The following is a 242656-nucleotide window of genomic DNA, read 5'->3' as shown; positions in this document are numbered from 1 at the left end:
TGATATCACATCTTATACATCTAATAAAAAGAAAAAATATATCCTATCGATTTTGTATGGAACAAATTTTAAATTTGGATTATTCAAATGTATCATGAAATTTTATGATACAACATTTGTAAAGTTATAAAGCAATAAAATTGGGTATAAGATATAAATAATGTTACGCATAATGCAATTTGATCAAAGTAATATCGAGTATACAGGTAATATAATAGCTTTTGATTTATAATATTTTTTTATAAGAAACAAAAAAACATTTACACAATTTTGAGACCATGGTTTACTATCATCGGTTTGTTATTATTATTATTATTATTATTTTATGCATGAATATATAATATACTTAAATGGTGTTTGTTTGTTTGTTTTTTTGCTTAATTCTAAACATAATTTTAATAGTTAATAGTAGTAAGTATTAAGTTATTTGTTTTTATAATATTCTATTTATATTAAATATTAAAAAGTTAAAAAAATCGACATATTACTTTTTTATTTAAAAAAAATCAAATATTTTGATATTTTCTATTCAATAAAAAATTTATAATAAATCGTGAAAAAAAAGTAAAAAAAATAAACAACTTAAAATTTAAAAATAAATTGTTTTCAGCAAAAAAACTAAAAACAAACAAACAAACAACCTTTTAGTTGCAAAATATTTTAAAATAATTATTATATTTTCAATTGTTACATGTATTGGAAAAAAACGCCAAATTTATTCTTAAAAACAATGAAATTATTGACAACACTTCAAATTTATTCTTAAAAACAATATATTGTTATAATAGATAAATAAAATTTGTTTTTTATTAAATTTAATGGAGACATATTTTTTATTCATTTAAAAGAAAATTACATATTATTATTAACTATATAATAATATTCTATTAAAATTAGTAATTTGATGATGATGATATATCTAGTTACAAATGGATGATATACACATATATTTAAAATAAAAAATACATAATTTGTCATAAATGGTAAATTTGTTAATTTTCAATTATTTTCAGTCACTTGTTAATTTTCAATTATTTTCAGTCGCATTTTAATTATTGTATTTTAAATTTATATTTATTTATAATATAAATAATAAACACACATGATGAACAAACATGCAAATTATGAAAAAAAATTGTTTCAGCCACAAATTTCCATCAAACCAAACTTTTATATTAAATCGAAATATAAATTTTCCTACAACCTTAACCTTCAATTTTAGTTAGATATATATATATATATATATATCATGTTTCTTAATACATGCTACTCATATTTATACATAAATTTTGAACTTGAATAGTGTTACTATATCATTATTTATTTTGATTTTTTCTTATATTATATTTTAGAGTTCGAATATTCCTCAAACTTAAAGGTTATGAAAGCATAAAGAAATAATTTAAGTTGTTTTTTATAATTAAAATTATTTAAATTTTTATGGAAAACAATATTTTTTTATTTAAATATTTCATAATTCACATCAAAATTATTCATAGTAAAAATAGATTACAAATTCATGATATTTCTTTATTATAAACTATATTTATTTTTAATGTAATTAACATCTGTTTAAAATAAAAAATAAATAAAACGTTTTAAAAAATTGTTTGAACAATATGAAAATTAATTTAAATAACAAGCCAAATCAAGATCATAATAACTAATTTCCAATTAGATTCATTCTCCTCTCACTACATATATAACAATAAAAACTTTTTATACAACTCATATAAGATATGAAAATCATAAAAATTTAGGTCGAAAAGATAACACTTATTCCCCTAATTCATGTATTTGATGGGATTGTTAACTATCTACGTAATTAAACATCTTTTGGGATGAAAATTACAAATTTTTATATCCGTGTCAATTTTAAAATACATCAATACGAATAAAAAATCATAATGTATATGATATCGTAATCTTCAATCAAAGCTAACTTTAATAAGTTGATCAATGATTTTAATAATGATCTTATTCGTATTTTAAAATCTCCATACAAATTGACTTAAATGAGAATAATAACCCCAATGATTATAGTTAGTATATCGTAAATATAAACATATTTAATAAAATTATTACTAAAAAAAATGCTAGATTACATAAATTAAGTTTGACCGTTTTAATTAGCCAAGAATCTTACCAAATTGCTTGGTTTGGTACATAATTAGATGCCAAAAAATCCTTTGCCTTTAAGAAATATTGTTCTTCACGATAGCAAAATTAAAATAATAAAAAATGACAACGAAAATTCTATATTTATTTTATTTTAAGATTTTTTTTTTGGAATATATACGTTGACGTTGAAAGACCAACGGTATTGGGCGGCGGTTTGGTCATGGTTGAAGGTAGGAGCCGACGACAAAAGGCCGGTCAAAATTTAGGCAAAATAATACCAAAAAACACAATCAAAATCTCAATAATTTTTATTATTCCACTTTATTATACAAATTTAAAAAACTAGCCTAATATTTTTTCCAAAAAAATTAGTATATAAAAATTAAAAATTATATAATAGCTGAAACCATAATTTATGGGTAGTTGATTAACTATAGTCAATATTTTAAGCATTAAATATAATTTTTTAAATTTATAAAATTAATAATATATTGGAATAATAGGAATATGTTATGGTTTTCATATTTTTTGACCGTTAATATAAAGATTAAAATGTTATAATTATATTATGTTTGTGTTGATAATTAAAATTAAATTATTTAAATATTATATTAATATAAAAACAATAATTTTTAAAAATAAAAATATTTTCCGCAAAAAAAGGCAGACTTGAAATGAGAAAACTACGGGGCCCGAAAGGAAATATGGACAAATGCAGGGACCGAACAGCGAAAAGCCTTGGAAAATCTCATAGGCGTTACGCAGAGGCAGTTCTTTTGAATTCTCTCCACAAAACCCCCCACGTATTTCGTCAGTATTACACTCCTGCCCATTTACCACCCCCGAGATTACCCCAAAATTACAGGGGTATTTTCGTAAAAAAAAATCGTAATTATAACACTCATCCTTTCTCTTACCATTTTCCTTTGACCACCTCTCCATCTCTCTCTCTCTCTCTCTCTCTCTCTCTCTCTCCCTCTAATGCTCATCACTCTTCTTCTTCTAGTTCTCCGATGAATCTTTCTCTTCTTCTTCTTCCGAAACCCTAAGATCGATTCCGAAGCGAATTCGGATTCTCGATGGAGATGATCGAGGAGGCGCTCCATTTTCTTGTGCCGACGTGGTGGGAAGTGGAGATCAGCGTCGTGGCTGCGGTTTTTGTGATTATTACGTACTGGTTTTTCACGTTCGGGAATGGGGAGATAGACGAGAGTCAGGCGACCGGAGAGGGCCTGATTGGTGCCGGAGATTTGATCGATGATAATGTCAAGGTCAATTTGGTTGACTTTACTTTGCTTGGTTGGTGTTTATTGATTTTTCTTTTTTGGTGTTGTATTTGGTAATATTAGATTAATTTGGAAAAGAATTTATTTTGGTTTGTTATGTGGAGAAGTTAGCTTGTTTTTTAATTGATTGAATTTATTGAATGATTATGATTTTTTGGTTGTAATGTGTAATTTTGCATTTGATGTAGAGTTGATTGGGTTTATGAAAGGTTTGAAGTTTGTTTGACGTTGAAGTCTTTGTTTGGTTGCGGAGAACCATAGCGAATAGAAAGAAAGAAAATAAAATAAATGAAATGAAATGGAAGTTTAGCGATAGCTTGTTCAACCTTGTAGCCTTTACTCGGTTGCAGAGAAATGTAGTGAATGAAAAGAAAATAAAAAGAAATTGAGAGATTGAATTTTGCATTTTTAATCTTTGGAGTGAAAAACAAATTGTCCGTGCTACAGGGCCTCACACAATTATTTGGCTGTTGGAGACAAGCCTTTCATTTTCTGGATTATAAAAATGTTAAACTACATATAATGGATGATTCAAGATTTTATTTCCTTCATTGTTTCTTGATATCGTGCTTAAAGAGGTGAAGGTGTTTCTATTTGTATTAGTTTCTAATTTGATTAGGAAAAGGAGTCGTATTCCTTTTCCTATAAGTCTATTTCAATTTTAATGAAAAGAATTATTGAGAATTTAGTAGCTATTTAGCTTCTTAAGGTGTGATTGTCTTCCCTTAGTAAGATTTTTTAAGAAATCCTAAGTATGATTGCCTAAGAATCTTGGTGTGATTGCCAAGGACCTATCTTTTTTCTGTTATCTTCTGTGATCTCTCATCACAGGGGGGTTGAAATTCATGTAAGACTCAAGGGTTCGGACCTATCTTTTTTCTGTTATCTTCTGTGATCTCTCATCACAGGGGGGTTGAAATTCATGTATGACTCAAGGGTTTGACCTCACTATAAGATTTCTAATCCTCAACAAAGATGCCTTTTTTCCCTACCACAATGGTTAAAGCTTAGCTTAATCCAGTCCAGTCCAAGCTAGCTTATAGTTGGCTGTTGCTATCCCATTGCTATATCTCTGAATAAAGTTAGATTGTTGAGGCAATTTTCTTTTTAGATCTTAAGATAGCTCCATCTAGTCTCTACAACCTTTCCAAAAGCTTGACAATATGGCTTTCTTTTTTTTTTTCTAAAAAAATTGTATTTCTCTTTAAATAGAGTAAGCAGAATTTAAGCAGACTGATTATGGCTCATAAGTACAACTAAGTCTTTTCCAGCTATCTAAGCTCTTGGAAACTATGGAAGGACCTTCAAGATGTATTCTCTAAGGATCTGTTAAGAGTTGTGGTAAAAAGACATTTTAAGATTGTTTACACTCAAAGCCTAATCCTTATCTAATGATCCTTAATTCCATTGTCTTGAAAGGTTCTCTTCCACCATTTTCTTTCCTCTGAAATGGGGAACTCTTGGGCACCTTAAAATCACCTTACACATATAGCTAAGAGAAAAATCTCAAGATTCAGGCTCAAATTTTCTTGAAATTCTGATATATCTCAAGTCCTTCATCATGTGGCTTAACTCCTAAAGGGCATGAATATTTCAATTTTCTTGAGCATCTAGGCTTTTCTTTCTCTAGGTACTCATTATTCCAAATCTTGAGTTTGCTTTAACAAAACTTCAGCTTTTGCAAAAATCTATAACCCTCCTACCCTACTACTTGGCACTCATCACTCCAACTTTTGATAAACAATTGAGGTTTAGGTTTTGAGTCACGTGTTCTCATAGAGAGGGGAAACATCCCTCCTCCTAACAGGATGAGAGTCCACAACCACCAGGCATTGGAGCTTGTTATCCAACTTCAATGAATTCATTACCCTTCTATAAGATAATGTAACTTAATGGACAAATTTCATCCAACTCCACTCAAATTTTATCCCTAAGATGCTGTGATTTGGGTCCATAAATAGTGGTAATGTAGGCACTGAAAATGTATCAATAGCCACATTTCTCAGTTTGTGAGTTATAATAATTAGAATTGTATTCTTTTCATTTTTATATCAGTACCTTGTCCAAATTTCTTGGTTCCATTGAACCTCACCAAATAATGAACCAATATTGGTGGTGGTAGATTTAAGTTGCATTTACCGTTAGTTTGAAACTTGACCCTCTTATATGAGTTTATATGTTTATCTGCAGTTTTAAGAAAGCCAATGAAGGATTCTCTTTCCTTTGTCTCTCCAAATGGTTATTAGACTATTTAATTACTTTTCTGAAACCCTTGTTATTAAGATTGTCAATTTCATGACAAAAAAAAATGGTAATTTACTATGTGGGCTTCATTACAAATAAATAAAATAAAATATATTAAAAATGTTATGTTTGTCATTAGTTTGAGACTTGACCCTCTTGTATTGATTTGTTTATCTATGCTATTAAGAAAACATATGAAGGATTCTCTCTCCTGTCTCTCCAAATAGTTATAAGACTGTTAAATTACTTAACGAATCCCATTAATATTAAGATTATTCATTTGATGATAAAAATAAAATGGTAATTTACTATTCAATTGTCTCACTAGCAATGGTTTCAACCTTTGCACAATTTTTAATTTTTATATGTTAATTAATCATTTAATGCAAAATAAAATTAATAGCAGTGTGTGGTATTTAAATGTTATGCTGGGTAATGGCATTCTATGAAACAGGTTTTCGGATTGGTATCATATGATAGACATTTGTTGCACAAATATTGCTCTTTAAGTTTGAGTATGTGATTGTACTATCTTCTTAAACATGGTTATCTCGAAAGTTAGAACTGAATGCTGAAGCTAATTGATGTACTTTGTGGAAACTCCTTTTGTTTGCATGCTATCTTTCTCATGGAGTAATTTTCCACTTCTTTGACATGCAGTTCTGCACTTATTTTGTAGATGGGCCAGCTGAAGGGAGATCCTCAAACCAATTCTGCATATGTTATCAAGGTATTTTGGATCTTCCATTTCTTGTCTTAAAGTTAAAAGTGCTGTATTAATTATGATTCTTTTTCCCCATTTTTATCCATTGAAGTTGGCACATAATAATCATATGAAGAATTCATCTTTTGTGGGTTGCTTCTTTTGCATTCCTTTTGTTGACAAGGAGATGGTGCTTCCATGTTTTTTCAGTTAGAATTGTTGGCAGCTAAGAATCTTATTGGTGCAAACTTGAATGGCATGTCTGATCCTTATGCTATAATCACTTGTGGTGAGGAAAAGCGATTCAGGTGATTGATTATGGTTTTTTACTCATACCTTTCCAAATGATGATTTTTTATTTTTTTAATAGTCTACCTTTCTAAATGATTAATAATTTAAAACATATATTTCTTTGTTATTTTTATCACTTTCGTTGACTGGGGTAAGCCTTATCATGCCCAGGACATTTATGTTAGATTTGTTAGAACCTATTTAGTAAATAGAGAAGATGATATCACTTCATTATCTTTGACTTTGTTTTTTATTTGTGTTTACCATTATTTTTTTAATAGGATTGTGTTTACTGCTAATTGATTGCCTGCAAAGTTGTTCTATTGTTGATATGAACAACACTGATGGGCACAATGAGTGTTTGTAAATAATACTGATTTATCTTTGATAGGGATGTAAATGTAACAAGCTTGCATGGGTATGGATAGGAAAATATTGAGATCTGATTATTTTATGTGTTGATGGTCATTTATTTGAGAGTTTTGGGAAAAGATGTGGGATTAAAGAGAAATGGAGGATTTGTTTTAATGAAAACAATGTAAGGTCCAAACATTTGAACTTGGTAAGTCCTCTCAAATTATAAATTTTGTAGTGTTTTATGAAGAACTAGGGTATTCACATGTCAAAAACTTTGCAAGGAGCCACTGATGGGGAGAAAAGGAAGTTAATTAAGGCTATGATTAGGTCTTAGAAAGTGGATTTGGTTTGCCTTTATGAAACCAAGGTGCTAGAGACATTGGATCAATTGGTTAGGAGTTTGGGTATGGGAAGATTTTTGGAATGGGGGGCAGTGGAAGGCAGAGGTTTTGGTAGAAGGCATTGTGGTTTTCTAAGACAACAAGGTGTTGGAGTTGATGGATATGTAAGTGAGTGTTCTCTATCTCCTTTCATTTCAAAAACTGTGAAGATGGTTTCGTTCAAATGTTCATTGAGGTGTATGGACCGGTCTAAAGGGAGTAGAGAGGATTTTTGAGTAGAGTAGGGTTGTGGGAAGATTCTTGGTGCTTAGGTGGAGACTTTAATTTGATTAGATTTTTGGAGAAAGTAGAAACTGCTCAAGGCTTTCTTAAAAAATGAGGCATTTTTCAAATATAATAGAGGATTTGAATTTTTTGAGTGATCTTCCTCTTTTTGGATTTACTTTTACGTGGAGTGGAGGACAAAGTTCTCAGTCTTGTTCAAGATTGGACCATTTCTTAGCCTTAGAAAAGTGGGAGAACCATTTTTTGGGCCTAACTTAAAGTGTTTTATGACAACCAATTTTTGATCACTTCCTCATTATTCTTAAGGATGGTAAGAAAAGGCAAGTCGTCTTTTAGATTTGAGAATATGTGGCTTAAGTTCAATGGTTTCAAAGATGTTGTAAGAAACCAGTAATTGGGCTACAATGTAAATGGACCTTATTGTCATTATTTGGTAGTGAAGTTAAAGGCCCTTAAAAATGATCTTAAAGTGTGGAACAAAGCTGTTTTTAGGAATGTTGCGACCATAAAATTAGAGGTTTTATCTCATATTGGTTTTGGGATACTAAGGAGAGAGAATTAGTCCTTTTAGTTGAACAGGTAGAGGCCAAATATGTGCCTTTGGAAGAGTCCGGAAAGTGGGTCTTAATTGAAGAAACTATGTGGAGACAAAAATATAGAGATTTTGGTTACAAGCAAGGATGAAAATATCAGTAATTACAGATACATTAAAACTTAGATTTTATGGATATATCGAATATATTAGGGAAATATCGGTGGATATTTTGATACAAAATAGTTTTATTTAAAAATATTGATAATTTTATTTATGATTTTATGTTTGTCTTATATTTAATTAGTATACAAAATAGATTATAAGATAATTAAAATTAACTTATTTATAATAATTTTATTTTAATTAATTTATAAAATATATTACAATATATAAAAATATACGTATAATAATTATATATATAGACAATTTTAAGCATATATATACCATAAAATAAGTTTGGCTTAATGACATAGGCCATTTTTTTTAAACCTAAGTACCTGAGTTTGAGTCCTTATCTTGCATGAGATTTTTTCATTTTGTCTAAATAAGAGCACAATTCCACATCAAAACTTTGAGAGATTGAAAAGCTTTATAGTTTCTATTTAAGGTGTTGCCTTATATAGCACCTAGCCACAATAGATGGGCTGGTTGGGCCTAAGTTTGCCTTTGGCCAATTGTACTAAAGTTAAAAATTTACATCTATTAAGTCATTAGGCTTCATCCATCATTTGGCCCATTAGAGAAGATTTAAAAGTCTTCATGTATAGACTGGTTGGGTTGATCCAACATTGGCCCATTAAACAAAAATTAAAAGTTTGGGCATTAGACATCATTGATATATCGCCAATTTTTCGTCGATATATCGCCGATTTATAGTCGAAATTTCGGCGATTGTTTCCATCCATGACCGATTTTTTGGTTGTGTCGTTGATTTATCGGAAATTATCGATATATTGTCGATATATCGACAATTTTTCCTGATAAAATCCAATATTTCCATTAGTTAATATATCTTACCTATATATGTATCCATTTTCTTTGATACACGATATATCTCAATATTTTCGTCCTTGGTTATGAGATGGGGACAAAAGCACCAAATTTTCCCACAAAATGGTCGTAGCAGAAGAAACTTATAGGCTAAATGAAGAGTTAATGATTGAGAAGATTGAGAAGATGCAAAGGAATTTTCTATGGTCTGGGGCAGGGGAAGGGAAGAAAGATCATCTTGTCAGATGGGAGGTTGTTAGCAGACCAAAGGAGTTGGGAGGTTTGGGTTTTGGGAAGATTTCTTTGAGAAATATTGCTCTCTTAGGGAAATGGCTTTGGAGGTTCCCTAGAGAAAGGAGTGGTCTTTGGCATAAGGTTATAGTGAGTATATATGGGACACATCCTAATGGATGGGACGCCAACATGGTGGTTAGATGGTCACACAGATGTCCTTGGAAGGCTATTGCTCAAGTTTTCCAGGAATTTTCCCCTTTTATTCGCCTAGTGGTGGGCAATGGGGAGAGAATTCGCTTTTGGGAAGATCTTTGGTGGGGTAACCAATCTTTGTGCTCGCAATTTGCTGATCTTTATAGAGTTATTTATATAAAAAACCTCACTGTTTCAAATGTCCTTGGCAATTCCTTTCCATTGGCTTGGAATTTAAATTTTCGTCGCAATCTTACCGATTCAGAAATTGATCTCCTTCAGAGATTAATGTCCTCCCTCAGTTCAGTGCGTTTCTCTCCTTCTTTGGCAGATTCTAGAGCGTGGTCTTTGTCTTCATCAGACTTGTTTTTGGTGAAATCTTTTTTCTTGGCCTTGTCAAAAGTCTCTAATCCTGTTTTGTTCCTTTCGGCCAAGTTTTTGTGGAGTTCAAAAGTCCCTTCAAAGGTTAAGGCCCTCGCTTGGATAGTAGCTCATGGGAAGGTGAACACCAATGATAAGTTGCAATTGAGAAGACCTTACAAGTCCCTTTGTCCTCAATGGTGCATTCTTTGCAAAGGAAATGGAGAGTCGATTGATCACCTTTTTCTTCATTGTCCTGTTACCATTGGACTCTGGAACAAGTTGTTCAAGCTAGCTGGGTTGGATTGGGTCCCTCCAAGGAGTTTTGAGGACATGTTGGTTATTGCTTTTAAAGGCTTGGGGAACTCTTTAAGAGGCAAGACTCTTTGGCAAGTTGCTTGCCTTACTTTGGTTTGGATAGTGTGGCAAGAGCGAAACAATAGGATTTTTGAGGATAAGGGGAGATCGGAAGAGACGTTATGGGATTTGATTTTGTTCTATTCCTCGCTTTGGGCTTCTTGTTCTGCAGCTTTTAGAGGAGTTCCTCTAAATGTGTTACAACTCAACTGGAGTGAGGTTTGCGCTTCAAAAGATTGAGTTTGTTGGGGTTTTTCTTTGGGGTTTCTCTTTGTTTTTAGCTAATGTTGGGTGGTTTTTCTGTTGTTCAGTTTGTGTAGGAAGGACCTCTCATCCTTCTAGTGGTTTCTGTTGTTTCTTTTTTCTTTTCTTTCTCCTGTATCTTTCCTTCTATTAATATATTTCTCTTCGTTTCTGATCAAAAAAAATAAAAAAAAAAATGAAGAGTTAATGATGCATGGTTGTTTGAGTAGGCTAAGATAAAGGATGAGGTGTGCAGGGCCTTTCAATTCCTCCTTTTTGAATCAAAAGATTGGAGATCAAACATTAGAGGAATGAGCTTTTAAGTCTAGGAGAGTGATGACTTCACGAGTTTGAAAGAGCCTTTTTTAGAGAAGGTTTTTCCTCCTTTTCCAATTTGAGAGGGGATAAAGCTCTAGGCCAAATGGTTTCACTATGGCCTTTTGGTAGTCATTTTAGGGCTTTGTTAAGCTCCAAGTGTGTAGTTTTTTAAGGAGTTTTTCAACCAAGGCTTTTTTCAAAGAAGCTTAAATGCCACCTTCCTAGTTTTGATCTTGAAAAAAGGAGGTGTAGAAAATCTGAAAGATTTTAAATCCATTAACTTTGTAAGCGGACTATATAAGATTTTATCTAAAGAGTTGGCAAACAAGCTGAAAAAAGTTGTTTGAAAGGTGGTTTCAGCCTATCAACATGCTTTTAGGGGTGGGAAGATAGATTCTAGACCTAGTTCTTATTACTAATGAAGCCATTGTTTCAAGGTTAAAGAGCAACAAAATGGGGGTTATTTTCAAGGCTTTTCTTAGCTGGCAGATTTGGCGGTATGCAAGGAAAAGGGAAGCTTTCTTGAAGTAATTTATAGAGGGGAAATATGGGGAAGTTGAAGGGGGTGGTGTTCTAAGGAAGTAAGTGATAGGTACGGAGTTGTGCTATGGAAAGCTATAAGGAAATTGTGGGCAATTGTCAACACTAAAGTTTATTTTATTTTATTTTATTTATTTTATGGGCAATGGGAGGAGGATTAATTTTTTGAAGGATAGGTGGTGTGGTGATGAACTGTTGTATGTTTCTTTCCCTTTCTTACATGCCTTAGCTAGCTCAAAGGAGGCATGAGTGGCAGATTTATGGAATCAGTCTTATGTTAGTGGTTATTGGACTCCTAGTTTCTCTAGAAATCTAAACAATTGGGAGATTGATATCGTGGAGTACTTTCTTTTAAGGCTTCAAGATAAGACGGTGAACAAGAAAGTAGAAGATAAGATGATCTGGCTAGACAAAGAGTGGTTCTTTCTCTGTGAAGTCCCTTTATGCTTGCCTAGAGCCTGAGAGTTCAACCTCCTTCCCAAAAGCTATTGTTTGGAACTCTTAGGTTCCACCTAAGGTGAGTTTCTTTACTTGGGAGGCCTTATGGGGTAAAGTTTTGATTTTAAATCAACTCTATGGGAGAGGGTGGTCCCTAGCTAACAAATACTTCCTTTGTCATGTCTAAGAGGAGTTGATTGACCACATCCTGCTTCATTGTGATATAGCAAGGGATTTGTGTCAGCTTTTGTTCTTTCTCTTTGGTGTATCTTGAGTGTTGCCTTCCTCAGTAAGAGAGACTTTGTTGGATTGGTGTGAGTCCTTTGTTGGAAGGAAACATAAAAAGTGTGGGGAACAACTCATTTGTGTCTCCTTTGGACAATTTGGAAGGAGAGAAATAGAAGATTGTTTAAAAATGAGGAGCTCTCTATCTTAAGTCTAAAAAACTCGTTCCTTTGTAACTTGTTATCTTGGACCAAGTTGTAGATAGCTTTAGGACCAATGTCCTTGTGTGACTTTATTGATTGGTTGGGTTCTTACTATGGGAGGGATTAGTTTTGTGTTTTCCCTTTCCTTATTTTTTTGGCCATCTTTTGGTGGCCGTTGTATACATCTTGTATACTTTGGTGCGCTCTTTTTGATGTTTTTTATTCATTTCTTGTTTACCTATAAAAAAAAAAAAAAAAAAAAAAAAAAAAAAAGCTCTTAGGGCTTAAGGTGGGGGATCCTTTATCCCCTTATTTATTTATTTTGCGATGAGGGCTCTCACTTAGATTTTGTGCAAAGTTTAGGAAAAAGGTTTTATTTTGGGTTTCAAAGCGTGTGGAAGGAGTGAAGAGGGGATGGAAGTGTCACATCTTTTGGTTGTCGATGACACCCTTATTCTCTATGATACCGATTGAGATCAATTGGAATATTTGAGTTGGGTTCTTATATGACTTGAGGCAATCTCTAGACTAAAAATTAATTTGGGGAAAAGTGAACTTATTCCTATTGAGAAAGTAACTAATGTGGAGGGACTAGCTTTTGTGCTAGGTTATGGGATGGTAAAGTTGCCCACTACCTACTCGGATCTTCCTTCAAGTGCTCCTTGTAAATCTTTAAGCGTGTATGATGTTGTGGAGGAGAGATTTCAAAGAAGATCGACAATGTGGAAGATCAACATTTGTTTAAAGGAGGGAGACTTATGTTGATCAAAAGTAAGTTTTCCATTCTATCTCATGTCATTGTTCATCATTTCGAGAAGAGTTAGTTAAGGCTTGAGAAGATTTAGAGGCGCTTCCTATTAGGTGGTGGTGCGCTAGGTAAAATACTTCATTTGTTAATTGTTCTATTGCTTGTTTGGGTAAAAAAGGCGGGGGCCTAGGTGTTGTAATCTTTCCACTTTAGATAAGACCTTACTTGGCAACTAGAATTGGAGATTCGTAGGAAAAAGAGTGACCATAATACGAAAGTTTAGAGAAGAGGAAGGAGGGATCAATGTTTGAGGGGGGTGCGAGAAGGCAATGGGGTGGGGGTATGGAAAGCTATTATAAAGGGGTGGGATGTTTTAAAATCCATGTTTTGTTTCATAGTTGAGAATGAGAGGAGAGTTAAATTTTGGAAAGATAGATGTTGTGATGACTTGTCCTTGGAAGAAGCCTTCTTGATGTTATTCTTTATAGCATCCAACAAAGAAGGTTGAGTGGCAAAGGTGTGGGAGAAGGTCGGGAAGGGCAGTAAATCATGGTTCAAAGTCGTGGTATTGGTCATTGACTTGGAGGGTTTCAAGGCACATCGGTCTCAATATCGGATGATATGCAAATGAGACAGATTAAAAATTCAAAAATTATAAAAATATTGTGAAAATTATTTTAAAAATTAAATACAACTAAATAAACTTTAAAAACTAATAAACTTAAACACATATTAATATAATAATAAATGAAATGGTTTCAATATATTATTAACAATAAATTAACATATAAAATAATATACCATATATAACATGATTACCATATAAAATAATACATTAACCAAATTGAAGAAATTCATACCATAACTTACCATATAAAATAATAATCTTCAATTTCCTGTTTGTAACACACATAAGTATTTAATGTAATAAATATTTTTTAATATAATTACCCTTTTATCTTCAAATTCCCAATCCCACACCATAAACGAACAAAGAACACCCCATTTGGCAGAGGTAGAGAGCCTTCTCTACAGCAAATGCCCACACCATGCGGTGTGCCACCGACACTATGGAGCTAGAGCAAAGACATCATAATCATCATCATCATCCTTCACAACAACATCGCTGATGGGAAGGATGTCTTTTCGTCTTCTTTTTCTTCTTCGCTGATGGGAAGGATGTCTTTTCATCATCTTCTTCTTCAGAACAACATCGTTGATATGAAGGATGTCTTTTCGTCTTCTTCTTCTTCTTCATAACATTGCTGATGGGAAGAATGTCTTTTTGTCTTCTTCTTCTTCTTCACAACAACATCGTTGACGGGAAGGATGTTTTTTCTTCTTTCTTCATCATCATCTTCTTCCTCTTCTTCTTCACAACGACATCGCCAATGGAAAGAATGTCTTTTTGTTTTCTTCTTCACAATGAGTCATTCTTTGAGTAATTCTTCTCTTCTCTTCTCTTCTTCTTTTTCTTCACAACAATATCGCCATTCTTCATCTTCTTCATAACAACATCACCGTTCTTCTTTTTCTTTTTTTTCACAACAACATTGCCGACGGTCTTCTTCTTCACAACAACATTGTTGATGGGAAGGATGTCTTTTCGTTTTCTTCTTCATAATGGGTATTTCTTATTTGTTTTTTTCACAACAACAACAACAACATCGCTGATGGGAAGGATGTCTTTTATTTTTCTTTGTTATAATGGGTAATTCTTCTTCTTCTTCACAACAACATCACCAACGGGAAGGATGTCTTTTTGTTTTCTTCTTCATAATGGGTAATTCTTCTTCTTTTTCTCCTTCTTATTCTTTACATCAACATCGCCGATGGGAAGGATGTCTTTTCGTTTTCTTTTTCATAATGGGTAAGGTAATGGGTTTTGAAACTATTCAAAAATCTCTGATTTTTTTTAGAGATTTCTCAATTTTGGTTGCTTTTTGTTGTGATTTGGAAGGAAAAAAATGATTTCTGGGTAAAATTAGAGAATATTTAAATATTCAATTGAGTTAACTCAAAATCTCGACTGAGTTAACTGGGTTTAACCGGTTTTTGGCTGAGTCTGTGATAAAGATGGCATCAGGTGTCAGACTCGGCGTAGGAAGGCCCAAGGTGGATACGACTTTGTTGATACTTTGAACTTTGTGGTAAATGGAGTCCTTGCTTTTCAAGATATTCAATGATTTGGAACTCAAAGATATGGAGGATTCTAATGGAAATTGCACGCTTTGTCAATTAGAAGGGAAGAGAAGGACAAGTTAAGTTAGAAGGAAACCAAGGGTGGCAATGTCTTGGTTATATCCTTATAAGCTTTCTTAGCTAGGGGAGGTAGGGAGCCTTTCCCCACAAGCAAGCACAGTGTAGACTATTGGTTACTTGGGTTCTGATGAAGTAGGCTTCTTTGCATGAGAAACAACATAGGGCAGAATTTTGACACTAGACCAGCTTAAAAGGAAAGGATGGATTTGCTGAATGGATGTTTCTTGTGAAAAGGTGAGGGAGAATCGATGGATCACTTGTTTCTTCATTGTTTTAAAGCAAAAATGTTGTGGCAGCTAATCTTTTCTCTTTTTGGAGTGGTCTAGGTGATGCTCTTTAGTTAAAGGGAACCTATTGAGTTGGTATGACTCATTCATGAGGAAGAAGTGGCAAACAGCTTGGAGGGCCCCTTACTTGTGTTTGTTCTGGACTCTAAGGAAGGAAAGAAATAGGAAGTCATTTAATGACGTCGAGCAATTGGACCAAGCAATCAAATTCTATTTCATATCTAGATTTTTGGATTGGGTTAGAGTGTACATAGAAGACCATTTAGTGTCTAAATTTGTAGATTGCATTAACTTCAAGTAAGGGTAAGGTGTGTGTTTTCTATTTACCCTTTCCTTGTGTGGTCTGGGTGATTGTATACATATAATGTAATTTGGTGCATCTCATGTTAGGCACTTTTTATTTATTTTCTTATTTGCCTATCAAAAAAAAAAAAAAAAAACATGTGCCAAGATGAAAAGAGGAAGTTTGACAACTTTACTTTCTTTTTTTTTTTTAAATAAATACAAGACTAAGAAATATTAAAAGAAAAAAGATGGCAATAAAAAGGATGAGATATTTTTAAAATAGAGATGGGTTAGAGTGTAAATAGATGATCATTTATTGACCATGATAGGCTTTGGCTTAGCTCCAAGGGAGGAAAGGGAGCTTGTTTTTTTGTTCTCTCTCTTATTTCTTTCCCTTCCTTTTATTTTTATTTTTTAATTTTTTTTTTCTTTTTGCTCTAGCAAGAAAATTTCACTTCTTTTTGCTTACTTGTTTGGTGCCTATAATATACAGAAAAAAAAGAAGAAGAAGAAATATCCTGATCCCAAAACAACCTTGACAGACATTCTGCATCTATTGCTAAGAGTAAACAACTTGTGCTCATCAAGAGTACCCTTTTTAGAGTGGGCATTATGTCCTTTTTTGTTTGGTCAAAGCTAGGTCAGAGAAAATTCAAATAGATTTCTTGTGAGAGAGTTTTGAAGTTTTGATAGGAAATTGCATCTAGTAAACTGGGTGATAGAATGTTGTGCCAGCCTGCTAGCTAGGAGAAGGGGGTGTGGATACCTGGAGTTTATAGATTCTTATCAAGGCTTCAATGAGTAAGTTGTTATGGAGGGGGGTTGTGGATAGGGATAAGTTTTGGAGGAAGATTATTATGGAGAAAAGGGTGGTTGGTGTTCTAGAATAAGGAGATGCGTGATAGTATCAAGTCCCTAGAAAGCTATTAGAAAAGGATGAGATGTTTCTTTTCCCTTGATCTGTATTTCTTTTGGTGATGAGTTTGGAATGAAATTTTGATTTGATATTTGATGTGAGAATACCCTTGGGGATTATTTTCTGGATCTATTTGTCATTGCCGTGAATCTAGAGATTGTGGTGGTAGATTATTGGAAATGTAGAAGTTGGCTGGAGTTATTGGAACTTTAGGTTCATGTAAAAAGTTCCATAATTGGGAGATGGAAATTGTGGAATTGTTTGTCTTGTACATGGTGTCGTTGTGCTTGTAGGTAAGTAGGATAAGATAATGTGGAAGTTATGTAAAACTGGATGTTTCTAGGTGAGATTCTAAATAAGGCCCTGAATCCAAATTGTAGTACGCCTTTTTCACTTAGGAGGGTTTGGCGATGACCTGCCCCTCCAAAGTTTATTTTTTTGGTTTTTCTTTTCTTTTTCTTTTTCAGGAGAGTTGTTTGGTAGAAAATTCAAACTTTGGACTAGCTTAGAGAAAGAGGGTAGGATATTGGCCAGTAGGTGCTGTTTCTGTAAGGAGGAAGAGGAATTGACCGATAATTTTCTTATCCACCGTGGAATGGCTTCAGTCTGTGGTCCTCATTATTTGCATTATTTGGTACCTCTTGGGGTCCAAGGTGCCGTTTCTTCTTTTCATTTTACGTTTTCTTGTGTTGGTGCTCCATGTATATCTCTGTACCCCCCTTGGGCATTTTTGATTCTTTATCTCCTTCTTTTTTCCCCTCTCTTTTTTCTATTTCTCTTTCCCATTTCCTAGTGAGTAAACTTATAAGAAAATTTTGTGTCAGTTTATATCATATCTTCATTTTTGCCTGTGCTTATTTATTTTAGTTCTGTTGCTGCTGCAGTTCAATGGTTCCTGGTTCAAGAAATCCTATGTGGGGAGAGGAGTTCAATTTTTCTGTTGATGACCTTCCTGTTAAGGTAGCTCTGTGATTTAATTTTCTAAATTAGCGTTCTCAATACTATCAATACTCACATTATATTTTTCCTTTTTTAATATGTTCTGCATCATGTAATCTCGGAATCCTATTTGACATCTCTTTTAACTGAGTTGCTGCTGGTTTTGTTTGTTTTGTTCCCCTCCTTTCTACAGTAAATTTGCTAATTTTTTTTAATAAGAAATATATTAGTTAAATGCCTGCAATTATGAACACATTGACTGCAAAGGAGCAATCTAAACTTCTTTAACTTGTTTAATATAGGTAGGTAAATTATTCTTATAAAAGATCTCGCACAATGAGAATGTAAGGTTTTAGAAAATGTCTCAAGAAGGGTGGGGTGATTATAAATGCTTTCATTCATTATGGTCTTGCTGGGAGTAGCAATTGTTAGTTAATTGTGCTTTTGCATCTTTAATCCCCTTGTACACTTCAAATCATGAAGCTTATGCTTCATCTGGTTGATTTATTTATATTCATTATCTGAAATGATCCACATTTCTTTCATTAGTCAATATTTTTCAAACCTTCATTTCATCTTTTGTATATATTATATCAAATTATTACATTTTTTCCAACAATGAGCTAATGTGAAATGGGTGAAACAAGGAGACTGCAACTGTAAGCTCCTTCACCGAGTGGCTGGTGACAAGAGAAAGAAACAAGTTCATTAAATTCATTGAATTCAAAGGGCTTCAGTTTTTGAGAATATGGATTTGTCTTGAGCAATTTTGTAATATATTTTTCACCTCTTTCAGAGTAGTGACTCAGAAAGGTTTACATTAGTTGGTTTAGGGGGATCCTATTTCAAATGATATGGTGGTGTGGCTGTAGATAATTTTCTTGATAATGTAATTAAAGAGGCAGCGGCAGCACTCCAATTAGATAGGGACAAGCAATTGGTTAGGATGGGTTTAACATAGTCCTGTACCCACCTTCATTAATTCCTGTGGATTTTATAGCCTTGTGATTAGTTTGTACAAATCATCACTAAGTTCTTTGCAAATGCACCTACAAGTTGTTCCATGAGATTATCTCTATCCAGAAAATGAAGAAAATTTTGGATGTTGTGTTGAAAGCTAATTGTTAGGGTGCATGATATACATTGACCCAAATCCTAGAATCTTAATATTTTAGGAAAATTGATTGTCTAACATGGTATCAATGCCTTGTTTAGCGGGAGGTTCTGTATTCGAACCTCACTGCATGTTTATTTCCTCAACTTATTTACCCCTAAAGAAGGCTACACGTGAGGGAGGGTGTTGGAGTGCATGATATACATTGTGAGCTCAAATCCAACAAGCTTAAGATTTTAGAAAAATTGGTTGTTTAACACTAATCTGCTAATGAAATTCTTGAGGATAAATTTTGCACAAAGCACAAAGGTGGAAGGTTAACTCCTCAAGATGAATTTCAAGAAAGCCTACAACCATGCCAAGTGGAATTTCTTGGATCACTGTGTAGCCATAAAGGCTGCTTTGCTATAGAATGAAGCAAATGGATGAAGGGGTCCCTTCCCTAGACCAGTTTTAGTATTCTGATCAACTAGAGGCCTGAGGTTTGGGTCAAGGCCTTTGGCAGGGAGGACCTTTATCTTTCTTCTTTTTGCTTTTATGGTGGATATCCTTTGTAGAATGATTTTTATGTGTTGAAGGTTTAGGTGCCTAGTAGAAGGCCTTTAGGTTGCCAAAAGTGAGTCAGGGTTTCTCATCTCCAGGCTGCGGATGACATTATTTCTTCTCATCCTGCAAATGAAAGCAAAATCTCTATTCTTGTTTTCATTCTCATCTTGAGGATGTTTGATTGATGTTGGGCCTTAAGATCAACATTATTGGAAATCCCTCATGGGAATCAACCTTCAGCAGGAGCAGCTGAGGAACTTAACCTCTTTATTAAGTTGTGAGACTAGTGAATGGCCCATGAAATATATGGGTCTCCCTCAAGGAGGTAAATCCAAAGCCCTGGTCTTTGGAATCTGGTTGTAGAGAAAGCGTTTGTGTCTTGGTGATTGGAAGGGGGGTGGACAATTTTTCTGTAAGGGGTAAATTACTTTGATCCCTTGTTTCTTGACCCAAATTCTCCCCCATTGTGATTGCTCTCCTCATCCGAGGAGATCCGTTGTGTCAATATTCTATGCTATTAGGTGGAGCTTGTTCAAAGTTGTTTGATTGATAGTGTTTCCTACAAAAAACACATGCATTGATCAATATCTTTTGTACACCCAATAGACCATTGATATTGGCATTTTTCTTCCTTGTGAATGGGGTATATCATTATGTCCTTTTGTATTATTATGAAAGCAAGAAATATGTGGAGTACATCCCAGTTTTCTTATTTATTTTATCTCATTTCACATCATCCAAGTTTATTTGAGGCGATTTCTTCCATAATTGATTTTGCAGATTAATGTGACAATATATGATTGGGATATAATTTGGAAAAGTACAATTCTTGGTTCAGTGACTGTTCCAGTTGAAACTGAAGGTCAAACTGGTGCAGTGTGGTATTCATTAGATAGCACATCAGGACAAGTAATTCTTCTTTTTTTGAACTCTGACTGTACTTTTATTATATTAATTTTCTTTATGGGATTCTAGAAATCTATATATAAATTAATGCATTTCTGATCTTTGCTTGTCAGGTTTGTCTCCATATTAAAACAATAAAACTTCCTGTAAATTCTTCCAGGTAGCCTTTGGTTTTCTTTTCCATATTTCTCATCCCATTATGACATAAAAACCATAGCTTTGCACTAAAAGTTAATTTATGCTATGTATAAATTCTCCTTTGATGCAATGAGTAATCATGTTTTCTGACAAAAGAATCAAATTTCTCTCTTTTTCTCTGTGTGTGTGTGTGTGTAATATTAGCTTTCTTTTTTTTTTTTGATAAGCAAATGATATATATAAGACGGCAAATAGCCTCACGGCATACAGGAAGTATACAAAGCTACCAACCCTCAAACAAAAAACAACACGAACCAACCCTATTTGGAGGCTAACCACTCCAAGAAACCTATTAGGGATTTCGACTCCATATCAATGTACACTTTAGCCCAACCCCAGATAATGTATACAAGTGATGTTTTTAATTTCTGATAATCCAACACCCCCCCTTTAAAAGCTAGCCTGTTCCTCTCCTTCCATATAGTCCAGAAAATGAATAACGGGATGGACTTCCACACTTCTTTTCTTTTCCTCCCCACAAAAGAACCTTTCCAACTACTAAGGACCTCCTTTACAGAATTTGGAAAGACCCACTGTACACCACACAACGCAAGAATGATGTTCCATAACCCTTTTTCCACTGTACAATGAATTAATATGTGATTGATCGTTTCCTCTTCGCACCCACACAAAAAACACCGATTAGGTAGATGCCACCCTCTTCTCTGCAGCCTATCCAAAGTGAGGACCTTCCCCCAAGTAGCTTCCCAAGCAAAAAAGGCAATTTTGTTTACTAAGTAGCCACTAACCAAGTTAAGGCTTTAACTTTTAGAAGGGACTTTGACATTCCTGAGCATTTGGTTAGGAACTCCAGATGTAGTACTTTCAAACCTTCTAGTAGAGCGAGAATGTTTGCCTCCACAGCCCACCCAAAACTAGCATGCTCCAGGAATGTTCTAACAAGACCATCAAATGGTCTCCAAGGAGTCATTAATACCCATATACCATCCTTACCCAGGGAGCACCCAATGAAGTCAGGTTGGAGATAAATACCAAAACAGAAACTATATACCGAGGTACATAGGACATATACAATGGGTACCAAAAAGCTTTACTAGAAAGAGAGAACACAAAAGCTACTCTATCCCTCAATTAGATCCCACCCAATCTAAAAAATCTATTAAAGGCATTGGAGACTTTTTCTATGTGCATGCTAACCCAAAACATTCAACTTCTAAGGAAAGAGCACTTTAGCGATTGAATTGGCTTCCCTTTCGCTTTCAAACACTCTTTGATTCCATTCCTTCTAAATTATCCACAAAATGTATCTTCTTGCATTTTTTTCCCCTTAAAACAGTCATGTCAACTTAAAAGAGACTCACTAACTATAAAAACAATGTTGAATAGAGAGAACAACTGCCATAGTTCCCTTGCTTGGCATGGTGTAAGAGGATATGATCAATTGATTCATCTTGGCTTTTTACAAAGGAGATATCTATTCACCAACAACTACCTTCTCTTCTGAAGTTGATCTAAAGTTAATACCTTTTCCCAACTAGCTTCCCAAGCAAAAAAAATTTGCTTTTGATGAAACCTATGATTTCAGAATAATGCCAATTGGGAAAGGAATTTTTCACATGGTGGAATATAAAGATTTGACCAAGAATATACTCTATCATTCTCTTCCCTCTTCATGGACCTTCTTTGCAACCTTAAGAAAAAAGCCTTTATGTTATCTAGCTCTCAGTCATTCAAATGTCTAGAGAAACAAGGATTTTAGTGTCTCCCCTCACTTGGATCATCCTACCAAGCCTAGATGCTAAGGCATGCAAGGAAGGGAAAAACATACACAAGGGTTTTTCCCTATACGATGATCATTCCAAAACCTCACTCTCCTCCCATTTTCCACTTCAAAATATACTTTTTTCTTGATAAGGTCACATTCATTTATGATGTTTTCCCATACCTCAACCCTATACCCTTCCCTCACTTTGCAAGAACTCCAACCTCCTTCTCTACATACTTTCCTTGAATGATCTTTTTTCCAAAAAGTTTCTCTTTTTGAATCATATCTCTAACACCACTCTCCTAAGAGAGCTCTATTAAGTGAAGAAAGACATCTAATGCTCGAAACCCCCCTCCCCTCTCTCTTAATTTTCTCTCGGCACAATCGGCCATGACCTAAATGCATCAAAGGGAGTCCCTTTGAATTTCTCCAATCTCAGTCTGACCTTTCTAGCAATGTTAATCAGGTCATAGAATATATGGGTGAATTGGACAAGTATTTTGAAATAGGGTAAGCCTCCCTCATCTCGAAACATATTGCTTTTTCTATATTGATAATCTTCAGCGAAATATCTCTTCCAGATAATCCCATATTGACTCTACTTTGAAAGAAACCTTGATAGGGACCCCAAATAAGTAGATGGAAGCTCCCTTATCTTGCATCCTAGTTAAATTGTGAAATCCTGTATATTGGCCACCTCCCTATTAGGATCAATTCATTTTTCTCTTGATTTATTTTTAGTCCTAAGATAGTTTCAAACCACATAAGTAGCTAGCTCAATGAGTCATTTGACTTTGAGTGGCCTTGCAAAAGACTAGGATGTTGTTGGCAAACAACAAATGAGACACTTCCACCCTCTTATCCCCCTCCCCCTAGCTTCAAACCACATAAGCAACTAGCTCAATGAGTCATTTGACTTTGCGTGGCCTTGTAAAAGACTAGGATGTTGTTGGCAAATAACAAATGAGACACTTCCACCCTCTCGTCCCCCTCCACCTCACCCCAAATCCCAACAAAAATCACCATTTCTAGCCCTTTCTAATAAATAATTGAACACCTCCATTGCCAACACAAATAAATAAAGGGAGAGGGTGTCCCCTTGTTTCAGGCCTCTAGAACTTTGAAAAAAACCTGAAGAGATGTCGTTAACCAACACAAAAAACTTTTCTATTGAGATGTACCACTCAATTGATTTAGTCAATTTTTTGCTAAACCCCATTTTTCTGAGAATAGTTAGCAAAAAAGCTCAATTGACGTGATCATATGCCTTCTTGATGTCAAGTTTATAAATTACACTGCTAGAGCCACTCTTCATCATAGAATCAATTGCTTTATTAGCTATAAGCACTGCACCAAGAATCTGCCTTCCTTCTACAAAAGTGTTTTGGAACTCATAAACCACATTTCTCACCATCCTCTTCAACTTATTTTCCTGCATCTTAGCTAGGAGCTTATACAAACCACACCAAGCTAATTAGCTAGTGCATACTTCCTATATGCTTTCAAACCCTCTTCTGGTGCCTCTTTTTTTATGTGCACTTTTATTTTACCTATATATAGAAAAAAAGTCCAAAGTCTTTTCAGGTCATTTGCACTCCCTCTTTTAGGAATTAACACAAAAAACTTATCATTTAGCCGCCAACTTTGTAAACCATATCCATTTGATAGAAGGCAAGTTGGCCTGAATCCAATAAAAGTATTGCCCATGGAATTATAGATGAACTCCTTTACTGACAACCACCTGAAGGGAAGTTAGCAACCAAATACTAGCTTGGGGTCTTCTACAAACCTCCTCGTTTTCTAAGATATTCCAGCATTTCTCTCAAGCTAGAGCACTTGTAGAGTAGTTGAGAGGGAGGCATGCGATGACCGTCATTTCCTAAGGATCCTAATAAAACCTTGAGAGTATATGCTTGATGCATCTGCCATCTCTTATGGAAACATATGAGATACCAGCCAATAAGAACAAACTACACCATAACTTCAAGACATTGGGGCAAGGGTAATGGAGAAAGACATGGTCAATAGACTCCCACTCTTTGTGCTCCTGTTATGCCACTCAGGGCTCATGGTGTGATGTGGCCTTCTAATGTTGAACAATTCTTAAAATACTTCTCTGTTGTTTTTTGGAACAAAATTCTGCTTGGGAAATCAAATATGAAAAAGAGTTTTCTCTGCCTATTCTTTTGAAGACACCAGAGACCTATGTACAATTCAAAGGTTCTCAGCCTATTCTCCATGTTTCCTATTGTTTCTCAGGAAACTCTACAAAAACACATGAATTTTTGTATTCAAGCTCTAGTTTGTGAGATCCAATAGTTGGATAGGAAAAAGGAATTGCATAGCCATAACTCGAAACCTAGATAAAAGGGACCTAAAAGGAAATGTGACAGCATGAATGATAGTGCAGAAAGAGAAGTTGTTGAAGGGGGCCCTTGTGTCCTTTTGGGCCAGCCTGCTGAGAATGGTTTGGGCCCTTCAGAAGGGTGCCTTGGTGGGCCTGCCAGGTCTGGGCCTTTTACCAAGGGCCGACCCATTTCTTTTTCTTCCAGCATTATCTTGGAGAGGGAAAGCAAAAAGACCAAAATGAGGGTTTCCGGTACTTCTGGCAGTGGGGTTCATTCCAACCAATTGGAGTTCTTCTTTGATCCCCTTCTAAAGTTGGTGTCTCAAGGTCCGGAGGAGTGGGTTTCAGGAGCTGAGGAAGCCCTCTTGGATGAAGCGTCTGGGTTCCAAAGGTAGGCTGCCACATCCCCCTTCTTCTCTTGCTCACTCTCTAGTTGGATCGCCTAGCTGCGACAGTGGGTCAGTTCGCCTTCCTAGGGATGAGCCTTCCCGTAATGGAAGGTTGTTGGACATTTCGGGAGTTGCAGAAAAGGGTCTTTCTGGAAGGGATTTGGTGGTTAGAGATGACAAGGTAGAGGATTTTAGGGCCATGAAGGCTGGTGGTGATTCGATGGGGGAGTTGGTTGTTTCCAAAAGCCTTCCCTATGAGTTTACCAAGTTGAGTAACTTTTTGGGGATGCCAATGGCTGGTTATGAAAGGGAAATAACCTCCCTCTTGAGAAAGTTGGAGGCTAGCAAAGGGCGTGGGTTGAAGATCTCAATGGGAAAGAAGAAAACGTGTTCGTCTTCCTGTGTCAAAAGGGAAATTCAAAAATTGTATGCGTAATCAATTACAAGTGCTCCCCTCTCTCAAGTAGGGGAAGGGGAAAGAGCAACGGGGTTTAATCTCTTCTATTGTGAGGTCTTTCCTATTTCAGCCTGGTTGTGGGTTTCTGTCTACTGAAGTGCCCTGGGATGTTTTCTTTTCTTTTCTGATTTTTAGGGTGTAGGTTTTTGATGGTGTGGGGGTGGTTTGCATTTGTGTTTCGGGTTTTGGTTGTTGTGGGGGTGTAACGTATTTGTGCTTCTTCTTTACTCTTGTTTGCTTCCTAGCCTTTATTGTATATTTCATGTGTACTTTGATGCACCTTTTCGGCTTTTAATATAACTGCTCTTTTACTTATATATATATATATAAAAAGAATGATAGTGCAATACAGTGGGTGGAGAGTAACTTGTTATAATAATGCTGATTTTTTACTTTAGGGGGAGTGTATAAATTGTTGGCTAAGGTGTTGGCAAACAGGCTTAAGAAAGTGATAGGAAAAGTGGTTTCATTGGATCAAAATGCGTTTGTGATGGGTAGACAGATCTTGGACGCTTCACTAATAGCAAACGAGGTGATTGATTCTTGGCAAAAAAGAAAAGAGAAAGGGCTAATCTATAAACTGGATATTGAAAAAGCATATGACAACATCAATTGACAGTTTTTAATGAAGGTTATGCAAAAGATGGGATTTGGGTCTAAGTGGATGGGATGGATGTGGAGATGCATATCAACAGCTAAGTTTTCTGTCTTGGTAAATGGGGTGTCGGTAGGGTTTTTTTCGAGTTCTAAGGGACTATGACAAGGAGACCCTTTATCTCCTTACCTCTTTGTTATGGGAATGGAAGTGCTGAGTGTTCTCATAAGAAGGGCTGTTGATGGGGGCTTTCTTTCAGGGTGCAGGATATGGGGAAGAAGGACGGAAATGAATATCTCTCATTTGTTATTTGCTGATGATACAGTTGTTTTCTGTGTGGGATAGGGTGGAAGAGAGAGTACAGAGGAGACTAGCGCTTTGGAAAAGACAATATATTTCCAAAGGCGGGAGAATCACTCTCATAAAGAGCACAATGGCTAGTATGCCCATCTACCAGATGTCTCTTTTTTGAATGCCCAAGGTAGTAGCAAGAAGACTAGAAAAATTAAAAAGAGATTTTCTTTGGGGAGGGGGAAATTTGGAGAGGAAAGCCCACTTAGTTAAATGGGAGGTGGTGTGTGCGGATAGGGAAAAGGGTGGGCTAGGCATAAGGAAGTTAGCACTTTTGAATAGGGCCTTGCTTGGTAAATGGATATGGAGATTTGCCTGTGAAAAGGAAAACCTTTGGAAGAAGGTGATTTTAGTGAAGTATGGGCAAGAGGGCCTTGGTTGGAGGACAAATGAAGCTAATGGGACATTTGGAGTGGGGGTTTGGAAGAAGATTTTGAAGGAAACAAATTGGTGTTGGGAAAATATAGAGTTCATAGTTGGTAATGGTACTAAAATTAGATTCTGGACTGATCATTGGTGTGGCCTTGCAGTGCTGTCCCAAAGTTTTCCTCAATTATATGCTTTGGTTGTCCATAGGAATGCAACGGTAGATGAAGTTTGGGATCCGAATTTTGGACAAGGAAGATGGAATCTAAGATTCATTAGAGCATTTAATGATTGGGAGATGGATTTGGTAGGATACTTGTTAACTGTTTTGAGGGGCTACAAGCTAACTTTAGAGGAGGATTCAGTTACTTGGAAGGGTGGGAGAAATGGAAAGTTTGGTGTTAAGGAAGTGCACAGATTGCTGATTACACCCAATGACATTTCCTTCCAGAAGAATTGCATTTGGGTGGATAGAGTCCCAACCAAAGTTGTTTTTTTTGTTTGGGAGGCTACGTGGGGAAAGGTTTTTACCCTAGATAGACTCCAAAAAAAAGGGTGGCAACTCCCAAATTGTTGCTATTTGTGTGGTTGTGAAGAAGAAACTGTAAATCATATTCTTTTACACTGTATATTGGTCAGAGTTCTTTGGGAGATTGTCCTTATCTTGTTTGGCATTTAGTGGGTCTTCCTAGAAACAGTAAAAGAGGTATTAATTAGTTGGAGGGGCCCTTTTGTAGGCAAAAAAAGGAAAAAGATTTGGAAATCCATTTTGTTGTGTATTTTTTGGACGGTTTGGAAGGAAATGAATAGATGATTTTTAGGGGGGGTTCCTTAGCAGTACAGAAACTCAAAAATTCTTTTGTATGTAACTTGTGGAGTTGGGCTAGATTGTATATTGGAGAGGAGGCCTCTTCTCTTATAGGTTTTTTGGAGTGGTTAGCATCCACTTAAGGGTTGGTGAGGTTTTTTGTTTCAAAGCTTGCTCTTTGAGGTTTAGGCTACCTTGTATACATCCTGTATGCTTTGTGGTTGTTTGCCTTTTGGTAATATACTTCTTGTTTACTTATCAAAAAAAAAAATAAAAAAAAATCCTATTTTAAATATAAATTTATGAATAAACAAATTCAAGGAAATATGAAAATGAAAAAAACTACTGCTGTCACTTTCTCTTGGACAAAATTTCCTCCTTGCCTGGCTTGTAGCCCATTGTTTTAAGTTCAAAATAAATAGTGTTAATGTTGGTTTGTCTAATCAGTCTATAGTCATGTATGCAGTCAGATTGAACAGTTCCTGAGAGTTTGTGTCCTTCCCTTATTGTATTGTGTGAAGAATGATTCCTTTTCCCTGATAAATATGAATTCTTTTCTTTTCTTTTAACAGAATTCTTTTTATTCAGTCAACAGAGAGCAATACGTGTGCCACATGCATATCTGAGATGTTTTACATTCTGTTATTTTTGTTTTTCATAGCATATAAATGAATGAATTTATGGTTATGTATTTAACCATTTGTGTCCATGCAGTGTTGCAAATAGCATGCAAATCCATTACCATTTCTTGGTGAATGTAGTATTCCATCTGAATGTCTTTTCAATCATGGTTGGATATAGCTGAAGTCTTCATATTCCTTTCTATATCCTCTGTTGGTATTTTTACCTTGGTACTAGTACTATTTTACATTCTTATCACTGCATTTAATGTGTGGAAGTTTTCATTTTGCTAATCAGTAGCTCATGCCAATCCAGATATACTTTTTTAAACATGTTGAATCTCTAGCATGGATTATTTTTGTTACTTCTGAAGTATTATTAAGCTCTTGAATAATGGTAGGGTTTTGAATGGCTATTCTGGAGCTAACACTCGAAGAAGAATGTCTTCAGATAAACAAGGGCCCACTCTGGTTCATCAAAAACCTGGGCCTCTGCAAACGATATTTAACCTCCATCCAGATGAGGCAAGTCAAGTTGAATTTTTTCTTGTGGGACATGTGTATCTGTTAAATTTCCTTTTAGTGTATCAGTTGTAAAATTAGTGTAAATATATTGATGAATTTGTTTTGTCTTTGTCTTGCCCTTTCTGGAAATTCTAGTTACTGTTCTAATAAAAAGAACATCCATTTCAGGTTGTTGAACATAGCTATTCATGTGCCCTTGAAAGATCTTTCTTGTATCATGGTCGTATGTACGTCTCTGGATGGCACATTTGCTTCCATTCTAATGTATTTTCTAAGCAAATGAAGGTAGCTTGTTTTTCTCTCATTTATTTTATTTTGTATTCCAAAATTTTAGTTAATATTTCTGTATATATATTTTTTATATAAACATGAGCAAACTAAAATGAGAAGCATTACTATTCTTATTTATGATTAGGATTGTTAGAAGTGTGGTTTATCTAGAATGAGGATGATTCCTCAGCACATATATATGTCTGTCCACTTGGGAATTTCAGAAATGGATGGAGCTCCTACTTTGTGTTAAAGGTGGAACTAGTTACAGAGTTTGTGCGTGTGTGTGTGTGTGTGTGTGTGTGGTTGTGTTTGATGGTAAATGAAAATTTAAAGAGAAAGAAAGAAAGAATAGAATGCACAGAGAAAAAAGAAAAAGAAAATAGGATATATAAGGAAGAGAGCAGAATATTTAATGGATATGCTGGCCTTAATCAAAAGAAGAAAAAAAGAGAAAGGAAATCAAAATATATGAAGCACCAAGGACCAAAACTTTGTTTGATATTTTGAATGTGGACCTACTATGTGCTATGGGCACTCCCTTTTGTCTTGTTTCTTTTCTTTCCTTTTCTTTCTTTATGGAGTTGTGGAGAAAAGTGGGGAGTTAGCATTTGGGTACCAGCATGATTTTGTTATATATATACCTTCATTATACCATTTAAAAGGAAGGCTTATGGTCATGACCATGATATCCTTGGTTTATATTTTGCCAATATCATAAACTTTACTCAGGCTTATAACTTTCCTGAGTGTCAAGAAAGATTGTTTTTATCACAATCAGTTTCATTTTATCCTGGACCAGATCATGACATATTGAGATCTCAGCAATATCTTGGTAGTATCCTGATGATCGGTAGATGCCCGCAATTTTCATCCAAATCAATGTAGACTAGATGCATATCTTGTCGGGATCTCAAGCATATTGACTGACAAAGTTAGTTCTGTTGCATAAAAGAACATGTGCCTCTTTGTGAAAAGAGCCTGGAGTTTAGGTTTTTTGTAGAGGACCAGAAGAGCCACCTGCTACTTTGAGAACCATTGCAGCATTCAATTGGCTGCAAACAGCACTCCAATGGCTAGTTCCTGCACTTCAACAATTGCAAGAAGCTCTATTAATGTGTCTTCCTTTTTTAATCTTCAAACTGTGAACAAAGGGAGCCATATTATGAGAATTTGCAACCCCCCTAAAGTTGGATTTCTTTGTTATTCTCTTATCAATCTTGTTTCAATTCTTTGTGAATTTAGCTTTGGTCCTTTATTTTAAGTCTCAAAACACGTTTAGATTTGCTAAAAGGAAACTACCATGCCCCTAGGAACTCCATATGGTGCACAGTGATTTTACCACTCAGTAAATAGGTTGTAATTAAAATTCTAGGGTCACAGATAGTTAATTTTATGATATTATACTAATAGTGCCTTCTATGCTCAGTTCACTTTTGCATTTACAGCATATCAGTCAAATACAGTTTTTTTATTTTTTATTTTTTATTTATTTTAATTTGTGGGATCTATATAGTATATGTTAAGTACTCCATAAATAGTTCCCAGAGTCTCATAAAAGTACTCATATTTTGCTTGTAATTCCAGACATTTTTCCAAATCCATATTGATATCTCCATTAAGATAACTCTCATTTTATTCCTCTGGTACACTTATATGATCCCTTTTCATCGGTAAATGTTTCTTTTTTCTTTTTTCTTTTTTCTTTGCCTGTTACACGGAGTCATACTTGGAACCTCTGTATGCCCACCACCAACCCATTGTCACTTGAGTCAAGCCTCAAGACAAAACCACCCATATAATCTGATACCAAATGGAGTTAAAGAAGCAGCAAGAGGAAGCTAATATTGGATTTTCTTTTTCCTTGAATAGCTGCATACTCAAGTAAATTCTTTTATTGGTTAATTCCTAGTGGCTCCTGTGAGTTATTTTCTAATTTTTTTTAAAAGAATGCTCTTGTTCCAAGCATATGCGTTACTGCTCATATAATGCTTTATTTTGTTCATGTCTCATTTTACAGGTGATTATACCATTTCAAGATATAGATGAGGCATGTAATTTCTTCCTTGATTATTTCTGATATTTCACCACCCACATTATTGGGTGACTTGATATGCTTATATGCTAAGGAAGGTTTCAGAGGATCACTAGTTTATTGTTATACAGATAAAGAGGAGTCAGCATGCATTCATTAATCCTGCTATTACAATTATTCTTCGCATGGGTGCTGGTGGGCATGGTGTACCCCCTTTGGGAAGTCCTGATGGTTAGTGATCAAATTAGTATCTTAATTTTTTATCAAAAGAATATCTTGATGCATTAATGGTTTCTGATATTATATGTTTGCTTGAACTTTTGAGTGATTTTCACTATCACCAGCCTGCAACTATGTTCTAACCATGCCATTGACTTAAATTCTTAGTATTTTCAAATCTGAATTTAATAATATTGTGGTAATTAATGCAATTTAAATAACTAAATAGGGATTTAAGTTAAATATTCATTTTTTGTTTATTATTTTTTTATGCTTGTTTATTTTTTTATGATTTGATTCAAAGAAAGGAATACTGACTTGTCTTAAGTTTTTGATTGCCTTTTCTATAGTGCAAATGAAAATGATTTTTCAAAAACGTTTTCATTTTTAAAATTGAAAACAAGGACAATGTTCCATTTCTTTGACATCTTGGTCGAAAGGATATTTATTTGATTGTTTCAGTTGAAAATAACAGTTTCATTAACACATGAAAGTGCTTGCCATTCCCTGTCAATTGTAATGATGCACCAGGCATGGTTTGAGAATACTTCTTGTGTATATAGGGGTTACATCCCCCTGTGATGATTTTTTCAAAAACATTTTCATTTTTGAAAATGAGAACAATGACAATGTTCAGTTTTGTTGATATATTGGTCGAAACAATATAAATTTAATTGTTTTTAGTTGCAAATAACAGTTTCATTAAGGCATCAAAGGCCTTGTCATTCCTTGTAATATCATGCTAGGCACAGTTTGAGTGTCCTTGTATTTATGGGTTACCTCCCCCTTGGTGTAAGTTATGTTATGTATCAAAAATTAAAAAATTAAAAAAAAAAATCAATCAAACAAACAAACAAACAAAACAAAATAAAAGTGAATAAAGGCATGAAAGGGACATTCATCATTTGACCAAAAATAGATGGAAGGGTCTTGTATGGGATGTCAATAGTTTGTATCTCTTTAATACTAAGGATTAAAATATGGGAGAATATAGAAATATTGGTGGATATCAGACAGAAATCAGGAAAAAAATATCGGTCTCATAGAATGTTGAAAAAAACTCTAGTAAATGATAAAATAAGTAATAATACATATTCTAAAGTAGTTTTATTGAAAAAGAACAATACATGTATGATAACTTTTATGACATGTAATAATAATATGTAGAACTTGAAAATATGTTTAAAACTAAAATGATGATCTATCTGGTTTGGATGTATTTAAGATATAAAAGAATTAATAATATATATATATATATATATATATATATATATATATATATATAATTTTTTTGTTTAAAAGTATTTATAATTTGATTTATTACTTCATATTTCTCTTGTATTTAATTATTATACAAAAGATATATAGAAAGGTTCATTAAGAAGATTGTTACGATGGTTTTTATATTTTTAATGATCTATTAAATGGAATTAGAAAATAAGATAATTAAAATTAATTTATTTAATAAAATTTTATTTTAATATTTTGTTTTCTTATAGGTATATTAAAAAGTTTAGGAGAGAGATATAAGGTGTGTATATATATATATATATAATTTATGTACATATCAACATCAAGGGCAAAGTTGCCCTAATGGTTGGCTGCCTACCATTTCACATTGGAGTTGTGGGTTTGAGTCCCAATCTATTCCCTTTTTTTTATTTTAGGTTGACCCAGCTTACCTTGTGTTTACCAGTCATAATTTATGTACATGTGTTGTTAAGGGCAAAGTTGCCCTAACGGTTGGCTGCCCACCATTTCAAATTGAAGGTGTGGGTTTGAGTCCCAGTCTGTTCCCCTTTTTTATTTCAAGAAGTTGACCCAGCTGACCTTGCATTGACCAGTCAAAACCACTGAAAATGTCATGAAAATGGTGATAAAATTGCCAAAAGCCCCGATATAATGGGGGGAAAACAAAAAATTCCAATAAATTTGGAAAAAAGGCAGTGATTTTCAGCCCAATGGTCTTTTCATGGTATATACCATATCAAGAGGCACTGATTTGCCGATATTTCCCTGCTTTTTTGCCATTTTTTGGCAACATTTTGATCCTTGCTCCTCACTTTGTTAGTTATATATAAGAACAATTGAATCAAACTCATGTGGGGAGGACTCCTCATCCTTCTCATGTTCTTTTTTATCATAATAAATACATCTTTTGTTTCTGATTAAATAAATAAAGCTCTTGTGAGCTTCTGGACTGGATGTTTGAGATTGCTGGAGAGACATGCACAAGGGAAAAAGTATTGGATGAAAAGATCGATGAGTTTTCAGAGCAACATAAATCATATACATTATATCCCTGCTAGCATGTTTGTTAACAACTTGTTTAGGATACTTCGGTAACTTCTGAGGCATATGTTTGAAAAAATAAAAAAATAAAAAAAATTATTAAAGATCCCACATGTAATCAAATAATTTAGAAAGAATCAAACAAATGTTAGTAGAAAAGGAAAAAAAACTCTCCTTCTAGGGGTGTCATAGGGGGTGTGGACTATTATCTCAGAATTGTTGTAAGTTAGACATGTGGTACTGACTGGAAAATGTGTATTAGATCTTTCAAGTTGTTCGTGTCTGAGCCATGTTTAACATAACCTATTGAAAATTAGATGTTTATTTCAACAAATATTATTTTTCCTAAAGTAGTCATTTTATTATTTTTCTGAAATAACACATTCATGGTTTATATTGTATCATTTATGAGTGGGTTCTTTTGTACGTTAAGAGTTCATCATTCGAAAAGGATTATAATGGATGTACTTCCCAAGAGTCATTTTCCATATATGGTAAACCCTGTACCTAATTTCCACATTTGTTTATTTCAGCCTGTAAATAATAATGAAATCATATCATAAGATTCACTCAGTAGATTTCAGTTGCATGAAGATTCTGAAAAAAGTGCCTTCCGGTTAGAATGTTGATTGCATGTAAGATTTACATTGTTTATAAATTCCATTGCTTTATTGATTCTAAATCTTTTAAATACTTTTGCATTTATACATCTAGCATCTTTATTTCAAGATTGAATTGATGGTCACAACTTATTTAGTCTCCCTAGCGCATGCTTTTGTATGTTTCAGATCTCAATTATCCATTGGGTCTTTGACTTGGTAGAACACCAGAAATATTCTGTGAAAATATTTGGTTCCTTGTTGATGCTGATTGTATGTTGTGGAGCTTTATGATAACTGGAAATAGCTTGTTCACTCCTTAGAATTAGTCCATTGATAGTAATGATTAAGTCAGTCAGCTTGAAAATTGGATGGTTTAAGAGAAATAATTTGTACAAGAATGCACAAAATCTATGACAAATAAATTGAATTATTAATTTTTTTTTTTTTTTTGTCTCCACTAGTTTTGTTGTCTATATGACGAAGGTATCAACATTAGTTATTAGGCAAAGAATGTATTTCCATTATGCATCACGAGGATGCTTTTCAAATTTTTGTGCCTATGTTTTGTGTTAATGTATCCAAAATTATAGCCACTGTAATCAAATTTTTTTTTTTTTTTTCTTTTTGCATATCAACAAAAATAAAAAAATGCTTATTACTGTAGGCATATAAGTGCATCCAATGGCACAGGTTTTTGTTTCATGTGTATGTTTGTCTCAGGATTGTGTTTATAATTTTGATTTTTTGACATTGGCTGAATGGTTGGTCAGTTGACCATCCTTAGTAAATACCCATCCCCTTAGAGTGATTTCCTTTTTTATTCTGAAAAATGTGTTTATGTGACTTATTTTCCTGTTTCATTTTCAGGTAGGGTCAGATATAAATTTGCATCATTTTGGAACAGAAATCATGCATTAAGAACTTTACAGCGCTTTGCAAAGAACTTCCATACAATGTTAGAAGCAGAAAAGAAGGTTCATTCCTTGTGCTTCATCGTGTATTCTTTCTCTATCTTCCATTGCTATTTAAGTGATCGGAAGTGTGTGTTAGAGGTTTGGTTCAGTAAGAATTTCAAAGAGACCTAAAAATTCATTGGACTAATTATGTTCAACCAGGTTTGAGACAAAAATTTCAAAAACTAAATATATCAAGTCTACATATCTCTTGGGAAAGCAATGAAATTATCCTATGCGGCCTTTTTGGCGTTGAAATCTCATGGCTTGAACTTGTATTTTCAAGAAGACTTTGCATTTGAGAACTTCCAAAAGTCTTGCAAAGCTTTTGTTGTTCCATGCATTTCAGTCTTTCAAACTAGAGCTTTCTCTCTTCCTTGCTCGTTTTTTTATTTTCAGTTGCATGAAAGCTAACTTAGCAGTGCAAGCATGCTTGTGGCTAGCTAAGTGCTACACTGTTTGCTTGGGAAAAACCAAGGCTGTGACAATGTGCTATAATTGAGCCATCTGTGCATTAAGTTCAAAAGAAGATGGCTGAGTAGATGTGGTAAATGGAGAAAGAAACTAAAGAGGATCCAATGATTCCAACCACTGCCGGAAGCATCTGCTAAAATTTGGCTCTCTAGCATTAGGCTCAGATATTTAACAATGCAGAGGTTGAAGAACATCAACTATAGCTTTGATGGAATATTAATTTTGTACTGGATCCGACTTTGAAATCTACTGTATCATGCAAAAGCAGGAGAACTGACAAAAGGAATACTGAAACAATTAAAGGTGATTCTCATATTACAATGGGACAAATGATCAAATATCCCTAATCTACAGGCATAGCAGCACTTTACTCCCTAGAACTTCGATTTCAAACAATATGAATGTGATTGTTAATTTTTGAAGGTAGGCAAAGAACATTGTGGATTGTGATTGCTTCACAACTATTATAGTTATCTGTAAAATGCTTGATAATTTCTTGAAATCATTGTCCTTTTCCTTCACTTGATCTTATCTTATATTGGGCTATATGTATCCTTTCTATAAAAAATTATAGGAGAACGCAGAGTCGGAACTGCGTGCACATAGCAGCTCTATCAAAGGTAGAAGCCAGGCAAAGATTTCTGAAGATAGCTTGCCTACAGCCATAGAGTTCCAACCCTTTGTCAAAGAAGAAGCTCTAATTAGTATATATAATGTATTTCCTTTTCCTCTATCTCTACCTCTAATGGCTTGGTTCATTCTCGTTGTATTATAATATAATCCATTAAACTTTCTTTCAGGATGCTTTCCCTTGTACGGCTGAGCAGTTCTTCAATATATTGTTGCATGATGATTCAAATTATATAAACGAGTATCGTCTAGCACGAAAGGATGCTAATCTTGTTGTAAGTATAAAGTTTGGTGATCTTGATTTTCAGATTTTTACACTGCAATAAAATATTTTGATCAATAAAATTTGTCTTCAGCATGAGTATGCACTTACCATTGTGGTATAATTCTTTAAGCTTGAATAGGTTAAGCCATTGAATCGTTTCTTGAGCCTAACCTTGAGGCTAGTGTTGAAGCATATTGGTGTTAGGATGAAGCTGCGATCCCTGTGACATGAACAATAGGATTAGAAAAGGAAAAATGATGTCTGAGGCTTAAACATGAAAATATAGACATCTGTAGAACATTCTAGCAAACTAATAAAACTAGGAAAAAAAGGGCTAATGCAGAACTGTTGTTTTAAAAGGCTGTGTGCTAACTATTTTTTTAGTAGAGAAAAAGTGATGATGGTTGTTCTTTAGGTCATCCTGGACAGATGAGGATTGATGAGATGTTTAGAGACCATGGGGCAGCATGGAGGGATTGGCATGTGCAGGAAGGTGGAGAGTGTCAACTAAGTATTATCTCCTGGGTCTCCAGTGTGTAGGAGAGGACTTTGAAGAGTTGTGGGTAGCTCTTCTGGTTAGAAGCCTAGATTGGCTTACTAGATAATTGATCTAGTGTCTAACTAAGCAAAGTGTTACTGAGCCTATCCCAACTTAAAGTCTTCATGAATAGTGTCCTATCTCACTAGAAAAAGCAGAAAATATAAATTATAAGGGAAACCAGTTGATGTGGAAATGAGTAGTGGCCTGCCCCACATTGAAGGAAAAAAGGCTAGTAGTTGAGATCAAGTGAGAAACACACAGATTAATGCCTCCGCCTTTTTAGTGGTATAGTTGTTGCTTCACATAAGCAAGCCGGGTCATCAAATTACTTCAACTTATCCATAAAATATGAATTGGTATACGTAAACCCAACCTTCAATGTGCATCCAAGGGTTAGCCATCACTAGCCAGTTGGACAGTAGAGAACTTATGTTGAGATACGTATGGAGCCTGGGATTCTGACAAGATAGAGCTTGGCTACGGCATTTTGGGCTGACTGAGTTGGTTGGTGTGGGTTGGACCATTCAATCCAATGTTCAGCCCTATGTACATGTAGGCTATTGGTCTATGTATGTCAAAACTCTAGCGGCACTTTAAAATTCTCTGCACAAGGAAAGACAATTGCTCTTGTGAACTGCTTATTGTGGTAAACTAAAATTTTTGCACTTATTGTTTGGTGTTATTTTAGGTGGGACAGTGGCATGCCACAGATGAATATGATGGCCAAGTGCGAGAGATAACATTCAGATCCCTGTGTACCAGTCCCATGTGCCCCCCAGACACAGCCATGACAGAGTATCAGCATGCTGTTGTGTCCCCAGATAAGAAAGTTTTGGTGCGGACAACCTTTTTCATCATTATTCTCTATATTTTTTCATAATAACAACCTTTTTCTTACTGGTTTTCCTAGTTGTGTCCTCGCTCTTTCTTTCCAATTCTGGTGATGATTATATCCTCTTGTTTTAGGTGTTTGAGACTGTGCAACAAGCTCATGATGTTCCATTCGGGTCCCATTTTGAGGTATGCAATTTACAATATTTTGGACGCTGCACAGTTTGATGGCTAAATCTCAATGTTAAGGATGAAACTAGGCATGGGTTTTTCTGGATATTCTTTGTTAGCTTTTAACAGGGTTCAGTCTCTCAAACAAAGGATGACAATTTTATTGTTATTAATGCACTTTTCACCTCATTCTCTCTACATTCTTAATTTTGGGGCTGCATCAGGTTCACTGCAAGTGGAGATTGGAGACCAATTCTGAATCCTCGTGTACAATGGAAATAAAAGCTGGTAAGTTTCTGATGGGCTTTTACCGTATTTAACGTTCAGCTCCATTCATCATCGCTTTTTCCATGTTTGTAACAGTCGGGGATGAACATTTGTAGTAGTACTCAATACTAAATGCTCCTCAATCAGGTGTCATCAGATGCTTTTAATAATATATTTTATAATTCTCTGAAGTCCTGTTCCTGAATAATTCAAACACAGCATTAGGTCAAATCGTCTAGCCAAGAATTTCAATCTAGTCTTCTTCTTTTTTTAATTTAAGAGAGACTTGTTTGGACTTCTGCAATTTTTACAGGTGCACATTTTAAGAAATGGTGTGTGATGCAATCCAAAATCAGATCGGGTGCAATCAATGAGGTTTGCAATTCCCCCCTCAAACTCTAACCTGTTTAAAAACATGTCTCAATTTTTTCCTTTCATGAAATGCAGTACAAGAAAGAGGTGGAGACGATGCTGGAGGTGGCTCGCTCATACATCAAGTCAAAGACTTCCGGTGGTGAGATCGAGGATGCCCCATCCTCTTCCTCCCCTGTATTACAAGATGCACTATAACTTCTCCAGTAAAATTTCGGCTACCATTTTCCCTGTTCCTTTTGTTGATCTATATTATATGTGTAGAGCGACTGAGTTTCATTTCGGTTCTTTCTTGTGGTTGAATCAGTTATGAACGTCGATCCTTATGCTCAAAAATGTAATTCCACCCTATCTCCCCATCGGAGGAGAACCAGTGGTGTGAAAGCTGTTGTAATCTCTTCCTTATTTTTTGTACAATTGTTATCTCGTTGCGAAAATATACTTTGAGGAAGGTATGAGGTATAGATATTTTGGCACTTTTAGCCTTTGAGTCTTAGGGACTATATTGGACAAATGTCTACTATGAATATGTTCTCAATATGTTGCGTTTGTGACCGTTGAAAATGTTAACTTGTTTGCACTTCACCAATTTGTAAATGTGGATGGTATGGTGTTTAACACAATTGAAAGAAAATATTTGATTTCATAATTGGTATGAAGCTTGTTTAGAAAAATACTTAATATTATGAACAATTTTATGATCATATTCCTCATATTTTATAGAGTGTTTGATAAAATTTAATATTTATTTTTTAATGATTTAAGTTGATTTTAAGTTAAATTATGTTAAAGTTATTGGCTTAAAACTTATTATTTAATTCTTATTTTAAGTAAATTAAATTGTTTGGTAAAATCACCTTAAAATTTATTTTAAATTATTAAATTAATATATCTATCCTCATAAATTATAATTAGGACAAAGAATGTTGAGTAACAATAGAGGTAGTAGAGTAGTAAAGGAGATTGTGGAAGTAGATATGACAATTGAGGGTAAAAAGGTAAATGAACATATGGATTGAAGAATAAACTAATGTTTTTACTTATTACTTAAAATTGTTTTTGATTTTTAAATCAAATCATTAAGTTATTTTACCAAACATACTTAATTTACTTATATGACTTTATTAAGTTGATTTACATTAAAATTATGATCACATTAGTCATATTATAATTATTGTTTTTCATATTCTAATCAAATTATCGGTATCTAATGATCATGGTCTTCATGTTCTATAGCCTTGGTTGGCATGGCGGATGAAAAGAGGTGTCGATGGAGAAATAAAAAATAAACATAAAGTTATGGTAAATGTTTCATTCATTGATATAAATTTTATGTCATGAAAATACGAGGATGTGTATCACATTAAGGAGGGGTATGAGGGAATTACACCATAAGGGATGACCATTTATCAAAAGCAAATTTCATATCGTTAAACATTGAATAAGGGTTCAACTCATATTCATCATTGTCATCAATATCAGATAGGGTATCATTAGAACAAGGGCATCAGCAGGGATAGTGGGGCTTTTCTTCATCACTATCATCAATATCAACTATCATTAGCAATAGGGTCATCAACAAGGGTAGTAGGACGACCATCTACACCAAGGAGAACCAGGAAGGACCAAAGACATGGGCAAACCTTTGTAGTACCCTTCTCTGCCCACCCCTCATCGAGGTTGATCCAATCAACACATTAAGTCCGATCAATTAAGAGCATATGTGTAGGATGAATGTAGAAATCCTCATAAGACAATTTCAAATAATCCATGAATGTACTAACCACAAAAACATTTTTCATCTCTTTTAGCTCTTTAAAACTAGAATTTGCCACGAGGATAACACATAATGGTTTTAGATTTCTCTTATCTCAACAAAATTTTCCACATTAATAAATGAACCTTTTAGGTTGATCTTCTCTTCCAACTAGAAAGTGAAATTGTCATCTCAGCTTTAATTATACTCTCACCACTTAAAGAAATTGCAATTTTTTGTTGAAGAAGTGAAAAAAGACCTATTTAAATTCATTTGGATTTGGCTTGTTTTAGCCATTACTCTCTTCCCATATAAACACCTTCGATTTTTTAATCTAATGTTAAATGAGAATGTGGCAAATGACAAACAAGAAGTTTCTTTAACAACAAAGACAAAAATTAAAGAAATCGTTAAAAATCATATCATAAGCCTAGTTTTACAAAATTGAGAAATCATACATCTAGTTTCACCATATCTATTCCAAAATCTTCAAATAATCTATGCAAGTTTGAAAAATTATCTCCATGAATCATAGTCTTCAAATAGCAAAAAGGGCTACTTGATTTTTTTTTCATCTTCAAAGGACAAAAGGAGGGTATCTTGAATCAATTTAGGGTTTGAGTCAATCATGGATGAGAAGTAAAGAATCGATTTAGGGTTTGAACTAAAAATGAAGAAGGTGATTAAGGAAAATCAATTATTGTAATTCTCAATTAGTGCATTTTAGTTTGAATCCTTATCAATGTTTTTTTTTAAATGATTAATATTTTTTTTTTCAAAACATTGATAGGAATTAAGCCACAGGTTACTGAGGAACATTAGGAATTGTAGTTCCAATAAGTGACACATGGTCTTAAGATCAAATTCTGTCACTGATGATATTCTAAACTTTGGGATACTAAATGATGACGTGAATAATATCTCATGTAATTTTTTCCATTTATAAAGTGATTTTTCCCAATTAAGATTTCATGGCTGTTTGTAAATTTTGATCTTCAATCCAATGGCCATACATCCATGAAAGATACTTGGGCCTTTGATTGGCCCAATGCCGAGTCCGAGCCCAACCCGGCCCGACTCCATACATGCTAACGTGCGCCTCTGAGTCTTCATCATAGTCATCTCTGCGGATTCTTTTGGAGGGTGAGAGTTCTAGAGAGAGAGCGAGAGGGGGAAAGAGATGGCGGGGAAGATGTACGGAAATTTGTTGTCGTGTATGTGGATGTGTTTTCTGGTAGTGGTACCATTGGCGTCATCATCAAGAGAAGTTTTGAGTTCCAAGGAATGCGAGAATCTGGGGTTTTCTGGTCTCGCTCTCTGCTCCGACTGCAATACCTTGGCCGAGTATGTCAAAGACCAAGGCTAGTACCCTCTTATCTCTTTCACTAAAAACATTTTCTCTTCATTTTGGAATTTCTGGAAATAATTTTCGGATATATGATTAGGGTTTATTGAGTTTATAGGGATTTTTTTTTTTTGTTTTTGTGTGGTGTTAATGAGGATGAAATTGAATCTGGGAAGTGCATGTGTACTAATAGTCTGGTTGTGTTGGTATGGTAGTGCTGTTTAGTTGCCGAGAAAACGGAGAAAGGAGAAGAGGTCGAATTCCAACTCAGATTTAGCTAAATGGTTGGATTCAAGTTTAGCTGGGTGTTGTTTTGTTTTGTCCGTTTTTGCAAATTTGATGGTTGGTGGTTTTGATTTGCTTTGTTTCTTGCTTATTTCTCATTAGCCCAACAGAGGGTAAATGAAATAGCATCCTCTCCTAAATGTGCAACATGATCTGAATCATGCGGAAAACCAAATCTTTCATTTTATAGATTAAACTTGTTGAAACATGGCAAGATGCAGCTTGTATACATACCAGTGTATTAAAATTGACCTGGATGGGTTCTCCTGAGAGTAACCACACTAAGCATGAGTTTAAAGATGTTAAACAATGCCCTATAAACGATTGTAGAGCTTGAAGGTGGAAATGAGAAGCAGGAAGATTGAGCTGGGAAAGTGTAGGGAAACTGTTGGAGGATGGTGTTCAGGAAATGTAAGGGACCTGTGCGGAAAAGTTTTATGGGAAAGTATGTAAAAAGGGGAGAGGGACTTTCCGAAGTTTATTAGAGGCTGAGATTTTGGCATGACGCCAGATCCAAATATAGTGTTTAGCTGAGAAGTCACATTTTTAGTCTATATGGTTTGCACAAACAAGGTCCATTGGAGCCCATAGTTCACTTGGGATTTTAATGGTTGGGAGCTGGAGAGGTTGATTCGTTTTTTACTACATTTAAGGAAAATGCTAGATTGAGACTTGAGAGGGCATATGAAATCAGTTGGAAGCTTATTAAAGATGGTTCTCAGCCAAGTTCCAGGCAGCTATTAAAAGGCTATAGGGAGATAGATTTAAGTCCCAGCATTCTTGAGAGTGGCTGTAATTTTTGGGAGGAGGAAATTTATCCCAACAAATTGGTATTCTATGTGGAAGTGATGAGGAGACTGCCAAGCACCATTTGACTCACTGCACCACTGCCCAAGATTTAGTAGTGATGGTTTTCACATATTTGGAGAAATGTAGGTCCTACTAGAAAAGATCATACATCTGCTTTTGGTTTGGCATGGAAAGTTTGCTAAGGGAGGTGAGCATTTTTTTTACCCTTTTTTTAAGGTTTGGGCAGGCTGTGCTTGCATGTGTGGGGTGGCCTCTGTTTTGATTCGTGCTCATCCAAAAAAAAATTTGAGCACTTTACCAAGTTGAATGGGATCCTATCACAAATTTTTCAATGCACAAGGTATAAGCAAAAGAATTGCTATGAATTAGAAAAATCAGGAGAAAATATGAAGAAGATGTAGTATTATTAATTAGAAACTAGTAATTCTTGGAATAACTACCCTGATTCTACAGCAATACCTAATGCATATATAAAGAGAAGGGAGTATTTTTCCCACTGATTGGGGTCGAAAAAATTGTAAAGTCTTTCATAGTGGGACCATTTTGAGTTATCAGGATGGTAGACTCCTTTTGGATCACATTCATAGGTGGAGGTCAGGATTGAAGGATTAGATGTGATAAGCCGGAAAATAACCAATGATGCAGAGTTCCAAGTCAAACATTATTTAGGGCTATGTTCGATATATTTCATGGTGAAGATTCTAAGTTTCAAGTAAAGGGGATTGGGGGGTTGTCAGCTCCTACAAGATTGGTGTTTTCCATGAAGTGACAGCTTGGGAAAGGGTCTTAATTATTGGTCAACTGATGAGAAGGGAGAAGGTCCTCTTGAAATGGTGATGATAAAGGAGAGCCAAATGTTAACTACCTTAAAGTGCACTGCCAAATGGCACAGGCTGGCTGGTCAATTTATTTTTTGTTCTGTTGGCTGTCGTATGTATTCTGCCAAGATCAAACAGGGAACTGTTGTCAAATTGTTACAGTCATTTACACAGAGGGAAAAAAAATGATGTGTGAGGATAGTGTTGTTCTCCATAGATTAGTGCATTTGCAAGGGCCAAAATAAAAGGACTTTTCTGGCAATGAAGCTGCTGGATGTACTTTTGAAGTCATCCATCATCACATGAGTAGATGGTGGACTCACTGCAGATAGGAGATTTTCCCTAGATTTTATTGATAACATGGGTGGGTCCCAGGCTTATGAGATTATGGTTGGTTTTCTCTGTGACCTGTATACCACCAATGGACTTAAGTTACACTCTGTTTGGTGTTATTCTAATACTTTCTTATCTTCTACTACTTTCATATCCTATACATATGTATACTGCCAATGTGCTCAAGGTACACCTGTTTAGTGTTCTTCTACCGCTTCGGCATCTTCTGCTACTTTTCATCATGTACATAAATACATACATACATACATATATATATATATATATATAGAGAGAGAGAGAGAGAGAGAGAGAGAGAGAGAGAGAGAGAGAGAGATTTGTGTTAAACTGGAGTTTGCTAGCATGGTCATAAACATGTATGATGCCTTCATTCATGATTCTCAGTATGGTTTTTTAGATTATGCTAACTCCGTTTATTTTCATCTGCAGAGTTAGTATCTGATTGTTTGAAGTGTTGCACAGAGGATTCTGATGATTCCATGAGCAAGGTATGGATGATGTTTCATGCTTAGAATTTGTTTTCTCTCTTTCAAAGTAGTGATTGAGGATGATAGTCAAATGTATCAAAATGGGGTGAAGCGTCCTGCACGTAACCCATTTAATAAACATGTTATGCTGGTTGGGACAATTAGAAAAGAGGACACAAGTATCTCAAACAAACCTGCTAACTTCATGATGTTTTTGAGTTGTATTCCAGGTTATGTTAAAAACTGCCACCCCTAACAGCAATAACCATAGCATATGTTTTTGAAGAATTAGCAAATGACAAGGTGAATTGAGCTGTGTATAATCCAACCTATTCTTAGAAAAGGACTTCTGAAAGGGTACAAATGAAAGCTATTCTCCATTAGTTTGAAGGGTTGCAGAACCATTATATACAAAGAAAATGCATTTTCATGCAATTGGTTGAGCTGATTTTAACCCACATGAAAAACACCATCCAGGTTCTGATCATTTTCAATTAACATGTCAGTTTCTTTTTCATCAGAAACAGACAATTCATTATTAGTAAACTGTAAATGCATAGCTTTTACATGGTTGGTTTGCTATTCTCATGGTATTTTAGTTGATTTCATTGTACTAACCTTGTTCTATTTGTAGACTGGAGTGCTTTATCTATAACTCTGATGTGCTACTGCAGATTACCTATTCCGGTGCAATACTGGAGGTGTGCATGAGGAAACTGGTTTTCTATCCCGAAGTTGTTGGTTTTATTGAAGAAGAGAAGGATAAATTCCCTTCTGTCAAAGTCCAGTACCTATTCAATTCTCCCCCAAAATTGATCATGTTGGATGATGATGGCCAACACAAGGAAACCATAAGGTGAGCCTCTTTTCATTAGTTTAAACTGCTTGCCTCACTGTGGGTGATGATGGCCAACACCTGCATCTTTGTTTCTTTAATCTCAACTCTTGATAAACAAGTGTCGGCCAACGCCATGATCAGGCATTGGTAGCCAACTGAACCTTATATATCCCAGATGGGTCAGATGGCTACTGATGTCCAATCAAAGATGAGATTGAGATGCATGTTATTCGAGCTAAAAACAAGCAACAATGCTATATCTAAAGGTCCTGTTTGAAAACTGATCTTGAAGACAGTTTTCTATTGTACTCAGAAAACATGATTAGCAAACTTCTAACAGAAAACAATATTTTGAGAATTTGTTCTGAAAACTAGTTATTTTTTAAAATAAATTTTAGATTTTTAAATATTTTTTGTAGAGTGCTCAGAGTAACAATTGTAAATATAAAAAGTGTTTTGAAAGCTTTTATATTGTAAATAACTATGCAGTATCTTAGAAGATGTCTAGAAAATTGTTTTTCATATTTGAGTTTTTAAACCAAATTTTGTTTCTAAAAACAATTGAGAATCCTTTAAAAACTGTTTTTTGAGAACGGTTTTTAAAAACATTTCTAAACAAACCCCAAATTTCTAACCAGTTGAAATATATTTTTTTTTAGGTACCTTTATGGGAAAAGATATATTTGAATGGGAAAAGGTTTTGCATCATTATACTCACTATGGCATTCTTATTTTCTGCCTTTATTTTCAGGATTGACAATTGGAAACGTGAACATATACTGCAATTCCTGAGAGAGAAGGTCAAGCCTGCTTCATCAGCAATCTAACCAGGCAGTTCAGCAAATAACCAATTCGGTCGCCTCCTCATGCATCTTAATTATGAAGAAATAGACAGTAAAAATGAACATTCATTATCATTTTCTTTTCTTTTCCATCCAAAAATTGGTAAGCCAGGGCTTTCAAGAACAAACATATATGCCTTCTGAGAACTTTTAACATATCTATACTTTGATTTTTTGAGAGCTTTCAAGAACAAACTTATATGCTTTTTGAGATCTTTAATATATCTGTGGTTAGATTTTTTTGAGTCATCTGGACATGTCAAAGAACTAAACAGAACTGCATTATAAATCATGATAATTGCCCCCCACATATTTCATTAACTCATTGTTAGAATTGATACATATCTCATGTTTATCAATATACATTTTCTCGATATCAGATTACACACCTTATCATACAGGACTACCCATCACCAGTTCAAAAACCCAGACCGACTGCAGTTCTTCCAACTGTTCCAATGTACCAGGCATCCAGGTAAACGCATCATGCTAGACATCATTTCTCTTACAGATTTGCATCAGCCTGACAAAAATGTGTTCTGCCCTAGAAGAGATGAAGGAAAAAACCCGATGTTGGGTACCCTTTACACCACCATATATCATACCCTGTTACTACCAAACCTTTTTTTTTGTTGCTGAGCAGAGGGGTTAGCTTCAATGAGGCTGCAGTGCAGCAATCTAGAACTTGGGGGAGGAATCGGTCTTGATGGGTGCCCAGATATCTGCACCGTTGCTTCGAGCCACCCCAACAGTGTACGAAATCGGTACAAGACATAAACCTCTACTCCTTAAACTGTATCGCTCTAACTCCTGAAAAAGAAAAAGCGTCACCCATTTAGCTTTCATCTCTAAAACAGTCCCACTCAATCAGATAAAGCACGGAAGCTTCCGATCCTCTTTCAGGGTCCAACTTGTTACTATTTAGAAACATCACATCAGAAGGGTTAATGATAAAATAAAGTTTGTTCGACCCCGTTTTTCCACAACCAAAATCATGAATTCATTGTAGCATATAGTATTATTTCGGTCCAGCTCATGCTTACCTGCATCTTAGCTGTTGTTGTACTCTGAAGGTATGGAGCGCTCAACACCTAAACCCACCCCCAAAAGAAAAAAAGGCAGAGCAGTGAGGATAAAGTCAAACAACTAGTGGCAAAGTAACCAAAAGATGATAAATTCCATGTTGTTGGCAAAACATTCAACACAAAAAAGTCAATAGTGTTCCAGAAACATTCACACATGAATGTTGAGGATGCAATCGCAGTCGGGTGTTGGTCAATAGACTCCAAGCACCGCTGCTGTATGTCGAGCAACAACCTATTCAGGGAGGTTGAAAAACAGCGTTGTTGAAGATTTCGGTTTAGATTTATGGCAAGTAGATAGGTCTAAGTCGAACCACTCTACAAAGTGTGAATGTATTTTGGTCTCAAATCAAGAAAAGTAGATGAAGGGACCTACTACAAGATCCTAATTAGCAGACCTCTTAATCAACCAGAAAATATGATTCCTCTTGGTATGGTGATTCAAACAATGGGCAATTTTGAAGGGGGGTGACAGTGACAGAAAGTCTGACCTTAACTTGCTCCTGAAGGAATCTTATGTACTCCATTGCCTCTAGAAGAACCGAAGCTGTATCTGTCTGCAGTGAACTCGAAAAAAAGGCTTCAGAATCAGAATCAAGTTTAACAATGCAACCAACTGAGAAGCATGTGAATGAGCAGCAACATCCACGGATATACACCGTGAAGAAGAATAAACACAAATAACGGGAAATACTGATGAATTTAGGAAGAGATTAATCTGCTGTGCGTACCTTTCCAAAGGGTGAAACAAGCTGTTGCAGAGCTGCAATGCGCTCGCCAACCTTCTCTTTCCTTTCCTATTTGCCAAAAGAGTGCATTAGAGACAGATACATCAAAGCACACATCACATGATAGAAGAAACCGAACCACCTCAAACGGAACTAATAGCCGCATTAGGGTAATAGAACATGCTTAGGAGAATTTGGTCTAGTGCCCGATGCTCAATGGCCAATTCAGGCCACATATCCATCCTACAATGGAAGGCTTCAATTGCTTGAAAAAGCAGTTGTTTCATGGAAATTTTTGGTGGCATTTGATCATGTTCATTCATATTTACAGTGAAGTAGGCCTTGGGATCATCAAGCTAATTCCAACTTCATACTATCGAAGTTATTAAAGATAAGAGAGAAAAGAGAAAAAAGGTACCTTGGTGGAAATGGTTAAATCGGGCTTTTGTCGTTTCGGCGCAAGAGAAGTGAGACCACCTTGGTCGACGGAGATGGGGCTCCGTTTATGCTCCGCCATTTTTCGCTCCTTATCCCTTATTCTCACTAGTAAAAAAGAAAACAAGAAATCAACTTAATAAAACAACTAATCAACACAAAATCAATATGTCAATTGTCCATAATACTAATTCATTCCTGCCTCAGAGCCAAATAACCAGCATGACAAATAATATTTAAGAACTTCTTTGGTTCAGACTTTTTTTATTTTTTTATTTTTTTTATCGGGTTTTTGGCAGGTGGCCCGGGAAGACAACGACCATGACATATGAAAAACACCAGATCGACGATATCTATAACTTACTTTAATAAAGGATGGAATTTTTTAATTTATTCTAGGTTTATCGGGATCTTTAATCACAGCAATCAAGGGTCTAGAATAAGGACATACAAGAGCAGGGCCTACACGGCTTCACCTACCATTGAAGGTCCTCCTTCTTGGAAGCTACTGCCATCCGAAACACATTAAAAAGAACCGAAAATTCATAACCATTCTCTATCACTCTGATCCTAAATTTTCTGGAAAAACAAACAGATATGATTAAGGTCGAAAGTTTGAAGCCTGCTTCAAGATGATGCAGGTCGCTCACCTCAGAGTCAAGCAACCATTCACGGGCTGCTGGTATAAGTTCTGGCATACAGCCCGTGTGGAAACACCCTAAAAACAATTATAGTTGATACTACAATGAGATCAGTTTCTTAATTAAGAAACATGTGTCGGTCAAGAAGGATTCACGGTCTGACTTATAATAATCAAATACGATAAACCCTAGATGACAACATGCACAAAATATATACACATTGATAATTCTTATTGTATAATAAATCCCGAAAAAAGACATGCAACGTTTGTAGTCAGAGCCTAACCCCTCATCAACAACCCGATGAAACAATAAAAAATGAGCTTAAAAAATGTTAATATGGTTGCGTGATTAAAAAACAATATCACAATGTATTGTAAGTAGGTTTTACGAATGACACAAGCTTGATTAATTAATCAAAAACCCGATCACCTACTAATTACACAATGCATGAACGGTACACCTAAACTGACTGCATTGTCATGACCCAAAATTGAATCACATGGATTGAGCTCATTTTCATGAATAAATCGAGCATTTCTAGTCGTTTGATTGATATAATCACAGTAGTAGACCTAGACTCATTGTGATATCATGGCCGGAGATCAATCAAATGAAATGAGATCATTTTTCCAATCGCATGCTAATACACCAAATCTCACTGCATTGCAGTGACCCGAAACCTAATCACATAAAATGAGCTCATTTTCGTGAAGAAATCTAGTGTTTCTAATAGTTTGATTGATATAAATTACAATCATGCTAATACACCAAAACTCACTGCACTGCCAGGACCCGGAATCAAATCGGACCAAATGAGCTCATTTTCATGAACAATCTGAGCATTTTCAGATCCTTTGATTCACATAATCACACCAAATGAGCTCATTTTCCCCTAACAAATCGCCCTCATTCAAATAATCAATAATACACCTAAACTCATTGCAATGCCATGACCCGGAATCAAACCAAATAAAATGAGTTCATTTTCACAAACAAATTGTTTGATTACTACATCTAAACTCACTGCACTGCCATGACCCAAAATCAAATCACACCAAATGAGCTCATTTTCATGAAGAAATCAGCCATTTCGAATCTTTGATTAACATAATCATACCAATAACACACCTAAACTCACTGCAATGCCATGACCCGGAATCAAATCAGACCAAATGAGCTCATTTTCATGAACAAATACATCAATTTCATTAGATTCCATTAACATAATTGTAAATGGGTAGAATTGGATAGAAAATTTTGGGTATGCAATGCATATATGATATTAAAATGATCATAATCAATGGTGAATGTGATTGAAAACTAAGAATTAAAGAAATGACTTTGGTGGGCCCATTTTTCATAAATTTAAATCATGCATGAATCCACCCATTGAATACACAATCTAACAACTAGCCCCTAATCAATCAGTCAATTAATCATTCAATCAATCAATTAATTAATTAATTAATTAATCACTGATATATTTATATATTTACAACCTAAATTCATAAAAATATTCAGTAATTAAGCATAGTTCTTCAAGGTAATCTCATCAACATAATCCAAACCTTAGAATGAATTTCTGAGAATCAAAGCCATATACGAGAAAAAAATTTCTCAAAAATGAAGATGAGAAAAAACTCACCCAGAATATATTTTCTGCATTGCCAAACAAATAATATGAAGCTTTAGGCCCTAAAATCTTCACCAAAACACATAAGAAATTTCCTTCAAAGCAAACAAAAATGGCTCAGTGAAACTGCACTCTGTTTTCTCTCTCTAAAAACCCTTTTGTGTATACAGAGAAAACCTTAGTTCCCTCTCAAGTGTCTCTTTTTAGGAACTATGTCGAAATCCCATAAACCAGAAAAGGAGAAAATCCTGTTTGTTTGAGCGGAAAATGGTTTCTTGGGTGGGAAAAAGTTGTGAGCTTTGGTGAAAAAGGAGTGAACTTTGGTGGAAAAGGGGCAAACTCTGGTGAGAATTGAAGGAAAGAATGGTGAGACGAGTAAGAATTGGCCGGAGAAGAGTTGGGGTTGAACGGAGAAACTGAAACTCCGGCGAGAAAGAGAGTAGAAGGAGAGGGTATATGTGAGTGGTTTTTATAAATTTATTTGAGACAAAAACAATCCCTTTTCATAAAAAATTAAATAAAAAACTAATTTGGGAAAAAAACTTAAATTATTTTTTTATTTGACAGCTAACATACAACTCATGTAGAGAGAGAAAGGGCTTTAGAGTTTAGAGAGAGAGGGGGGAGGGTGGTTAAGTTGACTCAAGGTGAGGTCATTATTCTAACCATGGTTAAGGATGATGACAATTGCATTTCATTGGCTAATTGTTTTTTTCTCTTTTTGCCTGGCTGCTTGTGGTTTTCATGATACAAGAAGCCACCCTTTTTTCAAAATTTCCCTTTTTCTTTTTCCTTTGAAGTTGATGGGAGAAAAATCCTAATTGATAAACCCTAATCCTAATTGATATTGCCAACATTTTTTAGAAAAATTTTGCTACTTACTATTTATGATGGATGAAAAAATTATTTTTTAGGGTTTTTGACAATATTTTAAAATGGGTATTTTAAAAAAAATTAATTTATGATTTTCATTACTATATATTAATGAAAATTTTGCCTCTTTGACATGATTCAAATTTTGCCTCTTTTCGAGATTGTTTTTAGAAAACGTTTTTAAGGATGGTTCTTATTTATTTATAGAAATAAGAAACTATTTAAAAACTAAAATATAAAAAATAATTTTTTATTTTTTTAATATAAAAACAAATTATTTAAAAACAGTTTTAAGTCAAAAGTTTGTCGAATATATTTTTAAGTAAAAAAACTATTTTATATTCTAAAGAATATAAAGTTATTTTCAAGAATCACCTAAAACATAACCTCATTGTCTTATTTAATAGATTAAGAATGCGTTTGGGAGTGATCCTAAAAAGCATTTATAACATTTGAATGATAAAAGCGCTTCTTCGAATCACTACCATACAGGTTATAAGAGTCATTTAGATTTCATTTACAAATGGGATGAGTGAATGTTTCTGTCATGAAATGGACAAAGATACTTCCCCGTCATTATCATAAATAACCATCCATCCATTGGCAGACATGAGCTTCATATAATCACATCATCCCTAGTACACAAAATCAAAGCTTGAAGATGATCATAAATGGCCACATGGAATCATACTTTGGCACCTTTGCAATAAGATCCTTCAATGTTCTGCTCTCCAAACAAACATCCATATATCATTAGTCTTATTATCTATTATCTAAATATCAATCTATGAAATTAAGAATGATAGAAATAAACTTCTATGAAAGAAGAAAAATTAATGGAGAAAGTAGCAATGGAATTGGTTTTTAGGGTTTGGATGGGCATAGCTCATGATGCAATAGCATATAGGTTGGTGGACTAGGTTGGCCAAGGAGTGTTGGCTTCTTGTATAATTTCTCCATGGAAATTGAAGTTTTGTTGAGCTGTCTTGGTTCATCACTCATATATATATATGAGAGAGAGAGAGAGAGAGAGAGGGAAAATGCTTACAGGAAGACTAGATGGTGTTACACCAAAAAGTGTTGGCTTCTTCTTTGTACAATTTCAATATGGAAGGTCTTGTTGAGCTGTCACCTTCATGGTATAAATGGTACAATATTTCATGTATTATCTTTTTATAAGATCACTCTTTCTCGTGAACCAAGGATGGCAACACGAATTCGAATATATCAAGGTACCAAATTTTGTTGTCACCTCACCCCTGATTGTACAAGTTTGGGAAATTTTTTAAACTCTATGAGTTCAAGTATGATTTGACCTGTCTATATTTATTATATATAATAATAAATAAATAAAATATTTTATTTTATTTAATAAACATAAATATATTACTCTTCATAAAAATAATTTATATTTTAAATATAATTTAAAAGTTTTATAGTAAAAGAAATTGAAAAAATAAAAATAAACAAGATGGATAAAGCAAGTTTGGAAATTTCCTATTCTTGTCCCATCTTATCCCACTTCCCATTTATTTATTTTAATGTTTTGGTGAGAATAGGGATATATATAAATAAATAGAACAAGTTATTTTAAAATAACATTCACACATCACGAATCCACCACATTGTTATTCCTATATATATATTCTTGTTCATATAAACTTATTCTCATTCTCATTTCAATAAAAAAAAATTAAATAGAACATACATATACAACTTATTTTTTAAACTTTAATTATATTAAAAATAAATATATCTTATAAATAAATAAATATTATAAAAAATTAAATGGATTTTATTTTAGAAGTATATGTTTTTATCTCATACACACACACACACGTGTGTGTGTGTGTGTGTTAAAAACAAGAGAATTAAAAAATAAATTAAACTATTTATATATTAATTATATGATGGAAAAATCACTTTTGACCCATTTATCTTCATCTCAAACTCATCCCATCAAGGACATGAAAAAAATCATCTCATTATCATCCCAAATTGCATGTTTCCTTCTTCTAAAATAAAAAAATAAAAACATAACATCCTACCCCCAACCATAGTGATATTGTCCATCTAGGCCCAAAAGGGTCCTTACGACTTTAAAAGTCGTTTTTAATATTAAAAGCAACTCATACTTATATGGTGTCTAAAACTTTATTTTATATCCGATATAGAACATCATAAATACCTTTCATGCAGAAAAATGTTCTCATTGTGTCATATGAGATTATGGAGTCAAACTGACAAACATCTCTTATGAGGTTAATCAAACTCTCACACTAAGGTTGGGGATTAACTCTAATACCATTTGTAACGACCCGCACTCAACCGTGTATATATTGTCCGTTTCAAAACTTACGACTTTAAAACCTGTTTTCAAAGTTAAGAGAGATTCATATTTATATACTTTAGAAATTTTCTTTCATATCCGATGTGGGATATCACAAAAAAATACTTAAAATTAACATAAAATTGTTACAATTTTAAACATTCCTACTATAAGTATCAATTCAAATATATTCTTTTTCAAAATATTATTGGAAAAGGAGATGAACTTTTCATTTTTGTAAATGAATAATTTTATGAGAAAATGTCAAACAATATTGGATGAATTTTCACTGTCTAAATCAAAATTGTCTATTGCTTTGAATTCTCCCCACAAGGTTCATGGTAAGGATAAAAAGAAAATCATGGAAGACTACTTGTCTCCGTGCCAAGAATGAGAGAGTTTTGGGCTTTCTTTTATATTCCATTGGTTTCATTATAAATAACTAATAACCTTGTTTGGTATGTGGGAAACTAATTTCCTTGATATTTGTTTTGTCTACAATCTATCCCATTTGCAAAGAAAATTTGATGAGGTTTTGAGCTTATTTCTCAATTTAATAATTCAATTAATATGGTAAAGAAAAAGATTTTTACCCCAAATCCATTCTACTTAAAAACACCAAGATAGAAATTTTTTAGTTATTTTTATTTTATTTTATTTTAAATATTATGAAAGATACATTTTAGATATAAGATATTTTTAAATCTAATATGGTTAAGATTTAAAAAAAAGGTAATAAAACTTACATGATAGGTGATTACTTATTAAATATTATAATTTGATATATATTAATAACTTATTTATTTATTATTTAAGATTTTCAAATGAATAATTATTTAACATAATAATAAAACTCTAATTTTAAAATTTAATGAATATTTTTGAAAAAAATATTTAACATGTTCAATATTACTCAACTATACACCCTATAAGCTAATTGCCCTGATCAAAGTAAAGTAATGAGGTTAGGGTTATACTCCAATCAATGTGTTTAACATCACCTTTGATAGGTTAAGTTGAATGGAGTTAGGTTTCAGTCATGCATAATTTTTTATCTACTCTAATTAAAGTAGATCGATGAGATTAGGGTTCAATCCCTCGATAGGTTAGGTCATCGAGTTATGTTCTATTTATAGTCAATTACTTAACATGTTCAATATTATTCAATCATTTATCATTAAAACTAATTTCTCAACAACGAAGTCAAGAATTCAATCACTTGAACCAGTTGAATTGGATTATGTTAAATTATAAATTACAATTAATTTTCCATTCGCTATGATTTAAATAAAGTGGTAAGACATGAGTTTAACCACTCAAATAGACTAATCCAGATGGAGTTAGATTCGGATAATTACTCAACATGTTTAATATTATTTATTTATTCACCCTCAATGCCGATAAATTAATATAAAGTAAAGTCACAAGATTAGGGACAAAATTAGGGTTCAACAACTATTGGGTCAAATTGAGTTAGGTTATAATTATGGTTAATTTTATTATTATTGTGGTTGATTTTTTGTTGTAATTATTATTATTTAATTTGGGAATATAATTTTTATTCTATATTTTTCAAAAAATAGTTTTGTCAGTTTTGGCGGGAAATCACTGTCAGGGCAGTTTTTGGATTTTGGTTGGCGGCTTTTGACGGTGGGTTCCACGCCTCCGGCCTTTTAAATTTCTTGGTTCTCTTTTTCAACAATATGATATATATACACACCTCCACTCTTTCTCTACTCTCACTTTTGTACTCTCCTCTTTTGGGTCACCACGTGTCACTAACGCATTCTTCAAAAATTTGAAGATAAAAAAATAAACTCACCAAAATTAGAAATATATATATATATATATCGGGAGGGACACGTGAACAAGAGGAAGGACACGTGTCGGTAGGAGAGAAGGCAGGTGGGACTTGGTGGTGTGGAGGGGAGAGTAGGGGAAGATTTTGGTGGGAGGTTGTTGTAAAGAGATATCACGTGGAGTCCGACGCGTGGCCCCACGCGCGGTTCCGGGATCTGGGCCCATGATACGACTGCGGCCGTGCGCACAAAAGTCCACCCTCTCTTTCGCGTGGGTGGGATCCACGCGGTTTCTCTCCTTGTCTCTTTCTTTCTTGTTCTCGTTTTCCTTAATCTTTGGAAAGTACCTCATTACCCTCCTGATTTTTCTTAAAATCACTAATAAAATTTTTAAACTATTTAGGGGGGAAATTTGGGTACCATGTAAATTTAAAAAAATAAAATAAATAAAAAACTCATCTAATTGTGAAATTTCACAAGAGTTTAAGCAAAATATTAGATAAAAATAATTTTTTTCATAAATAATATATAAAATTACTTATTATTTATAAAATTAAAAATATTTATATATTTATTTGACTCAAATTATAATTTTTTTGAAACATAATCGAACCTATGTTAGATTTGATCGATTTTATTTAATAATTAATCCAGTTCTTATTGTTTATAATTTAATAAAACTTGATGAACTTTTAACTCAATTCTCGTATTGTTTAAGAATTGACATAAAATTAAATTAATTATCTAAAAATTAATTAAATTAATATATGAAAGATCTCAAGCCCCCCATTTTTAAAATTTAACTACAATATTAAATAAAATATTACCAAGCTTTAAATCTTTTTAAGGAATTTCTTTGAAGGGTATGTACAATGACCAACTCATTTTTGAAAGTTTGTGACTTACATTATATGAATCATATCTTATTATATGTCACACCTCCAATAATTCAAATTCATAAATTCCCTTAATATTATTTTAATTTAATTATAATTTTATAGGTTGGGACCATAGTCCCAGGAGTCAAGAAATAGCTACCATAAAAAAATGCCTAATAATCGTAGGTTTAAGCCCTATTATGTTGAGGTTTGTGCCTACAATCTAAGGTCAAAGTCCCCTAAGCAACTATTTTAATAAAACTTTTATTTTTTTATTTTTTAAATCTTCCATGTATTTCAATTCAATTCAATTTAGCTAAAATAAATTTTTATTTTGTAGAACAAAAAATTGTTTTTTAACTTTAAAAATATTTTTTTCAAATAACATTTTTTGAAAAAATTTATTCTAAAAATAATTTATTTTTGAAGACTTAAAAATCAAAAAACTAATTTTCGATGTTTAAGGATATGTTGGATAATTGTTTTGGAAAATAATTATAAAAAATAGTTTTTAAGAACAATTTTTTAAAACTGTTTTCTAATTTTTATAAAATAAAAATCAGTTTGAAAATTTAAAATGTTTTTAACCTTTTTTAATATTTTTAAATATATTTAAAAACAATTTTTTATAATTAGTGTTATATTTATAATCATTCTACATGTTTTTATAATTATTTCTTAAAACAACCCTTAAAAAACAAGTGAAAACGAACAGAAACTCCGTTGGGTGTCAAACATGTTTTCTATATTTTTTGTTTTAAAGAACATAAAATTATTTGAAAAAACAGCTTCCAACCAAACCCTAAGTCTTCAAGAAGAATTTTATTTGTAAAATGGTTAAAAACTATTTAATAAAACATTCTCACAAATTATTTTTTGTTATAATATTGCCAAACAAAAGGTAAGTTTCTTAGAAGGCATCAAGGTGGGCAACCTTTTAATTTTCTTGAATTATTTTTTAATAAAAATAAGTAAATAGCATTTATATGTATTGTGAAAGTCACATGTCTATGGTTCTGTGTTTGGAAAAGTAAATGGGGCTCAATGCCTTTCAAATGTTTCCCAATTTAATGAATTATCCTATGTGCAAGGGTCCCATTGAACTATTTTTGGGGTAACCACATCTACCATACAATCCTAGATTGCTAGTTGTCCAACGGGATGTTTCGCCCCACCCCATGTTGACTCGTCCCATTTATTCAAAATAATTATCATCTTATCCTAATAAAAAAATTGAACAAGACAAATATGCAAATTTTCATATTTATCATGTCTTGTCCCGTTTATTATTATTATTATTTAAAAACTTTATTTTTAAAAAACTTATATATATAAAATAAATAATTAAACTATTTTTAAATTTTAATTTTATATATAATCGAAAATGGACAAGGCAATACCCAAACACGTCCTCTATTTAATTTTAATTTCAATTATATCCCATTAAGAATGGGACGGACTAGGTAACTGAAAAAAAACTCTACTCATTATCTTCTAATGAATATCAAATTCCTTATTAAGGTTTTATGAGAGGTTTTCGATACTTGTATCATATAAATACTCTTAATTTAATAAATTAAAATATAAAATTTCAAAAATAATTATTCAATATTGTAGAATTTTTATGAAAATATATTATATTTATCTATTTGATTTGTGAGTATAATTAACAAATTCAATAGCAAAATAGCATCATTTTACTATTGTTAGGAATATTTTGCCTAATTTATTTAATATTACTTTTCATATGACATGTTACTAAGAATAAGTTTGATTATTAAATTTTTAGAAAGGTTTTTATTCTCAATATTTAAAATAAATAAACAAATAAATGATTTTGTTATTTTTAAAATTTTAAAATTTATAAGATGTTGTATCAAAAAGCCCTTCAATTTAAAAATTATTTTATTTAATCATTTATTTTAAATCAAATTAAGAATATTTAAATTTGTAAACAAAATAAATATTTCAAAAATTCTAAAATTAATACTGGAAAGGTGGCAACATTTTTTATTTTTTATTTTTTATTTTTAAAAAACAACTAGAAATAAGATATTATTGACATTTGAATTATACTATTATAGGCTAATGGAGGCAGGGTAGTTGGTCAGTCTTGTTTGACCTAGAAAAAACAATGGAGCCAAACCAAAATTGTGCCACGAAACATGGAGTTCCACATCTTCCATGAAGTGACATAAAATCTTAGAAAATATTCATGATTTTTTAATTTCATTATTGTGGAAATTCAAATATTATAAATTCATGAGTTTCTTTAAATTTGTTAAATGTTTTAAAGTTTCATTAACTACTAAATAATTTTCTCTTTTTCCCATTATCATTAATTTTTATGTTATATTTGATTCTCATAAAATTCAAGGAAAAACGTGAGAAAATAGAAAATAGAAAATAGAAAGGAAAAACATAAGGAAATAAAAAAAAAATAATAATAATAAAATATTTAAAGTCAATAAATTATTTTTGTATAATATTTAAAATTTATTTCACTAATTTCAACTTATCGATATAAAGATTAAATATTTAAAAATTTAATATGTAAGTTTTTAATTAGTTTTAATTATATTTAATTTTTTATATTTTTTTATAAAATAACCAAATATGACAAAATCATTTTTCTTAGTGTTTTTTTTTTCTCTTTGATATTTTTCGAGAACCAAACATAACATTAATTTAAGACTTCAATGAAAAGTTTTAATATCATACACAAAGACATGTACCATGCATACAAACTAAAATAATATGAAAAGGATAAAAAACGATGAAATTGTGTTAATATGAAAGTGATAGAGTAATTAAAGAGCAATGGAATCATGAATATGACCCGCTTCTTAATTCTAAAGTATAATGAATGAAATGGATACAAAGTCAAGAAAAAGGCTTTATCGCTTGACAAAAAGAGATTATCGATGTAATTAAAGTCACACTATATGCCTTTTTATAGATCAGCTGTTTGAAAACTACGCTCTTACATTTTCTTTTAATTTCTTTTTTATATTACAAACTACGAATTCAAATTCTTTCACCAATCACTTTTTAAGAAGTAATAAATAAATAAATAAAATCTTAAAATTAAAATTTATAAATAACATTTTTTAAAATGGAGTCAACATCACCATTGGTAGAATTTTTGAAGGCCACTAAGATCATTGTCAAAGCAAACAAAGAAAAACTTAACCCATTTGTTCTTTGTCTAGTGTCTTAATTATGGTGATAAGACCCTTCCACCTACATTATTTGAAATTTTAAAGAGTTTATTTAAGTATAATTAATTATATTTAAATATAATCGCATTCCTAATGACATGATTAGTATCAAGATTATGATGCCGCCACTCACTTTTATTTTCTATAGTATTATAAAAATATTTTGTTTATTTTTTTGGGATTTGTTAAAATATGTTGATCGATCAAAAAATTATGTTAATGTATATGTATCTTTAATTTAAGAAAAAAATGTTTAAATTAGAAATGGAAAGAAAACTTCTATTTTAAATTTTCATCTTAAAAAACCAATTAAAATTAAAATTGTTTATTATTAGAAAATTTAATTTTTTTACGGTATTACAATTAAGTTTTACATTTGGATTGGGTTGTTGGGTGAAATTCAAGTCTTGTACAACTTGCATCCTTAATTACTCTTTGACAATGGGCGGCTTTGCCATGGATGAAGACACCAAACAATGAGGCGTAAAACATGGATTAATTTGTGTAGACTATTGGGAAGAAAGGGACATCAAATCTCGAAGATTTGCATAGTGTTTAGCAAAGAAGCTTGTTGAATTAAGATATCTACAAAAATGTATCTTTCCATGTCACAATCTTCCTTGTTCATTATAATCATCATTGTTAGCTAAGTCAATACAAATTGTTACCAATAAAATTGGTTTTTAGTCACAGTCACACAGTCTTTTGGTCACCACTAATTAGTCACAATCAGAAAAACCGCCGGTGTAAATGCATTTGGTCACGGGCGCATTTTCGATGGAGTAGAGGGGTTGTGGTCCTTGAGAAGAAAATATAAACAATGGATCCCTTGTGGCTTCTCAAAGTGTGGATCCGACTTTAACATCATGACCCATTAACAAGTGATAAATCCATGTTTAATTGAAGTTTGTCTCATTGATAATTGGGATTAATGTTCAATGATAAAAGAATCGTTTCTAATTGGGCTTGGCCAATGATCCGCATTACATGAGCCTAATTCCAACCCGATTTAATATTTTGTAAAAAATAGTGTTAATACATATTCAATATTTTTAGCACTGAATCGGTCATTAAATCGAAAAAATTATAGATTATTGATTCATTATTCGAAACAATGGTTGAACTATGATTAGATTGGTGATGTCATAATTATATAAATTTTATATCATATAAAATTAAAATAATTACAAGAAATTAAATATACATATGTGATTAAATTATGAAAATAAATATAAATATATCAATATTTTAAATTTTATTAAATAGAACACTTAATATATTTAAAGAAAAAGAAAATCATAATTTTTAGTTTTATTTCCTTGTCTTTGTATTTTATTATTTTAAAATTATCATATTAATTATTTATATTATTTTCATAATTATTATTATAAAAATAAACAGAAATGTAAATATTTATGTTTGTTCAAAGCTTTTATTTGAAAAAAAAAACATTAACAGCAACTCTCTTGCTTTTAAAGCTTGAAGTCAGTGGTTCAAGTCCAAATTGCTGCCAAGCCTTGGGTTTGGATTGGATTGGGCTTCTAGGGCTTGTTTAAGGCCTCGCTCAACCGGTTTCGGCTTTTAATGGGCTTTGGGCCTTTTCCCTTAGGAAATTAGACGGTCCGTCCAATTTGATGGTCCAACCAGCCCAAGTAATTTAACGTCAGTACCAATGAGTCCGATTTTCAAAACATTATATATATTTTTTTCGAAAATGTCAAATTTAATTATATTATATACTATTTTACGTTTTAAAAAATATGAAAAGATTTATTTTTTATTATTATCTTGAGTTAATGTATCAAATATAATCATTTCTTAAAAAACTAGACAATCCATCCGATTTGATGGTCAAACCTTACACACACCTCGACTAATCCTACGAGACCCTAAAGTTAATGACTAATTAAACCTCCAATAGCCCTAAAGGAATTAGAATTAGTGACCAAAAGCAAACCCAAGGCTGAACCAACTGAACTATCCATTAGGATTGAATTCTTAATAATTCGTATTGAACTTGGGTTTACAAAGCTCCAAACCTAACCAATTTTACTTCACAATACTTTGAATAGAAATCAAATCACTTCCCAATGTGATCAGAAGAACAAATTTTCAAAGAAAGACAACTGAACAATGGGCCTATTTTGAAGCCCTTGTGGCTCTTTCAAAGTGTTGAACAACCTTCATTTGAAACAAGAGATCAAGACCCATTTCCCCATTGGGGCCAACCAATTTTTTCAAATCATACCTCACACCACACAGCAAGATATAACAAAAACCCTACTGAACTCAACATTCTTATTTACATTTTCTTCTTGTTGAGTTCTTGAGTAGCTTCAAGGTTAAGCTACTAGGGCTTTGGTTGTTGAATCTTTTTGGCACTTCTTGGGTGCCTTGTACATAGCTTAAGGAAAATGCAATATACAGAAGGGTTTGCCTGTGAAGATGCATTGGGAAGAACCATTGGAGAATGGCAGCATCAGTGTCTTTCATTCTTCAGTTAACCCTAGAAAAACAAATTTGATTAATTGATTTTGTCACATGGCAATTATTAAGTTAATATTATTGACGTTTTCATGATGGAGTTACCTGCCGCCTCCTTCGACACTGTATAATGTACCATGATCGGGCCATCACGTAGCATGGGAGAAGAAAACCAGCAAATTGAAGCAGCGATATCTGAAACTGAAAAGTAAAGAATTTGTTCAGATAAGAGTAGATATGTAAAGACCCATTTTTCCTCTTATATAGATATTGTCTACTTTGATCTCAAAGCCCGCATGACATTCAAATATATCCACATAGTGAAGAGGAGTCCACTATAAATAAGACTTCAGACACTTCTCATCCTAAGTGATATGTAGGCTAATCTCATAACATATGCAAAGTCTACTTTCATCAGAACCGGACTATGCTCCGTGTTATTTGTGTCTGCAAGTGTGTAAATACGAGCAACAAGTTCAATGGCATTATGTTGTTCTTACATTGAAGAATATCGATGATTCCTGAACCATCCCAGAGTCTCTTGTGACCATCAGAGCTTGCCGTATAAGCAAAACTATCAACAACTGTTCAGATAACCACCAAACATTAGCTTCTAAAGAAGATACAGACAACAATTTGGAGGAAATAAGAGTGGGCAGTGCTTACAATGAGAGCAACGGACCGGAGGCAGGCAATGCTACCAGTGTTTGCAACAGCATAGTCTTCGTATTCTGACTGCAGTAGCTGACGTTCAGCAGCAGCTAGCGCTAGAAAATGAGGATCCCGGAGATCAATATGGGGCCCCCATGCTTGTCTGATTAGCAGAAAGGAGAATACACATAGACATTTAGGACTTCAAATTTTTTAGAATCTTCGATACAAAACATAACCTGGAGTTCTTCAGAAGTTAAAATGAGAAAAAACTATAGAAAAACAAAAAATAAATAAAAACCTCTTCAGAATGTGGGGCATAAACACTGATCATCATGTCCATGTCCTGTGCCTCAGTTTCAACAAGTGAGGACACCAAGGTGGCCCTTTTGTTATTTTGCCTATGAGGTTTCTAATAATGTTAAAGCCATCATTGGTAGTGAAATAATGTGAAAACATCAGTCCAGAAAAACCAATTCTGTGTTTTATCGTACCAGGAATACCCACAGACCATGTCCTATGCCCAAGTGACTATGATCCAAGACAATCCCATCAGATCAATACTGACAAAAGCACTCCTAGCTGGCTCTTCCATTCCTTCACCCATGAGGGTTTGTAATAATACCAAGAGAGAATTTCTATGTGTTTGTGTTCCTTAGCTACTTGCTATTTACGTTTTTGCCCTTTAACGACATAGAAATTGGTTGAACAACCGAAACTTCAATTCAGCTTAGCTGCCAACTAAAAGTCTAAGACAACAGTTTGGAATTTATTATCAGACCTAATGACCCTTTTGGTAAGTGAGATTGTTCTAAATCATGATATTAGTAGGGCTCGTATCTACAAATTGCATCATTGATGAATGAAACCACCCAAAAGAAAATCCCAATAAAGCAAGTATCTCAATTCAAAAACTAATTCAATTGACAGCCATGACCTTCTAACCATATGCTATACCTAGAAACCAACCCTTTGATTATCTCAACAATGGCAGTGTGCCTAGGCTTGTTTTTCTCTCAAGAGACCTATCAAATGGTGGGTGCCAAAACTTCCAACAAGCAGCAGCAGCAGAGGCAACTGAATGGTTGGAACCCTTAAATTCTACTCCAGTGAGTAAATTTAAGTGTTACTAAATCAATAGATAATGCAACATGCATTTGAAGAAAAAGATGGCAAAAAAGGAGATTATTCTTGAACAATGTGAAGAATGCAATTTGTGAAATTGCTTAAGGAATTCAGAAAAGGCATTTGTTAAACCTCCACCTTGACTAAAAAGGGTTGCAGTTTGTAAGCCAGGCAAGCGAGAACACAAGAAGGGTGAAATCAATTTAACTGGCCTTACCATCCGTATTTCTCGTCTTACACTTTTCTACTATCTCATTATGTACATTAAGCAAAAAAAGGACCAACATTTGATGCTATTGATCTAATTATTGTTAAAGAGCAGTCACATAGAAATGTTTTCCGGGCCATCCAAACAAGCAATTATAGCCTTTCCTGCTCCTCTTCCTTCAACACTTGAACTATTTGTGGTTTGAATTGCTGTAAAATTTTTATAACTTCCTGACTTTTTGTCTGTCTCCTTAAAAAGCAGTGGTTTATTTGAGAAAATGTAAAGAAGATTAAAGAATGGAATATGATAGGAACTTATAAAGCACGGATCTTTAAAAAAGAATGCATTTGCATACCTGAGCTTTGTACTAAATGCATGGTTTGAGCTGGAGGTTACCTGATATCAATCGCCATTACATCAGGATTGCTTCTGCCTGGTGGAAGAGAATAATTCGGTGAAAATACCTAAAAGAACAGAAAAAACTGACCCATTATTCTTCAAATTATATCTATATATATGATAAATTCAATGTGGAAGAAAAACTATAACCTGATTGCAGATTTCACAGGTGGTGTCGCCTTTCTTGTTGCACCATCTCTGAATGCACTTCCTATGAGCAAACTACATGCCAAACCCAAAAAAATCAATCTATGATTCACAAGTCCCAAACTAGCTGGAAATTCTAGGAACCTGAAGGATCAGCAAAACACACAAACACTAGATCATAATGCAGAATTCCCTGTTTCATAACTTGTTTGGGAATGGAGGGAATGATATGAACAGCACATGCCAAATGGATCTTCCAAAACTTGTTCAGGTTTTCTAATTAGTGTATTGAATTGATATTGAATTGAACTTGGTGCAACAAGGTTAAATACTGATATTTGAACTACAGAATTGATAACCCAAATGGAGTTAGAACCATGAGTAAACACCTCACAAAGAACACCGAGAACAGGATATAAATAAAATTACAAACAACTCACATTCTTGAAATAACATTCTTGAAATAACATTTGATTGCCGAGAAAATGCAAGAAAGTAGACAAAACTAATATTCTGAATGTTAACTCAATTGTGCCTAATGCAACCGTAACCCATTAATGGATTTTTCTTCTTCTTCTTTTTTTTTTTTCAAAGAACATAAACGTAAAACTGAAAATTTCCTTTGTTTCCTCTGTTTCTCAACAACCAAACTAATGTTAAAAAGAGAAAATCACTTAAATAAACATTTAGATCACTTAATAGATTAATTCAAAAAAAATATAAGAAAAAAAAAATAATGACAGCCAAACAAGGGGGGAGAGAGAGAGAGAGAGATTCGGTAAAAGATAACAACAGAATCACAGAATCAATAAATGCTCACAAGATCAAATATCCATGAGTCAAATCAGCCCAGGGAAGAAAAAAACGAAAAGAACACAGAAGATTTAGATTTAGAAAACAAATGTATTTTACAAGCAAGCCCAGAGAAACATGTGAAAAGAAGTGATGTTTCAGGCATAACCCAGAAAAGTCAATGCCTTCAAAGTGCCATGAGAGACAGAGTCAAATGTTGAATGAAAACACTTAGTACTCACAAAACCAAATGCCCACATGTCAATACCCAAGAAAAGAAAGCAATTATTGATGAAGAACACTAGGCAATTCAAAGCACACCCACAGAATAATGTGAAGAGAAGTGATGTTTAAGAAAATAAAATATCAGGAAAAATCATTACCTTCAAAGTACCATGAGAAAGAACAAAAACAAAGCAAAAGAATCAAGCAAATGCATGAATCCGCCAGTACCCAGATGCCAAAACCATCAAAAAAATGAAGCTAAAACGCCATCTTTCACCAAAGTTAAGGAAAACAAGTAAGGCCTTAAGAGTGCTACCAGGACAAAAACGAAGCAAAATAATAAAAAAATGATCAAACCCACAATTTTTTCAGTGGAGTCAAAGAAAAAAAGTTAAGTCCCAGAGAGTAACATTAGACAAAGACAACGCAAAAGAATCAGAAAACGTTCATAGCCACAGACTACCCAGAAGTTAAAACCAAAAAAAAAAAACAATTTTCTAATTTCTCATAGAAAAGGTCAAGACCTTGAGATTTTCATTAGAATGCAAACAAAGCAAAAGAATCAGAAAATGCTCCAACCCAAAAATACCGAGCTGCTAAAACCAACAAAAATGATCCAAAACACAATTTCTCAGAGCAAAAGTCACATCCTTCAAAGTACCATAGAACAAAAAATAAAGGCAAATGAATCAGAAAATGCTCAAACCCGCAAATACCCATATGTCAAAACCAACAAAAATGAAGGCAAAACACAAATTTTCCGGAGAAAAGGTGAATACCTTGAGAGTGCCATTGCAGGCACAAGGGGCCTCCATTGCATGCTCTTCATCTTCTTCCTGGCATATCCTACACTCAACCACAACCCCACCACCTTTGACCATCCCTCCCTCCTTCTTTGAACACCACTCTCCTCCTCCTCCTGCTCCTCCACTGTTAGTAACAGCACACACATTCTCACTCCCTTCACCTCTCACTCCTCCACCTCCTCCATTCACTGATTCAAAGCATGCTGATGCTATGATCCTATCCACACACACCATGAAGTCATCCACCATCTCTCCGTCTCCCCTACCTTCTCTCTCTAGATTGCAAGCAAGAGTTGTTTCTCTCTCTAGAATGACAAAAAGCAGAGAAAGAAAAAGACTGCAATGGAGGTGAGTTTAAAATGAAGAGACCACTCCACTCACAATGGTGGGGAGAGATGGATTTACCAAACAGCCCTTTATAAATTCACCATAGCGCCCCTATTCTCCCAACATAATTACACCTTTCTTCTACAAATATCTTGGAACTGGCAACGAGAAATTCAATGTCAGGCCCATATTCGAAAAGTTCCAAAAATGCTCACCATTATGCTTGGACTTACAGAGTAATTTTGAAGCTCGAGAGTTCGTGGGTGAGGGTAAAGATGTAAATTTGAATAAATAATTAATTTCCAGACTCCAAGTTGTTGAAATGACAGGGTGGTGTTTGGGCATGAAGGCCTTTTAGGGGGAGAGGGTAAAGTTGTAATTTTAATATCATAATTAATATTTAAAAATTCAATTGGATTGAAAGGAATTTGGCAATATTTTTAAATTTAATAACGAAAGAAAAATAAAGTAAAACAGGCTGGTCATCTCTATTTTTTTTTTTTTTACTAATTTCGAATGGAAAATTAAATGGAGGGTCCAAACATTTGATAACGCACCAAATTGAATTCCAATAAATTTATTTTGGAAAAAAAAATCTATTTTTATAGATTATAGTTTGTTCAAATTTAGAATCCATCTCCAAGGTTTTGGACCAAATATGTTTATTTGTTTTATTTCATAATTTTATGTAATACAATAAAGATATTGTGTCTACATAATGAGTATTTATGATATCGTATCGAATAAAAACTAACTCACATCGAATAAAAAATAAAGTTTTTAATTATAGAACTCCTTTTAATCTTATAAACGTATTTTAAAATCGTGAGAACCTCTTTACATTCAAAACAAACAATATTTATATAATTTGATGTGAATTATTATAAATAATATCAATTTATCCTCACCTAATAATATATATTTTTATATAATTTCACTAAAACATATTCTCAATTTTTAATGATATAAAAATAAATCAAGTTAAATAAATAAAAATATGTTGAATACCTTCGTGAAAATACGAAATCCTTGTTAATTTTACCTCAAAAATACCAATTTAAAAATAGAAAACAAAATGAAAACATTGCTCAAGATGAATAAAAATTTCTTAGTATAATTAGTTGTTCGTTAGACATTTGGAGACACAAATTAAAAGCAAAAATACCCATTTGTTGGCTCATTTATGATCTAAAACAAAGGGACCCATGGCTTAATGCCTTGGTAATTAAGTTAGGGCACAACCCAAAACCTCCCCCAGTTTTGGAGCCTATTGTAGGGCTGTATTATAAAGGGGGGCAGGTGAAGTTCAACCTGCCCCAATATAAAACAAGTAAATGAGCATGATTCTTGCAAAAGGGTCATTTGGGTCATTGAATATGAAATGGGTTTCAAACGAGTGACTCCCTAGTAAAAATTCATATTAAAAAATGTGTGGGAGCTTTACATAAATTAGGTTTTTCCATTATTAAAGGGACAAAGGAGGAAATTTTGCATGACAAGTTGGGTGGGTGGGTGTGGAGTGGGGCATGGAATGTGTTTGGATATTGTCAACTCCTAGAAAGTTAGAGAAAGTGAGGGAGAAAAAAGGAAGATAAGATGGTTGTAATTGATTAGAAAATAGAAATTTGTGGGGGAGGCATCCTCAAGTGGAAGAATTGTTGTACAAGGATAGAAGGGACAAGTTGGATAAGAGAGAAAAAGATGTCTTGGTTAGGCTATTATGAGGGTTGTGAATCATGTAAAGAAATACACTCACTTGTAAATTTTTCTTATACCTCATATTTAGGGCACTTGCCCTTTCCCCTCCCACTTTATAATTACATTGATTATTGCTACTTGCTCTTTTGGACTAGTGGGCCCTCAAGTTTAGCCTTTGGGAAGATCAAGGCTTTTGTGATGTTAGGATTTGTGTCAATCCTAGTTTTATGATTATCTCCATTTTTCTTCAAATTTTGAATTAGGGTTGGATTGTAGTTAGGGTTTTGGATTTGAACACTCATCTTATGGTTTTTCGGTTTTTATTAATTTCATCGGTCAATCCCATGACTTAAAAATGGTTTTTTAAAATATTATATTATCAACTAAAACGATTACATCATGAATTTCAGTTATTTCATTATCGATGATCTTCAATTATTTTATTATTGGTACGATACTGACTTTAATAAAATATTTCAGATCCAACCAATTTGAAGATCAAACTATCACAACATAATTCATATGATAAATTCAATTTAATTCAATCTATTTCCATCTGAATTTGGTTAGTCAACCAACAAGCAAATCACATGAAATCTAGAATAAAGAATCCAATCTTTTTACATGGAAGGTAGGGCATTGTTCCCTATAGAAAAAGGCAACCCTTTATTACTAAAAGCTTTATCACCACATATTAATACACAATTCTATGACTTTTCATAACATCACAATGAGTTGGGTTTTTTCTATAGGGAAGTACCACATATTCTTTATTGGCAAACCATGGAAACCATAAATTTTCTCATTAGAATCATATAGGGCACTAGGCTCTAGGCACTTAGATAATGAAGTGGGTTTGTTACATAAAGAATTATTGTTGAATGGGTATTGGCACTCAAAAGAGGCACTACCCAACAACCTTCGTTTGGCATCTCAAGTCATATCATTTACTTCAATAACAACAATTCTTGTTATAAAGCTACCTATTTTATTGTTAGGTGTCACTAAACATAAAACAAATTAGGGTTGAATCATGCATGGAAGAAAATATCAAGATATCGTTTTGGTAAAATTTCGGGAAAAATCCCTAAAAATTGACGATATCTTGCAATATATTAGCGATATGGCGATAAATCATCGATTTTTCCTGATATATCGGATGATTAACATGGGTCAACGAGGTCAAACACGTTATAGTCGCCTCAAAATGCCTTTTTGGTTTAGGGTTCAGCTTACTTATCATTAGGCCAAGCTTGCCCCTTGTTAAATATTATGCACTAAACATATATATATATATTTTAAAGAAAATATTAAAATAATATTTTAAAGAGAAAATTAATTATAATTATTTTATAATTAAATGAAAAAATTTATTTTAATTGATGACCAAAAATACAAAAATTATCATTATAATTTTCTTCATGGTATTTTTAATATCATTAATAGATTAATTAAATATTTAAAAATTATACATATATCACAATTTATTTTATATCATTTGATACAATTGAATTAAATATATCATAATTTTAATATTAATATATTTTAAAATTAAATATATTATAATCAAATATCATAATATTATTATGAAATAATATTTGATGTAATTTAATAATAAATGTACACTTATAAAATTCATATTTTTATCGTTGCATATGATATTATTATCAAATATGATAAATCATATTATACATATATTAAATTATTTAATAAAAAAGTTTAAAATATCATTATAATTCTAATTACATTTTTATGAAGTTTTTTTTTATATTTTTATAAATTTTGATCAATTTTAGGCCTATCGATATTTTTTTCCAAAATATCCGCCAATATATCCAATTCATCCGTAAAATCGAAGTACCGATATATCCATGATTACCAATATTTTCATCATTGGAATTATGTCATAAACCTAAATTTAATTTGATTTGTGATTAAGTCATATCTTAATTTGAAATATGCGAACTTTCTTATGAAACCCAGCCGCGCCTCACCCCAAGACCCAAAATTTTGGTCCAATACCCAGTCAGACAACCTTAGGACAGGGCCCAACCCAAATCCATAAAATTTTCGACGTGGCTTCTTTTCACTGGCTGATTGAGTAGGCAGTCGCACACCAGACCGGCGCGTTCACACAAAACAGCAGCCAGCTCAACGCCCGGGTGTCAGATTGAGAAGACGTCGACGGACTTCTCCGGCGGATCTCCGATCAGTCCATTTTCCCTCGGGAAGCCCGACGCCGGCGATTGAAATTTCCGAAAAGTTGATATCTTTTACATTTTATCTGGTTCAGGTAACCCTTCTCTTCAAACCCTAGGAATGTCAAAATTCAAAGTCGCTCTGTTTGATTGCCAAAAAAATGTAGGAAAGGGAAAAAAGCGAAATTCAACTTGAATCTTAGGTTTTTTATTGCTTAACTCTGGCTAATACAACGATTCAGCTTAGTGGAGTTAAGTTTTTCGTTTTTGTTTATTTTCTTTGCTTTTCCTCTGTTTTCTCTGCAACCAAACGGAGGGATAGCGATTCCACATTATAGTATATATAATTGTTTGCCTATCAACTTGAAATTTTTTATTAAGACTCGTCACTTTGAGTGTTGTATACGATTGTGCTGTATGTATTGTATCTTCGTATTTGTGTGCTTTATTAAAATGTTTGTTCATGGGCGTGGCTGGGGTTTTCTTTGTGTCTTTCATTTTTATTTTTATTTTTAAAACTTTTTGAAATTTCTCAAAAATGGAGAGTTGTGTTTGCCAAGTCTTAGAAATGGCAGCTTCTCAGGAAAAACAGTTGAATTTAGCAAAACAGTTTGCGCAGAACAGTGATGGTTGCGAGGGCAGAGGCAGTGGTAGCTGTGGAGGTTCTGCATTTGTGTGGTATGATAGTATCTTTCTCATTACCACTTTTCGGTTGTTGATCAAAGAATTAATGCAGCATGACAAATAAATCAGAACTAGAAAGCCTCATCTCATATTTTTTTCTTCCCTTTTTGATAGCCAAAAACCTTATCTTATCTATAGTTGGATTTGATAATAGAAGTATGATTTATCAAGGTTAGAACTTGTTTATTCATACCACCTTTAGAACTGCTATCAGTAATGCTGTATTTCTGGGAGGCTAGTTGGTAATCAGAAGTGGGCTTGCTATCAACCATGGGTGACACTAACCGGCAACTAAGGCAACTTATCCTATTGGTTGCACAAAACTGTTCAACTAAGGCTTAAAAGGGAAAACCTTTTAGAATTGGCCTAAACTAGGAAAGGGTCTGTAGAGGAAGAGTTCAGAAGGCCCATTTTACTCTAAAATATGACCTTGTTCTAATTCTAATGGTGTTTGTCCAGATTGAAATTTACATTTTTTATGACCTTGCTCTTTCAGACTTGCTTGGAGCAGAGTTGCCTAATTGTCTGAAATCCCCAAAATTTGTGATTGCTGGTGCTGCATTTTTCTGTGCCTTTTTGTATAGCCCCGTGTACATAGGGTTGCTCCCTTATTGTTAGACACTTTTCTCTCGTACGTTGTGTTTCCTATCACAAAAAAGAAAGGCTTCCTGAGGTGGTAGATATGACTTTTTAAATATGCAGCAATATGAGCAACCTTGTACTGTTCCAAGCCGGAGACCAGTTAAGTTATGTTCACATTGTTTGACTTATGAATTCATTGGAAATCTCATAGTTCCAGTAGCACTGATCTGGTGATTTTAGTCTTTTGATATATGGTAGCAAAGGTCATTAGTTGCCATGGTTGTAAGTAATAGAATTTTCGGGCACTTCAGCATTTTATATCACAGGCCAAATAGAGGTTACAAACGTAACTTTTTGATTCTTTTGAGTGAAATTGTTTGCATGGATGTCTTAATTCCTTTGGCTTTTTCCTGTCTACTTCTAACAGAAATGAAACCAAAAGAAAGTACTTTGAAGTTTGAACCTTGCTAGGAATCCTTCTAACCAGAAGTGGCTTTGGTGCCCTATGCAGGTAGCAAAAAGGCAGGCTCCTGTGCGGGTGAGAAAGAAAAATCCATCACTTAGGTCTTGATACACTCGTTCTACCTTAGTTCCTTTTAAAAAATGGAAATAATTTGTGTGTGAAGAAAGAAGACAACTAGCTGGTACTCTACAGAATTATATGGACAAAAATAAAATGTATATAAAAAATTCCAAGTTCTCTAAGATGCACAAGTCAAATAAATTGTCCCTTATCTGTTCCTTGAAGTTCACTACTCAGAATGGCTACATTTTCCATCTTTTTTTCTTTGGAGTCAAACTGTTCTTAAAAAGATCCATCAGCAGTGCTCTGTTTTGCAGACATTCTGCTGATAAAGGGTAGCTTGTCCTTTCATTGATTCCCCTGTCAGCTTCATGGATTCTGTGCCATCTTTGGAGATTTTAGGTAATTCTTCCCTCTCCCTGCATGGTTGACCTTTTATTTCTAGCTCTTCTCTTATCTTCCTTCTTCCTTTCTCTTAGTTCGAGCACCAGAAGGGTTCTCTCTATGGTGTGGACCTCCATTCAACAATGGTCAACCTGCTGTCAAGCTTGAAAAGGTTATTTGTACCAATGCAAAGTTCAGCGAAGATGGGTCCAGACTCATGGTGATGAAATCAGACTCCACTGTCAGCATATACGATTGCAGCAGCTCCAAAGAGATCAGATCATTTGCAGTTCCCAATATGTCTGCAGCCACCATGTCCCCTTGCGGGACCTATCTTCAGACCTTTCAAAGACCCTCAACACCACAGGAAAAGAATGTCATCTTATGGAAGACAGAAACCGGTGCTCCTGTTTATCAACACTTCCAGAAGAACATGACCAAAACCACATGGTATGAATAATAGTTCATGAGGTTTTATTGTTCTGTGAATTTCAATCATTTATGTATAAAATTCAAGCATTTTGATATTTTTTCATAGTTTTGTTATGGTTGGTGCTATGCTTTGATTTTACCCCTCCAAAATTGATGTCAATCTAAAATTTGATACTCAAAATTTTTATATGATTTCGAGTGTCTAATTTGCTTGCCCTTAGGCCCTCAGTTCAATTTAGCTCTGATGAAGCTATTGCATGCCGTCTGGCAACAAATGAGATACAATTTTTTGATGCTCGGGATTTCTCTAAAGAAATTATATATCGAGTTAGAATTCCCGGAATAGCTGCTGTAGAGCTTTCTAAGGCACCTGGGTCCCATGTGGCTGCATTTATTCCAGAATCTAAGGTTTGTGTTCCACTGCTTAATACTTATTTCTGGGATGGTTCCATGGTTATTTATAGGTCACTCATTGGGTTAAAGTTCTGCAAATTAAATGAATTGCCATTACTGCTTTACATCATGAAATTCTGAAAATCTGATATTCTTCAACAGATTGTATAGAAACTGGTTAAAATTGGTCAAATTGTTGGAATCATTCATATGACATTAAGCCTCCTCTTTATGTAGGGAATTCCTGCCAGTGTCCAGATATTTGCTTGTGGTGAAAATTCAATGAGTCAACCTGTTGCTCGACGAAGCTTTTTCCGATGTTCAACAGTGCAATTGAGTTGGAATCGTGGCTCTACGGGGCTTCTAGTTCTGGTTCAAGCTGATGTTGATAAAACCAACCAGAGTTATTTTGGAGAATCAAAGCTGAACTACTTGACAACAAATGGAACCCATGAAGGCCTTGTGCCACTCAGTATGTTACTATCTTAATTGTGCAACCCAAAGTCAGTTTTAACTGCCTTCAGGATGCTTATTGTTTGGTATATTTGCAGGTAAAGAAGGGCCAGTTCATGATGTTCAGTGGTCATATTCTGGTTCAGAATTTGCTGTTGTTTATGGATGTATCCTTATTTTCCTTCCATATAATACAGCAATACTTCGAACAGAAACCTCTACAAAAAGTTTTCCAAGGTTGAACGCATCATTAATCTTATCAGGATAAGCTTTTAGGTTAAGCATTGAATTTAAGTGCAGAGACCTCAAAAAACCTTTTAGATGCGTTATAACTGTTTAATTTTATCTGGTTACACTAAACAATTTATTTATTTATTTGTGAAAGTGTTTCCTTTTTAACCAGATGGGCCAAGATCAGTTAATAAAACAATAAGATCATTTTAAATTTCTTTAGGTAGGACTTACCGGTGGTGTTTCATCTACCACCAGATATTTGCCTTCTATTAAGTTACAGTTTTTGGAATCAATATGATGAATGTTTAGTTTAATTGAAAAACTTTCAGTTTTCAAGACTAGATATTTGTTGTCAGTGCTTCTCTTATTGAAACTTTGGAGTATATGTAAAGGGAAATGCAGCCAGTTTGTAGCCTTATATTTTTCTTTTCAGAAATATTTTCTTGCAGTACATTGCATATTGTTCTGTCCCTTAGCCTATTTCAGTTATGCCTGCAAAAGCAACAGTGTTTGACAAGAAGTGCAATCCTCTGGTTGAGCTTGGCACAGGCCCTTACAATACTATTCGATGGAATCCAAAGGGGAAGTGTATCCTTCGGTTAAAAGAAAAAACTGCATTATGCTTTTCTACACTAATAATCAATGTGTTACAATTTTTTTTTTAATTTCTCATTCATCTTCCTTTTCACTATGTATTTGTGTGGCCTTAATTCCCTGGTTTGCAGTCCTATGTTTGGCAGGTTTTGGAAACTTACCTGGTGATATGGTATGTAATCCAAGATTATAATACTTTCTTCTCTAATTTTCAATTGATTCCTCACTGCAATATGCTGGCTTTTGCTTTTGCAAGTTGAAAGTTCTATATTTGGTCATAGTGTGAACTTGGTAGCACTCTGCTCCTAGAGAAACCGGATGACTAATACAAAAATTGCAATATAATCATGTACTGAGAGAACTGGAAAAGAGCAGTTCTCTGCTAAAAAAATTCAATTGGTACCTGTTGCTTGAGATAGAATGGAGTCCAGCTGCAGAGAAATTAAAGTTCTAAATTTTTACTAGTATTACAATATCCACATACATAGCTTCCCATGATGTTCTTTGGCTACCGTTCTTTCCTTTTCATAAATGATGCTTTATTGTGGCTTAACTTTCATAATTCTTTCTGTATCTATATGTCCTTGTATGTAAAATTGTTCTTGTATGTAAAATGTCTATTTTCTTCCTTATACCCCCAGTTATAAAGTAGCTACACCAATTTATACGTTCAGTACCAAAAAATTCATCACATTTTCTTTCTTGTTCCTTGTGTTCATGTTCTTTTGCACTTCAGGCATTTTGGGACTACAAGGAGAAAAAGCAGCTTGGAACAACTAGGGCTGAGTGGTCTGTAACAAGTGAATGGTCCCCAGATGGATGCTATTTCATGACTGCCACAACAGCTCCAAGACTACAAGTTGACAATGGGTAAATTGGTCTTTTGATTTGTTATATCATCTTGTGGGTTTGGAGAAGAGGGGTCAATACATTCCATTACATTTTCTAAATGTTTTTAAATTTAGATGGCATACCTTTATGCTGATGTGGATGTTCAAGTGGGGGAAACCTGAAATTGGGGAGCTACCCTAGCTGATTCTCAGGTTTTCTCTAACTTGTTTGACTACAGCCGGTTCCTTTTTAGCCAAATGTTATAAGCAATGAATTTTATTCTTTGCTTCCTTCTTTCGAAAAAGTGTATATACCCTTTTAACTGTTCATGACTCCATTTGGATGCTGTCTTTCTTCCTTGTCATATTCTTTTATTGTAATTTTAGTTTTTATTTTTTGACTCCTTTCATATTAGGTTGGTGGTGTGTGTATTGTCATGTTCAAACGAGTTTATTTAGTCTATTAAAATATGAACTTATTCTCTGATAAATTCTTTTATCATTATGTTTTATTGCTGCAGGATTAAAATTTTCCACCCCAATGGATCACTGTATTTCAAGACGATGTTTGATAAGTTGTACCAGGTCAGTGTTGTCAGTAACACTTATCCTAAGATCCTGAATCAGCTTGTAGTTTTTATGTCCTTTTTTTTCTCTGCCAACACAGGCTGATTGGAAACCGGAATCACCAGATAGGTTTGGTGAAATTGCTGAACTTGCCCAGTCCATTGACTCATTAAAAGTTGGAGAAACCAAACAACAAGGTTTATCTCTTTTTTGGTGTTGAAGAACCTTTTTTAATTTTAAATTTTGTAAATGCATTCTTTTGGTTTATTGGAGAGAGTGGCTCATTTTCAGGGCAAGGTTCAAAATCTTCCGTGGCTCCTAACAAAGCCACTTCTGCCAACCCTCCTACTCAAAAACCTGCTGCATATCGTCCACCACATGCAAAGACTGCAGCTGCCATTCAGACCAAGGTACATAAAACTACATCTGGAAATTTTATAATTAATGACTGAACTCATTTAGGACAGTACATGTTGATAGAACCATTTCATTTGTTCTTCATTTTTTTAAATGGGTTATATTTTGATTTTTGTAACATTTGTTTCTTTATATCTCATTGGTCCTATCTAAAACCAGGTCAATTAGGAAATGGATGAGTGGCCTTGTTTCTAATCTTGTTTTTTTCTTTTTTTTTGGGTGAGGTTTTACTAACATAGAAAATAAGACAGTTACAATTTGTGTTTAAAATGATTTAGAGATGATAACTTCTTTACATCACATCAAAACGCCCCCCCCATCCTATTATCATCATCTTCATCATCCTAAAACTTCCGCAAGAGACACAGTGTGGGTTCCAAACCCCAAGGTGAAGACCCAAAGTTGATTTTATCAATTGCTTTAGGTTTCATCGTGTGCATATTAATGTAGTTTTAGACTTTAAAGTAGGAATTATTGAGTCAGCTATTGCTTTTATGTGTTTTCTGACGGTTTTAATGCTTGTGTAATACACCAGCTATTTGGAGGGAGCTCTACAGAGTAAGTCCACTACCTACAGATTTGTTCTTAACATGCCCTGTTTTGATTCTTATAATGCTAATGATGTTGTTAAACACTATAATACAGAGAAATGAGCAAGAACGCTGCGAAAAACAAGAAAAAAAGGGAGAAACAGAGGGAGAAGAAGGCTGCTGAGGCCGCCACTGCTGCCAATAACGGTGCATGATTAAATCTCAATGTATCATACCTATCTGCCCAAATACTTAGGCTGGAATCCGAGGCTTCAGCTCTGGGGTTTCTCAAAGGTACCATTACCCTGTGGCTGGACTCTTTAGGCTTCTTAAAAGAATGAGGCAATCACAATTTTTATACACATATAATCATGTTTTGTATTTGAAATTTTCCGGGAAAGTTTTGTTTGTCTTATTGGGTAACATACTAATTTACAGCTTCGAGAGATTACTTGCCCCGAATAATAGTGTGGTGTTTCACTGGGCACACATCAACTTTTCTACTATATCAAATTCTTATCATGTTCAAGCTCAACAAAAGGTGTTGTTTTTGGTCCATGTCCATGGTAGTAGCTTGAAGAAGGGTCTGTTTGGTAGTGATTCCTGAAGCGCTATAAGCACCTTATAAAGATTAGGCATTTAAAGTTGTAAAAGTTATTTTTAAAAAATCTAAAAAATTATTTCACAATTTCTTTGATTGTTTTTCCAAGCATCGTTTTCTTTAGTTAGGTATTCAATTACAATAACATGTTTGACCACAAAAAAAAAAATGGAAAACAGTTTTCTATTTTTAAAAACAAAAAAACTTGGTATTTTCAAAAAATATTTTTAGTTGTTTTTAAATGTTTCCACTTGATTTCCAAAGACTATTTTCAAAAAATATAACTACACATATGAAGAATGATTAACAATAAAATATTATATATAGAAGTTATTTAAACATATTTTTATTCTACAAAATCATTAAAAAAAAAAAAAGTGTCTTCAGAAACTGTTTTTTAAAACAACAGCTTAAACCGGCCTTTTTAAAGAAAAATACTACCAACAAAAGAGCTACAAAACTAAGGATGGCCACATGTCTGCAACTGAGGCCCAATTATTTTTGAACAACCAATCAGTTATGTTTATGTTCTGCAATTGAAAACAAAGACAGGAAAGATGGTTTTGGGCATTGAAGGTTCAATTTGACCACATTTATGTGAGAATAATTTGCATGGAACATGGAAAGGACCAAAATGCATGGGACCATCCACAATCTAAACAAAACTCAGATTTTACATTAACCATGACTAGCAAGGTCGCTCAGCATGTTTATACTTCATACCAAAATGGCAGTTGGATTTTCCTACAGACCATTGCCCCTTTCTTTTTTTACCTCCCAAAAAAGAGTAAAGAAGTGCATATCCGAGTAGAGAAGTGTATGGAGCTTTGCTCAATTTAGGGATATTTTGCCAAAACAAGCTCCTTATATCATTTCTCTTGCACCTCAAATTCTCATGGCAGTTGTCCATGTACCTTGAACACTTGGGTGTTTGGTGACATGCCTCGTCTTCAGCTTCAGCACCTTTCTTCCCAACGCATTTCGTAGCCTGGTTGCATGGTGGAGTACATCTTCTGGGGTCATATTCTTCACACATATCACCCGCTCGTTCTTGTTCTCTGTGCATTCACAACAAGAGATGATTTAGCCTTCAAGATATGCAGAAACTCAAGCATGAAGAAAAATACTAAGGCTATATTTGGTTCTCGAAAAGTGTTTAGGAAAGAAAACTGTTAATAAAAACAATTTTTTCATATTTGGTTTCATTATAAAAATATAAAAGAAAAAAAATAAAATATAATTAAATTTAGTTAAAAACTTATATATTTTAAAATTATTTAATCTTAATATAGAAGAGTTAAAATAAGTGAAATGGGTTTGAAGTAATATAAAAAAATAATTTATGAACTTTAAAAAAAATTTCTTTACTTTTTATTTTCTTTTACTTTCCTCTTTATTTTCTTTCCCTTAAATTTTCTAGGAACCAAAACATAACCTAAATCTTTGGAAGAAGCCAACTATAAAGGGGTAAAAGAGTGGAAATTGAACTACACACAACTGACAGATGTAGAATTTATTTTTCAAAGAGCAAAAAGTTTCACTCATTGCCCCTGTCCTGGCTTTAATCAAATTTACCGCCTGACTGATATAGGATTTACATGATACTCAAGATTTCCATAGCAGCTTTAAAGAAATCATTCTACCCTTGAGCTCAATTTTCTGACTGTAGCTTAATATCATGGTTGCTACTCAAGTTATGGTCTTTTTGCAGAATGTTCAACAAGTAGGGCTTGATTTATGTAGATTTCGCTTAACCTGGACCTTATTTGAGGATGCATTAAACTTCCAAAACGATAATACCACTTTAGAAGCGCAGATGAATATCTCAAGATGCAAGTTTAAGGCCTTGCAAACTACTAGATAAATCATGCCTCAGAACATCAACTTAATGGGCTCATGCAACAAATTTTAGAAAATTGGGAATGAACAATCCAATTAAAATAAACAGTCAAGAGTAAGGTGGTGTTTGTTTTTTTTTTTTTTTTTTTTTTTACTTAAATCTAAATAGAACTTAATTTAACTCAATTCGAAATACAACTTAATAGTATTAATTATTATGTTGTTTGTTTTTTTGTTATTTTATTTCTGTTAAGTATTAAATATTAATAGAGTAAGGGTTATGGTGAGATTGTGTTTTGATTATTTCAAAAAGTCATTTTTAGGATTCATTAAAAAACCAAATATTTTGGTTTTTTTCATTCAATAAAAAAAATTAAAAATAAGTAAAAAATAAAAAATAAAAAACAATCTAAAATCTAAAAGCAAATTGCATTCAACATTAAGTTAAAAAAACACTCACCACCTAAGTGTTTCCCAATTTGTTTTATCATAGTATAACCATCTTCCATTTAGACGTCTAAACTTAGAAATCTCTATGTATGCCACTCAGATGACCACATGATAAAACAGGTAAGACCCACAGACTTATCATTGTGTCCTATTTGAAAAATGGATCATTCCCTAAAAAGGATAAAGAAAGTACGAGGTAGTGATTTAGGTCTAAGATCTCATATATCATAAATCATACAGCATCCAATACAATTTTGAGAGAGAGAGATGAGAGAGTCTTACTGTAAAAGCCCTTCAGGTGTGGGTGCTGACCACGAATGAGTTCAGTAACCACCTCTAGCTGAGGATTGCTCTCTTTAAATGCTGGCAGATGGGACTCCATAAATGCCCTGCCATACCGAATATTAGATCACTGATATGGTAAAGAAAATGGATGTGAGACACTACATGAATAGCATCCAAGTAGATAAATATGGATGTCAGAAGTTATCTACTGCTTAGACATGGAACAACTGAACGGATCTAAACAAGCATGTCATAACCATGCCAAAATTAAATAAATTAAAATGCCTTAACCTGAGACTAAAAACCAAACAAGTCCAAGAGCCAATTATAAGCAACCTCAATAATGCTGCTACAAGACTATTGAAGAATTACTCCTAAGAACTGTGATGAAACATCTGGTACTGCTCAACATCTTTGGAGGTGAGAATTGGAGAGTGATAATGAATATAGAGTTTGATTTTTTCACTTCCAGAAGATGGACATTTACCAATAGAGGAAAAAAGAATGATCTGGCATGACCGTTCAATTCCTATCAAAAAATATATGCTAACTTCACATGGCAGGTATACTGAGCCAGAATAAATGCACAAAAGCATTCCATGTAACATGGTTCACAAGGAAAACAAATGCAAGGGATTAAGAAGCAAATGAATAAGGTAACTTTCAGGAGTGCATTGTTATTAATGGTTTTCGATTCAAATTATGGGACGATCCACTCCAAGAAGAAAAGATCTAACAATAGGGGCATATTCTTTTGAACTTCAGTCATCATGTAAAGGATCCAGAAATGATTACAAGAACTACTGGGAACCACATCCATTTACCTGCTGTTATTTCACTTCCTTATAGAATGTCTAGCAATATAATGCCATCAAAACCAACTTAAGCTTTAAAATGTACAGACCAATCTGTGAAGCATAGTAATATGCCAACATGCCATACTGAACCAATAGTCACAAATTGTAGCCGAGGTTTTAACTCCCAATTTTGGGTGAAATTAAACAAAAAGTTCAATAGTTCTTACTAGAAGAGCATATCTATTGTATCAGGCACACCACTATATATGTGATGTCTTAGATATCCACAAGGTTGTTGAGCCAGACACCAATAATTTTTCAATGTCCCTGCGTAGGATGCTCATATAGAATATGAAAGAAAGGAAAATAAATGAAAAAGAAGATTCCATGCAGAGTTCATTAAAATATTTTCTATAGCACCTCCTAGACTCAGAAGAGACTGTAGGACACCATGCTTCACATCAAATATCTTCTAAGAATTACAGTCTATTTTCTTCTCCCATTATTTAATTGATTAAGCTAATCATCCATTTTGATTGGACAGCTATTTCTAGCCAACCATATAATTTCCTGAAATGCATTTCCACACACCACCCTCAACAACCTGTCATTCCCTTGCCATCCCAAGCTTAGCTACTTAAAAGGAACATTGTTCATAAGCTCTCGAAGTTCCAATACCATTCCATCCCTTTTGAAGGTATGTATAATCCTGCTGTGCCAGTTATAAAGGTGGACACATTTTTTGTTCCTTTATCTTTTTCCTCCGGGGCTGTGTGTGTTTGGTGGGGGAGCTAATATACATAAGTAGTCAGGCCAGAGTAATGCTATATAACCTTTTTTTTGGATAGGCAAGGTATGGTATATTACCCAGTATGTATCTCAACTACTACATTTAAAAAAAGTTACCCAGAGACCATGAGCTCATCATAATCTTGAGTTCAGTGGCTCATTGTTGTCAAAATTAACAATGTAAAAAAACTATTTAGGAACATCATGAGGCATTGGGAGAGAGACTTGTTGAGACCCCCTCATGTCTGAAGATTATTTTCACCTTATACATGTGCATGTCCACCTGTATCAATTACTATACTGTTAATGCTCCAATGACAAAGGATGAATATCCTAAAACCAATTACCACCTCTAATCAGGCCAGGGGCAAGCCCAGTTGCACCAAACCCATTGCTGAAACTGTATGTAATAAAGCAAAATTACTACACAAGTTGGTCCTTTAACTGTCATCACAATTAGTGCTTCAAGGCTAGACCTTTATATCACAAGTACATTTACTTATCTTTCAAGCATTTGTTTATGTATAACATAATGACTATGAGAGTTAAAACACATAAAATGAGATGTGATGGATGTCAAGAAGCTAGCTCCATCAAGATAGAAACCAAATTGCAAAATCTTCAGTAATATCTCGAATTCGTTCACCAGTCAAATATTACACAAGCAGAACTAATTTTGTGTGTTACATAAGTAATATCAAAGCAAATGGGAACTCAACTAGCAATTGAACTCTCTTGTTTTGGTTTTGCAAAAAGATTGACAAGAAAAAAAAAATTCCCCTATTCAATAGTAGGGTCAATCTATATCCCATGCCCACTGCTATGATCTTCCTTACTTTTCTATAATAAACAAGAGAGCCTATATCTAAATTCTGATTAATTAAACAAACACGCAATGTAAGTATTGAGAGAGAGAGAGAGAGAGAGAGAGAGAGCATATACCTGATACCTCTGCTGCTTCCACCCCAATCGGAATAGCTAACAATCAGCTTTTGAAGCTGCCACACGCCTCTCAATGCCATTTTACCTTCAAAATCGATGCCAAGGAAAGCTGTCGATATATCAACAATAAAATTTTTTAAAAAAATTATGAAAGATATACATGAATCGGGCATCTAGCATCGTTCTAATACAAACCCTAAAACAAATTGATTCCATAGACCATTCAAAAGCCAGAAGTGGTTCTTCCACAATCTAAATTAGAACAGAAATGGCCCCTTCTCCACTTTTAAGGCATCTGGGTTCACTTTCCAATACATCTTTTCTGCTTTACAAATTTACATACATGTTTAACAAAAAAAATCTGGAAAAAAGGGAAAATGCAGAAACAAAAGAAGCTTTTTGAACAACCATTCTCCAAATATATATAAGAGCACTGAATTTGGAATTGGGTTTTGGCTAGCATTTTGTAAGCAATTTCCTCACTTCTTTCCAAAGAAGAAATGAGAGATTTCAAAGGAATTGAAGAACAATGGAAATTAAATTAAGGTTTTTTTAGAGAGAGAAAAGCGAACCTGAAGATGAGAGGGGGTTTAGATTAGGTTTTTGCTGTCGCGGTTGCAGTTGAAAGAAGAAGATGAAGCATGGTTTTATGTTAGATGTGAAATTACACGGTAGTCCCTCAGACTGGCTTTCTGATTGGGCCTGGGTTTATCCTTTGCTCAGCCCAAATCAAAGCCGCCCCAGAATGTAAATATTACTTCTTCATGGATTTAACGGATTCCGAAAATTTGTAGGCCTTTGGCCCAATTCAATGCTTTAGGCGGTTTCTACAAACATTTTCAATACTTTCGGTTAAAATTAATCCGAGTCTGACCCAAAAAAAACAAATATCAAATTTAATTATTATTTCAACTAGAAAAAGACAAAAGAAGAGATGAGACAATCCTTTTTATTATTGTCTCAACATAATATTTTATTTAGTATTTAAAATAAAAAGACCAAAGTTAAAAAAAATTCAGGTTAGTTCAACCCAATACAACCCCATGGAGCCTAATCCGAATTTAACTCGAACTTAACTCAAGCTTAAAAGACGAGGATGGATTGTACACTCAAGTCAAATATTTTACATTAGGTTAGAGGTTGGGTTAGATTCACATTGAGTATTTATTTACTTCGAGTTAGACACGGATCGAACAAAAACCTAACCTAAACTCGCCTAAGATGCGACACTTAATATTTTTATAATATTTGTTAAGAAATAGTAAGAAAAATTCAAAAAAAATAAAAAATCCGTTTCCTATGACTTCTTAATTTCTAGCTTCTAACTTTTATACTGAATGATACAAGAAATAGAATAAAAAAGTACTTGAATTAATATTGAATTTGATAATTCTTTCAGTTAATGCATTACCATTTGAAAATTGAATCATGCCATAAACATTGTGTGTGTTCAATCTTAATACATCGTTGATTTCCACTCAAATTAAAACAAGAAGAAGTTCCAGATTTGAGCTGCTGCACACTCTGCTGCAGTTGGCAAAGAAGAAATGAAGATATCTTCGATAACCATGTTTTTTTTTTTAGCCTTTAAATCTGATGCTGCGAGTGATTCCAACATTGATTCCAGTGGCTTCACCACCATACGGACCGGTGGCCTTCCTGATCTCCCGGACCTGCCCTTTCCGGCGCACCACTGCCTTCTGGTGCTTCAACTGCAGATTGAGGAAGATGGAAATGTGAGCAGAATACTTAAAACAGAATGTGATTTTGATAGAAGATGATTTCGGTTTTTTCTGTCAGATGTACCTTGTACTTCTTCCTGGGATTTTTGGTCAGCTTCTTGCGAGCGCGTGTTAGCCCTTTGTTCTTCTCCATCTGGGTGTGCGTTGGTAGAGCATCGAGTTAGCAATTTGCTGAGAAGATTGAAGATAAAAGACACGAGAAAAGAATGGGATGTGCTAACCTGATAAGAAATCTGCCGCTTTCCATCCTCTAGTATTTCTGGTTCAGCTGAGGTCTGGGCTGCTGAGGTTCTGCTAAACCAACACACATTTTGAAAAGGTAAATTGAGGTGTGTCACTAAGGAAAATGGTTGATGCTTTAGGGCCTGTTACTCAGAACTGTTTTCAGAAATAAAATATTGTTTAAAAAATCAAGTATAAAAAACAATTTTTTCGACTTATTATTGCCCAGAACATTATATAAAAAACTCCTTAAATTTATTTCAAAAAATAACCTGTTTTCGGAACAAACGTTGATTGAGCTGTTTTCTGGTTAGAAAACTCCATTTTCTAAAGATTAGAAAATTGTTTTTGAAAACAATTTCCAAACAGAAACTTATTTTCCCATTTACAAAAAGACATTGCAAAAGATGAAATAATAGAAATCACGAACACATACATGCAGAGAAGTCTAGTGCTTGAAATTGAATTTCAGTATGGAATATGCAAATGCACACAACAGATTAACCTGACTGGAATATATCGATCAGATGATTCTAATTTCTTCCATTTTAAGCATAGAGCAGAAAGGTACCTCGAATAAATCTCCTCTTTGGCAGCAAGTTTTGCAGCTCGTAGTTGTTTCACTTGTTTGTAGAATTCATCTTCAGACTCTTCAGTTCCACTGTCATTATCATCCATATTAGCATCTTTGTCAACATCAACAGTGCAAATCCCGTCCTCATCATCATCCATAGGCTCAATTCCAGCTCCTGCTAGAACCCGAAGCTCATGCTTCCTCCGCCTTTCTCCAATATCATCCCTCTTTGGTAAATCATCATCACCAGAAACAATCTTCAAAAAGGAAAAAGTATTATCAATCAACACTACTATCCATTTAAAGTCCTGTCTTATTTGAAATCAAAACTGAAATGCAAAATCTATAAAACTTGTGATGAAATGATGAACATTCCCTGAGAAAAGAGATTAACTTGGATGAAATTTTGGAACTTTGGGACAGATCAATATTTGAGCAAGATGTTAAAAACTTGAATATCGATTGGGTTTTGGAAAAGTGCCTCGTAAATTTGAAGAATTTCCAATTTTTTTGAGGATGAAAAAATTCAAAAATCTGATCTTTTCCTGGAGAAGCTTTACAAACACAGCTGTCCAAAATGGAATCCAGTTTTTGTATCATTTCCAATTTTTTTTTAAGTTTTTCAGAAATGAAAATTGGGTTTTCCCCCCTCGAAAATATAACCACATTGCTTAAATATGTAAAAAGGTTTCAAAATAGCTCAAGAACAGAACATATTGATAGGCCTGGCATATGCTACTCCAACAATATCCCACAGTTTGAAAATTCAATCTATCGCACCTCCTTTAAACAAAATAACTAAAAATCTAATCTACATGTTATTTCTTGTATCTGGATGTGAATACAAGAGATATGTTCTCCCAGCTCCCAGCACCCAACTACAAGAACAAGGTTAATGGTCCTGAAATCTCTACTATTTTTGGTTCGCTAAAGCATCTAGCTGCTACAAGTTATAGGAAATGTTTCAATAATTGCCCATGTAGATTTCAATTAATGGCCCTGAGGCCAGGCTCGAGTGGTGAGGGTCTGGGGTGGTTGTGGGGGGTACAGGTTTGAGTTCCAATCAGAACAAGAGATTTCATGTATGCATCTCCAATACATTGAAGATGAAAGTTGGGTCCATCACACGCTCTTAACCACATGCAAGAGAGGGTTAAGCTCATTATCAAGATCCATACCTTGGGCTTCTTCATGTTAGCACTCACAAGGTGGGAAAGTTTACTTGAAGGCAATGAACCAGCTTGCCCATTGGTCAATCCGCCAGTTCTGCCCTCCACATCCATAGCATCATCATCAAAATCATCTAATGTCTCGAGCTGTCTGTTGAATTACAGGTTACATGAATTGATCCCCACATATTGGAAACGAAGATATGGTTGAATTTATCTTAAGCAAAAAGGTACCTGTTTACTGGTTGTAGACGTTTTTGAGCCCTATCAGGCTTTGGTGTAATGGAACTAAAAACACCTTTCTGCTTCAACTTGTCCTCAAGAGCAGCTCTTACTTTTAACATTTCCATCCTCTGTAAACCAACTTGATCGTTCTGTTATAGAAGTTCTATGTTAGTATATATTCCTAAACATTTACATGAAAACCACATATAAAGAAACAAATTAATATTAGATTTGGAAAGTGGAAAAAAATAAACAAAGATCAAAACTAAGAATCCTAAATTGGATAGATGCTTCTCATTGTGTATGACTCACCTGACGCTTGCTTTTCCCTTCTTTGCTCTCCCTCATCTCATCTACTGACTTTGCTGCCTTCTTGTGCTGCAGGTTTTAGGAAATATTTGAAAGTCAACTTACATGATCACCACCAAAAGGATAATAGTGTGACTCTCACTGCCAAACAAAGATTTAATGCAGTAAATACCATCACTATCTCTTGTTTTTGAGCTAACTCATGCTCCTTGGCGAAGGAATCAGATGCCAACTTAGCAGCCTCTCTAACCAACATTTCTTTTGTTTCAGCTCCATGACTTTTATCTAGAAACTCCTCAAGATCTGCCGGAAGATTTTCATCAAGTTGTTTCATCTGTCAAGTATGCATTACAAAGTTAGATGCTGTATGTTCAATTGACTCCTATATCTAGAAAGACGAAGGACATGCCTCACTTAAAAGATGTATTGTAATTATTTTTGTGTGCATGAAGATGAGAAAAAAGCTCGAACTCTGTTATTTGCAAGTTCAAACAGGTTAATCACTGTCCAATAACAGATTTATAATGTATGCTTTTATAAGAAACAACAGAAATTTATTGAATAATGATTTTCTTTTTTCTTTTTTTTTTTCTGCTTCTTTTTTTTTTTGACAATTCATAATTAGCACCAACAGAGAAAGGTATAAGCAATAAGAAAAAACATGCATCGAATCACTTAATTCATTTTTTTTTTTTTTGTGAAAGGTAAATGATAATTTAGAAATGGTGCCTATCAAAAAAGGGGCATACGGAAAGAACACAGGGTAACTCAACAGTTTTTTTACTCCAGATGAAAAATATTTATCACCTTATATTTAATTTCCATCCATATCTAGTGAATATAATAACATATTTATGTGGAAGAATTAATTGTTCCATCAATATCAATAGAATAGAGTAATTTAAGGAGAGAGAAACCAAATCTTGCCATCAAAATTTCTTAAACCAATTCTAGAATAGCATGATTAAGCTGGGAATTTTAGACATAAATATTTTATGAGCAACCCAAATGTTGCCAAAAAAAAGAAAAAAAGAAAAAAAGAACAAAACAAAACACCTAACTGTAACTCATAGTAATGGCATTAGTTGCCACACTCTGATATTCATTATGTAATTTCCAACATAAAATAAGTTGGATTATACATCACTTCTGTAATTCAAGTTAGAGAGGACCCATATCACTTTGGAAGTAACATGGTAAAAAACATGCTATATGAACCAGAACGCAAGAAAGAAAACAATGGATCAGCTGTTAACTATTTCCCAAAAAGGGGAATAAGGGGAGGACTTCTAGTGAGTACATGTCATATGCTTCCTAATGACAAAACACATAGCTTAGTTTGTCCACATGCCAAGCATGTGATACCTTTATCATACAGGTAAAATAAAACAGATATCAGTTACTCGGCAGAAGATAATGGATATGGAAAATTTCTAGAAGGATTTTAGGATAGGAAAAACTGAACCTTGTCCAATAAGCTCTTGATCTCTACAAGGCGAGCTATGACTGGATGATCACGAACTGGCTGCCCTTCTGACTTGAGAAGAAGATAAAAGGTAATAGCCTGGCAATAGGCTAGCAAAAGAATCTGTTTCACCTCCAAATAGCGCGTTCCTTCTTTAGTGTTTTGTCCTTTAACCTTCACAAAACATGAACTCATCACTATGCTGAATACCAAGATATCAATCAAAAGCAATATTATATACTACTAAAAGGAAAATCCAGCTCAGCAACTATAAAGATTCTTTAGTGTTTTGTCCTTTAACCTTCACAAAACATGAACTCATCACTATGCTGAATACCAAGATATCAATCAAAAGCAATATTATATACTACTAAAAGGAAAATCCAGCTCAGCAACTATAAAGAGATAGGTTGATAGGGTGCTATTCGGCACTCAAAGGACAGAAGTTGAGACCTATAATTTACTGGTCCAGCATATAATATCCGAAAATTAAGATAATCTTAAAGAGCCTGATATCTAGTGTCATAACCCCAAACCTTGTGAATTGTAAAGGGTTTTCTAAAGCCCAAAAAGACTTCAGGACATAATCAGAAAGACATCTCATCAAGTCAAAACGCCTAAGAGAAGCCACCATTAGAATATGGGGAGGTGCACTATATTCATACCACTGATCATCAAAGAAAATATTGGACTGGATCTAAATTTTCTCAGTCTCATATACAAAAACAAAAAAACCATCAACCCATCCTCAAGGCAAATTCTCGGTCATCCTCAACAGGTGGGCACAATTAACATGAAATGGCCTTTCAATTAGGCAATAGGCATATCACTAAAGAACAAGAATACCTTGGCCAGAAGTGGATTGACTTTGCCCTCAAGCTGCTCAAGTGCATCATTCAACTCTGATAGTAAACCAACCAACTCTGGAGCCGAACTGTAAGGACAAAAATATCAGACAGCTGGCACATGCATAACATAAGCAAGTGATACAGTAATTCTCAACTATATATATGTATTTCTTAATTGGAAGCACTACTTAGAAATAAATTTTGAAAACAAAAACCTCAACAAAATAATATTGTAAGACATAAAGGCTATCAAAAATAAACAATTGTAAGCAATAAAATTGCATTTGTATGGCATGTTTTAAGAAGTTCAATATCTAAAAATACCAAGCCAGTTACACATATCTTGTATAACATTTAGGTTGTAGAGTTCTTGCTTTTCCTTGCATATCTGACACTCAGAAACTCCCACATTTCCTGTTAGGTGTTTTTTTGTTTAATTGAAATTCTTTTTCTCTACTTCTACACATTTCTGCATTAACATATATACAAATTAAAATACCAGATCAGTGCTAACACCATGAGAAAAAAAGGCTAACCTGTATACTACATCCATTTGCTCCTCCTTTGACAGTGCATTCAAATCTTTCTTGACCTCCTCATAAGCTGTACCTGTGTCATCTTTGGCTTCTTCATCTGCTAGAGACTTTGATGTGGTTTTTCCTTTAACCATAATTTCCTGTAGAAGAGGGAAATGATTATCATGTGAAGGATCCTAGTTCATGACTCTTGTTTTCTTTCGATGAACTAGTAAACTTTTTAGTTTCACATTCTTGCATAACACCATGAGAACAAAGGTTACCAAACAAAATTCGAGTAAAAGATGGTGTGCAGCACTTACCTCCATGGTTGGCTCTCCGTCACTCTCATCCTGATTGGCATCTTCAATGCCAAAGTCTTCCATTGATAAAAATTTTGCTTTTTCCCTCTGCAATCTCATCACCTCTGCCTCCTCCTCTGCAGGGAGTTCCTCATCGCTTGATTGTAGCTTTACAATTTTATCAATCATCCCAAAAAGTTAGACCCATTTTAAAATCACCACATACAAATAGCATATAAGCATAATGTAACTATTGGGTTAATTATGTGGATAAAATTACAATTGAAACATTAGTTTCTTAATGCAACATAACCAGTAACTTATTTTTGAAGCATTACATGGATGAAAATAGAGGAAAGTCAGAAGACCCATTGCATTTAGTATTGGAGTGCTTACCTCATAATCAACATTATCAGCACTGTAATAATCACTCTTTCTCCTACCCCATACAGTTTTCTTTTCTTCCTCATCTTCTTCTTCTTCTTCATGCATTTCATCCTCAACTCCACCAATCTTCGCCCGTAAAAATTTCTGTTGCCTTGCAACTAGGGGATAATTTGGCAGCATATTAAGTAATGGAAGTATAAATTTTGACCAAGCAAGATCTCCAAATAAAGAAATCACCACTTATAAGAATTATTACACGCAATATGTCCACGAGTACAATGAATCCTGATATACCAGAGGATAGCATAATGCCACAAAACAAACAAGGAAATGCATCGAAGGTATTAATTCAGTGGAAAACATATCATAGTGGAGTCCCTAAGAATTGACCACCACTTTCTAGGACTTCAAAAATGCAAAACAATGTTAAGAACACCGTCTTTAAGTAACTTAATTATTTAAGAACTTTTTAGATTTTTTTTTGATAGACAACAAGAGCATTTTTTTTTGATAAGTAAAGAAAATTCATTTATAAAGAGACGCCAAAAGAGCGACTCAAGGTATACAACCTATGTAAGGTATACAAACCTATACACCCACCACCAAAAGAGGCCAAAGACAAAAGAAACCCACCAACCAAAAGGCCCAAAACCTTACAATGATCCCAACCAATCTATAAAATTCACCAAAGTTTGAGGGCATTCTACTATAAATAGCTTTGCCTCAGACCAAAGCGAACATAAAAATGAATATTTCAATCTCTGTATTGATATTTCATCATCCTTGAAGGCTAATCGATTTCTCGCCTTCCAAACCGTCCAAAAAATATGCAGGGGAGCCGCTTTCCACACTTTCCTGTGTTTCTTGCCCACAGAAGAAGTCTGCCAACTAAGCAAAGTCTCTCTAACTGAACATGGCAACACCCAAGACACCCCAAACAAAGAAAAAAGCAACTCCCATAAGATCCTTGTTTTTGAGCAATGGAGAAGCAGATGATCTATGGTCTCCTCCTTTTCAATACACATGTAACATCTATTTGCCAATGACCATCCTCTTCTCTGAACAAGATCTAGGGTAAGCGCCTTACCCCATGCGGCCTCCCACGCAAAAAAGCTGATTTTGGGTTGTACCCACACCTTCCAAATACAGCTAGATGGGAAAGAACTAGGGCAGTCCGCTTCTAGGGCAAGGTAAAAGGACTTAGCCGAGAAAATGCCGCTCTTTGTTTCAGTCCAAACAACCTTATCATCTACGTCTCCAAGGACTCTCTTCCCGTGAAGACACCCCGAAAATAATTCCGCCTCCTCCACCTCCCAATCGTTTAGGGCTCTTGAAAAACAAGGGTTCCAACCCCCCCTCCCCCCTTGCACCAAGGGATCCCAAACATCCGCCACCCAAGCTTCCTTTTCAATCGATAAGGCATAGAGGGAAGGAAATGACTCGCACAGAGGGGCATCCCCACACCATCTATCCCTCCAAAAACTCACCCTCCTTCCATTGCCAACACTAAAATAAATCCGCGCACCCACCAAGTCCCAGTCCATTCTTATTCCTTTCCAGAGCCCCACTCCATGCGCCTCTTTCACTTCCCGAGTGCACCAACTCCCTCTATCTTCCCCATACTTCCCTCTAATCACTTGATTCCACAAAGCCTCTCTCTCGTTTGCAAAACGCCAATTCCATTTAGAAAGGAGTACCTTATTGAGAATGGAAAGGCATTTGATCCCTAAACCCCCTTTCTTTTTGCTTAAACACACCACCTTCAAGCTTACTAAATGTGGTTTTCGCTCCAAACTGCCACCGCCCCAAAGAAAATCCCTTTGGATTTGTTCTAGTCTTCTTCTAACTGAACTTGGTAATCTCAGAACAGACATATAGTAAATGGGAAGGTTTGACAAAGTACTTCGGATCAAGGTTGCTCTTCCTCCCTTGGATAAGTATTGTCTCTTCCACATAGTCAATCTTTTGCGGAACCGCTCTTCCACTCCATCCCACACTGCCACTGACTTAAACGGAGCACCTAAAGGAAGACCCAAATAAGTGGACGGGAGACTACCCCCTTTACATCCAAAGTCCAAGGCAAGGTCGTCAATATCCACTACCCTCCCTACTGGAATGAGTTCACTCTTGTCCAAATTAATTCTCATTCCCGAAGCGGCCTCAAACCACATTAGCAGCCAACTTAGGTTAGTCAGCTGATCTTGGGCGGCTTGGCAAAACACCAAAGTGTCATCGGCAAACAACAAGTGTGAAATCTGAGTCTCGCCTTCATTCCTTCCCTTCACCTGACAGCCCGAAATATAACCATTGTCCACAGCCCTTTTAAGGAACGAGCCGAAGACCTCCATGGCAATCACAAATAGATAAGGCGAGAGAGGATCACCTTGCCTTAAGCCCCTTGAGCTTTGGAAAAAACCCTTAGGCGTTCCATTGATCAACATAGAGAAACTTGCAGTGGATATGCACCACCTGATCCACCCTAACCATTTCTCCCCAAAACCCATTTTCTTCATTACTGTAAGAAGAAAGGACCAATCCACATTGTCATATGCCTTCTCTATGTCAAGTTTGCACAAGATCCCATTTTCATTGTTCTTTAGAATCGAGTCGATGGCTTCATTAGCTATTAACACCGCGTCTAGAATTTGTCTTCCCTCCACAAAAGCCCCTTGAGCCTTAGAAACCACCTTTCCAACCGCTCTTTTAAGTCTATTGGCTAAGACCTTAGCCAACCACTTGTATAGGCTTCCCACTAAACTTATGGGCCTGAAATCCCTCAAATCCTCAGCCCCCATTTTTTTTGGGATTAAAACCAAAAAAGTAGTGTTTAGCCCCTTAACAAATTTACCATGTTCATGAAACTCCCTAAAGAATCTCAACACATCCTCCTTCACAAAATCCCACGCAAACTGCCAAAAAGACATTGTAAATCCATCAGGACCCGGGGCTTTGTCCCCACTACAGCCTACTAGCGCACCATGTACCTCTTCTTCCGTGAACGGCACCTCTAAAGCATCAGCATCCAGGTTCTGTAGTTGTTCACACTGCAGTCCAGCCAAAGAAGGGCGCCATTCCCCCGGATTGGACAGCAGGGTTCTAAAGGCATTTACTATCCCTTCACTCATCCCATTCTCCTCCGACTTCCACACACCATTAATTCTTATTTGTTCCATGTTGTTTCTTCTCCTGTGAGCATTGGCCATCCTGTGGAAAAAGCTCGTATTTCTGTCCCCTTCTTTCAACCACACTTCCCTAGATTTTTGTCTCCAAGTAACCTCTTCTAAAAGAACCCATTTTTTGTATTCTTCCCTCGCCTCTCTTCTAGCCTCCATCTCTTCCAATGTCAATCGGTTTGTCTTCTCCTTTTCATCCCAGAACTGCATCTGGTCCAAAGCAACATTTTTCCTATACTCCACCCTGCCAAAAACGTCTCTGTTCCACTCCTTCAGTTTAGTCTTCACCACCTTTAGTTTTTCAGCCAAAACAAAGCTTGCAGTACCATTAAAATTTTCGCCCTCCCACCAGGCTTTCAATAGATCCTTAAACCCCTCCACCTTAAGCCACATGTTCTCAAATCTGAAAGGGGATGGACCATTTCTCAAGCCCCCTCCTTCTAACAGAATTGGGAAGTGGTCTGACACTGGTCTCGGTAGAACGCTTTGCCTTGAATGGCTAAAACGGCAATCCCACCCCTCATTGACCAGGAATCTATCTAATCTTGACAGGGTCTGATTGTTCGCCCCTCCACTCCAGGTGAACGGACCCCCAAACAGAGGCAAGTCCTTTAACTGTAATTCTTCTATTACATCTGCGAATCTTCTCATATCTGAATTAAAGCTCCCTCCTCTACTGCGCTCTTCAGGACTTAGAATAGCATTAAAATCCCCAGCAACACACCACGGCCCATTCCAAAGGCCATGGATGGCCCCCAGCTCGTTCCAGAGACTTTCCCTCTCTCTCCTCTTAGTCGGACCATAAACCCCTGTGAAGGTCCACGTAAAGCCATCCTCACAATTTTTAAAATGGCAGGATATTGAACATTCTCCCTTTTCTAGCTCGATCATCTCCAGCACCCTATTATCCCAAAACACCACTATGCCGCCCGCTGAACCCCTTGAGTCCACAGTTCCCCAATCTAGGAATCTTCCCACCCCTATACTCCGAATAAGCCCTCTTGTCATCTCCTGTATTTTTGTTTCCTGCAGACAGACCAAGTCTACCTTATTCTTCTTAATCAAGGCTTTAATCACCTTTCTCTTGTCACAGTTATTTGCCCCTTTAACATTCCAAGATAGAATTCGGATCTTCATTTAATATTGGAAGAACTGCCCCCCCCCTTCTCCTCCAATGTAATTCACGGTCCATTCCAACTTCCTCAATTCCCTTTCGAATTTGGAGGATTCTATTTTTCTCTAGTTCCTACCAACCAGGTTCCCCTTCTTCCCCTTCTGAAGTTTTCTTTCTTTCATTCTTTTGAGCAGGAGCAGAATCTCTCCTTCAAAGCCCTCCGTCGGCATCCCAAGGCATCGGCTAAACCTAGCCAAGCAACTGGACTGCCAACACTGCTCACCCACTTCGTTTCTCTCTTCCGTAATATCCCATCCCACCACTTTCTCTACCTCCTTTCCAACAGTCCCAAGAGCCATCCCCGGCGACCCTAGGACCTCTGCCTCCCTTCCATCCGCCATAATCATCCTTAGAGGGTCCATGCCTATTCCCCCAAAATCACTGCCCCCACCTGGATCGACAATCATCCCATCCCACCCAGAACGAGAAGAAGAAGAATAGAGAACCTGCTCCCCAAACGAAAAAACGTCCTGAGGACAAGAAGATGTGTACCTAGCCGCCTCTTCCTTTAGAGCTTCGTCGGTAAGCTCTTTGAAGTTACAACCCGGGAAGGACGAGCCCTGAAAGGCGCCGACCAATACCCCGTCAAGCCACCCATATGCCTCCTCCCGGCAAGCCTCGCGAGCCCTAACACCAGCGGGATCTGCGGTATAAGATATGGGATGCTAGATCCCAGCTGAGCCCTTATGTGGAGCCAACTGGGGGCGGCCCATTTCTCTTGCAGAAGTATTTGGTATTGGGCCTAAAAGGGGCGGCCCACATACCTCAAATCGGTCCTCCTCAGTTGGCCTCTTCTAGGCTTTTGGCTTTATCACTTTTGAAAGTGGGCCTAAGAGATCCAGCCCACTAACTTCTTTGATGGCCACCGGGATCTCCTCACTGGGCCTCCTCTCCACTTCTGAATCCAGGACCCAGCCCAACCTACCATTAGCTTTGATTGCAGGCCCATCTTTTTGCAAATACTCCCCACCATCCTTCTGCCTCTCTGCCACTGCCCCTCTTGTCTGTATCATGGCAGAAGAAGTAGCCTCCAAGGCTGGTCTGCAGCTACTTTCTCCATCTTCAGACAACACTACCATCTTTGCAGGTTGTCCTTTTGCTTGCACCATTTCCACCGCACACTCGGCGCGTGTCTTCCCCCCTTCTTCTTCCCTAACCTCCATCTTCTTCCCCGTCCCAGAACTGCCAGCTGGAATCACCTCAGTCACCCTTGGCAACATCTCCCACCAAAGTTGAATAGCGTAACAGGTAGTGCCGATTACCACTTGCAGAGAGATTGGCCCTCCTATCCCCTCCAATTTCACCAATATTCTGGCCCATTGTAGCTCCTTCATTGCACCGGTACTTTCATCCACTGCAATAAATCCCCCACAACAGTCTCCAATCTTTTTAAACACTTCCCGGCTCCAAAGATGCAGTGGTAATCCCCTCACTCTCACCCAGACTTCCTTAACTTGTTCGCGCCTCTGAGAACATCCCACACTTGGGTCCCATCTTTCCAGATGTATAATCGATTCCTTAAAGCGCTGGAAGCCTCATTGTAACACATTATTTGCCTCTGCTTTTAACTCAAACACAATCAGAAAGCAAGAGCCCCCCATCCTTGCTATCCTCATTTCTCCTTGGAGTTTCCAGTGATGTTTTCCCCACTTTTCCATATCACTCAAGTCAGAATCCGTAACCCCCGTCGATAGACAACAAGAGCATGTATTAAAAAGCGCCAAAGAGAGGGGGGGCACTCTATGTATACAAATGCCATACACAAAACATCACATTACAAGGAGCAAAAGACATGTACAAGAATAGTCTACAAAACAAGCCAAGTTATCCATAAGAAAGAGCATCTAAGAAATCCAAAATAGAGAGGCTCTCCATTTCCAATGATGCATGGGATCACTCTGATAGTGATTTAATGAAGAACTCCTTTGATCTTTGATCTAAGAGCTCTTCTTCATTGAATATCCTTTGTTTATGTTCTTTCCACATTCACTAAAACAAGCAAACCAGAGCCATATGCACAGTTCTCCACTTCTTATCCAGCCCCTTAATTTTCCACTTGAGGAGAAGGTTTCCCACTAAAGCTAGAAAACACCAATTTCAAGCCAAAGACTACAAAGAGAAAGTCCATAGCCCTCTTATCTTTTCACAATGAATTAAGATATGATCAATTGGTTCTTCATTGTCTTTACAAAGGCTACATCTATTGACCAGGGACATCCCCTCTTCATCAACATATCCACAGTTAAGATCTTCTCCCAAATAGCTTCCCATGAAAAACATTCTCAGGGGAGCTCGGGATCCCCAAATGTCTTTGGTTGGGAATACCATACCACTCTCAGCACATAAGGATTTGTAGTACAACTTGACACTGGAGTTTCCCTTCCTATCTTCTTTCCAAAGTAAATTGTCCTCTCCTTCTTATGCTTTCATAGGGTAAATAAGATCCAAAAATTGGATCACTTCCTCTACTTCCCAATCTTGAAAGGGTATTCTAGATTGAACCACCCAATGGCCACCTACGCCTCCTCCTCCCTCCTATAAATCTGCAACTATAGCATTCTGGAAAGAAGCCATTTAAAAAGCATAGGGAATGCATCTTTTAACCTAATCTCCCTCGCCCATATATCCCACCAAAATTTTATCTGTCTACCATTTCTGATTCCAATAGCTAACTTGAGGCTGAAGTCTTCACGTCCCTTTCTAAGAACATTTAGATTTAGATGCTAGGTAAACAAAGCAGGACGTGAAATTTCACCACTTACTAATTTATCCCTCCATGGGGCTAGTTCATTATTTTTCCAAAGTTGTACAGAAGACTGGCCAATATAGTTCAATTGAAAATGGATCAAAACTCATTCTTACTAAAGATCCCATATCATTCTCCAACACATAGATGAAGTATTCCAAATAAATAGTTGCAATTACATAAGAACATCCATATGTTGTGTGAGCTCATTTTGGTATACAAATGACGCATTTTTTTAACAATTCGTTTTGCTGTAAAAAGAATTGACTAGATTCTCGACCAGATTTTAAATGTCAATTACGGATATTTTCAGTAGGAACTGCTATGATCCAGCAAAAAATTGTCTAACACAATTAACTTGACCTATATCATTATGATGGAATCCCAGGAAGACACACTGCACAGCCCCATCAATGCAATGTAACAAGTTCAAAACATTTCCTTACTTTTTGCTGCGAGGCCAGTAAGTTGGGTATCATCATCAACATCATCGTCCTCGTCCTCATCATCACTAAAATTCTGAAGGGAAAAAAAGACTAGTCATCAACATGTACATATCAAATGACATCAAATAAATGATATTAAAATTTGAAAAACAGATTGGAAGGTTCTGATAAAAAAAAAAAAAAAAAAAAACAGATTGGAAGGAGAATTCAAAAGGCATGGTCAACTCTATTTTGCGTAAAGTTCTGAAATTCTTGAGAACAAATAAAACGGAAAAAAAAGAGCAAAAAATAACTTTTTAGAATTTGTTCCAAAACATGATTTTAGAAAAAAAATAAAAATAAAAGGCTCTTCCATATTTTGCAATTTTTATTTTCATAGTGGTAACTTCTTGAAGAAGTTCATTTCTGCACATAATATATATCCCTCAAAAAATTTGAGTTGGTAATTAAAATTGATTTAAGATCATTATCCCATTTGTTTCTGATAAGGATAATTAAAAAATATATCATTGCATCATTAACCAAGGATCAGTTGCTGTGATTTGAATAAATAAGAAATCAAAACCTCAACATCAAAGACAGGCTGTTCATTATCTTCATCAGATTCCCCAGCATCACCATTCATGTCCAGTGGAATAACATCTCTTTGTTTGTGAACTGCAGTCACAAAAAACATCAGGATTCATCACTTATGGGCCAACTAGTGGCACAGCACACACACAATGATATTGTGACAGGGGAGACTTTAAATTACAACTGAAATGAACAATAAAAATCAAAATTCTCAATAATTGAAAATGAATTAGGTTTGATTATCATTGTACAATAAGCACTTGTGTGGTGGAATTTCCTTTCCCCTCATTTTCTCTTTTTTCTTTCCCCCCTTTTTTATTGTGTGTGTGGTGGGAGAGCAGGAATGGGGGACAGGGGAGAGAGATGATCCACACATATATATACTTGCCCAACTAATAATAAGAATAATAATAATAATAATAATAATATTAATAATAACATTCATGGTCGTGAAAAAAGCTAAGTTTGTATTCTATTTAACTAACAATGATCATCTGCTGTGAAAAAATAATTGGCAATGATAAAAACAAAAACTGAATAGAAAATAAATTATTTGGCAAAAAAATAAATTTTCAGGGGATTTCTCATTTTTAACATTTCATAACATGCATGACATTAATTCCCCCTTTCAGTTAGCCACATGATCTATCAAAGCTCACTGCAATCAATCAACTAATGTCGGCATAACCAACTTGGTCTTCTAAGTCAGTAATTTTCATCCACGAGTTAATGAACATTTGATAGATGAAAGGCACAAACAAGTCTATAAGCACACAAAAATAGACAATCGGTCAAAATGAGTTACATGCATCTATCTCATCATCCATGTCTTCAGGAAGGACATCTTTGTCCCGGGTTCTTCTCTTTGGATTTCTGTTGTCTTTCTTCTGACTCCTTCCTCTCTTACCCATTACTGAAGCTTTTAGGTCAGCTGATATTACCTACAAGATAATAAAAGGCAATGCATAACTAAAACACGTTATTTGAATGTTCATTCCCTTTTTTTTCTTCATTAAAACTACAAACAAAACAACACAAAACCAAATATAAGACATGCTCCAATATGCACTGCCAAGATATCAAACAATACTCCTATATCCACCAGCAACTGTTCGATTCTCATATAATTTACAACACACAAAACATGTTGAGGTTCTCAGTTGATAATGAATAATATTATGCCTCCATTGTTTCCGTTGTTTCCATTGTTTCCTGATAATGAATTCTTAGATTTTTCCTAGTCTAGACTCATGGACCTGAAAGAACCCACGTCCTCCATGAAACCAAACCTAATACAACTCCCTAGCATACCTGAAGCAGGTTTTGTTTTATTTATTTATTTATTATCATTATTATTATTTTTTATATCAGGAAATCAAAAGGTACTGAACATAAAATTCAAAACTTTTAAGACTTGGTTCAATGGAAAATCACTACTGTTTTTGTTTTCGAACATGGAAAAATGAAGACAATAAATATCATTTTCCACGTTTGAGCAATTTGACAACTGAAACACGCACACACACACAAATTCCCATAATGTGGTCTTGTTTTCTCCCTTTTTCTCAGTAACCGAACGGATAACACAGCAAACCTATGGATAAGAACTTTAGTTTACAAACAAAATTTCCAGAAAACGAGCTGCTTTCCCAAAAAAATACCCTCCTATTCTTCTATTTTCTCACCAACCAAACAGCCCATAGTAGCATTACTCCTCAAAAATTTAAACCCAATAAAATAACAAAATAATTCAAAGCTATGCATGTGTAGAGAAACGGAAGAAAGAGAGGAAGAGAAAGAAGGAAAGATAGATTGCCTTTCGAAATCGCCTTGGTCTTCTCTTCAATTCAGAAGTCCGCAGCTGCAAGCCTGCAACCTTCCTAAAACCCTATACCATAAAGATTTGGGGTTTAGAGTGAGTCGCCAATCGCCATGGACCGGAGTTGGGCCGGTTTTCGAACCGTTTTTAACTGGGCCTGTCCTCCCCGTATTCTGTCGTAGCCTTGTAGCTAACCTCCCAAATAACGGAGAGAAAACGGAAAACCCCTCAAAAAAACAAAAAAAATTATTGTTTGTATAAAAATATTCTTTATCAATTTTCCTTTTTTATTTTATTTTTTATACTTATCCTACATCCAAATACATTTTTTGAAGGAAAATTTTATTTCCATCCGAATACATTTTGGTATCTGGATATAATATAAGATTAATTTAACATTCTAATTTGTAAAATCAATATCAATATCCGATTTGAAAAGTATAATTTTATATAAAAATACTTTTTTAATGGATAATTATTTTGAACAATTTGATGTGTTAGATGAAATCTTAATCATTTATCTTAATAGATTTTATTTAATTTTTTTATTATAATTTGTACATGAGGTAATATCCCGTTAAATCATGTGATTAATTTTATAGATCGAAAATGATTTCATCAATCTTAATAGAATAAACTTTTAATATTTGAGTCGGGTTTTTTTTTTAATTAAAAACATTTCATATTTCATATTGGTCCAATGTATACCTAGTTTAGAAATTGTTATTATTATTTTTTAAAAAATTGAAATAAAAATTATTTTAAGAGAAATATTTTTGCTTTGAAATGTAAAAAAATTGTGAAGAAATATACTGATGGAAAAAAATTAGAAAAAATAAAATAAAATTCCACTGGTCTATCCTCTAAACCTGTAAAACCCAAAGCGCAAAGCGTTCTCCCAAGAACCCCAGGCGAATCGGGAACGCTCTTCTTCTTGTTATTATTCATACTATCTGCTTGGTTACTGAGAAAGTATAGGAAAAGGAAAGAAAATAAAGGGAAAATCTTACATTTTTTGTTGCAACCGAGCTCGAACAATCTATGGTATCGTTGAGGTGCGTTGAGTGATTCACTTTTTTTGGGAGACCAATATTTTGTATCTGTAAATGGAATTCGAATTGGTGCACCGTTTGGTTGCTGAGAAGGCACAGGGAATGTGTCTTTTTTCTTTTGGAAATGCTTTTATTCTAATTTATTTATTTATTTTAAAGTTTTTGGTTTTGGTTTCGGTACTCAGTTCCGTCTTATGGAATTGGTGTATTAGGCGAAGTTAAAGTGGAGGCCTTTCGTTTACCCCGGTCCCAAATTGTGAGAGATATAGGGTTCGGAAATTTGAATTTTCCCACCCTTTTTTCTGGGCGACCAAACAAAACATTGGTTTTGCATTTTTTTTTTCCCAGACCTATTTGATTGGTGAAAAACTCAAATTGTCTGTTGCAAATTTGCAATACGAATACTTATATATGGTTGGATTTGTCTGCATTTTCCACTATTTAAGCAACAATTTTTTTTTTTTTTTAGTTTTGATTTTCAGGTACATGCCTTAGAAGTTCATTTCCATGCTAGACTCACTAAGGAACATTGGTATGAAGCAATGGAATTTTTCACTATTTAAGCAGCATTTTTTTTCTCGGTTTTAATCTTTGGTTACATACCTGATACCTTAGAGGTTCATTTCCATGCTAGACTCCCTAAGGAACATTGTTATGAAGTAATGGCATGCTATAGGTCTTCACACCATCACATTCGCTTCTTATGGGGAAATCTTAATTGCTGGAGAAGTAGCTTTTCGAGGACTCAGAAAATTGGAAACAACTCATGCTGTCTCCAGAGGCGAAATCTCATTCATTCTCCATCCATTCTGTCTAGAAAGGTAATTCACAGAAAAATATGTTGGTTTTGAAATCTCAAAAATACTGTATTTGAAATCTTTTGACCATATTGTGCCCTCCTTTGGGTTTGCTGAAATATCATATCCTTTTTTTGCATTGGTTTGTCGGTGTTAACATCGAATTTGAAACTACAATTTTGGCCCTTTGACATTGATTGATATTTTTTTAGGCTAATATTGAATCATGAACTATTTTGATCATATACTGTTACAAACTTAAGTGATATATTTGTTTCTTCTGGAGAACCTTATGAAATGGACTTGAATGAAGTTGATATCACAGCATTATGGAATGTTGATATTTCTGTAACCTAATTGGAGCCAATGATATTATTTTATTTGAAACCTAAACTACGCTTCACCCATCTCTACCTCCAGTATATTCCATTCTTTTTTTCTATGGTGGTTTGTGCTATTATGCTTATGTTGACAGTTCTCCATCTACATTATATCATGCAAGAAAAAATCACAATAGAAAAATACACATCCATACAGTTTTATACTTACAATGCACTGGTGCCATGATTGGTTTTTGTGGCACATGATCAAACTAGTCATCCTTTATGAGAATACTCACCGGGAAACTTCTAATCAACCAATAAATATCTGAAACGTGTGCAGTGTACAATTTGACTAAGGTTGGCCACTTGTCACAACCTGATTTGTAACTTAACTCCCTTTCGAAGAGTGAGGCAAGTAGGTGTTCTTTCCACAGTGAGATGAAATATGCAACTAGTTTGGTAAACCCTTGTTGAAAATAATCAAGATAAGACTCTCAAGGCAACAATTCTTGAGTTGAGGTAGCAGTATTGTGATGCTTGAACTAAAGAATAGTTTGGCAAACCCTTGTTGAAAATAATCTAGCTGAGACTCTCAAGGCAACACTTCTTCAGTCGAGGTAGTAGTATTGTGATGCTTGAACAAAAGAAATTGGCACTGAATGCTGTAATATCTTAAGGACCTCCTAGACCCTATCATGAATCATCATAAGTGTAAAGTGTTAAGTGTCGGGCTTCATGAAGACAAAGAGGTTGCTAGCCACATTTCATACATGGTGTGTGGTGGGCCTTATTTCATTTCATGAAGGATACTTGGTTTGCCCCTATTCAATAGTTGTACTTGTCATATTGCAGGCTCAGTTTTCAAATCAAACCTTTGAATAAATCAATAATTTATCAAATTCAGTAGTTGTATCTACTCCTCCAAAGATGAGGTTCCTAACTCCCATTAGAGCTGTCTACTACAGGTTTTCCAATAAGGTGAAGATCTTAGCTTCAATCGCCAAACTTGTACCATTGGGCTCATCTGCTGATTGGGTGCTAAAAAATGCTTAGTGGATATTTGGTTCTTTATTATATAAGTTGGTAAACTATTATGCCTACCATCCATTCATATAATTGTTCAAAATGGTGTTTGTCTATCAGGGTTGTTGTACACTATCCAATAGTTTGGATTCAAGCATACATGAAGTTGCTCATACAATATCTTATGGCAATACGACAATTTCTTCCAAAAGTGAAAGAAAACTATGCCAAGGTGCATTTGTTGATTCTGTCGATCATAAAGAGAGAAAAATGGATATTAGTTCTTCAAACGGTAGAGTAATGCTAATTGATGGCACATCAATCATCTATAGAGCATATTACAAGCTTCTCGGTATGAACATTGCTCACCCTTTTGATTCATGTTTAAGTATTTTACTTCTGTGGTAATAGAATTACATGTTTTGTTTCTACTCTTCTTTCAGCTATGTTCAATGAAGGCTTTAGACACAATAAGCCAATTTACTCAATAGTCTTATTTACTATGTTTTAATTTCACGATTTTAGAATGTTAAGTTTGATATGTGAAGTATGTTCTCCCTTGTGTGATAAGCACAACTACATTAGATATTTTAGATCCCCACACCTTATAATTTAAGTTCCATTTATTTAACATGATAATGTTGCATGATTATCCAATTGATCGGATATGGTATGGTGTTTGGTTGTCACTTCAATGGAAGATATTTTAAGTTATATTAGAACTTCTACAAGAGTTTAAATCAATATTATAAGCTTAAGATGTTATTTTTATGAGAACTTATATAAGAATTTGAATCAAGATTATAAACTTAAGGACCCCCCACTGTGGGTTGGGGTGGAGGTGAATAAATGAATGAATAGAGGTAGTGTTCTCTCGTGTTGTTAGGATATGGACCCCAAATATATATCAGGCTAACATCCTTCTTCACTTGTAGCATAATACCCACACATGGAGAAACAAATTAGCAATTATAGATTAGAGATAAATAGATGGGGGAAATAAATGATGGGAGAGACTCGAGCTCAAGCTCAAGACCTCTAGTTAACTTAAAAACATGTTAAACTATCAACTTTCCTAAAAGCTTAAGTTGTTATGATATGGGCCCGTAATATATAGCAAACCAACAATAACCTTAGGTAGTTTTATTGTGTAATGGTTCCTAAGAGATGGGATACTTGCATCATGGATGGAAATGCTGTCAATTTTAGGCAATATTTTGTCGAAATATTTTCTGGATTTTTCCTCTTTGATTGGAATTTTTTGGGTCTCTACCATTTAATGGCCGATTTATTGGAATTTTGATGATTTTATTGTTTGCATTGACTTAGTCAATGTAGGTCAATGGCTCAAAAATTAGGGGAAAGTGGTGAGTGGGAAGCGAACCTTGGTTGTCTTTATGCAATAAGGAGCCTTAACCAACAAGGCTACCTCGCCTTTTAATAAAACATGGATATAATTTTTATATTTACATTAGTTTTTCCCCTTAAACTTTAACTTTGATTAAACTATTTTAATTATTTTATTTTTCAAATTCCACCTCACAAATTATTAAAAATATAAAAAAATCACAATAATCTCATTAATTAATCTATTTTTAATATAATAAATATAATTTTGTAAATAACATGATTAATGGTTTAAAAAAAATAGATACTTTAGCTACATTTTTTTTTATATATATTTTGAATACTAGGTAAATCATCATTTTAGTATTGAAAGTGTTTTTTAAATTTTCACATTTTTGCTAAATGCCATAAATTATATTATACATTGTTTTTTTCAATAGAAAATTCAATACGCATATTATTTCTTATTTTATCATTTGTTGAAGTTTTTTCCAATATTTCCATGAGTTTTGATCAATTTTCATCTTATTGATATATATATATATATAAAATTCCGTTGATATTTCTCAAAGTATCCTAATATATTAGTAAGATCTACCTATCGAAATTTCCATAAAAACTGATATTTTTATCTTTGACCTGCATTATGGTTAGATGGTCATACCCATTGCCTTGGAAAGCCATGCTCAAGGATTTCTCAGACTGCACTTAGTTTATTAGTTCTCCAGTAGGTGATGACCCCAAAATTCACTTTTGGGAGGACCTTGGTAAAAGGATTAGCCTCTTTGAATTCTCTATCCTAATCTTTATATCATCTTCAAGCTTAGGGATATTTTTATCTCTCATTTCTTTATTCAAGCACTATCCTCCCTCTTATGGAATTTCAATTCATAGTTTATCAAATTCAAAGATTGATGCCCCCTGCCACGGGAATGCCTACTCAATCAGGGCAAAGGGGATAAAGTCTAACTGCTGTAACTGAAGCTTCAATTAATCTTTCCTATCTATTGTCCTCTTTGTATCATGTTTGTTTTTATCCTTTTCAGATGAGAAGATTTGGAACTTGGTTCTTTTTCTCTTCTTCTAAGAATGATGTCTGTCCTCATCATCAGTGTCTTTGCTTGGTTAGTGATTGCTAAGTAGGTTCATGCTAATAGTTTGTTATGGATCAAGAAGCTCTATCTACTCTTTACCATGAGATCCCTATTTTTTTACTTTGATTGCAGTCAGTCGATGGATGATCTATGATTCATTGGCCCTACAACTTTAAAGCTGTTAATATTCTTTTGGTTGGTAATATCTTAGGCCCCGTCAAAGGTGTTGTAGGTTTGATACTCAATACTTTTTTGGGGTTTAGGGGAGCATACAAAGATAGAGTTCTTTAGCGTGTGGGGGGGGGGGGGGGGGGGGGGGGGTGTTGTTTGGGGGGTTGGGGGTCCATTCGTGCTATCACGTGGGCACTAGAACTTTTGAAGATGAGTGGAGGCTCCCAAAGTCCCTATAGTAAGTTGTAGACTACCTTACATTTCTTTATGGGGCAATTTTCTTGAAGTTTAGTTGTATTCCTGTTAGCTTAATTTGCTTGGTTGCAGATGTGCTTGTGGGTGTTGTATGACTGAAGCTAGGGCTTGGGTGGTTTGAAAGTCCTCCTGGTCAAGGGCATCTAGAACTTAAGATTGATGGTTGTTATTTAAGAAATTTCTGCTAGATAAGGGTTAGGGTGTTATTCAAGGTCTTATTGCAATGTGCCCTTGAGCCTTGGCTCAAGTGGTAAAAGGATGGGGAGGGTTTGTGGGAGGGTCCAAGTTCAAGTCCCAATGGGGACAAAAATTTACCTATCAAAAAAAAAAAAAACAAAAATCCTATTGCAGTGTGATTACACCCTACTAGAAGCTTGTTGGTTCTACGATGGCTATAAAAGGAAGTTGAGATTTTAATCTTGTGCAAAGTTTTATCCTAGGCAAATATTCTTGTTATTAAGAAGGGGATGCAACTGTGCTCATTCTTGACTATCTCCAAGAAGAGACGGTGCTTGGAGGTGGAATACTAAGATTTGCAAAATTTTAGACTTTTCCAAAAAAATGGGATGTTCTTTTGCGAGAGGCCTAAATCAACCAACCAAGTAGCGGCTTGGTGGGTAAAGCATGGAATCTCCCTATTAGAGGGTTTTGTGGGGATTTCTTCCCTTTGAGCTATTTTTGGAGTATTGTGGGCTTTGGAACCTCTCTCTTGTTGGCGTGCAATTTTTCTATCTTCTATTTGAAGGATTGCTCATTCTTATTTCCTATTTCTATCTTAAATAATGAAATGTTTCTTTGTCATCAATACACACACACACACACACACACACACACACATAGGCACACTAGTCACTCATCTCATTCAACACTTGCCTGGCATTTGGGTTTGTAATACTAGTGAGAAGATGTGGTATGTCTAAGAACAAATTGGACCACATGATTAAACTTTGCTAAATTCTTTGAATTTTCCTTTGTAATTATAATTTGCTTCACTTGTTTGGAGAAATAGCTAGTCTTTTTTGATAGCTAGTTTTTCTTCAAGTTGTAGAGTTGGATAATTTAAATTGGATTTATGTGTTTTTTTTTTCTCCTTTGTATTCCCTACTATTGTATGACTATATTATTTTTTATTGAGAGTAGCAAAGTTGCACCATGGTTATCTATCACATGCTGATGGCAATGGAGACTGGGTTTTAACCATTTTTGCGGCTCTATCTCTTGTAAGTGAAGTTTATCTTTGATTTTTCCCATCTGCTACTTCTTGATCCTGGTTCTTTAATTGAATCTTCTAAAGTTGGCATGAACTGATTTGCTCTATTTGGCAAAGTTTAGATTTTTCTTTTTTATGTCCACTCGAGTTGTTTAAGCATTTTTTTTCAAAGAGAATAGATTTAGTTGCAAAATTACATCAATTGTTTTTATTTTCCATTTGAATCTTCATTAAGTATTGGGGTTGAGAATATTTTTCTTTGTAGTTGACATCTCTATTTGCATATGATTCTGCTCTGAGCATGTTAGAAGTTCAAGAGAACATTAGTTTTAGATTCTCATGCTGAAGAGAACCACATTTGTGTATCTGCATTTTATGTTTTTGTTTTTAACCTTCTGTGAAATTTGTCATTAACTTGATAAGGTGACATAGTGCTTGAGTTGCTCAAATTTGGCACAATGTTGAAATCAAAACATAAAAGAAATCTGATTGGTTATGGTTGTGGAATATCATCTAGTGCAATTAGGTTATAGATTAGTTTGTATAAGATATTTATAATATGGTCTTGTGATTTTTAATCTTTCGAAGGATGGAAAATTCTTTTGTATGTAATTTTTGGTCTTGGACTAAGTCGTTTATAGATGAAGGACCTTTACCTTTAATCAACTTTTTTGATTGGTTGGGTTCTAGATGAGGGCTGGTGAGATTTTTTGTATCCCCTCTTCTTTTTTATTCTTGCCTTTAGGTGCCTCTTATATACTCCTTGTATGCTTTGGGTTGGCCTTTGAGCGCCTTTTTCTCTTTTTATATAGAAAATTTTCTGTCCATTTACCTATCAAAAAAATAATATTGTCTTGTGATATTATTGAATATTTTTTATTAAACTAGTTTGGTTGTCAATGGAACATCATGAATACACCTCTATTAATTCTTCCAAAGCGAAGTTCATACTCCATGCAAATAACTTTTATGAGTGAATAATTTGTTTGTGTACTAAAGAAACCTTTTTTTTTTTTTTTGGTTTGATATGATGCTAAAGAAACATTTTTCAGTCAATAGTAGACCCTTGTGACTTGTTAAGACTTAGGACTGAATTTTGTGAAACAATCTTTTGGTTATTTCTCGTCTTGGCGATTATTTCCTCAGTGTAAGATTATATTTTAATCTTCTGTGTTTATACAAATGGCAACTCCTAAAATGATTTCTTTTTCATTTTATATTTGAGCTACTTAGATTTTATACATTTTGTAAGAGATTTTCTACTCCCCTAAGTTTTGAGTTCATAGTTGAAACCACTTTAGTTGTGCATTTCCATTGGTAGACAGTGTTTCTTGTTTTTTATATAGATGGTTTTTCTTACTTTTGATCTGAGTTATGTAGTAGCTGAGTTTGGGTGAAGAAGTTCTCGTCCTTCTTTGTATTTGCTTATTTCATGGTAAGAAAATGTTTGTTTCTGATAAAAAAATTGATGTCTATTTTTCATGCAGATTGTTGATGTTCTGGATTTTATCCCTTCACATGTAGCGGTAAGATTATTTTCCATTGATACACATGCAAAACTAAATAATTTGTGCATTATCAGTCTCTTTATTTCATTTTTTTGATTTCTGGATTGTGTATTTCATTTTGAACTATCCTGAGTTGATTGGGCAGTTTTATTTTCTTGTTTTTCTTGGTATCCTTTTTATATGGTGGTGAGACTGTCCCAAAGAGCGGCTGCTCATGCTATTGACAAGTTGGTAGGTCCAAACACAAAAGCAGTAAAAATTGGCTAGTTCAAGGATTGATGTTCTGGATTTTTGTCTCTTGGATTTATATATTGCAGGTCAACGATTCCATTGGGATGTTAAATTATGGGATTGGGGTAGGATGTGGGTGGTTGACCCCTGGTAGGGACAAAATACTGAAGGTCAGGTCTGTAACTAATCTGGTCTTCTATAACCTAGGAAATAGAAGAGGCAACAGGTTATGGCTGTTGTATTAATTATTTTCACATCCAAACAAAATTTGTACAAACAATAAACTGAAGTAGAACCTATACTTAGTACTTTCTGTCTAGGCGCTTGGGCATTAGGAGTATTGGGCTCTCAACAAGGCCTACCAGGAAAACCTATCCAGGTAAAAAAAAAAAAACCAACAGGGCCTACCAGGGAAGTGGTTTTGGCGATTCTCAGTACAGCATGATAGTTTACGGAGAAAGGTAATTATAGGAAGTATGGGGAGTTGGAGGGCAGAGAGTGTGTGCTATGCAGAGGGTTGAGAAGTTCATATTTTGAGTCTTCCAAGAGCTATCAGTAGGGAATAGAAAATAAGAGTGGGGAAAGAAAGTGACTATGGGAGGTATTGGGGGTTGGAGGGCAGAGGGCGTGTGGTGTGTGGATAGTCAAGAATCTCATGTTTTGAGTCTGCCAAGTGCTGTCTGTAGGAGTAGAAAAAGAAAGCAAAAGCCCATGAAGCAGGGAAAAACCTGAAGGAAGCCAAAATCCATGTTGGCTTGGAGTTCCTCTGATGTGGTTATGCTTCTTTGCAAATATTACAAACTCGACAAGTTCAAGAATCTTAGTAATTCAACTAACAGTGATTGGACAATCCCTTTGACAACAATATCACCTTATCCCTGACTTCATATTCTTTATTCAAAGAGTCTGCTGCTTTTACATATCAAAAAAAAAAAAAAAAAAATCTTTATTCAAAGACCTAGCATTTCTGCTCTAGATGTTTTTCTAGCACTAGTTGGCCTTAAAGGAGCAAAAACAATATCATTATCATCTCTCTGTATGGCTCCAACCACAACTTGACCCAAATCCACAAGGAGCTCCCATTCTATTTCACCAATCTGATAGGAGAAGCTGCCCCTTTGTAAAGGTTAAAAATGATTTCCAGGCTTTCATCTCCAATTATTGTTGATTAGACCAAATGGAATTGGCTTCTCATCAAGTTTATCTTTTACCACTCATGGGAAAAGGCTTCCAAATGTTCAACTTGATGTTGTTACCCAAACTATTTCATCATGGTTCAATAATAAATAGCAATGGATCATCATGTCTGATAAATCTTTTATATAAGAAACAAAGAGATGTATCAATAGAAAGGTTCAAAGAAGGATGAGGTATCCCTCAACTAAAAAAGGAATTTTACTTTCATGCAGAATTAAGCAATTACAACCAAATAGAATGCCAAACCTCCAAATTATACACAAATTTAAGGGGAAAGAAAGTCCCTCGTGAACTCAACCAAAGAGGAGGTGCCCACTTAGCCAAGCTATAGGCCTGTTGGTTAGCTGATATAGAACTCCATATAAAGGTGTGGGTAAAATTTCTTGCCATGTTAATGATTTGGAGCTAGCCATTGTTACTTAAAGGCTGCCCCATGAAATGGTACAACACAATATTTTTAGTATGAACTCATCATAGACACCTTCTTCAAGACCTGAAATAAGGCTAGAATCTTTGCCTCAATCACCAAACTTAAACCACCAAGCTTGGAGAAAGCCTTAACATTCTTTTATCTTTAAATAAACCACCAACATCAATATGCCCCTGGTCACCTAAAGTGCATCCCTCACCCTTCCGCTTTAGGCATCCAGAATGTGGGGAACCCAATGAGCTCTATTCAGATCTTTTGTTTGTAAAACTTGGCATCAACTATTTGGTGGGGTCAGATATAATTGTATATGCTTGTTCTTTTCTGAGGAGGTAAATATTATAAATTGAGATTTTTACTAGTTAGAATGTTCGCATGTTTGTTAATCCTTGTATCTTTGTAAGAGAATAACAAGGTGAATTCTTTTTTCCACTCTTCTTCTCCCTATTTTTTGGTAGGTTGTTCATGTAATCACTTACTGTTATTTAGTGTTACAGTGTTCTTTCACCAAAGCTTAGAAACTCTATAATTTACATTTTCATTTTTTTTTTTGATATCTTTGTTGTTGGTTTTGTCTTGAATCTCAGGGACAATGTTTTATTGAATCTTTTTTGGTTCTTTTTTACCTGCGATACATTGCTTATTTTCAATTGGAAATTGTGCAGTGTTGCATTATTGCTTATCACTTGCAATCATTTTTTTTGCAGGTGGTATTTGATCATAATGGTGAGAATTTTCATCAGGTGGCATTTTTCATTGCAGTCTTGATTTTCTTCTTTGCTTAATCTGCACATTCTTGGTTCTCTCCAATGCTCTCCGTTTAGTCACTGTACTAGTTGTCCCCAGGTTGTTTACAAATTTCTTACAGCCACCATCCAAAATCCATAGACCTCAATGAACTAATTCCTCTTCTGTAGTGGACCTAACTTATTCCAGACAGTAGCGTGATTTATAGGCAGCAATGCCTTCTGATATTTATTACTCCCTTCTTTTCTGTCTTCCTTTCTTACATTAGATATACCTTTGGTTCTGGTTCTCTCATGAATCTTTGGGTAATTTGTGGCCAAGTGATAACCCTTTCCAAACTGCCATTTGCTATACTTTTCTCTCTCGTGCTTTCCACATCCTTTTATTGCAGATTTTAATGGCAATTCTTCCTTTGTTGACTTAAAGTCTATTTTAGGATATATCTAAATGATGTAATAAGAGAGGATTTTTTCCCTCCCTTCATTAAAGGTGTATACCTATGTTCTTTATTCCCAGTTAAGGGGTTTTAACTTATTGATTGTAAAGGTATTTCTCTTGCAAGTTCTCTCTAATGCCTTTCGTTTTAACCAACTCCCAGTTCTCCCTCTTCTTTCTGTGGAAACTTGTTTGGTGTTTCAAAGTCCTTTCCAAAGTGAAGGCCTTGTTTGACATTGTGGCTCTTGAGAGAGTCAATATCTCTTGTAGAAGAGGAGGTATAAAGCTTTTCTTTCTGCTGCTCCATTTTCGTAAGGCCATGTATCAGCCTTGCCTTACAAATAGATGTTACCGCATGCATTGTATTTTTTCGCCAAGTGTTTTGGTGGCAGTGGAGGTGTGGAGGTATACAAGGCTATGCTTTTCTGGTATTATATGGGGCAATGATTCCCCTTTTCCCCCCTGGTAACCTCTTCCCAAGAAACCTGTAGTGGATAAGCCCATACTTGAACCTGGGACTCCTGTTCCTGAGCAAAGGTGCCTGCCAATGAACCTAACTCTAGTATCTTTCAGTTCTAATGGTGAAGAGTCCTTTGCAATTGTGATTTAATGAGCTAAGATCAGTCTAGTCTTCTTTGGAAATCCCATGTTTGTGTGAACTCTGAGGCGTTCTTTTATTTTTCTAGCCATGGTCTTCCTATTTCTTGATTCTGTTGGGGGAGTGGAGGATGTGGACAGGGCCACTGCGGTTTTTGGGTGTAAAGTAGGGAATCTCCCTACTACTTATCTAGGCTTACCTCTTGGAGCCCCTCATAATTCGTGTAGAGTTTGGGATGTGGTAGAGGAAAGATCCAAGAGAAAATTGGCTACGTGGAAAAAACAATATCTTTCTAAGGGAGGTCATCTTACCCTCATCAAGAGCACCCTCTCAAATCTCCCCATCTATTTTATGTCACTTTTTGTAATCCTAAGGAAAGTGAGATTTAGATTGGAGAAAATTCAAAGGGAGTTTTTGTGGGGAGATTTGGAGGAGAGAAGAAAGATCCACTTGGTAAGATGGACAACTATTTGTAAAGATAAGAGGTATGGAGGGTTGGGGTTAAGGCACTTGAAGGAATTCAATCATGCTTTGCTTGGAAAATGGCTTTGGAGATTTTCTTTAGAAAGGGAGAGCTTTTGGAGAAAAGTTATTGTTGGTAAATTTGGAGAGGGGGAAGGGGGTTGGACCACTAGAGAGGTAAGGGAGTCTTATGGGATGGGCCTTTGGAAAGACATTAGAAAGGGTTGGGAGGAGTTCTTTCTCAGAACTAGTATTCGTATTGGAAATGGTAGACACACTAGATTTTGGAGGGACTTTTGGATAGGAGATTCTAAGCTGAAGAAGCTCTTTCCTTTGCTATTCAAAATTGCAACCCATAATTCTGCTGCAGTGGCTAATTGTTGGGGGGAGACAAGGAGGTGGTGGCGGGGGATGGGAGGTGCACTTTAGAAGACCCTTTCAAGATTGGGAATTGGAGGAGGTGAATTGTTTTCTGGTTCACATCTCTGCAGTAAAGGTCCAAGAAGGGGAGGATTCTCTAATTTGGAAGATTGAGAGGAAAGGAAAGTTCAGTGTTTAATCTTATTATAGGTCTTTACAGGTGGAGAACAACCCCTTATTTCCAGCAAAGGAGGTATGGGGTTCGTGTGCCCCTTTAAGAACTCGTTTTTTTGCTTGGGAAGTTATTTGGGGTAAAATTTCTACTGTTGATATGTTAATGAGGAGGGGTTGGTCCATGGTTAATAGATGCAATCTTTGTAAAGAGAATGAGGAATCGGCAGACCATATTCTAATTCACTGCGGTAAGACAAGGGAGCTTTGGAATGTGGTGCTCTCTTCTTTTGGGGTGGTGTGGGTGTTCCCGAACTCAGTGAGAAATTTGCTTCTTGAATGAAAAATTAAGGGCCTAAGAAAGAAGAGGAGTGTAGTTTGGAAAATGACGCCTATTTGTTTGTTTTGGTGTATTTGGGGAGAGCGAAATAGAAGAATATTCCAAGAAGAAGAGAAGTCAGATACGAGCTTGAAGAATCTCTTCCTACGGTCTCTTCTTGAATGGTCTCAATAGTTCATGGACGTGGACTATCTCTCTTTTATGAATGTGTTGGGTGGTTGTTTTGTTGGATAACTTTGGCTTTTCTAGGTTTTTGGTCCTCCTTTGTTGCCTTGGGTGAGGCTTTCTTTGTATACTGCCGATGTACATAGGGAGCGCCCCCTGTTTTGGCGTGTTTATATTTGATTTCTTCTCTTGGTCTATCAAAAAAAGAAAATTCTGACACCAATTTCTTTGGTCAAGACAGTAGTTTTATGGAGTCACTGGAAACTTTTTGCCTCTTACAATTTCTTTTCTTTTTTGATGGTTAGAATACTTGTTTTTACCCCCCTTTTCCTTCTTTCTTTTCTTTTTTTTTTTGTTAATTCTATCATTTTTTCGCTTCTCCTATTTGCTTTTTCTTGAGGAGATTTTCTCCTGTATGTTGGTGTCTCATTTGGTATACTACATGGAATAATATATAACCACCATTTGTAGTGGTGCACAATTTGTTAAAGATCTGTAGTCCCAGCTGCTAGAATGACGACACATGTCTCCCTATATCTCAATGTCTTTATTGCCTGCTGAAGCTTGCTAAGGGAGGATGGTTCCCTAACCTAGATGCTCTTCCATCAGATAGAAGCCTGAGCTGCTCAGCTATCCAGGAAACATGGATGTACCTACAACAAATATAGAGGAGGAATGGATCTGATCACTTGAATGAAATGGCTGACTTTTTAATATGGCTCCTATAGGATGGAACACAAAGGGCCCATCCCCCACCTTACCTGCCCATCCCTCTCCCTCCCATCAACCTGAGCTACCCTTTCTTGTCCAGTTAGTAAATGGGAGCCTGCCTGTATCCAATGGAAATGTGTCAATCACAACGGGGCTAATAACTCATCAATGATGAATGTTCCTATTTGAATCCCTACAAAGAGGTTCCATTCTCCAGCTTTGAGGGATGAAAAATACCCCAGGATTATCTACCTTGAGAGTCATTGGCAAATACTTATGAATTATCAAATTATATGGTTTCTAATGCTGTTGCTTCAAGCAGAACTTTGATAAAACAAAACTTTTTTCCAGGAATTCCGTTTGGTCACACTTCTATTTCATCCAAAGAAAGTATTATGGCGAAAGGTATGCTTTTTTGTTTTCTGTTTTTTTATTTTTCTGAATGATAGGGTCAAAAGGTATCCCTATTCTATTAAGACCTTACATTTTTTGACAGAATTGGACAATCACGAGTGAGCCTTGCGATGGTTTATAGTGACTAGATACATAAAAATGATATTTCATCCTAACCATATTATATCAGTTTAGATTATGTTTGATCCTTTAGGTTTGATCCTACAATCTCTTGTATCATCCTAATATGTCTACAATAAGATAATTTGGTACAGTACTTTTATGTACCATGTTATGGCATTGCAAAACATTACTTAAATCCCTATTTCTTGTGCTTAAGGATGAGAAACAAGAGCCTTTTTGACAAAAAATAAAAAATAAATGGGCTTCAAGAATAAGATGAGAGAAAGCATCAATCAGCGCAGAGGGAATCGCTTCAGACCCAAAAGAAAGTCTCAAGACATGTCTTACCCCACCAGCAAAAAACCTTATGCAAATAAAAATCAAAGAAGAACAGAATTCTAAAATATGATTCAAGGGGCTTGAAGAAAGGATAGCCACCAAGCATTCTAAGGGGCATGTTGTTCCAGAGGAGGCACCCCTCTTAGATGGGAAACAAGCCTCCTGATTTCTTTCTGGTCATCCAACTAGCTTCCAGATTAGGTATATGATGATCTCTCTAATCTAAACTTCCACCATTCATAGCTTATTACAGCAAATTGGGGAACAGCTCTTTCCCTAAAGCTCTGGTGATAGCATCCCTCAGCTGAATTTCAGATTCACCCAAGATCTTTCTGTTTCCTTATCACCATATCTCTTACAAAGTAGACTATCAACTTGGAGTCATCCACACATGCTTTCTTGCCCGTATGTTTTATCTATGGTCATATCTTTTGATTCAATATTGTCTTTTCTCTTATCTAGAACCCTATGTTTTTGGCATTCGTCTTGTGCTTGTAGTGCCTTTCCTACGTATTTCTATGTAACGTGTGCTGCACGTTTACTTGTTTTTCATCCTTCTCAATAGTCGCACCTCAAACTGTATATGCTTAAATCTTGTGAAGGTCTGAATTTTCGTCACACTCTGTACCCCTCATACAAGAGCAACCGTCCACCTACACCTGATACAATTGTCCAGGGACTTCAATACTTGAAAGCTTCCATCAAGGCTATGTCTATAAAAGTGATTGAGGTAATTAGCTGTATAGCTCAGTTTATATGATAAATCAACCTTGACAGTAAGTGCTAACTATTAACAAGTTTACTCAAAAGCAGGTACCGGGTGTTGAAGCAGATGATGTAATTGGAACTTTGTCTGTAAGGAGTGTTGATGCTGGATACAAGGTAGGTTTTTCAAGCAATAATTGGCAAAAAAATGGAAGAATATGCAGGAAATCTGACCAGAATTTTCCCACTATGCACTTTCTTGGACCCGTAAATGAAGGAAAGAGATTTCCTATATTTTTAGTGGGGTGGCCTTCTGGAATATAGGCTTTACAATTTTTCTCACTTGAAGAGAAAAGTACTTGATTAGAGCAATTTATGTTTTTCCTTTTTTTTTTTTTTTTTTAAATAGGGAAACCAAAATTAAGAAGTGCCTTGCAAAAGAGGGGCACACCCTGTGTACACGGGTAGCATACAATAGGCACCAAGAATAGGAGAGAAAACTAAAAAACTTCTATGCAGGACAGCTGCCAAAAGAATGGCATATCCACAGTCAAGGCTATCTAAATATTCCAACAATATACAATTTTCCCTTCCCAACAACGCATGAAATCGCTTCAAGTGGAATGGAGATCTCCTTCACTCTCTGATCAGGCAGCTCTTCCTCATTAAAAAATTCTTATGTTACATTCCCTCCATGCAAGCATAAAGGAGCCATGCATCAAACCTTCTTTTGTCTCTTGTCCAAACCCCCAAACTTCCTCCCTGAAAGGAGATGCTCCACAGAAAAAATGGGAAAACTCACTATGTCCCAAAAAATGCTAATAAGAAATTCCACTACTTTCTGGTATTATCACAATGGATTAAGACATGGACTAATTTATGTATTTTTTGTTTGAATACTGATTCCAGATTTTATTGCCATGATAACAGGTAAGAGTTGTCTCCCCAGATAAAGATTTTTTTCAGATTCTATCTCCTTCACTACGTCTTCTACGAATTGCTCCTCGTGGATTTGAGTTAGTATCACCTTAATCTTGCAGTTTTACTTTGTTTTATTATCTGTACCTCGGTTATAATTACAGGGACTGTTTTGGAAAACCCAAACCAGCCAGCCACATACAAGGGGCCAATTTTAAACATATATGGTTTGATTACCTCAATAAGGCCAATTAATTGATGTTATTTTCTTGTTTGAGCTGTAAAACAGGTTATTTATACTGGAAAAGATTTTTGTTTTCAGAAATTGGTTCTCTATTCCTTCTGAAGCTGGCAAGCATCTCTGAATCAGGTCAAGCAGTCTCAGACTGTATCCAACCCACTTGGGTTGGGAAATTGGAATCATGGTTAGACCCACTTAGAGTTTGGGTCAACACACCAATCTTGAAATCACATAAAGAAAACTATTTTCAATTTAAAACTGTTCAAATGAATAATAACATATTGTTATTCATAGTAGTAGGAAATTAATTAACTTGTTTATTAGAAATTATGCTGGTAACTGTACTAAGCATAGAGAGATTTCCAAGAAGGATCATGTGTCTTTGGGTGAAGAAAAAAACACATTCACGCTAGAAAACTAGAGAGAAAACAAGTCCCTATAGAAGCCAACCTATGTGTCCCACCCAAAGGCAAAAGATGAAAGGATGGACTACCAAAATTCAAGGGAGCATAAAACCCTGACGAAGTCAACCAGAAAAATGCCTTTTTTCTTTGCCAGTTTATTGATTTCCTGATTTTTGAATCATGGATTTTAAGAGAAATTAGAGAATGAACAGCCCAAAAATCTAGTGAGATTCAAGTAATTTGGGTGGTCATTGATGATTTAAGTAATTTGGGTGATCAGTTTTGACTGGTAGCAAAATTCTGTGGAAACTTTTAAGGACACTGTCATCTTCAGACAGTCATTGTTTTCTTAACATTTTGGACATGATCCTTAATTCTAACCAATTGGGTGATGAAAAGTGGAAGACACTGATTAATGGCGAGACCTTTATGCGCTTGGACACACTTTTGTTGGGGATTTTAATAATTCTTATTGTTGTATAAATTCCTTGCTTAAAGTGAACATCAAGTGCTTGTTGATAAGAAACCCTCAGACCATTGTTTATAAAGTAAAAATTGATAATATTTAAAACCGACCAAGGAGAACTTGAAGTTGAAATTTGACAGTTAAACTTTTGTCTTGGTATCATGTTCTTTGTTGCATTTTTCATTTTCTTAATTTTACTTGTTCTGCTGTAACAGAATTGGAGTTTTGATACTTATGTTCTTGCTTGCCCAGGATGACCTCATTTGGAATGGAGGATTTTGCTAAGAGATATGGAAATCTGGAGCCTTCTCAGTTTGTAGATGTAATCTCACTTGTTGGTGACAAAAGCGATAATATTCCAGGTTCATTTGTACTTATAATGGTTAAAGATCCAATAGAAAATATACCTATTGAAAAGTACTTTCCACAAAAAGGATCAAGAGGCTGTTGGAAAGTAAACATAATACAAAGTTAGAAATGAGTTGTATATTTTGTGTTTAATTTAGGCTAGTTTCTGATATTGTGGTCTTTTTTATCCTTTACTGTAAATCTGAGCAATCTGATCCCCGAATTTTAAGAATTGTACTGCTAGGGAATGGTAATTCTTTCCTAGTGTAGAGGAGTTCTATATATATATATATAGAACTAGTCTTCTTCATCATTAGAGGCATCTGGGTTGCAACCCTGGTATATAGGAAGTATAAGACAGCACCAAAAGGCAGGAAGGAAAGAAACAAACAGCAATAAGGCATAGCCCTCCCTGTATGCCTTTGGCGGTTTGCCCTTTAATACAAATTGTGCTTACTTATCAAAAAAAAAAAAAATAAGGCATAGCCCTCCCAAACAATCAATAGACTCCAAAAAGGGTAGATAGCCACCCACAAATAAATTCCTAGACCAATGAAGCAAAACTTTGCGCAAAGAATCTTTTAGAGCCTGATCTGAAAATTTTAGATCCTCAAATATCCCTCTTTAGAAGCTGAGCTAAGCTTTTTAGATCCTCAAAAACCCTTGGATTGTGCTCCTCCCAAATGCACAAAAAAACCATAAAGGCACCATCCTCCAAACTTTTGAGTGCCTCTCCCCACAGAACTAGCATACTAACAAAAACAAGTCCTTTACTGTCAACAGCACCACCCAAGAAAACTCAAACAAAGAAGACACTAGATACCACAAATTGTGGGCCTCCCATAATGGATGAGAACATAGTTAGCGGTTTCCTCCTTGCACTTTGCATAAACTGCAGTAATTAACCAAGAACCTGTCTCTCCTTTTCAACTGATCAGTCATCAAAATCTTCTTCCAGACCACCTTCCAAGCAAAGAACGCAACCTCCTAAGAAGTCCTCACAAACCCAAACTATCTTCACAGGAAACACAAAGGTGCCATCTAAAGATAGAATTTAAATTGGCTAACTTAAATAAGCTCTCAGTTTGCTGTGAGTGTACTGTTACTGTTTATATTTCCTTTATACCACTCCTTCAAAGTTCAAGCCTGTGACATTGTTGGAGCCTTTTTCTTCCTTAATCTGTTTCTTTATCCGCTTTAATCAATCCCTGAGATTTGTTCTTGTTAGTCTGAACATAATATTTTGCTACTCAATGATAAGTCAACTCATTTACAATTTGGTTGATGATACATTGGTATTTTTTCTTAAATGCAGGTGTTGAAGGAATTGGAAATGTTCATGCTGTGCAATTGATCACTAAATTTGGTACATCAATAGTGGTTTTTCCAACTTTTCCTTTCTCTTCATACAACTTCTCAAGCATCATATGGACTTATAGTGCTAGTCCCTGCTAGATGACTATAAAGTATGAACATATATATATATATAGAGCCACTCAAATGACTGGAATGTATAATTTACCATAAAATCCAACATTTGATTTGGTGTAATAGCCTCTTTTTTCTTTTTTCTTTTTTCTTGTTTTTTTTTTTTTGCCTTTTTTCACAAATTGTACTTATTGTTGTCTTCTTGTGGTTTCTCTTCTTAAACTGTATTGCTTAATATGCCAACTTATTGATGGTCCTCACCTGTATGAATAGGTACATTGGAGAATTTGTTGCAATGTGTTGATCAAGTTCAAGAGGAACGTATCAGAAAGGTAGCGCTAATCCATTATAATGAACAGGGTGTAGCTCCATTTTCCCTTTCAGTTGTTAAGCTGGTCTGAATGAGGGGCATGAGATGGAGTTCACTGGATCATATTTTTCTCAGATCCACATATCCCATCCTTAGGTCCTTATACATGTATGTGCATATATTTATATAAGCATATATGACACTAGAACTAAGGTCGTAGACCGATCCGGATCTCGACCTAGATTAATATGGATCCACTTTTAGTCCCATCCAGAACATGTGTACACTTTAACAACTGATAACATATTAAGAGTCATGCTCAGCCATTATAAATAAAACATATTGCAATGAGGCCATAATCGATGATTTACATAGCATTTCTTATTTGATTCCTCGATAAACAGCCAATGACTGCATATTGAATTTTATATCAGCTTGAGATTATAGGAACAATAAAACACTAGAAGTATATACATGTAGGCTGTTTGTTGATGGATTAAGCCCCAAATAAAATTTGTTCACATGGACTAGGATTTCACCTATCATATAAGCGTACTAGAGTACTAGGTTGCAACATATTGTTGTAGATTTCAAACTAATTCTATATTATCACCACAGATACTGGTTCTAACAGTGATAAACTTGTCTTGCTATTTTAGTTGACTCAGTTCTGATTCGTTCTATGTTGTATAAAGAATTTATCACAAACCTTTGAAATACAATAGTGCACTTAACTTATTAATCAAAGTTAAAAAACTACTAAATAGTCATTTAGCTACTTGTGTCCTAGTAAACAGAGACTCTAGGATAGAAATATAAGAATCTGTTTTGCTGTCTCCTTTATTTTTCTGTTTGTTGAGAGGAAATACTAGGTTGCATTATTTTTTTCTTGTTCATATGCATTACCTTTTTAACATGAACTGTATGGTGCTCATGGCCAAGTGATGTTTGAAGATAATATACTGTAATTAGTCATATGCTTTCCAAATCTGAATTTTTACTTGCAGGCCTTGATATCAGGTGCTGATCAGGCTGTTCTAAGCAAGAACCTGGTAATCATGTCCACTTTGGTATTTTGGTTTTGTAACTTCATTTTTCTTGAATAGTGGTAACTTTGATCATGGACATGATTTCTTAGCTTGTTTATGAAGTTCCACATTTGGTTACCGAACTCCATCCTTCCACCTTTATCTCAAATAGCTTCCATCCAAGTGCATGGTTTTAAGGTTTTAGTCAATATTATTGCTCTGTTTGCCCAGCGAATATTACACTTTCGCCTGCTCTCCTAGACCTCAACAGCTTCTCCGTGTAATTTTTCCCCTCTTCTTTTCCAACTTTTTGATGCACTCATTGACTAGTTCGAATAGAATCCAGGAAGTATTTTCTATCACTTGTCTTCATAGCTAGGTGTTTCCAAACAAAATTTCAAAAGGGGATACTCCTTGGATGACCTTGGGGTATTCTTGAAGTATTTTCTCTTTAATTATTCTATATTTGCAACTCACCATATGCTCCTCTCTCTCTCTCTCTCTCTCTCTCCATTTTGGCTGTATGACTCATAAGAACTCATGCATGGCAAAGTTGATGACTGAACATTCCAAACTATATCCATCATTCTCTCTTTCTGCACAGCCAGTTTACTTCCCTTCTGCATCTAACCCCCCTTCATCTAGGGTTGAATGCAGTACATATTGATAGTTTTCACTAGGTCTTTCTCAAGTCATGATTTAGAATTTCCCTACAAGAGGAAAAGAGAATTTTTTCCCTTAAATGTCTGTCTGCTGTACAGACTGGTATTTAGCTGACCTACTTGCCCTTGGCAGTTATTATTGTATATATTTTGGGTTCTGAGACAACAGAATGCATCTTCTAGCAAATGGCTGCAATGTTCAGTACAGAACTCACAAATATATTTCTTCTTTTTCCTTCTTTATGCAATGAAAGTTGCAGATTTCCAACTTTCTTTTCCAAAGTGGAACGAATAACTCTTGTTTCAGTCATTTTCATTCATGTAACACATAATATGCTTTTCAATGGATTTGTCTTTTAATATATTAAGGCTTTATGTCATGGCAGGCATTGCTTCGGTGTGATCTTCCATTCTACATGGTTCCATTCACCACTGAAGATCTCATATTTACAAAACCAGAGGTTCGTAAACAACCTGACCCTCAAGAGCTTCCCTCCTGAACTTGTAGTTAGTTACTCCAATTCAAGCTGTTACTGATGAAGTTTCTGGGACCGAGTGGTCAAATTATTATCTTGAAAACTATTTGATTCAGTTGAAGCTCTACTACCTGAATTAGGACTCACCCACAAGCAGGCACCCCATGCATGCCCAAGAAGTTAATCACCCAAGTACCTGATATAGAACTAAAGGGCCTGTTTGGAACTGTTCTTACAAACCATTTTTTTTGTTCTTTAAAATAGAAAACAGCTTTCCAACTTCCTTGTTTGAAAATAAGGTAATTTTTAAAAACAAATTGAGGTGTTTTCAAATTTTTAGCTATTGAGTGTTCTGATAAACAATTGGGAACACTAATAATATGCTGGGAAGTTTTGCATGGCACAAAAGTGTACGGTGCCTTCACAGAGAATGGATGAAATTTTTTTTTTTCTTGTTTAAATTTTCAAACAAAAACTTGTTCTTAAAATAATTGAAAACTGATCTTTGAGAAGTGTTTTTGAAGACTTGCCAAAAACAGATCCAAAGTTTATAACTCTGCATACCATGTGTTCATTGCACTTGCATCAGATAGTCGGGGTTTAGGTCTTCCTGATCTCTAAGATTTTTAGACGAAGGTTTAGAGGCTCTCCCTTCCACTTCTTAAGTATTTATCAGCCTGATAAACATTGTTGACTCACTTCATACGAGTAACCATTCAGGTCAGCGATAGTTTAACTTAGGCAGCAAAGGCCGAGTTCCTGCAGCTCTCGGACTCACATACCTGACAAGATTGCATTTTTTGGTATTGATACAGGACAATGGGGAAAAATTCACGAGCCTCTTGAATGCCATCAGCGCTTATGCAGAGGGGTTTTCTGCAGATCCGATTATCCGAAGAGCTTTTTATTTGTGGAAGAAGCTTGAAAAACAGTGACTCAGGTGTTTTCTGCACAGTTTTCACTCTCGCTAGCTGGAAATGAGCCTAACAATCGCCCTACAGCAATTTCCTGTCCGTATCCAACTTTGAAATATTTGCTGATTACGGAAGTAAATATTTTTATTGTACCGAATCAAATCCAGAAGAATTTATGTTAAATTCACATTAGGAGAAAATTGAACATTTTTTCTTGTCCTGAATGTAACCAAACAGAACTTGAGTTCTTCAGAATGATATGCATACAGATTTCTATGTCAAAGTATTGATGTTGCATCAATTACCTTTGAAGATGACCTGATATCAAACCCGAGATCAATAAAAAAAATGAAGGAACAATGGTTTCAGGCAAGGTGAAGATCATTCCATCTCAGAGGAGCTTGAACTTGTTGCTTCACTTTCTGATTTCTCAAGCTCCAATGTCGCATTGAATCTGAATTCATTTCCTGGAGTAAACAACGACTTGAGTTCTTCAGCTGCTGGTGTTGTTGTAATCTTCTTATCCTTCACATTCAGATTTTCCTGGTTGTGAATGAAGAAAATTGTTAAACACATCCACTTAAACTTTCCTTTAAGTGTAAAATATCAAAACTACTCTCTTCTTCAACCTTTCAACCCCCACCCATCCAAACCCTAACCCCATTTTCATTGAAAATATATTCTTGCAACATCAAACACTATTGCCATAAGCTGTATCAAAATTGTCAATGATAACCTCATATGTTATTCTATAAACATCAAAACCCTAAGGTCATGTAGAATGGGATTAATTTTGAACATCAATTAATTTGAAACTCTTTCACTTTGCAACTATTTTTCTATATTTGTCGTTCACAAGTGTGAAATTCAACCAAAAAAAAAACTCCAATTTGAATTACAGAGGCAACAAAAGTGTTCAATCAAAATCTACATTTCCAGATCTCATACATAATGACAGAACAAACAAAAAGAAATGAAAAAAAAAAAATCAAAAACTAATAATTTTGGTAATGCTACTGATTATTGTTTAAATTATAAGGTTAGAGTTTGGGTGGGTAAATTATAATGTAAAATGGTTATCACTTAAAATTATAGGGTAGGGTTTGGATGAGTGGGGTTGAAAGGTTGAAGAAAATGGTAGTTTGTCATTTCATACCTATAATTTATTCTAGCTGAATGTGTTTAACAATTCTCAGTGAAGAAACCCTAAGGATTGTGCAAACTTTTCCAAGAATGTGATGTTTATAAAGAGAAGTGATCACAATTACAATAGCATACCTTCATTACATAATCAGAGACAGTGGCCGTAATTATTTCTTGTATGACAAACTTGGTGACTCGCTCTTCCCCCAGGATTTGTAGAAGAAAACTCTTTGGGACCTGTGGAAAACCAAAAAACAAACAAAATCTTTGGTGAAATGAGAGAACGATAGTTGGACTGTTTAAGTGAAACTGGTAGTGAAAAGATCTGTTGTTGAACTAACTTAAAAAAAAAAAAAAAAAAGTTTGCCAGATTATTTATTTAAAAATGTTTTTTTTTTTTAAAAAAAAAAAAATTCTCAATCTGGTTGCTTTTGAGAATAAATTTAAGATATGTTTCAAGTCTTTTTGTAGCAGAATATTTTAAGAAATAATTAAAAATATGAAAGGATGTTCTAGGAACTTTTACATTGTACAAAAAAATGAGAATAAGCTGAGAAAACTGCTTCTCGTATTTGAGTTCCCAAACAAAATTTTATTACCAAAAACAACTGAAATTATTTTTGAAAGTGATGTCATATAAACCCTAGGTCATAGTTAATATGCAACCAGGAATACTGAGAGATGAGGCATGTATCAACCAATATGAACCTAATGAAAACATGAGAAAATGAAAATCCACTTACATTTGATGTTTTTCCTGGATCAATCCCCATGCACATGCAAAACGCAATGAATGTTAGAATTCTCGGATTCACAAGCTCCATGCTAAAACTAAGCTATGCATACAGACTTTTATAAACAGGAGACTGGTGAGATAGCATCAGAATAGTAACATCCTCGGATGAAATACAATCGCAGTTGTTGAATCAATCAAGTTAGCCTAAAAACACAATCTGCTCTGATGATCCCTAGCATACATAAAATTTAAAGTCCCATACATGATGTTTTTTTCGCATATCACTTACAAGAACATAAATTGTTTAGGTTATAGTTGGTCCTCAGAAAGTATTAAAGAAAGGGAAAAATGATAAAAATGTTATTTTCTTTATGTTTGGATATAGCAAAAAACAGAGGTAAGGAAAAAAAGTCCTAAGGAAATGGAGGAGGAAAATGTTGAAAATTTTCTTTCCTATTTCCCTTAAAAATATCAGAAAAGTCTGCAGAACATGCTAGCCAAACTCCATGTAACAAAGGTAGTTTCAGTTTATTTGAAGATGGAAAATCACAAAAAGAAACAAAAAAAAAATGGTAAAATGCTATGAGAAACTGACCAAAATGTAGGCACAGAGGAAGGGCCATAATCTGATCAAAACATAGAGTGAATTACCTCCTTTTTGTCTGCGAAAACCTGGAATTGGTGGTGCAGAACGAGCTAAATTTGTCAAAACATGATCAAACACCCTCTGAGTGTCCACCCCTGCCACGTCCACTCTTAGCTGATAAAAAGAAAAAAGGGAAAATCATGAGAATTAACCAATAAAAAAACCCAAAAGCATGGCAGGATAAATCAAATAGAAAGCTGCATTCATAAACTGAACTGGTAGTTAATCAACTAACAATTCCTTGAGGTGCAATGCTATACAGATGTGACAAAGTTAATTTTATGTAGAGACATCATCTTGTTTCATCTAAAAAGGTTAAGAAATGGCAAATGTATTGCTACAACATGCACATCCCTTCAGCAGATACAAAAGATCTACTTCAGCCACTTCTTCAAGAGTCTCAATACTTACTATTTCTAGAGAGGCAAAACAAAATTGTATCAAAAAGCACCTAACAGAAAGGAGCACAACCATGTGCATAAAAAGTAGGTAAGGCGCGCCAAAGGCAACAAAAACTAAAACCAATCAGCCAAGGAACAATGCAGAACAAGAGTAGAGCAAAAGGTCAAAAGTATTAAGAAAACATGTTTACGCCATCAACCCCAAACACTCTACACCCTCAAAGCATCTTCTATTAAATTCTCTCCAAATGAACTGCACCATTTCCCATTTCCCATATACTATTTCTGTGAAGAAAAGCTTGCATCAATCCCATTTCCAGATCCAAGAGGTTTGTCCACCGTCAAAGGGATGAATGATCCCATCCCAGATATCAGCCCCGCAGGCATTTCTACAATATTTAATACTGAACGGAGTTGGAGAAGAGACTTTCAATAGAAAATCTGAAGCCAAGTATCAAACCAAAACTTAGTCTGAGAGGCACCACCAATGAGAATACTGGCCCAAGAATGAAAGGTAACCTTTCCAAATTGTTTTCCAGTGAACAAACCTTTTAAACTATGTACAGGTAGCAGCACAAGCTGATCCTAGGCATAGTATCAGGCACATTTAACCAAGCCAGACCAGAATCAAGTAGGATTAGACGAGTTCAAGTTTTGGGTTAAATTATAAGTTGATGAACTAGATAAATTCTCCACAATAACTAATTTTGAATGCTGATCCTTTTTGGAATATGTCATCAAAATGTATTATAAGTCAACTTTTATGGTAGATTACACTAATAGTAATGGAAAATGAGCTGAAATCTTTGAGTATTTGGGTGTGAGCCTGAGAAATCATACACAAACTAATTCCAGCTACACCAAGGTTGAATTCTAAGGTCCATCATACATATAAGCCAAGCTCAACCCAGCTTGATTCTCTGGTACTCTTCACAGTCAAGTGAATCCCAGCAGTTAGATCCCCAGTCTGTTAGAAATGGCTTCAGCAAAAATTTAATGATGAAGTTTTAGTTTAATTTAATTTATAAAGTTATAATACTACCAAAATGCAAAAGTGATAATATGGAATAAAACTTCTTAAAGAAGAAAAACAAAAAACAAAAAAAAAACAAAAAACAAAAAAAAAGTTGCCATTAGGTAAATTAGGCAAGAAGAGCTAAATGATGGGAAGAAAAGATTAGAACTTTGCACATATTGAATGATATAGTGCTGAATATGGTAAATGAAGTTGTAATCACCAAAATTGCATGAAATGAAAAAGAAAATAAGGCTAATCAGAAATAGGGCATCATATAATTTGACACAATAGCTAAAACATGAAAATGCAAGTCAAGTTGGATGGCTCACTTGTATCTCATCATCTTCTTGAGATTCTACAACTATCTTGGCATTTTTTATCGTTATGTCATTGTCCTTTGGATCAATAATTGATGCCTTTGAACCTACGACACAAAAAAAAAAATGCAAATCATGTGGATACTGTCATTATAAATGGTGTAAGGAGGATGAGAATAAACTGCACAAATTCATCGTCATAACTGGAAGTTAAGTTCACCTGAACCAACCGCAGATATCGGCTTAGACAAAAATCTGAGACTTCCCTGGTGGAGGTTACAGGGATACAATAGCCTGAAAACCGCAAAATCCAAATCTAATTTATAAGGCACGAGATCCACAAAAAAAAAAAAAAAAAAGGAAGTGAAGTACATCAAGTTGCCATGAATAGAGAGTTTCAACTTTCAAATGCTCAAGGGTTCTTTTTATGAGTGAAGCATAATTGCACTGGCAGGCAAAAGATTCAAAGAGATAACCAAATCATGCATAAAGCAGGAGAGAGATTGAAAATGAGCCACACACTAAATCAATCAAAGATACATACACTTGGCTAGAATTTCAAAAGAATAGATCTCCGATTTTAAAAATTGGAAGGAAGGTATAAGAATGTTTCATTATATTGTGAGAGTCGTCAGTTCTGGTAGTGTGGATAAACAACTCCAAATAGAGAGCAAATCACATGTTTACCAGGCTACCACTTGGCTCCTTAAGGAGTTCAGTTTGGATAAAGTACATTGTTTCTGTTAAATTCATTTCTCAGTCTGTTATTGTTTTTCCGATTAACTCCATACCATCAAATAACTTTAAGTATTATGACTGTTGAACTACTAATTTTCCTAAATGTTTAAGCTAGTAGGATTTGGACCCACAATGTATATCATGCACTCTAACCCCCTCCTTCATGTGCAGCCCCATACCTATGTGGAGAGACATATAGGCGCATAAGCAAATAACCAGAATCGCCCTCTTTTGGGCTTTCTTAATAAATGGGGGATATCAATATACGATAGTGAGGTTTGAACACATGAACTCCCACCAAACAAGACTTTGATACCATGTTGAACCACCAATCTTCCTAAAACCTTAAGCTAGTAGGATTTAGGCCCACACTGTATATCATGCACTCTAACAATAATAAACTATATATACACAAGGCATGGTAAGTATGGAAGTAGCAAGGATCCAAAACCAATGCATCATTAATATTCTAGAGTACATGTTATGAAAAACATCTTCCAAAATGTGAACCACCTCCTAACCATAGTTTCAAAAGGCTCAAGGCGCACCAAAAGCACAAAAGTCCCCTAAGGCTTAGGTGCAAAACAACAAAAGGCATGTGCTTGAGCAAAGTGAAACACAATATTGGATGCATATCAATTTCATAAAATGTGATCCAAAATCCAAACCAAGAAACAAAAAAATTTAAGGTTCTAAACATTTAAAAGAAGTATTCAACAAAAAAAAAAATTGAACTTATATAAAATTTCAACATACGCTTAGAAAGTTTAATAATAGAAGTGTTAAGAAAGGACAAAGAAAGTAGATGAAATGTGCATGTCCAACAAGGCACATGCCTTGGCAAGTGGAGTGCTATAACTACGGAGTGGTTGTGCCTTGGGCCTAGGCACGCCTTTCACAACAATAACCCTGACCCCCCACCCCATCTAAAGATAAAAGAAAAAAGAAAAAAAAACTATATCTATAATAGCAAATGGTACACACATCATAGATTCAGATAAGTTCCAGGAAGTAACCAGCATGAGATATGAAGGTACGTAAGCTTCATTTTAGCTAAATAAAGATTAACATTGATATTAATTCCCTCTCTTGAAAGCAGTTATAGAATGAAAAAAAGACAGATTGTTTTACAGGAACACAGGACAATTCTTCAAGTATCAGGAAGATTACCTCCCACATAGATCCTGTTGCCTATGAGGGAAACTGATGCTTGTGGTATTCTGACAGCTGATAACATGATCATGGCAACACCTAACAAAAAACCGCTGCAAAAAAGGACTAGACCATGAAAAAAACTGCAAATGAAGTAGCAGCCTCCATAGTCCTCAAAGCACTCAATATTCATAAGATTAGGGCAGACAATAGAATGCTATGAGCAATTTAAAAATGAAACAAGCTGAGCTGATTGTGGTTCTGTTCATATATTAGTTTTCCAAATTGAAGCATATTCAATAAGATGAATGTGTGTTTATCAGTAGAATAATACAATAGCTTCCAATACACCAAAACTCGTCAAATTGGATATATTGATGCAAATGTGAGCATATTCAAAGCTATTAAAGACCATGAATACAAAAAATAAAGCTTGGAAGAAAATATATTGCAGTTTCCATGATTCTCAGAGCCACACTGGCGCAAATTCAAAGACTCCTAAGAGCAGTAACTTCTCAAACTCAATTCCATTTCCTCAATCTCCGTTTTTCTCTTTGACGTTGAAATTCAAATAATATCAAGAGTATTAACAAAGTTCACGAAACGCGTTGCAGTTAACCAACATTCGTCAGTACCGCCAACCCTCTGCTTGATTGGAAGCCGAACTAATGCAGGAAATGGAAATAAAAGAAAGGAAAATGAAAATTAATCAGCTTCCTCAACAAAAATTCCATCTTTCTTTTTTTAACTTCCTCAGTTTTCCCAGCGACCAAACACACCCAATTAGAACCCATGCATAAAAAGCCCCGAACTTGAAAGTAAATTTTCATTTTAATTTTTATTTTTTGCATAATTATTAAGAGTTGAGTGAAGTTAGGGTTAGGATTTCTTACGTTGAAATTGAGAGACTGTGAAGAAATTGCCATCGTCATGCACGCCATTCCCTCCTCCGTAAAGATTTTCTTTCTTTTTCCTTTAAATTTTTGAAGTTTTTCTTTTGTCAGTAAGAGTTGCAGGCCAGCCAATGAAATTTTTTCCCCTTTTTTTTTCCTTTTTTATAACCTAACAATTAAAAATTATGTTAATTCGCTGCAACTTTAATTAAAACTATTTTCTCCGGTTTTGACTAAATACACTATTAATCTAAAATTTTATCAGATATCTCTCCTCTTCTTTTCATTTTATATTTTCACTCATCTCCCGTTTAATTCAAATAAAGGAGGTGAGTAAAATGATGTAAATCTATAAAGTATAAAAAGAAAATGTTAAGGCTGTATTTGATAATTATTTTTAAAAACGGTTTTGAAAAATAACATTTAAGAATAGTTTTTAAAAACCGTTTTCTAATGTTTTATAGAACAAAAATCTATATTAAAATCTAAAATGTTTTTAACCTATTTTTAATATTTTAAGATATGTTTTAAAAATAATTTTTATGTCTATAATTTTATTTTTAATCATTATATATGTTTGTATAATTATTATTTAAAATAACTCTAAAAAAAAGAAAACAATTTAAAAATATTTATTTGAAAATACCTTATTTTCTATTTTTGAAAACAAAAAATAGAAATAGTATCTAGTTATCAAACTCTTTTTTAGTTTTTTTTTGTTTTGGAAAACTAATTACTATTCTAAAAAACAATTATCAAAAATACCGTAAGATATTGTAATGATATTTATAAAACAAAAAAATCAAACCACCGAATACGTGTGATAAGAGTATGAACCATGAAACGATGATATAAATAAAACGGGTATAGAATCAAAATAAAAAGACTTGAGAATATATACATGACATCATTTAATTGATCGTGTTTTTAAGTAATACATTTTTACAAATATGATAAAAATGTTGATTTATATTATTTTGTTTAATGCTACAATGGTTTTTGAAAAATAATTTTTTTATTTTCAAAAAAAAATTATTTATGAACTCGAACAAGAAAAATGGTTTCATCCACCTATTTTTTATCCTGAGTGTTGTGTACTTAGTACTTACATACACTGCAAAAGATGATCGGTAGCGGGTTGGCACAACCTGAGAGTTTTCTAAATCAAGTATCAAGGCATCTTCCCAAAAATGGGTATCAAACCAACAAGATCATTTTACAAAGAAAGAAGAGAAAAAGAATTGAATATCCCATTTTCATTTTTCCTTGATCTCTCTCAATCAGAGACCATTTTCTCTGTAATTTTGAAAATACAAGCAACAACTCTCTCTTTCAAACAGAGATGAATTTTTCCTATATACCTTGCATCTCTCTCTCACTTCACTTCTGTGCTTTTTTTTTGTCAAACTCTCTCGTTTTCATTCACATCAAAATGAATGCTTATTTATACATGGAGCTGAAGAAAACAGGCATGAAAAGAATGTCGAATTTTTAGGTCAATTTCTTGGCTGTTAACCTTCTGTAGTGATGAAAGAATGCTCATTGTTCCTGGGTTTCACTGCAGCTGCTGCTGCTGCTGCGTTGTTGTTGAATCAACTGGCTTCTTAGGCTGCATTCTTCGACCTGAAAAGCGGAGGATTCATAAACCGAAAATCAAACTAAGTCTGCATACAAGCAGAAACATTGTTGCATGGTGATGAGTTTGATGTGAAAACATGGACTGCAGTTGACATGGGGACAACTTTTGAGGTTGAAAAGATCCGTTTTGGTGAGGACATGACATGGTTTTTATTCATAGCTAGGTAGCATGTGTGCTGTAATTGACATGAGAACAACTTTAAGGTTGAAAAGATCGGTATCAATGTGAGCATAGCATGGTTTTTATAAGGCAATTTCATAGCTAGGCAGAATGATGAGTTTGAGTAGAAATATCAAATATGCAGTGTCATTGACATGTGAATGAGTCTGAGGTTAAAAGGATCAGTATGAATGTGAGCTTAGCATGATTTTTATGAGGCCCTTTCAAAGCTAGGCAGAATGATTTCTGTGTAAACATGTACTGCATTTGACATGGGGGCACAACTTCAATGTGAGCAGGGCATGTTTTTTTTTAAGGTGCTTTCATGCTAGGCAGAATGATCAAGTCCGATGTAAAAACATGCACTGCAACTTGACCTGAGGACTCAACTTTTAAGGTTGAAAAGATTGGTATCAGTGTGAGCATGGCATGATTTTTTTAAAGTTACTTTCATGGCATGTAAAAGCATGCACTGTACTTGACATGAGGAAAACTTGTTGAAAAGATCAGTATCAGTGTGAGGGTGGCATAATCTTTATAAGGCACTTTCATAGCTAGGCAGAATATGACAAATGGAAATGATTAATAGATTAATAGTAGAAGATGGCTAGGTGGGGCAGACCTGCAATGCATGAGTTCTAGACAGCAGATATCCACATTCTTCAGATAGAGTTCTTTCTCCACCAGTCACCCTTGCTAGTTCTGAAACCAAATTGTCCATTTCTTCAGCCTGCATTGAAGAAGCTTTTATCAATAAAAAAGGCCCAAATAAATAGATGTTTGGGGAATAAAAATAGCATACTGAAACTACCTAACCAAGGCCACTTAAGTTTATTATTCTTTGTCAACTGGGTCCGTATCAGATACTAGGATGCATTCGTATGTGCCCAATATCATCACCATACAACAAACAGGTAACTTGAATATCACTTTTTTCTTTCATGTCCGATTGATGTACTCCACTGTTCACACTTCTACCCTATTCCATTATTGACTGTATACTGTGAAACTGATAAGAGGACTACAATACAAAAGGCCCTATATGTCTAATTGGCTGAGAAACTTCAGTAAGGATTTTGGGGTATACAAGATTATGCTCAAACTGAAGATAGCAAATGGAGGCTTCTTTTGAAAGCCCTTCAAAGGGTCTCAACTCAACAGGTTATGGCCAGATGTGTAAATAACTTCTAGAGAGACTTTATTTTTTTCATTCTTGGCGATTTTAATGGGCCTTTTTGGTAGGGATTTGGTCAGCTGTGGTTTCTAGGGTAAAAGAAAGCCTTGGGAATTTATTTGGATTCACAAGACTATTGACGGATCCAAGAAGTTTGATTTTTTCCTTCACTTGGACTGGCCAAGCAAGAAGCCTTAATGTGCATGGCGTTTTGTTGAGGATTTCTTCCACCCTAAGTTTTATTTTCTTCTAGTTTCTCATTGTACATGGACTGTTGGATTTAGCCTTCTCTTTGTTCTATGTTCCAAACCATAGCCTATCCTTCTTTGTACAGATTACTGCTATAATAACATGTTATGGCGGTCTACAAACACACGCAAAGAGAGTGAGAGAGAGAGAGAGAAGAGAAAGAAACCATCTACCGCACCTTTGGCATAAACATTTGTACATTGGAAATTATTATTTCCATCATCTTCGTTGCTGAGTACAGTGCCTCGTTGACTTCTCTTATATCAGCCTGCAGAATGATTACCTAATGGTCAGTGAATTGTGAATGTAAATGGCACAACATATGCCGAAGGGTAGTAGAAACAACACTGGTTCAACTATATGTGATGAATAAAGGAGGAAATATCATACCCGTATGTTTCCATTGATTGGAAGTTGAAGTGAGGCATTCACCAAGGCTTGAATTGCTTCTGATAAAGAAACAGAGTAATCCCCTTCCAAAATCGACCATTCATCCAAAAATGGCATCTAAAATATCATTACCGAAGTTGCAAGATGGCATAAGTATCTTGAAAAAAGGATGTGAAGGGAAAAAAAAATAAAAAATAAAAAAGTCAACAGATATTGTCCTTTCAATAGCAAACATGGAAAAAACCTTTTTTTGTGTGTGTGTGTGTGTATGTGCATTGAGCTTAGAACTAACATATGAGTGGGAATTGAGAGACAAACACCAAACACGGGGTTGAAGGAAACTGACTAAAACATTCCCTAGTGTATACATTTACATGTATTAGATGTCTGATTGATCAATGGCAAACAAGGAAAAATGATTTTATACATGGACTTACTTGCACGGGATTTAATACATAAATAGGAATTAAGATGAAGAAACCTAATAGGGGCCTCAAAATTATTATTCATGAAAAATAAAATTTCATTTTTTATTTTGACATGTCCAAAATATAATGACAATAGTGTGGTAATTTCCTACTGAGTCTTAACTCTAGAAAATCTCCAACCAGCAGATCCCTTTAAAACTAAATTAATTTTCCTGCTAAAACCTCCTTGGGGAATTCCTGCTCAATTCAGATGGGTTTCCATCATTGATGAAACACAGCTTGTAATCCTCAGTACTGTGGCTAACCACCTCCACCACAGTCCCCCCACCCACTACCTCAATGCAGAAGACACCCCCTTCCCATCTGAATTGTGTGGACTGCTTAGTTACTTGGCTTTTATGAAACTATAATGGTTCCTGGCTATATTTTTTGATCTCATGGGCACTTTTGTGTTGCAGATTTGACAAGCACTCTTGAGGCTTTGGTCTATTTCTCTATCTATCCTTGAAGAATGAAAAGTTTGTTCTAAATCAGGGTACTCATGTCTGTTTCTTGAATTATCATCACATCAAAGCAGCATCCTTGGAAGAGCTAGCTAATTAACTTGCATTCATCTGAATCTAATATACAATGAACATGTGTCATAAATTCGTCCCTAGGTCAATGGTTTCTTAGACCCTTCAAGCGATATCATAAATCTCCTTAGCATTTATAACTTATGCTGCCCATGAATGGACCAAATTCATACATCATCACATTATATATTGCATGCATAGTATGGAGTCTTCACTTATATGAGTTTACCATGGATATTTGCTGAATAAAAATTGAAATTACATTTCTTGTTCAAATATATGCAGCTATATCCTTCCCAGTCAAAAAAAAAAAAAAAATCAATTAATATTTGATAGAAACCAGGCATTGAAATCAACATGGGGTTTGGGGATCATACCCCTAAATATGAGTTTTGTTCCCATAATTCTATTGAGAGATGTGGATATTGTTATCTGAGGTAAGGATTATATGCATGATGTGAGGTTAGATACATCCTATTGATGCCATTCAACTAATTACTCAAGCACTGAAAATATGGCAAACCATATTTCATCAATGCAAAAACATTAAAAGAAAGAAGTCATCAATCTAGCAGCCTTACTTGAGCTTCAAGAATTGTGACCAAAATATTTGTTCTTTGCAACAAGCCAAGTTCAATGCGTTTCCCTTTCACCAATTCATATAGATCCGATATCTTGACCCCAAGAGAATAGAGTGCTTTCTACAAGGAAATGACAAAGTGATTAAGAATATGGGGGAAAAATGATGACAAATGTATTCTCAAAAAGAATGAAGAGTTTCACTAGTAAAGCATTCCAAAGAAAAGGGAGAGCGGGTGTTATTCCATTATAATTACGACAACGTAAAATGTTCTGCTCTAGTTACATGACATTTTCACAGGATTCTGATGAAAGTTTGAACTATTTACAGGTGGGCAGAAATTAAATGAAAATGTTATGGTATGGTAACAATGTCAAGTACATCCTTGTCTTAAAAGGAACCTTTTCATTGGAGGGCTTGAAATTAAGGAAACGGCAGATAACTAATTGAAAACAGATATAAGAATGACTACATACAAGGGCAAACGAATTAAAAGATCTCTCAAAAGCTAGACTAGTCAAATGACAAACTTAGCTTAAACATCAAGGAAATATTCTGATAACATGATAAATCATAGTCATTGGTAAAGTATATTCTTGATGTTGGTCTCCAATGATCATGTTTACTTGGCCCTTCTTGCCAACTCCTCCTGTCCTTGTTATGCAGTAAGTATGCAGCAGCTGAGGCTTGAAACTGACAATTTTGTAATTCTTAATTGAAGTTGCCAATGTCTTGTCAAAATCTACCTTTAATGGTGGTTACATTTGGCAGCTAAGTAAGATTGCAGCAAAATTTTATGAGGTTATATTATATTATCCATCTTCAGGGAAAAGGGGGGTAGAAATCATTCTCCGAGTGTCTATCCTCAAAATCCTGTGCCTCAAATCCTGCTGTGCTTGCTGTGCATTAAGCATGCAGAGGATGAAGCTGGAATCCTTATCCCAGCAAACTATATGATCCCTTATTACTCCTTTTCATACAACCCTATTCCATGTCTTGATGATTTTCATCTATTAGTCATTCAGTAATCTTGTTTGTTTAATGACTAGAATCCAAGGTAGTCAGTCCTCTCATCCTTTTTGCAATAAAAATCTCATCAGATTACAAACAAATAGACTAAATTAATAATAAATATAGGTATTAAGGCTCTTGAATGCTAATCCATAATTCAAGATGTGGAAGATAAAGTGACTAACCTCGGTTTCTCTTCTCTGAGCTTGCATGGTGGCCTCTGCTTTTGCATTGGCAAATCTCCACTGCAGATAATGGTTGTGAAGCAGCTTTAGAGAATGTACATCTTCTTGATGACCGGAAACTTTCCTTCCCTTTCTTGCATCTGTCCCGGGCTTTGTGCATGGAGGAAGTGGAGGCAGATAAATGCTCCCATTCTTCATGGAGTTTGTATGAGGCTTGGACAAAACAGATGCTAGTTTTTCACTGGTTTTGATAGAATGGAACAAGGACTGATCAGAACTCGATGGCGTCAAATTAAGAGAACGGGAGAAAGGGGAAGCAGAGAATTTCGAAGACTCAGCTCCATTGACATTACCCCTGCCACAATTTCTCTCAGCAAGCAATCTAGTGGACATGGTTGGCAACATATCAGCCTCAGGCATGGAAGAGCGCAATTCATTATGAGACCGTGTCTTGCAGTTTTGAACAGGACTTGAAGAACTAATAGGTTTAATCCCTTGAATGATACTGCTGCATGATTCTGAATCACTCAACGCTGGTTCATTAGCACGGTTTTGGGCAATTTTTTGGTCAATTTTATCATCATTGTCATCAACCAATGAAGAAGGGTTTGCACAAGTGTCTTGCTGGGATGAGACCCCGTCAACCTTACCACCTACACTAGAGGTTTGAGTTGATAATGACATCCCACTTGATTGCAACAGCTTTGTAGCAGCACTGGCTGCAGGCATGGCACTGGCATTGCTGGACCGGTGAGAATTCGGTGTCATAAGCCTGAATCTTGATGAAACAATCCTATCCATACTACTACTGACAATTGGTGTATCAGGCCTCAAAGAAGCAACACCATTAGTACTTCTTCCTATCGGCTTTCCACCATCGCATACTTTCGAGCGCAGGCCATCTGGAAGCTGCTGCTCCCCTCTTCCTCCATTCTCCTTGAAAAGCTTCACCACCCGTTGCTTCCTCTGTGAAGACATCAAGGGAGCTTTACACTGTGATACAAATGGGGTTTCCAAGCTCCGAGCCATCTCAGGCCTATTCTCATCTGCACAAGATAAAGGTTCTAATTCCTGGTTCTGCCGCCGCCTCTGCGCAGAGGTGGAGCGCTGCTGCTGTTGCTGCCTGGAGTGAAATTCTGTAGGCTTTGAAATTGGAGACTTGCCATTGAGGAGATGAAGATCACCGGAGGATGAAGAAGAAACCACCGGAGACATGAACCTAGAGCTTACTTCCCTAACCCTAGGGCGGCGTGGGGGCGGAGGAACCGCCCCAGTGGAGCTGTTGGTGGGTCCGCCTTGATGCACTGGTGCATTCACTTCTACCATTGTCTCACTCATTGTTTCCCTAGAAAATTAAGAGAACTTTTATCAAATTTATGAAGGAAAAGATCAAAAACCAAGAAAATGGTTTTCCCAAAACCCTAATCGATCAAATAATGTTGGTGGATTTGGATTCCTCCATGAATATAAAAAACTGAATCAAAGTTTATGAAACAAAAGGGGAAATGAAATTTACCCATATGGATTCTAACCCAATTCGAAACAAGCTTGAACATCAAAAAGATAAGATCAGAAAATGAAAAAACCCATATGGGTTCTGATCCAACTTCAAACAAACTTAGAACAGCAAAATATTGAAACCAGAAATGAAATTTACCCATATCTACTCTGACCCAAATTCAAACTTGAACAACAAATAAATTGAAATTTACCCATATGGATTCTAGCCTAATCCCAATCGAACTTGAACAACAAAAACCTTCAGCAAAGAAAAAAATGAGATTACCCATATGGGTTCTGACCCAATTTCATTAAAAACACAAACACCAGAAAGAAAGAAAAATTAAAAAGAAAAAAAAAACATTTAGATCTGCGAGTTTTAACGACTTCCAACCAAAAAAAAATTGCAATCAATCCCCCAAAAAAAATTCGGAAAAAAAGAAAAAAAAAAAGAAAAAGAAAAAGAAAAAGAGCAGAAATCACTACAAACCCTGAATGTGAAAGAGCATGAATAGCGAAGAGGGCGATGAAGAGATTGGCAAAAATGAAGAACGTAATCAAGGGAATAGGATGATGATGAAGAAGAAGTGGACCACTCTTTTCTTCTTCGTCTTCTCTTCTTCTCCTTTCCGTGAGGAAGAGATTCACACTAGTCTTTGCTTCCTTTTGAAAAAGTAGTTTTGAATCATGGGAAAAAACGGTACTGTAACGGCTAGTTTTTGTGGGGCCTACAATTATTTTTCCTTCTTTTATTTATACGTGATGGGTCAAGTTCTGGACCTTCTGGTTGTTTTTTTTTTTCTTTTTTTTTTCTTTTCTGTTATTTAATTTGGATTGCATTGGATTTATCCTTTAATAACCCAAATTTAATAATAACTCAATTTAATTTTTTTGTAATATTTATAATTCATATATTATCATATATATAATATTATTTTTATTAGTGAATAAATTCCTTTTTTATTAATTTTTTTATTACTTTTCTAATTTATAAAATCATGTGTAATTGTATATTTATATAGATATTTTTTATGGAGAAAATAACACCTTTGAGAGTAGAAATGTGAATAAGATGGGTTATTGTTGAAGGGTATATATGGAAATTTCTTATGCCTATCCTATCATGTATTTTAAAACATTATTTAAAAATAATTATATTAAAAATAATTTTAATTAATAAATAAGTAAGTATTATAAATGTGATTTTTCTTTATAATTTTATATGCTTAAAAGGGAAAAAAAATTATTTGATTTAATTATATACATATAGTAGTATATGAATTTGGAATATATACTACCATCCGCGAGTTTGGAACATATGGTTAGAATGGGTTATAACTTGAATTGAATTGACTTAAATTATTGAAATTTTGGTTTGTATTTAATTGAAATTTAATTCAAATTGAAAAAACTTAATCTAAGTCTAGCGTAAGTATTGAAAATAATTATCCATCAAAGATTGATTTGAAATTCTTCTCACATCTCCCCTGTCCCCATGAATTATGTATACAATTGAATCAAATAATTTTTTTCCTTTTTAAGCATATAAAATAAAAAATAAATTTACACTTACAATACTTATTTATTAATTACAATTATTTTTAATATAATTTACATTTTTAAATAAAATGTATAAATAATAAAGTTAAAATACAATCTTGCCTAGGGTTTTAACTCACTACAATTTTACCTCACCCAATTAGACATGACAAACCATTATATGACTCGATTAATCCGAGCTTATTGATATGTGGACACTTGACATAAATGTCCTTGGTGTTGTTAAATATGTTCAAAAAATATTAGGGGTATTTTGGTAAAATAAACCCGATGAGGCATGAGAGCATGACTGCGGAATTCACCCAGAAATACCACCATAGTGAGTCTGGTTTCTGATAAGAGTCACTGAGAGAGAGACCCAGATATGGAAATAGCGGTTAACCCCCTCTCATGGGGGTTGAATCCTAAGGTATGCACAGCCCTTTGAATGCTCCATCCTTTCCGGTCTCTGCGTATGTGTGATTATTTCTGGTACCCATTTGAAAATTTAGTCTTGTTTATTGATTTTTTTGTTTTTTTATATTTGCATTGGTTTTCTCATAATTATGTGTTGCAATCTCCCTTTTGGTGGATTTCAAGTCATGGGGTCTGTGGTATTGGTGTTGTTTCCTGTTTGGATAGTCATTTTTGAATCTCGGTTTTCGATTTTTTTCTTGTTCTAGAAGTTCATGGCAAGGAAATCACTGAGAATCATCGTCTTCACACAGACCCTGTTATTAATGGGTTTATATCAATTTCCTTAAGACAATGTTTGGTTCCTTGGAAAATTTGAGGGAAAATACAAGGTAAAGAAAATTTGAGAGGGAAAGTAGAAGGAAAGAAAAAATAAAAGGAAAATAAAATAGACTTAAAGTAAAGGAAAATAAAAATAATATATTGATTTTAATTCTATTTTTATTTGCTAGTTCTATACTTCAAACTCATTTTAACTCATCCATAGAAATATTAAATACTTTAAAAATATAAAAGGTTCTAGCTAATTTTAATTATATTTGATTTTCTTTGTTATTTTCTATAGGATAGTGGAAAAATATTTTTCTCAACATTTTTTTTCTTTCTAGGAACCAAACATAACCTAAATCTCTCTGTCTCTCTCTCTCTCTCTCTCTCTGTGTTTAGTTTAAGCTGTGTATAGAGTATTTTGATTGGATTTTTGAATTTAGTATGCCAAAAACATATGTTATTTTCTGCCCTCAGAAATGGGAACTTGTTTGTTGATTATTTGTTCTTCAGTTTCTAGATTTTTTTTCTAATACTTACCTATTGCTTTTTTTTTTTGTGGTGGATTTCAAGTAATGGGGTCTGTGATATTTGTTTCTGACTACAGATGTTTAGAAAAGTTTCTTTAACATTTAGTCATTTTTCTTGAACTGATTAATTCTAACTCTCTCATAGCAGAAGTTAAGCTTTTGTCAGTTCCTTTAATGGGATGCTGCATGGAATTGTATATGATGATTTTACGGAATTGGTTTGTTCTTGTGCAGATGATTCACCACAAGCAAACAGTTCTTCCAAATTTTTTTTCTATCAGACCATGTTGTTCACTCCAGATGAAATACAATACCCAAGCCTTTCGCGTAAGGTATTACTAGTTATGAAATTAAACACCTGTGTTTTGAGCTAATTTATATATTTAACCACTTCATTCTAGACATTTCTTCCAAAAGAAGCCTTTTTAAATGAAATACAATGCTCAATAATTTTGTGCAAAGTAATACTAATTCATAAAGTCAGCCATATGAGTTTTGAGTTAACCAGCTTGAGATATAGTAATTTTTTTGCAAGACTCTAGTCACACTCAGGGAATCTGGAAAACAACAGCCGAGTTGATTCTTAATTGCTTTCCCTTTTTTTTCCTTTTTTTTTTTTAAAAAAAGCTTTCTTTTTGGCAATTAGCTTGTAAAATTTTCACTTCACATGCGAACTCATTAACAGTTTGATTAACTTTTTCTGGGTGTTGGTTTACTTATTCTTTTTGCTTGACTTGTTTTATGACTCTTATCTGGAGCTGTTTCATTATTTCCTCAAATTTTCTTATAATCAAGTCTACTTGCAGGGTTTTCTGAGTATTTACTGAGATTTAAGCATGTTCCTTATTTGATTTTAGCGCTTCCCTTTCTTACAGAGCAATCCATAAATATTGTCCTGCTGTTTGTGCCGTGTCATCAGGTGCAAAAACCAAACACTTTTCTCTTCCAACTTCCAAGTATGCTCTCATCTTGCTATCTTGTGCTATTGTTGGGTTTACTATTATTTAATCCTTCCATCTAAATTTAGGTGTCAAAGATCCTGGAGTTTCTTCTTCTCAATTTGAAGACTTTTCAGTTACTGCTACTAGTACTGGCAATGCTAAAGAACTGAAGGTATAGATAATTCTATCAGCAAACAATCACTAGTCTTTTGATTGAGCATGTAAATACAATGAGATGGAAGTTCAACAAAAAAGTAAAAATGATGTGGGGACAATTGATATCCTGGACTTGGGAAAGAATACTTGGTCAATATAATGTTTATAGATGGTCAATGCAGCTGTTAATTTTGTCCATAAATTATATTTATATCTTATTAACAGATTAGCGTGGAGTTATCTGGTGTCAAGACTCGAACAATTTTTGACAATGTGTTTTCTAAAATGGTAGCTGATGCTCAGCCCATTCCAGGTTTTCGAAGAGTAAAAGGAGGTAAGCCTTTTAAATTCAACAGTGGCTTTCTCAAAACGGGCTCTTGTTATGATTGCCACTAACTAGTTAAGCATATATGCATATAGTACTGTGCTCACATGTCGCAACTCCAACAGGAGAAGGTGATTCCTGACATCATGATTCCTCTTATCATCGTATTACCATTTCTTTGTGGCATCTTCAATGGGCATCTACTTTGTGGTTGATTTATCACATTTTGGTTAATTTTTTAGTCTGGCTAGGTCAGTAGGGTTTGAATGCAGAAGGTGCTATAGTGAGAAGTAGTTGAGATGTGTAGAACAAATAATTTTATTGCTCACTAGAGAATAATACTTAGGAGGAACTACTATTTTTGCACATTTGCATTTCTATCTATGCACAAATATCTAATTTTTTAAAATATTACCGGCACATGTGGCACATGTATGGTGAATGCCCAAACTTGGATATCACAGCATTGTTGAAGCTAACAAAATCATAGAATTTGATGCCTAAGAATTCAAATAAATAGCACTCTTAGCGTATTTAAAATGGAAAAGCTACCATCAGATGTCGTGTTGAAGAACCCTTTACTTATAACTATACAAAAAAGAGGATAATATAGTCAATAAAGAGCCTAAGACGAGATGGAGAGCAGGAGAATTATGGTGATAAGGAGCTTGAACAAAAAGCTAGCCTTTTGGCTTTCGTATAAGCGAGTTTTCATAATTGGTAGAAGACAGTTAAATCGTAGTCTATTAGTATAACTGCAGCTACTCATATGTTGTAATTTTTCTGGGTTGAAACTAGAAACTGAAGAGTTGGAACTACAATCACTTCTAAGCTTTGATAGCATTAAATTTTGAGACTCGATATTGGAAATTCCATCTAGACAAGAAAAAGAAGACGAAGTACAAATTTTTTATGTTAGACTGAAGCATTTATTAAACAATTTTTATTTATTTATTTGGTCTACTTATTAATGATTATTCAACTACAGCATTTCTTCTTCACGTTTTCTTCTCCTCAACTTCTAAGTTTCTAACATTTTTCACCTGCTTTCTTCCATTGGCATCTTTGTCTCTGACAAACGGCTGGGGACTATCAGGAAAAACACCCGATGTAAGCCTCCGTCTCTTATTGTTTTAGTGCAGTAAATTTATAATTTGTAGTATTAAGTGTAATTCAAGTGAAGACATTGTCCCAGCATTATTGTCATTGCTTGTGATCATACACATCATGGTAACGTCCGGGTCAAAAAACTTGGAAAGTAAGAGAATTTGTGGAAGCAAATTATGATTGTGTTGATGGGTGAAAAGTACATCAATTGATCAATATAATTTTGGGCCTAATGTGGAATGCATGTGGACCACTGAGCAATGACCGAGTCCTCACATCTTTTAATCCTTATTCTACTCAATCTTTGTAGATATAGAGTCAAAACCAGATAATAAACTTCATTATGGTTATACTTTCTTTGTTTCTTTCTTAAATATTTTTATTCTAGGCAGATGGTTGGGAAACTCATAAATTTATTTCTGAATACATTTGGGAAGAGCCAAATCATCCCCATCCCACTTAAAACAATGACAATGTTAACATTGTAGCTATTTCCAACGAACGGATACATACATTATTTATTTGTGTGAGTGTGTTTGTTCTTCATCTCGTAGCTGTGAAAGTGATTGCAACTTATATACTCGTCTTTTTCTGTATGGCAGATACCCAGAGACATCCTTTTAGAAGTCCTTGGTCCTTCTAAAGTTTATATGCAGGTTATCAAAAAAGTAATCAACTCCACTGTTGCTGAATATGTAGAAAAGGTAGACGGCATCGAAATACATTTTGGTATTTTGAAATGTTCTTGCAACCACTAGCATTAATGACTTTTCAAAAGGTTTTAAATTTGTGCAACATGGGTATATTTTGGAATTTCATTTTCATTTCAACAAGTCCATATTCAAAACCCCACAATGTAGGAGTATCGATTTGATGACTGGCATGGACACCCATGAGTCAACCATTTAGGCTCTGTCCTTATATTGAGCACTACAGTCAATTCACGGTTTATCAATGGGTAGGAGATGTTAAGAACTTTAACAATTTGTTTCAAAATGCGATGGACCTGCCCTTGTTGCTTCGAGAAAATGCTTTCCTCCAATTGGGTGTTCTTGTTGTTCTGCAGTCCTAGATCAGCTTCTTCCTATTGGTCTAAAATCCATGCATTTGATGGATATCTACATACAAGAAAGCTTTCAACTTCAATAAAACCTTTGAATCCCAAATACATTAGCCACATTTCAATATCTGCAGTATCCTTGCATGAATTTGCCTTTCTTTTTCATGAAAGCTAGTTCTGTAAAACCGATCTAGAAAGCCCACAATGCCATCAAACTGCCGTTCCTATCTCTCTGTTTAGTGGAGCTTCTGAGGGATTGATGGCTCATTGTTCCATCTCTGATTCATATTTGTCATATCATATTGATCCAACAGCATAATCACTCCTTTTTCAGGGTAACCAAACGGAAACCCAGATGGATTTCAACCCTGATCGTGTGTTCTTTGTTGAAATGTTGCAGGAAGGTATAAAGGTAAGCAAAGACCTGAGGGTTGAGCAGAGCTTCGAAGATCTTGAGGACGCATTTGAACCGGGCGAAGAATTCAGATTTGATGCAGTTGTTCAGCTTCAAGAAATGGTTTGAATGAACTATGAACTTTGATTCTGCATTGACAGTTTTGTAGTTTTACAGGCTACATTATATAGAAGAAGCTTGTATGCTATCTGATTCTGTGTTTCAATTAAGAGTAGGGGTTCATTTCTTCTCGAGTCAGTCAGTTTATTATAAGACTTAATTTCAAGTCTAAAGAATAAAGAGAAATATTATGAGATAGAAATTACATTTTATATATTCAACATTAATTTATTCATAAATTTTTATTTTAATAATTGAACTACAAAATAAATAATAATAAATAATAAATAATTTTAATATTTTTAAATAATTAATTATCTATTTTCCAATGATAAAAAATAATTTCAATAGTTTTAATCAATCAATTATATATTTGAGTCTATATTTGAATTTACTAATTTAAAAAATATTAATAAAAATAAATATAGGAAGTAAATAAATAATTTATTAATTTATTACAAGATTTAATCAATCAATACTTTTAATAGCCTTGAAAACCACCCATTTCAGATAAAAATACCTTTGCCCCTTCAACCACTTCAGCCCATTTTCCCTCAAATTCTAATTTTCTCTTTGTATCCTTTCCTTACCCTTCAAACTCATTTGCTCCATTCGTTTACCTGTAAGAAAGTTGCAGAGGATGTTTCCATTCATTCCAAGATAACAGAAAGCCAACACAAGAGCAAAAAGCCAACACAAGGGAAAACATAGAGTAAGTTTCATTGTTTCCTTCTTCAATTTCAGTTTTTCGAACTCTGAATATTAACTTTCATGCATGAAGTGAGAAGAAATCCTAAGTGTCCTATTTTAGTTTCCTTTATTTTTTAAAAATTGAACCCTATTTTTCATCTTACTAATATTGTGGGTTGATTCAGTTTATGAAAAAAAAATAGAAGAAGAAAATTGGTTGATGAAGAATACTAAACCGAAGAGGTATAAAATCCTACCAAAAAAAAGAAGTGAGAGAAAACCATGCTATGAAACCTCATCATCATCATTAGAAAATGAGAACAAATCAATCGAATTATTAAACATTAATTTTCTACTTGAAATTTTGGGTTTTTTATTTTTTATTTTATTAATTTATGTCATAAATAGATAATGTAATTTAATAAACAATTTACTGAATTGAAGTTGTAATTTTTCTCTAGGTCATAATCCAAGGTATGAAGAAATATCTAAATGATCTAAAAAAACTGAACTTAACTACTATCAAGTTTACTATCAATAGGTTTTAACTTGCTTTAATTTTGTTTGAATTTTTTTTTGTAAAGAATATATTTATTATGAATTGATAATGTAATTGAATAAAATTTTTATGGAATTATTTGATCAAAATATGTTAAATATTTAATATTTTCATTGATGTCTCTATTTTTCATATATATATATTTCTCAATCTTTCACGATAGTTCTTGATATTTTGGTCAACAAAACTTAAAAAATGAAATTGAAGTTATAATTTTTCTCGGTCAGATCATAGTCAAGTCCTGAAGTAAAATCTCAATGATAAGAAAAAACTGAACTTAACTGCAATCAAGTTCACTGTCAATAGGTTTCAGTTTTAAAATGCTTGGTTTTGTTTCAATGGATATTAGAATATTCTTTGTATTTTATTTATATCTACAACTTATTAAAATATAATAGCCTCAATTACATCAATATCGTCAACAATATCCTTATAAAATATGACACCTTGTAGAATATTAGCATTTGATATAACATCCTTGAATAATACAGAAAGAAACTCCATATTAGGAAGTGGTATGAAATGATGGATTCAGTTTGTTAATATATTTTTATACAATTTATATTAATATTTTTACAATTTGTTATTATCTAGCAGATTATCATTCCTCATTCTCTCCCATCTTTTATAACTAAAATACCTAAAGAGGAGTACTTTCCTAAAAAAATTGCATGTTTATGTCACTTGGTAGCCATTGAAAGTATTAAGAAGAAATTGACTGAATCACAATTGGGGATGTTTAGAAAGTCATGTTTTGGTCACTTTTTACTCATTTCTGAACTTAGATTTTCAGTCCAAATTGTCCATCAATTGTTGTTACATCAATATGAAACAAAAAAAGGACACTGAAATATGAATTTTATTAAAGTCAAAAGGCTTAAGATTTAGTAAAGATGTACCTATATTGATTACAAGATTGAGTTTTGGTCTTATTCCAAAATATGACAAAAAATCATCACGAATAAGGGACACATACTTTAAGGGAGAAAACAACGTGTGTAATGATGAATTAGAGAAAGTTTTCCTTTCTTTATAAGAGATGAAATAAGAAAAGAAGAATAAGAAGAAAAAAAAATGAAAGAATTTGAAGATAAAGATGTGGTAAAGTTGACACTTTTATATTTCAAGGAGCATGTTTTATTTGGTAAAGAAGGAAAAATTTTAATAGATATGGAATGGGTTACTCTGGTTGATAATTTGGAGGCTTTTAACAAATATCCATAAGAGAGATCTATAATGAGAGAATACTATTTGGTTTGCAAAGAGTTTTGGAGAACCAAGTATCCAAATACCAAAATAAGAAGAAAACAAAGGAAGAAGTTGCAATTAAAGCATAAGTGAAATAGTTTCTTATGCCCAAACCTGGAAGGCATATGCAAATCAAACAACACTAGATGCTTCAACTACAACTTCTCCCTTGGGTTTTTTTTTCTTATCTTGGTATTTGGATACTTGGTTTTTCAAAACTCTTTGCAAACCAAGTAGTGTCCTCTCATAATAGATTCCCCATGGGTATTTGTTAAAAGCTTCCAAATTATCAATCGGAGTAACCCATTGCATATCTATTAAATTTTTTTTGCTTCTTTCCCAAATAAAACATGCTCCAAAAAAAAAAAATTCAAAGTGTCAACTTTACCATATCTTCATAATCTTTCATTTTTTTTTTCTTTTTCTTTTTATTCTTTTTTTTCACATCTCCTAAAGAGAGAAAAACTTTCTCCAACTCATCATTACACACCTTGTTTTCTCCCTTAAAGTATTTGTCTCTCATTCGTAATGATTTTTTATCACATTCTAGAATAAAACCAAAACTCAAGCTTGTAATCAATAGAAGCTCATCTTTACTAAATCTTAAGCCCTTTGATTCTAATAAAATCCAAATTTTATTGTTCTTTTTGGTTTCACATTGACATAACAACAATTGATGGGCAATTTGGACTGAAAATCTAAGTTTCAAAAAAGAGTAAAAACTGACCATAACATGATTTTCTAAACATCTCCAATTGTGGCTCAGTCGATTTCTTCTTAATATTTTCAATGGCTACCAAATGAGATAAATATGTAATTTTTCCAACAAAGTACTCATCTTTAGGTATTTTAATTATAAAATATGAGGGAGGAGGAATGTCAATCTGCAACATAATGACAAATTGTAACAATATCAATATAAATTGTGTAAAAATATATTAAAAAAATTATCCAACTATGTTAAATCCATTATTTCGTATTATTCAAGGATGTCAGGCTAGATGCTAATATTATACAAGGTGCCATTTTTCATAAAGATAAATTAAAAAAAAAAAATTGCAACAAGAAAATTAATGCTTATTGATTCAATTGATTTTTTCTCATTTTCTGATGATGATCATAGGGTTTCAAAGCTTCGGTTTCTCTCACTTCCCTTTTTTGGTAGGATTTTATACCTCTTCAGTTTTGTATTCTTCATCAATAAATTTTCTTTTTTCTATCATTTTCATAAACTAAATCAGCCCACAATATCAATAAGATGAAAAATAGGGTCTGATTTTAAAAAATAAAAGGAACTGAAATAGGGCACTTACAGTCTCTTCTCACTTTATACATAAAAGTTCATATTCAAAGTTTAGAGAATTGAAATCGAAGAAGGAAATCATAAATTTTGTATTTTCCCTCGTGTTGGCTTTTAGCTCTCACGTTGGCTTTTTGTTCTCTTGAAATGAATGAAAACATCACGGATAATTTATTTCTTATAGGGTAACGCATGGAACAAATGAGTTTGAAGGATAAGGAAGAGACACAAAGAAAATTAGTGTTGGAGGGATATTTTTGTTTGGAATGAGTGATCTTCTAGGCTATTAAAAGTGGAAGGTTATACTTGCAATTTTAAAGGAATTTTTTTTCTTTTTTCTTTTTTATCGGTTATCTTTTAAAAAGTATAAATATTAGGGGTTTTTGTTTTTTTAATTGTCTTTGCCTTTCGATTCATAGCTCAATAATCATCATTGTAAGCCTTTCTTTCTTTATATCTAGTGTTCAATTTCTGAAGCTCCAAATTGAATTTTAGGGTTCAATTTGTGAAATTCCAAATTGAATTTCTCATTTGATCATGTATTGATCTCATCTTTATTCACATTTCTCATCTTTCAACGATCTGATCGACCATACATACATGTATAGACTTGCATATGCTTATTGAAGCAATGGAAGGTTGGGAATTTCTAGGGAAAATGAAACAATGATAACCTGTTTGGCAGGATTAATTTTATTAAGCAAAGACCTGAGGGTTGAGCAGAGCTTCAAAGATCTTGAGGAGGCGTTTGAAACCGGGTAAAGAATTCAGATTCAATGCAGTTGTTCAGCTTCAAGAAATGGATTGAATGAACTATGAACTTTGATTCTCCATTGAAAGTTTTGTAGTTTTTAAGGTTACATTACATAGAAGAAGCTTGTGTGTCATCTGATCCAGTGTTTTAATTGAGAGTTGGGGATTCATTTCTTCTTGGGTCAATATTGAATGCATATATTTCATATGTACAAATAATAGATAACGCAGGTGTTTTAAGATGAGCTCAATAAGAACGAAAATCTTGTTCATGCAAGAGAGTAAAAACTTGTTTGATTTTAATATCTCATACTAAAATGAATTTTACGAGAATAAAAGTTTGAGTTGGAACAAAAGGGTAAAAGCTTGGTCGATTCTAATTCCGAGCACATGTATCAATAGTGACGGAGCCTAGGACTTTTGTTGGGAGGCAAAAAAGAAAAATATTATATTATAGTCCTTAATGGTATTTATTGTTATTATTAAAAAATTAAATAATTTTAAATATTAATTACCAAAATGTATCAAATTGAACAACCATAATACTAAGCACATTTAAAATATATATATATACAAAAGAATTAAAAAATAGAAAGAAAAATCACTAGAAATTTTCAATTATTTTAATTATTTTGTATGAAAAACTTTTAAAATTATTTTAAAGAATTCAAAAAAAAATTATTATAAATTTTGATATTTTTCAAATAAAAGAGGTTTGGGCATTTAAGTCTCAGTGTCTTTTAATTTGATTTCGTTTATTTATATCTTAAACTCATTCTTTATATTTATATTTAAAGGTTTAGATTTTTCCATATATTTTTAAAAGTTGAGATTAAGACTCTATTTGATAACTATTTTCGAAAATTGTCTTAAAAAATAATTTTTTTATTTTAACATATTTTTATTATGTTTTAAATATAATTTTATATCTAATGGGTTATTTTTAATCCTTCTACATTTTTATATAATTATTTTTAAAAACAATTTAAAACAACTGAAAACAACTAAAATATATTATTTGAAACACTCTAATTTTTGTCTTTAAGAACATAAAACAAAAGACAATTTTTTGGTTACTAAACATGTTTTCCTTTTTCTTTTTTCTTTTTGAAATTTTACAGAAATAGAATATTGTTTTTGAAAACAATTACCAAATAGATTTTAAGATTTAATAGATACAAAACTAATACTTTAATTTTTTTTTCCTTTTTCAAATAACTAAATATGAGATAGTTAAAAGTTTTTTACTTAAAACTTAAATATATGGAGACAACAAGTATTGTTTTTTATAATTTAGTTAAACCCAAAAAGACAAAATAAAAAAAAAGTATAAAAGGGAAAAAAATAAATAAACAAGAAAAAATAAGTATGAATATTAAATAAGATTTTATTTATTATTTTAATTTTAGTTCAATCTTAATATATTATTAATAATTAATAGTAAATATTATTTTTTATAATAATATTTAATCACCATTATTTTTTATTTTTAAAAATTTAAAATTAAATTTATACTTTTTTTTAGAGGGGGTAGATTTCCCATTTGGATTTTTATTTTCCCAACAAATTTTAACTTGTAGGGGGATTTATGCCCCCTCTAGCCTTACTTGGGGGTTAGATGTTTACCACTGAATCAATATTATCATATAATATTTATATTATTATTTTTTTGAAACCTAATTTAATGTATATATTAGTAATTATTTATCATTTTTTTTCAAAATTTATATATTTTAATTCATTTTCGAATTTTTTTTGGATAAAAAATTTCATTAATATCAATGTTTTCTTCTATATTTTCATAAAATTAAATTATTAATATTTCTATTGATACTAATATTTTTAACATTGTTTTGCATGTATGCATAAATACACCAGTTGCCTTGAATCCAACATTTATTATAGATTTTGAGTCTTTTTAGGTCATGTTATTTAAAAACAATTTTTTGTTTTTAAAAATAAAAAATTATTTAATTTTTTTAACACTATTTGGCTATTATTATTTTTTGAATAATTTTTAAAAACAATGTGAAATAAAGAACAATTTTTAGAAAACAAATAAAAATTGTTTTTATTAGTTTTTTTTTAAAAAAGGTCATATTTTTTCAAAGTTGTTTTTAAAAATTGTTTTTAAGTTAAAAAATAAAACGAGTTTTAAAAAATACGGTCAAACAGACCAAACCTTTCCACGGACATAATTTTTTAAAAATATGTTGTAATTTGTTGAGCTAAGTAATTTTAAAAACTAAAAAAATTAAAATTAAAATTAAATTAAAATTTAAAAAAAAATAATAAAGTAAAAAAAAAAATTGAAATTAAGAAATACTTTAAAAGGCTGTGGAGCCTGTCCCCAGTCCACACTATAAATATTAGGGTTTTTCTTTTGTATATTTTTACTTCCTTTCATTTTCAGTTCCAGTTCACAACTCAATACCCATCATGGTAGGCCTCTCTTTCTCTATATCTAGGGTTTCACTGCAAATATAGGGTTCAATTCTTGAAGTTCCGAATTGAGTTTCTTGTTTGATCGTGTGTTGATCTCATCGTCATTTAATTTCCCATTTTCGACGATCAGATCGATTATATATACATATGTAGACTTGCATGTACGTATTTAAGCGATCGGAGACTCTGCGTTTGGTTTGGGTTTTTGAAATGTATGTGAACGGAAAGAGAAAGTGGTTGTCTTGATGACTTGTGATTGCTGTATAGAAAAGCTTTAAGGTTGGGAATTCAGTGGAATGGGAAATTGTTTTTTATTTTGAAGAATTTTAGCATGTAATTGATAGGCTGGAAGCTGTTAGAAGTGTTTTTCTGCAGTTCAAAAGAAGGGTATTTTGATTTTAGAGTTTGGTAAAATTTGGTTGACAATAATTCTGATAAAAAAAAAAAAAAAAAGTGGTTGTCAATAAAGGGGTGTTGTGAAGTCTTGTCATTTTGGGTTTTAGTTTTTGGGTGTGTTTGGTTGGGAAAACAAACTAGGGAAAGGAAACGAAAAGGAAAGAAAAGAAAATTTTGGATATCTTTGTTCTACATGAAGCCTAAGGCACTGAGCAAATAGCATCTTATGCTTTGTGCTGTTTTAATTTCTGGAGAAAATGAAAAATGGTGCCCCTGAAAAACAAGAGGCTTAATTTTATTTTTTTGGTACATTTTAGCAATCAAATGAAGCATTGCTCCAGTAGTAAATTCTGATTGTTCATTTTTTAATTTTAAAATCGTAGTTTTTTTGCCTTTGATCATTTGTTGTTGGTGGATATAGAATGTATTCGTTTTTTCCCCATGAATATGAATTGAATAAATTTACTTTCAAAATCTGCAATTTAGTCTGAAATATCTGCAGTTTAGTGTGAGATATCTGGATGGTATTTTTCATTGGTTTGGATGAAAATTCATGGTAGTCATTCATGAATTGAGTTGAAATTCATTAAAACACTGGAAATAATGAAAACTTTATGTTGCCACAAGGTTTGTTTTAGGCGGTATAAAACAAAATAAAATTTACCCATCAATTTGGGAACTATAAGTCATGTAGTTCCTTTTGTTCTTTTACAAAAGCTACATGGGTTTTGTTGTGATGCCATATCTGGAGCTGATGTTATGGGATTAAATTTAGGATTTCATGAAACACGGCATCTCAGATTTTCACTATTGTTTGTTTGTGTGAGTGTGCATGCATAGGGGTCCATGCATTCAAGTGCTCATGTGTACATTTTATATGCACATCGTTGAAAGGTGTGCTTGTACCACCCCTGGACCCAAGTTTCAACCACTCCCTAGTTCTAGTGCCTTGTTGGAGAGGCAAGCTTCATCTACTTTATTTTTTCCCTTTTTAACACTTTTTACTCTTAATTTTTTTTAACCATATATTGAAATTTATTCAATTTAATTACTTTTAATGAATGCTTCTTTTAAATGTTTGGAATCTTGTTTGGATTGGATTTTGGATCATATCTTATAAAATCGATGTGCATCCTAAGTTGGGTTTCACTTTGCTCTGGCACTTGTTTGTTATTGCGCCTAAGCCTTTGGAGACTTTTCGCCTTTAGCACGCCTTGTGCCTTGTAAAACTATGATGCACTTATTGATTCACATATTTGCACTGTTTATACCTATCGATCTTACATAGAATTATAAATAAATAGAATGTGGCAATGTGCCTTCTGTGGGATACCTAAACTTGTCCTTAATGAATATAATACTGCAACAGCTTCAATTTTCACCTCTTGGGTGTGTGTGTAAATGAATAGGCTAATGTAGCTTTTTTAAGAATATGGGTTCGGATATTGGGAATTTAGGTTTGATTTTATTTAAAAGGGCATGTGGGTGAAGTTGACATGCATGCCCATGCTTACATAGTCGTATATGGTACCAATGTGTATTTACTTGTAGGAATGTGAACAATATTTATACTATTGGTTTTCCTTTTTTGACTAAGAGTTCTTATACTCTTGTTTATCTTTGGGTATCAGTCCCTTTTGTTCATGCTATTTATTAATGGATGTTTTGTCTTCTTGTCAGAAAATTTCTTTCTTCGCTTTTGCCTCGAGATTATGCCTGATATCTGAAACCAAGTGGATTTGTGTTTTATTTTTATTTTGTCAGGTTCTTCTACAATTAGATCCATTTCTCAATGAACTCACCAGCATGTTTGAGCACAGTACAACGAAGCGCTCTGTTTGGGTTACTCTGAAACGCTGTAAGTATAAGTTCATCCTCAGCCTTCTTTTTGTTTCTTTCTTTTGATTTTGTTTCTATTTTTGTTTTTTTTCCTTTCTGGGTAATCAAAACCTTCTATTTTTAGTATTTTATTAGTTGCTTGTACATTTTGTATCTTTAGCATCCCTAAAGTCAAAGGTGCAAAGGAATAAAATTACGACTGCTGGTGAAGGAATTGACTATAGATGCCTCATCCGTGCAACTGATGGCAAAAAGACCATTTCTGCTTCGGTAATTTTTTCCCACTTATAGCTGGTTGTCTTCTTATCTGGTGTTAAAGTTTTTTCTTAATTTAACCATACACAAACTTTACTTTGGATTTTTTATTTTTTGTTTGCCTATCAAGAGAAAAAAACTTATTTATCGGTTTTTGGAAACTTTAGTAAACACTAAATGCTGAATATGATTTTAAATGTCATTCAATATGGGTATCAGTGAGAAAAAAACTCAACATACCTATTTGAGTTACTTAAGTATTACCTATAGTTGATTGGAACCTTTTATTATGGAGGAATGGTTGTATTGCCATTAGATGAGATATAGTTGAACCTTCCTCATTTAACATATTGTTCCTCATTTACCTTATCTTTCCTCTTTATTTTAATTTTCATTTGGTCATTTGGTAGGATCTGAAATCTTGTTTAAGGCCATTTTTTCCATAATATAAAGATATACAAGGAAGGATGAGATGTCCTAGGAATTTGTGGAAAGGAAACATAATGAAGCGTCAGAATGCAGCTCCTAATTCATGCAATAAGCAAACCCAATAAAGGAAACTTCAAAACTCAATTTGGTGTGGTTGTGGGGGAAGAACTGGGTGCAGTTGGGAAGGATGAAACGTCCGACTAACTGTTCAACCTAGACTTGAGACAAAGCACATCAGGCTTCTATGAAGGTCAACAATTTATTGGAACCTTAAGACATATCTCCAAGACATTTTTGTGGGCTTAGAGCCCCAGAAAAGGACAGCCATGCAAGTTTCCCGCCATAAAGTTACTCTCATTGAGGACTCCTCTTTAAAGACTTTCCAGTAAAGCCTGTGGTCATCGCCTCAATCCTCAAGCCAAAACAAAAAGGCTTTGGAAAGAACCTCTTAACAATAATGCTTCTAGTCTTGTAACAGACCATTTTGTCTGTGAACAAGCCATGCCGCCTTTGGAGAAAACGCCTACGACCATTTGTCTAGGTGTTCCACAAAGAACAACCATCAAAGAGTCAGGACTCAGGAGAACCTTTTTGTTGTTGGGCTTTCAAACATAAAGTTTGTCATTACTTTTATCTTGTCTTTTGGCAGATCAGCTGGGAAGTTATGTATAAGTCTTTTGTGATTTTTAAACAATTAGATAAGCAAACAAAAGGAAAAATGGAGTCAACCAAAGGGAGGAGGGGGGTGGGTTAAGGCAAGTCAGCAATGACTGCACCAGTTGTGAAATCTTCGAATGATGGTCAGCAGATCTCTTGTTGGTGGTTTCTTACTGTAGTTACCAGTTCAATTTATTGCTACTGATATACAATTTATCTGTGAGAGGGATGTATTGGACTCCTACAGTTGTGAAGTGCTAGATTTTTGCGCTGGATGGACTTTGTATTGTAATCCTGTAGTCAGCCCCACCTTGTTTGCATTGTAGTCACATAATCAAATTTCATGGTTCCATATTCTCCCATATGTACTGTATAACTTTGGCAGGCTGTTACAAATTGTAAGTTTGCTACCAAATGCTGTGAGGTTCAAGTGCAAATCGTAGGAATTGAGCCTCTTGATTGTGTTACTCTACTATTTGAATTGATTGTTAAGAAAGGAAGAGAATGAAATTTTAACATAAATAGATTCCAAATTTTATTTTCTTAATACTTTTGGGCAAGTAGGCATTTTCTTACCTCTCTTCAACAATTTTTGTTTGTCAAAGCTATGCATGCCATTGTCATCCACGGGCTAACATTCTCACCTGGTTTTGATTGTAAACTTTTAGGTGGGGCCTAAGGATCACCAACGGTTTCAAGCTTCTTATGCAACCATTCTGAAGGCCCACATGACTGCCCTAAAGAAGAGGGGGAGGAAGGACAAGAAGAAGGCTGCAGAGGGAGTTAAGAAACCAGATGATCCAAAGAAGATAAAGACCTCTGTATAAACTGAAGATAAAGACCTCTATATAAACTGAATCACCCGGTTTCCCCTTTTTATTTTTCTCCTAAATGAATTTGTCTTTTCTTTTTCCCCCCTAGAAACCTCACATGATCTTCCAACTTTGAGCAATTAATGGAATCAAAGACATGGTTTTTGGTTGACTAGCTACCTTTTTGGAAATTTAATTTCTCTTAACTCAGGGTTGAATCGTCCGAAAGAATTCTAAGTAATCCTTTTTCTGGCTTTTTGCAAGTGAGGTAAATTGCAGCTAGTCCCTGATTCCTCTGATATCTTCTTGGAAGAGATGGTAGAATGTGTTTGTTTCTTTCGTTAAACATTATTAGGCCGATAATTCATACATCATATCTATGGTTTTTTCTCAAAGTCAGCGATTGTATTCACATTCTGCTGCGTTTGAATTGTGTTTGCTATCAGTCTCTTTTGTTTCCTCTGTTTCAATTTAGCTGTTGATCTAACAGTTAGTTATGTGAGTCGTGGTGAAGGCTCTTACCAGTTTCACATTTTCAGCTTAAACCCAGAAACCAGCTTCATATTTTCCCTTGTGTGTTGAATCTATTGGCCATTGGATAACCCTTGTGAAGTTTATTGATGCAGACCAACTTTGAAATGGCTCAGGATTTGCATAAATTGATTATGGGTGTCAGAATTCACACTGGAATATGGTTAATCTAACAGGGTTTATGATTTAGGGTTTAGGGATTCCTTCCGAGACTTTAATCGAGTAGGGAAATTCATACTAAAGTATGACTAACTTAAAGGGGTTAATGATTTAGGGTTTAGGGATTCCTTCCGAGACTCTAATCGAGCAGGGAAATTCATGCTAAAGTATGATTAACTTAAAGGGGTTAATGATTTAGGGTTCAGGGAGAAAGAGTTCCTTCTTTTGGGTTTGCCCAACATTTCTTCACACTTTCTTCTTAGTGGTGAAAATTTCAAATATTTTAGATTTTATTTTTGAAAAATAAATATTAATAATGTCTCTTTTTTCTATCATAATTTTAGGAAATAAAGATTTTACTTGACATAGAAATTCATCCTAATTAGTACCGATATCATATAATTACTTAGTGGTCTCATATGAGTAGGCCCAACAAGCCAATGATTATTTTTTAAATATGGTGTAAAACATAATGAAATTAAAAATTAAAAGGACTAATTAGACTTTTTATTTCAGAAATCAATGTTTAAATTAATGGGTTTCTATTCAATATATGGAAAAAAAAATCACTTCTAGTTTAATTAAAAGAAAAATAATTTTTTATTGCCTTCTTAAATAAATTGAATGATATATAATGTAGATATTTGTTTTTCCAACATATTTAAGAAAAATAAAAATGAAGTTTAGAGCGTTTCCTATTTTTTATTTATTTTCTTTCCTGCATGAGAAAACAAAGATTTGATTTAGGGTTGTCAAAGATCTAGAAGTGCAGTTAAAAGTTATGTTGTGGCTTTTGGGTATTTGATTTCTCTGTTTGGTTGCTGAGAAAAGCAAAGAAATGAAAAGAAATTTTTTGGTACAACCTTTTTTGATAAGCCAAATGGGTGTACTTCTAAAATTTAATAACGGGTTGGAATTGAAGTTTTGTTCTTGAGCATTACTACATTTTACGGACCTAAGGATTTCATACTTTAGCCCACACCTTTGAAGGATCATTAACAATTCCAAGATCAGGTTTGATTAACATAAGCTTTTATAAATCCATGGCCTTCCCAAACCCATGACGTCTACCTTTCTTTACTCCCTTCTGAGGTGTCCTAAAAGTTGGGGTGAGGGAGCCACATCATCTCAAAATGGGAAAAGAAAGGGGGGAAGGGTTGGCAACCATCATGATAGAACAGTGGTTAAAAACTGGTTAGGTCATACTTGTGTTGGGAAATATAGAACCACACTTTTGTGGAACAAGATCTAAGAAGCCTTTTCCTGCAGTTTAGATCAAATGAAAGGTCTGTTCCTAAGGTGCCAACCGATCATTCCAAGTCCTAATGACATTAGGAAGAAATTAAAAGGCTTTTGTAGATATAGTCTATAGATAATTGGTTGATCTATTATTATATGTAACTCTTTGATGTAGGACAACCTTAGGATGGTTGCCTACAATCAAATAGGTGAGTTAGGGTTTTAACTTTTTAGGGTTTAAGAAGAGGAACAAGTATGAAATTTATGGTAGAAAAAAAAATAAAAAATAAAAAGAGATAAAGAAGATAAGTTAAGAAGAGATAGAAACCTTAGAGTCTCACTAAAGTTTTTTAGGAGTCTCACCTAAAAGAAAATCAATAGAGTCTCACCATTGAGGATTGCAATATGTACAAAAAAAATGTAATATTATTAACATCAATCAAAATTACTTTGATTTAAATTGATTAGCTATATTTATAGGTTTTTCTAAGAAATCCAAAGTCTACTAAGATTCTAATAACTCATTATGACTCTAATTCTAATTGTTTTATAACCTAATTAACTAATCAGACTCCAAATACTAATCCTACTTAATTCAAACTAATACTAATTTTAATTTAATTCTGACTAATATTAATCATACTTAAAGTTTATTTATGTATTTCCTTTTCTTTTTTGAATATACTTTAAAAGTCTTCTCCCCATCAATTTCCCTCGGCTTGAAAAAACTCGGCTTTGACTTGTTAGATTGATGGGGAAAGCCTTTTAAAGCAAATTCAAGAAAGGAAAGAAAAAATATAAATAAACTTTAAGTAGGATTAATATTAGTTGGAATTAAATTAGAATTAGTATTAGTTACAACTAAAGTAGGATTAGTATTTGGAGTCAAATTATGATTACCTAATTAGGTTATAAGATAATTAGAATTAGGGTCGTAATAGGTTATTAGAATCTTAGTAGACTTTGAATTTCTTAGAGAAACTTATAAATAAGACTAATGGATGTGAATCAAGGTAATGAATTAATTGATGTTAATAATATTATGCTTTTTTTATTACAAGTATTGCAATCCTCAATGGTAAGACTTCATTAATATTCTTCTAGGTGAGACTTCTAGAAGGCCTTAGTGAGATTTTAAGATTTCTATCTCTTCTTCATCGTATCTTTTTTCTCTCTATTATTTTTTTCTTTTATTTTTATTTACCATAAACTTTATTTCTTTTTTGTCTCCTTATACCCTAAAAATAAAAAGCATAACCCACCTATTTGAGTATAGGCAATCATCCTAGGGATGTCCTACATCAATTTTAGTATTAGAGTGAAAGTTCTTGGCTTGAAGACATATGCAATTAAGGAGCAGAGCAACTTATGCAAGCATGAGTTTCAAAAATACTTCTAACAATAAAGATGTTGCTACAATACGCTTAGAGGAAATTTCAGCCACACATCAATCCCATCAAGATGTTATAATACAACTAAATAACAAACTAGATGAGATCATGAAGATATTAGAAAAGAGTAAAGAAAAACAACCAATTGAAGATGAGATTGCAAGCCATCAATTTAGACAATAGTTAAGTAGATCATGTGAAGAACAAGACAATTTTATGATGAGAAATCAAAAAAAGGGTAAACTCTTCAAGCAAGATGATGATGTGACAAAAAAGGTACACCTTAAAGTTGCTGAATTTTATGGAAAATTAAATCCAATAGCTTTTCATGGAAGATTACTTTAATTGGTATTCAGTGCTCGAAAATAGAAAAGTTCGTTTTGTGAAGGCAAAGTTGAAAGAAGCAACATGTCTATGGTGGCATAATATTGAGAATTAACTTCATAGAACTTGACAACCACCTATAAAAGTTGAAAGGCAAAGTTAGATTTAATTTTCCATAAAATTCAACAACTTTAAGGCATACTTTTTTTGTGACATCATCATCTTGCTCAAAGAGTTTGCCCATTCTTTGATTCCTTATCATAAAATTGTCTTGTTCTTCGCGTGAACGATTAGACAATTGTCTAAATTGATGGCTTGCAATCTCACCTTCAATTGGTCATTTTTCTTTACTATTATCTAATAACTTCATGACCTCATCAAGTTTGCTATTTAGTTGTATTATAGCATCTTCATGGGATTGTTGTGTGACTGAAATTTCCTCTAAGCATATTGTAGCAACATCTTGATTGTTAGAAGTATTTTTGGAACTCATGCTTGCATAAGTTGCTCCACTCCTCAATTACATATGCCTTCAAGACAAGCACTTTTGCTTTGATACCAAAACCGATGTAGGACAACCCTAGGATGGTTACCTACAATCAAATAGGTGGACTAGGGTTTTCACTTTTTAGGGTTTAATGAGAGGAACAAGGATTATGGAGAGAAAATAAATAAACAAAAATAGAGAGAAAGAAGATAAGAAGAGAAGAGAAGAGATAGAAACATTGGAGTCTCACTAAGGCCTTTTAGGAGTCTCACCTAGAAGAAAATCAATGTAATCTCACCATTGAGAATTGCAACACTTGCCAAAAAAAAGTAATATTATTAACATCAATCAAATTACTTTAATTTACATCAATTAACCTTATTTATAAGTTTCTCTAAGAAATCCAAAGTCTACTAGGATTTTAATATTCTATTATGATTATAATTCTAATTGTCCTATAACCTAGTTAGCTAATCCTAATTTGACTGCAAATACTAATCCTACTTTAATTCCAACTAATACTAATCTAATTTAATTCCAACTAATGTTAATCCTATTTAAGGTCTAAATATACTTTAAAAGGCTTTCCCCCATCACTCACCTACCTTTGTGATTTACAATTTCAAATAATTTAATTATGCTATTATCTTCTTTTGTTATGCACATTAGATTACATATTATTCTATGTTCTGCTAATTTTGTTTTTTTTTTCTACAACTTTTTGAACACTCTTTGTAATGGATATGCCTCCTGGCTGGTGCTTTCTAGATTTGGTGTTATGTATCAGCATTTTGACTAGCTCTAGTATAAAAACCATCCTTATCAATAATTTAAGGAAATGTATGAATTTGTCTGGGGTTTAAGCAGTTTGATAGAATAACAAAAGGAAAAAAAATAAAATGGGAGTGAACAAAATGTGTCAAGGTTGGGACTTCTCTTTCAATATTGAGGCTAGTTGACAATGACATCAGACAAGCCCATATCACAAATATCTCTCTATAATTGCCAGTTTAGGTTCTCCTGTTGATATACACTTTGCTTGGGAGATTTATTTGCATCCCGGACAGTCCATTGGGCTACTCGGTTTTACTTTTCTTACATTCACTATATTGTTTGTGCAGCTGATAATATTTCCATGTTGCATACCAAGTGGTTATTTCATGCATTCAAGTTGTTGTGTGTCAACCCCTGTTCAACACAAATAGCTCAAGTCTTTACATCTACATTTATTGTCTTTCAAAATTTGATGACAATTTGGAGACCCCATGGATTTTTTTTAGGCATGATAAACATCGCAGGATCTAGAGAATTAAAGGAACATTATGATCTTTCTTCTAACAGAAACCTTTTTGCTTATGGAAAATGGGTATTCCAAATGTGTTATGACTTGATCTTGAGTTGCAGTCAAGCTGCTCATCTTTCAAATGCTGTGTATCGTGCGGTATGTGGATCATCCATACTTGGAACAACTGGCTTAGTAAAGGATGAATCTTCCTGAACTTTTCCCCTGTTTTGGTAGTGTACAAGACTTTTGGTTTCTGAACAGGCATTTTAATGCTGTGAACTTTTCTTCCTTTTCTTGTCTCTTTCCTTAGGTTGTTTATCTCATCAAGCAAATCTGAGTTTCTCATGGCTGTTTGGTCAACTGGAAATTCCATTCAGCACCCAAATCACCAGTTCATTAATTTTCCCAAGGTGCTAGCATTCATGGCAAAAATCTTAGTGGAGTTTTCATGTTTCATGTATGGAATGGACAGGTGATTAGAATCTACATTTGAACCAGGTGGGCAAATTTTATTCATCCTTAAACCTGTTTGTCAGAGTTCCATTTTCTGCTATTCAACACCTTCACATCTGCTATTCTGTTTTCTATGTCTAAATTCCAGTAGCTGGGTAGTTACCTCTGACTTGGGCATTTACAGATTGAAAGTGTCCTGTGTATTGCTGTAGGATTTGTGAATCAATCAGGCATATGCAATCTTTTTCCACTTACCTTTCTGCAGATACTTTTGCTTGTTGAAACCATGCAGCTATTGCTTCTACAAGCTGACGCTACAACCTGGTTTTCCTTGGTATTTTAGGTGGGAGAGAGGGACGAGGAACACTTTCAAGCTTCATATGCAGCAATTCTCCATGCCCACATGACTGCTCTAAAGGAGAGGAGAAACAAAATGGATGCAGAGCTGTAGAAGTTTTAAGGGTCCCTATATGAACTGGATTTCCATGATGTCCCCTATTACTTGATCTTTTCTCTCAAAAGTGTCGGTAGTTTGTGCTTTCTTCTTCTTTTCCAAAATTTGAGCTGTTTCAGGGATTGAAGATGTGGTTTCTGTTGGATGGTAAACCTGTGAACCTGGGTTGAATTGCCACGGAAGAGTTTTTAGTAATCAATTTTCATGCTGTGTTTTGCATACTAGGGTAAATTACAGCTCTAAATTCGTCTAATAATTGCACTCTAGTAGATAGTAGGATGAGTTCAGCTTGGATTTGGATGAACCAGATTGATTCTATCTTTTTTCGGGTTTAGTTTCTCACAGTAATGTATGATGAGGTAGGATCTCTTCTGTCTGAATCTCCATCTGGGGAATCTGCAGAAAACCCTGTAATGAGAAAAATATATTCAACAAGGTTTTAAGCATTGTTTGAAGAGTAGTGCTGTTTGGCTCCCCAGAAATTGTGTTATAGTTCTTCCTCATTAACTGTTTCCAGTGTCAGATGGTGAAACCCTTGTCCTCTGTTGCCCCGTGGGCCTCAAAACCAGCTCACATTTTACTTCTGTTTCAGAATTGTAGGTGGAGAGTATCAACCAAGATGCAGTTACCATACATTAATGCTCATAAACCATGGATGCCTAACTTCTGAATGAAAGTTCAGATCCTTTACATGCTTGTAGAGGGAGGGGCTCGGAACTGCACTAAACAGTGCCACTTAGAGCCCTGTAAGAGAGCTGAAAAGCTCTACTTTTAGAGTTCGATGTATATCATGAATCCAAATTCCACCACTTCTTGAAAATTGGTAGTCCTGATTAACTAGAAATCTTGAGTTCAAATCCTCCCTATTTCCCATGGAAGGTATGGAACTGCATGTGAAGAGACCCAACCAGCAGACTTTTAAGTCCCCCAACTCCCCCAGTGGGTATCGGACCGCATACCGAAGACTTAAAGTCCTCCACACGTGGGGAGGCATTACATTGTGGGTTCAAAAAATGAGTTCAACCCCTGAAAACATATGTTGAGACTGTACATGAACCAACTAATATGCAAATGCAATCCACCCCAAAATTTTCTCATCATGCAATCCAGGAGTAGCTATAAACTTCTGATATTCAAAAGGAAATCAACATTTTAACCTAAGCTCTATTGTATCAATGGAAGCAAACTATAGTTCATTCAAATCAGGGTAGTCAACCATAAACTTCTGTTCAAGGGTAGTTTTAGCGAGAAGCGAGAACCTCCTTACTACTAGAGTGATGTTTTAGAACATACAACCATGTCCAACACCTTGTAGCTAAGAATATGTCAGATGTTAAACCTAAGATCATGATTCAATTGTTATTCAGCCATCAAACCCTTTTTGCAGTGCCCAAGCATTGTGTTTGTTTTTAATGTATGATTGGATAATAAAATTCTTCAAGGCTTTCAAATATTTGACAAAGTTAAAATTGTAATAACACAGTTCTTGACCTAGAATGAAGACGATGTTGCATAATTGAATGGGAAAAAGGAAAAATGTAGGCAGGGAAGGCAAAATTGCTACAAGGACTTCAGGATTAGTCATAGGATGATTATGCATCATAGGGTGATGATGCATCATCATCATCATAGGGCGATGATGCATCATAGGGTGATGATGCATCATAGGATGATGATGAGGATGATGAGGATGATGATGCAAGATAAGACCTTCTAAGGCGCCTGTATTTTGCAGGGTCATCCCACCAAGTTGGGGTACTGATGATTGCCTGTTCCAGCCAATCCTTCTGCACCTCCTTCTTTGTAGAGAACCTCTTTAAGAATCGTCTCCAGTTAGACATTGCACGCTGTAACCGAATACTCTTCTGTCCTCCAAAAAGATATTTGATGTAGTCCCTTGCCAGCCGAACCATCTCCTCACCATCAAGGAGGTATATATACTGCAATTTAACCAATGAGCGAGAGTTAATACATATGGGTTTGGGGCACACCACGAACATACCACCAGGAAACCTTTTCTTTTTTCCTTTACTGATAGGAAGAATACCAGGAAAGATGTATCGCTAGGAATCATCTGTTTCAAGTGCTTGCAACTGTGTGATGATGAACATTGGTGAAATTCCATATACCCATCTCAATAAAAGCATCTCAATGTGATTGATGAAATAATTACACCTACTATCATGCCACAAGGTTTCGTTTTTATTGCAGGGGTCGTTTATTTTGGTTCTTTGCAAAAATAAAGAGATTGGTCATGGTAGGATAAGACAATATGTTTGCTCCATTTCTACAGTTGTGCCAACACATTAGATATACTGGATCATTTTCCAACCTCAATATTACTTCCAATTCAAGTGACAAGCAAGAAGAACGTTACTAACATATGAAATTTCCAATGAATTGGAGATAATATTGTGGTACGCGTAAAGGGATACTTCCATTACATGAGAATCTTCCCTTGCTTCTGACTCTTAATGGAAAACAATGTGCTTTAGAATTTCTAATTGTGAGACAGAAAACGAGAGATATTATTACCAGCAATATAAAGGCAACAGTTGCTAAGAACACTTGCACTGCTTCATCCATAATCCCAGAAAGGCCTTCATCCTCTGATCCACCAGAATCGCCTCCACCACCACTTGGAGGATTTCCCCCACTGCCTCCATCATCAAAGTATTCTTGTTTCTCAATTTGTTTCCGTAACACATCCTCCACTGATGATTCCTTCTTAAAATTTCCCATGGCTTTCTCAAGAGCTTTCCATGGAGAAGCCTGAAGAAAGTGAGAAGTCCAGTCAAATGAAAATAATGTATAAGTCAAAGTAATTTATGAACTTCTCATCCAATCAGGTTAGTCCAATGCCAGGGTACTCTACATGTCCCCTAAGAGAGTTCATGCCTTATATTTCCACAACCAAAAGCAGCTCAAATCATCTTTTTCTTAGCAAAAATTGGAGGTAGAAAAAAAAATCCACTTTGAATGGCTGGAAATACAAATAATCGAGGTGAAAGGAAAAAGAGGAGTTGGAACCATTTATGATATCAAAACTGATTTGTAACCAGCAGCTGTTATAAGTCAATAAGATTATTCTGAAAGTGTATTCACAAAGAAATTAGCAATTAGAATAACCAAACCAACAACCTCAAAACAAAATAAGCATAGTTTTCTGCATTAAATCCAGTGAGTTTGGAGCACTTGGAATAGGTAAATAAATGGTAAATGAGATTGCAATAAAAGAATAAACAGGGGTCATGCTTAGAGTTTTATTTTCTGCACAGCTAGTCAAGCCTGGAGAAAGGGGTTGCATTATGCAGACAGCCAGCCAGCACAAAACCTCTAAGAATATAAATACTTAAATCACCGAGGCTCCTAGATCTATATGGCAAAAAAGGACTCATATACTCAACTTTAAGTGGTTGAATGTAAGGCGTTGTTGAGGTGACACTAGAGAATTGGGTTGGTCTGCTCTTCTGGTTCAAGACTCTAGGACAATGCTGAAGATAGGAAGGCATTTAAGATTATGCAACCACTATGATCAGCTTACTCAACCAAGCCTTAATCCAACATGTTTGAGATTGATACATTGAATCCTTTTTTGCCAGTTAGCTTGATCAGAAGCCATATCCTCCAATAAATCTTTGAAACACAAAACATTTGAATGATTTAAAGGAACTACTAACATAAGAGTGATGATACTCCCTCTGAATGGATTCTTCAAATTGCTTCTCCAACAAGACACAATGCAAAAATATGCATAAATGCCCTTAATTTACAAAGGGAAATCACAGGGTATGTTTTGTGTCTCTTGGAGAAGCAATTCAAAAAATCCATTCAAAGAGATTATCGTTTTCTTAACGCCATTTGCAAATGTAGTGCAGATTATAATGGATAAAAATCAAGATAAATACTCAAGTCATAGCTGCTAATAAAGAAAAACCATACCTTCAAACTGCATAATTGTATCTCAATACTCAAAAGAGACCACCATCCACAACTGGGACTCATGGAAACAGGTCAACTTAGGGAACTCACTCCCATTTCCCATTCTATACAATATAGTTAACTGCCCACATTGGTCTCTGCTATATTCAACCACACACTCAATGAATCGACCATTATACACATTGATCAACTATACATGCATATGGGCCTGATGGGGTTCTAAAATTTGAAATTAGACTAGAATTTTAAAAACAAATAACAAATGGGGTTGATCAAAAGTGCTGCTTCTAATCATACAAATTGCTTTCCAGAAAACCAATCACACACACATGGTTTGATGGGTCAAGCAAATTTCCCACAAAATTTGATCATAACAGCATCTGATTAGGTTTCTAGAAAGAAATCACAAAAGGGGTTAATTATAAGGGCAGCACTCAATCATCTAAACTGTTCCTCACAGACCAAATTGAAGCATTAATCACCCATTCAATGAATCATCACAACCCTTTTACCTCACTGTCACCCTCAGACTGTCCTTTCCCACCAAACAAGCAAACGGGCATGCATTGCTTGTATGTCCTTGACGCATTCACAGCAGCAATACTGCTACTCTTGAGTCTCAACCCAGTTGCCCTGAAAACAATTCTGGGTGTTTGAGATATGCGCATCATCCCAGAAGGCAAAGGAGAGGCCTTTGTGAATGGTACAGCCATGAGAGCTGGACAAGGGTCTGCAACTGAAGCAGATGAGATGACCATGAAGGAAGCCATGCGGTCCCTTTCCTTTGCTTATCTTGCCGTGGCCATAGAGGAACGCTTTTTCTCTGTCTCCGACTCTCTGCAACTTGGTTGTTTTTGAGAGGGTTTTTCCAAGAAGATGAGGGAAGGAGGGCAAAATGGTCATGTTGATGGTTTTAAGAGGGTAAATTTGTCATTAAAATATGAATTGGCCATGCGCTATAGACGTGCCTTAGATTAGGGCTTGGGGTTTATGAGATAGAAAATTATTTTCATATTAGGGTTTATATATGCACTTTAAAACATTAATCTTATTAATATATTCCAACTAATTCCAATATTTTTATAAATTTTTTTAATTCATACATTAATAACACGTGCTTGCCAACTTATTTAAAATTGACATATTGATAAAAATAAAAAATATTATAAAAATTAAATTGTTGGTTGAATATACTTTAATTTTTTCAATTAGTAATAATTTCATATAAAATGTAGAAACTAAAAAAAACAAATATGAATTAACCATTTAATTTTAAAAATTATTATAGAATTAAAGTTTGTTTAATAGTAATTTAGGAAACATTTTTAATTTTTTTAGTATTTAAAAACATTTTTTATAAAAAAATTCAAGTGTTACAAAAGGTTAAAAATGCTTTTCTAAAATCTTTACAAAAAATATTCTTATTATAAATTAAGATAGTTAATATGGATACTAGGAGTTGTATATATTGATTCATGTAGTGTTGTAGCTAATGCATTAAATATCTTGCTTGAGGAATACGTCCGTAAGAATAAAACTTAAAGGAATTGACGAAGGTTGTACAAATATTTTTAAAAATTTATTTAATACCTTTTTAGAAAATGTTTTCAAATGAAACACTTCAAAGAGAAATATTGTTGAACACACTCTAAACATGCGAGAGTTTATTATAATTTAAATAAAAATTATTAATATTCTTTATTTAAAAAAAATAGAAAATAAGAAATTTATTTTAATGCCACTTGAATTATGCATTCATTTTTAAAGTTGATACCCACTACAAGCCAAGGGGATTATGCTAAAATTTTGATCAAATTTTATGATATGGAAATATATTTAAAAAATGTGGATAATTATGATATATTTTTAAAAATTAATTAAATTAAAATATATTTTCATTTGATGAAAACACTCTAAAAAATTATGTTTAATTAAATAATTTAAATAAAATAAATATTAATTTTTGCATTATACTTTCTATTTTCGAATAAAATTCATATTTTTTAATATGATTTATCTGTATTAAGAAAAGTGGGAAAATACATGTTGGAACTAGAAACATGTTCTCAATCTTCAATCCCATTATTTTTCCAATCTTACTGGTAAGCTTCAATTCAATTTAAACCCATTATATTTTTGTTATCCTCTGCATATAATTTTTTTTTTTAAATTTTAATTTATTTTAAATATTCTCTCAAATTTTTTATCATGTTGCTTGGTTATTAGCAACCAGCTCAGTGTCAATCCCACTTTCTATAGTTGTAGATCTTCGTTCCCATATTTTTGAATCTATAATTGTGGTTGAAAAAAATCAGATTTTTGTATTGTTGATACGAATTGTTGTTTTCCTGATAATGGGTTTCATCTCAGAGGGATTCTCTTTCTCTGTTTGCCACCAGGTGAAATCTGAAGAAAGAAAATGCAGTCTCTGAATCGTTTTCGTTGTCTCTCCCCTGCGTCCCCTTGTTTCAGATGGCTGGTATCGCGTGGTTCTTGCAGAAAATTGTTCATTGGAGGTATCCCTCTTGTTCTGTATGCTTGTGAATCAATCAATTGTGATATAACCTTTTCTTGTTTAAGATATTCTTTCTGGTTTGGCATCAAAATCATATTACTATGGAAAATGTAATTAACAATAGCCTCTAAATTTTAGGTTAGTGTTAATAGGAAATGGGTTGTTTGAATTCAAGGGCAAACAGTTGTAGAATTCTGTGATTTTGGGAATGTCCTTAGTTTTTGCTTTCAGATGCAGGAGTAATGTTTGTCAAAATGCTTCTTAGATGATGTGGAGTGGTCATTGAGAATCTAGATGCCTTGTTTGGCTCTGTGGAGTGTGGATGGGCTGAGCTTTCACCTTGTAGGGGGGAAGGGTCATGACCATAGCTACAATGCTCGGATCTTCCAACCGCACCTGGAGTATCGACACAACATGGGTGTGGGTGGTGGGTATGAGATCCTTGTTGGAAGTGAACTTTCCTAGAAATATTTAGGGGCCAGAAAGAAAAAATTGTGATAAAAGAGAAGAATGAGAGTTTTTATCAAAGCTATCTTTGTTTTTGTTATTGATATATATATATATTTTCTTTTACTATCTCACACCCAAGTGTCAGTGATTGTTATTAAGATCCTTTTTTGCCAAATTTCATGTTCTAAAATTTGTAGGTGCAAGGGATTATACACCTAGACACATACCATACCTGACACCTGTAATCAGACCCATGCAACATAGGACCATAGTATTAGCTCTATATAAGTTGAGCAATTTTGTGGTGAATGCCTTGCTTTTGACATTGCCCATCTCTTTTGGAAAGGGAAAGATTTGAGAAGCGTAAACTATGTATAATAGATCTTTAACCATTTAGATCATATCAATCTTTGTACCTAGAATCTTCTATTCAGTATTGAGAGCTAAACCTAAACTTCAGATGGAGATTGTGGGCTCTTTATATATATATATATATGTATTCTAAGAAAATTTTCTCATACGATGGATATGGTGTTATTCTTTTTAGTGTATCTTTAATGTGTGAAAAATAAAGACAAAAAACTCTTAAGACGGCAAAAACACCATGCCCATTTTATAAGCCAACTTGGTATGTTCATTGGCTTGCTTGCAATCTTGTTGCAAGCATTAGTTTGGTTCATCACCTCTTTTCTGTTACTCTGTTAGCAGGAGTTTTTTTTCTTCCCTTACCTTCTCCTATCTTAGTATATTTTTGTTTTTTTGTAGAAAAAGTGAGAACTATTTGATTAAAGGGATGAGATAATACCCATATTTGGAAAAACAACTTCAATGTATTGAAAATTGCACATATAGGCTCATTTAGACGTTTTTACCCTTAAATTTTTTATTCAAAAAGTATGTAAATTTTTACCCTTAAATTGCACATAGCTGTAAAGACTAGTAGATATGAGCAATTATTTGTCTACAAAGTATCAATGACAAGGGGCCCAGTACTTGGTTATTCAGCTTCCTATTCTTATTTAGTTACTTCAGATCAAGATGCTAATGAATATATATAATTCAAGATGCAGGTCTTTCTTATGATACCAATGAAACCATTCTAAAAGATGCTTTTGGACAGTACGGTGAAATAATTGAAGGTAATATGGTGGGACATTAGCAATATTTACCATCTTTGTCATTGTCTATAACCATGAAGTTCTTAAGGCAATTGTGTTATCACGTTTAGCAGTTAAGGTTATATGTGATCATGTGAGTGGGAAATCAAAAGGCTATGGGTTTGTGCAGTTCACTTCTGACGATGACGCCCACATAGCTTTGAAAGAGATGGATGGTCAGGTAAATCTCGAGTGTCATGGGCTTCTCTGTCTTCACTATAACACAAAAATGTTATTACCTTACCTATTAATGTTGTGTTTCATGCTCCCTTTCAGTCACTGGATGGTAGAAATATTCGGGTGACTTATGCACACAAAGGGTGAATGGTTGACTACCAAGGGCTGATGTCAGCTTCAGTAAATAAAATATTTGAGTGAGTATTATTCGTCTACTTGTTCAGTTCATTTGCAAATAGAGAAAAATATTCTGAATTGAATTTGATGCACTTGGTTACACCATTTGATGGGCTCCACTGACATATCTGGTCATGGCAGTTCATTTAAGAAAGTGACCAAACTATTGAATCTTTTGGTTGGATCTAAATTTAATCTTGAAGTCTAGGATAAGTATTGAACATGCATTATGATTCCCTTCCCTTCCCTACTTTTCAATGAAACCGGGTGTTCTTTCCATCTATTCTGGTGAATTCATCTGCTAAAGAGTGAATCAATAGGAACTGCTCAAGCGCTCATGACACTAAAAATTTGGGCATTCCTGATGACATGGTATACAATTCACCAACTCAGTATCTAGTTCTTTTTCAGGTTCAGGGTTGAATGGGTGTATGTCTCTCCCTTCCAATGACTGGCATTAGTTCAATGCCCATTTAGTTGACGCTGACAAGTTAAAGTTTTGGGGGGTGAAGTTTGGTTTTTCTAATGGTATTATACTTTCTCTTCCTAAACTGGAAATACACATACATTGACAGTTTATTTCCTTCAAGTAACCCAAGCCCCCCACAAACCATATAGCTAAGTTCATGGACAGATATAAGTTCTTGAGTGAGATAGATGTGATGTTGATTTTGCAAGGGAACTTTGGTTTTACTTTTGGTGTCTGGGAATAATACAAGGGATTATCATATCGTTTTGTTGTTTCTCCATTGTTTGTTTATTCATCTGTATGTGAGGAAGGATTTGATTAGGAAGGATCTCATGGTTTTATTTGCAAGGCTCTGATGTGTATCGACTGAAACTGAGTGTTAATGCAACTACATGGTGAGTTGATAGTGATTTACTAGGCCCTGATTTAGTGCATTTGATCTTCAACTCTTAGATTAGCATTGAACATCCCTTGTAATTCCCTTCCCTACATTCCAATGAGAATCCATGTTTTTTTCATCTGTTCTCATGATGCCATCTGATAAAAGAGTGAATCATTAGAAACTGCCCGAGTGCTTACCATCCTAAAGAATGAGCTTTCCCGATCATATTACCTTATTCACCCACTCTTCTTCCTGTTCCCTTTAAATGGTATAGGCCAGAACTGGCAGGATCTGCATTCCTTCCTTCATGCCCATTTAGTTGATGCTGTTAGGTTAAAATCTTTGTTCATGAAGTATGAACCATATTTCCATAACAAATGTGAGTTGTTCTGGATTGCTTCCCGTGGCATATAACTATTTCTGGTTTTGCCTTTGGTCTCTGGAAAAAAGACGGGCTTTTGCATCCTCAAGGCTCCGATCCATATCTACTGAATATGATGGTATTAAAGCAGCAAGAAGATGAAGTTCAGTAATTTATTCTGCTAATAAATTGGCCAAAAAAATGAAAGTTCACAGAGAAAAACAGAGCCATCTTCCTCCCTTAGGAAGGATTTACAGCTTCTTATACAACAGTATTGATTTAACTTGAAACTTCTTGCAAGTTGAATTTCAGTAACCCTAATATACTCTTTTTTTTCTCTTTTTTTTGAGTTTATTATTATTTTTCGCCTGGTGTATGCATGATTATTCTTGGCAGGATGGATGGTAACTATGTACATGTTGCTGATTGCAGGGGGGACCAAGCAGAAACAAGCTAGAAAACAGGATCCAGGATCAAGTGTTTTGAGTTGTATCCTTCACTTCAAGTTGAACTGCTGGTAAAGAAGATGGTTTTTCGGTGTGTCGAATCATGTGAAAATCTCGTGTACCATTCTGTGATGCACTGGTGACTTATTTGTCAACTTTTTCACTATCGCAGTCAATTACATCGTACCAAGTACTACATAATTCACCAAAATATTTTGTAGTTGTTGTAAGGGATGAAGGGTTAAGAATCTATAATTACATTGTTGGAGAAACCCTAGACCTTGTGGATGATTTTTAAACAATGTGTCTTACAACTAGTATGGATATGCTCTCAATTTACTTTGTCAACCTTTTTAAGGAGGTGTTGGCAAAGGAAGAATTATTCAATGTGTTTCTCAATATGTTTTTTTTTATTGATTTATAAATTTTTTTTTTGAGAATACTTTATAAGTTTCTGTTTAAAAACCCAAAATCAAGCTGTTTTCGATTTCAAATGATTAAGGTTATGTTTGGATATTGGAGTATTTGAAGGAAAATACGAAGAAAAAAAAGAGAGGAAAAGTAGAAGGGAATAAAGAATAAGGAAACAGAAAATAAATTTAAAATTAATAAATTATTTTTATATAATACTTTAAAATTTTTTCACTTTTTTAATTTTTTTATATAAATATTAAATAATTTTAAAACATATTTTTTTAATAAATTTAATTATATTTAACCTTTTTTTTAATTATAGGACTAACCATGAAAAAATAATTTTTCTTAATATTTTTTTTCTTTCTGTCATATTTTTCGAAACCAAACATAGCCTAAGATGTGAGTCAAAATTTATGGAGACTTAAAAGAGAATCAACCTCTAAAAGTTCCAAAATTTTATTTTTATTTATTATAGAACACTATAAAAATTATAAATCATTTATATTTTTCCAAATATATAAATTATTTGGTATAAGTTGCATAGGATGCAGATACGGATCCAATCCGACCCGTTTCCTTCTTCGGCTTTCTTCTCTCGCTTATTTCTTTTTATCTATTTTTTCACGGCGGAGGCTTGAGAGAGAGCAGCTGCTTCTTCACCTTCGCCCATGGAATTAGAATCAAATTACGAAATTGCCCTCACCGCCGACTTCATACGCAGCCGGAACTTCACCAGAGTCGCTTTGCAGGTACGTTTGGCCGCCAAGAAAAAGTCCAGGGGACTAGACACAAACAATAGAAATTTTTTGTTTTTTGATTGTTACGGTTCTTCTGTTCTTCTTTCTTGTGTTTTGGTTGTTGTTTTTCTCTGCATCAAAACAGAGCGGGGAACACGGAGGAGACGAAAAGAAAAAGTTTGGAGTATTGTTATTATTGTTGTTGAAATTGAGGAAAACTCAACTCGACTGAGCCAACGCCCTAGATAAACCTCCTCTTCTCTATCCTTCGTTTGGTTTCTGAGAAACTTGGGGAGAAGAAGAAAAGCGTTGATCTTTGCATTTAATGTTGTTTTTGCTTTACTGAACATGAAACACTTGCATCATGAATAACGTGAAACAGTTGAGTGGAGGTTTTTGGCTTTCTGCTACACTTGTCTTCAGCACTCTTATGTGCAATGTTTTGTTTCTAGAGAATGAAAATCTCATAATAATTGCGAAGCAGTTGTATATTTCAACTGATCCAAATGATTCTACTAATTGAAATTCTGAGTTCAGCCGAAAGTTGTTGCTAATTCATGAGCAATTCACATTTTAAGATTCAAGAAGTTTTGAATCTCCTTTATTTTCCTACATTTTCTCGGTAACCAAATGGAGGTCATGGTTTATTTCCATTGATTATGACCTGAATCAAAGTTCTTGTGGCTTGAATTTTGAATGCCATATTTTATGTTGTTTTGCCTTAAAAAAATCAACTATATTGATCCAATTTCTTTATTTTCAGTTGAGTCAGAGGTTATTTTTTGCTTCTTTTTTCTTGGGTCCCAAATATCATAATACCAAAGATTCTGAAAATTTGACTTATTTTCTTACCATACTTTTTCTGAGCATCGCCAAATACATTACTATCTGATTGAAGAGAATAGACCCAGGCCATGTTTTAGTTCTGTTTTTGTTCCAGTGAACACAAAAACTTGGCTAGAAATAGGGTATTCTTAGGGAATTGTAAATTGACATTCTCTGTTTTCTACAACTATATCTAGAATACAAGGAGAACATGCAGAAACACACAAAGAATATTAAACTGATGTTGCTTCTGTTTTGTTTTGCCTTTGTTTTCTTGTTTATTTTTTTGAGTACATACTTGGAAAAAATATTTTAGAGAACAGAACCATTCATGCTACCAAACTTTGAATCTCATTTCTATTTGAGTTGGCTTGGTGAAATCCTTTTAATCTATATTTTTTTCTTGAGTTTATAAACAATAGAAGAAATCAGATCAGGATTCTTATTCTTCTATTTCTAAATTTTCTCAGCAACCTAATATAGCATTGGATTTTCTTTCTTATTCTTACTAGCCTGAATTACAAGTTACTGTGGTTTGAATTTCAGTTTCCGGATGAGCTCTTGAAGGATGCTACACGAGTAGTAAAAGCTTTGAGGGACAGATTAGAGTCACCCAGTGAATCAGGAAGTGGAGATGGCAAAGAAGTTGGGCTGTTTGTAATGGCAGATACAACATATGGTAGTTGTTGTGTGGATGAGGTTGGAGCATCGCATATTAATGCTGACTGCGTTGTTCATTATGGACACACATGTTTGAGTCCGTGAGTATTGTTCTTCACACTTAAAATTTTTATATCAAGCTTTAGAAACTTTTTGGGGGTTTTCAAGTTTTGTTTTGCTCAACTTATGCATTATGTATTGTGCTATGAAAATGTGAGCAGCAGAAAATGCTTCAGGGTTGTATGTGTGTGTGTGTATGTGTTTTGCCAAATTGCATGTGCAAAAATCATCCAGACACGATGAAATACTGAAAAACCACATAAACTCAGAACCTGGATATAACTTCTGTCATCACAATGATGATAACTGTGGGTTCAAGGCCTCGTGAAATGTTAACTCAATCTATATATTCTTTTGTTAATCTCCATTTAGTTGAGAAACTTATCTACAGGATTTCTTTTTGCCATTGTTTTTCTGTCCTTATTGTGACTTGAACTTGGAACCTCCCACAAGTCCTCCCCAACCCTTTACCACTTGAGCTAGTTCTCAAGGGCTCTTTTACCATTATCATTTTTATTCATTGTTTTGTTGGGTAAGAGGACTACAATGTGGGTTAAATAAAAGAATGCCAAAAGAAAAAAAAAAAAAACAGAAAAGAATAAAGCAAGACTATTTGATTCCAAAGATGCCATATAAGTAATTTTTAATAAATTCTTACCATTTGTAATAAATCTCTTATTGGCATCAAGAGACCTAAAAGATATTGATAAAAAATATAGTGTTTATGGAATTTTTTCTTCTTCGAATATCTGTTTCATCCAACATATTAGGTGCAAAGGCTTGGACAAACCAAATAAAAAAAATGGTTAAAAGAAAGCAGCTGTGTGTGTGTGTGTGTTAAATAAAATAAAAATAGTTTTTAAAAAAAGCAGCTCTGTGCGTGTGTTTAAAAAATGCCAAAAAAAGAACAAAAAGGAAATGAAGCAAGCCTTAAAGGCAGATTGGATTCCAGAGAAGCAGTATAAACAGTTTTTGATAAATGCTTACTATTTCTAATAAATCTCTTATTAGCATGAAGAGTATGTAAGATGCAAAAGCTTAGGACAAACCAAATAAATAAGAATAGTTAAAAGTAAGCAGCACTGTGTGTATGTGTTGCTGGTTTGAAATCTAATGAAAGTCACTTCCTCAAGTAAAATTCCTCAATAGTAAGCCTAGGCTCAAACTAAGGACTAAGGAGAGCATAAGGGGTGAATGGGCATTGGTAGGTTGAAGGAACTTTATTTGATTAATATAAAGAATGAATTGGGCTTCAAAGAGAAAACAGCAGCACACTTGTTTGATTTCTTTTTTATTATTACTAGTAATGCAAAAACAATGTAGTTTAAGTAGGAAGGGAGGAGATGATAGAAGAAGAGATTAGAATGATAAGAAGAAAGAGAGAGAGAAGAAGAAGAAGAAGACGAGTACCTCTAACGAGCATCATGTGAAGGAGGGAAAAGATGAACCTATGTATGAAACCATAGTACTTAACAAGCTTAAAACCTTGATCTTTTTTCAAAAAAAAAAAAAAAGCTGAATCCTTTCTTAAGAATCTGCTGCAATGTTCCAGCTTTCTCTTGACTTAAATATAGACTAATCAAACTGAGTAAGGGCCTATAATTCCTCCCCCTAAGCAACTAATAAGGGATAAATATGTTGAGTCACTCCTTATTAGACCTGAATGTTTTGGTTTTGTTGGGGAATTGTCCATGGAAGTGTGCTAGGTGCAGAAAGATTGGGCTATAACTTAGACATGAAGGTGTTTAGGTTTAGAAGTTAACTCTACTGGCTTTTTGTTCTGACTTCAGGTTTTAGTTGGTTTGAGGATTTGAACAAGTGTTTTCTTGTTTTATATTTATGTTTTTTCCTTCCCTTGTGGTTTTTCTGCAAGGTTTTGAGGTAAGAATTTTATAGTGCAATAATTGATCTTGGTTGTTTAGCCCTCGATGCTGCTCAGATGGTCGAATTAGATGCTATTTTTTATTGTCTACCTAGTTTTGTATTTGCAGGACATCAAATCTTCCAGCATTCTTTGTTTTTGGGAAGGCACCCATCAGTATATCTAATTGTGCTGAGAATTTATCCACCTACGCATTGACTCAAGGCAAGCATATTATGGTATGATCAGTGACCTAATACATGCTTTTTTATACTAATTTAACATTGTAAACCATGATAATTTTTTTTCATATTCAACAACTGAACAGAACTCAACAAATCCTCAAACCCCAACTAATTGGGGCTGGCTAGAAGAATATTTTGTTTGTTACTCTTTCTCCCTTTAAGGCCAGAAGGCTTCAGATTGGCCAGAAGAGTGAATTCTTTGTCATTGCTGCACATATATTTCTATAATATTCTTAACTTCATTAAGGAGGCCAATAAATGGATAGCACTTGTGTAAAATTAAGGGCATTTTGGTTTCCAATAAATGACTTACATATGATTTTTTATGTTGTTTTTTGGTGATGTATACAAGTTAAATTTCTTATCGAACTAATTACTTTTGTAAGTCATGTCAGAACACAAGGATTGATTCAAGGGATGCCCAAATGCCCCGTAGTGATTGTGAGGTTGCATAAGATTTGATGATTGTGCTTTTCCTTGAGTTGTTTTCTCCTCTTGCATCCCAACCTTATCCTAAAGATTGCTTTTGTATTTACCTTTCTGATTAGCTTATTGTCATAGGGGCTACATGCTTTTCTGCAGTGGTTGTTGGTCTAATCTTTTTTAATTGGTTACTGTTTGTTTCTAAAGCGTAGGTTCTTTTTGGGCTGGAATATTCACATGCCATAGAAATGATCAAGGAAGCATTGATGCTTGAATCATCAAAGCTAAGTGGGTCCACATCCAACTTGGAATTCCACTTTGCTGAAGTTATGTGCTCAGTTATGAATCCATCAAAAGATTGTACAACCTCCAATGGGCACCTTGGATCAGTTGGCAGCTTTACTGCCAATGAAGGTTTCGGAAAGGCAACTGGTACTAGATATAGCATTGGAGGATTGGCTTGGAATCTACCTGAGGGACACAGAATGGAGGACTACTTGTTGGTTTGGATTGGTGCTGATAATTCAGCATTTGCAAATGTTGTACTGACATTCAATGGCTGTGACATAGGTAGAAGTGCTCTTTTCTTATAAACATTATGGCCATATTTCCTTATATATACATGTGTATAGCATTTGCACTGTACATATCATTTTAGTGTGTGCCTACGTCCATTTGGCTGAAAATGCCTATCCAAAAAAAAAAAAAAAAGGTCTATTTGGCTGAAAAAACTGTATAGCTGAAGATGTTTGCATTGACCTTTCTGTTTTTATCTTTTTATTTTATGGTGAATCTATTTGCTTTTTGGAAAGGATGAGATTGCTTCCGTGGATTTATATATACACTGCAAACATCCGTATCCTCCTCTCAATCCAGTCAATAGCTGTTAGATTGCTAATTTGATATGACCAAAATTTCCTCTGACTTGATAGTTTTGATTTTTGGACTGGATCTCTTTGCCATGGACATTCCTGGACAAAGCTACACAATTGCATACTTTTATTCCCTAGTTTGTCCTGGTACATTAGTAGGGACCTTGGAATAGTGGGCACTTGTGTGTTATTCCTTCTAGTCCTTAATGAGGACCCTGAATTTTAACCAAACGTTCTTGAAATAATTCTGCAAGTTTGTCAGTTCTGTTATTTTCCTGGAGATTAGTTACAGAATAGATAAAGCATACCACTTGAATTACCCAGTGTTCCAGTTTTCTATTTTCAGTTCAACCTTTATTTAATTGTCTTGATGCTTGTTCAGTCAGATATGATGCAGTGGATAATCGTTTGGTGACAGACTTATCACAACAGAGAAGGATTCTCAAGCGTAGGTAGTACTTGTGCTTCTGCTAAACTTACAATGCATTTAATGTCTATGTCCTTATGTGATGATGTAATTCTCTCTCTTGTTCCTTTATAATCAGTTGTTTACTAGTTTTGTTGCATGATTTTCTGAGGAATATGTTGACAGATATTACTTAGTGGAGAAGGCAAAGGATTCTAATATTATTGGGCTTTTGGTGGGAACTCTTGGTGTAGGTATGTTCCCCTGTGAGTTCTAGTTGTAATTTACTGTTCTTGAAGATCCCCTAGGTTTTTTTTTCTGAACAAAGTCTTAGTGTTATGTTGTTTTGGAATTGAAAATCAGTTTTTTGTGAACCTGTATTCCATAGTTTCACTGAGCATGTTTTATGTCTATGCTCCCATTGCTTAAGATTAAAATGAATATGAACAGAATGTGACAACACTGTTACCTATCAAGAGAAAAAGTAACAGCAATGCATTTTTATTTATTTTGATGCTTTCTTCTAGTCTTCATGGCTTAGCAGATATTCCATGCCTAAGGTTTTATAAACATTGGTGGACTGCTGTTGTTGTTGATGGATTTGTTCCTTCTTGTTGCTGCTTTTTGTTTGTTAATTTTAATTTTAATTTTTCTATAGCCATTTCTTTTGAAGTTTGATGATGCTTTGGTGTCAAAATTCTCTTTTACCTATGTAGCATGGTTTCCTACTCACAAATGATTAGTTCTGATAAACATCCATTATTTGGAAATCACGTGGACAATGATCCTGCACATAGTTTCAGATCTTATGGGTACCACTGAGGTCTGGGTTTGGTTGTTAGCTTCACTCTTTGGCTTTCTTGGTTTTCTATTTAATTTTGAGAAATTCAAACATGAAAAAAAGTTAGTGAGATCCGTCCATCCTATCTGGTCGGTTTATTGAGATCAAGACACTTGTATGCCATGATTGATTCAGATTCTGAATTTAGCTTTTCCCCGAACCTCCAATACATTAACTCCTCCTTAAAATCTATCATGCAAATGTTTGGAAGTTTGCTTGTGTTTGTGATCATGTATGTCTCCTTTGTGATCCTAGAAGGTCATTTATTTAATTTTCAACTATTGATGCAGCTGGTTATCTTCATATGATCCGCCAGATGAAAGAGCTAATTGCAGCAGCGGGGAAGAAGGCATACACTCTTGTTATGGGAAGACCAAACCCTGCAAAACTTGCCAACTTTCCTGAGGTAATCTTCTGAACCATGTAAATGGATAATTGTCTGGTTTCTGCTAGGGGTGATAAGAATATATTTGAGTTCTAATGACATCTACATTTTGGGCAGTGTGATGTTTTCATATATGTCTCTTGTGCCCAAACTGCTCTCTTGGATAGTAAAGAATTCCTAGCTCCAGTAATTACTCCTTTCGAAGCGATGCTTGCTTTCAACAGGTACTGCTTTGAATACACTTCATATTTGTACTTTGAACTGATTTTAATCTTTACTATTTTAAATGATCAGTGCTGCTTTTCCCACAGTTTCCTTGGGGCATCCCAACACCAGTTTTTGGGGTTAACCAGTAACTCTCCTAATGTCCTGATGCTCCTCATGCTTCACATAAGATATCACTCGATGATTCTGCTATAAATAAAATTTCACACAAAATATCATAGGAGTGTTTCTTCATTTCTGCCTGTGTCTCTATCAACTGGAAGAGAATTCTCAATAAGTGCCTGCCCCTCTTCCTTCTTGACTGGAATAAGAAATCAATATTTGTAGAGCATTAGGTTTATGATAATTAGATGCTTTGGTAAAAGTCAATTAGCAGTTATCATCATTTGGGAGTCATATTTTAGCTGATCTATTGGGGATTCATCATTTGGATGCTATGGAACCTTTCCTTTATTCAAGCTTGTGAATATTAAAGAATTTAAACTTGGGGAGTCATCATTAATGCTAAATATAGTAATTAATACAAATATCAAAATATTGAAAGCAATTTAGCCACTTCTCTGGATGGGCACCTTTGCAAACAATAAGGTTGTTGAGTCAGTTGGGATCGTGCTTGGAAGAAATGTCTGTATTCTAGCATGTAGCTGGTGAAAATCTTTGTTTTGTTTCCATATTCATTGGATATTTGAAATGTTCTGAATTTTGACTCCAGTTGCTTTAGGGTGTCAAATGCATGAACTTCTCTGCTCTCTGTAAACCAAACTTCTACTTTTCCAATTCACATGTTAGGCCATGGTAGCACGACGGACACCTTCTCTAATCTGCAGAATATGAAATGCAAATAGAAAAATGAAAATGAAGTAAAAATTATGGGGTCAGGATATGAAACGCAAAAGCCGAGGTGAAGGGTACAGAAAGGGATAATGTTTCCGAGGATTCATATAGGTCCAGTTTATTACTCCCAGAACTTCTGTTGTTTGTTGATTTTAGATTACCTAAAAAAGTTTGTTTTTGCTTTTTATTCCTCAGAGGAAGTCAATGGACAGGAGCATATGTTATGGAATTCCGTGATTTGATTTCATCATCTCCAGTGGAAGTAAGAAACCAATCAGAAGAAGCACGATTTTCCTTCCTTCAAGGGGGATATGTTGAAGACTTTGACTTGAAAGGTAGTTTTCTCTCCAATCTACTTCTTTCAGAATGGGACTGCCTTCCTTGGTGAAAAAAGAGGTTTAGTTAATAATGACTATAGACTATACTGTTTGGTTGTGTTTCTCTTCAATCCTGAGAACAGAGCAGGAAACAACTTCTAGTTTTGTTCTTTTATTTCATCATGGTAAACACACCTCCTCACTTTCTCTTCTATTTAAGTAAAATTTTCTTTTAGGCTATAGGATGTAACATGGCATAATTTGAAGAATCTGTTTAATTAACGAGTAACCAACTAAAACATTCTTTTTTCCCTTGGGTTGGGAAATGACTTCTATTGAAACCAGTGAAGCCTATCCTTTCGTCCTTCTTTGCGTGGTTGCTTGGTGCTTTGAGAAGGACTAATACAAGTAAATAGTTAGTCTTGTTTGGTAGTGTGGAAAGTTTCATAAGAATTTGGTATCGGGTTTTGTTCCTTACGGAACAAAGAGACCTTTTATGTAAAACATTGAGATACCAACTGTCCTTTTATAAATGTTAGAAGAATAAACTTACCCTTTAACGTATCCTGCAAAGAGAACTGGGAGCTATAAGACTATTGGTGGGGAAAACTACTTATCTTGGCTGGCATATATGGTTTCATCAACCAAGATCACTCATCGTTGAAAATGTTGGATGTGATTTACTCTTTCACAATCAATCGTAAGCTGTAACTCACGAACAGAAAAATCTATGATTTATTCACTATTGGAAATTCAAGCTTAGGAATTATGTGTTTTTCGGTACTTAAATTTTCATTTTCCCCCCTCATATTTAAAGCAAAGGTTGATATCGAAATTGAAGTGGATTGAATTAGCACTCATTTCTGTATAAATGATTATAATTGATCTTGGCTCTTCTTGAAATCCATAAGGGAAGGGGTTCGAATCCCCCTCCCTTTAAAACTCAAAAGGTATTTTAATTTACTGGTTTGTCTGGAAAGAAAGAAAGGTGGTTTAGGGATAAGAAACTTAGCGTTGATGAATAAAGCTCTCTTGGGTAAGTGGAATTGGCGTTTTGCCATTGAAAGTGAGGCTTTGTAGAAGCAAGTGATCAGTCACAAATATGGTGTAGAGGAGGGGGGTTGGTGTACTCGGGCCGAAAGAGGGAGACATGGTGTAGGGCTTTGGAAAGCTATTAGAAAGGAGTGGTTGGGTATGTATAGCAGTTTAGCCTTCCGTGTGGGCAATGGTCGGAGAGTGAGATTCTAGAAGGATAAGTGGTGTGGAGATGAGCCTCTCTACGAGTCCTTCCCTTCTCTTTTTGCCATTTCTCGGGCTAAAGATGCCTGGGTATCGGAAGTGTGGAACCCAGATGGTGTAGGGGATGGTTGGACCCCTCTTTTCTCAAGGGCGCTTAATGACTGGGAAATTGAGATGATGGAACAGTTTATGCTAAAAATACAAGCTTTTAGGGTGCAAAGGGAGAACGAGGATAAGATGGTTTGGACAACATCTAGAAGTGGTGTTTTCTTAGTCAAGTCGCTCTACTCTACTCTGGAGCCTGGTGGTTCTGCTCTGTTCCCTTATGTTGGTATTTGGAGAGCGTGTGTGCCTCCAAAGGTAGCTTTTTTCGCTTGGGAAGCTTCTTGGGGCAAAATCTTAACTTTGGACCAACTCTAGAGGAGGGGTTATTCTTTGGCAAATAAGTGTTTTCTTTGTTTTGCTGAAGCAGAAACGGTGGATCATCTTTTACTCCATTGTGTTATGATGAGGGCATTGTGGAATCTTCTTTTTTCTCTCTTTGGTGTGGAGTGGGTTCTCTCTGGTACAGTTAAGGAAACTCTCCTTGGGTGGCATGGAGCGTTTGTGGGGAAAATCCGTAAAAAGGCATGGCAAATGGCTCCCTCATGTATATTTTCGTCAGTTTGGAAGGAAAGAAATTTGTTGGCTTTTGGGAATGAGGTGTTGTCAATCCAAAGGTTGAAACATTCTTTTGTATGTAATCTGTGGTCATGGGTTAGGGTGTTATAGTTTTGAGCCCGCGATCTCTTGTTAGCTTTTTTGAGTGGCTAGGCTTTAGTTATAGGTAGGGGTTTCGGCCCGCTACCTTGGTTTAGAGTCGAGGGGCTGCTTTTGTATACTCCCTGTATACCTAGAGGGCACTAGTTTGGTGTCTCCTCATTCATTTTAATATACTTCTCTTTACTTATCAAAAAAAAAAAAAATGATTATAATTGATCAATATTGACTAGCATCAGGTTAACCTTTTTGTTCTTATTGATCTATTTTTAGTCATGTCCATCCCTGTGGCTTTTATAATCTGCAGTATCTACTTAGGTTGAGCCCTACTGGGATTCAGTCTTTCAGGGCTTTTGACGCTCCAAATGATTAATATCTTACATGTGGTCAGTGTTTCCTACTTTTGATAAATATTTGTATTTGTTGCAGAGACAGAGGATGCTGAAGAAGATGAAGACGGTGCTCTTGCTTTAGCATATGCAACAGAGAAAGCTCTACAAGTGCGGGACAAGCACCCTAATTCCCTAATCAAGGGAACAGCTAAATCTGGAGGCGAGTTCTTTGCAGCCCGATCTTACCATGGCCTTGAGATGCATAGCAACGACTCCTCGCCTGAACCATATTTGATTGGGAGAGTTGGAAAGGCATCAGGGTACGAGGGTGAGAAAGGCAACGAGAACTTTTGATCAAGATCTTTCGAAAGTTCAGGATACCAGCATTTCTGGGCAAGGAAGTTTGGCCACTGCAGTGTATCTTCAAGTTGATCGCCTCAAGAGGTTTGTCTCGGATTCCATTACTGTTCAATTTCTAGACAGTAATTATGGAATGCATTAGCTTTCCAAGTTTGATTTACTCATTTCTGGAGTGTGTTAGTTACCTTAATTTAGGGTTTTAGGGTGTTTTTGGGGCACTCCAAGGAAGGGTAACTCAGGATGATAAGCCAGAAGCTGCCTAGATAAAATGCTATTGAATATCAGAATGAATGGACTTGGAGTACTCCAATGCTGATTATTCTACCCAAGGATTGAATCATTACTAAAGAGAGGTTGGGGGGAAACTCCAGTGAAAATTTTATGGTCCTGTTTGGGGATTGTTTTTGAAAACCATTTTATGTTTTTAAAAATAAAAAAACAAATTTCTAACACGGAGGACATATTTAACAAATTTTTTATATAAAACAGTTTTTTGGAAAATTTGTTTTGAAAACGGATTGTTTTTGAAAATAAATTTAAATGGTATGAACAATAAGTGGAGAATATATATATATATATATATATATATATATATATATATATTTGCATGTTTAAATAAAATTTTGATCTAGATATTTCTGCTATACTTGGCTTCTGGAAAGTTGGAGGGAAAATAGAGGCAAAGAAAGTATAGATGGCTTCTAGAAAGTTGGAGGGAAAATAGAGCCAAAGAAAATATAGTTGAAAGGTAAAAGGAAAAAAAAATAAAATTTAAAGTCAATAAATTATATTTTAAATTTATTTTATTTATTTATTTATATAAAAATTAAGTAATTTATATATATATATATATATATATATATATATATATATATTTATTTATTTATTAATTTTAATTATATTTTAGTTTCTTTTATATTTTACATAGGAAAATCAAATATGAGGAAATTATTTTTTTTTTCTCAAGTAAATATTGACTTATTATCTAATGAGGATATTGAAATTTTAATGTATATTCAATATTTTAATCATTTTTTTAATGATGAAATTGAAGTAAACAAATAAAATTTTAATTAATTCATATAATTTATAAATAAATCGATAGCGTGAGAAGTTGTTATGAATAGATTCAAAGTACATATGTTAGGCTTTGGTCATCCAAAGAAAAAGTCCCCAGACAACGTTGGAGAAATAAGACTTTTTTCGGTCAAAATTTCACATTATGATATAATAATTAGCATAAGAAATAAGAATTTTTCTTAGAAGTCAAAATTAAGCATTGTGATGCCAAGTGTAAAACCCTACTTCTAGATAAGATCAACACACCACCATGCAGCCCACAACTATGACTTTTTCTATAATGTTTCAGTCAAATGGAATGTTCTCTTAGTGCACATGCATGGACAATGGATAATATAGTCAACTCTATAATGGCAAGGACAGTAAGGAAATTTATTTCACATAACATTCTAGATGATCAAATAAAAAAAAATTGTTTTGTTATGTTATCAATTTAGGGCGAGAGCTTAAACTTGATTCTTATTTATGCATAAGGTTCAAACTCACAATCTATCATAAATGAAAACTCAATTACCATGTTAAGTTATTAATATAAAATTGATTTAGAATCGGTAGCGTTTTTAATATTTTTAATATTTTGAAAAATTTTATTTTCAGTGTTAAAAGAACTAAAAACATTTCCTAAAATTATTTTTGGATGAGTTTTTAGAATAAAATCGAAAAATGTAAATGTTACTTGCTTCAAAATTAAGCATGAAATAAATGAATTGTATATTTTAGAATAATAATGTGAAATTGATTTTTATTTTCATCTATGCATTATATTTTAGAATGAAAAAGTATAGATTCAAAATTTATTATTATGAAAATCAAGTCATATTTTATCAATACATTACTCCTTGCTTCCACATTTATCATGATTTTAATAAATTTTCATCCTATTTCCATTCTTATTTCTTTCCGGGAAGGATTCCCGGTTTCAAAACCTACTCGGTTTTGACTTTTGGGTAGAAGAAAACAGCCGATTCTCTTCAAATGGGCGGGTCAAAGCCATGCTCCCACTACGCGTTTCGTACACGCCCACCACAAGCTTTGCATGTCCAAACTGATTTAATACATGCATTCGTCTCTTTTCAATTCTCCATCTTCGATTATAAGTAGACTTCTCCCGAGTCTCAAACCCTAATCACGTTGCACATCTTTCTCTCATTCTGCCATGGAATCCAAAGCCCTAGCTCTAATCCTTCTCGCCGGCATCCTCGCCGGAGCCCTGCCGGGGTCCACCGTGGCTCAGGACTGCGGCTGCTCCTCTGACCAGTGTTGCAGCCAGTGGGGGTACTGTGGCACCGGCGACGACTACTGCGGCACCGGCTGCCAGTCCGGTCCTTGCACTTCGACTAGTAACAATGTCTCGGTCTCGGATGTTGTGACACAGGAATTCTTTGATGGGATTATTGATCAAGCTGACTCGAGCTGCGCCGGGAAGAACTTCTACACCCGGGCGGCGTTTCTCGATGCTTTGAATTCGTATCCTCGGTTTGGCACGGAAGGTTCCACGGATGATTCTCTCCGTGAGATCGCAGCCTTCTTTGGACATGTCACGCATGAGACTGGACGTAAGATTTTATCATCTATTTTTTTTTTCTTTTTACGTTATAAAAGTCTTATATTTCAATTATTTTAAAAAAAATATCACATTGAATTCTAGGCTTTGTCCCCGGACTAAAAAAAAAAAAAAATTAAAAAAAATGATTCTCAAGGTTGGTTTCATCGGGAAAATAGGGAAAAAAATCAATGATAATTAAAAATAGTTAAAAATTTATATATTTTTAAATTTTTTAATCTTGATAAATTAAAATATAAGCTTTATTGATTTATTTATTTTTAATTTTCTTCTTACATTTTCCCTTAAATTTTTTGAGAACCAATTACGTATAAATCTAATGTGGAATTTTGTGTATGTGCAGACTTTTGTTACATAGAGGAGATAGATGGTGCGTCGAATGACTATTGTGATGAGGACAACACACAATATCCATGTGTGTCCGGGAAGGATTACTATGGGCGTGGACCGATTCAACTATCATGGAACTACAACTATGGTGCAGCTGGGGATAGCATTGGGTTTGATGGCTTGAACAATCCCGAAACAGTAGCAACCGATGTTGACATATCATTTAAGACTGCCTTGTGGTATTGGATGACCAATGTGCACTCTGTCATAGACCAAGGGTTCGGTGCGACGATTCGGGCTATTAACAGTATCGAATGCGATGGTGGCAACACTGCTGCTGTCAATGCTCGTGTCGAGTATTATACTGAATACTGCAATGAACTTGGTGTTTCGACGGGGGATAATCTCACTTGCTAGGGCGACGAATCCATTTATGTTAAATGCTTGAACTGTTTTGATATGTAACACCATAGACGCAATAAAGATGATACAGTATGAATTATGAAACCCTTGTTCTGGGGTTTTCTTATATCATTGATTATAGCTGTGAAATCAAGGCTTGTATGAGCCAGTATATATAAATGGACTTTGAAAGTCTCTTCATTAACCACACATCCATTGTCCACAACTGACTCATTTAGCAATGGTGATTGGCCCAGCTCTTAGATGGATAAGCATAAACCCAACCGACAAACTTAGGCCCAGCTAGTGTCCGAATATAGGTATGACGAGCTTCAACCTTCAACCCCGCTTTGATTTTCAAGGCCCAATCAAAGGCTAACCAGATTGGTCTACCCAGGGCCTATTTGGAATGCCCACACAAAGGGCAGCAAAAGGAGCCTGGTGGCCCGTTTTCCTTATCTTGGACTGGGCCTGACCTGGCTTGGTCACCCTAAGCCTAGCCCAAATTCATCCCATTTCATGTAGTTTTGTTATGAATATTTTGCAATTGATAAAAAAGTTTGAATCAATGATTGTAATGTGTGAAACGAAGAGTTTTTTTTTAGCTTTTGTATTTAAAAGTGAAAACAAATAAAGTCAAAATAGGTGTAGTTATGTGTAATTAAATTTATATATTTCGAAACCTTATTTTAAAAATATTTTTATTAAAAATAAAGAATAATTTTGACATTTTTAAGAAGAAAATAGGAGTTTAGGGTCTGTTTGGGAACTATTTTTTAAAACAGCTTTATGTTCTCAAAAAAAAAAAAAACATATTTGATAACCAAAAACTATTTTCTATTTTTTATTCTAAGACTATAAAATATGATGTATTTAGAGAACACCTTTTAATTGTTTTTTAATGTTTTCACTAGTTTTTTGAGGGTTGTTTTAAGAAACAATTATATAAATATGTAGAATTATTAAAAATAAAATACTATATATAAAAATTATTTTTAAAACATATTTTAAAATATTAAAAACGAGTTAAAAATATTTTGGGTTTCCAAATAGACGTTTATTTTACAAAAATAAGAGAATAAGTTTAAACAAATGTTCTCAAAAAATATTTTCAAAATTATTTTCAAAAACAGTTATCAAACAGACTCTTAATATTTTCTGTATCTAATCCTAACAACAACTTGATCCAAACAAAGAATAATGTTTTGAGTCTAAAAAGGCTCCAGCGACTATAAAACATATCTATATATTTAATTGAGAGAAACTCATATACTTACATATGTAATATTAGGATTTTTTTTTTCGTAATTCTAATATATCACAATCACCCTTTATGCACTATCACGATCTCATTAAGTATATAAAGAGAAGTTAGTTGGTCTATGGTTTGCGATGTAGTTCACGATCTCATATACTTACTAGATGCCAATAAATGTTACCGGCGGTATCGTGGGCTGCTTTGCGATGCCGTGGTGTAGAATTTGTCATGGTAGGACCAGCCAGGCTGCGGTGGTACAAATTGACTCTGGATGTAGTTCAAGAACTAATGTTCATAACCTAATGATTATTTTCTGATACAAAAAATTTCTTAGTTTTGACACCAAACTTGAGTTCAATCTCCATAATCAATATATTCAAGCATGAGTCAAGATATCAAGCATAGACTCATTTTCTGTTCCATTAGATCTCATCTTGGAAAATGAATTTCATAATCGATTTCTGCATGAAAATTGCATGTGATTAATTTGAATAATTAAGGTGCATGCACCATCGATTTCTAATATGTTTTCCGATCCGATCGTTTCTAATATGTTCTCTGCATTGTGGAGCTTTCAAGTGCCTCTTTGAAGGAGAGATGGGTGAGTTCTCAATTTGGTTAGGTCTATTGTTGGGCAGTAGATTGAGATTTGGGAGGTAGGCATCTTTGATTTTATAAGAGTTTGAGGATCATCTAGGGTTAAGGGTCTTATGGGGTTTTGTAGATTAATGCAACAGCTAAAAATAAGGGTCTTATGGGGAGATCTAATTCAAATTATCCCTCAAGTTTTAATCAGAATAATCCTTACATTTAGACATATTTTTTCTATATGTTTCAATTGCATATCAAAAGAAATTTGAACTACTTCAAACACAACATAAGACACCATCATTTAAGAAATCATAATATTTATAGGCTTATTTTTTAAATGATAATTGACAAATACATCACGACATGTGACACTTTGCAAACAAGTTGCATTGCGAGGCTTTCAAGTGCCTCATCGATGGAGAGATGAGTAGGGTCTTGATTTGGTTAGGTCTATTGTGGGGCATTAGATTGAGATTTGGGAGGTAGAAAAGATCCCTGAGCATATTCTATCTTGTAGGGTTTGAGGATCATCTAGGGTTTAAGGGTCTTCCTGGGTTTTGTAGACCAAGGCAACACCTAAAAGCTAGACTCCTAAACCTAAGATAATTGAACATACTTCCTAATTTGCTTTGACTTAATTTGAATGATAATAACAAGTGCAATTATAATTTTCTAGTATAAATAGGACCTTTTTAATGCAAAATACATAGATCATAAAATATCTCAAAAACATTTTTTTAACTTGATGGTTAAAATTTAAATTTAATTTATATGTAACACAATCTTGAATTGTGTATTAATTTTATTATAGGAATAGTGGATTTTTATCTTATATCCACTTTTCATGTATAATTTACAAATTTGATGTGTTTGTATATATCGTGTTATTAGCAACTATGGGTCGACAATATTAAAATTATATAGAATCAAATATAAAATTTTAATAACATTATTAAGTTAAAAGAACTTTTTATAACATTAATTAAATAAGTTTTAATACAACAATAAAAAGTCTAACAGTGTTTTATAGTGAACTTTGTAACATTTTTAACTCAAAAACTTTCTATAATATTAATCAAAACAAATCTTAACATGATAAAAAAATTATAAAAAATTAAAAATCATATCTTCTTATTAGCATCATCTACTATAACTATGAATGCAAATTTAATCTAGAATTGGATTTTATCTATCAACATGATTTCTATATGATCAAGGGCACAAGAATGAAGGAATCTAAGTAAGAAAAGCATGGGAATAAAGCATACTTGAAAATTTTGTATTGGCAAAAGACTTATTTATAATGTATCCCTGGTTAAATCAATGCTACAATTGTTATCCCATGACTAGTTTAAAAAGCCAAAAGATTCAACTCACCCCATCACAAAAATAATAAATAAATAAATTATAATGATCTTTATTCATATTCAAATTTCATCAAATTACCTATTGCAAATATAAAAAATCACGAGAAGGTATAAACTTGTAATCATAATTACAATTTTTTTTTTAAAACCAAGAGATGAAAAAAAAAAGATAACAATTTAGAAATTAAACCTAATTTAATGCATTTAAAAATATTAAAATTCATTTAAATAAGTTTTTATCTTCACAAAAATATATTTTTTTGGAATTTGGAATTTTTTATATTTTTATAAAGCCCCCAACCCCGGATGTTCCAACCGAGATTCCTTCAGTTCATGATATTTTCATATATGTAAAATTCATAGCTATTCATGCATGCATGTTGAACCCAGTGACCATTTTCTTATGGGGACCATGAACTGACAACGCCAGCCGCGACGCGGTGTCGTGGGGCTGCTGGCGATGCCGTGTTGGTTAGGACCAGCCAGGCTGTGATGGTACAAATTGACTCCTATTTCTTGATATATATATTGAATATCAAGCAAATTAGATTCATCCTTTAAACCCTTGTTTGAAAATGAATTTTATTATTGTTATCCTAGTTTAATGTTAATTTCTCGATCTCCATGATTTTAGTCTTACTATTATCTGTTAACTTCGCTCCAATCATCGAATGGTTAGTAAGGAATCGTGACCTAATTTTATTTAGTCACCTTTCTCCATCAAGTTTTGGCAATCTTCCACAAAGTTTGTCCAACTTTTTTTAGGTTGAATAGTATGCAAATGCAAATTAATTACCTCTGTCCCACCTAAAAGGGACAAATATAACGACGTAACAATGAATTGATCCATGTTTTAGATAGGGTATGAAGAATTTTCAAAGCCTTTGATCTTTTTTCATGCATCCAACCCCACATGCAATCCAATTGATCCAAAGAAGATAAACATAAGTGATAAGACAAGATAAATATCATACACATGTTCTTTGATTGACAATGCCGTATATAGAAAAAACTTTTCCATATATAACAAGTTTCTAAGTTCCAAGTTATGTAATATTATTTTTCATGTAACCGGATAAGCATATATGTTTGAATCAAGACGTTGATCTCTTTGTTCGTTTAGAGTTTGTTAAACTAATTCATACTTACAAAGTGTCGGCTTAAAAGTTTTATGTATGGGCTATACCAAATGATACACGAAATGACGATGAAATTGCATATGCCCATTGCATGTATCCTCCATCCAAGAAGAGTTGTTTTTAGGTTCACCTAAGTAAATATAATAAATAACTACATTCATGTTTAATCCAAATTCATCAAATGAATTATTTTCGAGTTTTTAATATGCCTAAACAATTATTTTCCTAAGTTGCATCAAATAATTATTTTTAGGTTTTAAGTCTGCCTCGACAACTATATATTATTTCATGCCTAAACAATATGATAAATAACCAAAGCATCATACACATGCTTGATTTAAAAGGAGTTATTTTTAGGTTTTAAGCATGGTAGTAAGAAGAATGAAAATGAAATTGCATCAATGGTCGATCCAAAGACAATGATTTAATTTTTGAATTTTAACTATGCCTTGATCGGCAAATGTTATTTGCATGCTTCACCTAAATACTATGATAAATGGCGATGGATTACATCTATGCTCGACCTAGAAAAATGTAATTATTTTCCCATGGGGGATAAAAAATGTTTAGAATTAATTAATTAATCTTCAAATCAAATGATGATCACTAGATTATAAATCCAAAACCATGCCGCTAACAATAATGGCCAAAGAGCAAGTTTGTAAAAATCATAATATCTTCTTCTTGAGCTCTCCTTTCTACCCTATAAATACCCCACTCCCAAGTCCATCTTCACATCACTCATTCTCCCTTCTTCCTTCCACAATAACCTCTCCCAAAAATGGCAGCCAAGCTGTAACAAGAATAAAGAGATTGGCTTCAAATTGGATACTTTTCTCATTAACAGAATGTAGTATATATATACACATGTTTGATCTAATCTTCTCCTAAATTATAGCTACAGAATCAGAAATATGAGACTAATTATGCTCCTATACAATCAGCTAATTATGTCAAGATAATCATACCATAACTAACATATAATTTCCTTAATACTCCCCCTCAAGTTGGAGAGTGCAAATCAAGAACTCCCAACTTGGTGCACAAAAATTCGAACTGCTCCATGCCAAGTGCCTTTGTAAAAACGTCCGCCAACTGCATCTTTGTAGAAACATAACACGGACGAATTACCCCAGCTTGAAGTTTTTCTCGAACTATATGACAATCAATCTCAATGTGTTTAGTACGTTCGTGAAAAACTGGGTTAGCCGCAATATATAAAGCTGCTTGATTATCACAAAACAATGGTGCTGGTTTGTCCAATTCAACCTTCAAATCTTTAAGTATGTACCTCAACCAAGTCAATTCCAGGCAAGTATTCGCCATTGCTCTGTACTCTGCTTCTGCTGATGAACGTGAAACATTCGTTTGTTTTTTTGATTTCCAAGAGATGAGTGATGATCCGAGGAAAACACAATAACCAGAAACGGAACGTCTTGACATACGACATCCTCCCCAATCTGAATCGCAAAATGCGCTGAGTGTTAAATTATTTTCAGATGGAAGAAAAAGACCTTGACCTGGTGATCCTTTAATATATCGGAGGACCCGTAATGCTGCTTCCCAGTGCGGCTTCTGAGGTGTGTTCATGAATTGACTTAGTGTACGTACTGAATACACTATGTCAGGCCTGGTTACAGTCAAGTATATTAATCTGCCAACCAGTCTCCGATACCTACTTGGATCATGAAGTAACTCGCCATCTTCATCAGTCAATTTCAAGTTTTGCTCCATCGGAAATTTTTCGGGCTTCGCTCCTGTCAATCCTGTGTCTTGCAAAATATCTAATGCATATTTTCTTTGAGACATAAAGATTCCCTTTTTAGAGCGAGAGAATTCTATACCCAAAAAATATTTCAATTCACCGAGGTCTTTAATAAAAAAACGCTTGAGCAGATGAGTCTTGAGCATCTTGATTTCATGCAAATCATTACCAGTCAACAGGATATCATCAACATAAATGAGAATAGCAGTGAACTTGTTACCTTGGGATTTAGTAAAAAGTGAATAATCTGCTTTGGACTGTATGTAACCCGCAGACTTAACAGTAGCTGTAAAAGTTGAGAACCAATTGCGTGATGCCTGTTTCAAACCGTAAATAGATTTGCGAAGCCGACATACCAGATTCTCCCCCTGTCGGCGAAGACCAGGAGGTGGAGTCATATAAACCTCTTCTTGTAAATTGCCATGAAGGAATGCGTTGTGCACATCAAGCTGATGGATGTACCAATTTCTGGAAGCTGCGACAGTCAGCAAACAGCGAAGAGTGGTGAGTTTGGCAGTTGGAGAAAAGGTTTCCTGATAGTCGATACCGGCGACCTGTGTGTAGCCCTTGGCAACCAAACGGGCTTTATTGCGTTCAATGGTCCCATCAGAATGGTATTTGATCTTGTACACCCAACGGCAGCCAATGGGTTTGTGTCCCGGAGGAAGAGGGACCATCTCCCAAGTGTTGTTTCGTTCTAGAGCCTGAAGTTCGGTGGACATGGCTTGGCGCCAACGTGGATCACAGTCAGCTTGTTCAAAGGATGAAGGTTCGGTTTGGGCTGTCAAAAGAGCTAAAAAAGAACGGTGATGGGGTGAAAAACGAAAAAAGGAAAGGTGAGAAGAGAGGGGATACCTTGTACCTTGACGAGAACTTGATTGCGTGGAAGAATGATTAAGCTGGGCAGACATGGCATAGTCGTGGTGCCAGGCAGGAGGCTGAATATGACGAGTGGAACGTCGAAGAGGGGGTTCATGGGTGGGGGAAGGGGCTGACGTGGTGGAGGGTACTGAGGGCACGGAAGGTGGGGAAGAAAGCGAAGAAGGAGATGGAGAAGAAGGTAAGGGTGACGCAACTGATTCTGGGGATAAAGGTTCGGGAACATCAGTATTAGAGGAAGGTGGAGATGATACAGGATTGTGATGCGACAAGGGAGGAGTGGAACTTGGAGAAAAACGAGGAATAGATATCGGCTGAGGTGTGGAATCGAAAGAAATGGGAAGCGGTAAAGGAAGAGAAGGTGAATGTTGTTGAGATTGAGAAGAACTAGAATGGAAAGGAAAAATATTTTCCCGAAAGAATATATCTCGGCTGACTGATATTTTTTGTGTTTGCAAATCGAGTACTTTATAGCCTTTTTTTCCATGTGGATACCCCAAAAAAACACAAATAGATGCCCGAGGGTCAAATTTCTGTTTGGGGTGAACATTGGTTACATAGCATTCACAACCAAAAACTCGCAAATGTGTGAGTGAAGGAGGCCGATTATATAAGACCTCGAATGGTGATTTGTTTGAGAGCAATGGAGTCGGAATGCGGTTTATCAGATAAACGGCTGTTAAAACACATTCCCCCCAAAACTCAAGTGGGACATTTGATTGAAACATGAGAGAACGGGCAACATTTAAAATGTGTCGATGTTTGCGTTCTACAACTCCGTTTTGTTGCGGAGTGTAAATGCAAGAGGTTTGAAGTTCGATTCCTTTATTTTGAAGAAAGATGCGAAGAGGAATAAATTCTGTGCCATTATCCATTCTTACCGTTTGAACATCTGTGTGGAATTGAGTTTTGACGAATTGCACAAAATTAGTTAACAAAGATTGTGTTTCTGACTTATGATGCATAAGGAAAATCCATGTGCAACGAGAAAAATCGTCAACAATTGTAAGGAAATAACGCGAACCAGTATGTGCAGGAATTTTGTGAGGACCCCAGACATCACAATGTAAAAGAGAAAAAGGAAATTTTGTAGTTATTGAACTTTTGGGAAAGGGCAAGCGTGTCTGCTTAGCCTGTGGGCAAATTGGACAATGATTTCCTAATTCTTTATGAATATCTGGAAGCAAATGTGATAATAATTTAAAACGAGAAAAAGAGGGATGACCCAGGCGTAAATGCCATAAGTCAGACGGTTGAGAAACATGAAAGACAACCGATTTATTTGTTGATGGATGCATGTAGTATAGACCACCACGCTGTTTACCCGAGCCAATCATCTTCCCCGAAACCAAGTCCTGCAAAATACAATAGTCAGGAAAGAATATGATGCAGCAATTCTGATCTTTTGCGAGTTTGCTAGCCGAAATTAAATTCAAGTTAAAGGATGGGACACATAAAACATCTTTAAGGGTCAATTGGGAATAAAAAATAACGGTGCCAGTGTGTGTTATTGGTGATGCTGCACCATTTGGTAAATTAACAGTTGTGACATTAGAAAGTTTGAGATCAGTGAAAAGAGACATGTGGGAAACGATGTGATCCGTGGCACCTGTATCCAAAATCCAAGAACTTGTACTACTAGAATTAACAGACACAAGAGTTGATGGAATCAAACCTGCAACATTTGCATATGCGTCAATATTACCGGAATTACTGTGATTTAATGCACGAATTGCTTGAGCCAACTGTTGTATTTGTTCTGTAGTGAACCCCTGGACTGTACTAGAAGAAGTCGAATCAGACATTTCCTGGGATTCTGTCGCGTTTGCTGAGGGCTGATTCCCACGACCAAAAGGACGTTGTCCTCGGAATTGTCCCGTTTTGTTATTGCTCCCATTTTTCAGTCGGCATCTATCCTCCGTGTGACCTCTTTTATCACAGAACTTACAGTGAAATTTAAGAGTCCGACATTCATCTATGGTATGTCCGGATCTGTTACAATGGTCACACATTTTCTGTCTTGGATTACCTCCTTTTCCCGGGACTGCGGCAGCTATTGAGAAATTCTCGGTTGGCTCAGAAGAAACTTGTCGTTGCATCTCTTCCTGGATAATTAAAGAGTATGCTTGACGGACATTGGGCAATGGCGGCATCATCAAAATATTGGATCTCACTGCCTTATATGACTCATTCAAACCCATTAGAAATTGCATAAGACGGTCTTCCTCCCTTTGCTCGAGATGTGCTTGCCGTTGGTTGCAGGTCAGCGGGGAACGGTATGTCTCAAGCTCGTCCCATAAGGCTTTGATCTTTGTAAAATATGCAGCTACTGTCATCGTTCCTTGCGACATGGTGGCGATTGATTTCTGTATTTGAAAAACCGCTGGAGCATTCTTTTGAGAAAACTGGTCGCGTAAATCAACCCACACTTCGCGTGCTATTTTAGCATGGATAATTCCTTCAGCAATGTCCGATTCAACAGCATGAGTTAGCCAAGAAAGTATCATGCTGTTGCATTGATTCCACTGTTCAAACATAAAGGGTTCATCTTCCTGCGATGGTTCTTCAACTGTCCCGTTGACGAAGCCGATCTTCTTCTTGGCAGTAAGGGCATGAATAACTGCTTTGCTCCATGATTGATAGTTGACCCCATTTAATTTGATGGGCACCAAAACATGGCCTGGTTGATCTGAATGATGAATATAGAGGGGATGTGAAGGATCGATGGTCTTGTTTTCTGATCTAGAAGCCTTCTGACTGCCAGCCATGGTGGTTTGTTGTTCTGGCTCTGATACCATAACAAGAATAAAGAGATTGGCTTCAAATTGGATACTTTTCTCATTAACAGAATGTAGTATATATATACACATGTTTGATCTAATCTTCTCCTAAATTATAGCTACAGAATCAGAAATATGAGACTAATTATGCTCCTATACAATCAGCTAATTATGTCAAGATAATCATACCATAACTAACATATAATTTCCTTAATAAGCTGCTAACAATCCTTCTTGTTGGAGTCCTTTTGGCAGCCTTGCAGGGCTCCACAGTGGCTCAGAACTGTGGGTGTGCCTCAGGCCTATGCTGCAATAAGTTCGGCTACTGTGGAACCGGCAATGCCTACTGCGGCGACGGTTGCCAAGCAGGTCCTTGTTACTCAAGTGGTGGTTCTTCCGGTGGTGTCTCCGTTGCTGATGTTGTGACACAGGCGTTTTTCAATGGGATTATTAATCAAGCTGCCGGGAATTGCGAAGGGAAGCATTTCTACACCCGTGCAGCGTTTCTTAGTGCCTTGAATTCGTATCCTGGGTTTGGCAAGGATGGTTCCGCTGATCAGTCTAAGCGCGAGATTGCTGCTTTCTTCGCCCATGTCACACATGAGACCGGACGTGAGATCTTCATTCTTTTTTAATGTTTATAAAACCTTAAATTCCAACTATTTGAAATATACTGCTTTTTTTTTTTTAAAAAAAAAACTATTATAAGAAGTTAGTTTTTTTTTGAACAAATTCTCAAAACCCTATTTTCAATATTTTAATATTCGTATGTGTTTTTAAAGTTCAAACCCGATGTAAAACTGTTTTTGAGAATAGTTTCCAATCAAATATTTGAGATCCAATTGTTCGAATTTTATACGTATATTCCTCCTATTAGCAATTTAGTTAGACATGACTACGGTGGAGGTCAAATCATATGCTATCATATCTTATATCCGTTGCATCTTAACTTGAATTTGACTCGATTCACATATATGTTGCTTGAAATTAATATTATTAATTTGTACATGCAGACTTTTGTTACATAAATGAAATAAATGGTGCCTCTCCGAACTATTGTGATAGTAGTAATACCCAAAATCCATGCGTGGCTGGGCAGAAGTACTATGGCCGTGGACCACTTCAGATATCATGGAACTACAATTATGGTCCTGCTGGAAAAAGTATTGGGTTCAACGGCTTGAGCAATCCTGGAATTGTTGCAACCAACGCAGATATTTCGTTCAAGACCGCGTTATGGTTTTGGATGAACAATGTTCACTCTGTTGTAAACCAAGGCTTTGGTGCTACAATTCAAGCCATTGATGGTGCTATTGAATGTAATGGTGGTAGCCCGTCCTCGGTTGATGCACGTGTCCAGTATTACAAAAACTACTGCAGTCAATTTGGTGTTTCACCAGGTGATTACCTGTTAAGATATTATGTTATATTCTAGGAAAGTCGTTGCTCTTGTTTAGGATTGTTTCCTAAACTCACGGCATTGTTTAGGATTGTTTCCTAAATTCACGATTTTCCCTTAATTAGGTTTGCTTGATGTACTATATATTGTTTAGGATTGTTTCCTAAACTCACGGTTTTCCCTTAATTAGGTTTGCTTGATGTACTATATATTTACATGGATGAATATCAATTAGGGTTAAGCTTTGACCCTTTAATCACACTTTACATGGTATCAGAGCACTGACATGCACACACAATAAAACAATGGCCGGCGACGATGAACAACCACCATTGCCGCCACCTAAAAGGGAGATGAATTCACCTTTTTTTCTCGGCACAGGAGACCGACCAGGCTACTTCATCACTCCCACTCGCTTACGCAGCGACAATTACGATGATTGGGCTTCCGATATTCAGTTGGCATTGGAGGCACGCCGCAAGTTCGAATTTTTGGAAGACACTATCACCGGACCACAACCTCCATATACCCAATCTGATTGGAACACCGTCAATGCAATGTTGGTTTCTTGGATTACAAACACAATCGATCCCGAGGTAAAGAGTACCCTATCTAAATTTCGTGATGCAAAACGCTTATGGGACATGTCCAGTTGGTAGCTACCATGTATTACTTGGATTGATCAGTTAGGTACATAAGGGGACCAAAATTTCCTTAGTGGATGATGAAAAAACCATTGATTCAAATGATATCATGAATGATAAACCGGGTTATGATGGAAATAAATTTTCTTTATGATTGTGTGAAAATGACTGCGTATGGTTAACCTCCTTACCTCTTGGAGGAATGGTCCTGGAAGTTAAATCTAGAAATCTACAGTTTCGATTGTTTAGACAACGACTTTCCTAGAATATATCATAATATCTCAACATAACCTCACTTGCTAGGGTAGACAACAATGTACAAACCCTAGCTAAGTTATGTATCGAAGACAATAAGTGAGCTATGAGAAAAATGAGAGATATGTGGTATGTATGTAGTCTTTGAAAGTAGCTTTAAGAACATGACCATGATTTATGTCCTGAAATCATATGGTTGTAATGTTCTTCTATCAATGAATAAAAGCTTTAGATTATTCATTTGTATAGTTTATTAGCATAAAAAGCTTGGGATTTCTATGATAAATACTAACAAATTAAATTAAAAAAACAAAAAAAGGAAAAAAGGAGAGCTCTACCTCCATAAGAACAAGACAATGAAAAGATAAGAAAAGACATGGTGGTATGGCTAGTAATGTAAATTGAAATAAGTGCTCTCATGCTTAAGGATGACAACAGGGTGGGTTCGGGACGGGTCGCCCCCATCCCAACCCAGCTCCATTTATTCAAAATAATTTTCATCCCCATCTCATTTAAAAAATTAAATGGAACGGGTATGATAAATTCCTATACCTGTTCCGCCCCTTTTAACTTTTTTTTTGAATTTAATTTTTTTTAAATTACTTTTAAACTTTTTAATTACATTAAAATAAATATATTTTATAAATAATTAAATTATTATTTTTTTATAACTTATTTTATTAAAAATATTTTATTATTATTTATATATTAAAAATAGTAAAATAAAAACTAAATTAAATTAATTTTAAAATTTAAATTAAATTAATTTTATATATAATCGGGACGAGGTAGGGTAATACTCGAACCCAATCTGGGTTTTAAGAAAAATTCTCAAATCCATTCAAAACCTGTTTATTAAAATTGAACTCTGTCCCATTATGGGTGGGACGGGGTTGTTATCCGAAAAAACCCGATCCATTGCCATTCTTACATGCCATACACTCACTCACGTGGGTGTCATTGCACATGGGGCATTGCGTTGTGGGTTAATAAATAGGGTGGGAGTGGTGTCTTTAATGATTTATAAGGGAAGTTGGGAGGAAAATGTGAGAGGTGAGAGTGGGTTGGGTAGTGGATGTGGAAGGTGGTGTTTGGTAGACTTAAGGGTCAAACTTGGCTACAAGATGTAATATATGATAGTTGCAAAAAAAGAAAAAAAGAAAAAAAAAAGTACAAGTGAGATTGATTCTATATATTTTTAGAAATATAAAAATTTCGCAATTCTTTTAAATTAATACATTATTATATTAAAGAGAATTTTTATATAGTTTTACTACCTAATGAAAAAAATCAATTAATTAAGATAAAAATGAATTAAATATATTACATATAATATTTATCACAATTTAATTTAATAAATTTTAGAGAGTACAAAACACATTTTTTTTAATCTTTATTAATCATTTTGATAGGAAGGAGAATGGAAAATTTAAGATTTTTCGTAACTTAATATTGTTGAAGATGAATTTTATTTTTGTGGTGAAGAAAATATAAACAAGTTGAAAGTCTCATTGCATTAAGGTAACAATCTTTTGTTTATTTTATACAAATAAAAATATGTCAAGAAAATCATTATGTCAATTATTAAATGATGATAAACTTATATTTATAATAATATAATTTTTCATATTTTACTCAAAATTATTTTTAATATATTCGTAATTAAAAAACTATATATATATATATATATATATTTAATAAGAACTGAATTAAATTTAATTTATATTATATAAATTGAATTTACAATATTTTTATAAAACCAAAAAAGAATTTTTTTTAAACAACTTATCTAAGAAATTTTTTTATTATTTATTTGTAAAAGCAACTTATCAAACACCCTTATCGTTATAAAACACTAAAAAATTATTTTTTACTTTTTTAATTTAAAAATAAGTTTTAAAAAAATTGACTAAACAGGCGGTACAATTTTAATGTAAATCTGAAAACCTTATTTTAAAACTGCAGCTTAGTAGAACTTCTAGACTCGCATGACCAAGACTTCGAACATTTTCTCGTGTGGACCATGAATTAACAAGTCAATTTTGAACACTTATTTCTCATGGGGACCATGGCCTGAAAGCTCTTGCCGCGACCCGGCGCCTTGCCGCGACCCTGCGCCTTGCCGCGACCTGGCGTCGTGGGGCTGCTTGTGATGCCGTGTGGTGGACGCTGTGGTGCTATAAATTGATTCCTAATCTTTATTTTTATGACTCCAAAAATTCCATGCCAAACTTCAGTTCAATCTCCACATTCATATTCATAAGCCAAGATATCAAGTAAATTAAGACTCGATCGCCTTCCATCCTCATGCCTGCAAATAAATTTTATTATTATTCTAATTTAATGTTAATTTCTCGATATGATGATCCCTATTCTTGTCATTACCTGTCAAATTAAATTCTAGCTCTCTAGAAGTTAGGAATTAGTCTTGACGTAATTTTATTTAGCATCAAGTTTGGTCGGCCTGTCCTCAAAAAAATAAAAATAAAAAAAATAAAATAAAATGATGTACGTGTTGATCCTTGGTTTGGATGGGAATGGAAAGAATTTTCAAACCTTGCATATGATATTTTTGCATCTAAGCCCACGACCCAACTCAGTCCAAGATAAATTTCCTCACACGTCATTACAATGGCGTGCAATAACAAACATTTCATTATTGAACTTCCTCAAATATTACTAGGATTTCAAAATTCAAAGTTAGGCGGTATCATGTGGAGTAACATGCATATGTTTGTATTATATGACCCGAAAATTCAGGACATAGATTCAATGTACATGAGAAATGTTGATAAAATTATACATACTGATAAATTCAAAACCAATACCATATATGGCCAAAGTGCAAGTGTGGAATTTTTCCACACTCATCCATTCAGTCAATTGCATGTTCCAATTGAATTTGAAAACACCACTAAACTCTCCTACCTGCCCTATAAATACCTCCCCAAACAAGTATATTTTTCATCTTCACCTCCCACGTTCCCCCTTCTTTCTTCCACAAAACATCTCCCAAAAATGGCAGCCAAGCTACTAACAGTCCTTCTTGTTGGGGCCCTTTTCGGAGCTGCAGTGGCTCAGAACTGTGGGTGTGCCTCAGGCCTATGTTGCAGTAAGTACGGGTACTGTGGCACCGGCAGTGACTACTGCGGTGACGGTTGCCAATCGGGTCCTTGTGATTCAAGTAGCGGCAGTGGTAGCTCGGTTTCTGATATTGTGACACAGTCATTTTTCGATGGGATAATTAATCAAGCTGCTTCGAGTTGTGCTGGGAAGAATTTCTACACCCGTGCAGCGTTTCTCAGTGCCTTGAATTCGTATTCTGGGTTCGGCAACGATGGTTCTACCGATGCTAATAAGCGCGAGATTGCAGCTTTCTTCGCTCATGTCACACACGAGACTGGACGTAAGATTTTCCCTTTTTAATATTTTGTGAAGTCTTAAATTCCAACTATCTTATTTTATTTATTTATTTTTATATACCCAATACTCTTTTTTTATTTTTATTTTTAGTTATGAAACTTTAGGTTTCTTCGACAACTTTTTCAAAAAATAATTTATAATTATTTTTAAAGACAAAATTTTATTTATAAATTTAAATATGAAAAAATATTTTTCACATTTGTCGTATAATACAAAAGTTATTAAAATATTTTTCATATTTTTAAAAATACTCTAAAAATATTTTACTATTGCTCTTAGTCGTTAATTTGACTATGATTTGTTAGCAAAATACTTCATATACTTGTAAACTCAAATATTAGTAATTTGTACATGCTTGCAGACTTTTGTTATATTGAAGAAATCAATGGTGCCTCTCATAACTACTGTGATTCAAGCAATACCCAATATCCATGTGTCTCCGGTCAAAATTACTACGGCCGTGGACCGCTTCAACTAACGTGGAACTACAACTATGGCGCTGCTGGAAACAGCATTGGATTCAATGGCTTGAGCAACCCTGGAATTGTTGCAACTGACGTGGTTACTTCATTCAAGACCGCATTATGGTTTTGGATGAATAATGTTCACTCTGTCATAGGCCAAGGTTTTGGTGCCACAATTCGAGCCATCAATGGTGCCGTCGAATGTAATGGTGGAAACACAGCTGCCGTTAACGCCCGCGTTCAGTATTACAAGGACTACTGCAGTCAGCTCGGGGTTTCACCTGGTGACAACCTCACTTGCTGATAAGTCATACGTATGCAAACTCCAATTGAATTATACATATGAAGGGTATACGTAAACTATGGGAAGAATAAAGAGTTATGTGGTATGAAACCCTTAGTAGGGCTTTTGCCATATAATGCTCTGCATGCAGTCTTTGAAGTAATTTTGACACCATGACAAATGATTTTTGTTGTAAAATCATATTGTTATAATGTCCTTCCGTTGATGAATAAAAGTTATATTGTTTACTACTATCAAAAGGTTTGGATCTATGTGATAATAAAGACACAAATTTGTGATTTTAATTAAGGTATAATACCTTAAAGTCCTCATAAAATTCATGTTCTTCTATATTTTATTTCTTAAAAATTTTGGGTGGCAAGGAATTTTGGAGAGAAAGAGATTTAACCATATTTAGATACGAAGCATTTTGTTTTTAAGTTAGGAGTCGAATATTTTTGTAAAAAAAGGGTTAGTAGGATTGAGATTTTTATTTTATTTTTTCGGATAAATCTATCTTTAAAAAAAAAAAATACAGATTATTCTAAGTTACAACCATTAAGAATACATTTTGTAGTGTTTTTATTTGAAATACTTTTAAGCTATATTTGGTTATTGAAAAATTTGAGGGAAAGAAAATAGAGAAGAAAAAAAGAGTTAAGAAAAAAAAATTTAAAATTAATAAATTATTTTTATATACTATTTCAAACTCATTTTACTTTTTTTTTCTCTTCTATTTAAAGTTTAAATAATTTTAAAATGTATACATTTCTAATTAATTTTAATTTTTTTTTCATATTTTCCATGGTGAAGCCAAAGTACATAAAAAAATTATTTTCCTTAGTATTTTTTTTTTTCTTTTCTTAGGACTTTTCAGGATTCAAACATGGCTTTGGTGAAACTGTTTTCTCTAAAAGTATTTTTGGGAGAATGGCCTAAATAAATTAGCCCCAATTAAAACTTGAAGATATTAAGGATATTCAAAGTAATCAAAGATCAAGTCAGGGTCATAGGAATTTTTATATAGAAAACCCTCATACTAATTATGGAGACAAAAAACCACGGTGGTCTAAGAGTTCTAATTTATAATTTACCATATAAGATCAAAGTATACAGATTTACTTGATCGCTTTATCTTAAAGATTTACTCTCCAACACCTATACCTTGATTTATGTCTGTGATATAACACTTCGCTTTAATAGATTCTTATGAGCTTCTTAGAGGAATCACTTTTAAACATTTGAGGTATTTAAAATATTAAAATTTATTTAAATAAAATTTTACCTTCACAAAAATATATTTCTTAAAATTTTTGTCTTATATTTTGATATTTTTATAAAATCCAACCTAGATGTTCCTATCTTGATATTTTTAGCTTGATATATAATAACACACATAATCCATACCCATTCAAACATTTTATCATGGGGACCATGAACTGACAACACCTGGCGGGACGCGGTGCCGTGGGGCTGCTTGCGATGCCGTGTTGGTTAGGACCAGCCAGGCTGCGGTGGTATGAATTGATTCCTAAGTCATGATATATATAATATATCAAGCAAAGAGTTCTGTTAACTTCGGCTCCAATCAAATTTTAGTCATCAAGAGCTTAGCAAAGAGTCTTAACGTAATTTTATCTGGTCACCTTTCTCCATCAAGTTTGGCAATCTTTTATAAGGTTTGTCTAACTTAATTTTTTAGGTTGAATAGTATGATGCATTGTCTTATCCGATGGAAATTAATTATCTTTGTCCCATCTAAAAGGGACAAATAGAAAATAAATTGGTCCATGTTTTAAATGGATGAGAAATTTTTTTCAAAGCATCCGATTTTTTTACGTCTAACCCCACATGCAATCCAAATAAGTCAAAGAAGATAAGTATCGATAGGTGTTGCCAGATAAGATAAATATGATACACGTGTGCTTTGAAATATATAAGAGACATTTCTTTGTCAAAAATCCTTGGTAGGGTTACTAAGTTCTAGGTTATGCAATGTTATTTGTCATGTCACTAGAGAAACATGCATGTATGCTTGATTCAAGACGTTGATGTTATTATTCATTAAGGTTATGTTTGGTTACCAAAAAATACAAAGGAAAGAAAAAAAAAAAAATCAAGAAAAATGATTTTTTCATGTTTGGTTCTCTTATAAAAAATATAAAAGAAAATCAAATATAATTAAAACTAATTAAAAACTTATGTATTTTTTAATATTTTAATATTTATATTAATGAGTTAAAATAAATAAAATGAGTTTGAAGTAATAAAAAAAATAATTTATTGGCTTTTAATATAGTTTTTTATTTTCCTTCATTTTTTTTTCTTCTACTTTTCCTTTGTATTTTTTTCTCCTTATATTTTCCCTCAAATTTTATGGGAACCAAATATAGCCTTAGAGTTTATTAAAATAACTTATACTTACAAAGTATTGACTTAAAAGTTCTGAGTATTCCAGTAGTACAGGAAATGAGGATGAAATTGTATATGCATAGTATTAATTGCATGTATCCTTAATCTAAAATGAGTTGTTTTTAGGTTCATCTAAATAAATATGATATATGACTACATTCGTGCTCAATCCAAATTCATCACAAAATAATTTTTGGGTTTTAAGCATGCCTCAAACAATTATTTTACCTAAATTGCATCAAATAATTATTTTTAAGTTTTGGATATGTCTCCACAACTATTACTCATACCTAAATAATATGGTAAATAACCTGAAAATTATATACATACTAGATAGAAAAATGAGTTATTTTTAAGAAAGCATGGTAGTAAGAAAAAAAAAAAAAAAATTTCATCTACGAGCTATTAATCCAAAAAAAGTTAATTTTAAGTATACTTTCACGGAACGTTGATTGCGTGTATGCTTCACCTAAATATATATTATGATAAAAGGCGATGAATTACATTTATGCTGGACCCCAAAAAAAGGTAATTATTTTCCCTTGGGGCTTTAAAATGTTTATGAATTAATCATTTAAAAAAAAAAAATTAAAATGGTCATCTATCACTAGGTAAATCATATGCTATCCTATCTTATATAGGTGCCATCTTAACTTGAATTTGACGGGTAATGCTACATCTGAGTTAATTTTATGATGAATTCACACAAATGTTGCATGGAATTAATATTATTAATTTGTACAGGCAGACTTTTGTTCCATAAATGAAATAGGTGGTGCCTCTAAGAACAATTGTGATAATAGCAATACCCAATATCCATGTGTGGCTGGGCAGAAATACTATGACTTCAATTAACATGAACTATAACCATGGCCTTGCCGGAAAAACAATGGGTTTGATGGCTTGAGAAACCCTGATATTGTTGCAACTGACGTAGTTGTTTCATTCAAGCCTGCGTTATGGTATTGGATGACCAATGTTCACTCTGTCATAGGCCAAGGTTTTGGTGCTACAATTCGAGTCATCAATGGTGCTATTGAATGTAATTGTGGAAACACGTACGGATGCAGTTAATGCACACGACTCAAGTATTATAAGGATTGCTGCAGTTAATTCGGCATTTCGCCCGGTGAGAACCTCGCTTGCTAAGGCAGACAATAATATAACAACCCTAGCCAAGTTATATGAGGAGTATATGTGAGCTACGAGGAAAATAAGAAAAATGCGTATCAAATCCTATTTAGGGTTTTCCCATGGAGTCTCTGAAGTAACTTTGAGAACATGAACATGATTTTTTGTCCTAAAATCAGTTGTAATGTTCTTCCATCAATGAATAAAAGTTATATAGTTTATTAGTATTAAAAGCTTTGTATTATTCAGTTATATAATTTATCGGTATAAAAGCTTTGGACTTCTATGATAATAGAGATACAAATTTGTGAATTTAATTAAGATCTATGTAAAGTATATATTTGTAACACAAAAACGAGAAAAGGTAATAAAAGAATAAAAGAATAAGAATCTATAGATTAATGTATAAAATCTTAGACAAAAAAATAATGAATAGAGAAGGAAATTCATGAGAGTCAATAACAAAGCAAATCCATACCATGCGGGTGAAACCCTTAGATCAATCATAGGTCATGGGATCAGACCCACAAGCTTTTTGAGTTAGAACAAATAGAATTTAGGTACCAAACTCTTACACTAATGATATGGAGAAATCTACCAAAGAAAACAATGGTAGGGCGGCTAGTAATTTACTATTGAAATTAGTGCTCTAATGCCATCCACTCATTCATTTATGGGGTATTATTGCATATAGGAAATTAATGAATAGCGTAGGAGTGGTGTGTTTGATAACATTAGAGTAGAAGAGGTTGGCATTGAGTATACTTCTATAATAAAATCTCTGTTATGGAAAAACGTGAATATGTAATAAGAAAAAAAAAAAAAACACACGAATTTACATGAAAAACTGCCTTACACAGGAAAAATCACATGTAGTGGAGAAGAAAATCCATTATATAAAAAAATTAGTACAAAAAATGAGAGATTTGAATGATTACTACATAAGCTCGATCCCTTTGCTACGACCATAGACCATCCAAAAATCTCATAATTTTAGTTTCACTCCATATGTTGTACCGTGAGCTTTTTGAGTCGGACTAAATAGAATTCGGGTTACCAAACTCTAATAATCTCAATAAATAAATGTTTGATAAATTAATAATTTTGCTTAAATAATAAAATTTTATGGTCTCAAATCAAGTTAATATACTATATTAATAACGTTGCTATATGTAAAAGATAATAATTTTGTTTTATAAATCCTTCAAGATTTAAATTAATGAAGTACATAAACCAATAACAAACAAGAATCAATAATAAAATATTAAATAATTTTTTGTGATTTCTATTTTCTCATCAACTAAGTTTAAAATATGCGTCTAAAGTTGTGTGCCTTTTCTTTATACTTAAATTAAATTCAACCTCATCCTTAATTTCTTACAATGCATAAAATGTCATCTTAAATATATATTTTTCATGTATAAACCTGAAATAAAAACATAATACTCTCTTTGAATTAATAAAAAATTTACTTATCAATAAACTAATAAATCATTCACTTATTAAATCAATAACCCATTAAAAAATAATTTCTTTTGATCTTAAGAATATTATTATTTTATACGGATTTTACTAGAATATGGAATTTTGAATCAATTGGCCTTTTTAAGCAAAACAATAGCTAGTCTAATTTTTTTAAGATAGAAAAAATAAAAAAGATAATTACATGGTTTCGTGACTCAAGGAAACATTCAAAATCACATAAAAAAAATGACAATTTTAATATAAATTAGAAACCGTATCTTAAAACTGCAGCTTTAGTTGAACTTCTTCATAGACTCGCAGGACCTAGACTTTGGCTATTTTCTCATGTGGCCCATGAATTAGCAACTCTATTTTGAACTCTTATTTCTCATGGGGCCATGAATTGAAAGCCCTTGCCGCGACCCGGCGTCGTGGAGCTGCTTGTGATGCCTTGTTATGGAGGATGTGGTGCTAGAAATTGAATCCTAAAAGAAGTTCAAGAACTAACCTTCTTAATCAAATGATTAGATGAATATTAAATTTTATTTTTATGACTCCAAAAATTCCATACCAAACTTCAGTTCAATCTCCACAAAGAATACATTCATCTTCAAAAGTAAACATATCAAGCAAATTAAGACTGTTCTTCCATACGGCATGTTCGAAAATAAATTTTATTATTATTCTAATTTAATGTTAATTTCTGGGTATGATGAGCTTATTCTTGTCATTATCTGTTAAATTCAAATTTAATGGCTTATTCTTGTCATTACCTGTTAAATTCAAATTTAACGACTCTAACTGAATTAGCAACGAGTCTTGACTTGATTTTATCTAGTCACTTTTTTTCCCATCAATTTTGGCTGACTTCAATCCAAGTTTGTCCCACATTTTTGTGTAGAATGGTATGCAACCATAGTAAGGAAATGATGAGTTGATCCTTGTCTTGGATGGGAGTGGCAAAAATTTTCAAACCCTGCATATGATCGTTTTGCATCCAACCCCACATCCCAATTGAGCCAAAGAAGATATCAGTGAAGGCCAAAAACAAGTTTCCTCACACGTCATTTGATTGCAATTTTTTCCCATGTCTAACAAACATTTCTTCATCCAACTTCTTTAATTACTAGGGTTTCTAAATTCAAAGTTAGGCAATATCATTTGTTATGTATGTGGAGAAACATGCATATGTTTCTATTAGATAACCCAAAAAAATCAGGACATTGATGCAATGTACATTATATCTATGAATTTGAAACAAAGCCTTCCGTTTTTCCACACTCCTCCATTCAGTCAATTGCATGTTGCAATTGAATTTGAAAAAAACACTACCATCTTGTACTAGAACTCTCCTACCTGCCCTATAAATACCTCTCCAAGACAAGCATAGTTTTCATCTTCACCTCACATATTCTCCCTTCTTTCTTCCACAAAACATCTCCCAAAAATGGCAGCCAAGCTACTAACAATCCTTCTTGTCGGGGCCCTTTGCGGAGCTGCAGTGGCTCAGAACTGTGGGTGTGCCTCAGACCAATGTTGCAGTAAGTACGGGTACTGTGGCACCGGCAATGACTACTGTGGTAACACTTGCCAATCGGGTCCTTGTTATTCAAGTGGCGGCAATGGTTCTTCCGGTGGTGGCAGCTCGGTTGCTGATATTGTGACACAGGCATTTTTCGATGGGATAATTAATCAAGCTGCTTCGAGTTGTGCTGGGAAGAATTTCTACACCCGTGCAGCGTTTCTTAATGCCTCGAATTCGTATTCTCAGTTCGGCAACGATGGTTCTGCCAATGGTACTAAGCGCGAGATTGCAGCTTTCTTCGCCCATGTCACACAAGAGACTGGACGTAAGATTTTCTTTGTCTAATACTTGCTTTATAAAGCCTTAAATTCCAACTATTTAATTTTTTTTTATTATCCATGGATATATGTGCATACCCTCTTTCTAGTCTTATGTACAATATAAAATATTTTTATATTTTTAATTATTTGTAAAATTACTCTATAAAAAAAAATCCGAAAATACCCTAATTTTTTTTTAGAACAAATTCTCAAAAAATGTTTTCAGTCTAGTATTGTTTTTAAAATGGACAAACTTTTATTTAATGTTATTTAGAGCAAAACCTATTTTAAGAATAGTTTTCAATCAATTTTTTAATTGAATTTTAAATAGTTCGGAATCCATTGCTCTTAGCCATTAATTTGACTCTGCATGTCCATGTATAATAAGCTTGCAAGTCATTCTTAGGTTAAATTTGAAAACTAATGCTAAATTTTTGCTAATTTTATAAGAATTATGGTACATTTGTTAGTAAAATATTTCACATACATGTAAACTTAAATGTTAATAATTTGTGCATGCATGCAGACTTTTGTTATATTGAAGAAATCGATGGTGCCTCTCATGACTATTGTGATTCAAACAATACCCAATATCCATGTGTGGCCGGGCAGAAGTACTATGGCCGTGGACCACTCCAACTAACATGGAACTACAACTATGGTGCTGCTGGAAACAGCATTGGATTTGATGGTTTGGGCAACCCCGGAATTGTTGCAACTGACGTGCTTATTTCATTCAAGACTGCATTGTGGTTTTGGATGAACAATGTTCACTCTGTCTTAGACCAAGGTTTTGGAGCCACGATTCGAGCCATCAATGGTGCTGTCGAATGTAATGGTGGAAACACGCCTGCTGTTAATGCACGCGTCGGGTATTACGAGGACTACTGTAGTCAGCTCGGGGTTTCACCTGGTGACAACCTCACTTGCTAATAAGTTTTATGTATACAAACTCCAACTGAGTTATATATATGGAGGGTATACGTAAACCATGAGAAGAATAAAGAGTTACGTGGTATGAGACCCTTAGTAGGGCTTTTGCCATATTATGCTGCGTGTAGTCTTTGAAGTACTTTTGACAACATGACAAATGATTTTTATTGTAAAATCATATTGTTATAATGTCCTTCCGTTAATGAATAAAAGTTATATTGTTTAATACTATCAAAAGGTTTGGATCTATGTGATAATAAAGACACAAATTTGTGTTTTTAATTAAGATATAATATCAAAGTCCTCATAAAATTCATGTTCTTCTATTTTTTATTTCTTAAAAGTTTTGGTGGCCAGGAATTTAGGAGAGAGAGAGATTTAAGGATATTTAGATACCAACCATTTTGCTTTTTAAGTTAGGAATGGAGGATTTTTTTTTTAAATGAATTATTCTAAGTTACAACTATTAAGAATATATTTGGTAGTGTTTCTATTTGAAATACTTTTTACGTTTGGTTCTTGAAAATTTTGAGAGGAAAAAAAATAGAAATGAAAAATAAAAAGAAAGAAAAAATGAAAGAAAAAATGTCAATCAAGAGTGAATAATACTTATATAGCATGGATTAAGTGATTACAGATAATATCAAAGTCAATTCTCAATTTAGTACGGGACTCTATCTGTCTAGCTCTACAAATGGTGTTTGTCTATTTGAGTGGTGAGTGCCTCTTAACTACACAAATGCGTTTTAAAATTGTGAAAACTTATTAAACCTAAAATTATTACAATGCCACCAACCTATCATCAATATTATGTATGGCTAGAAAAAATCACAACGGTTGCAACTTGATTTAGCTATCTTAGAACTACAATTATGCCCTATAGAAGACATTAGGTTGAAATGCTTAAACAATTCTAAAACTATGTTTGAGGACCTAATTGTATTGTTTAAGACCATACTAAGGATTTTAGAAGAAAAATGTCCATGATATTGTTGGTTAAGGTTTTTTTTAGCAATTATTCAATAAATCACTAGCTCTAGAACTCAATATATTGCCCACCTCATTGGTTTCCATGTATATTGTCATCAACTTGGTGTTTGTACTTGTAATGATCTCACTTGTTAGGCAACTCAAGCTCTTTATTTAAGTACTTGTTTTCAACATGTAAGTGTAAGGAAGTAAAACATGTACTAATTAATATATATCAAGACCACTAATACTTAAGCTAATAGCTTAAACAAAAACAAAACTAGCATATTGCAGATCTATATTAGATGGTTATGATATACATTAAGTCAAATAAGAAAAATTGATTAGTGGGTTAATTTCATTAACCTCTTCTAAGGTTTGGTTATACACATCTAACCTTCATTAGTTTGAAATTTTGTCAAAAACCTTCCTTACTTTGAGTCAAAGGGGAGATGAATGAAATTAACTATTAAAAAGGATAAGAGAAGTTTTGATGAAATTTATTTAATTTTGAGACAAATAAATAAAATTGATTATTCAATTTATTTAGTGTACATTTTATGTATGTATGATTCAATTCAACATTGTCTTTATGAGTATTTAGCCTAATCACGAACATTATACATGGTTTGGATCAAGGATGAAAATAACAGTTTTGATAGATATATTAGTAACTTGATTTTATAGATATAATATATCGGGAAATATAGGTGAATATTTTAATACAAAATATCAACGGGTGAAAATTAATAAAAAAACTCATAGAAATATTAGAAAAAACTCAAAAAATGATAGAAAAAACAATAATACATACATTAATAAAGTTATTTTAACAAAATATTGATATAGATAAAAGGATATAATATATTTAGTTCCGATATGTTAAAGAATATAAAATACATGTTTATATATAACAATAATTTTTATTTTAAAATATTAATATTTTTTTTTAAATTTATTTATTTTTGTATTTAATTACTATAACTAAAGTTAACTACATTGAATATAACAAGTAGATATACCATATCTCCAAGCTATTATGTCACACATGTTCTCAATCTTAAGAAGCGATCAAACTAGTGTCTAGATTGATAATTAATATGTGAGTGATATATGAGTGAGATCTTGGGTAATTACTTTAGTAAGAAAATGGACATTCCCTTAGACTAACACAACACAAGCGTTGTGGTTGCCACCACTGCACCACCCACCCACCATGAATGCTACAACTGGAAGCCGCCTCGATCACTGCCTACATACTGCTCCTATCATCACCAACCCATCATATTCACCATTACCATCACCTCCACCTAAGGGTCTCCAAAAAGCCCGCGGCCCACGGCCCGGCCCGGCCTAGTGGGCTAAAGCCCGGCCCAAGCTCGATAGGCCCGAGCCTGGTCTGAGCCCATTTTTGGATGGGCCGGGCCATGGGCCCCAATTTAGGCCAAGCGGGCTGGCCCGCCACTTAAAATATATATATATATATATATAAATATTCAAGAAATAGAAAATGCTATATTAATAAAAATATTCATTACTAACTATTTTATTCATTGAATGTATACATTACATTTGAAAATGTGGGAAAAGTTTACATCACTACAAAATAAATACATCCCAACCAGGTTGGCACCTACTTATTTGTCAATTATTTGTACTTTTTAACCACAAAAATAAAAATAAAAATATGACATACATTTAGTAAAATATTTTAATCATTATCTCTTGGCGGTGATGACAAACTATCGCAAATCCATGAAGATCTTGATGATTTTAGTTTTTCCATATCGACAATCATATTTTCTTCTTGAATAGAATTAAATATCCTTTTATCTGCTATTGCCCAGTCTTTCACACATATTTGCTTCAATAGAATCCGGCACTAAGCTGCATCGTTTATCACTAACTACTCTTCTACCTGCACTAAAAGCAGTTTCTGATGCAACTGTACTCACAGGAATTGTTAGTACATCACGAGCAATGATAGAAAGCACAAGATATTTGTGTTGTTGTGATTTTCACCATATTAAAATATCAAAATCTTCATCATCTTCAAATGAAATTAAATCAATATTAAGATATCTATTTAAATCAGTTGTGTTGTTTAGAGAACTATTTGTTGCCTTCTTTCGACTTTTTAACATTTCTAGAGCTCCTTTATAAAAAGATGAAGAACTTGTAGATGTAGGTGGTAATTTAATAGAACTAATATCATCACCATATTTTTCTTTATAATAGTTATATAAATTATATAATAATGAATTTATTTCATTTTTAATTTCTTCAATTTTTATTTGGTCATTAAAATAAATAATTGTTAACCATTCATCAAAAGTTTCAAATTTCAATCTAGGGTCCACAATTAAACCAAGATAAAAAATTAAAGGTATTTCTCCCCAATATTTTCTAAATTTTTCTATCATTGCAAATATTGCATCATTAAATATATCCAAATTTAAATATTTTTGAAGTACAATAAAAATATTAGTTATTTGCATGACAAATCGGTTTGAAGATGGATAATATACACCACAAAATTTTTTTGTTGAAGTATCAAATACTTCAAAAAGATCTCTTAAAAGATCTGCAATATGCCAATCATAATCATTTAATACATCAATATCTGCTTCACAATCATTGTTAATTAATTGTATTTCATATAGTTCTACTACTTTTCTATATTTTGTAATAGTTTGTAAAAGTTTGTAAGTGGAATTCCATCTAGTGGGCATATCCAAATTTATATTTCTTTTTTTCATATTTAACATTTTGCAACAATAAAAAAATAATTCATGTTTTGCTTGAGAACTATTAAGACCCGCAACAATGCCTCTAATTTTTTATAATGTATCATCAACGTGTTTTAATCCATCTTTTACAATTAAATTTAAAATATATGCACAACAACACACATGAAATATTTTACATTGATTTTCTTTTATTTGCCAATATCGTTTTAATCTAGATACTGCTGCGTCATTATTAGAAGCATTATCTAATGTTATTGTAAATATTTTATCACGAATGCCAAAATCTATAATTTCATCATTTATTAAAGATGCTATATTTTTACCATTATGTGGAGCATTTATTATTTTAAATGAAATAATTCCTTTATTTAATTTCCATTCATTATCAATAAAATGAGCAGTTATACATAAAAAACCACTGTGAGTTAAAGATGTCCAAATATCAGATGTTAAACAATTTTTTCCTTCAAAATTTGCAAAAAAAATTTTTAAATTTTCTTTTTGTGTTTCAAAATTTTTTATAAGAATTCTTTTAACTGTATTTCCAGAGCAACCTTGAAACTGAGGATTAACAGCTCGTTGCATTGTTCCCGTATAATCATGAGTTTCCATGAAATTGAAAGGTTGTTCTGCTCTTATTATATAACCAATCATTTCTTCATGACAATAAGATTCATCATAAGAAAATGTTTTTAAATTTCCGCTTTCATCTTTACCTAATTGCATATAATTTCTAATATGTACATTATTTTTAGTTTTACAATTTTCATGATGCCTTTTTAAATGACTTGTACCTACATTTGAGCCACCACTAAGAAGTTTGTTACAAATTTTACATTTTGCTTTTATTTCTTTTTTATTATTTTCTAAATTTATTTCTATTGTATAAAAAAAATTCCATATATTTGAAGTAAATTTTTTGCTATCACATGCATTAGATGAAGAACAAGAACCACTTGCCATAATTATAATTATTGATAAAATATTATGCTAAAAATAATAAATGTAAAATAAAAATGTAACAAATGAATAAAAGAAAAGGTGAAGTATGTTACTAAATTGGAGAACCGAAGCAGAAATTTCTTCAAATTTGAACTCTTTGAACCACTAATACTTGTTTTTCACCACCAATAATATTGAATAATTTGAGACAAAATGCAATAATTGGAAATATTGTGGAATGGGAGAGAGCTTAAGAGTTGAGAGAATAGAAAAAAATTGAGGGTATTTAATATTTATAGGGATTTAAATATTAGGATTTAATTTATTTTTTTTTAAATGTCAAGACTGTTCAACGGTCATATATTGGATATTTATGAATTATGAGTAGCATGTTCAACGGTCATGTGACCGTTGAACAACCAACTCACTTTTATTTTTTTTCAAAAATCATACAACATTTCTAATATATATATAACTAATGCAAAATAGTTACACAAAAGAGGGTCAGCTCAGTTGGTGGCTAGCTCTCCTTGAATGCTTATGGATCCATAAGGGAAAGGGTTCGAATCCCTTTCCTTTCAAAACTCAAAAGTATTTTAATTTTTACCCAATACCCACCCAAGCCCGCCCAGCCCGCTCGCCAAGCCCGCCCAGCTTGAGGGCCCACAGGTTAGGCCACGGGCCTTAGATTTACTAAGGGCCTGGCCTGGCCAGCCCGTTGACCAGTCAACAGGCTAAGTGGCCAGCCCAGGGCTGGGCCATGGGCCTTACTCCTCTGGCCCGGCCCGTTGGAGACCCTTACCTCCACCACCACCATCATCACCACCTCCCATAATGATTTTAAGAAATTGAGATACCACTAAATTGTTTCATTTGACTTAAATATCTGAAACTATGTTCACTAGATAGTCTATGATTCAATTAAAGAATGACCTGTGTCAGAGGTATAACAAATGACATCTTTACTATCCATTTCTCTAACAAATTATAATCCATTTTTATATTGTTTTTCTAACTGCACTCTGTACTTTATTTTTTTGTTTTGATTCTCTCTCTCTCTATGCATGTTTCCTTTTTTGGGAGGAATGGAAAGGTTTGTTGTTAATGTAATACACAGATTTTTTCCCCTTCAGTGTGTTTCCTTTTTTTTTTTTTGGCCCCTTTTTTGTTAACGTAATTCACACACATTTCTATATAGGTTTACGATAATGTCCTATGTCCATCTCTCTCTCTCTCTATCTCTCTCTCTTTTACACACACATACACCATTTTGTTGTGTTGGGATAAGTCTAGATGGAAAAGTTGATAGTGTTAGGTTATCAGCTAAACTACTTCAATCAAATGTTTCTTCCAAAACTTCTATGGTCTCTCTCTCTCTCTCCGTCTCTCTCTTTTACACACACATTCACCATTTTGTTGTGTTGGGATAAGTCTAGATGGAAAAGCTGATAGTGTTAAGTTATGAGCTAAACTACTTCTATCAAATGTTCCTTCCAAAAGTTCAAACCATAGATTAACATCCTAACCATGAAGGCATCTAGTGGACGAGATGAGCTTTTATTAATACAGTTATGGGAATCATAAAATTTAGTCAATTCCTTACTACTAAAATTAGTCACAAATAGTGGTTAGTGTTTAGATACGATCACTACAAAAGAAAAGAAGCCTTCATTGATAGTTTTTCACTATTAATATAAGGTATATCTGTCAAGGTGGGTTATTGTCATATATGTCCTCTATGCCAATGTCAAGAAAAGTTTAAAGGTAACTTTGACATATACATATGTTAAAATTTTCTCTATTTTTACAAATGATGAAATCTTATTAGTATGTGATATGTTAATGTTTCTTTCATATCTGTTAAGATTGGATTCAATTATGTCAAGATTACTTAATCTTATGTCAAGGTTAACTCACTTTTATGTTAAGATTAGTCTAACAAATGTCAAGGTTAGGTATCATATATGTCATGATTAACCCCACATATATCAAGGTTTATAGATACATATGTCAATGTTAGATTTTATACATATCATAATTGACTTATATATGTCAATGTTTGATATCACATCTTATAATTGCTACTACACATGGCAACATTGGGCATGACCCATTAGCCAAGGTTGATTATGAAAATTTTAATATTATTTTATTATAATTTTAGTTTTTTAATGGAAAATGAACCTATTACCATATGAAACATATCTCTAAATTAAATTTGGTACCTTTTAATTATGATCATTACAATCAAGTCCTAGAATAATGTTAAGAAACTACTATTCAAGGCAAAAAAAAAAAAAAAATTATTACATATACATTTGAATATTAAAAAGACAATTTCGTAAATCTTTTTTAAGTTACTCTCTATTTAATTTTATATACAAACAAAACCTAGTTAAAAACATTCAATTAAGATAATATACAAACTTCAATTGAAAAGTACAACGTTATCTTCGTAAGATGTGGTCTTTATTTCTTCACCATTGTCTTCTTCTTGGTATATTTCTTGGATACCTAGTAGGATAAACACAACATTAATAGAAACATAAGCAACAAATACCAAAAAAAAAAAAAAAAATCATAGGAGAATACACCTATTTATCTTTAATATCAGAAAAGATAAATACAATGAATACACCTATTGACCTTCCATATCACTAATTGTAATTGAATTGACTTTGTAACTTTAAATTCAATGTAAAAAACAATGAATATTTAAACTCCATGGAAGACATCCTGATTTACAATTATTAAGTTTATCAAAAGAGGAAGTAAGAGCAACATAGCAAAGAATTCACACATATGACCATGGTTTTAAAAACTGGACCGGACTAGCCGGTCCTACTGGTCCAACTGCCACCCGACCACGATTCCTGTTCGGTCCGACCAATTGGACCGAAAAGTGGTTAGGCCGGAATTGGACCGGCTAAACCGGATGAACCAGATGGTTTTCTCCAAATCGTCCGGTTCAACTTCTTTTATTTTTTTTCCTCCCACTATCATCGTCCTCGCCGGCAAGACCTCGTGACCCTGCTAGAACCCCCCAGCCCCTGCACTTTCCTCTTCCTGCTATAACCCTCGCGCTGGAAAACCTTCTCTTTTTGCCCACCAGAACCCATTTCGAGCTCCGTAGCCGCCGAACACGCCAACTAGTCGAACCCAACTGAGTTGCAGAGCATCTCTCCCACGAAAGCCGTGGAGCTCACAATCGCGAGGAAGAATGCGAAGAAGTTGGGGCTCAACCAATGATTCTGGTAGATACGACGACATTTCAGAAAGGCGGGAGGGAAGATTTGCTCGTCGGAACCCACCCTAGTGCCGGAAAAGCCAACCCCCCTCTCCCACGCCGTGCTACTGAAACCCTTCCTCCCAACGACCCCACTGCAACCCCCCTCTTCTCCATTTCTTCTATATATATATATATATATATGTTAATTATTTTTTACCACATCTTAGTGATCTCATTATTATTTATTTATTTTTATTTTTTATATTTATTATTATTTTACTTCAGATTTAAAACTTATGATTTTAATTTAAATTAATAAAAACATTACAATTTTAAATAAATTTATGATTTTTAAATAAAATTTTAATTTTTAAATAATATATAAATTATTATTTTTATTTTTATAATTATTTTTAAATTTTAATAATTTATAAATTATATATTTATGATGTCACCAGTTCGACCGCGGTTTGACCGTCGGTCCGGCCAGTGAACCGTGAATCGGTAACTTTTCCTATTCAATGACTGGTCCGGTTCTAAAAACATTGCATATGACACATGAAAAAAAAAACTATAGTGTTAAAGACCTATGCTTTTAATGCTAACTCTTTAAAGTTTAAACTAACTTTTAATGTTTTGTTAATTGTTTTCATGGTAGATCATTTTTTGTTTCCACAAGTAGATTATAATTTAGTTCAAAACTTGTTTTTGGTTTCAAAAATCCATATTTTTCTTCATTGTCTTACCTATTTCCACTCTTAGTTTATTTATTTATTTTATAGGTATTTCCACTCTTAGTTTATATTCATTGAAGAAATTCATTACTACATAATTAACCATCTAATTTTAATAATATTATAGACATGAAATTTATGAAAAAATAGTTAAAAATATTAAAATGCAACCCTCTTGATAGCTTGTTAATTTTCTTAATCCTTTTTCTATTTTTTATTTTTTATAATTCTTATATTCTAATAGAATCATTGCGTATAAATACATCTTTTTGATAGTTAATATGTTTACATAAGCAGATTTGATATAAATTTGGGTTCCCTAAAAACATAGATTATGTTATTCATTAAAAGTGATAAAAAAAAAAAAAAAAATAGAGAGCATTGAATTGACAATCTTGATATTAACTTTCCCCAATCAAAATAAGCACCTGACCATGCTCTCATGTTCTTAAGTTCTACCTTGTCAAGATCAAGAAAATTGTTGATGACTTGAAAAAAAAAAAGATAATGATATAAGATTAGAATATCAGTTAGTAATCATGATAAAGCATAGACAATTCACATCCATTATATAAAGATTTTCAAATATATGCTTTACAATTGCTTTAATGGAGATTCTATTGTCCATAATATTCAACATATGGAACCATCCTAAATTCAAACTACAACAAAATAAAAGGTGGAACCAACCACCTAAATTTGCTGCAAAGTTAGAAGAATGATATAGCAAAGAACTACTTTTCTTAAAGCAGTAAAACTAAATAATTTACAGTCATCAAAAGAACAGTTAACCATTTTCATTTGGAGGATTTAATATAAAATTAAGGAAAAACTTGATAGTGTCCTAACTGGTGGGTAAAAGTGATTGGAGAGATAAATTAGAAGCTTCTCCAATTAAAAGTAGAACTTGCATGGAGCAAGACAAAACAAAACAAACTAACATGAAACGTAATTTCAAGCAAGACTTGCTCCATGTTCGTTGATGTAGGATGACAAAGATCATGATGTCCCAAAGACATCTCAAATAGAAATTTGATCAGAATTTACAACACTATAAACAAGGTCCACTTTATGATGAATGGACTCATTCTCCCATGTTTTTATCAAGAGTAGTTTCATTCAAGTCGACCCTTCACTAGTTTCTGCTTTCGTTCTTAAATTAAAATATCTATATTCAAGATATCATTTTTAAGAATTCCCCAACCAAACTAAACTTTTGGCAAAAGTCTAAATCAAGAGCACACACACTCTGCTTGAGAAAATCAGACATTAATTAATTGAATTGTTTATCCTATAGTTTCATAAAAGACATAAATGATTGTAGGGAATAAAATCCAACAAATTAAATGAAATGCAATGTTTAAAATACCTCCCATGTGAATCAGAAATAGAATATACAGAACATTGTCTTGATTCTTGTCATCTGTAGAATATACAACTTTCATGTAATTACATTCACAAATCATTAAGAATTAAAAATAGTAAAGAAAGAACAATAGTAAAATTTGGAACATGTTATTTGAGAATATATTAGAATATTATAAACTATCTAGTTACCTTACATGTTATTACCCATGAAATGTTCCATTTTTTTCATTCTCAATCAAAACCCATTTCCATGCATTCGATGTACAAACAAACTAAGAGTAAGGAATCTCAAATTACAATGTGAAACTCATTATCTTGAACAAGCAAACACCAGTAACTACTTAGGCTTAAAGAATGTGAATGATCCAAGTAACTTTGAGGAATTTTACCTTTTTTGCTCACTATCACTAAGGGATTTTGAACAAAAAAAAAAAACCCAAAATAATTACAAAACAAATTTTCTCACCTATCAAACATGCCAAAATCATAAAACATGAAAAATACCAAAATAGATCGAGGAGATCTGAGATCTATGATCATAAATCACTATGACATGATTCTCATGGCAGTGGTAAGAGAAACAGTGGCATCCCCGACATAGAAGATGGTTGTTGACGACAAAGGAGCATGATGAGGGCCCATGGTAAGATTAAGGATGAAAGAGCGATACATTGAGAGGAGTGACTTTGATGTCGATGAAGAGTTGTTGTGGTGAGAAACTTCGACATCAAGGCAGCACGATGTGGACGTTACTAGCTAGCCCATGGTGGCATTAGAGGAGTTGTGACAACAGAACAACCTCAAGTGAGGAAGAAGTAAGAAAATGGGAAAGAAATGGAGAAAGGAAAAGAAGATGAAGAAGAAGGAAGAAAAAGAGTGTTTGGATGAAGAGAAAGGAAACCAAAGAAAAAATGGGTGGGAGAGAGAGAAGGCCGTGAGAAAAATACAGAAAGGGAAAAGATGGCCTAAAAAAAACTTATATAGAACTTCGAATGCTTCTTGGTGGCCGGAATCCATGGCGAAATTGCTGGCAGAGAGATTGGAAGGAAAGAGTGCGTTCCAAGGAACACCGGTTTCGAGCAGAATCTTGACAACATCAGCGTGGCCGAGCCTGGCAGCATGCATGAGTGGGTTAAGGCCTTCACCATCGAAGAACGAAACATCTGCTCCGGAGTCTATCAAAGCTCTCAGTTTGGCAGTGTCACCCTTCCTCGCCGCCTCACAAACTTGGCTTTTAGCCTCACCTTGTCCTTCACTCATTTTTGTAAAACCCAGAGACTTTTGGTTAAAAAAAATGATGCTTTAAGCCCTTGATTCCACACATTCCAGTCCACCTTCCATTATTTCTGAAACTTTTGGCCGCCATCATTGCGCCAAACTTGTGAATCTTGTGACACAGGGCCAAACCCATTTGAGCAATGACAAACCCAACTCTGGGTTGTCGGTTTTACTATCAGCTGAAAATAGGCTCCTCTCCAGAAAAATAGGTTGAGCTGCTAGCTCACTGCTCTTTCCTGTCAATACCACCATCCCATGGTCTCGCATCCCAGGGTACGGTCCCATATCCAAAAATGTGCAAACGCTAGGAGCAGAGAGAAAATTGCGAAAACAAAGCATAAATGAAGAAAATGAGATGAACCATCAAAAACCACACTTCATGTCTTAATCAGTGGGCTCAAATGCATGTGGATTAACCTAGAAAATGTCTAAAAAGAACCAAGATATGAGAAGGTTTTCAAATATGAAACAACCAATCAAAGCACAGTTAGATACTTGCCAGCATAGAAGCTCGCCGAATATGAAGCATTGAAAACAACAGTCAGATATGTTTCAGAGCAATCGCTGTGCGTCATTTCACCTTCGTTTTTTTTTTTAATCCTCTTTCTCTGAATTTTTCATTCTTATGGAAGAAATTGCTTCTTCTGCAGCGCCCATAGCAGTTTTGACAATATCACCATCTTCGGCAGCCACTCACTTCTCATGACCCATTTCAAATCCAATGTTCAATATGTGACCACCACCTAAGCAAACAGTTTTTGCATGAGCCTCGATCAATGGTTTCTCCCAGGCCATCATGATAGCCTTGCTATTGGAATCCATCAGTTTATCCTCACTAAAAGTAATTCTATCTCCCAAATAATCCTCGTCAGAATCACCATTTTTATTTGTTTTCCTTGTGATTGTTCCTTGGATCAATTCAGCTTGAATCCTGGCATTGAGGAGGACTTTGAATGCTTCTTGGCGGCCGGAATCCATGGCGAAATTCCGGCAAAGAGATTGGAAGGAGAGAGTGCGTTCCAGGGAACATCGGTTTCAATCAGAATCTTGACAGCATCAGCATGGCCGAGCCTGGCAGCGTGCATGAGTGGGGTAAGGCCTTCACCATTGAAGAACGAAACCTCTGCTCCGGAGTCTATCAAAGCTCTCAGTTTGGCAGTGTCGCCTTTCCTCGCCGCCTCACAAAAACTTGGCTTTTAGCCTCACCTTGTCCTTCACTCATTTTAATAAAACTCAAAGACTTTTGGTTAAAAAAAAATGACGCTTTAAGCCCTTGATTCCACACATTCCAGTCCACCTTCCATTATTTCTGAAACTTTGGCCGCCATCATTGCGCCAAACTTGTGAATCTTGTGACACAGGGCCAAACCCATTTGAGCAATGACAAACCCAACTCTAGGTTGTCGGTTTTATTGTCAGCTGAAAATAGGCTCCTCTCCAGCAAAATAGGTTGAGCTGCTAGCTCACTGCTCTTTCTTGTCAATACCACCATCCCATGGTCTCGCATCCCAGGGTGCAGATTCATATCCAAAAATGTGCAAACACCAGGAGCAGAGAGAAAATTGCGAAAACAGAGCATAAATGAAGAAAATGAGATGAACCATAAAAAACCACACTTCATGTCTTAATCAGTGGGCTCAAATGCATGTGGATTAACCTAGAAAATTTCTAAAAAGAACCAAGATACGAGAAGGTTTTCAAATATGAAACAACCAATCAAAGCACAGTTAGATCATCTTTGAATAAAAAAAAACAGAGAAACATGGGATGAAACTACAATAACCAAATCAAAGCAAACTCACAAACAATGTAAAATGATCACATGAAGAAGAGATAAGAGAGGGATGATGATATAATGAACGATGAACCCAAACAATCTTACCAGGCAATGCTTATTTCCATCAAGAGTTTTCTTGGCTACAAACCAACTTCTTTTTCTCAAGCTCCCACCCCTGCCTCTCTGTAACCAGCAGCCAAAAATCACCCTCCCTCTCTGTCTTGCCTCCCAAGTCAGCTTCTCCTCTCTGTCACAGCCTAGAAAAAATATCTCCCCTCATCGGAAAGCTTCACTCTCTGTTTTTTTTCCTCAAGCTATCATCTCAAAATCTCTCTATAACCGGCTGAAAAATCTCTCTCCTCACCAGAAAGCTTCACTCTCTGTGTCTTGCCCTCTAAGCTATCGAATCTCTCAAAAAAACAGCCTAAAAAAAAAAAAAAAATCTCCCTCCTCCCTCTTTGGTTTTCTCTCTAAGCTCCCCAAGAAAAAAAAAATATCTCCCAATAGAATACGCCCCCCCTCCCTTGATAGACAAAATGCATTACCTGATGATCAATCTTCAAGCGACACGTGGCTTTATGATATTTGGACACCTGGAAAAACAAAACGACACAGAATATACCCAAAATGGGGTCTACAAATATATGTCATGAATGACATTTTTTCTTGTAGTGGATTTTGACAGGTAAGAATAGAAACATCATGATATCTCTTATAAGAGAATTGTTTCTTCTTAGGTACTTCTAATGTTAAGTTTAATCTATGATCATGGTAATTTCATTAATTTAAAAGAATTTATGACTTAGAATTAAAATATAATTAAATTGATAAATGACAAAATTCCAATTGGATTATAGAGTATTGAGAATATTGTGACAAAATTCATTGAGAATATTGTGCAATATTTAATTGCTTAAATTTGATTTTCATAAAATATTGGAGTGTAGTCATGGTTTGGTTTGAAATGTTTGACTTAGGGAATTCATTTTGGCCGGCCTGGGTTGAAGCCTGACTACACTGGGCCAAGTTTATGTTTGTTAATATATATGTTCACAATAAATATGTTAAAGTTCATTATTAAAAGAATAAATAAATTAATTTTATTTATTTTATTTTAAAATTTATTTAATTGATTAATAAAAATATAAAAACTATTATTATAATTTTCTTAACAAGTCTTTTTTTATATTATTTATATGATAATAAATATAAAAAATATAAATATTAAAAAAATCATATATACATCATCATTTATTTTACATTATTGAATGCATTTGAATTAAATAAATTATAATTTTAATATTAAATGCATCATCATTTATCTCATTAATCCTATTTTAAAAAATTATTATCACTTTACTTTTAATATTTTTTATATTTATCCTTTTAATTTTATTTAATTTTGAATGTTTTTATTTTAAAATATTAAAAATATAAATTTATTTAAAAAAATATATATTAAAATATAAAAAATAATAAGGAAGTTATAATATTTTATAAATTAAATTTAATTTGATAAGAATTATTAAAAATAATATATCCCTGTTTACCGATATTTTCTCCTTAACTATACTTATGTCAATTATACTTATAAAATAGGTTTAACATGTGCATTATTACTTATTTTATCATTTTTTTAGTTTTTCTAAACATTTTCATGAATTTTGAATAATTTAACTATACTTATGTCAATTATATTTACAAAATAGCTTTAACATGTGTATTATTACTTATTTTATCATTTTTTTTAGTTTTTCTAAACATTTTCATGAATTTTGAATAATTTTCGTTATCTATAGATATTTTACCCATATTTTTTATATATTCATAAAATCGAAATACCGATATATCCATATTCATTGATATTTAATAAAGTAAAAATTAATTATAAAATTATTTAAAATTAATTTTTGGGAATCAATCATTCCATGAGTCCTAATGGTCCCTATCCAAGTAACTTATTGAGCAATTGGGAAATTATGATCCGTGACTATTTCGACTTATTAATGGTAAAGTCTTCATTTTACTCTAATCCTTACCCTAATGTATTCTTTAATTTTTTTTTCTACTCCTTTTTTATTTTTTATTTTTTATTTTTGTATATAACTATACTGCATGCATGTTCTTGGACAAACAAAGTTTATGCACCAAACATATACATTGATTGTAAGAATTTCCCTTTTGAGCTCAATGCAGCTCACTTTTTCATACGCCCAAAATTCAGTGTAATCTTCACAAATACACGTTCGCTCACAAGTCAAGGTCAAGCAAGGGCTCAGTTCTTCAAAACCAAACCGCGTGGAATATTCAAAAAATGGATTTAAAATGATGAACTTCCATGAATTTTCTTATAAGACCCCACCAACTTCTTCTCAGCCTTACCACCACATCCTCCAAATACCCTCTCTCGGTCTCTTGAGATGGCTATCAAGCTGATAACAATCCTTCTTGTTGGGGTCCTCGCTGGAGCCCTCCCGGGCCCGGCGCTGGCTCAAAACTGCGGTTGCAGTGCATCTGTGTGTTGCAGCCAATATGGGTACTGTGGGACGACCAAGGATTACTGTGGCGCCGGCTGCCTGGCTGGCCCCTGCTATTCGTCTTCGTCTTCATCTGGTGGGGGTGTTTCTGTGTCTGATATTGTGACCGAGGATTTCTTCAATGGAATTCTTGATCAAGCTAGTCAGAAATGCCCCGGGAGGAGCTTCTACACGCGCAGCGCCTTCCTTCGTGCCGTCAATTCGTATCCGGGGTTCGGCCAGGGTGGTTCTGCGGATGACTCGAAGCGGGAGATCGCCGCTTTCTTCGCTCATGTCACGAGTTTGACTGACCGTAAGAATTTTCATATGGTTCGGTTTGGTTACTTTGGTAACTGTTTTTTATTTTAAAATATATTTCACAATCAAAAAATAGTTTTTCCTTGTAAGGGAAAAAAATATGATGTTTTTAAATTTTTAGTTATTTTGAGTTGTTTTTACTTAAACTCCTTTCGATTCCATTGACAAGATAAAATATCTATATCTTACCGTATCATATCCATATATTATATTGGTTACGGATAGATATGTTATATTATATTATGGTTATATTTAATTTATAAAATTAATAAAAAAATATGAAATATATATTATTTTTAATATTTAAAATAAAAATTATATTTCATTTTAATATTTTTTATTTAAAAAAATAAAATTCCACTTATGTTTAATAATATTTATGATTAAAATATTTAAACTTTATAAATAAATTTTTTATATTATGTTATTTAATATATAAAAATAATTTATGTCATATATTGATATTAATTTATAAATATTTTTTTAATCATAAATTTAATTTATAATAAAAAAATTATTTTACAAAATAAGTATATAAAAAAAATAAAAAAATTTAAAAAAAATTAATTTATGATACATAGGATATGTATATTCATATTATAGTATGAGATTAACATATGTAGAAGGAAGAAAAAAATGGTGGATAATTTAAGAATATTGTCGGTTGTTATAGACTTTTGTTCTAAGAAACATTAATGAAAATATTTTTTATGTGTAGACTTTTGTAGCGTTGAGGCGACAAATGGTTCTTCGGATAATTTTTGTGACACGAGCTCCACAAAGTATGATTGTGCGCCTGGGAAGAGTTATTATGGGCGAGGACCAATTCAAATAACATGGAACTACAACTATGGAGCAGCCGGAGAGAGTATAGGGTTCGATGGTTTGAACAATCCCGAACTTGTGGCGAACGACTCAGTTGTGTCATTTAAAACGGCTTTATGGTTTTGGATGAATTATGTGCACCCTGCAATAGGCCAGGGGTTTGGTGCAACGATCAATGCCCTCAATCCTGAGGCTTGTGATGGAGAAAACAAGATTGCCAAAGCACGTCTTAACTTTTATCAAGAGTATTGCAACCAACTTGGTGTTTCAACCGGTTACTACTATAACAAAGTTCATATTTTTTAGTTGTGATATCTCGATTTAAAACTTAGGTAATTTCATAATTTAATGTAACGAAATAATACAGTGGGCCATTTGAATACAATAGAGTTTTAAAATTGGTTTCGGCGTTTGTCTAAATTGTCTTTGCCTTTAAAAGTAGTTTAGGCCCTTCAATTCAACTATTGGACTTAGGTATTAAGACTTAAGTGAATTGAAAAATAAATGATGATGATGATGATAAAAGGCTTTATACATTTTTGAGAGATTTAGGTGTTGGAAAATTTTTATATGGGCTAACATTAATTGAATAATTTGTATTTGTAAAAACGAGTTAATGGATAGTCTATTCTATAATGAGCCCAATTAATTAGTGATCACATTTTAGATTGGGTTTTGCATCTTTTGAGTAGAAGCTCAGTTGAGTGGCAAGTGTAGGCTATGGGTCTCATTGAAGCCCATTATGGGAGGGCCCAATGAGAATCCAATTTGAGTTATGCTAGGTCCCCTCTCTAATCTAGATAAATAGGGTTTATCTGTTTTCCCATATAGCCACCATAGCTATTATCAAGATCATAGAGAGGAAGACTTGGCTACTGTAGGGACCCCTTCCTCCGAGAACACGTGGCACGCATCTTGCAGTGACACGTGGCACGCATCTTACAGTGACACATGGAACGCATTGTCATCCGGGTCATCCTCATCCGGATCTTCCTATAAAGCACACATGGCGCACTTTGTATCCGGACTGCCTCAAGGAAGAGCAAACGACGCTTACAAAGTATAGACATCCGGATGGCTTCCATTAATGCGTCCGCTCTACAATGCATCCGGATAACCAACATGGGCTATCCGGATATGATCGTCCGAATCATTGATTAAAGTAAAGCGAGTCTTACACGCTATCACAACAACCAACCATGACCCACGTCCCATCACCTGCAGAGTGAAAGGACGGGTTGAGGTGACAACAAGTCACTTCCCACGATCATTCTACATGATCACTTTCCACGATCTCTGACAGCCGCATCACCTACCACGGTTTCTGACAGCCGCCCGTAGGGTGGTGATGACACTGCTGCCATCTAAATATCATCATGACAACATAAAATATCTCCCCACCATTAATGAGAGGAACAGTACTCCTGACACTATATATAAACCTTCACACGAGGAGGAAGGTAATCTCCTGATACCTAGTAAAAGACCAACTGATTTATATCTCCCTCTCTAACCATGGATAACAAAACCATCGGAGGGTACGTCCAGACACCCTGTCCGGATGTCTTTTGCAGGTATAACGACTGAATCAAGAACCTTTGTGGGTTGAGATCGCGTGTCCATCCATTTGGCAACTACGTGGAACACCAGGAGCGCGAGGCATCAACAGCTACAACAATCAATCACGTTTTTTTATCATGGCTCAAACAGGTATGTTCTTTATAGTGATTTCCTATTGTTAGTATCCTTTAATCATGTATCATTAATCTATATGTTTATGTAAATATTTTTTTACATGTGGTATCAGAGGCTGATTTACATGATTTAGGATCTACATTTGGAAATCGAAAATAAAATTTTTAGTTTCTTATTTTATTTTCTTTTCAAAGCCAAATCTGTGATCCATGAATGTGCATGTTTTTTTTTTTTTAGTTTCTTTTGATTGTGAAACTTTAGGCTTTTTGTTCCTCTTGTCACAAGCTTCAAATTGATATATCATATGTGCAATTTTGTCGTTTAAATTGGGAGTAATTAAATTTTTAAATTTTTGGAATTTTCTTGTTTAAAGATTCAAGAAAAATTTTATTTGATCAAATTATTGTGTTTTACTCAAATTAAACTCTTAGATTTTGTTGTTTACATATATTATAGTTGATATGTAGCATCAATTTCGGATTTTTGGCTCAATTTGGTGAAAATTGAAAATTTGAAAATATGGGTATGAACCCTAGAAAATTCGTTTTATTTATTTATTTTTTTAAAAAAAAAATTTTGAGCAAGATTGAGAAGTTTTTTTTTGTTTGTTTAATTAATTGTTGTAAAGAGACTTCTTATATTGTTAATGTAAAAATACATGTAAAATGAGGCCGAAATAGGTGTTAAAATAGAGTTTTTCAATCTTGGCTATGGAGGTATGAAAAACCGAATTTTGTTAATCAATTATGGAGATCTTTAAGTTGTTTTTTTTTTTTTATGATTAAATGTCCTAGAATTGTTAGAAACAACCTAAAGTTTAAAAGCCCTCAAGATCCCGATCAAAAAAACATTTTTTTTAATTGTTTGTAATCCGGGTTGCAACCGGGTCATTTGACCCGTATTGCAGAATTTTGGATCCAATGTTGGAGGTTGAAGATGACCTCCAGCACATGCCACACGTGCTACACGTTCCCCACTCGCGGGTCAAGTGTGTGAGGCGCGTATAACCTTATCCGGTGTCCGTTTTGAGCCCCGTTTTTTCCTGTACGCTCGTTTTTTTGTAATCTATTTTTCTAGATATATTATTTTATTTTTTAGGGGTCAAAAATATTTATTAAATAATTATTACTTATTTATGTGATTAAATTAGCTTAAAATTATTTTTTGGTATAATTTTCTGTTGAGAATTTACAAGAAATTATGCTAATATATATGGAATAGGAGTGTAGTACTCACTCTCTCTAGATTGAAACTTTTTCATACATACTCTCCTACTTGGTCTAAATCACATAAACTAGTTAAATAATTAATTTAAAGTGCAATAAATAAATAAAAATTGTTGTTCAAATTCTTGCAACTATAATTGATCATATGCATATATATCGCTAATATGCACTATTGCTGTTGGGCAATTTTTTTTTAATTTACCCAATTTTGGAACGTTGCATGTGAATTGTTGAGGTTATTTTACCAAAGTGATTTAACCATCAAAATTTGCAAGTTTATGAGTTCCTATTTTGTTGATGGGGAAAATTTTAGATTAATTTGTACAATCGCCTGCCCAAAGGGGGTTATTGTGCAAATTAATTTAACAACATGAGGATATTGAATGAGATAAATAATTTGATAAATTTATTTGCCCAAAGGAAATAAATTTTAATAAATTATTTGTTGATCTTCATGCTTAGAGAATAGTTGTTTATTGTGGACTCTGCCCAAAGGGGAGTTTATGATAGTACAATTGATTCTTGTATTGTATTGCTTATGATTATTTAAATTTTTTTACCTATTGCCCATAATTGATCTAGTTGCAAAATTTTGTCAATCAGTTTCCTTTGCTGTGAACAACAATAATGCTACAATTGAAATTCTAAGTGGGTCAAACTATAAGAGATGGAGATCAGACATAGAGTTTGTTTTAGGAATGATGGATATTGTGATTTATTGTGACAATAATGCAGTTGTGTTCTACTCTAAGAACAATAAGATTAGTACGGGTTCTAAGCATATGGAAATCAAGTACCTTACAGTCAAGGACTTAGTGAAGAAAGGAGATATTGTGATTGAGCACATAAGAACTGAGTCCATGCTAGCTGATCCTCTAACCAAAGGTTTAAAGCCCATAACGTTCAAGGAACATGTTGTGAATATGGGTGTCATTAAGTCTTTTGATTCTTTGGTTTAGTGGGAGCTTTTGTGATTTCCCTTATTTCAATTATTGTTTTATGCAAACATTGATCATTATTGTTCTGCAACTTGCAAAATTAAAATCTTTTTATTATGATCATCATAATTAAGTATTATATTATAGCATGTCGTAATTGAATTACATACAACATGGTATCTTGAGATATTGAACCTTAAGAATTATAGTTGTATACTATTGGATGTCACAAATACCACTATTTTGAGATTTTGTGGTGCATTGTTGGTGACATATGACTTGTTAAAGTCAAGCAATTTCATATTGTTTAGAAATTGCAGCAATTTCATTTTGTTGAGAAATTGCAATTACAATTTCATTTTGCTGGTAAATTGTAATGAGGACTGATAAGAAACAATGCATATAGATGATGATCACATGTTGGCATTGATTTCTTACTACACTACTGGGTTTACGATCCATGTCGATATGGTTATAAATATTCGTGACTATAAGGGGCATTATGTTTGTTGAGATTAACATATAGACCATTATAGTCCAATATTAAGACCATGTTGGACCGGATAAGTTTAACAAGATGCTATTTATAGACTATCATTTCTTTCAAAAAAAAAAAAAAAGGTGTGGCCACACAAAATAAACTTTTCTGTATTTAACCCGAGAGTCTTATTTTCAAAATGAATTTAATGAATCCTCAAAAACAATTAATGTAGCCCAAGTGGGAGAATGTTGGAAATTTTTTATATGGGCTAACATTAATTGAATAATTTGTATTTGCAAAAACGGGTTAATGGATAGTCTATTCTATAATGAGCCCAATTAATTAGTGATCACATTTTAGATTGGGTTTTGCATCTTTTGAGTAGAAACTCAGTTGAGTGGCAAGTGTAGGCTATGGGTCTCATTGAAGCCCATTATGGGAGGGCCCAATGAGAATCCAATTTGAGTTATGCTAGGTCCCTTCTCTAATCTATATAAATAGGGTTTATCTGTTTTCCCATATAGCCACCATAGCTATTATCAAGATCATAGAGAGGAAGACTTGGTTACAACAATCAATCACGGTTTTTTATCATGGCTTAAACAGGTATGTTCTTTATAGTGATTTCCTATTGTTAGTATCCTTTAATCATATATCATTAATCTATGTGTTTATGTAAATATTTTTTTACATTAGGTGGTGTTTGTTTTTTGGTTGAATAGAAAAAATTAAAATATTTGACTGAATAAAAAATGTTAAAATATTTGACTTTTTTTATTCAACTAAAATATCTTATTAATATTAACAAATATAACTAAATTAAAATTATTAATAATAAATTCACTTTAATTATATTGATTGATATTAACAAGTTCCTTTTAATTGAATAGAAAAGATAAAATATTTAATTACTTTTTCTATTCAGCCAAAAAATAAATACTACATTAGTTTAAACAAATAAGCAACAAGGATATATCACTAAGAACATACTTGAGAATAAGGGTTGCATAGAAATTTGAAATTGGGTAATTGAAGTGATTTGGTTAGAAAAATATTAAGAATATAATAATGTCATCACATAATATTGGAATGTAAAATATAAGGTTATATTTGGTTCTTAGAGAGCACTAATGAAAGAAAAAAAATATCAAGAAAAATAATTTTATCATGTTTGGTTTTTCTATGAAAAATACAAAAAAAAAAAAAAATCAAATATAATCAAAACTAGTAAAAACTTATACATTTTTTAATTATTTAATCTTCATATCAATGGGTTAAAATAAGTAAACGAACTTAAAGTAACAAATAAAAATAATTTATTAACTTAAATTTTTTTTTCCTTCACTTTAGTTTTTCTCTCTATTTTATTTCCTTTGCATTTTTCCTCAAATTTTTTGGCAACCAAATATAGCTTAAATATTATCAAGAATGTCAAATTAAAATTTAGATGAATACCAAGAATGCCAAATTAAAATTTTAGATAAATACCAAGAAGTAATTATTATTATTATTATTAGTTTTATTAGGTTTGGATTATGATTTAAAAAAATATGAATGGTCTTAATAGTGTAATAAGTTATTTTAAAACGGTCTAATTCCTTAAAGTAGATCAACGAATGGGTCAAGTAATATTTTCAAAATTATATTTTGATTTGTTCCTCAATTTATAAAATAAATTAGAAGTGGTATATTATTTATTTGATTGTTATGTGAGCGAAATTGACATTCTATTTTATTATAATTATTTTGAAACTGTGGTTATTATTAAAGCTAACCATCCGGTGTAAGTTTCATTATTCAAGCACAATATTATTATTACTCAATTACAGTAAAATGTTTATTTATGTATTTGTTTTATATATAAATAGATTATGCAAATCATGTCATGTCATTTTATTTTAAAATTGAATTAAAAAAAATTATGTTATTTATCAATGTGTAGTTTTTCAAAAAAAAAAAAAAAGAACTTTGTTATGGAACTAAATAAGCCTAATTTTGATCCTCCTTATTAATAATTGTATTAATTCTTTTCATTGAGTTCAAAATTAAATTTATGTTTTTAGGTTAATTTTAATTTTTTAAAAATCTCTAATTATATGTATGATTTTATTTTATTTTTTATTGTAAATTTGATGTGGACATTATTCATAAGATCATGATTTTTTTTTTTTGGGAAATTTGAGAAAGGGCATATGCCCCAGGGCCCTTACTATAGCAGTATTTTTTTTTCTTTTTTTCTTTTTGGAAATTTGAGGAGGGACCCTTAATATAGGATGTCTTTCATAGCATTCTTACGCTTGTCGTGTTAACCTTAAGCTTAAAACTGTGGTTATTAGTCTTGGTCAACAAGGAATAAGTTGTGGACTTTCATGATCATTGGTAGAGGTAATAATGCAGTGCAACTCTAGTTAATAAAGAAGTTATTAGCCTTTAATATACTATTGATAAGAAATCTTTCCGACTAAATAAGAGAAATAATTGAGGCTAGTCACCTACTATAAGTTTCATTATTTGGGTATGTTATTTTATTGGACGAAAACAAAATATTTATTTATGTAATTATTTTATATATAAACAAATTATACTAAGTGCATCATGTTATTGATGTTAAAATTGAATAGAAAAAAAAATTGTGTTATTCACTAATACCTAGTTTTTCAAAGAAAATGAACTTTGTTATGAAACTAAACAAGTCTAATTATTAGATCATTTCAGTAAAGACAAAAAATTTATTTTTTAAAGGAAGGTTAATGTAGAGGATTCGAGCATTATATTAAAATATAATAACCAACGATATTTTCAAAATATAATTAGACTAAATTTTCTTAATTCTTTTAGTTGTTTAAATACCTTTAAATCATAAATTTCATAACTTCAAAATATTAAAATTTCAACCTTAATTTAAGTACTTAAATGTAACTAGAAAATCAGGTGTATGGTTAATTAACTTAAAGCGAATAATTTAGAGGACACTTGACACCCTAGAGTGTATAAAAATTTTAAGGTCCATCTTGTTATTCTTGTATTGTTTAGGAGTATTTGTTATACTCCATGAAGAGAAGGAAAGTAAAGGAGTAAATTCATAAATCATTCAGAAATATATAAACTAAATGCAAGAAAATTCATCATTTCTCCTATTCTTCTTCCTTTTGGTGGTGAGGCTTCAAATATGCATTGAAGGAGAGCAAAGGTTAGGTGTTTCCAAGTTCTATCATATGAATAATCTTATAGTAAAAAAATCGTTTATATTTCTTTTAAGAATTTAATTTACTTTTCTTTCATAGCTTAATTATTCTTTTTGTCCTTAGCATGAGTGAGGCAGTGACGAAGCCAGCAAATGACGAGGCGAGGGGAGGGGGGAGGGGGAAGGCAACATGTAACTCTTTATGTTGAGGGGACGGTAATAGAGACATTCCTTTTTTAGCTATTAGAAGGGCTTCAAATCCCCTTGAAGACATTTTTTTTCAAAAAAAAAAGTGCATGTGATGAAGTTCTATAATTTTAACCATTTTATTTTATTTTATGAAATATTTGGTTGCTAAGAGAGTGAAGGAAAAGTGCACATTTTTTATAAATAATGTCCCTACACTACAAGGAAAAAGGTCTTAATTTGTTGACAGTTTTTTACCATTAAGATAAGGTATATCTATCAAGATAGGTTACTATTCATATATGTTTTCTATACTTGTGTTAAGAAAAGTCTAAAGCTAGCTTGACATATACATATGTCAAGATTTCTCTATTTCTACTAATGATGAAATCTTATTAGTATGATATCTATCAATGTTTCTTTTACTTCTGTTAATGTTGAATTTAACATATGACAAGATTACTTGATCTTATGTCAAGGTTAACTTACTCTTTTGTTAAGGTTACTCCAACAAGTGTCAAGGTCAAACATCATATAATTAATCCCACATATGTTAAGATTTCTAAATATATATGTCAGGGTTAGATTTTATACAAATCATAATTGCTTTATATATGTCAATGTTTGGTATCACATTTGCCATAGTTGCAATTGCACATGTCAATATTGAGCATGAGCCATATGTCAATATTACTTATGAAAATTTTAATATTATTTTATTAATTTTTTTAGTTTTTAATGGAAAATGAACATGTTATATACCATATGAAACCTATCTCAAAATTAAATTTGGGATATTTTTAATTATAATAATCACAATCAAGTCCCTAAAATAATTTAAATAAATTATTATTTAAGGGAAAAAAAATTATTACATATACATTAAATATTAAGAACACAATTCCATAAATCTTTTTCAAGTTACTCTCTAATTTCTATATACAAACAAAATCTAGCTAAAAACATTTAATTAAAATAATATACAAACTTAAATTGAAAAGTACAACTATCAATTGAGAGTGGATGGTGCTTATATAGCATAGATTGAGTGGTTACTGATGGTATCAAAGTCAATCATCAGTATAGTATGAGACTTTATCTGTTTAACTCTACGAAGAGTGTTTGTCTATTTGAGTGGTGAGCTCCTCTTAACTACATAAATGTGTTTTAAAATCGTGAAAACTCATTAGACCTAGAATTATTACAATGCCACCAACCTATCATCAATATCATGTATGGCTAGAAAAAAATCACAACAGTTGCAACTTGATTTAGCTACCTTGGAACTACAATTACGCCCTGTCATAGAAGACATTAGGTTTGAATGCTTAAACAATTCTAAAACTATGGTTGACGACCTAATTGTATTGTTTAAGACCATACTATGGATTTTAGAAGAAAAATGTCCACAATATTGTTGGTCAAGACTTTTTAGCAACTATAGCTCTAGAGCTCAATATATTGCCCACCTCATTGGGTTTCCAAGTATATTGTCATCAACTTGGTGTTTATACTTGTAATGATCTCACTTGTTAGGCAACTCAAGCTCTTTATTTAATTACTTGTTTTCAACATGTAAGTATAAGGAAGTAAAACGTGTACTAAACATATATCAATACTACTAATACTTAAGCTAATAGCTTAAACAAAAAACAAAATTAGCATATTATAGATTTATATTAGGTGGTTATGATATACGTTATGTTAAATAAGAAAGAATGATTATTGGGTTAATTTCATTCACCTCTCCTAAGGTTTAGGCTATATACACCTAACCTCTATTAGTTTGAATTTCGTCAAAAACCTCTCTTACTTTGAGTCAAAGGGAAGATGAATGAAGTTAACTATTAACAAAGATAAGAGAAGTTTTTGACAAAATTTATTTAATTTTGAGACAAATAAATAAGATTGATTATTCAATTTATTTAGTGTACATTTTATGTATGTATGATTCAATTCAACATTGTCTTTATAAGTATTTAGCCTAATCTAGAACATTATACATGGTATGGGTCAAGGATAAAAATATAAGTTTTGATGGATTTATCAATAATTTGATTTTATAGATATATCCAAATATATAAGAAAATATAGGTGAATATTTAAACACAAAATATCGACGAGTGAAAATTGACAAAAAAAAAAAAAAAAAAAACTCATAAAATATTAGAAAAAACATAAAAAAAAATGATAGAAAAAACAATAATACATACATTAAAGTTATTTTAACAAAAGATTGATATAGATCAAAGGATATAATGTATTTAGTTCTGATATATTAAAGAATATAAAAGAAATGTTTATATATAAAAGTATTTTTTTTATTTTAAAATGTTAATATTTTATTTAACTTTCTATTTTTTTCTTGTATTTAATTACTATAACTAAAGTTAACTACATTGAATAAAACAAGTAGTTATGCACCATCTCCAAGCTATTATGTCACATATTCTCAATCTTAAGAATTCATCAAACTAGTGTCTAGATTAATAATTAATATATTTGTGATATATGAGTGAGATCTTAAAGTAATTATATATCGTGTTGACTTCGATGATTATTTTACTAACACAAGCGCTGTGGTTGCCACCACTGCATCAACCACCCCCCATGAATGCTATAACTGAGAGCCGCCTCAATCACTGCCTACATACTACTCCTATCATCACCAACCCATCATAATCACCACCACCACTACCACCATCATCATAACCATGGTTTTAAAAATCGGACCGAATCAGCCAATTATCGTTTTGATTTGGTCCTGTCAATTGACCTGAAAATAGGTTGAACCAGCAGTTCGACCGGTGAATTGGACGGTTCAATTAATATATATATTTTTTACAGTAGCAAAACAACACCGCTTTAGAGGATATAAAAGTACATTCCAAACCCTCCCCCTTATAGTCTGAACCGTAGCAATTGCCGCCCTCCAATGTGCCGCGACACCCACGTTGGGATAGCTCCTACCAACGGCCTGGAAACCTTGCAAAACCTCTCCTCCACCAGCCGTTATAGCGCCGTCTCTTCCCCTCGTACCATTGCAAGTACCCCCTACCATTGTAAACCTTGTTGCCCCTCCCCCCGCTGTAAAGCCCCCACCCGACCCACTCCGGCTAGTAGTTGCAAAGGTCTGATATTTTGAAATTTATTTTTTATGTTTAATATTCAATTTTTAAATTATTTATTACACATTTTAATTTATAAATTTTAGATAAATTTGCCCATTGATTCATCCTAAGTAAGATGTAGCCCCTGCCTTCATTTCGATTCAGATGTTAGGTTTCATTGGTGTCCATTGTTGAGGAGTTGGATAAAAATTTTAAATATTGTGACATAGAATGAGCATGAGAAATTCTGGGATTGGTATGTTATTTTGATTCAAATTAAGAGTGATATCTGGTGAAATTTTAAACTCATGATGTATGCAACCCCTATTTCATAAACTATTTTTGAGATGGAGTAAAGAGAGTGTGAGATTTGATTAAGCATGTGGGCTATGGTGGCAAGATCTGAATTTTCAATTTTCAAATATTCACAAAGTCTCCATTTCCCCCTCACCCTAACTGTGGTGGCAACAATTTATAAAATTTAGATCAATGTTTGGTTTGAAAGTAAATTTCTCATTTTGAAAAAAAAAAAATTCTTTAATAAATTTCAAAATTTTTGATTCTTTGATTTTTTTAAATTGTTGATGACTTTTATTCTCTAGATTAATATGGGATTTTTATAAATTGTTGATGACTTGATTATAAATCATTTAATTGTTGATGACTTTCATTCTCTAGATTAGTGTGGGATTTTGATAAAATGTTGATGACTTGATGTTTTTTTAAAATTAAATTGTTGATGACTTGATTATAGATCATTAAATTATTGATGACTTTGATTCTCTAGATTGATGTGGGATTTTTATAAATTGTTGATGACTTGATTTTTTTTTAAAATTAAAATGTTGATAACTTGATTATAAATCATTAAATTATTGATGACTTTGATTCTTTAGATTAATGTGAGATTTTTATAAATTGTTAATGACTTGATTTTTTTTTTTTAAATTAAATTGTTGATGACTTTGATTCTCTATATTAATGTGAGATTTTTGTTTCTAATTTGATAAAGAAATAAAAAAATGGAATCAAACTTGATCCCATCCTCTGGTCAAGATTCAACTACCAATTCACAAACAATTAGAAGTAAGATCGACCCTACATGGGAGCATGTTTTTGAAGAAATATATACAAATGGAAGGAAAGCTCTTATTTGTTTGTATTGTAAAAAGATTACAAAAGGTGGGGGTATTCATAGAATGAAACAACATCTTGCTAGAGTGAAATGAGATATTGGTCCATGTAAATCGATTCCTCTTGATGTTAGATTTTGAATGGAAAATTCTTTGCAAAAGTTTGTAAATTCCAAGAAAGCAACCCAAGAAGCATATGGATATAGAAATCCTTATGGTTCTAATGTGTCATAATTTGAAAGGGATATGGCAGAAGGTGAAGAAGAGGTTCAAGAAATGTAAAGTCCTATGACAACTAGTAGTAGAAAAAGAAAAAAAATCAACAGTGGATAAGTATTTTGTACCAAGAAATACCCAAGGAGCTTAACTTTCCATGATGAGTGTATTAGCTGGGAAAGAAGCTATTTGGAGAGCAGATATGGTGGTTGGAAGATTATTTTATGATGCATGCATTCCTACTAATGCTGTGAATTCCTTCTATTTCAAGCCAATGTTGGATGCTATATCTGCAATTGGTCTTGGATATAAGGGTCCAAATTACCATCAACTGTGGGTTAATATTTTAAAGAATGCCAAGAAGGAAGTTTAGTTACTTGTAAACTCTTATCGTGCAATTCGGGCAAAACTTGTGTGTACAATAATGGGTGATGGTTGGACAGATACTAGACAAAGAACACTCATCAATTTCCTTTGTATTGTCGTGAAGGAATATCGTTTGTGAAATCTATTGATGCTTCAAACATTGTCAAGGATGCAACTAATTTGTTTCTGTTATTTGATGAGGTGATTGAATGAGTGGGTCCACTCAATGTAGTTCTTATAATGACTGATAATGCAGCAAATTATGTGGCCGCGGGGAGATTGATTTCTCAAAAGCATAAACACATCAATTGGTCACCTTGTGCAGCTCATTGTCTTAATTTGATCTTTAAGGATATTGGTAATATGGACCATGTTGTTGAACTTGTAAGATGTGCATCAAATGTGACAATTTTTGTGTATAA

The 242656-nt window shown here is 33.9% G+C and overlaps 19 protein-coding genes, 1 long non-coding RNA gene and 1 pseudogene across 57 annotated transcripts; 12 read left to right on the top strand and 9 right to left on the bottom strand.

The window, feature by feature from the left end:
- Nucleotides 1-3044: 3044 nt before the first annotated feature.
- On the top strand, nt 3045-39159 carry LOC100261007 (BAG-associated GRAM protein 1). 3 transcript variants are annotated; one of them, XM_002273948.5, is made up of 18 exons: nt 3045-3392; nt 6331-6381; nt 6565-6662; nt 17646-17721; nt 20141-20269; nt 20380-20426; nt 28525-28648; nt 28817-28933; nt 30939-30968; nt 31085-31184; nt 34934-35040; nt 36068-36208; nt 36294-36398; nt 37618-37764; nt 37896-37949; nt 38156-38219; nt 38512-38573; nt 38646-39159. In XM_002273948.5, exons 1-18 carry the CDS (start codon nt 3201-3203, stop codon nt 38766-38768), a joined length of 1767 nt encoding a protein of 588 aa, XP_002273984.2. In that variant the 5' UTR covers nt 3045-3200; the 3' UTR covers nt 38769-39159. The 3 variants fall into 3 exon arrangements, with proteins under 3 accessions (XP_002273984.2, XP_059593191.1, XP_019075733.1); XM_059737208.1 differs by having other exon boundaries at nt 3045-3420; nt 6312-6381; XM_019220188.2 differs by having other exon boundaries at nt 3364-3392; nt 6312-6381.
- A 2225-nt stretch (nt 39160-41384) lies between these two features.
- On the top strand, nt 41385-46331 carry LOC100266214 (uncharacterized). The gene is made up of 4 exons (XM_002273919.4): nt 41385-41687; nt 44365-44423; nt 45077-45258; nt 45992-46331. The coding sequence occupies exons 1-4, from the start codon at nt 41507-41509 to the stop codon at nt 46065-46067; spliced, it is 498 nt and encodes a 165-aa protein (XP_002273955.1). The 5' UTR covers nt 41385-41506; the 3' UTR covers nt 46068-46331.
- Nucleotides 46332-46371: 40 nt separating this feature from the next.
- On the bottom strand, nt 46372-51118 carry LOC100243890 (transcription factor bHLH153). The gene is made up of 6 exons (XM_002273889.4): nt 50617-51118; nt 48311-48435; nt 47896-47961; nt 47656-47721; nt 47126-47173; nt 46372-46892 (listed from the first exon to the last, which is right to left on the bottom strand). The coding sequence occupies exons 2-6, from the start codon at nt 48407-48409 to the stop codon at nt 46761-46763; spliced, it is 411 nt and encodes a 136-aa protein (XP_002273925.1). The 5' UTR covers nt 48410-48435; nt 50617-51118; the 3' UTR covers nt 46372-46760.
- Nucleotides 51119-61831: 10713 nt separating this feature from the next.
- On the bottom strand, nt 61832-66880 carry LOC100254146 (uncharacterized). The gene is made up of 7 exons (XM_010652412.3): nt 66515-66880; nt 64722-64793; nt 64569-64636; nt 62855-63002; nt 62689-62772; nt 62294-62389; nt 61832-62210 (listed from the first exon to the last, which is right to left on the bottom strand). The coding sequence occupies exons 1-7, from the start codon at nt 66788-66790 to the stop codon at nt 62205-62207; spliced, it is 750 nt and encodes a 249-aa protein (XP_010650714.1). The 5' UTR covers nt 66791-66880; the 3' UTR covers nt 61832-62204.
- A 3749-nt stretch (nt 66881-70629) lies between these two features.
- Nucleotides 70630-77945, top strand: LOC100249064 (eukaryotic translation initiation factor 2A). 26 transcript variants are annotated; one of them, XM_010652406.3, is made up of 16 exons: nt 70630-70859; nt 71348-71442; nt 72542-72568; nt 72871-72955; nt 73033-73387; nt 73591-73777; nt 74000-74234; nt 74314-74382; nt 74936-75037; nt 75175-75215; nt 75780-75913; nt 76395-76458; nt 76541-76637; nt 76732-76850; nt 77393-77415; nt 77503-77945. In XM_010652406.3, the coding sequence occupies exons 4-16, from the start codon at nt 72925-72927 to the stop codon at nt 77600-77602; spliced, it is 1557 nt and encodes a 518-aa protein (XP_010650708.1). In that variant the 5' UTR covers nt 70630-70859; nt 71348-71442; nt 72542-72568; nt 72871-72924; the 3' UTR covers nt 77603-77945. The 26 variants fall into 26 exon arrangements, with proteins under 26 accessions (XP_010650708.1, XP_019075760.1, XP_010650709.1 ...); XM_019220215.2 differs by having other exon boundaries at nt 72542-72594; XM_010652407.3 differs by having other exon boundaries at nt 72458-72594.
- A 699-nt stretch (nt 77946-78644) lies between these two features.
- Nucleotides 78645-83764, bottom strand: LOC100254168 (large ribosomal subunit protein mL43). 2 transcript variants are annotated; one of them, XM_002276070.4, is made up of 4 exons: nt 83663-83764; nt 83091-83199; nt 80560-80666; nt 78645-79046 (listed from the first exon to the last, which is right to left on the bottom strand). In XM_002276070.4, the coding sequence occupies exons 2-4, from the start codon at nt 83168-83170 to the stop codon at nt 78874-78876; spliced, it is 360 nt and encodes a 119-aa protein (XP_002276106.1). In that variant the 5' UTR covers nt 83171-83199; nt 83663-83764; the 3' UTR covers nt 78645-78873. The 2 variants fall into 2 exon arrangements, with proteins under 2 accessions (XP_002276106.1, XP_002276080.1); XM_002276044.5 differs by having other exon boundaries at nt 83091-83175.
- A 676-nt stretch (nt 83765-84440) lies between these two features.
- Nucleotides 84441-101172, bottom strand: LOC100264445 (protein THALLO). Of its 2 annotated transcripts, none has more exons than XM_010652398.3 (17): nt 100777-101172; nt 99766-99901; nt 98953-99044; nt 98388-98460; nt 90858-91006; nt 90483-90629; nt 90181-90320; nt 89643-89730; nt 88797-88970; nt 87504-87665; nt 87335-87400; nt 87032-87171; nt 86807-86948; nt 85626-85885; nt 85054-85126; nt 84897-84965; nt 84441-84802 (listed from the first exon to the last, which is right to left on the bottom strand). In XM_010652398.3, exons 2-17 carry the CDS (start codon nt 99869-99871, stop codon nt 84671-84673), a joined length of 2013 nt encoding a protein of 670 aa, XP_010650700.1. In that variant the 5' UTR covers nt 99872-99901; nt 100777-101172; the 3' UTR covers nt 84441-84670. The 2 variants fall into 2 exon arrangements, with proteins under 2 accessions (XP_010650700.1, XP_019075799.1); XM_019220254.2 differs by having other exon boundaries at nt 85054-85123.
- Nucleotides 101173-101616: 444 nt separating this feature from the next.
- LOC100242452 (uncharacterized) lies at nt 101617-124441 on the top strand. 4 transcript variants are annotated; one of them, XM_002275938.5, is made up of 17 exons: nt 101618-101834; nt 102301-102363; nt 102466-102652; nt 104095-104326; nt 107982-108061; nt 109539-109577; nt 112122-112140; nt 115755-115808; nt 116861-116988; nt 117072-117140; nt 117894-117979; nt 119245-119354; nt 120656-120706; nt 121042-121100; nt 122086-122130; nt 123155-123229; nt 124060-124441. In XM_002275938.5, the coding sequence occupies exons 3-17, from the start codon at nt 102494-102496 to the stop codon at nt 124177-124179; spliced, it is 1326 nt and encodes a 441-aa protein (XP_002275974.2). In that variant the 5' UTR covers nt 101618-101834; nt 102301-102363; nt 102466-102493; the 3' UTR covers nt 124180-124441. The 4 variants fall into 4 exon arrangements, with proteins under 4 accessions (XP_010650697.1, XP_002275974.2, XP_010650695.1 ...); XM_010652393.3 differs by having other exon boundaries at nt 102447-102652; XM_010652395.3 differs by lacking the exon at nt 115755-115808 and having other exon boundaries at nt 101617-101834; nt 102447-102652.
- On the bottom strand, nt 124285-131375 carry LOC100247585 (uncharacterized). Its single transcript, XM_002275913.4, has 8 exons — nt 131203-131375; nt 130328-130422; nt 128640-128713; nt 128432-128526; nt 126689-126797; nt 126045-126058; nt 125437-125538; nt 124285-124701 (listed from the first exon to the last, which is right to left on the bottom strand). The coding sequence occupies exons 1-8, from the start codon at nt 131248-131250 to the stop codon at nt 124540-124542; spliced, it is 699 nt and encodes a 232-aa protein (XP_002275949.1). The 5' UTR covers nt 131251-131375; the 3' UTR covers nt 124285-124539.
- A 958-nt stretch (nt 131376-132333) lies between these two features.
- LOC100252686 (protein ENDOSPERM DEFECTIVE 1) lies at nt 132334-139788 on the bottom strand. Its single transcript, XM_002273659.5, has 7 exons — nt 139583-139788; nt 137593-138937; nt 136398-136517; nt 134814-134930; nt 134602-134691; nt 133623-133730; nt 132334-132825 (listed from the first exon to the last, which is right to left on the bottom strand). The coding sequence occupies exons 2-7, from the start codon at nt 138928-138930 to the stop codon at nt 132742-132744; spliced, it is 1857 nt and encodes a 618-aa protein (XP_002273695.2). The 5' UTR covers nt 138931-138937; nt 139583-139788; the 3' UTR covers nt 132334-132741.
- A 1139-nt stretch (nt 139789-140927) lies between these two features.
- Nucleotides 140928-150741, top strand: LOC100257831 (uncharacterized). The gene is made up of 9 exons (XM_059736632.1): nt 140928-141061; nt 142137-142234; nt 142778-142821; nt 142930-143015; nt 143225-143333; nt 144421-144434; nt 145034-145135; nt 145892-146008; nt 150488-150741. Exons 1-9 carry the CDS (start codon nt 141017-141019, stop codon nt 150491-150493), a joined length of 621 nt encoding a protein of 206 aa, XP_059592615.1. The 5' UTR covers nt 140928-141016; the 3' UTR covers nt 150494-150741.
- A 2315-nt stretch (nt 150742-153056) lies between these two features.
- LOC100259285 (signal recognition particle 14 kDa protein) lies at nt 153057-157563 on the top strand. The gene is made up of 4 exons (XM_019220200.2): nt 153057-153161; nt 155161-155254; nt 155396-155505; nt 157245-157563. The coding sequence occupies exons 2-4, from the start codon at nt 155203-155205 to the stop codon at nt 157401-157403; spliced, it is 321 nt and encodes a 106-aa protein (XP_019075745.1). The 5' UTR covers nt 153057-153161; nt 155161-155202; the 3' UTR covers nt 157404-157563.
- A 7550-nt stretch (nt 157564-165113) lies between these two features.
- Nucleotides 165114-168632, bottom strand: LOC100264463 (uncharacterized). The gene is made up of 3 exons (XM_002275684.4): nt 168166-168632; nt 166247-166483; nt 165114-165651 (listed from the first exon to the last, which is right to left on the bottom strand). Exons 1-3 carry the CDS (start codon nt 168421-168423, stop codon nt 165304-165306), a joined length of 843 nt encoding a protein of 280 aa, XP_002275720.1. The 5' UTR covers nt 168424-168632; the 3' UTR covers nt 165114-165303.
- A 992-nt stretch (nt 168633-169624) lies between these two features.
- LOC100855070 (glycine-rich RNA-binding protein 4, mitochondrial) lies at nt 169625-174200 on the top strand. 5 transcript variants are annotated; one of them, XM_010652389.3, is made up of 6 exons: nt 169625-169755; nt 170053-170169; nt 171689-171757; nt 171850-171956; nt 172052-172149; nt 173774-174200. In XM_010652389.3, exons 2-5 carry the CDS (start codon nt 170073-170075, stop codon nt 172097-172099), a joined length of 321 nt encoding a protein of 106 aa, XP_010650691.1. In that variant the 5' UTR covers nt 169625-169755; nt 170053-170072; the 3' UTR covers nt 172100-172149; nt 173774-174200. The 5 variants fall into 5 exon arrangements, with proteins under 5 accessions (XP_010650691.1, XP_059592613.1, XP_059592612.1 ...); XM_059736630.1 differs by having other exon boundaries at nt 171847-171956; XM_059736629.1 differs by lacking the exon at nt 169625-169755 and having other exon boundaries at nt 169772-170169; nt 171683-171757.
- A 555-nt stretch (nt 174201-174755) lies between these two features.
- On the top strand, nt 174756-185914 carry LOC100262956 (uncharacterized). 2 transcript variants are annotated; one of them, XM_002273591.5, is made up of 10 exons: nt 174756-174953; nt 176313-176527; nt 178478-178586; nt 179228-179585; nt 180270-180339; nt 180480-180547; nt 181425-181540; nt 181637-181743; nt 182774-182913; nt 185323-185914. In XM_002273591.5, exons 1-10 carry the CDS (start codon nt 174873-174875, stop codon nt 185577-185579), a joined length of 1521 nt encoding a protein of 506 aa, XP_002273627.2. In that variant the 5' UTR covers nt 174756-174872; the 3' UTR covers nt 185580-185914. The 2 variants fall into 2 exon arrangements, with proteins under 2 accessions (XP_002273627.2, XP_010650687.1); XM_010652385.3 differs by lacking the exon at nt 174756-174953 and having other exon boundaries at nt 176399-176527; nt 178464-178586.
- A 1873-nt stretch (nt 185915-187787) lies between these two features.
- CHI4C (class IV chitinase) lies at nt 187788-189165 on the top strand. The gene is given in 2 exon segments (NM_001281244.1): nt 187788-188221; nt 188573-189165. Coding segments are annotated over 2 exon segments (804 nt in total). The 5' UTR covers nt 187788-187821; the 3' UTR covers nt 188977-189165.
- Nucleotides 189166-199755: 10590 nt separating this feature from the next.
- On the bottom strand, nt 199756-201304 carry LOC132253710 (uncharacterized). Its single transcript, XR_009465595.1, has 2 exons — nt 201075-201304; nt 199756-200148 (listed from the first exon to the last, which is right to left on the bottom strand). It is a non-coding gene; the product is annotated as an uncharacterized LOC132253710 (long non-coding RNA).
- Nucleotides 201305-204005: 2701 nt separating this feature from the next.
- CHI4D (class IV chitinase) lies at nt 204006-205460 on the top strand. Its single transcript, NM_001281146.1, is given in 2 exon segments — nt 204006-204444; nt 204823-205460. Coding segments are annotated over 2 exon segments (795 nt in total). The 5' UTR covers nt 204006-204056; the 3' UTR covers nt 205230-205460.
- Nucleotides 205461-211597: 6137 nt separating this feature from the next.
- LOC100252703 (chitinase 5-like) lies at nt 211598-213230 on the top strand. Its single transcript, XM_002275498.4, has 2 exons — nt 211598-212065; nt 212587-213230. Exons 1-2 carry the CDS (start codon nt 211663-211665, stop codon nt 212991-212993), a joined length of 810 nt encoding a protein of 269 aa, XP_002275534.1. The 5' UTR covers nt 211598-211662; the 3' UTR covers nt 212994-213230.
- Nucleotides 213231-223140: 9910 nt separating this feature from the next.
- Nucleotides 223141-225591, bottom strand: LOC100266366 (protein arginine N-methyltransferase 2-like; annotated as a pseudogene).
- Nucleotides 225592-228407: 2816 nt separating this feature from the next.
- On the top strand, nt 228408-230081 carry LOC100244031 (endochitinase EP3). Its single transcript, XM_010652382.3, has 2 exons — nt 228408-228869; nt 229593-230081. The coding sequence occupies exons 1-2, from the start codon at nt 228461-228463 to the stop codon at nt 230003-230005; spliced, it is 822 nt and encodes a 273-aa protein (XP_010650684.1). The 5' UTR covers nt 228408-228460; the 3' UTR covers nt 230006-230081.
- Nucleotides 230082-242656: the final 12575 nt, after the last annotated feature.

Source organism: Vitis vinifera, chromosome 5, assembly GCF_030704535.1.
Source record: "Vitis vinifera cultivar Pinot Noir 40024 chromosome 5, ASM3070453v1".
Lineage (NCBI taxonomy): Eukaryota > Viridiplantae > Streptophyta > Magnoliopsida > Vitales > Vitaceae > Vitis > Vitis vinifera.
This window is presented reverse-complemented; position numbering and strand designations above follow the sequence as displayed.

Coding starts and splice junctions, on each gene's coding strand:
- LOC100261007 (XM_002273948.5), top strand. CDS start 3,201: ATGGAGATGATCGAGGAGGCGCTCCATTTTCTTGTGCCGACGTGGTGG. Junction 28,649..28,816: donor TTAACCTCCATCCAGATGAG/GCAAGTCAAGTT, acceptor CATCCATTTCAG/GTTGTTGAACATAGCTATTC. Junction 37,950..38,155: donor CATTCGGGTCCCATTTTGAG/GTATGCAATTTA, acceptor GGGCTGCATCAG/GTTCACTGCAAGTGGAGATT.
- LOC100266214 (XM_002273919.4), top strand. CDS start 41,507: ATGGCGGGGAAGATGTACGGAAATTTGTTGTCGTGTATGTGGATGTGT. Junction 41,688..44,364: donor CGAGTATGTCAAAGACCAAG/GCTAGTACCCTC, acceptor TTTCATCTGCAG/AGTTAGTATCTGATTGTTTG. Junction 44,424..45,076: donor CTGATGATTCCATGAGCAAG/GTATGGATGATG, acceptor GTGCTACTGCAG/ATTACCTATTCCGGTGCAAT.
- LOC100243890 (XM_002273889.4), bottom strand. CDS start 48,409: ATGGCGGAGCATAAACGGAGCCCCATCTCCGTCGACCAAGGTGGTCTC. Junction 47,722..47,895: donor TTGTTTCACCCTTTGGAAAG/GTACGCACAGCA, acceptor AGTTCACTGCAG/ACAGATACAGCTTCGGTTCT. Junction 47,174..47,655: donor TCCTTCAGGAGCAAGTTAAG/GTCAGACTTTCT, acceptor GGGTGGGTTTAG/GTGTTGAGCGCTCCATACCT.
- LOC100254146 (XM_010652412.3), bottom strand. CDS start 66,790: ATGGTGGATGACTTCATGGTGTGTGTGGATAGGATCATAGCATCAGCA. Junction 64,794..66,514: donor CCTGCAATGGCACTCTCAAG/GTATTCACCTTT, acceptor TTTGGCATGTAG/TTTGCTCATAGGAAGTGCAT. Junction 63,003..64,568: donor GTAATGGCGATTGATATCAG/GTAACCTCCAGC, acceptor TCTGCTAATCAG/ACAAGCATGGGGGCCCCATA.
- LOC100249064 (XM_010652405.3), top strand. CDS start 72,925: ATGGATTCTGTGCCATCTTTGGAGATTTTAG. Junction 73,388..73,590: donor AACATGACCAAAACCACATG/GTATGAATAATA, acceptor GCTTGCCCTTAG/GCCCTCAGTTCAATTTAGCT. Junction 75,216..75,779: donor GAAACTTACCTGGTGATATG/GTATGTAATCCA, acceptor TTTGCACTTCAG/GCATTTTGGGACTACAAGGA.
- LOC100254168 (XM_002276070.4), bottom strand. CDS start 83,170: ATGGCATTGAGAGGCGTGTGGCAGCTTCAAAAGCTGATTGTTAGCTAT. Junction 80,667..83,090: donor GGAAGCAGCAGAGGTATCAG/GTATATGCTCTC, acceptor TCGGTATGGCAG/GGCATTTATGGAGTCCCATC. Junction 79,047..80,559: donor ACACCTGAAGGGCTTTTACA/GTAAGACTCTCT, acceptor GTGAATGCACAG/AGAACAAGAACGAGCGGGTG.
- LOC100264445 (XM_010652398.3), bottom strand. CDS start 99,871: ATGGGTAAGAGAGGAAGGAGTCAGAAGAAAGACAACAGAAATCCAAAG. Junction 89,731..90,180: donor CAAATGGATGTAGTATACAG/GTTAGCCTTTTT, acceptor TTGTCCTTACAG/TTCGGCTCCAGAGTTGGTTG. Junction 84,966..85,053: donor AGCGGCAGATTTCTTATCAG/GTTAGCACATCC, acceptor ACGCACACCCAG/ATGGAGAAGAACAAAGGGCT.
- LOC100242452 (XM_010652393.3), top strand. CDS start 102,339: ATGCTAGACTCACTAAGGAACATTG. Junction 117,980..119,244: donor ATTGCTCCTCGTGGATTTGA/GTTAGTATCACC, acceptor TTGCTTGCCCAG/GATGACCTCATTTGGAATGG. Junction 119,355..120,655: donor CAAAAGCGATAATATTCCAG/GTTCATTTGTAC, acceptor TCTTAAATGCAG/GTGTTGAAGGAATTGGAAAT.
- LOC100247585 (XM_002275913.4), bottom strand. CDS start 131,250: ATGGCGTGCATGACGATGGCAATTTCTTCACAGTCTCTCAATTTCAAC. Junction 128,714..130,327: donor CAACAGGATCTATGTGGGAG/GTAATCTTCCTG, acceptor TGCGGTTTTCAG/GCTATTGTATCCCTGTAACC. Junction 126,798..128,431: donor AAGAAGATGATGAGATACAA/GTGAGCCATCCA, acceptor TCTTTTTATCAG/CTAAGAGTGGACGTGGCAGG.
- LOC100252686 (XM_002273659.5), bottom strand. CDS start 138,930: ATGAGTGAGACAATGGTAGAAGTGAATGCACCAGTGCATCAAGGCGGA. Junction 134,931..136,397: donor TCACAATTCTTGAAGCTCAA/GTAAGGCTGCTA, acceptor ATGATATTTTAG/ATGCCATTTTTGGATGAATG. Junction 133,731..134,601: donor TACAAATGTTTATGCCAAAG/GTGCGGTAGATG, acceptor TCTTCAATGCAG/GCTGAAGAAATGGACAATTT.
- LOC100257831 (XM_059736632.1), top strand. CDS start 141,017: ATGGAAATAGCGGTTAACCCCCTCTCATGGGGGTTGAATCCTAAG. Junction 141,062..142,136: donor CATGGGGGTTGAATCCTAAG/GTATGCACAGCC, acceptor GTTCTTGTGCAG/ATGATTCACCACAAGCAAAC. Junction 143,016..143,224: donor GCAATGCTAAAGAACTGAAG/GTATAGATAATT, acceptor TCTTATTAACAG/ATTAGCGTGGAGTTATCTGG.
- LOC100259285 (XM_019220200.2), top strand. CDS start 155,203: ATGTTTGAGCACAGTACAACGAAGCGCTCTGTTTGGGTTACTCTGAAA. Junction 155,255..155,395: donor TTGGGTTACTCTGAAACGCT/GTAAGTATAAGT, acceptor TTGTATCTTTAG/CATCCCTAAAGTCAAAGGTG. Junction 155,506..157,244: donor AAAAGACCATTTCTGCTTCG/GTAATTTTTTCC, acceptor GTAAACTTTTAG/GTGGGGCCTAAGGATCACCA.
- LOC100264463 (XM_002275684.4), bottom strand. CDS start 168,423: ATGGCTTCCTTCATGGTCATCTCATCTGCTTCAGTTGCAGACCCTTGT. Junction 166,484..168,165: donor AGTCTGAGGGTGACAGTGAG/GTAAAAGGGTTG, acceptor CACTTTCTTCAG/GCTTCTCCATGGAAAGCTCT. Junction 165,652..166,246: donor CTGTTGCCTTTATATTGCTG/GTAATAATATCT, acceptor GTTAAATTGCAG/TATATATACCTCCTTGATGG.
- LOC100855070 (XM_010652386.3), top strand. CDS start 170,073: ATGCAGTCTCTGAATCGTTTTCGTTGTCTCTCCCCTGCGTCCCCTTGT. Junction 171,758..171,846: donor GTACGGTGAAATAATTGAAG/GTAATATGGTGG, acceptor TATCACGTTTAG/CAGTTAAGGTTATATGTGAT. Junction 171,957..172,051: donor TGAAAGAGATGGATGGTCAG/GTAAATCTCGAG, acceptor GCTCCCTTTCAG/TCACTGGATGGTAGAAATAT.
- LOC100262956 (XM_002273591.5), top strand. CDS start 174,873: ATGGAATTAGAATCAAATTACGAAATTGCCCTCACCGCCGACTTCATA. Junction 176,528..178,477: donor GGACACACATGTTTGAGTCC/GTGAGTATTGTT, acceptor TTGTATTTGCAG/GACATCAAATCTTCCAGCAT. Junction 180,548..181,424: donor GGTGGGAACTCTTGGTGTAG/GTATGTTCCCCT, acceptor CTATTGATGCAG/CTGGTTATCTTCATATGATC.
- LOC100252703 (XM_002275498.4), top strand. CDS start 211,663: ATGGCAGCCAAGCTACTAACAATCCTTCTTGTCGGGGCCCTTTGCGGA. Junction 212,066..212,586: donor TGTCACACAAGAGACTGGAC/GTAAGATTTTCT, acceptor GCATGCATGCAG/ACTTTTGTTATATTGAAGAA.
- LOC100244031 (XM_010652382.3), top strand. CDS start 228,461: ATGGCTATCAAGCTGATAACAATCCTTCTTGTTGGGGTCCTCGCTGGA. Junction 228,870..229,592: donor TGTCACGAGTTTGACTGACC/GTAAGAATTTTC, acceptor TTTTATGTGTAG/ACTTTTGTAGCGTTGAGGCG.